General features: G+C 46.8%; 9 protein-coding genes across 24 annotated transcripts; 6 read left to right on the forward strand and 3 right to left on the reverse strand.

Annotated features, from left to right (window-relative positions):
• The first annotated feature begins 1290 nt into the window (after positions 1-1290).
• On the forward strand, positions 1291-10911 carry C2CD2L (C2CD2 like). Of its 2 annotated transcripts, none has more exons than XM_047752902.1 (14): positions 1291-2045; positions 4039-4134; positions 4471-4590; positions 4786-4896; positions 4984-5100; positions 5195-5306; positions 5450-5558; positions 6273-6337; positions 6426-6553; positions 6641-6815; positions 7856-7957; positions 8102-8238; positions 8326-8611; positions 9813-10911. In XM_047752902.1, exons 1-14 carry the CDS (start codon positions 1692-1694, stop codon positions 10022-10024), a joined length of 2124 nt encoding a protein of 707 aa, XP_047608858.1. In that variant the 5' UTR covers positions 1291-1691; the 3' UTR covers positions 10025-10911. The 2 variants fall into 2 exon arrangements, with proteins under 2 accessions (XP_047608858.1, XP_047608859.1); XM_047752903.1 differs by having other exon boundaries at positions 8105-8238.
• A 4977-nt stretch (positions 10912-15888) lies between these two features.
• On the forward strand, positions 15889-27942 carry HINFP (histone H4 transcription factor). 2 transcript variants are annotated; one of them, XM_047753230.1, is made up of 10 exons: positions 15889-16136; positions 22067-22251; positions 23974-24203; positions 24453-24564; positions 24740-24892; positions 25411-25488; positions 25574-25694; positions 25783-25921; positions 26014-26138; positions 26953-27942. In XM_047753230.1, exons 2-10 carry the CDS (start codon positions 22077-22079, stop codon positions 27374-27376), a joined length of 1557 nt encoding a protein of 518 aa, XP_047609186.1. In that variant the 5' UTR covers positions 15889-16136; positions 22067-22076; the 3' UTR covers positions 27377-27942. The 2 variants fall into 2 exon arrangements, with proteins under 2 accessions (XP_047609186.1, XP_047609187.1); XM_047753231.1 differs by lacking the exon at positions 15889-16136 and having other exon boundaries at positions 22065-22251.
• Positions 27943-44829: 16887 nt separating this feature from the next.
• Positions 44830-60157, forward strand: ABCG4 (ATP binding cassette subfamily G member 4). The gene is made up of 14 exons (XM_047753680.1): positions 44830-45795; positions 51090-51207; positions 51324-51456; positions 51586-51636; positions 52267-52412; positions 53997-54120; positions 54249-54363; positions 54556-54698; positions 55796-55894; positions 56095-56263; positions 56360-56460; positions 57807-57965; positions 58129-58247; positions 58388-60157. Exons 1-14 carry the CDS (start codon positions 45558-45560, stop codon positions 58611-58613), a joined length of 1941 nt encoding a protein of 646 aa, XP_047609636.1. The 5' UTR covers positions 44830-45557; the 3' UTR covers positions 58614-60157.
• Positions 60158-62370: 2213 nt separating this feature from the next.
• Positions 62371-65196, reverse strand: LOC125112117 (formin-like protein 5). Its single transcript, XM_047754361.1, has 3 exons — positions 65185-65196; positions 64674-65053; positions 62371-62770 (listed from the first exon to the last, which is right to left on the reverse strand). Exons 1-3 carry the CDS (start codon positions 65194-65196, stop codon positions 62482-62484), a joined length of 681 nt encoding a protein of 226 aa, XP_047610317.1. The 3' UTR covers positions 62371-62481.
• On the forward strand, positions 64144-80106 carry NLRX1 (NLR family member X1). 3 transcript variants are annotated; one of them, XM_047752766.1, is made up of 10 exons: positions 64144-64319; positions 66729-66859; positions 67692-67761; positions 68192-68280; positions 68809-69428; positions 70082-70903; positions 76639-77234; positions 77629-77715; positions 78710-78961; positions 79243-80106. In XM_047752766.1, exons 2-10 carry the CDS (start codon positions 66790-66792, stop codon positions 79562-79564), a joined length of 2928 nt encoding a protein of 975 aa, XP_047608722.1. In that variant the 5' UTR covers positions 64144-64319; positions 66729-66789; the 3' UTR covers positions 79565-80106. The 3 variants fall into 3 exon arrangements, with proteins under 3 accessions (XP_047608722.1, XP_047608720.1, XP_047608721.1); XM_047752764.1 differs by lacking the exon at positions 64144-64319 and adding an exon at positions 64626-64743; XM_047752765.1 differs by lacking the exon at positions 64144-64319 and adding an exon at positions 64772-64903.
• Positions 80107-80858: 752 nt separating this feature from the next.
• Positions 80859-85588, forward strand: NHERF4 (NHERF family PDZ scaffold protein 4). Its single transcript, XM_047754362.1, has 10 exons — positions 80859-80874; positions 81291-81488; positions 81825-82036; positions 82311-82500; positions 82590-82726; positions 82989-83193; positions 83389-83585; positions 83687-83917; positions 84283-84483; positions 84735-85588. The coding sequence occupies exons 1-10, from the start codon at positions 80859-80861 to the stop codon at positions 84762-84764; spliced, it is 1617 nt and encodes a 538-aa protein (XP_047610318.1). The 3' UTR covers positions 84765-85588.
• A 1062-nt stretch (positions 85589-86650) lies between these two features.
• CCDC153 (coiled-coil domain containing 153) lies at positions 86651-91405 on the reverse strand. Of its 9 annotated transcripts, none has more exons than XM_047753654.1 (7): positions 91328-91405; positions 90962-91043; positions 90226-90291; positions 89427-89546; positions 88862-88954; positions 87111-87241; positions 86651-86838 (listed from the first exon to the last, which is right to left on the reverse strand). In XM_047753654.1, exons 2-7 carry the CDS (start codon positions 91029-91031, stop codon positions 86710-86712), a joined length of 609 nt encoding a protein of 202 aa, XP_047609610.1. In that variant the 5' UTR covers positions 91032-91043; positions 91328-91405; the 3' UTR covers positions 86651-86709. The 9 variants fall into 9 exon arrangements, with proteins under 9 accessions (XP_047609610.1, XP_047609611.1, XP_047609607.1 ...); XM_047753655.1 differs by having other exon boundaries at positions 91297-91330; XM_047753651.1 differs by having other exon boundaries at positions 86651-87241.
• A 5153-nt stretch (positions 91406-96558) lies between these two features.
• Positions 96559-183790, forward strand: CBL (Cbl proto-oncogene). Of its 3 annotated transcripts, XM_047752385.1 has the most exons (16): positions 96559-97064; positions 119788-120035; positions 148281-148427; positions 150631-150787; positions 152382-152503; positions 152840-152977; positions 154823-154910; positions 155243-155374; positions 155589-155792; positions 162418-162549; positions 162636-163016; positions 164270-164364; positions 176373-176513; positions 176888-176988; positions 177692-177874; positions 179122-183790. In XM_047752385.1, the coding sequence occupies exons 1-16, from the start codon at positions 96873-96875 to the stop codon at positions 179397-179399; spliced, it is 2739 nt and encodes a 912-aa protein (XP_047608341.1). In that variant the 5' UTR covers positions 96559-96872; the 3' UTR covers positions 179400-183790. The 3 variants fall into 3 exon arrangements, with proteins under 3 accessions (XP_047608341.1, XP_047608344.1, XP_047608343.1); XM_047752388.1 differs by lacking the exon at positions 119788-120035 and having other exon boundaries at positions 96933-97064; XM_047752387.1 differs by lacking the exon at positions 96559-97064 and having other exon boundaries at positions 119892-120068.
• Positions 183791-188038: 4248 nt separating this feature from the next.
• Positions 188039-195700, reverse strand: MCAM (melanoma cell adhesion molecule). Of its 2 annotated transcripts, XM_047752163.1 has the most exons (16): positions 195588-195700; positions 193701-193825; positions 193396-193603; positions 193240-193310; positions 193056-193143; positions 191946-192125; positions 191710-191831; positions 191463-191625; positions 191244-191362; positions 191016-191157; positions 190736-190857; positions 190513-190654; positions 190348-190419; positions 190017-190164; positions 189586-189703; positions 188039-189130 (listed from the first exon to the last, which is right to left on the reverse strand). In XM_047752163.1, exons 1-16 carry the CDS (start codon positions 195652-195654, stop codon positions 189101-189103), a joined length of 1917 nt encoding a protein of 638 aa, XP_047608119.1. In that variant the 5' UTR covers positions 195655-195700; the 3' UTR covers positions 188039-189100. The 2 variants fall into 2 exon arrangements, with proteins under 2 accessions (XP_047608119.1, XP_047608120.1); XM_047752164.1 differs by lacking the exon at positions 189586-189703.
• Positions 195701-208973: the final 13273 nt, after the last annotated feature.

Below are 208973 nucleotides of genomic sequence, written 5' to 3' on the forward strand. Positions count from 1 at the left end.
GATTCCCCAGGCTTTCCCACTACCTCCTCCGGTTCAGGCACCCTGTTGCTGACCTGCCAGGTTCTGCTTAGCTCTGCAACCCCATACTTTAGAAGACATTGTTTACTCGTGTGTGCTTAGTGCTCAGACTAATGACTGGATTTGGGAGAGAGGTACTTAACACCTTCCTGTTTACCTCTCTAAAGAAGGCTCTGCCATATGTGTGTGGAGAAGGGTCTCTTGGGGAATGGGGGGATTCCTTTGAATCTTTTGTAGGATTTTCCTTCCCTGCCTCCAGAAAACAACGATAAGCCTCTGTCCAGTAGGGATGGAGTCTATTCCCTTAAATCTTAACCTTAAATAAGGAAAAAGGGTGGATCCTGAGGCAGAGTGTACCTATAACATCATTTTTGGGGGGCTTGCTGGGATATCACATATTTGGATGGCAGGGTCTTCTGGCTGAATCTATTGATAGTCCAGTGCTGCACTGCCTAGCTCCCATCTCATTACCACCCCCTCTACACGTGCTCCATAGGCAGGAGCTGTTACTATGGAAATAAATTATTTTTAAAAACAGAAGCAGCCCAGGCTTGGGAAATATCTCCAGAACAAACCCACACAAGCAAGGAGGTTCATAGGGTGTCCCTGGGTCCTGGCTCCAAGGGGAAGGGGGTGGGGATGGAGAAGTAGTTTCAATATTCTGTGTTCTATTCTCAACCTCTACCATGTTCAGGTTCTGCTTTCTCTCCAGTCACTATCAGCTGGACCTCTGCCATGCACGTCTACCTAGGAGAGATGCTCTGCCCCGATTTACCCAGGGCCTAGCTTTGTCCAGGATATAGGAACCTAGAGCTGCTGAGCCTGGGAGTGTGGGGAGAAGGGGTCAGTGCTACCCACAGAGGTCACCTCTAGGTGACCTAGCTTTGTCCAGGATATAGGAACCTAGAAGTTGCTGAGCCTGGGAGTATGGGGAGAAGCGGTCAACGCTACCCACAGGGGTCACCTCCTTCTAACTCCACAGGCGCCCAAACTAGAGAAAGCTGAGGAGCGTAGGGGAAAGCAGAGGCGGCATCTCAGGTGAGTGAAGTTACTCTTGCTTATTCGTGCCTTGAGCCCGGGGGAGCGGGAGTACCCCCGGATTCCAGAATGGGGCAGGGTAGTTAAAGATATCGCCTATTTCCAAGCCGGGGACCTCCTCCCCTTTCCGCTGGTCCTCCCAACCTCTTCCAGGGCTGGAGCGCAGGGCTCGCTAAGCTCCGCCCCGCGCGGGTGCGGCTCCTTTAAGGCGGGGGGGGGGGCGGGGGGGCGAGCCGTGTTGTCAGTGTCAGCTCTGCGCACGCAGCCCTCCCGGAGCCGGTGCCGGCCCGCGAGCCCCAGCGTCTCTGCAAACGAGTCCCCGCCCGGGTCCGGCGGGGCCCCCGCCGTGGGAGGAGTCGGGCGCTGGCCGGCGACTAACCCGGGTTGGACGGCCAAACCAACCAAGGAGGGCCCTGGGCCACGGAGAGAGGGACCCCGGCGTCGTAGCCCCCAGGAATCTCCTTTCCTGGATCTGTGGCACCCACTAGTCCCGGGCACCAAGCCTGGGAGAGCCCCCGATCCCGCGCGCCCAGCCCCGGGGGAGCCCGCCCCCGCCCCGCGGCCCGCCCGGGCCATGCTCCCCCGGGGCAGCCGCTGAGCCGGAGCCGGAACCAGGACCGTAGCCCGCACAGAGCATGGATCCGGGCTGGGGGCAGCAGGACATGGGCTGGGCGGCCCTACTGATCCTCTTCGCCGCCTCGCTGCTCACGGTGTTCGGCTGGCTGCTGCAATATGCCCGGGGCTTGTGGCTGGCGCGGTCCCGCGGGGGCCGGGGCCCGGGACCCGCCTTAGCTGCCGAGCCCGCCGGCTCCCTGCGGGAGCTGGGCGTGTGGCGCTCGCTGCTGCGACTGAGGGGGACTCGGGCTGGCGCCCCGGAGGAGCCAGGCGTCCGGGGCCTCCTGGCGTCGCTCTTCGCCTTCAAGTCTTTTCGGGAGAACTGGCAGCGGGCTTGGGTGCGAGCGCTGAACGAGCAGGCCTGCAGGGATGGGGTGAGTTGGACAGGAGGACCTAGGTTGTCCCCTCACCCAGCCTTTCCTTCTAGGGGAGGGATTGTTCAGGCCAGGAGCGCCGGATGGGGGTGGGGATCAGCTGGGGAACCCATGGCCTCTCTTCCCCTCTGGGATCGGAGAAAAGGGTGCAGGTGAGGCTGGAGGTTGTAGAAATCCGGCTTTGTCCCAAATCCTCTATTCTTGTGGTCTGGGTACTCTTCTGCTCCAAACCTGTGCACAAGTTGCTGTTCTCATAGCAACGCTAATCCCTGTGCCTGAGGGCACTTCCGCCTAGCCTGGGTGCTGGTTCTGTGGGTGGCGGGGAGGCGCGGGGGTGAGCAGAGGTAGAAGGGAAACTGGTGCACCTGTGGCAGGAATCTGCCTGGTCCTCATGCCACCACACCCAGTCCACACTTCATGCCCCAGATCCCTGGTGTGACAGGGCAGGTCCCCAAGGAGCCTGGATCCCTGCCACCCTACTCCATCCCTTAGTAATTTCACTGCTACAGTCTAACACATCCTTCTCCATGCTACCCGCGATGCATGTGTTGAGGGAAAGGTGTTCAGCTGGAGAGAACCCATGTCCCTTCTGGTAGATGAGCCTCAAGCTGCCCCTCGAGGGTCAGTCACAAACCAGCCCAGCCTACTTCCTCCCATTGCACCACCAGCAGCTGGCCTCCCAGGAAGTGGGGCAGGAAGCGTGGTCATAAGACTGATGTGGGGTGGGTGGTGGGGACCTCCCTCTCTTGGGGTCCCCTCCCATCTTGGCCCAGTCATCTCTCCTTGCCCTCACAGCCTGTTAGCCTCAGGCTCAGAGGGTTCTCCATTTCCAGCTACCATTAGTCTGAGGGCTTTACTCCACTAGCTCCCCAGATGCCTGGAAACAGAAGTGGCCGCAGAAGAAACTGCTCTGCTTCCCCTGGCCAGCAGAAAGCCAGGTGGCATCTGTCAGTCTACACCCTGAACTCAGCCCTCCACCCAGCTCTCCCTGTACCTTGTCCCTGGGTCAGGAGTGACTCCCCAGGACAGCTGACTCAGCTGGACATTAGCCTCCCTTGCAGGGGGTGGGGGAGATTGGGGTTCCAAGCATCCATCTCCCCTGGCCTGGCCTTCGAACAAGACAGCTACAGGAGCAGAGAAGTTCGCTTCCTCTGGTTTGCCAGGCAAATGAGCCCCGTGGCTTTGTTTTCTCTCATCCCAAGACCCAAGGAGGAGCTACCAGCTTAATTCCTCTTCCCATCCAGTCCTCCGGATGGGGCTACGGCAAGTTGCTTCCACTGCTGTGGAAGAATTAGGAAGCTCTTTCAAGACCTGAGCTAAGCAGCTTTCTGCTCCCTAATACCACCCTGCTGTCTGCCTTGAGGAATTAGCCAGGCCCCTGGCCCTTGAGCTTTCTGAGCTTGCTTTTCTTCCCAGTCCCTCTGGTAGGGTTCCCTAAGGCCATGCCGAGCTAGTCAAGAGTATGGATAGAGTCTTACTTTTGTGCCTCTATATCCTGTCTATCTGGAAGAAGGCTTAGCCTCGTTTCTCCAGCTCTTGTTTTGAATAAGTGGCCCTATGCTTTCGCCCTTACCTCGGCTGTGTCTCTCTGTGCCCAGCTATGATGTATAGGTGGCACCAACACATTTATATATTGTTTTCCTGTGCACACTTTTCTTTGGGGGTAGAGTGGAGGATGAAGTGGAAGCTGGGGGAGGGGGAGAAGAGGGAGGCTCCTGGCACGCCAGGAGGAATCTATGGTCTTCGGCTCAAGGTGATCTTGTCTCTGAGGCAGTCTAGTTCCCCAGATCTCCCTAGCAGCTGCAGGCCCTTGGTGAGGGAGCAGTTCGAGGGGAATACTTCCTGTCCTCAAGCCCTGAGCCAAGGAGGGGCCTGAAGCCAGCTTGCAGCTGAGGCCTCCGCAGTGCCAAGCCTCAGCCAGCAACTGAGTAGGCCAGCCCTGCCGGGGGGGCAGCTCCAGAGACCTGACCCTATGCCCACATTACTCCCTCAGAGCTCCATCCAAATCGCCTTTGAGGAGGTGCCCCAACTCCCACCCAGAGCCAGCATCAGTCGTGTGACCTGCGTAGACCAGTCAGAGCGCACCATGGTAAGGGTCTGTGGGCATTGCCTTTTCTTAGGGCCGGAGGCGGGCTGATCCCAGGTTTCCTTTAGTCAGAGGGTTGGCTTCAGGAGGTCTGAGAGTCCCACTGAAGTTATGTGCAAAACGTAGTATGTGTATGCATATCTGCAGTTTTCTGGAGAGGGGAGTCTTTGGCTTTTCTCAGCCTTTTATGAGCCTATGACCCCAAACAGGTGATTTCCAAGGAACACTGAAGTGGGGAGGGATCTTCTGACCCATTGTAGGGCAGGGTAGGCCAGTGCCGCGATGCGCATCCTTCCTCGGTGCCGGCCCCTCCTTGCCTCCATGCCTTGCCTGTCTCAGGTGCTGCACTGCCAGCTCTCTGCTGAGGAGGTGATGTTCCCAGTCTCTGTGACCCAGCAGTCCCCCGCTGCCGTCTCCATGGAGACCTACCACGTCACTCTGACACTGCCACCAACACAGGTGGAGGGAGATGTGGGAAACTGAGTTGGGCAGGGGGCGGATGGTTCAGTTGCCCAGGCTTTTCAGTTTGGTTCCTCTCTAAGATGGAACTGGGGAAGGGAGGGTCCTGGCCGGGGGTCGGGGCGGCGGGGAGGGGTTGAGAAGAGCTGGCGAAGTGGCGCAAGTCAACCCAGTCCTGTTGTCCTCTGTCCTCAGTTGGAAGTCCACCTGGAGGAAATCCCTGGGGAGGGCTTGCTTGTATCCTGGGCCTTCGCTGATCGCCCAGACCTCAGGCTGACGGTGCTCCCCAAGCTGCAGGCCAGGGAGGTAAGGGGGCAGGGCTGGGAGAGAAGAGATGGAACAGGGAAGGGGAGGCGGAGCTGGGGCCCCACCTCCTTGTTTCCCTCCCCGCAGAGAGGTGAGGAGCAGGTAGAGCTGTCCACCATCGAGGAGTTGATTGAGGATGCCATCGTCAGCACCCAGCCAGCTATGGTGGTCAACCTCAGGGCTTGCTCTGCCCCTGGGGGCCCGGTGAGTAGGCACCCAAAGCAAACAGTTGGCGAGCTTACTGTCCCCAGGGTACTGTGTTGGGATTCTTGCTCTTTTTACCTCTTTCTACCCTTAGATACCCAGTGAGAAGCCAGCCACAGTGCCCCAGGCCCAGCCAGCCACCCCTAGACCTACCCGGTTATTCCTAAGGCAGCTTCGAGCATCTAATCTGGGAAGCGAGCTGGAAGGTGAGGGCCAGAGGCTCCTGGGGGACTGCCGAGGCTATGGTTGCAGGCACTCCTTGCCCCTCTGCCACGAGTCCGGCCTCTTGACCCCCTCAGCGGCCTTTTATCTTGAATCTGAGCATTTTCTAATTTCTGGTTCCTCACAGGCTCTGGGGAAGTGTGCTGTGTGGCTGAGCTGGATGTCCCCATGCAACAGAAGTGGACCAAGCCCATGAGGGCTGGGCCCGAGGTGGAGTGGAGCGAGGACCTGACCTTGTAAGGAGTGGCTCCCCGGCCCTAGCCCCTGCTCCCACAGGCAGACTGAGAATCAAACCACTCCAGCAGAGCCCTGGCATGAATCAGTTCTGTTTTCAGTGAACCTCCATGGGAGCCGCTCTTGTATGCCAGGCCCTGGCCTGGTCCAAGGGCTACAGACATGACCAAGATACACACATCCCCACCCCCACCCCTGAGCTGATCACAGGCTCAAAGCAGAAACAGACGGATGTAAAGACGATGGGATAAGTGCTCCAGCCCAGGCTTACATGAAGTGCTGTTTGAGCACTTAAGTGGGGGGAGTTTAAGTCCCATAGGAAGGAGAATCAGGGTAGGCTTCATGGAGGAGGTGGCATTTAAGCCACACACTAGAGCAAGAGGAGAATTTCAGCCGAGTGTGAGAGACAAGTGTGCAAGTGTGCATGGCAGAGGGCACAGCTCGAGTAAAGGAAAGAGGGTGGTTTGACATGGGGAGAGACTGGGAAGGCGGGTCGGGTAGGCGCCAGGAGGGTCTGAATGCCCAGCTGGGGAGAATGTCTCTGCTCAGCCCTGTCCCCTTCTTTTGGGAAGCAACCCTATCTGGAGGGTGTGATTGGAGCACTTGTTCCGTCTCATTTATGTACATTTCTCTCTGCCTCTGGCCTGGGATCAACTGGAGGGGGGATTCAGTTTGCTGATCTTCTCCTTCCCTGCCCCACCTCTTCTTGGCCACAGGAATCTGGGCCCCCAGAGCCAGGAGCTGACCCTCAAAGTGCTGAGGAGTAGCAGCCACGGAGACAGTGAGTACGGGCGGAAGGAGCCCCTCTGGGTGGGTGCTGCACGGGGCCTGGTCGTGGGCCCAGCTCACAATGCCAACCCTTTCCCCAGCTGAACTCTTAGGCCAAGCCACACTGAACGTGGGTGCCCCTTCCAGACCACTGACCCGAAGACAGGTGTGCCCACTCACCCCTGGGCCAGGGAAAGCCCTGGGGCAGGCGGCCACTCTGGCAGTAGAGGTGAGAAGCTGCCCCCTGGAGGGAGATGGGAGGACACAGGGGAGGCCAGCCTTTGAGGCCCTGCCTCTTTCCTCTTTCCCTCGGCAGCTTCAGTACGAGGAGGGCTCCCCCCGGAATCTGGGCACTTCCACCCCCTCCACGCCACGCCCCAGCATCACACCTACCAAGAAGATTGAGCTGGACCGGACCATCATGCCCGATGGCACCATTGTCACCACAGTCACCACCGTCCAGTCCCGGCCCCGGGTAGATGGCAAATTAGGTAAAGAGGAGGAGCCTGGGAGCCCAGCTCTAGCCAGGGGCCCCCGGCTGCAGATCCGTGGCAGGACAGGGAAAGGGCAAGAAAAGCCCTCATTCCAGTTGCCCCGGTTTTCCGACCACGTCTTCCTCATCGTCTGTGTCTCTCGCAAACTTTCCCTCATGTCCCTCCATTTCCCCACAAGCCCTCCCCCTTGCATCCCGGATCTATCAACCCCTCATACATTATTCTCACACTTTCACCTCCCCAAGTTCCCCTTCTGCCTTTTCACAGGTCTCTCCCGCTCCCTTTCCCCAGCCCAGCTGCCCAACTGCCCCTCGCTTGATGCATACCCTTCCAGCATCCTGTGGGACCCCTCAAGCCCAGTGGCCTCCGTGGCAATTCGCCTACTCGCAGGGGCTCTCCATGACATTTCTGTCATTTCTAGAGGTCCCATCGAATTCTCCCTACCTCCACTGGCCCCCTGCGTCATCTCAGTACACACTCTCAATATTTTCATGGCATCTCTCTACGCCCTCATTGAGCCCCACGGCTCTTTCCCATACTCCCATTGGTTCTGTGGTATCTTTTTTTTTTGTAAGTATTTTTATTTATTTATTTATTTATTTATTTATTTATTTATTTATTTGCTATTTCTTTGGGCCGCTTCTGCAGCATATGGAGGTTCCCAGGCTAGGGGTCTAATCGGAGCTGTAGCTGCCGGGCTACGCCAGAGCCACAGCAACGCGGGATCCGAGCCACGTCTGCAACCTACACCACAGCTCACGGCAATGCCGGATCATTAACCCACTGAGCAAGGGCAGGGACCAAACCCACAACCTCATGGTTCCTAGTCGGATTCGTTAACCACTGCGCCACGACGGGAACTCCCCGTGGTATCTTTGTTGTCCCCATGGCATCCTCTTAATCACCCCTTTGAGTAATCATCCCTTAGTCACCTCTGCCCTCTGAGTCACCCAAAGTCTGCATCTCAACAAAGACAGTAGGGGGTGGGGGCCACTCTAAAGCATCTCCCTGCTCATTGACCCTCCCCCACCCACCAGACTCCCCCTCCCGCTCCCCGTCCAAGGTGGAGGTGACCGAGAAGACGACAACTGTGCTGAGTGAGAGCGGTGGCCCTGGCAGTACCTCCCACAGCAGCAGCCGTGAGTAGGGAATCGGGAAGTCTGAGTGGTGGTGGGCACTGGGGCCCCAGAGTCAAAACCCACTTTGGGTAGGGCATAGGAGTTTAAGTCCAAGAAGGAGCTGGGGAGGAGTCAGGCCATCCATCCTCCGTATCCATCATCCAGCAGGGGAGAGCCACCTTTCCAATGGCCTGGACCCAGTAGCAGAGACCGCGATTCGCCAGCTGACTGAGCCCAGCGGGCGTGCAGCCAAAAAGACACCCACCAAGCGTAGCACACTCATCATCTCTGGGGTTTCCAAGGTAACGGGGCTCTGGGGAGAGGAGCTGGGCTAGGGAGAAAGCCCTAATGGGTCACTCCCGCCCATTAAAATTTGTTCCTGCTGCCAGGTGCCCATTGCTCAGGACGAGTTGGCACTGTCCCTGGGCTATGCGGCATCCCTGGAAGCCTCCATGCAGGAAGATGCAGGGACCAGCGGAGGCCCCTCCTCGCCTCCCTCAGACCCACCGGCCACGTCGCCGGGACCCCTAGATGCCCTCTCCAGTCCCACGAGTGTCCAGGAAGCAGATGAGACGACACGTTCGGACATTTCTGAGAGGCCCTCTGTGGATGACGTAGAGTCAGAAACGGGGTCTACTGGTGCCCTGGAAACCCGCAGCCTCAAGGATCACAAAGGTGGGAAGATACTGGCATCTCCCCCTTCTTTTCTACCCACTATTATCACCCGAGTTCTACTGGACACTTGGGGGCATGGGACTCTTGGGCCAGTCTCCTCCTTTCTCCCCTAAGGGTTCGCCAGACTTCCCAGCCTGTTTCGACCAAGCTAGAGTAGAGAGGGGGGACTTGATGCCTTGGATCCTGGCCTGGATCTGATACCCCCAAGGCTTAGTTGATAAGAAGAGATGCAAAAGTATTTTCTTTACCTCCATTTTTCTTTCTTCCTAGATCTAAGTGCATACCTTCCTTCCCTTATTCTTTTTTTCCCTCCTCCCTTTCATTCTGCACCCTCTTCTTCCCTAAGAGAATAAAAAATCCTATCCTAGGAGTTCCCGTCATGGCATGGCGGAAACAAATCCGGGTTCAATCCCTGGCCTCGCTCAGTGGGTTAAAGATCTGGTGTTGCCATGAGCTGTGGTATAGCCTGGCAGGTGCAGCTCTGATTTGCCCCCTAGCCTGGGAACCTCCATATGCCATGGGTGGGGCCCTAAAAAGCAAAAAAAAAAAAAAAAAGAAATCCTATCCTGGGCCAACCTTAGAATGTCCCTCTAGTGGTGACTTGGTCCATGGATAGCTGTGGTGCTGCTTCTAACTCCTAAGCTTGAAGGGCTTGCCCCCAAACATCCACATCCCTCTGCCAAGGAGTCTGTCGCCCACGAATGTATTTAACTATTTATGATCTAAGCTTGCATCACTTCTTGGGATAATGAGAGTCCTAAGTCCAAAGCCTGCTGTGTAAGTACCTTTCTCATTCTAGTGATCTTGAGTTGACCTCTTTGAAGTTGTCCAGACTCACCACTTCTTATTCACGTCTTGGAATGTGGTCAACAAGTCAGTGTCCACCCACTTTGTCCTTCATGATTTTATAGGCTTTTAGGAACACCCTCTGCTCAGCCTTTGTCTTTCCATAGTAAAGAGGTCCAGGGGTCTGTCTCCACAGAGCAGCCAGCCCCATGCCATTCCCCCCCATGCCGGGGCAGCGGTCAGGAGGGCACCCAGGACCCCATGAGCACCGCCACGTTTTCCTCAGGAAGGAGAAAGGGCGTGTTTGCTCTCCTCCATATCTTGGAACCCTTCATGCTTATCTTTTCTCTGCTCCTGTCCTCACCCCACCCTGCGGGGCCCTTCCCTCGGCCTCACCCCACCCCCTTCCACACAGTGAGCTTCCTGCGCAGCGGCACGAAGCTCATCTTCCGAAGGAGGCCTCGGCAGAAGGAAGCTGGTCTGAGCCAATCACACGATGACCTCTCCAACACGACGGCCACCCCCAGCGTCCGAAAGAAGGCTGGCAGCTTCTCTCGCCGTCTTATCAAGCGCTTTTCCTTCAAATCCAAACCCAAAGCCAATGGCAACCCCAGCCCGCAACTCTGAGGGCCCTGCTCACCTCCTGAGCTAGGAGAGGGCAGGAGTCTTCTCAGTCCCTTCCCCACACCCCCCTCAATTCCCCTTCCTGGATTCCCAACAGCCTGGACCGGGGAAGTCCTCCGGATTCCAGGAAAGCCTGTCCACCCTGGGCCGTGGGGCCGGTTGGAAGGGTATTTGCAGCGGGAAGCATGTGAGAGGCGGATGCCCGCCCGTTGCTGAGGACACAGGAGAGGGCTCGGGGGGCTGGGAGCAAGAGGAGGCTCTGTCCTGGCATGCGTGGGTGTCCCTTGGACCCGCTGGCCTGCTGTTGACACTGGCCCCTCAGAGGAGTCCCAGGGTGCTCAGCTCCTCAGCTGATCCTTCGTCCCTTATTTATTCTCTTTTCTATTTATATGTGTGGTCCAGGACCCTCAGTGAACAGATGAGCGAGGGCATCTCTCCCAGGTGACCCTTCTTTCCTGTACCAGGAGGGTAGGCAGTTCCCTTTGGGATGGGACTCCCACACCTCCCTCAGGTCCCCACTCCGACCAGCACCAGTGTCTGCCTCTATGGACACTGGCAGCTCCTAGAAAGCCGGGCCGGTGCCCGGGATGGGGGGCAGGTACTCCCCACCGCCCTGCCTCCCCTTCTGCTCCTCATCCCTCTCTCCCCCTTTATTACCGTTTTTGTACTTGATGCCTTCTCTGTGAGCAGTGGCTCTGTTTGAAGGAGGGAGCCAGGAGCCTGGTGGGAAGCCCTCCCCAGAGAGATGGCTGTACGGGCTTTATTTTGCAGACTGTGTGATGATAGAGCAAGAGCAGGACTGCACCTCTGTATATTGGGAGATGATGATGTCCATTGCTGTGTGATGGCTTGGAATTTAATTTATTAAATTAAAGTCAAATTGGAGTTTATCACCTGGACAACTGGTCGTCCTTTGGAAGGCAAATGGACAGTGAGGCTGTGGTGTCGATGGAATGGGAGAATCAGAGACAGTCCCAGATAGTGAGGTGGGGTAGGTGACACATATATTGGGTCTGAGAATTTCCTGCAGGGAAGAAGGGACATGTAGAGAGATGATGGGAGAACAAAGGTCTTTGGAGAGTGAAGTTGTAGTGAAAGCGTCAATCAGGAAAAAAACTCCATCAGCTAGTATAGGCAACTTTTTTTTTTCTTTTGTTTTTTTTAGGCCCACACCTGTGGCATATGGAAGTTCCCAGGCCAGGGGTTGAATTGGAGCTACAGCGGGCCGGCCTGTGCCACAGCCACAGCAAGTCAGATCCAAGCCGCATCTGTGACCAAAGCTCATGGCAATGCTGGATCCTTAACCCACCGAGCGAGGGCAGAGATCGAACCTGTGTCCTCACGGATACCAGTCAGGTTTGTTACCACTGAAGCATGATGGAAACTCCAGTATTGGCATCTTCATTCCCCCTTCCAGAATGTAGCAGAGTCCAGAGTGCGGCCTCTGGCTCTAGACTTCCAGGATTTGAGTCTCAGCTCCACTAATTACCCGTGTGACCCTGAGCAAGTTATGTAACCTCAGAGTGCCTCAGTTTGCTCCTCTACGAAGTGGAGCCTGTGGTAAGAGGAGCTGTCATTCAGTTGTCAGTGAGAAGGAGATGAGTGAAGTGCTTTGAACTTGGCTGGCATATAGTCAGCACTGAATACGTGTGAGCTGTTGCCTCAGAAAACAGACGGGGAGGGGGAAATTTTGCAAGTGTTTCATCATCATGAAAAGTTTTTCACTCCTAGATGTGGGCAGGTTTCAGGGAGTTGTGGATACCAGCAAACTCAATGACCCTGGTTCCTGTTATCTGGGACCTGACACAGGACTTGAAGCAGGTAAGCTGCTGCAGGATGTCAGGAACAGAAAACCGGAGTGTGCTGCAGACACAGCAAGTGACCTTGAGCGGTCCACTTCTTCTTTCTGGACTTCAACTTCCTCATCTATAAAACCAAGGGTGGCCTAGGTAATCATCCAGGTCACTTCCAGCCTGGCCGTTCTAAGTTACCTATGTCACAGGGGCTTCTGGGAACCTGCCTTGGGTAGATGACATAGAATTGTTAATATTCCCTGTGCTTCTCTCCATCCTAGTCACAGAATATGGGATATCTAGAAAGGGTGGCATAATATGGATATTTGGTTAATTTGAGTATAGTGTTATGCCAAATTCTAGGTCATCAAAACGCAAAGAGATTTACCAAGCTATTTCCCCTCATCTAAGAAATGCAACTTTTTTTTTTTTTTTTGCTTTTTAGGGCCACATCCATGGCATATGGAGGTTCCCAGGCTAGGGGTGCAATTGGCCCTCTGCCAGAGCCACAGCAATGACGGATACAAGCAGTGTCTGCAACCTACACCACAGCTTATGGAAACTCCAGCTCTTTAACCCACTGAGTGAGGCCAGGGATTGAACCCGCGTGCTCATGGATGCTAGTCAGTTTTGTTAACCACTGAGCCATGACGGGAGCGCCAAGAAAAGACAAGTTTATTGAGGCAAGAGACAGTGTTAACACAGCAGGCCAAATTCCTGATAATCAGGGAGAGCCAACCTTGGGTACATGGGTGTGCCTGTTTTTATAGCCCAGAGACCAAGGAGTGTGAGGCGAGGTCTTGCCATATACCTGTTGACCTGCTGATTGGTCGGGGAAGAATGAGGTCTTCTGATACACTTGCTGGTGGGTTGGGGAAGGATGGGCTCTTCAGATAGACTTGCTGGTGACATATACTGCCCCTAGAGGGGTAAGGAGTGGGCCACTTACCACAGGAAGGAGTAAGCCAAGTGGCTGGGCTGGGGAGATCCTCAGGAACATTGTAACAATTACAGTGAGACAGGTGGGATGATAAGGGTCTGGTGATTCTTATCCCAGCCAGAGGCTTTTTGAGTTGTATCCCCTTGGAGAGGACTTGAAGTCCCACAATGAACTGTGCTTTGAGATTTTGTGGCAGCTTTTAAAGACCAAATCTCAGGATGTGTCTTGAATTATCCAGCCAAAATTGTGGCTTGTTTTCAAGAGAAGCAGATTGAGATGGAAGTAAACTATGCTAGACCGCAAAGACAGTGTCTCAAATTCTGGAAACATATGTGTGGATCCCAGAGCTATCCTGAAATTTTTGCTCTGTAAAAAAAATTGTTTGAGTCTACACAGCTCTGTGAATGAACTTTTTCTTTATGAAACTGCTAAATTAAAGCTAAGAGCCATCTTTAGTGGTGTAAGCCTGCAATTAAAATAAGGTTGGCATTTTGTGAAGTATTACTATAGCTATGTGCTTTCGAATTCAGTTGATAAATATATTTTTGTTACTCTTGAATTATATTTTAAAACTCCTATTTTAAAATAAGGACAAAGCTTAATTCACTGTTGTTAGTAACAAACTCCAGGCACAAATTTCTGATTTTACTGTAACTTTGCTATTTTTAATGGTGTCTAATTGAAATCCAGCAGGGTCCTGTGGGGCTCGTGAAAATACAAATTTTTCTGTGTCCCCCATTTCTTGTTTTTGGTGAACGGGCTTCAGTCTCAAGCACCTTCCCTTAGTTCCAAAAAGCAGGTTCCAACAGTTGCTAATCAAGGAAGGAAGGAGATGCAGAGACCAGGGAGGAGCCGTCTTGAAACAGTAGTGCAGCCTTGGGGCAGGGTCCTAGTTTAACAATCTCTTTGAGTTCTTCTGCAGAACTAAAACCCCCAACAAATGGAAGATGTTGATGAAGAAGCATCAGCTTTGAAAAACAATGAAAGCTTGCATCTACTCTGATCCTTATGTGTGGCCCTATTTTTCACTTTTTTCACTGGGGGAGCGGGGAGCACAGTCTTTAGGGCATTAACCTGCTGTGACCCTCCTTTGCCTGGCAAAGCAACAAAGCTATTTTTTCTCCTTCACCCTAAACTCTGTCTCTATTTTATTTATACTGAACATTCAATGTGTTTTCTGATTATATAAATTATATAGGCTTATGTTTAGGTTAGAAAAATATAACACAATAAATATTAATCCCAATGAACTTTACTAAGGTACATAATTTTTAAAACAAATATGTCTTAGACCCTTACTGAGTTTTAGCCACTAGGCTAAGCGAGGGGGTTATAAAAGATAAAGAACACACAAAATCCCTGCCCTCATTCACTGAACTGAGTCAGGTGCAGAACGCAGATATGTAGACGGGTAAGTATGAAGTGACAGAGCTGTAATGGGGAAATATAGGAAAGGGATGTCCAGGAAGACTTCCAGGAAAAAGAAGCATCTTCCTTGAGACCAGAAGAATGAGTAGGAATCAGTCATAGTGGGAAGGGGAGGGGAAGATTGTTCCAGGCAGAGGAAACAGCAAGTACAAGGCAGGAAAGGAAAAGCAACTAGGTGTGCTGGAGACACTGAAAGCAATTTGGGGTTGGAGAGCAGAGACTGAAAGCAAGAAGCACTCAGGATACACACAGTTGGAGAGAAGTATGCAGGACCCAGATATTGAAGGATCTGTTGTGGTCTCTGCATGCAGGTGGAAAAAGAATCTGGACTTAAACCAAGATGTGTGGGGAGTTCCCGTCGTGGCTCAGTGGTTAACAAATCTGACTAAGAACCATGAGGTTGGGGGTTTGATCCCTGGCCTTGCTCAGTGGGTTAAGGAGAGCTGTTGCCGTGAGCTGTGGTGTAGGCCGAAGATGTGGCAGATAGGCCATTGGCTATAGCTCCAATTAGACCCCTAGCCTGGGAACCTCCATAAGTGGTTTCTAGAAAAGAAAAACAAACAAACCAAAAAACAAAACCGAGATGTAGAAAAGACAAGTTTATTAAGGCAAGGGACACTGCTAACACAGTGGGCCAACATCCTGATAACCAGGAAGAGCTGACTCTGGGCGCATGGTTTTATAGCCCAAAGACAAGAGTACAAGGAGTGCTCTTGCCATACACCTGTTGGCCTGCTGATTGGTAGGGGAAGAATGGGGTCTTCTGATACATTTCCTGGTTGGTTGGGAAAGGATAAGGTCTTTGGATACACTTGCTGGTTGGCTGGAGGCATATGTTGCCTATAGGGGCGTCCTAAGGAGCGGGCTACATACCTTTTCTAGTGGAGGGCAGGAAGGAGTAGGCCAAGTTGCTGGGTGGGGAGGTCCTTAGGAACATTGTAACAGTTACAGCGACACAGGTGGGCTGATAAGGGTCTGGCAATTCTATTTGCTGGAGGCTTGAGTTTTATTTCCTTGGAGAAGCCTTGCGTCCCACAGGATCTAGAAAACCTTAGTATGGGTTTTCCAGACAGCAAAATGCCCTTGAGCGATTAAAACAGGGCAGTGGTTTGATCAGATTTGCTCTTTGTAAATATCACCTTGAGAATAATTTGGGGGGAAGCAAGAGTGCTCGCAGTGGAACCAGTTAGGTTAGCATAGACACCTGGGTTGAAGGACGTTAATGGACTAGAGAGGGGGCGGCAAAGATTAAGAACCAGGGGTGATTTCGAGATCCTGTGTTTTTATGGGGTAGAATTCACAGGATCTGGCAATGGATTGGATGTGACGTGTGAAGGAGAAATCTGGCTGACTGCCGGTTTTCTGACTTGAAGGTGCCGTTTCCACCGAGCCGCGTGACACGCAGAGGTTTGGGGGGGAAAGGGGATGGCTGAAGGAATACTGCTATTTAAGAAACAGTAAGATCAAGAAGGCGAAGAACCCCCAGTTTGGGCTCAGCGGTGCTGGCTTTTCTGAGGATCGAGCTTTGCACGCCTCCTACTCTGCCTCCCCCTTGTCCTTGGTCTCACCGCCCACGCTGCTAGCTAGCGCTTTAAGCAACTGAGCAGGGAGACCCCACACAGCGCCCAACCCGAACCCTGCGCATGCCCAGTGGGTGCCGTGCGCCGGGCCTGCGCAGTTGGGGGAATTCGGGCCTTTGGGATCCCTATCAGCGCCTCGCCTGGAGCCGGGAGAAGCCCGCAGCGTTACCTTTCCTCGCGGCCCGCCGCCCCTCACTCCCGCCCCTTCCGTGTTTTGGTCGCGCACGGGTTCCGTCAGTCGCAGAGGCAATTGGCTGTTAGAGGGATCCGAGAATGGTGATTGGCTGCCTTTGGCCGTCGCTCTAGCGCCCTCCCGGAGACCGGGAGATCGTGCGAGGTGGGAGGAGAGCTGGGGACCCGGGAGCCGACAGGCGGTAAGTTGGGGACAGCGGGTTTGGCGGGGACAGCGTTGGGCAGCGCTCTGGCCGGCTGCCAAGGCCAGGCTCCTCTCCGGGCGCTTCGGCGAGTCTCCCTCTTGCAACTTGGCCACGCTAGTCTGCTTCGCGCATGCAGCGTCCCTGGTCCCCAACCCCGGTTTGAACCTCCATGCTTTGCCATCTGAGGCTTCGCTGTTGCTGAAACACGGTCGCCTCCACGCCTTAGGGGGAAGCTTGTGGAGCAGGCAGGGAGAGGTTTACCCGCTGGGGTGGTCTCCTTCCTTTTCTCCGAATTCTACCACTGCTCCAGGGGCCCTGTCCCCATCGCTAAGGGCAAGCGTTCCCTGGCCACTGGGGCATCTTCCTGTCCAGCTCTCGATCCTCGCGCGCTTTGTTTTGGTCGTTGTCTAAACACGTCAGAGCCTTATCTCTTCGGCCAATTTGTGAATCCTTAGAAGGTTCTGAACCGGGTAACTCCTTTCTTGAATACCATTCAGCGTTCATTCGGTGCTTGCGTTACCGTTTATATTCTTTAAGTATGGGCTGATTGCTTATAACTATAACTCCTGATGAAAGGAAAGGTTAGGAATCCTTCCACTTGTCCTTTTGTCGAATTTTTTGTAGAATTCATACTTAAATCATCTTACCCTCAGAAGCAAGAATATGAAGAGCCAACACTTGTTGAGTTCTAGCAGTGTGTTAGGCTATTATTTTAATATTCACTATCTGGTTTAATCCACACATCAGTTCATTGAGACATGATTATTCCTATGCCATGTGGGAAACCTTGCCTTAAGTAACTTGCCTAAGGTCACAGAGCTAATAAATGTTGGGGTTTTCTAATCAGATCTGTTGAATCCCTCACCCATTACTGTGATATTAGTACCTTATTCTACATTTAAGGAAACAAGTTCAGAAAAGCTAGGTGATTTGTCCAAAAGTAAAGCAATAAGTTATAAATTTACTTTTAACATTAAAAGAACTCCTAATAGGGTATGTGTTGGCCCTGCAGTTAGAACCGAACAGAGCACAGACCAGACCTTCTAGAGCTCACAGTTTATTGGAGGACACTGACAAAATAGCTACTCAATAAAACATGCTTTGGGTATTATGTATATGGATATGCTGTCTCTGAGGAATAGGGAATCAGACGAGAAGAGGTAAGACAGGCAGGTGTAGGAAGAGAATGGAGCAAACTGGCTTTGAATTCTGTCTCCATCACTTCCTAGCTTTGAATTCTGTCTCCATCACTTCCTAGCTTTGTGATCTTAGGTAAATTACTTAACCTATCTGGGCTGTCTCCTCATCTCTGAAGTGGGACAATAATGGTACCGACTTCAATAGATTTGTTGTATTAGTGGGTTCTTCTATGTGTAAAACACTTAGGATAGTGCTTGGCATATAGTAGATACTAAATAGCTGTTATAGGAGTTCCCTGTTCGTCTAGTGGGTTAAGGATCTGGCGTTGTCACTCTTGTGACTTGGGTTAGTGCTGTGGCTCAGGTTTGACCACTGGCCCAGGAACTTCCACATGCTATGGGTGCAGCCAAAAAAAAAAAAAAAAAAGAGGCGTTCCTGTGGTGGCTCGGCAGTTAATGAACCCAACTAATATCTGTGAGGACTTGGATTTGATCCCTGGCCTTGCTCAGTGGATTAAGGATCCAGTGCTGCTGTGAGCTGTGATGTAGGTTGCAGACACAGCTCAGATCCCTCATTGCTCTGGCTGTGGCATAGGCCAGCAGGTGCAGCTCCTATTTGAACCCTAGCCTGGGGACTTCCATGAGCCGTGGGTGTGGCCCTACAAAGACAAAAACAACAACCACCACCACCACAAAAAAAAGCTGTTATGTTATTCTAGGCTGAGCAAACTCATCAAGACAGGAAACTTGAACTCAGGTCTTCTGACAGCTGGTCCAGTGCCCTTTCCAGTGTACAGGTTGCCTCAGAAGGCTGGTCCAGTGCCCTTTCCAGTGTACTCCTTGCCTACAGAAAGCTAAGTGTGACCAGATTAGTCACTTTGTCCTATAGCTGCCCAGGTAGAAACAAGCAGGGTACAGGAAAAGAAAATAAAGAAGGCTGGGAGTCAGTGAGGGAGGGATTCTGGGAGCTTTGCCTAAGTTTCAAGTCATTCTAAATCTCTGGGTAGCCTGCCTCCTGGGCCTTATCCACCCAGTCTAACAACAGATATGTGTTTAGAGTATTTGTGCTCAGCACTGTGCTGGACACAGTATAGGGACATGGGTGTGATATGGTATCTGCTCGGAAGCAGCTAATGTTGTCTAGTTGGGTAAATGAGAAAGAATACAAAATAACCATGAGTGGCCATGGGCAGCATAAAAATAGGGTTGAGATTTTCTAGTTTTAGCTATGCCGACCATCAAATCAAGAGGCAGGGGTAATCTGAGGGGCAGGGTAGTTTAGGAAATCTTCCTGGGATGTGATCATATCACTTTATTGAGTGTCCAGAGGGTACAAAGCTCTGTGCTCATGCTGGGATTGAGAAGTAAAGAAACGACGGTCCTTGGAGTTCCTGTCGTGGCGCAGTGGTTAACGAATCTGACTAGGAACCAAGAGGTTGCGGGTTCGGTCCCTGCCCTTGCTCAGTGGGTTAACGATCCGGCATTGCCGTGAGCTGTGGTGTAGGTTGCAGACGCGGCTCGGATCCCGAGTTGCTCTGGCTCTGGCGTAGGCCGGTGGCTACAGCTCCAATTCGACCCCTAGCCTGGGAACCTCCATATGCCGCGGGAGTGGCCCAAGAAATAGCAACAACAACAACAAAGAAACGACGGTCCTTGCCCTGAGAAACTCCTAGTCTAGCTAGGGGAGACATATTCTGTTCCCTTGTAACAGGTGCTATGACGAAAGTGTATTTGGAGTGCTGTGGGGACAGGAGATGGGACATGTCACCTGTACCTGGATGAATTGGTATAGGGCTCACCAGGGAAGGGACATTTGGGCTTGAAGCATGAATAGAAGTTGCTTAGGCAGAGTGTTTTAGGAGAAGGTATGTTTAGGAGCAAAGATGGTTGAATCAGAGGAGAGGGAATGAATGGAGAGGTGGGAGTGGGTGGACATGATCTTACGGTTTGAATCAGGGCACTCTTAAACCAAATGAAGTGAAGTTTGAAAGAGGGCCTACGACAGGGCTGACACATGGTAGGCCCTCATGTGTTAGTTTCCTCACCCAACTCCTCGAGAAGTAAGTTGAGGCCAGTTGGAGAAGAGCCTTGCATGCTTTGCTAAGCGGACTTGATCCTAAAGGTCGTAGAGGAGATTTGGGCTGTTGTTATGTCTGATTTAGGAAGGCTTTCCTTATTATTTATTTATTTATTTATTTAGTCTTTTTCAGGGCCTCACCTGTGGCATAGGTTCCCAGGCTAGGGGTCTAATCAGAGCTGTAGCTACCAGCCTACACCACAGCCACAGCAATGCGGGATCCTTAACCCACTGAGCGAGACCAGGGATCAAACCCGCAACCTCATGGTTCCCAGTTGGGTTTGTTAACCACTGAGCCATGACAGGAACTCCTTTCCTTGTTTTTTCTACCTACGAATTATAAAAGTAGTCAACATTTTCTCCTAATAGGGGTTCACTGTTAGTCTGTGAGCTGCCTAGCCACCCCAAGTACACAAACCCCAGAATGTCAAAGGTGACTGTCTTTGGAGGGGCAAAGGCTTCCGATTAGAAAGGGGTTTCTTTTGTAAGTAGTTGGTATAGTAGATTCTTATACTTGTAGGCATGAAGGACTTGATGCATTTTGTATTTTCTGTTTTTTTTTCCTCTTAGTATGTATTACAGTTCTTCAGAGTGCCCACCTGTATCAGATAGGCCAGAGGGAACAATGCCCCACTCCCTTCCAGGGAACCACAGTGGAGGCAGAAGAATCAGGGAGAATCCTCAAGGAGGAGGTCATACCCAGGGGACAGAGTCAGGGCCTCTTAGTGTCATTTCTCCCTTCCTCCCCTCAAGAGATTCTGCTTGCAGTGTCTTCTTCATTCTGTCTTTGTTTTTGTGTTTTTTTTTATGTTTTCACTTTTTCTATTATAGTTGATTTACATTGTCCTGTCAGTTTCTACTGTACAGCAAAGTGACCCAGTTTTATTTATATATATGTATATATACACACATATATACACACACATTCTTTTTCTTACATTATCCTCCATCGTGTTCCATCACAAGTGACTAGATATGGTTCCCTGTGCTATACAGCAGGATCTCATTGTTTATCTATTCCAAATTCGATAGTTTGCATCTATTAACCCCAAACTCCCAGTCCATCCCACTCCCTCCCCGGTCTTTGGTTTTAATGACGGTTAGATATTCTTTTATTGTCCCTGAAACTTTGCTCCTGGAGCTGCCCAATCAGAACTGGGGTGCCAAGTTAAAAGGGCAGATTTCTAGGCTTAACCTCAGCCTTTCTAAATCTGAACCCATAGGGAAGGGGCTGGAATACTCTGCATTTGTGTGCATATTAAAGATCGAGAACCTTAGTTTTTTATTCAGCTTTCTTCAACAAATGTTTATTATATGCCTAAGCATGCCTAGCTATATAGACCTGGTATAACCTGAACAGATAACCGCCTCTTATGTCAATTGAAATCTCATTTTATTTTACTTTGCTTTTTAGGACCGCACCCGTGGCATATGGAGGTTCCCATGCTAGGGGTCCAATCAGAGCTACAGCTGCTGGCCTATAGCCTGTGCCACAGCCACAGCAATGCAGGATCCAGGCTGAGTCTACAGCCTACACCACAGCTCAGGGCAACGCCAGATCCTTAACCCACTGAGTGAAACCAGGGATCGAACCCGCAACCTCATGGTTCCTAGTCGGATTCATTTCCACTGTGCCACGACAGGAGCTCCTGACATCTGCATTTTAGTTCAGAAGATGTTAGGTCAGTGATGGTCAGCCACCAGATAGGTTAGGCAAAGCAAGTTTGAATGGCACTTTGAAAGTCCAGTGGGGGAATTAGGACGTGATACAGTAAGAAATAAGGAACTTAAAGGCTCATCTGTGTGGATTAGAAAGAATTTGCACTTTGGAATCATCCTGGCCTGACCCTGCCACACCACTAGTTAACCTCTCCAAGCCTTAAGCCCTTATCTACAAATGAAATTTCAGATAGTACTTAACTCATAGGGTGGTGTTCCTTATTAAGTGACACAATGTAAATAAAGTGCTGAGTAAGGTGCTTGGCATGTAGTAAGCGTGAAATGAAAAGTGAAAGGGTTTGTTATCCCCATTTCAAAGATGAGGATGTTCAGGAGTAGAGGGATTAAGTTACTTGGCCAAGGTCACACAGCTAAGTAGGTGGTGGATAGAAGAGTCTGGAATTGAACTCTCATCATTCTCCAAAGCCATCTTTTTGAACTTGAGCATCATTCTGCCTCCTGTAGACATAATTCCTTTCCAGCAGGTTGCTCTAAAGCTTTGGAAAAAAAATGTCTGGGAGTTCCTGTCATGGCTCAGTGGTTAATGAGCCCGACTAGCAACCATGAGGATGCAGGCTCGATCCCCGGCCTCGCTCAGTGGGTTAAGGATCTGGTGTTGCGGGGAGCTGTGGTGTAGGTCGCAGACTTGGCTCAGATCTGGCATTGCTGTGGCTGTGGCGTAGGCCAGTGGCTGCAGCTTCAGTTGGACCCTTAGCCCGGGAACCTGCATATGCTGTGAGTGCGGCCCTAAAAAGACAAAAGACCAAAAAAAAAAAAGTCTGTTAAAGTTCTAGCTCAGAGCCTATAATGTTAGTTTGTGTTCTCCCTTCCCAGGAACCCCGGACAGCTTGCAGGGATTTGAGGAACTGGGACTCACTCTATCCTTACTGAAAAAGCCTGCGGCTCCTGGTTGTAGGCAGGCTGCCTGCCCAGCTGTTTGCCCCCAGTTGGGTGGAATCCTTGCAGCTGCTGATTTCTTCCTCCTCCTCTAGGGTGAAGGCCATGCCGCCCCCTGGGAAGGTTCCCCGAAATGAGAACCTGGGACTGCAGTGTGAGTGGGGGTCCTGCTCCTTTGTGTGCTCGGCCATGGAGGAGTTCTGCGAGCACGTCACTCAGCACCTGCAGCAGCACCTGCAGGGCTCCGGGGAGGAGGAAGAGGAGGAAGAGGACCCGCTCGGTAAGGGAGCAGGACTCAGGAAGGGAAAAGAGCTCAAGGGGTGTGGAAAGTGACCTTTCTTGCTGCCAAGGGAGAAGGTAGCCATGGGGAATCATGGTTTATTCTGCTAATTGTGCTTTATTTTTGTTTATTAAAGACGTTGTAGGAGTTCGCATCGTAGCTTAGCGGTAACAAATCCAACTAGTATCCTTGAGGACGCAGGTTCGATCCCTGGCCTCACTCCATGGGTTAAAGAATCCAGTGTTACCAGAGCTGTGGTGTAGGCTGGCAGCTACGATCCAACCCCTAGCCTGTGAACTTACATATGCTACGGGTATGGCCCAAAAAAGCAAAAAGAAAAAATTAAAAATAAAAACATTATAGAGTCATAGAAAACTCATTCAACAAAGATATATGGAGTCAACTTGCCATCTTGCCATCAAAAGTTAATTACTAATAATACTTTAGTGAATATTCTTTTTGGCCTCTCTCTGCATGTGTATATATGAATTAGATAAATACAATTTTGTTTTTTAAAAAAGGATCATATTGTACAAGCTCTTGGCAATGTACTTTTTTCACTCTCAGGTAGTGTTTCTCTTTCTCTTTTTTATTTTATTTTTTAACTGTGACTACCAGTTGGGAATACTTTTTTTTTTTTTTTTTGGTCTTTTTAGGGCCACACCTGAGGCATATGGAAGTTCCCAGGCTAGGGGTTGAATCGAGCTGCACCTTCTGGCCCACACCACAGCCACAGGAACATGGGATCCGAGCCATGTCTTTGACCTACACCACAGCTCATGGCAATGCTGGATTCCTGACCCATCGAACACGGCCAGTAATTGAACCCGCATCCTCATGGATACTAGTCGGATTTTCCACTGTGCCACAATGGAAACTCCTTAAAAAATTCTTGATAGTTCAAATTCAGTTTTAAGTTTAATAACTATGAACTATAACGATAGCTTTAAAAGTCAAGTAATATGTTTACAAAAGACAAATTAGGTGATTATTATATTTTTTAAAGTAGCTACTTTTCAAAACAAGTAAAGCCCTATATAAAGCATTGGAAATACAGTACAAAGAGAGATAGGAAGTAGTTGGAGTAGCCTATCTTGGGACACCTGATCCTTAACCCACTGAGCAAGGCCAGGGGTTGAACCTGTGTCCTCAGTCAGATTCATTTCCGCTAAGCCACGACGGGAACTCCCTGGTTGCAGTTTTTTTGTTTGTTTTTTTTTTGTCTTTTTGCCATTTCTTGGGCTGCTCCCATGGCGTATGGAGGTTCCCAGGTTAGGGTGGAATTGGAGCTGTAGCCACCAGAGCCACAGCAACTCGGGATCCGAGCCGCGTCTGCAACCTACACCACAGCTCACGGCAACGCCAGATCCTTAACCCACTGAGCAAGGCCAGGGATCGAACCTGCAAACTCATGGTTCTTGGTCAGATTCGTTAACCACTGAGCCACGACGGGAACTCCTGGTTGCAGTTTTATATTTATACATGTGATTATTTGATGTTTTTTCCTCCCTGACTGGAAGCTGTGGGAGGGCAAGGACTGGGACATTTTTTACTCTTTTCTGTATCCCCAGTACGTATCACACCATTAGTTGTCACATCAAATACTGGTATTTGCAGAATGAGCTCCTGGTGATGTGGTCAGTGTGGCTTTCTCACTCACCATTAGGTGGAAGGAGATCTTTGGAAAGTCTCAGACTCTTCCTTCTGAACCCCTTTCTGCAGAGGAAGAATTCTCCTGCTTGTGGCAGGAGTGCGGCTTTTGCTCTCTGGACAATTCTGCCGCTCTCGTCCGCCATGTCTACTTCCACTGCTACCACACCAAGCTGAAGCAGTGGGGGCTGCAGGCGCTGCAGAGCCAGGCCGACCTCAGCCCGTGCATCCTGGACTTCCAGAGCCGCAACCTCATCCCTGACATCCCTGACCACTTCCTGTGTCTGTGGGAGCACTGTGAGGTCAGCAGGCAGAGGCAGTAATAGGGGTGGAAGAGCTGGGATCTTAACTCAAGATGCCTTGACCCTTTCAGGGATGCCCTGTATTCCCAAGGTTTCTGCAAGTAGCCCTCCTTCATTTCCGAGTAGCCCCCTTTGCTCCAGCTTTCCCCCCTACCAAGTGAATTTGGGAGAGAAGCCCCCTTTGCACACCTAGGGGTAAGAGTCCTTCCTCCCACCCTCAGTCCTTACCCCACGTTGCTCCTGGCACAGAACTCCTTCGACAACCCCGAGTGGTTCTATCGGCACGTGGAAGCTCACAGCCTGTGCTGTGAATACCAGACAGTCGGCAAGGACAACCATGTGGTGCCATGTGGCTGGAAAGGTAGGGCCACTCCTTAACTTCGGGCTTCCAAAGAAACCTTGGGGTTGCTGAGGGACTAGGGCTGGTAGTGGGGGGACCAGTCCTGGAGGCATGGGTTGGCTGCTGGAGAGACTTGGGGGTCCCAGAGCCTCCTCTGGGGGTTTATGGCTGGACCTGACCAGGCCTTTCTTCGCAGGCTGCACCTGCACCTTCAAGGACCGCTTTAAGCTTCGAGAGCACCTCCGCAGCCATACCCAGGAGAAAGTGGTGGCCTGCCCCACCTGCGGGGGCATGTTTGCCAATAACACCAAGTTCTTAGATCACATCCGTCGTCAGACCTCATTGGATCGTAAGCAATCGGAGATGAAGGGCCATGGGTACAAGTTGTCCTGCTTGGGCTGGGGGCTGGGGCATGTTTCTAGGAGAGGGGGCCCCTGAAGGTATCTGCAGCTTGGCTACATCTGTCTACCTCAAGGGTACAGTCACTTGCTGCAGTCTGAGCTGATTGTGACTCATTAGATGTCATTCCGTGCCTACGGAGTGCCGCTTTTATCTCAGTGAATCCTCACAGCAGCCCCATGAGGTGGGCTTCTTATCCCCCTTTTTGCAGATGAGAAAACTGAGAGAGGTTACTCACTTACCTGAGATCACACAGGTAGTAGTAAGTGGTCAAGCTGGAATTCTAATCCAGGTTCTTGACTCCAGATCCCGTGCTCTTTCCACAGTACTGTGTCCGTCCGTAGGTCCCAAAGGTCCCTTTTTCTCCTTGGTGATTCCCTTCTGCCTGGGGTGGTTCCCCTCTCCCAGGCTCGCTCTCCTCTCTGCCACCCCCACAGCCCACCCTTTCTTCTGCCTGCCCCACCCCAGAGCAACACTTCCAGTGCTCTCACTGTTCCAAGAGGTTTGCTACAGAGCGGCTGCTGCGGGACCACATGCGTAACCATGGTGAGTAGCCAGCTGCCCCCATCCTCCTGGCCCGCCCTCCAAGCTTCCGCTACCCTGGGATTACAGCCTTCTCTCTGCTCGCCAGTGAACCACTATAAGTGCCCTCTGTGTGACATGACCTGTCCGCTGCCATCCTCCCTCCGGAACCACATGCGCTTTCGCCACAGCGAGGACCGTCCCTTTAAATGTGACTGTTGTGACTACAGGTAAGGGGAAGCAGAGACCGGAAGTCAGGTAACTCGTGTTCCAGGTTCCCTCATTCCTTCTAACCCCTCATGCCTCCTGCTCTGGCAGCTGCAAGAATCTGATCGACCTCCGGAAGCACCTGCATACCCACAGTGAGGAGCCAGCCTTCAGGTGTGATTTTGAGAACTGCACCTTCAGTGCCCGGTCACTCTGCTCTATCAAGTCCCATTGCCGAAAAGTACACGAAGTGAGTGGGGCTGGTGATGGGGAAAGAGCCATCAGGAGTGCGGGGGAGCCCAGGGGAGAAGCTGGCCTCACCCTCCCTCCTCTCTCCATCAGGGAGACTCAGAGCCAAGGTACAGATGCCATGTGTGTGACAAATGCTTCACAAGGGGCAACAACCTCACTGTGCACCTTCGCAAGAAGCACCAGTTCAAGTGGCCCTCTGGGCACCCCCGTTTTCGGTATGTCTCTCAATGCCCCACCCCCAGATTCCCACACTTTTTTCTCATGCCTTTCGACAATTTAAAAACCTCGGGGAGTTCCCACTGTGACACAGCAAGTTAAGGATCTGGCATTGCTGCAGCTGTGGCATAAGTCACAGATGCAGCTCAATCCCCGGCCTGGGGACTTCCATGTGCTGCAGGTTTGGGACAAAACAAAACAAAAATAAAAACCTTGGGAGTTCTCTTGTGGCACAGCAGGTTAAGGATCCGGCATTGTTAGTGCTGCAGTGGTTCAGGTTGCTGCTGTGGCGCAGGTTTGATCCCTGGCCCAAGAACTTTCATATGCTGTAGGAATGGCCAAAAAAAGAACAAAAGAGTCCCTTGAATTTGATGGTGGTTTGATGTTCCATCTCCATTTATAAGGAACCTAGGGAGTAGTAGGGGGGCAAAGATTATTTTTATGATTTTTGAATCCAAGGCCTGATGCTAAACCTAGTAAATGTTGCCAGAAGTCATGCAGCCAGAGCTGGAACTGGAGTCCAAGGTCCTGATCCATCGCTCCGTGGCCATCTCATAAAATCCTTTGACCACCCTGCTGTCCACACAAATAATTTCTCTCTCTCTCCACCCACCCCCTTCACTTTGAGTAGTGATCCTTCCTGCCTTTTTTTCCTAAATATTCTCATAAAGACCTTTTTTGTCTTCAAACCCCCCCCACTTAGAATCCCAGGGCTTCTTGCTTCCCTTGTATTTGACCCTTACCCTCCCGATCTCCAGGCCATTTCTGCCTCCCCCTGCCCATGCCTGCTGCCCTCTGCTCCTCCTTCCCCAGGTACAAGGAGCATGAAGACGGCTACATGCGGCTACAGCTGGTTCGCTATGAAAGCGTGGAGCTGACGCAGCAGCTGCTGCAGCAGCTACAAGAGGGATCAGGCCTAGGAGCATCACTGAATGAGAGCAGCCTGCAGGGCATCATTCTAGAAACAGTGCCAGGGGAGCCAGGACCCCCGGAAGAGGTAGAAGAGGAAGAGGAGGGCAGGCGTGGTGAGGGGACAGCCCCCTCGGCCTCTCAGGACACTTCCAACCCTGTCGTCCATGGGGAGAATCAGACCAGCGTCCAAGGAGAACGAGAGATCGTCTACTACGTGCTGTCTGAGGCTCCGGGAGAGCCCCCCCCAGCCCCTGAGCCCCGCTTGGGGGAAGTCATGGAAAAGCTTCAGGGAATAGCTGAGGAGCCAGAAGTCCAGATGGTGTGACGGCTGCAGAGCCTGACCATTGCTGCCCCCAGGCCCTAGGGTTTGAGCCGGGCTGGTAGCAGTGCCCCTGGTGGGCAGCCCTGCCAATGAATGCCTTTAGGAGTGGCGCCCAGGGCAGTGTGGTCCACTCTGGACCTGGCTCGCCTCATTGGGCAGTCTCAGAGGACTGCCCTTCTCCACCACCACATTGTGGGGGGATCTGAGGAATTTAGATTCTTTGAGGAGGGCACCCTGGTCGTGTGTGTGTTATAGTAGAGGGGCTAGTGTCGGGCTTAACCACAACCCCCTAGACGCGCTGGAACAGTGATTAAAATCCTTAGTCAACTCACATCCATTCCCATCTCTGGGGTCCTTAGGCCCAGGGATGACACATAAGTGGTCCCTGTAAGGGCCCTTTCCTCGCAGCCAGCCAAGGCACAGTGAACCAGGCAGCCATTCCCCTCTAAACACTTCCTTCAACAACAACCGCAAGAACTTGATGGTTTTCCTCAGGGATGGGATTGGAGGCACTGAGTGTGTGCTTGTGTCAGTTGTTTTTGGTAATAAAAGAAACACTTAGGCTGTTACTCATTTCTTTGTTATGTTTGGTGGTATTAACTAAGTCATGAGGTAACAGCTGCCCAGTAGAGGAGCTGAGTAATTAGGCTTGTTCCCCCCCCCTTTTTTTTATTAGGGCTGCACCCACGGCATATGGAGGTTCCCAGGCTAGGGGCTGAATCAGGGCTGTAGCTGCCAGCCTACACCACAACCACAGCAACTCAGGATCCAAGCCCCTTCTGCCGCTGACACCACAGCTCACAGCAACACTGGATCCTTAACCCACTGAACAAGGCCAGGGATTGAACCTGTGTCCTCATGGATGCTAGTCAGATTCGTTTCCCCTGAGCCATGATTGGAACTCCAGGCTTGTTCTCCTTTTAGTGACTGGGGTTTGTTTTTGTTTTTAACTGTCCTCTTGTTTCCTGTCCCCTAGCCACACTCCCCACGTTTGGTGAAACTTCTCCATTTCTTCTCAGAATATCTGCCATTTCCCAGAGATCCCAGGCTAGGCTGGGAGTGGGCAGTAGAACACTCTAAAATGGACAAGGGCTCATCAGGAATATAGAGCATCCAACCATGGCCACCTCTGAACTCTCGTTAGAACCCACTGCCTCTGGGGTGGGAGTTCTTTACCTGTGGGACAAAGAAGGAACTCTGGAGGCGAAGGGTAGATATGGAGGCTGTAGGGAAGGGCAGGTGCTCAGGATCCAATGTGTATCTGAATGTGCGTTTTCCTGAGGAGTGGGTCTCTTTTTTTCATTAGAATCTCAAAAGGGTTGGAACCCTGCAAAATAACCTTTTTTTTTTTTTTTTCTTCCCCTTTTTGGGCAGCACCTGCGGGCTATGGAAGTTCCCAGGCTAGGGGTTGAATTGTAGCTACAGCTGCCGGCCCATGCCTCAGCCACAGCAGCGTGGGATCCAAGTGGCATCTGCAGCTTACACTGCAGTTCATGGCAATGCCAGATCCCTGACCTACTGAGCGAGGCCAGGGATCAAACCTGCATCCTCATGGATACTAATAGGATTCATTTCTGCTGTGCTGAAATGGGTACTCTCACCATTTTTTTTTTTTTTTGGCCTGTAAAGTCGTGTTGTAGTTCTCTGTGTCCATTCTTAGGGTCTCTACTGCGCTGAAGAGGTCAAGGAAGTATTCTCAGGGGTCTTGGCTGGGCAGGAAGCTGCCCCCAAAGGGTGTCTGTAATTCTTACTACAAATATTGTGTGCCTACTGCTGAAAGAATTAGGAAAGAGAAGTCTCTTCTTTAATTCCATCAGCCATTTACTGAGTTCTTGTTAGTCCAAGGCACTGCGATAAGTGCCAGGGATTCCAAGATGAATAAGCCCAGGATCTGCCCGGGAGGGACTTGTAATACCAAGGCCAGGAAAGACCTAAGTGTGTGGAGCGAGAGGCCTGTCAGGGTTCATTGAAGTGGCTCAAAGCAGGAGCTGAGAGTATAACCCGGGTAAGGGATCAGGAAGGGCTTTGTCAAGGAAGTGATTACACTACTGTCTACAAAGGGGTGGGCAGGTTATTCCAGGCAGAGGATCTAATCTAAATGAACCTGAAAGGGCACTTTGTGGTCCAGAGCACAGAGGACAGTAAGGAGGTTGTGGAGAGAGACAAGACCGGAAAGGAAAGCCAAGCCACCCCCAAAAGACTGTCAAGTTTTAGAATGGTGATTCTGCCAGTGACAGGGAGTGACAGCAGGAATTCAGGCAAGAAATAATGAGGGCTTTAAGGTCAAGCCACTATGGATGTGAACTTGGCCTCGCAAGATCCCCTTCAAGAAATGCAGCATGGGGTGTTCCCGCAGTGGCTCGGCTATAATGAACCTGGCTAGTATCTGAGGACTCAGGTTCAATCCCTGGCCTTGCTCAGTGGGTTAAGGATCAGGCATTGCTGTGAGCCGAGGTGTAGGGCGCAGATGTAGCTCCGATCCCTCATTGCTGTGGCTGTGACGTAGGCCGGTAGCTGTAGCTCTGATTCGACCTCTAGCCTGTGAACTTCATATACTGAGAGTGCGGCCCTAATAAGCAAAAAGAAAAAAAAAAGAGAAACACAACGTGTTCTCTAACACCATATACAAAAGGCCTAAATGTAAGACCAGAAACCATAAGACGCCTAGGGAAAAACATACGTGGAACACTCTTTGACAAAAATTGTAGCGATGCTTTTGAGGATATGTTTTTTAAAGCGAAGGAAATAAAAGCAAAAGTAAACAAATGGGACCTAATTAAATTGAAACGCTTCTGCACAGCAAAGGAAACCATCTACAAAATGGAAAGACAATCTACTGAACGGGAGAATATATTTGCAAATCGTATGATGAATAAGGAGTTAATATCCAAACTATATAAACAGCTCACACAACTCAACATCCCCCCAAAAAACCACTCATTTGAAAAGATACATGTACCCTGATGTTCATAGCAGCCCAATTGCCAAGATATGAAGCAACCCAAGTGTTCATCAACAAATAAACAGATAAAGGAGTTCCTGTCATGGTGCAGCGGAAACGAATCCAACTAGGAACCATGGGATTGTGGGTTCCGTCCCTGGCCTCACTCAGTGGGTTGAGGATCCGTCATTGCCATGGGCTGTGGTGTAGGTCACAGATGCGGCTCCGACTCCAAGTTGCTGTGGCTGTGGTGTAGGCTGGCAGCTGTGGCTCCGATTAGACCCCTAGCCTGGGAACCTCCGTATGCCACGAATGCAGCCCAAAAAGCAACCTCCAAAAACAAACAAATGGATAAAGAAGATGTGGTGTATATACAATGGAATACCACTCAGCCTTAAAAATGAATGAAACAGCCATTTGCAACAACGTGCATGGACTTGAAGGGTATTAGGCTAAGTGAAATAAGTCAGAGAGACAAATACTATATGATATCACTTATATGTGAAATCTAATAAATACAAGATAGGAAATACAACAAAAAAACTGACTCACAGATACAGTGAACAAACTAGTAGTTACCAGTGAGGAGAGGGGAGAGTGGAGGGGTAAGATGAGGGAGGGTATTGGAAGTACAAACTATAATGTATGGAATAAACTATAAGGATATATTGCACACTATAGGGAATATAGGTAATATATCATTATAGCTATAAATGGAGTATAACCCTTAAAGATTGTGAATCACTCTGTTGTACGCCAGTAACATAATATTGTACATCAACTATGCTTTTTTTTTGGCCATACCTGCGGGATATGGACATTCCCAGGTAGGGGTCTGATTGGAGCTATAGCTGCTGGCCTGTGCTACAGCCACAGCAACACGAGATCTGAACCATGTCTGCAACCTATACCACAACTTGCAGCAATGCCGGATCCTTTAACCCACTGGGTGAGGTCAGGGATCGAACCCATATCCTCATGGATACCAGTCAGGCTCTTAACCTGCTGAGCCATAATGGGAGCTCCTGATAATAATTTTAATTTCATTTTTAAATTATTATTATTATTTGTCTTTTTAGGGCCACACCCACAGCATACGGAAGTTCCCAGGCTAGGGGTCAAATTGGAGCTGCAGCAGCTGGCCTACACCACAGCCACAGCAATGTCAGATCTGAGCTACATCTGTGACCTACACCACAGCTCACATCAATGCCAGATCCTTAACTCACTGAATGAGGCCAGGGATAGCATCTATTTCTTCATGGATAGTAGTCAGGTTTGTTACCACTGAGCCAATGACAGGAACCCCAATACCTTTTTTTCATTCCAATACCTTTTTTTTTTTTTTTTTTTAAGGGCTGCACCCACAGCATATGGAGGTTCCCAGGCTAGGGGTCCAGTCTGAGCTACAGATGCTGGCCTACACCACAACCATAGCAACGTAGGATCCAAGCCACGTCTGCAAACCACACCACAGCTCACACCAATGCCAGATCCTTAACCCACTGAATGAGGCCAGGGATCGAACCCACAACCTCATGGTTCCTAGTCAGGTTCGTTTCTGCTGCGCCATGACGGGAGCTCCTCCAATACCTTTTTTAATTAAAAATTTTAACATTGAAGTATAGTTGATTTTCAATGTTGTGTTAGTTTCAGGTGTACAGCAAAGTGATTCAGTTAGAGAAAGATACTTTTTTTTAATGGCTACATGGAGGAGAGAGGAAATGCAAGTGAAGACTTTCCATAAGCAAAGACACTGCATTTCCAAATTCCTCTAGGATCCTGTTCTAATTTCACCATCCATGCTGTGTCCCTCCACTAAACAAGTCTAACTCTGCTTCTCCTATCAGGCCTTCAGATAGTTGAAGATAATGGAGGCTTCTTTTGGACTAAGTACCCTCATCTTTATTTTATTTTATTTATTTTTTTGTCTTTTTTGCCATTTCTTGAGCTGCTCCCACGGCATATGGAGGTTCCCAGGCTAGGGGTCTAATCGGAGCTGTAGCTGCCAGCCTATGCCAGAGCCACAACAACGCGGGATCTGAGCCGCGTCTGCAACCTACACCACAGCTCACGGCAACGCCGGATCGTTAACCCACTGAGCAAGGGCAGGAATTGAACCCACAACCTCATGGTTCTTAGTCGGATTCGTTAACCACTGCGTCACGATGGGAACTCCCCCTCATCTTCTAAACCTTCTTGTGTCATGTAGTTTGGGGTCCCCTCTGTACCCCGACTCAGGGCCTGAGGTTTTGGTTACACCATGCTTTCAATTTAATGTGAAGTGCTGCCCGCTGGAACCCCTAAGCCTTTACATATTTTGTTCTTGCCTAAACCATTCTCCTTCCCTTTGGATGCAGGCAGTGGTTATCCTGGAACTAACAGCAGGCCCTTGTGTTTGTCTTTAAATTTTGACTTAGGCTTAATTGACAGCTGTCTCCAAGTGGTAGGTTAAAAGGTTAAATAGGACAGGGCCAAAGGCAGACCCCCAAAGGCAAGTCAATAGAGATCTTTCTCTTAATCAAGACCAGATGAAGATTAAAGGCTGAAAGACTGGTGCCCCATTTCCCATATATAATTCAGAATGAAAATACTAAACCAGGAAACTTATACATGGAAGTACAACATGAATTTACTTTCTTTTTTCTTTTTTTTGGCTTTTCTAGGGCCGCTCTCATGGCATATGGAGGTTCCCAGGCTAGGGGTCTAATCAGAGCTGTAGCCGCCGGCCTACGCCACAGCCACAGCAACACCAGATCCGATCCGTGTCTGCGACCTACACCACAGTTCACGGCAACGCCGGATCCTCAACCCACTGAACGAGGCCAGGGATCGAACCCGCAACCTCATGATTCCTAGTCGGATTCGTTAACCGCTGCACCACGATGGGAACTCCTGATTTTACTTTCAAATATATATACACACATATATGTATACATAATATGTGTGTATATTAATATATGTATGTATATACTATCAAATTCTGGTTTCTATTTTTTCTTTCTCATTTCTTGGTGCCCTTGTTTTGCTGGTCTTCTTGGCAGGGGCCTGGTCTGCCCCTTGAGTGATTCCTCAAGCATTACTGATGTGGTCCATTCTTCAGAGGATCAGTGCCTTCGGAATCAGGCCAGCACCCTGGGAAAATGTCCTTCTCTCTCAGTCATATCAGTCATGCCCACACCAAAACTTACTGCTCTCTCTGGACCATGAGGACAGCAGAAGCCATTCTGGCTTGCTACCATGTGATTCTGGTTCTTTAGGAGGAGGGGCTCCTGCCCAGGCTCTGTGTATTGGGGTTAGAAAGCACTGGACCAAGCAGGTCCAAGCAGCCAGAGACCTGTGGGAAGATTAGAGGCTGGAGGTGGGTGACAACGGATCCCTGGAGGAAGCAGGGTGTCAAGACTATTTCGATGGCCTGAAAGTTTCATCTGGAGTCAGACATCAGGATGTCTGAAGATTAAGGAGACACCCTGTCTTACTCTTCTTCAAAGGGGTGTGGGTAGGGAGAGAGGGCAGGTGGACCAGGAGCGTGGAAGCTAATGCTTCTCTCATATTTGGGGCAAGTCCACAACTTCAAACAAGAGGAGAGAAGAGCTGAGTGTATATAAAAGAGAAATGATTTTCCAAGATGAGAAGAGGAAGGAATAGTCACAGGGAATGGAGTCATTTCTGTCAGATTATGACCTAGTGCATATAGGCTGTCAATGAATGAATGAATTTTGCTCAAGATCAGGAATCCCATGGTGCACTTTGCCAATGAGGAGCACATTCATTTCATGTACAGTAGCAGAGGGGCTTGGGACTGAGAGGGGAAGGTTGGGGAGATTGTGAAAACTTCTCATACCATGCTAAATAGCTTGCATTTCTTGTCTGGGCAAGGAATGCAGAGGACAAGTAGATAGACGAAGGTTGGAAAGGAATGGAGATAACCTTTCCTTTGAGTAGATGGAGGGGATGTGGATTTAGTTTGTAAGTATGAGAGGGATTTCCTGCCTGGCATCTCTATTTCCTTGATGAAGTAGGGATTAACGTTATTGAGGGATAATCTGTTGGATTAAGGAGATTTATAAGAATTGTCAAGTTTTAGAAATGGCATTCATAGCTACAGCAGATTTCTCCAAAGACATGCAGATGGCCAGCAAGCACATGAAAAAATGCTCAACATCACTAATTATTAGAGAAATGCAAATCAAAACTACAATGAGGTTCTGCACAGCAAAGGAAATCCTAAACAAAACGAAAAGATAACCCACAGAATGGGAGAAAATATTTGCAAATGAATCGACTGACAAGGGATTAATCTCCAAAATTTATAAACACCTCTGCTCAATACCAAAAAAACAAACGACCCCATCAAAAAATGGGCAGAAGGTCTAAACAGACAATTCTCCAAAGAAGACATGTGGATGGCCAAAAAACACGTGAAAACATGTTCAACATCACTCACTATTAGAGAAATGCAAGTCAAAACCACTATGAGATACCACCTTACACCGGCCAGAATGGCCGTCATCAAAAAGTCTACAAAAAAATAAGTGCTGGAGAGGGTATAGAGAAAAGGGGACCCTATTACACTGTTGGTGGGATTGTAAATTGGTGCAACCATTGTGGAAAACTGTATGGAGATTCCTCAGAAAACTAAAACTAGAACTACCATTTGATTCAGCAATCCCACTCCTGGGCATCTATCCAGAGAAAACCATGACTCGCAAAGACACATGTACTCTAGTGTTCACTGCAGCACTATTTGCAATAGCCAAGACATGGAATCAACCTAAATGTCCATCGACAGAGGAGTGGATCAAGAAGATGTGGTACATATACACAATGGAATATTATTTAGCCATTAAAATGAATGAAATACCAGCATTTTTAGCAACATGGATGGACCTAGAAATTATCATGCTAAGTGAAGTCAGCCAGACAATGAGACACCAACATCAAATGCTATCACTGACATGTGGAGTCTGAAAAAAGGACACAATGAACTTCTTGCAGAAGAGATACTGACGCACAGACTTTGAAAAACATGGTTTCCAAAGGAGATGATTTGGGGGGTGGGGGATGCGTTGGGGCTGTGGGATGGAAATCCTATAAAATTGGATTGTAATGATCATTGTATAGCTATAAATGTAATAAATTCATTGAGTAATAAGTAAATAAAAGAAAAAAGAACGTACAATGATGTATCACCTCCCACCAGTCAAAATGGCTGTAATTAACAAGTTAGCAAACAAATCCTGGGAAGGATGTGGAGAAAAGGGACCCCTCCTTCACTGTTGGTGGGAATGAAAATTGATACAACCACAATGGAAAACAGTATGGAAGTGGATGTCCTCTGGAGCCTGGAAGTCAGGTAGAATGCTAGTGCCATCGAGAAAGAGTGGGGAAGACACACAACAGCAGGCTGAACCTAAACGGACCATTGACCCCTCAAAAATAAAATATCTTGAATCTCTCCTCTGCCTTTTCTGGGGGGCAGAAAAATAACACTTTTCCACGTCTATATCTTTCACCTTCAATAATGCCTGCATGACCTTTTGTCCAGACCTTTGCAATGGTATCAAGCACCCAAAAGAATGGGAAAAAAAAGTCTAGAACAGAAAAAAGAGATGGTAGTTTGGGAGCTGTTCACATGTAGATTTGTTCTAGCCTGGGTCCTCTGCTATCTAGAGTATCCCTGACCTGACTTACTACCTGCAAGGTGACAGAAGTGATGGAGATATCATGGGTGGGAAGAAGCCAACAGACTCAGACTGTGGACATAACACACCTACACAGAGCAAAGGATGGAGCATTCCCAGTAAGAGGTATAAATTTCCCTGGTTTTCAAGTCTTTATGCACGCACCCAGATTCCAGTTACCACCTTAAAATTAAATCAGGAGCCCATCAAAACCTTGGAGAAACCCCTTTGTACTGGGAGGTTTTCATACTTCCAGCATTCTGGAGTTTTTTAGCCACATGCCTGCCTGCCCCTGGGTGTGAGTAACTGATAAAAAGCCCACCACATTTCTGAGTGCTTACTATGAGTCTAGGTGAATCAGATGTCCTACAATTCCCCAAGCAGATGTGTCTCCAAACTGCTTATGGACCACACAGCTAACTAAGGAAGTAAGCAATCATGACTCAAATTCTAAGATGCCCTCTTGGAAGTAGAGCTTGGTAAAATGAATCCCTAATGGAGGTATATACAGATAACAGCTTTATTTTATATTCCTGGACATTTGTAAAATTTGCTTTATTTACAGTAAAAGTTTATGGAATATATATTTAATACCAACTTTCTCAAGGGTTTTTGTGTATTTGAAAATGTTTTAGAACATTAGTTTGTGCAATTAAAAAAGTTATGGCTACATCATTCAGCTCCAAAAGGTTGTTGTCTATAATTTTACCTTGTAACTTAATAAAAATGTCACCTGTACTATATTTTGACTCATATTTTTGATATTTTGCTAATTCTCTTCTTAACCCATTATCACAATTTTACATATGTCTTCTATAAACAGAAAATCATTAAATTTTGTTCTTTAATATGGTCAAAAAAAATAGAAAACAGTGTGAAAGTACCTCAGAAAACTAAATATAGAACTGTCATATGATCCAGCAATCCCACTCCTGGGCATATATCTGGACAAAACTTTCATTGAAAAAGATACATGTACCCATATGTTCATTGCAGCATTATTCACAATAGCTAAGACATGGAAACAACCTAAATGTCCATCAACAGATGAATGAATTAAGAAGATGTGGTACAGATATACAATGGAATATTATTCAGCCATAAAAGGACAAAATAATGCCATTTGCAGACACATGGATGGAATTAGAGACTCTCATACTAAGTGAAGTAAATCAGAAAGACAAACACCATATGAAATCGCTTATATGTGGAGTCTAAAATATGGCACAAATTATCTATCTACAAAACAGAAACAGATCATGGACATGGAGGGCAGACTTGTGTTTTCCAGGGATGGGGGTGGGGAGAGAGGGGGACTGACTGGGAGTTTGGGGTTGGTAGATACAAACTGTTATATTTAGAACTGATGGGTGATGGGGTCCTTCTGTACAGCACAGGGAACTGTATCCAGTCTCTAGGGTAAGAATCTGATGGAAAATGAAAAAAAAAAAGGGTGTGTATGGGTGGCTGGGTCATTTTGCTGTACAGCAGAAATTGAAGGAACATTGTAAATCAACTATACTGTAACAATTTTTTTTTTTGGTCCTTTTGCCTTTTCTAGGGCCACTCCCTTGGCATATGGAGGTTCCCAGGCTTGGGGTCGAATCAGAGATGTTACTGCCAGCCTACACCAGAGCCACAGCAACACGGGATCCGAGCCGTGTCTGCAAGCTACACCACAGCTCACGGCAACGCCGGATCCTTAACCCATTGAGCAAGGCCAGGGATTGAACCCGCAACCTCATGGTTCCTAGTCGGATTCATTAACCACTGCGCCATGATGGGAACTCCTGTAATAATTTTTTAAAAAGCTACATACGGGAGAGAGATTGATCCACCTGACAACTCAGCTGAGGCTGAAGACCAAGATCAGGCAGTGGCAACTTCAATACAATCAGACTCTTTTTGTAGCAGATACCAGCACCCCTGGAGCAAAAGCAGAAGACAGACCACGGGGTTGATCGTCAGCATGGCCTGCCAACCTGGAGGTGGATTGCCTAGGGCCAAGGAGCAAGGTAATTAGAGCAGCCAGAGAAGGATCATGAGGTCCAAGCTGGACCGAGGCCCTGGGAGACTGCAAGGGAGTAGTTATAATCAAATAAGGTAAGCCTCTGAAAATTAAGGGTCAGGAGGGAAAGGTAGTCAGAAGAGACATTTTAGGTTTTTTTTTTTTTTTTTTTTTTTTGGCCACATCCCTGGCATGGGGGAATTCCTGGGCCAGGGACCAAAACTTCACCACAGCTGTAACCAGAGCCACAGCAGTGACAATGCTGGATCCTTAACCTGTGAGCCACAAGGGAACTCTGGAAAAGGGATATTTTTAAATGGAGCTATTTAGAGTCCAGAGTACATGTCCACAAAGTAGTAGGCTGCTGAGTGGAGACTGAGGTAAATGGAGTAGCAGAAACCAAGGGAAATCAGGTGTTTTGAACACCTACCAGCAGTGGCCTTTCTGTCCACCCTCCAGTGGAGTGGGCCCTGTATTAGGAGCAGGGGAACGGGTCCTTGACAGCCTGGTCTCAGGCTGGTTCCACAAAAAGGGTAGAGGGGTGTGGTGGGAGGTCAGATTCTAGGGGAAGGAAGCCGAGACTGGGAGGTGGGAAGTGTGTGGGTTCTCAAGGAAAATAGGCAGTGACTCATAGGCAGAGAACCTTGGTGTTCTGCTGCTTCAGAGAACCCCTCATTTTCTTCTTATCAAAAGGAAATGGCAGAGTCCCCTTGTGGAGCAACGTGTTAAGGATCCAGCGTTGTCATTGCAGCAGCTGCTGTGCCTTGGGTTCATCCCTGGTATGGGAGGTTCTACATGTTAAAGGCGTAGCCAAAAAACAAAACAAAACGGTATCACATGGCAGGAAAGAGATGGAGAGATAAATATTGCACTTTAAAAATATACTTCAATATTGCTTGACTTTGTTATATATGTTACATTCTTATATTTCTAAACAATAGAGACTTTTTAAAAAGGCAACAGAAGGGTCTCTGCCTAGTAAGTACCCTACTGCTGCCTAGACTTCCTATCTTATCAGCCTCCCTCTTTATCCACCACGCACTCCCAAACCTGGGCTGCATTTCCCCAAGTGACCAGCAGAGGGTCCTTCCAAATTACAAGTATACTTGAAAATCGTTCTATGCAGATGAGAGACTGTCACGGTGGGCATGGGAGGCCGGGAGGGACAGGGGGCCTGGGGTGGCGGAAGCAGAACTGAGTCTGTTCCAAAGTCCCCAGTCCAACTTCTTCCCAGATCCTATAGCACTTTCCTACTGCCCTTTCCCCATATGTCCATAAAGCTCCTTACCAACTGCTTCTCCCTCAAATCCCTGCCCAGTACACCCTGTGCCTGCTAGATTAGCTCCGAGCACTAAGCTGACACAGAAATTTTCTGCTTCTTCCTTGCTCCTTGTAAGTCAGTTATCAATAATCTCACCTATCTAGATCTAGGGAACATGCCTGTGATGGAGTCTGTCTTGATGTGGGGTGGGAGGTTCTGGGACAGGAATTGGGGAGCATCCTAGAAATAGGAAAGACATCAGTTTCAAAGAATGAAGGGGAGGGTCCATTTGGGCAGAGAAGGAAAGTCCATGGTAAGAGACTGGAAATTTCGTCTGAAGATGAGAAGTCAAAGTGTGCCCCAGGCTAGCAGCATCAGCATCACCTAGTGACTTATTATTTAGGGAGACTCCTGCGGCATATGGAAGCTCCCAGGCTAGGGGTCACATTGGAACTGCAGCTGCCAGTATAGGCCACAGCAACACCAGATCCGAGTCACAACTGCGACCTACACCGCAGCTCGTGGCAACACCGGATCCTTAACCCACTGAGTGAGGCCAGGGATTGAAGCTGCACCCTCCTGGATACTAGTCAGGTTTTTGACCCACTGAGCCACAACTGAAACTCCCCTAGCAACTTATTAGAGTTGCAAATTCTCTGACCCCACCCCAGATACTGAATCAGAAACTCTGGGAAGAAGGCCCAGTGTCCTGTATGATAAGGAGCCCTCCATTGTGCGCTAAGCTTGAGAACCACTGCTCTTGAGTTATGAGGTCTCTTCTTGGAGTTAGAGGTGTGAATTCTAGGGAGTCCAAGTTCTGTCTTTGAAGAGATGTTGAGGGAGTTGGGGGTCTCTCCCAGATTGGGGGAGGGTCTGTCCTACTGGACCTTTAGAAGGTTGAAAAGCTGCAGCCTGGGTTCAATCCCTGGTCTGGGAACTGAGATGCTGCTGCGTGCTGCTGCCAAGAAACCCAAAAACAGGGAGCTCCCGTTGTGGCTCAGCGCGGTAAGAACCCAACTAGTATCCATGAGGATGCGGGTTGGATCGCTGGCCTTGCTCAGTGGGTTAAGGATCCGGTGTTGCTATAAGCTGTGATGTGGGTTGCAGACACTGCTTGGATCTGGTGTTGCTGTGGCTGTGGCTGTGGCTGTGGCTGGCAGCTGTAGCTCCTTTTCGACCCCTAGTCTGGGAACTTCCCTATGCCACAGGTGTGGCCCTCAAGAAAAAAAAAAAGCAAAAAACAAAACAAAACAAAACAAAACAACCCCCCCAAAAAAACCACCCAAAACAAAAACAAAAACCACAACACAATGTCCAGCCTTGAATTCGGATCCCCAAACCTATCACATGAGTCGTGTGACCTCATGTTTATACATTCCTGAGATTCAGTTTCCTTATCCGAAACATCTGAAACACAGGAGGATAATACTTGCCTCAAACTTGTTTTAAGGACCGGGTAGACTGTTTAGTGAACAAATATCTATTGAGTGGGTTTTCTATGTGCACAGGATCTGGGAATTAAGGGCCGAAAGAAACAGACCTAGCTTTTTCTTCGGAGAGCACATCTCTATGCTTGGTGCTTAGCACATAGTTGGCATACAATAAATGTAGTTTCCCTTCCTTTGACAAGGAAATGAAATGACCTTGAACCATGGCAAATCTGACCTGGAGAGTAAGGGTGTATGATCTATTCTTGAGAATAAAAATCCTTCATCTAGGAGTTCCTGCCGTGGTGCAGTGGAAACAATCTGACTAGGAACCATGAGGTTTCGGGTTCAATCCCTGGCCTTGCTCAGTGGGAAGGATCTGGCATTGCTGTGAGCTGTGGTGTAGGTCGCAGACACGGCTGGGATCCCGGGTTGCTGTGGCTGTGGTGTAGGCAGGCAGCTGCAACTCTGTTTCAGCTCCTAGCCTGGGAACCTCCATATGCCGTGGGTATGGCCCTAAAAAGAAAAAAATAAATAAAGTAAAATAAAAAAATAAAAGGACTCTTTAAACAACAACAACAAAGCCAAATAACCTTCTGACTTCAAATTCAGGACATGGAAGATATATTCACGAGTTGGGGAGAGGGAGTTCCCATGGTGGCCCAGTGGTAAAGAACCCCACTAGTGTCCATGTGGATGCAGGCTCAATCCCTGGCCTTGCTCAGTGGGTTAAGAATCCGGTGTTGCCCTGAGCTATGGTATAGGCCGGTGACTACAGCTCAGATTCAACCCCTAGCCTGGGAACTTCCATATACAGTGGGTGCGACCTTAAAAACACCAAAAAAAAAAAAAAAAAAAAAGAACGAAAGAAAAAGGAATGGGGAGAGGGTAGCCTAGAGAGTGGGTAGAGAGTGGGGAGGCTCATTCTAAAGAAGAGAGAGGCCTTTAGTGAGTGCATGGCAGAACCCTTAATCCAGGGAATGGAAGGTTCATCTGGGGCAGTGGCTGCCCTTTACCTACTCAGTGGGATCGATTGGGGAGCTTTTAAAAATGCTAATGCCAGGATGCCACCTTAGAGATCAGACTGAACTGGTTCAGAGTATTATCTAAACAGCTCTTGAAAGTCCCAAGTGATGTCAACTTTCAGTCAAGGCTCAGGACCACTGCTCTGTGGCAGGGGAGTGAATCCCACAGGGTGGAAAACTGATAGAAGGCTTGGAAATGTTGGCCTCTGCAGGTAGGAAAGGCTGTCCTGAGGAATGGGGACAGGGTCTTCCTAAGGAAGGGCAGAACATTTTCCTGAGACCTGGGAAGTCATATGCCAGGGAATGGAGGGGAGTGTCACTCGACTCTGACGAACCTGTCTAGAAAATGAAGGGAGACAGTCTGTTTGAGAATAGGGTTCCCAGAGGCCTTATAGCAGAGCAGGTAAAGGCCAGGACTTTAGGGTTCAAGCCCTGTTCTTCTCCCAACTGAGCATGTCCTCTGGGGTACATTACTTAGCCTACCTATGCCTCAGTTTCTTTATTTCTTTTTTTCTTTTTAGGCCTGCACCTGCAGCACATAGAAATTCCCAGGCTAGGGGTCAGATCGGAGCTGCAGCTGCCACCTATGCCACAGCCACAGCAATGTGGGATCCGAGCCAAATCTGTAACCTACACCGCAGCTTACGGCAATGCTGGATCCTTAACCCACTAAGGGAGGCCAGGGATCAAACCCACATCCTCATGGATACTAGCTGAGTTCTTTTTTTTTTTTTTTAGAGACTTTATTTTGTTTGTTTGTTTGTTTGTTTTTGTTTTGTTTTGTTTTGTTTTTTGCTTTATCTAGGGCTGCTCCCACGGCATGTGGAGGTTCCCAGGCTAGGGGTCGAATCGGAGCTGTAGCCACCGGCCTACGCCAGAGCCACAGCAACGTAGAATCCGAGCTATGTCTGCAACCTACACCACAGCTCACGGCAACACCGGATCCTTTAACCCACTGAGCAAGGCCAGGGATTGAACCTGCAACTTCATGGTTCCTAGTCAGATTCATCAACCACTGCGCCACGATGTGAACTCCCTAGCTGAGTTCTTAACCTGCTGAGCCACAACAGAACTCTTCTTTATTTCTTTTTTTTCTTTTTTGTCTTTTTGCCATTTCTTGGGCTGCTCTGGCGGCATATGGAGGTTTCCAGGCTAGAGGTCGAATCGGAGCCATAGCCGCCAGCCTACACCAGAGCCACAGCAACTCGGGATCCAAGCTGTGTCTGCAACCTACACCACACCTTGCGGCAATGCCCACTGATCAAGGCCAGGGATTGAACCCGCAACCTCATGGTTCCTAGTTGGATTCATTAACCACTGAGCCACGATGGGAACTCTGAACTCCTCTTTATTTCTAAAGAGATGTTGAAATACCCTCCTCATAGGGATAGTGTGAGCATTAAATGAGATAATGCAACTCTTGGGGCGGGAAGTCCACAGCAGAGCACTGGAGGTTGGTGCTGTGGAGCATGGGGTCGAGGGTGGGGGAAGATAGAGAGAACTGGACCTAACATCTGTATAAAGGAGTTCCTGTCATGGCGCATCGGAAACGAATCCCACTAGGAACCATGAGGTTGTGGGTTCTATCCCTGGCCTCGCTCAGTGGGTTAAGGATCTGGCGTTGCCATGAGCTATACTGTAAGCCAGCAGCTGTAGCTCTGATTTGACACCTACCCTGGGAACCTCCATATGCCGTGAGTGCGGCCCTAAAAAGCAAAAAAAAAAAAACACCAAAAAAACAAAAAAAAAACCTGTGAAATTCTGCCACAGGATGGGGCCTGGAAATGTCCTGCAGGGGCCGCCAACCTCCAGGCTGCGGAGAGGCTGGTGGGGTGGGGGGAGGGGAACCAGGAGGGGAGAGGTTTGACTGCTAGTAACCTCTCATCTGCTGCAGTAAGAAGAAGCCTCAGAGGTGGCAGCATCACCAGCAGCGTCCCCTCCCATCGTCTCTGCTGTGTGACAGGTGGGAACTTAAAAGCTCAGGTCACATGTCTCAGCCAGCTAACCTACTTACCCCTTGAAGACTGGGGCCAGGGCAGGCAGGGGCCAAGAGGAATTGCCTGAGAAAGGAGCAGAGCAGGAGAAAGCCTCAAGAGTGCTCTGGGGATCTACATTTGAAGGCTTGTGGGATGAGGGAGAGAAGGCATGCATGTGTGGAAGATGTCAGTGTTCTGGGAGCCCTGTGTGTAGGCCCTGGCACACAGGTGCCTCCAGCATCAGGCATTGCCTGTCTTAAGGGCCCGAATTTGCCCGGGAGAATAAAGATTTCCACCATCAGAGCAGGCTCAACTAAGGGTACCAGTTTAACCTTGGAGCTAGCTGCCTGCATGCTCCGCCAAAACGGCCACCTTCTGTCCCTTTTAAACTAGTCTCTCCCTGAGAGAGGGAATAGCTTGGGGGGAGGGCTGGGGGCGGGGTGCGGTTGTGGGCTGTGGGGGTGGTAGTATGGAGGAGGTTCCAAGACTTGCTTTCAAAGCCGTTTTATCTAGTTTGGGGATTCGAGGGCGGAGGTGTGTGTGCCTGAGCTCAAGGGCCAGAACTGAGGGAAATCGATGGGGGGGGGGGGGCAGTGCAGACAGTCTGACAGCTTCGCAATCCCTTGAGAGTGATGGAATCTGTACCCCCTCCCCCATCACCATTGTATAGTCTATAATCCAGGAAGCCGTCCCCTCTGAGTGACTTCAGTTCTCCTTTCCTCACTGCCCCCAAGTCTGCCCTTTGCCACCAGTCCCCAGTCCTGGGTCCACAATTGCACCAGCTCCGGCCCCCTGCATCGCCGGCTCGGCTCTCCCCTTCGCCATCCTCGCTCCCAGCGGACTGAGGGGCGGCGCGGGCCCTTTAAGAACAGCGGGACCCGGGAGCAGCAGCGGAGCAGAGCGCAGTCGCCCGGCTGGTTCGGGAGGACACAGCGCCGAGGGGCTCAGGGAACCGGGTGTGCGCGGCCGAGCGGAGTAGGGGCGCGCCGCAATCACCCCTTCCCAACCTAGTCATCTCTCCTCCGACTTGAGGCCCGGGCCCTCCCCTGTCGCCTGCCCCGCCCCGGCCCCGCCCCGGCCCGGCCGCCGGGACCGGGAGCCGGGACGCCGGTGCCGCAGCCTGAGGCAGGTAAGGAGGGCCCAAAGTCTCCATCCTTGGCCCGTGGCAGCGCTAAGCATCCCGGCTCCAAATCGGCCCGGGAGCGCGTCAAGGTGACCAGGCACGCGGGAGGTGAGAGGAAGTGAGCCCGCCTTGGGGGCTTAATTGGTAGTGGGGGTTTTGAGTCCGGGTGGTGCGCCGATCTTTGGGGAGAGCCCAGGTCGCGCGGACCCAGGGGCGCCGGCGGAAGGGGCCGGCCGGGGCGTATCTCCTAGGGATGGGGAGGGGGACGCAGCGGGAGGCTCAGAGCCTGCTCTTCCACCGCCTCTGCCTGGTCCACCCTGCGCTCACCCTGCTACCCTGACCTCCCAGCAGGCAACCTCCGTCGGCCACCCCTTCTTTTTTCCCCTCCCCCATCCAGTCCCCAGGGGCTGCTGGCCTGCGGGGTAAGGAGATTAGAGCCTCGGTGGGGAGGAGGGAGCGGGCTAGGGCTTTGAGGGACCGGGCTGGGGCCAACTGGGGCTGGGGCTGCCCGGGACCGAGCAGAGGTGTGGACTGAACGTTGCTGCGCGGGAGTAGTGGTCGGCGGAGGGCAGGTGCTACGGCGGTGGGCTGTAGGATGCTCCCAGTAGCCGATCTACCCCGAGGAGGCGGGGTCTGGGGGCGAGGGCAGCATTAGAAAGCAAGGGCGCATTGAGCCAGGGATCGAGGTCTGCCCGAAACTGAGCAGGCCCTCTTTCTGCAGGCCGGCGGCGGCGGCGTGATGGCGGAGAAGGCGCTGGAGGCTGTGGGCTGTGGACTAGGACCTGGGGCTGTGGCCATGGCCGTGGCGCTGGAGGATGGGGCGGAGCCCCCAATGCTGACCACGCACCTCAAGAAGGTGGAGAACCACATCACCGAAGCCCAGCGCTTCTCCCACCTACCCAAGCGCTCAGCCGTGGACATTGAGTTCGTGGAGCTCTCCTATTCCGTGAGGGAGGGGCCCTGCTGGCGCAAACGGGGTAAGGGAGCAGCCTGGTGGAGAGCATTGGGCCCCCAGGAGCTGCCCCTTTGGGAGCCGGAGGCCTGGGTGTCCCCGTTCTGCAAATTCTGCAGGATGGGGCCCACTAAAATGACCCCTCACTCACTGTGGGCACAGCTGAGGTGCCACGGTCTGCACTGCCCCTACACCTGTGAGCACTATGGGACACTAGATTCAATGGGTTATTGAAACTTTCCTCTTCTAAGTTGACACTATCACCTCTGGTCCTTGAGGAGTTTTCCTTCTTCCTTCCAGGGTAGACTCCTGTCTTTGAGGGCTGGCATGGAATGTGGGGGCTGTGTTGTGGGGATTGTCCCCAGCGGTGAGCAAAAATCCTTGTACCTGTAGAGCGCTGCTGATTTTCAAAGATGTTCTCATGCCTGTCTTACTTCATTCTTGCCAAAGAACTCCAAGGCAGGGAGGGTGAAGGTTTAGCAGGGTAGATGACATCCCTCTGTTACTAATAAGGAAACTGAGGTCCAGAAAAGTTGAGCAACTTGACAAATGTCACCCATCTAGTAAGTGGCAGCGCTGGGACCAGAAGCCAGGTTTTCCAGCTCTCCGTGATTCTTTTCTCTCTCATAATTTCCCTGGTACAGCATTCCCCATCTCCTCCACATTTCTCATCTCAGAACGGGTGGGTAAGGTCTGGCTGGGGCTCTGAGTTCCTTTGAACCCTGCCCATCGCCCGCATCCCTTACATTTTTTGCCGACCCCACCACAAGCACCTGCCCTAAGCAGCTGGGTTTTTTCCCAGAGCCTGGGTGTGGGTCAGGGGTGGAGCTGGGACATTGTTCTCTGAGGTTTAAGAGATGTTTAGGGTGCTTCAGAGCAGGGCTGAGCCTGAACTGTCTCTGCAGTCCCTACTCCTGGTCCCTAAGTGGCCAAAAAGGTCACAGGGCCTAAGCCAATAGAAACAGAGGCTTCTGGGCTCCCTGCTCAGCCTCCTATCCCTAAGCAGCCTCTTGGCCCCAAAACTGGCTCTGGGCAAAATGAGAAGAGAGCTATTATTTCCTTAGCCTTCTCACGTCCTCACAATTCTAAGGAGAAATGCAAACACAAAAGAAATGTGACTCGATGTACCAGCTGTCTGGTTGTGTCAACCCACCAGCCACAAATGAACACCCCTGGCTGTGTCCTTGTCTCTTTTGCCCTTGCCAGCCCCCCCATCCTGCTCTACTGTCCATTCTGGCATTTTTTCCATCCCTTGCCCCTTTCTCTGCCCTCTGTCCTCCTCTCTCTGACTTCTTTTTTCACTGGACTCCCCCTCCTCTTCTCTGGAAGATGGAAAGCAGTTAGAGGTGGGCAGAGAGGTGAAAAGGCAAAAGGTGTGGAGAGAGGGAGATTTCTGTCTTTCCCAGGTAAGAATTTGTCACCTGCCTCTCCTCATTATATATGACATTTCTTGACTTTCAATTCAAAACATTTTTCTATTAATTATTTTTAATTATCTCACTTACTAGTCACAACAACCTTATTATGTCCTTGGGAGGAGATAGTACTATCCTTTTTTTTCCGGGGGGGGGGGCGCACCCATGGCATATGGAAATTCCCAGGCTAGGGGTCGAATTGAAGCTGCAGCTGCCAACCTACACCACAGCCACAGCAACACAGGCTCTGAGCCGAGCCTGCAACCTACACCACAGCTCACGGCAACACCGGATCCTTAACCTGCTGAGTGGGGCCAGGGATCGAACCCTCATCCTCATGTTTACTAGTAGAGTTTGTTACCACTGAGTGGCAGTGGGAACTCCCTATCCTTCATTTACAGATGAGGAAGTGGAGGCCCTGAAAGATTGACTTAATAAAATCGCAAAGAGAGTTACTGATTGAGGCAGAACTAGAACTCTCGTGGGTCTCCATCCTGAAGGCCTGGCGGTCCCCTTACATGCTGAGCCATTGTGGTCCAGCAGGAGTCCAAAGGTATGGGCTCCTAGCCACTTGTGAACTGAGTGACCTTGGGCAGGCTGCTTACCCTCTCTTGGCCTCACTTTCCTCATCTGTAAGCAGGGAGGATAAGAGTACCCGCCATACAGGCTTGTTGTGCAGCTCAGCTGAGATGTTAGCTGCAAAAATGCTCTGTGAAAGGCAAGAGTAAGATAATGTTTGAATTTGGCATCAGTGTTCAATCCAGTGCTTGGATGTGATTAAATGAGGGGAAGGTTCATCGTTACCAATTACTTCCCCTGCAAAAGAAGTCATCTCCTATGAGTGTCTCTGAAAGGCATATGCTGGTGTGTACAAGCACACGTCTTTCTGTGATGATGATTGAGGAAGAGGGCTGGAATCCATGACTTCCCCTCTCCCAGTAAAGAACTTGCTGTGTGACCTTGAGTGAGTCACTGGATGTCTCTGGGCCCCAATTGCCTCATCCATGTTGCTATAGCAGAGATTTTGGCAATGAAATTTGTAAACTGGAAAGCACCATCTAGGCAGTTGGTGTGATCAGGCTCTTTCAGTGGGCAGCAGCTGGTCCCCTCTCTGACCGGATGTGTCCAGAGGGACAGCTTGGTGCTGTGGAGGGAGGGCGAAAATCGCATCCCTCACTGCCTCTGCTAAGGAGGAAGAGTGGAGAGGGAATTGGGCCCTGTAGGGGTCAGAGGAGGGTAGTAGTGAGCAAAGTACATGGTTGGGGATTGGTGTTGCTTGTGCAGCTGGCAAGGCCAACCTCCTCCGCTTTATCTTTCCTCTCCACACCTGTGTCTCACCAGTTGATTCCATGAAGTCTTTGCCCTCTGCTCCCTAGATTCTATTACATAAACTCTTATATAGCAGAGCTCTTCCTCCCAAAGCCTGGAGAGCCTCTGCCTTCTCTTTCCATTTTGAAATGCTGCTCATCCTTCAAGACTTAGCTCAATGCCACCTCTTCCATGAAGCCCTTTCTGATTTTCCCCTTGCCCTTCCACCTTCATCAATTCTATTTTTTTCTTTTTTATTACGCAATGAATTTTATTACATTTAAAGTTGTACAACGATCATCACAACCAAATTTTATAGCATTTCCATCCCAAATCCTCAGTGCACCCCCCCACCCCCCAACTTCTCTCCTTTGGAAACCATAAGTTTTTCAAAGTCTGTGAGTCAGTATCTGTTCTGCAAAGTTCATTGTGTCCTTTTTTTAGATTCCACATGTAAGTGATGGCATTTGTTATTGGTGTCTCATTGTCTGACTGACTTCACTTAGCATGATAATTTCGAGGTCCATCCATGTTGCTAAAAATGCCGTCATTTTGTTCCTTTTAATAGCTGAGTAATATTCCATTGTGTATAATGTACCACATCTTGATCCACTCCTCCGTCGATGGACACTTAGGTTGTTTCCATGTCTTGGCTATTGCAAATAGTGCTGCAGTGAACACTGGAGTACATGTGTCTTTTCGAGTCATGGTTTTCTCTGGATAGATGCCCAGGAGTGGGATTGCTGAATCAAATGGTAGTTCTAGTTTTAGGTTTTTTTTTTGTCTTTTGATGTTGTTGTTATTGTTGTTGTTGCTGCTATTTCTTGGGCCGCTCCCGCGGCATATGGAGGTTCCCAGGCTAGGGGTTGAATCGGAGCTGTAGCCACCGGCCTACGCCAGAGCCACAGCAACGCGGGATCCGAGCCGTGTCTGCAACCTACACCACAGCTCACGGCAATGCCGGATCGTTAATCCACTGAGCAAGGGCAGGGATCGAACCCGCAACCTCATGGTTCCTAGTCGGATTCGTTAACCACTGCGCCACGACGGGAACTCCCTAGTTTTAGTTTTCTGAGGAATCTCCATACAGTTTTCCACAGTGGTTGCACTAATTTACGATCCCACCAACAGTGTAATAGGGTTCCTTTTTCTCCACACCCTCTCCAGCACTTATTTTTTTGTAGACTTTTTGATGATGGCCATTCTGGTTGGTGTAAGGTGGTATCTCATAGTGGTTTTGATTTGCATTTCTCTAATCATCAATTCCATTTTCTGCATTTTCACTGCACATGATTTATACTTCTATTATAAATCCTTGCTTTATCTTTCTTCAGATCCATAGATATTTTCTTTCTTTTTGTTTTTAAACTCTTTTTTTGGCTGCACCCATGGCATGTGGAAGTTCCCAGGCCAGGGATCAGACCCATGCCACAGCAGGGACTCCAGCTGTAGCAAGGACAATGCCAAATCCTTAACCTACTGTGCCACAGGGAACTTCCAAGATGTTTACTTATCAATCTTTTTTTTACCTAGACTACCCCTTACTGGAATGCAGGAACTATGCCTTCCTTATTTTTTTGGTCCAGTGTCTGGTACAGAGCTTGGAATATAGTATATATCAATAAGCATTTTTAAAATGGAATCGATAATAAAATGTCACTTGTTCTTAATGTGCTCTATGTGCCAAGCACTGTGTCATATGCTTTACATATATTATCTCGTTGAATCTTTATAGCAACCCTATGAGATAGGTACTATCATCCTCATTTTACAGATGAGGGACCTGGAGCTCAGAGAGGTTAAGCAACTTGCCTGAGGTCACAGCTGGTAAGTGTGGAGCCAGAATTTGAACATAGATCCACTTGACTCCAAACCTGTACTCTTAATGCATATGCTGCCTCCCAGTGAGTGAACGAAAGGTGAGATTTTACTGGGCCATGTTAGGGGCTGCAGAGACAAGCCTGGTGGGCAGAGAGAGTACAACCGAAGAAAGCTTTTTCGGAATGAGGCCAAGGCTCTGAGAACACATACTCTTAGAACAAACACTTATTGAGCATCTAGCACATGCCAGCCAGTCTGCTAAGGTTACAAAGATGAGTAAGACACAGACCCTGCCTCCAAGAAGCTGAGTGACTAAGAGGCTGGGGGAGGGGGCAAGGGGCAGGCACATCAAGTAACAAACATGCTGGCACATAAGAAGTGCTCTGGGGACGCAGAGGACCGTCAGCCAGCTCGGGCTGGATCATCGGGACGGTCTTCCTGGAGGGGGTGCGGGAGCGTTTGCAGATGAGGAGCAGGGTCTCCGATAACTTCGTTCCCCTTTTCAGGCCCATCCATGAGTTGTGGGGGTTTTCTCAGGGCCTTCAGAGAGCAATGTCATCTTGAGTACTTTGGCTTTCATGGTGGTTGTTTCTAGGGGAACAGGCTGAGAGGGTATAGGTGATTGTGGGGGCTCTGAGGGTCCCTCCTCCATCCTAACCCACTCACACTGACGAGGGACCGCCTAGTTCATTGATAGCCCTGGCTGCTCCTAAGAGTGTGGGTGCTTCTGCTCGCTGCAGCCCTGATCAAAAGCCTCCTCCCTCCCTCACAACAGGTTATAAGACCCTCCTTAAGTGCCTATCAGGGAAATTCTGCCGTCGAGAGCTGATTGGCATCATGGGCCCCTCAGGGGCTGGCAAGTCCACGTTCATGAACATCCTGGCAGGATACCGGTGAGGACAAGGCTGGGGTGGAATGGGGGCAGGACCCAGGAAGAGGGGGTCCCCTGGGGACCACAGAAACTGTTTTGAAATGTCTTTGACCCCCACCCCCAACCAATGTTATGCAGGGAGTCTGGAATGAAGGGGCAGATCCTGGTCAATGGGAGGCCACGGGAACTGAGGACCTTCCGCAAGATGTCCTGTTACATCATGCAGGATGACATGCTGCTGCCACATCTCACGGTGCTGGAAGCCATGATGGTGAGGGCTGGGTGGCCTCCTCCCTGTCCCCTCTTTAGTCTGCGGTCCCTGTCTTTCCTTTCCATTGGCTAAGCGGTGGAGGCAGTGCCCCTCTCACACATATCTGATCCGCCTCCTCTCTGGGCCCAGGTCTCTGCTAACCTGAAGCTGAGTGAGAAGAAGGAGGTGAAGAAGGAGCTGGTGAGTGGGGGAGGGGAGGAGGGAACAGGACAGCTGCCCTTTTTGGTGCTGCTGAGTTCTCAGGCCCCAGAGTTGGTTGGTGGGAGAGGAGCAGTCAAAACTGGGACATTGAGCTTAAAGAGATGCTTATTTAAGTTGGGGTGAGGTGGAGTTTCCATTGTAGGGCAGTGGGTTAAGAACCGGACTAGTATTCGTGAAGATTCAGGTTCCATTCCTGGCCTTGCTCAGTGGGTTAAGGATCCATCATTGCCATGAGCTGTGGCATAGGTTGCAGACTCTGCCCAGATCTGGCATTGCTGTGGCTGTGGTGTAGGTTGGCAGCTGCAGCTCCGATTCCATCCCTAGCCTGGGAACTTCCATATGCCACAGGTGCAGCCCTAAAAAGAAAAGAAAAGAAAAAAAAAAAAAAACCTGGGGTGGGGGAGTTCCCTGGTGGCCTATCTGTTAAGGATCTGGCATCATCACTGCTGTGGCTCAGGTCACTGCTGTGGAGTGGTTTCAATCTCTGGCCTGGGAACTTTTGCATGTCGCAGGCATGGCCAAAATAAATAAAATAAATTGGGGGGGGGGGCTGGGGGAAAACAGAGACTCTGAAGCTGACCTGGGGTGGGGGTGGGGGGGCCGGGCCAGGTGACGGAGATCCTGACAGCACTGGGCCTGATGTCCTGCTCCCACACGAGGACAGCCCTACTCTCCGGTGGGCAGAGGAAGCGCCTGGCCATCGCCCTGGAGCTGGTCAACAACCCGCCTGTCATGTTCTTTGACGAGCCCACCAGGTAGTTCCCCCCCTCCTCCCCCACCGGGATGCCTCCTCCCCTCAGCCCAGAGCCAGGGCTGGAGGCTGCACCTGCTATACTGCTGGAGACCAGAGCATGTGTTTGCAGACTCCTGGAGCCAGAGAAGGGCTCCATTCCTGCCAATCCTGTTGCCGTAGCGGCCCCATCCTTCACTCAAGCAGAAATCCTGATGTCCTCCTGAAGCTGCCCGCTCCGCTCCACCACCCGCCCCAACAGTCAATCAGTCACCACGTCCTGCTGAGTCTACCTTCTTTTTCCATCTCTCCGATTCGCCCCACTCCCACACTTAGCTCCAGTGCTTAAATTCAGGACATCATCAACTCTTGCCTGCATCTCAGCAACAGACTCCTGTCTCCTCTTCTCCAGGCTCTCCCAGCCCATCCTTCCTCCAAACTGCACCCAGGGTGAACTTTCTAAAAGGCAAATCTGGCAATACTCACTCCCTTGCTTAAAAACATGCAGTGATTGGAAGTTCTCATGTGGCGCAATGGGTTAAGGATCTAGTGTTGCCACAGCTGTGGTGCAGGCTGCAACTGCGGCATAGGTTCAGTCCCTGGCCCAGGGACTTCCACATGCTGCAGATGCAGCCAACCACCCTGCCCCAAAACATACAGCGATTCCCATTTGCCCTCAGAATAAGGTCAGAGGACTTACAAGGTCCTGGTCTGAACCTATTTCTCTGGCTTCACATCTTGCGTCACGCTGTCTTGTATTTTATGCTCTAATAATGTTGAATGGCTTATAATTCTCTCAGTCAGGCCATGTGTTTCATGCCTCTGAGCTTTGCACATGCTGTGTCTTCTGCCTGGAATGCCCTTCACCACCACACCGGCCCTTCGTCCCTCACCTGGCTTAGCTCTTTCTTCTTCCAGACTCACTAAGGGACCTTCTCTGTCTACCCTCCAACACCTTTGTACAGCACAGCTGAATCCCCCCTTCTCCTCACGTTTCTACAGCACATCCCACATTATCTCAAATGATCTGTGCATTTCTCTCTCTTCCTCCAGAGTCTATGTTGTATTTATCCTTGTAATCCTAGTGCCTGGCATCCAACAGGTGCTTAATATATGCTTGTTACACTGAACAGTTCTCTGGGCCTCTTGGTACCTCCAAATGCCTGAATCATACAGTGTGGATGGATTATAGGAATGGCCAGGGCAGCCCCCTTCCTGGCAGCTCCCTCCCCTCAAAGCAGCTGCCCCGGAGTTCCCCTCATGGCACAACAGAACCGAATCCGACTAGGAACCAGGAGGTTGGGGGTTCAATCCCTGGCCTGGCTCAGTGGGTTAAGGATCTGGTGTTGCTGTGAGCTATGGTGTAGGTCGCAGATGTGGCTTGGATCCTGCGTTGCTGTGTCTGCGGCGTGGGCTGGAAGTTGTAGCTCTGATTTGACCCCTAGCCTGGGAACCTACATATGCTGTGGGTGCAGCCCTAAAAAGCAAAAAAAAAAAAAAAAAAAAAAGAAAAGAAAGAAAGAAAGAAAAAGGCAGCTGCCCCACCAACACTCCCTTCCCTTGGTTCTGCCCACCTTATTCTGCCCCCTGCTGGTCTCTCTCTGGACAGTGGTCTGGACAGCGCCTCCTGTTTCCAAGTGGTGTCCCTCATGAAGTCGCTGGCCCAGGGGGGCCGTACCATCATTTGCACCATCCACCAGCCCAGTGCCAAGCTCTTTGAGATGTTTGACAAGGTGAGGGTCTCTGGGCCTCAAAGGTGACTGGCCTGCGTTGGGGAGGGGGGTCAGTAGAGGGTTGGTGGGACCAGCCTGACCCGCTTGCCACCTGGCGTGTTTTCCTCGCCCCTCTCTTCCCGCCTCAGCTCTACATCCTGAGCCAGGGTCAGTGCATCTTCAAGGGCGTGGTCACCAACCTCATCCCCTACCTGAAGGGGCTCGGCTTGCACTGCCCCACCTACCACAACCCTGCTGACTTCAGTGAGTGGGGACCTGTTGGTAGGGGCTGGGATATGATGGTGGGTCCAACCTGAGGTTCTGACCGAGCACTTGGGCCTCCTGGGGAACAGAGATGGCACTGTCACCTGCCTTCCCCACCTGCCCAAGGAGGGGCTGGCTTGCCCTTGGGAAGCAAGGCTAGCTCTTAGCTGAGCACACCCCTCTGTGTCCCAGTCATCGAGGTGGCCTCTGGAGAGTATGGAGACCTGAACCCCCTGCTGTTCAGGGCTGTGCAGAATGGGCTCTGTGCCATGGCAGAGAAGAAGAGCAGCCCTGAGAAGAATGAGGTCTCTGCGCCCTGTCCCCCTTGCCCTCCGGTGAGTAGGGGTGCAGAGGGCAGAGTGCGGAGAGGGGGAGGGATCAGGACCACTGTTAATGGTACCACTGCCAAAGGAGCTGTGCCCCGGAGACATCACAGCCAGTGGGCGCTAGGAAGAAACCCAGGACGTGGAATAGACTGATTAATTAGCTGCGTGACCTTGGGTACGTGACTTAACCTCTTTCTCTCTCTTTTTTTTTTTTTCTTTTTAGGGCTGCACCTGCAGCAAATGGAAGTTCCCTAGCTAGGGGTCGAATCGGAGCTGCAGCTGCTGGCCTGCATCACAGCCATAGCCACACCAGATCCGAGCCATATCTGCGACCTACACCGCAGCTCATGGCAACACTAGGGATCGAAGCCGCATCCTCATGGATACTGGTTGGATTCTTAACCCGCTGAACCACAATGGGAACTCCTACTTAACCTCTCTGAGCTTCGGCTTTCTTATTCATTCATTTGTTCAGCAAAATTCTTACTGAGCATCTTTAGCATGCTGTCCTCAGTGCCACCTAGAAAGCAAGGCAGAGGTGGTCTCTGGCCTCATAGGCAGTGTGGTTTCCTATCATCTCTAACTTGGAGATGACGATACTTATTTCACAGGGTTATTGAGAGGTCGCATTAGATCTTAGATCTTCCCGCTGTAGCTGGTACTGTTAGTGTTTGTTCCATGCCAGCTCTCGTCCTTAAACGGAGACTAAAACCCTGGAAGACTGGAAGGTCCTGTTGCCATTGTCATCGTTATTATCATTGGTGGTAATGTTATTGTGAAGCTGGTGGCATAAAGGCATTATCCCATTAGGGTCAATGTTTTCAATTGATTAAAGTGAAGTGGCTGATCTATTAGTAGCCTCCACGATGTCCCTAACTCCCCTTCTGTCTCCTTCCTCCCAAGTTTTTACCCCCGCTTCGTGTCTCTCTCTGATTGTCACTTTGATTCATGCCTCTAGGGTCAGCTTCCAGGTATCCAATTGAAGGGTGGAAAATTCTGGAGGGCCCTGGCCCTGGGGATGGGGCTCAGGGGTTTTCCCACCAACAGAGCTGGGTGTGCCATGGGCGGGTGGGGGAGGCTCACGGGATCCAATTTCCTCTCCCCAGGAAGTGGATCCCATTGAAAGCCACACCTTTGCCACCAGCACCCTCACACAGTTCTGCATCCTCTTCAAGAGGACCTTCTTGTCCATCCTCAGGGACACGGTGAGGCATCAAACTGGGGGAGGGATGGGTGGTGAAGGCCTGGCCTTGTGGTGTGTAGGATCCCAGCCGCCAGGATGGCCATGGGGCCCCTCCCTCAGCAGCGCCCCCCCACCAGGGCCCCCTTGGGTCCTGCCCAAGTGTGGCCTGCTCATCCCTAGCCTGGGATCCATCCTCCCTCCTTGTGATCACCCCTCACACAGGTCCTGACCCACCTGCGGTTCGTGTCCCACGTGGTGATCGGCGTGCTCATTGGTCTCCTCTACCTGCACATCGGCGACGATGCCAGCAAGGTCTTTAACAACACCGGCTGCCTCTTCTTCTCCATGCTCTTCCTCATGTTCGCTGCCCTGATGCCAACTGTGCTCACCTGTGAGCTGAGCTCAGCTCCCCTGGGTGCGGGGTGGGGTGGGCACAGGGTAGGGCCAGGGTGCCGGACAGCTGTGCCTAATCAGCCTGCATCCTCAGTCCCCTTAGAGATGGCAGTCTTCATGAGGGAGCATCTCAACTACTGGTACAGCCTCAAAGCGTATTACCTGGCCAAGACCATGGCCGATGTGCCCTTTCAGGTGAGCCCCTTCCTCCCGCCTCTTCCCTCCTGTCTTGCATCCTTGCTTGCTTGCCTCTCTCAGCCTTGTCCCCTGCCATCCTTTCCTCGACTTCTATTCACTTAGCAACAGGTGGTGAATACCCACCATGCACCAGGCTCTAGGCCAGGCACGAGCGACAGGGCAAGGAACACGACCGAAGAAGTCGATCTGGTAGAACTTAGGACAAACAGAAAATAATGAAAATTATGAGTGACACTGATTTTTTTTTTTTTTTGTCTTTTAGCAATTTCTAGGGCCGCTCCCACGGCATATGGAGGTTCCCAGGCTAGGGGTCAAATCTGAGCTGTAGCCACTGGCCTACACCACAGCCATAGCAATGTGGGATCCGAGCCGCGTCTGTGACCTACACCACAGCTCACGGCAATGCCGGATCCTTTACCCACTGAGCGAGGCCAGGGGTTGAACCCTCAACCTCATGGTTCCTAGTCAGATTCGTTAACCACTGTACCACAACCGGAGCTCTCCCCGCCTTTTTTTTTTGTCAAATGACACTCATTCTTATTCAAGGCATCAGAGAATACAGTTGCTGCACCTTGTTAGCTGAGAGACTTTGGGCAAGTCACCTAATCTCTCTTTGCTCCAGTGTCCCCATGCTCCAGTGTCCCATCTGCAAAGTGGAATGATGACGGTATCTTCCTTGGGATTGTTCGTGGGAATGAAATGAGTTAATACATGAAAAGTACTTAGGATAGTCCTTGGCGTGTGCTCAAGTGCCCAATAATGTTTGCTGGGTTTGGTTGCTGTTATTGCCACCACCACCCTGTTCTAAGCACCAGGCCACCAATGATCCACAGAACGTCTCTGAGCAAATTAGAAAAGGCATCCCTTCCTCAGGGCGGAGGCCACATTGTGCCAGGGTGAGAAGAGCACAGCTGGGTTGCCTCTTGATTGAGTGTCCTGTGCAGGGAGTGACCTGCAATACTGTACATGGTAGACTTGGTCTCCATCCTCCAAGAGGTGGTGGCATCCATGAGGACAAAACGCTTTTATATAGAGAGTTAATTAATTGACAGGAGGAGGAATATGCTGGTCCAGATGGGAGGGACCTTAGGAGTTCAGACGATGGAGAAGTCACCATGCCTGAATGGGTCTGAGCAGGCTTGATGGAAGAGGTGAGACTGGAAAATGAATGAAGTTCATAGAGCCAGGGAGGAGAGGACATGTGTCAAGTTGATGTGACAGCATGAATAGGAACGTGGAGGCAAGACCAGGTCTGGACGCTCTAGCAATGGCTGGTCTAGAGGCTCCTGCCTGGGTGGAGTGGAGGGTCTCGGCCGCTGCCCAGCCCCGTGCCCACTCCCCAGGTGGTGTGCCCGGTGGTGTACTGCAGCATCGTATACTGGATGACAGGCCAGCCAGCTGAGACCAGCCGCTTCCTGCTCTTCTCAGCCCTGGCCACTGCCACGGCCTTGGTGGCCCAGTCTTTGGGGTTGCTGATTGGAGCCGCCTCCAACTCCCTACAGGTGAGAGGCTAGCAGGTGGGGACCCCATGCGGGGACGGGGGTTGGGGGGAGGAAGCAGGGGCTGGCCTAAGGAGTAGATGTGTGGAAAACCCAGGGGTCGCCCCAGTCCTGAGTCTGTCCTGGTCATCCCTGTGACAGACCGGTCACCTTCCCTCCCCTCCAGGTGGCCACCTTTGTGGGTCCAGTTACCGCCATCCCCGTCCTCTTGTTCTCCGGTTTCTTTGTCAGCTTCAAGACCATCCCCACGTACCTGCAATGGAGCTCGTACCTCTCCTATGTCAGGTCAGTGCCCCTTTCCTCACAGTTCCTGCTCCTCCCTGCATTGCCCCAAGGGTGAGAGATGGCACCTGGACTCTGGCAGTTTGCCCGGGGAGCGGGGACCCTGTGCTCTGTGTCCTTCTCTGATGGCACTGCTTGCCTAGGTATGGCTTTGAGGGTGTGATTCTGACCATCTATGGCATGGAGCGAGGAGACCTCACCTGCTTGGAGGAACGCTGCCCTTTCCGGGAGCCACAGAGCATCCTCCGAGCGCTGGATGTAGAGGATGCCAAGCTCTACATGGACTTCTTGGTCTTGGGCATCTTCTTCCTGGCCCTGCGGCTGCTGGCATACCTTGTGCTCCGTTACCGGGTCAAGTCGGAGAGATAGAGCTTTGTCCTGGCCTGTGCCCCAGCCCCCGCGGCAGGAAGCCCCCAGCCCCAGCCCTCTGGGACTGTTTTAACCTTGTAGACTTGGGCACTGGTTGCTGGTGCAGCCACCCTCCCCTCTCGATTCCTCTGTAGGCTGGCTGTCGGACTGGGCTGTGTTCCCAGCCTCGGCCCTGGGGGTCGGGGTGCCAGGCCTCTCTGGCCCGCCCAGGCATCTTCCCAAGTTGATGCGGTCTGTAGCTTCCTCCCCCCTCTCCCCAACATCTGCATGTGAAGACCACTAGGAGGCTGCCACCCTCCTTTCTGTCCCTGGCACCCTCCTCTGTTGTCTGCCTGGGAGCCCCAGGCTCTCCAGGCCCCCACTTACAACTGACCAAAGTGGCCCCCTTTGGGGGTCCCCGCCACACAAGTGTTTGTAAACTGGGCTGTTATAAGGTTGGGGTTCCAGGGCTGGGCCCTGGTGGGGTCCCATGGATGTCCCTTTGGACGTGGGAACGGAGCAGGGATGGGCTCTGGAAGTCTCTTCCTCCGCCTCCCTTCTCCTCGCCTCTAGACCCTGGCCAGTTTGGACAATCTCTTGGGACAGAAGCTGGGTTTTCTGTCTGGGTCATGCCTCCCAATCCTGGGGATTGGAGAGGCCTGGCACTACGGGCTGTCCCTGTCCCCATTCCCTGTCACCTCCAGTGGGGGCTGGGCCCGTGGCACCTCTGCAATAATGTCTTTGTTTCTCTCCCACCCGGCCCTGGAACTGGAGAATGCACTTTATTCTGGGAGGGAGTAGGAAAGACCTGAGCCTCCTTTCTCGCTGCTTGAGAGGTCCTGTAGTGCTCCCTCTCCTCTCCTGAGTTACAGGCACACACTTGCGAGCAGGCAATCTCAGCCCTACACACATTCACTGTCCCCCTCTGCCCTGCCAAGGCACAGAGGAAGAGTGATGGTGGTGCAGTGGTGGTGGGTGCTGTGGGGAGGTGGGGTGCCAACTTCCTCCTGGGGATCCTGCTTTGATTCTAAGGATGAGGCTGGTGCTGCCTAGGTGTCCCCAGGATCTGCAGGTGTCTGCCCCCCTCCCCAGTCTTCCCTCCCTCCTGACCCAGGGGTGGCACTGGGCACCAGTTCCCTGGAGGACAGGACCGCACACAAGCACAAGCACGGGCATAAATTAGACTTGGCCACTGCCACCCTATGGCTCTTCTTTTGTGTGTCAAGCTGGCATTCTCACTCCCCCAGCCCTTCCAAGGCCACTTGCTGCTCATTCAAACTTCCGTCCATGTCTCTCCATCTGCTTCCTATCAGCCAAGGTGGGCCTCGGGCATCAGAGCGACACACACACACACACACCTAGAAGGTGCCTGGCTTTCCTGGAGGGGGACCCAGGCCCATTCTACTTCTGATTTTCCCCTTCCCCTATGGCTCTCTTCCCCCCTTTTTCCTATACACATACCCCTCTACCTTCCCCACCGTGCCACAGAGTCTTCCCATCACACAGAGATGCCAGTTGTATTTGTGGGACTTCACCCATTATTAATAAAACCTATATTTATACAGGCAGCGTGTCAGTGTGTGTGGGTCTGACACCTGGTACCACGGGCCGTGAGGGGCTTTTCAAAGCACTTGGCAAGAAGTCTGTGAGCTTTAGGGAAACTGGCAGGGGATGGGAAATTCTAAGTGCATGTCTGTCTTACATGATAGCTGTGTCATTCTTCACGTCTTACAAATGCTTCTTCTTCTTCTTTTTTCTTCTTAGGGCCACACCTGCAGCATATGGAAGTTCCCAGGCTAGGGGTTGAATTGGAGTGGTTGCCGCCATCCTACACCACAGCCACAGCAGTGTGGGATCCGAGCCAAGTCTGCGACCTACACCACAGCTCACCCAACGCTGGATCCTTAACCCACTGAACGAGGCCAGGGATCCAACCCACGTCCTCATGGATAGTGGTCAGATTCGTATCCGCTGCACCACAATGGCAACTCCTTACAAACGCTTCTGTTCATTATCTCAGGGGAGTCTCTGCCCAACCCGAGCATTACAACAACCCATTTTGCAGATGAGAGAACTTAAGACTTGGGTTAAATAACTTAGCTAATGGATCCTTAGCTAATGAAGCTGGAACCAGCCCCAGCAACCAGATCTTCTGCCTCCAGACTTCTCATTCTTGGCCTCAGCCAATGATGCTTATTCATGGTGGATCTGCAAGCTGTGTACAGGGGCTCAGTGTTGGTTGCATGGGTGCATTCTTGCCCAAGTAATACGGGACTCTTGTTTCAAAGCCCCCTGAGCCCTGGTTGTGCCTACTGGGGAGTGGGGAGGTTAAGGGCCGTGAGGGCAGTGAGAAGCAAAAACGACCCAGGAGCCTAAGCCCTAGGATGAGAGTGGCAGGGACCCCATTAATCTCAACACAGCTTTCCCCCTTTCTTCTTTTCCTTCCCATTGAGCCACACTTCTAGGGCTAACCCATCAGCCACCAGGACTGCAGATGGCTCTGGTGGCCTGAGATTTGGAATAGGCAGTTGCCCGAAAGGCCTTGAGGGCTGGTAGCAGGATGACCCAAGAAGCAGCACATTGTCTCATCCTCTTTCTTCCTTCTCTCCTGATCCTGAGCTTGGGGACTGAAAGAAGGGGTCGTCATCAACCCTGCCAGCTACCTGGAACACCCTAGTTTTTTGTTTGTTTGGTTGGTTGGCTTTTTTTCTTTCTTTCTTTCTTTCTTTCCTTCCTTTCTTCCTCCCTCCCTCCCTCTTCCTTCCTTCCTTCCTTCCTTCCTTCCTTCCTTCCTTCCTTCCTTCCTTCCTTCCTTCCTTTCTTTCTTCTTTCTTTCTTCTTTCTTTCTTCCTTTCCTTTCTTCTTCTTCTTTCTTTCTGTTCTTTTCTTTCTTTCTTTTGTCTTTCTTTCTTTCTTTCTTTCTTTCTTTCTTTCTTTCTCCTTTTAGGGCTACACCCATGGCATGGGGAGGTTCCCAGGCTAGGGATTGAATCGGAGCTGCAGCTGTACCAGCCTACACCACAGCCGACAGCCATGCAGGATCCGAGCTGCATCTGTGACCTACACTACATACAGTTCATGGCAATGCTGGATCCTTAACCCACTGATGGAGGCTAGGGATCGAACCTGTGTCCTCATGGATACTAGTCAGCTTCATTTCTGCTGAGCCACAGCGAGAACTCCCAGAACACCCTAGTTCTGCCACACACAGGATTAAGTTCTCTGGGCTAGGGTAGGGTTCAATCTATGATCGGTTGGGTGCTTGCCTGGAGATAGACTTACTTTGTTTCTTATGGAGGTGGGAGTTCTGGGTGGGACTTGGGGAGTAGGAGTGGGAAGTGGGAAATCTGAGTCTTAGCTCCTAGAATTCTAGCTAGTTTTAGGGGGCATTCTGGGGGCCACCTTCTTCTTGGAGCTATGCCAACTCCTTAAAGTTAAAGAAAAAAACCCCACCATTACCTAGTCTTCATTTTTCACTCTTTCTCAAAAATTTTGGCCATACTTGCAGCATGGGGAAGTTCCCTGGTGAGGGATCAAAACTTGCACCGCAGCACAACCCAAGCTTGTTGGTGCAACAACGCCAGATCCTTAACCCATTGTGCCGCAAGAGAACTCCTATTCTTTCTCTTTTAAGATGACATTTAAAATTCTCCTGAAAGAGTAAAATTTATAAATTAACACATTTGTGAGTTCCCTTGGGAGCTAAGGGAACAGTCATTCTGACGCCAGAAAGGGCCCTTCAGGCACAGAGAACATTTACAGGTCGGCTCACACATTTGCAAAGGAAGCTCTTTTGCACGAGGCTGCTAGGATGTGTATTGTCATTTCCTCCTTTTACAGAGAAGGAAACCAAGGCTTAGATAAGTAACTGGAGCAAGCTCTCAAGATGCTATGCTCTTGCCACGGAGAACCACCCGCGGTTTCTTCCACTGGCCCCAGTAACCTGCAGAGGTGAGGCATCCAGGCAGATTTTGAAATGAGTGCGCTTTCCATGGACACTGACCTTCCTGATCATTTCCTTCCACACAGCCGCCTGCTGTGGCAGGGTCTGTGCAAGGTGCTGGAGGGCAGGTATGACCAGGGCAGGTCTCCATGCTGTGGCTCTGCAACACCAGCTGCCCCATCCTGAGGTCAGACGACAGAGCACATGCCCACAGCATGACTCACAGTACTTCTGTCTGCAAGAGGCCAGATTATATGTTATTAATAAAACCTACATGGCTGTCATACCCGGTGGGGTCGGGGGAGGGGAACAGCTTGCTCTAAGCTGTGTCCAGTAGCCAGCCAGGGGCCTGTCCGCCTTGCATGGCTAGGCAAGAGGAGTGAAGCCAGAGGGGACGCAGGTCCGAAATGTCCTCCCTGAGACCACACTTGCAGGGTTGCTCTACTTTCTCTCCCCTTATCCCATCCTACTCTTCTTTCAGAACTTCTGTTAAAATCATGGGAGTTCTCTAGTGGCTCAGAGGGTTAAGGATCTGCTGTGGCATAGGTTCGATTTCTGGCCTGGGAACTTCCACATGCTGTGGGTGCAGCCAAAAAACACCCCCAAAATCAAATGTGCTGTTTGCCCTGCTGCCTGGAATGCCATTCCCTACTCCAGCTTCTTTTTTTTTTTCCGTAATTTTTTTTTTTATTGAAGTATAGCTGATTTGCAATACTTCAGGTGGTACAGCAAAGTGATTCAGTTCTATACGTGAATTCTCTTTCTGATTCTTTTCCATTTTAGGTTATTACAAGATACTGAATGTAGTTCTCTGTGCTATGCAATAGGTCCTTGTTATTTATCCATTTTACTTATAATAGTGTGTATCTGTTAATCCCAAATTCCAAATTTATTCCTACCGCCCACTCCCCCTTTGGTAACTGTAAGGTTATTTTCTGTGTCTGTAAGTCTATTTCTGTTTTGTAAATAAGTTCATTTGTATCTTTTTTTAGATTCCGCATATAAGTGATATTATATGATGTTGGTCTTTCTCTGCCTGGTTTACTTAGTATGATAATCTCTAGGTCCATCCATGTTGCTGCAAATGGCATGTCATTCATTTTTATGGCTGAGTACCAGCTTATTTTTTAAGATCCAGTTCAAATGTCCCCTCCTGTGCCAGAGGCAGTTAGTACCTTCCTCTTCCAGTCTTTCTTAAGGCTTCTGTCTGCCTCGGAAGTACCATCATTTGGGCTCCCTGGAGGGCAGCTGCTATGGTCTGGTCCCAGTTCGCCTTGTTCTGGTTGCTCAGTACTAGCCCAATGCCACATGCTCAGTGAAAGAACAGCTGGCCACATGTGTAAGTGAAATATCTGCACTGTCTGCAGTCTGGATAGAAGGCAGAGACCACAAAGCCCTCTTCCCAGGCCTGCCAGAGACGCCTTTCCACCGCTTCCCTCCTGCACACCTTGGCTCAGCACACACCTGTGTTTGCATGTGGAGGCGTGTCCTGCCTGTGGGTGGTGGGTGACTCCTCCGTTGGCTTACGTGGGCCCTGGGTGTGCCCGGTATGAAAGCACAGGGGTGAGGGTGGGGGCTCTGAGGACCAGGAAGCCCCAGGGCTAAGCCATGATTGGGTGCCAGACAAGAAGAGCAGGTTGGGGTGGGAGACCGTCCCTCAGCCCCACTCTTCTGCCTTCCTTGATTCAAGTGGCCAGAAGCTGTACACAGAGGTCTGGGGTCTGAAGAGAGCCAGCTACAGATGAAGGACCCAAGAAGACCTTGGCTCGGACCTCTGCCAGATGGTAGGCTGAGGCAGGGAAAAGGCAGAGAGGGAAGGACGCCTTGGGGGCCAGCGGGTGGGCGCCTCAGGAAGGGCTAGGGGCCAGGTAGGAAGACGCAGGCGTCAGAGTCCTGTTTTGGCTCTTCCCTTCCCAGCTGGGTCAACCTGTGCAGGTTTGGGCCTTCTGAGCTGCAGTTCCTTCATCTGTAAAATGGGCACAACAAGCCCTTTCTGGGAGGGGGTAAGGGTGTAATGGGTTGGGACTGAAGTTTGGCAGAGGGCAGTCCCAGGGACAGGCCCCGCCCAGATGGAAAGCAGCACCGCGGAGGGCGGGGGCGAGGGAGGGACGGAAGGGGAAGAAGTCCCTGCCCCGAACCTGCTCTCCGGGACACCAGCTCCTCTCGCTGTCCCCGTCCTCCCAGGACCCGGCGGCCCGAAGCTCCTGGGTTCGTCCTCGCGCGTGCCCGCTGCGGGGCTGGATGCCAGGGCGGGCAGGGTTCCGCGCAGGCGGGCGAGGCGGGCAGGAAGCGCCGCGCGGCGCCGGGGCCTCTGGGAGCAAGCGGGAGACTCCGGCGGCGACCGGCTCGCGGGCCTGGGCAGCGGCGGGTAAAGGTCTAAGCAGCGGGGCGGGGCGGGGCAGGGCGGTGCTGAGCCAGAGCCGCTAGGAGCGGCGGCAGGATGCGTAGGACCGAGCCGGTGCGCTGAGTGGTGGGCGTTCTGGCAGGCTCTCCCCTTGGGGTCGAAAACCAACTCGAACTAGCAAAACTGGGACCCAATTTAAGGGGAGGAACTCTGGATCGTCCGAGCACAGACCCCGTGCTTTTCCTGCTGTGCACCTTCCTTTTCTCACTGCCCAGGAAGGACCTTCAGAGAATTGCCCTCCCCACCGCCAGCCCCATCTTGCGTCTGAGGCCTGGCATCTCATTTTATCCCACTAGTTTCCTCAAGCCCTTTCAACCTTCCAGGACCCTCTTTTAACTCTTCTCCAGCCCCTGGGACTCCTGGTCTGACCCCTGTCCTGGGCTTCCACTGGTTGTTCTGCTGGCAAATGGGCCCAGAGCAACCAATTCTCCCTAAGTGTGCCCTGCCCTTAAGGAGCCACATCTCAGTGCAGACCAGGTGCCAAATAGCTGTATGCTCCATTTAAGAGAGCTCAGAGCCAGGAAAGCCTTCCTCTTTCCTGGGAAGAAGACATTTGAGTAGATTCTTAAAAGACTAGGTAGGGAGTTACCTGGTGGCTCAGTGAGTTAAGGATCTGGCGTTGTCACTGCTGTGGCTCTGATTACTGCTGTCTTTCGGTTTGATCCCTGGCCCTGGAACTTCCATATGCTGTGGACTTGTCTGAAAAAAAAAAAGGAAAGAAAAAAAAGATTAAGATTCTGACAGGGAAGAAAGTTGATTCCAAGCTGATGAAAGAGTAGGAACAAAGTTAGGGAAGTGCCAGCAAGAATTCAGTAAGCCTGGTGGATGAGGGACAGGTCAGAGGCAAACATAAAACAGCCAATGTGGGCCAGGTATTTGGACTCTATACATAAGGTAGGATTTTAGGGAGGTGATTGGTGCCTGGGATGAGGGATCAGAGTGGAATGAGACTGAAGGCAGAGGCCAGTAAGTTGAAGGGGGGTCCCCAGAAGTCCCTGGAGCATCTGAGTTAGCACAGGGGCAGTAGGGGTGATACAGTAGAAACAGGCTGGTCAAGCACTGGGAGGAGGAACTGGCAGGACTGTTGCCACTGTCTGAAGGAGCGGGGGAAGGATTTGAAAACAGAGAGGTCAGATTTCAAGTATAAGTCATATGATTGAGAAGATTTGCAGTAAAGTTACTGAAAGGGGAGGAGGGATGCTGAGTTCAGTTCTGCAGCCATGCAGCTTGAAGCATGGGTAGGATGTCCATATGGAGATATCAAATAGGAAGTCATTCATTCATTTATCTATTATTTATGCCAGACTCAAAGGCGGGTTACATAAAAGTCACAGAGAAGATAAAATGATAAACCATTAAAACTCAGCTAAAAGGACCTGATAGCTAGGGGAAAAATTGCAGGGAAGAGTGGGTGATGGTTCCTGGAAAATATTGGCTCAGAAAAAGCCACTGAAAATGAACACAGGGCTCATCTGAGCTTGATGGCAGCCAAGCAAAAAAAGAAAAAAAAAGTCATCTAAATGAAACAGTTCACTAGGCTAGAACTCAGTAGAAAGGCCATCTTCAAGCCACAGGGAGAGACAGTGGGTGGTAGGAGGTAGAACGGGATCACCCAGGTGGGGGGTGTAGGGGAGGGAGGTCTGAAGGTCAGGCCAGGGCTTTGGCGATGCTGACATTTAAGGAAAGGCTGATGTCCTCCTAAGGAGGAAGACCCTCCCTTGGCCTGAAAGGGGAGGTGGGGTGGGAAGGTGGGGGTGCGTGGGGTCCTTTCACACCCTTCTTCCTGCAGGGGTTCGAACAGGATAGAAGGTGGTTTGCTCAGACTCCAGGCTCTGACCTTTTCTCCTGCCATGAGGTGGGGCTGCCATTTGCCCAGGGCCTCTTGGGGTCCTGGTCTGGGAAGAGTACTCCAGCCAGCAGGTGAGCAGGAAGCAGGGTTTTTGGTTTCTACCTCTTCCTCTTCAGAGCCCAGGTGGCACCTCCAAGAGAGCAGGCATCCAGACACCAGGGGTGCTAGTCCCAGCTCTGTGAGTCACTAGCTGTGGGCCTTGGGAAAGTCACAACACCTCCCTGAGCTTCCTTTTGCCCATCCTAAAGTATGGGAGTCAGACTAGATGGTCTTTGAGGGTCCCTGTAACTGTATAAGTCCAGGAACACTTGCCTGATTTCATTTTACATTCGACAAATATTTACTGAGTGCCTGCTATGTGCCAGACCCCATGCTAAGTTCTAAGTAAATAATTGTGAACCCAGACAGATGCGATGCCTGCTCTCATGGAGGAATAAGGGGTATGTATGAATGAATGTTAATAAAATAATTGCGTAATGAAATATAAAAATTGCATAATAACTACTACAAAGGGGCAATACATGACGCTATGAGAGCAAATAATGAGGGTTTTTTTTTTTTTTTTTTTGCTTTTTAGGGCCACACCCGCAGCATACGGAAGTTTCCAAGCTAGTGGTCAAATTGGAGCTGTAGCTGCTGGCCTACACCACAGCCACAGCAATGTGGGATCCAAGCTGTGTCTGCGACCTACACCACAGCTCACGGCAACGCCGGATCCTTAACCCACCGAGCGAAGCCAGGGATTGAACCAGGAACCTCATGGATGTTAGTCGGGCTCGTTTCCTCTGAGCCACAACGGGAACTCCTAATGAGGGATTTGATGTAGATGTGGGGTCTATGTGTTGTTGAGCTAATATGGGTGAGTTCTGGATGCTATTTCTTCCTTCTTTTTTCTCTCCATAGATGAACGTATCCCTTTCCTGATCCACTGGAGTTGGCCCCTTAGAGGGCAGCGACCCCTTGGGCCCCCTAGGTGAGGCCACGGTGTCATACCTTGGAGCACATCTGGGCACAGCAGGGTAGCCTGGGAGGGGATAGGACTTGAGGAGAACTTGACCGCCTGGGGAGAGGTTGGCCTTCTGGGGATGGAGAGGGTACAGTGTCAGTTACCAGGCCTGAGAGGAAGTTGGGTTACATCATCCGCTGTACAAGTCACAGTGGCCGGCCTGAGTTTCAGGCAGGCAGCCAGCAGTGGGGGGGGGCTAGAGGGCTGGGGTGAGACCTCCGTCTCTCGGAAGGGTGTGAGAATCAGAGAGGCTCTGGGCTTGAGTGTCCAGGGCCAGGCCTGGATCTCAGGAGGCCAGAAGTCCATCATTCCAGGCATTCTTGAGTTGGGCTCTGAGCCTGTGTGGAGCCCAAGCCCAATAGCCAAGCTCCAGCTCACCTCTTCCCCTTGTTCACAGGGCCTTTATACGCCACCACGGAAGCTCAGCGGACAGTGATCCCCCACCAGGGAGGCACAGGCTGTTGTTCCAGGGCGCTGCTGAAACTGGTAAAGCACCGGCTTCTCAATCAGCCTGAGAAGGGCTGCAGGGATCTCACTGTGGGGATGGGGTAGGGGAGAAGGGCTTGGAGAGAGAAGCAGGCAGGAAGGAGGAGGATAGAGGATCCACCGTCATCATGATCATCTGTCAGTGGACCCACCCTCCCTCACCCCATCATCCGTCTGTCCGCATATCCCTTCCCGCAACCCAAGGCTAGCTTCTGATGTGCAGAGCCCTGGGAGGGATCTATCACCCCACCTCCACTGCCTCTAACTGTCAGAAGATGGTACCCAGATGGTGAGCCTGGGCAGCCAGTCAGCCCAGGCTCACCATCACTCTTCTCATGGCTCCTCATTTTCTGCCGCAGGGGTCCAAACCTCCGGACAGTCTGAGGGAGTCCTGCGTGCCCGGCACCATTCTGGGCCCCAGCCCTTCCTGGTACTGGGCCTTGACTCTGCCACCTCACCCTACCAGCTCCCTGAGCGCCTGCATTTCCGGGCCTCTCCCTGATGCATCCCCCTTGCCTTCCCATCCAGAAGCCATCCAGCAGCACCGCCGGAACCTGGCTGAGTGGTTCAGCCGGCTGCCCAGGGAAGAGCGCCAGTTCGGCCCGACCTTTGCACTAGACACAGTCCACGTGGACCCTGTGATCCGAGAGAGCACCCCCGATGAGCTGCTCCGCCCTACGGCTGAGTTGGCCCTGGAGCATCATCCACCCTCTGCCGGGCTCCCCCCACTGGCCCTGTCTCAGCTCTTTGACCCAGATGCCTGCGGGCGCCGGGTGCAGACCGTGGTGCTCTATGGAACGGTGGGCACTGGCAAGAGCACGCTGGTGCGCAAGATGGTTCTGGATTGGTGTTATGGGCGGCTGCCAGCCTTCGAGCTGCTCATCCCCTTCTCCTGCGAGGACCTGTCATCTCTGGGCCCTGCACCATCCTCCTTGTGCCAACTGGTGGCCCAGCGCTACACGCCCCTGAAGGAGATTCTGCCTCTGATGGCCGCTGCAGGCTCCCGCCTCCTCTTTGTGCTCCATGGCCTAGAGCATCTCAACCTCAATTTCCGGTTGGCGGACACAGGGCTTTGCAGTGACCTTGAGGAGCCAAAGGCACCAGCTGCCATCATTGTCAATCTGTTGCGCAAATACATGTTGCCGGAGGTGAGTGCCCCTTGCTCTGCCTCCATTGTCCCCACCTTGTTCCCTAAGGATTTTTGTGACCTGGAGCTGTATCTTTAACGGGTAAGGAGTGTAGGCTCTGGCTTAGTTCAAATCCTGCCCCTCCACTTCCCAGGTGTAGCACCGAGCAAGTCAGGAACTTCCCCAAGCTTCTGTTTCCTTCTCTCCTTAAGTTGTAGGGGTCAAATGAGACACTGCACATGAAGTGCTTAGCGTGGTGCCCTGGACCATAGTAGGTGCTCAATAAGTGTGAGCTGGAATTACTATGTCATCATCATCTTCATCCTTGAACACTCAGTCTTCAGGGCCTCCTGGCAAAGGAGGCAATTAGAATACCAGGGTCTCTCTCTCTCTTTTTTTTTTTTTTTGGTCTTTTTTAGGGCTGCACCTGAGGCATATGGAAATTCCCAGGCGAGGAGTCGAATTGGAGCTGTAGCTGCCAGCCTGGACTATAGCCACAGCAACTCAGGATCTGAGCCACACCTGTGACCTACACCACAGCTCACAGCAACGCCAGAGCCTTAATCTGCTGGGATCGAACCCACATCCTCATGGATACTAGTCGGGTTTGTTGCTGCTGAGCCGCAACGGGAACTCCCAGGGTCTCTCTTAACCTTCAACTCTGCTCTTCCCAGGCCAGTATTCTGGTGACCACCCGGCCCTCTGCCATTGGCCGCATCCCCAGCAAGTATGTGGGCCGCTATGGCGAGATCTGTGGCTTCTCTGATACCAACCTACAGAAGCTCTACTTCCAGCTCCGCCTCAACCAGCCAGACTGCGAGCACGGAGCTGGGGGAGCGGGTGTCTCGGCCACGCTGGCTCAGCATGACAACCTGGTGGAGATGCTCTCCCGGAACCTGGAGGGGCACCACCAGATCGCTGCCGCCTGCTTCCTGCCCTCCTACTGCTGGCTTGTCTGTGCCACCTTGCACTTCCTGCATGCCCCCACGCCTGCCGGCCAGACCCTCACAAGCATCTACACCAGCTTCCTGCGTCTAAACTTCAGTGGGGAGATGCTGGACAGCACTGACCCCTCCAAGTTGTCCCTGATGGCCTATGCAGCCCGAACCATGGGCAAGTTGGCCTATGAGGGGGTGTCCTCCCGCAAGACCTACTTTTCTGAAGAGGATGTCCGTGGCTGCCTGGAAGCTGGCATCAAGACAGAGGAGGAGTTTCAGCTGCTGCATGTCTTCCGCCGGGATGCCCTGAGGTTTTTTCTAGCCCCATGTGTGGAGCCAGGGCACCCGGGTACCTTCGTGTTCACTGTGCCCGCCATGCAGGAATACCTGGCTGCCCTCTACATTGTGCTGGGCTTGCGGAAGACAACTCTGCAGCGGGTAGGCAAGGAGGTGGCCGAGTTCGTGGGCCGAGTCGGGGAGGACGTCAGCCTGGTCCTGGGCATCATGGCCAAGCTGCTGCCCCTGCGGGCCCTGCCCCTGCTCTTCAACCTGCTCAAGGTAACAGCCCCAGGGCCCCAGGCTGCCAGCCCCCAGCCTCCCCATTTGCCCTTTGCTCCTCTCCCAGAAGAAAACTGCTTCTTCCTGTGTAGCTGAGAGTCCTCTTCTTGGATCTGCTTTCAGATTTGGGCAATCTGGCTTTCAGTGGGATTGGGGGCACAGGGAAGAGGGGGAGAGAAGACACAGGCTGGGGAAGGCTGGGAGGGGAATCTGAGGGTGCAGGAACTTTCATAACAATCCCACCACTAAACTCTAATGATAGGTTTTTTGTTTGTTCGTTTGTTTTTTGCATCTCTCCTCCTAGTCTTTGTTGCTGGGCAGCAGGGGTCACTGCAGTCCAGGGTCTGTCCTATGTGTTTCAGGCCCAGAAACCCAATTGCATCTGTTCTCCCAGAGGTGATTAGACTCTGGGAGTGATGTCTCATGCTAATTGAATCACTAGAGACAGGTTTATAAAGCAGATGCCATTTTATTCACTTATACCAGGAGGATAAATGGCATTGGTAATTGGCTTAGGACAGTCCGTCCGGGGTGTAGGTCTGCTCCAGAAACCAAATTACAGGCCCGAGGACTGTGCTGTGAGCGGAGCGGATGTGCTAGATTTTTGATGGGAAGAAGAATCTTCCCTTGACTGATGTTTGCCAGGTGTCTTGTAAATGAAATACTATTATGATCTCTTTTATAGATGAGGAAACTGGGGCTCACAGAGGCTAAGTAACTTGACCAAAGTCACTCAGATAGTAAATAGAAACTGGGATCTGGGAGTTTCTGTTGTGGCTCAGCAGAAACGAATCTGACTAGTATCCATGAGGACCCATGTTCGATCCCTGGCCTTGCTCAGGGGGTTAAGGATCCGGCATTGCCATGAGCTGTGGTGTAGGTCATAGATGTGCCTCGGATCTGGCGTTGCTGTGGCTGTGGTGTAGGCCAGCGGCTGCAGCTCCGATTCGACCCCTAGCCTGGGAACCTCCATATGCCGCGGGTGCAACCCTAAAAAGTCAAAAAACAAACAAACAAAAAAAACAAAGAAAAGAGAAGAATCTGGGACCTGAGTCCAGGTTTTGTGATCCTGCAGCCTGTGCTCTTTCTGTCAGACTTTACCAATGTGCTCTGGATATTTCTGTGAAATTATGGTCCCTTGCTGGGTAACCCGGGTCCTCTCTAGGAATGTTTCAGTAATTGGTCTTCAGGAAGCAGAGCCCTGGTGGGCTGACAAAATTTGAACAAGTTTTCCTTTTTGTGGGCAGCAAAGCCTCAGGGTTTAAGGACCGGGATTCTGTAATGCAGCTGCCTGGGTTCAAATTTAGGCTCTGCCACTTAACTGGCTGTGTGACCTTGTGCCAGTTACTTAACCTCTCAAGGTCCTTATCTGCTAAATGGGAATAATAGTGGAGTCTACATCTTTGCTCTACCACAAGGAGTAAATATCTTCGTCTCCAGGACCTGGCACATAGTTAGTGCTATTTAACTGTTAAACAGAAAATAGGCTCGGACAGCCCAGTCACTCCTCCGGCCATTGCTGGAAGCAGGGAGGTAATGGCCCCTGCTGAGGCCACCCTGCCGTTTTGAGGACGCTCTTGCCTTGCCGTATCCGGATGGCTGTAAGAGGCTGCAGTCTCCTAACGGCATTCAGAACGCTGCTCCCCCAGCCCTATCTGAGGGAGGCTTGCCTAGCAGAGGACTGGACTCATCGGTTTCTTCAGGAGCCTTTCTTTGCCTTTATTTCAGGGCCGCACCCGTGGCATATGGAGGTTCCAAGGCTAGGGGTCTAATCGGAACTACAGCTGCCAGCCTATGCCACAGCCACAGCAATGCCAGAGCCAGAGCAATGCCAGATCTGACCCGCATCTGCGACCTACAGCACAGCTCGACAGCAACGCCAGATCCTTAATCCACTGAGTAAGGCCAGGGATTGAACCCACGACCACATGTTTCCTGGTCGGATTTGTTTCCACTGCACCACGACGGGAACTCCCCTTCAGAAGCCTATTGATTCAGGTTCCCAGGGTGTTTTCTTGTCTCCAGAGGCGTGTTGGGGGAGGCGCATCCTAACCTCCATGGCAGAAACCTCACCTGTAAAAAGCGGAAAAAAAACCAAACCAGGCAGAGCCTCCTTACCTGCCCACTTGCATCCTCACAAGCGTCCTATCTTAATAAATCCATTTCTTGCCTAAAAACAAACAAACAAACAAACAAAAAACAAAACAAAACCCAAACCATACATTAGAAGAGGTGCCACAAAACAACGTCTGGCTCTTGCCAGAGGAAAAGAGCCCTGTTTCCTTTCAGAACCATTGCAAGGATGGGAGCTGATGTCACAAACCTCCCAAACATTCATTTTTTCAGCAGGTATTTCTGTGCCTGCTGTGTGCGAGGCAATGTGTTCGATTCTGAGGAAAAAACAATTAACAGAACCCCAGGTTTCTGCCTTTTTTGATCATACAGTCTCAACACAAACATGTCAACATAACCATGTAATTAAAAATTCTGGGAAGTGCCTGGAAAGCAAAGCTCCAGGTGCTGGCAGGTGTGTAAGAGCCGGGCAGATCGGTGGGATAAGGAAAACCTCTTTGCAAGAAGGGCATTTAATCTGATCACTGCAGGATTAGCCAGGAGAAGAATGGGGTTGGGGTGGGGAGGGAACACTCCAGGAAGAGAGTACAGCTTTGAAGGAAGAAAAACCTTGGCATTATTAAAAAACAAAAACAGTGGAGTTCCCGTCGTGGCGCAGTGGTTAACGAATCCGACTAGGAACCATGAGGTTGCGGGTTCAGTCCCCGCCCTTGCTCAGTGGGTTAAGGATCCGGTGTTGCCGTGAGCTGTGGTGTAGGTTGCAGACGCGGCTCGGATCCTGCGTTGCTGTGGCTCTGGCGTAGGCCGGTGGCTACAGCTCTGATTGGACCCCTAGCCTGGGAACCTCCATATGCCGCGGGAGCGGCCCAAAGAAATAGCAAAAAGACAAAAAAAAAAAATTAAAAAACAAACAAACAACAACAAAAAAAAACAGTGACGGGGATACTTGTAATTAAACACACGTCTCTATGGAAGGTTGCACCTGGTCACAAGGATCCTAGTTAATTGTTTTAGTGCTTTTCTAAGTATGGAAAAAGGCAAGAATCCAGGTTCATAAAAATTTCTCCTGAAAATATCTAAGGATCAGTTCTATCAGTTTTCCCAGAGACCAGAGTGCCTTATCCTGATCTTCACCTGAATTCCTTTCAAAGTTAGTGTAGATCAGTGGCTGCAATGGCTGATGACTTGATTCTTGTACAACCAGGTGGTGGGCAACATTCTTTATTTTATAATCTCTTTCCTTTCGGTCTTAATTTTGACCAAGATTTGGGAGGAATTTTGTGACCAGTGTGTTCCAGGGTGCTAGGAATGCTCCTTCAAGGTCAGGTGAGGATTTCGTTGATAGGCCACTCAATGTGCTGTTACTAGACGAGGCCCTGTTAAGAGAAGCCAAAAACGTCTGGACCGCCTGACTTACTAGTCTGTTATGGTTCAGGAAATGGTTTCCTCTCAATGTTTCTTCCCATATCTAGAGTTACGCTATTACAGTCATTCATCTTACAGAACTACATTTATTTAAAATTTTTATTTTTATTAAAAAAAATTTTTTTTGATTGCACCCATAGCATACGGAAGCTCTCAGGCCAGGCATCTAATCCGAGCCACAGCTGTGGCAATGCCAGATCCTTAACCCATTGTGCAGGGCAGGGAATTGAACCTGCACCACTTCATAAACAACACTAGATCCTTAACCCGCTGCCTCACAGTGGGAACTCCCAGAACCATATATTTGATCAATTGTTTCAAGTCACCTAATCATCATTAATTTTATCTGAGGCTCAGTCACACACATAATAAGCAAAAAACAACAATTTTATAAAATAGCAAATAAAGGAGTTCCTGTCATGACTCCGTGGTAATGCATCTGACTAGCATCCATGAGGACATGGGTTCGATCCCTGGCCTCACTCAGTGGGTTAAGGATCTGGGGTTGCCATGAGCTGTGGTGTAGGTCGCAGACACAGCTCAGATTCCATGTCGCTGTGGCTGTGGTGTAGGTTGGCAGCTGCAGCTCCAATTCGACCCCTGGCCTGGGAACCTCCATATGCTGAGGGTGTGGCCATAAGGGCAAAAATTTAATTAATTAATTAATTAAAGAAAATAGGCAGGAGTTCCCGTCGTGGAGCAGTGGTTAACGAACCAGACTAGGAACCATGAGGTTGCGGGTTCGGTCCCTGCCCTTGCTCAGTGGGTTAACGATCCGGCGTTGCCGTGAGCTGTGGTGTAGGTTGCAGACGCGGCTCGGATCCCGTGTTGCTGTGGCTCTGGCGTAGGCCGGTGGCTACAGCTCCGATTCGACCCCTAGCCTGGGAACCTCCATATGCTGCGGGAGCGGCCCAAGAAATAGCAACAACAATAACAACAAAAAAGACAAAAGACAAAAAAAAATAGGCAAATACAAGTAACATAGCTAGCAGCATTAAGAGGGTCATAAGTAAGTACTGAAGCTAAGAATGTCCTTGAAATGAGGCCCAGTATCTCCCCAGGCCATCTGACCAGTCTGTCCTGCACCAGTCACTATCTTTAAGGAAAACGGTATATTGGCATTGTACATAAAGTTCACTGAATATGTCTGCACATACAAGGCGAGAGGTGGGTCATTGTGACCTCCCTCCAGGATTGAGAAAGGAATGTTATCTTCTAAGGACTCACATGACTGGAGCCAGAGAGAGAAGAATTGATCTTTATAGTTGAGCAGGTATTTCTGCCACTGGGGAGGTCTGGTGTAGGCACAATGCAGATGCACAATGTACACTAGTGGGGAGGGAGGAGGCCCAAATGGACAGAGAAAAATTTTATGTTAAAAGTTTTCTTGGGAGTTCCCGTCGTGGCTCAGTGGTTAACGAACCCGACTAGGAACCATGAGGTTGTGGGTTCGATCCCTGGCCTGGCTCAGTGGGTTAAGGATCCAGCGTTGCCGTGAGCTGTGGTGTAGGTTGCAGATGCAGCTCAGATCCCGTGTTGCTGTGGCTCTGGCGTAGGCTGGCAGCTACAGTTCCGATTCGACCCCTAGCCTAGGAACCTCCATATGCCGTGGGAGCGGCCCAAGAAATGGCAAAAAGACCAAAAAAAAAAAAAAAAAGGAATTTTAGGAGTTCTCTTATGGCACAGCGGGTTAAGAATCCGTCATTGCCGCTGCAGCAGCTCGGGTTGCTGCTGTGGCGTGGGTTGGATCCCTGGCCTGGGAACTTCCATATGCTACGGGCATGACCAAAAAAACAAAAAGATATGAATCTTGCTTCATCAGGCCAAATCACGCAGGGTCTGAAATAGTAGGGGCAACCTCAGTCCTTGCTGCTGTGATGACGATGATGTTGCAGGTGGTGCTGTCTTTATACCACCGAGCCCGGTATCAAGCTGAATGAATAATATATTCTCATTCCTTCCCACCACCCCCTGATCTTGGACATGTATAGAATGTTTGGGAAAAAGAATTGCCTAACGTCCGGAGTAGATAAGACATGTGTTGAGAGATGACTCTGGAAAGGTCAAATTGGAGCCAAATGACGAAATGTTTTATGTTCCCCGCGGGCAGCAGGGAGCCAGGGAGGGTGCCGCAGCAGGGGGGTCGTATGGTCAGAGAGTCACACTCCAGTTTCAGGGAGATCCTGAAAGAGCAGCATGCAAGAGGCTGCAGCACACTCTCCCTGCTTCCCTTCCAGGTGGTTCCACGGGTGTTTGGGCGCGTGGTAGGTAAGAGCCGCGAGGCAGTGGCCCAGGCCATGGTGCTGGAGATGTTCCGAGAGGAGGACTACTATAATGACGACGTCCTGGACCAGATAGGTGCCAGCATCCTGGGCGTGGAGGGCCCTCGGCGCCACCCGGATGAGCCCCCAGATGATGAGGTCTTTGAGCTTTTCCCCATGTTCATGGGCGGGCTCCTCTCTGCTCACAGCCGCGCCGTGCTGGCTCAGCTCGGCTGCCCCATCAAGACCCTCGATGCCCTGGAGAATGCCCAGGCCATCAAGAAGAAGCTAGGCAAGCTGGGCCGGCAGGTGCTGCCCCCCTCGGAGCTCCTTGACCACCTCTTCTTCCACTATGAGTTCCAAAATCAGCGTTTCTCCGCTGAGGTGCTGGGCTCCCTGCGCCAGCTCAACCTGGCCGGCGTGCGCATGACGCCCCTCAAGTGCACGGTGGTGGCAGCTGTCCTGGGCAGCGGGAGGCATGCTCTGGATGAGGTGAACCTGGCCTCCTGCCAGCTGGACCCCATGGGGCTGCGCACACTCAGGCCTGTCTTCCTGCGTGCCCGGAAGCTGGGGTGAGGCCCTCTCCTCGTGCACAGGCGGAAGAGAAGATGCTGGGAAACCAAAGGGAGTGAGGAAGGACACGAGGGTGGGGTGAAGTAGTCTGGGGTGGGTGGAGGTGACAGAGCAACCAAAGGGAACACAGCTGTGGACTGCAGGAGGCAGGATGGTGGAGTTCCCTGCTGGTTGAGTGGGTTAAGGATCCAGCATTGTCACTACTGTGGCTGGGGTTGCTGCTATGACGTGGGTTCAGTCCCTGGCCCCAGAACTCACATGCTTCAGGCTTGGCCAAAAAAAAAAAAAAAAAAGAGGCAGAAGAGGTGAGGGAGGAGGCACGGTGGATGGGCAAACTCCATGCCCAAATCCTTCCTTGGTTTTTTACCTCCCCTCTGCCACCTTCTGCTCCAGCTTGCAACTCAACAGCCTGGGCCCTGAGGCCTGCAGGGACCTCCGAGACCTGCTGCTGCATGACCAGTGCCAAGTCACCACCCTGCGGTGAGTGCCCTGGGTGGGGGCTCTATCCTGTGGACCAGTTAGGTCAAGGGTGAGCTCCTCACCTTACCACATGCCCCACACAGATAGTAAAGAAGGTGGGAATGGAGTTCCCGTCGTGGCTCAGTGGTTAATGAATCTGACTAGAAACCATGAGGTTGCAGGTTCAATCCCTGACCTTGCTCAGTGGGTTGAGGACCCGGCGTTGCTGTGAGCTGTGGTGTAGGTTGCAGACACAGCTGTGGCTCTGGTGTAGACCGGTGGCTATGGCTCTGATTAGCCCCATATGCCGCAGGAGCAGGCCTAGAAAAGGCAAAAAGACAAAAAAAAAAAAGGTGGGAGTGTAGACCTTGTCCTTCCCACCCCCACCCCCAGGTCCAATACAATCAGCAGATTAGGGGGAAAGGCCCCCAGCAATAGGTGCTAAAGAAAGCCTCTCTAGTGGCTATAATCAGCCTGGGGCTGGTGATGGAATAACACCCAGGCCGGTTGCCTAGTAACAGCGCCTCTGATCCCCTCCCAGGATTTTCTCCGACACTTCACAAGCCTGAGCCTGATGCTGGGCACACAATAGAGGCTCCCAAAATGTTGACTGATTTACTAGCAACCCAGAGGCCTGGCTTCCTGATTTCCAGCTGGAGTAATGGGAAATGAATGAGGAAGGAGGGAGGGAGACAAAGATGGGAAATAGGGAGGGTGAAGCCGGGGCTGGAGGGGGTGCAAAAAGGAGGAAGGAGGGAAATGCTAAGGACGATAGGGGAGTCACAAAGGAGAAGGGAAGGTGGGAGGAGGGGAGGGAGAAGCCAGCTTCCACCCCACTCTCCCTCCTCTGCAGTGAGCCTCACCCCTGTTTTCTCCATCTTTTCCTGGGCCTGTCTTTCTCTGCATCCAGGCTGGTGTCTGCCCTGGGCAGTATACCCTTTTGGCCCAAGTCCTGATGCCCAGCACAGGGCATCTGCTATGGGTCCTCATAATCTTGGGGTGCTTGTGGCTCTAGGTTGTCCAACAACCCACTGACTGCGGCAGGTGTGGCCCTGCTGATGGAGGGGCTGGCAGGAAATACCTCCCTAAAACACCTGTCTCTGCTGCACACGGGCCTCGGGGACGAGGGCCTAGAGCTGCTGGCTGCCCAGCTGGACCGTAACCAGCAGCTACAGGAGCTGAACGTGGCCTACAATGGTGCTGGTGACACAGCGGCCCTGGCCTTAGCCAAGGCTGCCCGGGAGCACCCTTCCCTGGAGCTGCTGCAGTGAGTCTGGCCCCAGTCCCATTGCCCCGCCCCACCCTTGGTGATAGGCTCTTATCCTGTCCTGATTCTCCACCACGTTTCTCTTAGGGTCCTAGTGGCCCTGGCCTCACTGAATTCTGCCTCCCACTGACCGCCACCCTGCATCTCTGGCTATGGCAGACACCCCATCACATTCCATAGGCAGGGGATGAGATGTGAGACCCCTCCTTCTGCCCACCCTCCCTCTGCCCCTCCTTCTCAGAGCCCTGCTTGTGGCATCTGCTCTTTTCTCTCCCCTCTAGCCTCTACTTCAATGAGCTGAGCTCAGAGGGCCGGCAGGCCCTGCGGGACATGGGCAGTACCACAGAAGGCGGTGCCCGGGTCGTAGTGTCACTTACGGAGGGGACAGCAGTGTCCGAGTACTGGTCGGTGATCCTGGGTGAAGTCCAGCGGAATCTCAACAGCTGGGATCGGGGCCGGGTCCGGCGCCACCTTGAGCTGCTACTTCGGGATCTGGAAGATAACCGGGGAGCCACCCTTAATCCTTGGCGTAAGGCCCAGCTGCTTCGAGTGGAGAGCGAGGTCAAGGCCCTCCTGGAGCAGCTGGGAGGCCCAGGAACCTGAGACAGTGGCAGCAGGCACCTGGTTGTGTGTCCCTTGGCCCCAAGCCCCTTCGGTCTGTGGCCTCCTGCCTTGTACTATCGCTTCTAGAAAGAGCCCCTCAGGGCTGGAGGCAAAAGAAGGGGCACAGCTGTGCCACTTACCCTCCTGGAGCATGTCCAACCAATGTTCTCAAGTCTGGAGTTTCCAGGATCATGGAACATGTTGGGAGGACTGGAGGATGTGGCATTTTGGTGGCCATATTGCTGTGTAGCACCACCACCAACCTTGCCCCTGCCACCTCTCAAGGAGCCTCGGATTGTGCCACCAGGGGGCGCGCTTCTTACATCAGCCTTGCCGTGGGTGTTGCCATCCAGATGTGGTGAGGGCCTCGGAGTCCTGCTTTTATGCTTTCTGTGGACACTCAGGATGCCAGCAGCCACTTTCCTCTCTCACTGGTGCTGTTACCTCATCCTCATACCCCCTTTATCGCAATGGTACTTAAGCTCAGGGGCCCCTAGGGGCTTGGGTGCTGATTTGTTGCAATTAAAGAGCTGTGTCTTCCATCTACTGTGGCCTCTTCTTTGCCTGGTGCTTTCAAGAAAGGGTACTATTCTTGATCATTCCAGTTAAACTATTGACCACTTTTTTTTTTTTCTTTTTTCGGGCCACACCTGAGGCATATGGAAGTTCCCAAGCTAGGGGTCAAATTGGAGCTACAGCTGCCGGCCTACCCCACAGCCACAGCGACATGGGATCCGAGCTGCATCTGCGACATTATACCACAGCTCATGGCAATGCCAGATCCCTAACCCGCTGAGTGAGGCCAGGGATGGACCCTTCATCCTCAGGAATCCTCGTCGGGTTTGTTGTTAACAGCTGAGCCACGAAGGGAACTCCCTGACCACTGTCTGTTGCAAATATTTCTTGGGCCCTAGGTTCAGAGGCAGTGAAGTTGGGGTTGGGGGGGGTATAAACAGGATATTGGGGTCATGCTGGGCCATAAGGTTCCCGTCCCCCTTTCCAGTTGTATTTACCCCGGGCTTGGAATTGCAGTGACCAGTAACCTACCCTTCTCTGCACAGACGGGGAATGGGGAGAGCAGCAGAGCCTCCTGAGAAAGGTGGGGCTCAGGAACAGGGGCAGGAGGGACTTCCACACTTCCCCAGAGGACAAGACTCTCCTCCGTTAACCATTACCCGACTGCTTCCAAGGCAGCGTCTTGGAGGAGGCGGGACATGGGGGGGGGTAGGTGGGAGGATCAGCTGGTTTCGATGGACCTTGTCCCTGAGTTGAGCACTGGCTCGCTGATCCAACCATGGAGGCAGCTGCAGGTAGGAGGCTGGGAGAAACCCTCTGGAGGGAACTTTCGGGAAGAGGGCAGATTGGAAGGCTTTGGGACAAGGACACCCTTGGTTGAGGGCTTGGGACCCTGAGGAAAATAGACCAGAGGTTAGAGGAGGAGAGGTGATTGGGTAAATGTGTCTTCCTGGTCCACGCCCTGTACGGATATGCTCAGATTTCTGCCCCAAGGACCGGGGTGGGGAGGGGAAAGAAGGGGAAGGGAGGACCCTTTTGGAGCAGAACAGAGGGGGCAAGTCCTGAATTTGGGGTTCACCTAAGTCCTTTGAGTTGACCATGGAAGAGAGGTCTCGGGGGGCAGAATGTGCCTCTCCTCCTCTCATCCCTTCTTTGCCCTGCAGATCTTCAGGAGACAGTGTCCTTGGCCCTGTAAGTGCCCTGCTATGAGGGGCTGGATCAAGGCGAGGAGGGAATTGGAGGTGGGGAAGCTCTTCAGCTGTCACTGGCCTGGCAGGGCGAGCCCGGGACCCAAGTCCAGATGCCAGCTTTCTCCTACCCTTGCCTCCCTGCAGGAAGTTTGAGTTTAACCCAAAGCTGGGCATTGATAATCCTGTCCTCTCCCTGGCTGAAGACCTCGACCCTTCTGGTAACCTCCCCCCCCCCAACCCCAGGGCAAGCATTTTTTTCCTCCCAAAGTCATCAGGGCTCCAAACAGTGTCCCATCTCCTTGAGAGTCACTCGGTCTCCCACTGATAACAGGCCTGGTGAGGAGTAATTGTGAGGAGGTGGAAGGGGACCAGGAGTTTCCCTCTGTCCCAGCCACTCTGCTGGGGGGTGTTCAGCCCCACTGCCCGATACCTCACTGAGCAGAAGCCCATCCAGTGTCCAATCACAGGGGCAGGCTCTGCCAGGCACAAAGTGACTTGTACTTGGGCTATGTCCCCTCTCCTCCCCCTCTTACACTGCCCGCCTCCCCTTCCAGATCCCTGGAGTCTGGACCGGCCTCGCTTCTGTCTGCTGAGCAAAGAGGAGGGCAAGAGTTTTGGTTTCCACCTGCAGCAGGAGCGGGGCAGGACAGGGCATGTGGTGTGCAGGGTGGAGCCAGGCACCTCTGCCCAGCACCAGGGTCTTCGGGAAGGAGACCGGATCCTGGGGGTGAACAACCACGTTGTGGAACATGAAGACCATTTGGTGGTGAGGTTGTGTTGGGACCCCCATGGTACCCCTCAGGCAGACGGAAGCCAGGTGGTCACCTCCCTGGGTATATGGGGGGTCAGGAGCCAAGCCTCGGACTCCCCCACTTCCCAGGATGTGGGGGTGCCCAGGTCAGACCTGTTGGGTGAAGGCCTCCAGAGAGCTGGTTCCCACAGTGAAGTGCAGCTTCCAGGAAGCGGGAGCTGGCAAGAGGGGCCAGCCCCAGCCCGCCGCCCTGCCCACTGCCCTGCCCGCCGCCCTGCCCACCATTCAGGTGATACGCCGCATCCGGGCCAGCGGGCCTCGGGTGTTGCTGACAGTTTTGGCGAAGCATGTGCATGATGTGGCCCGAGCTCAGCGGGGGAATGGTGCCCATCTCTGTCCTACTCTCGGCCCGGGGGTCCGGCCTCGACTGTGCCACATAGTGAAAGACGAGGGTGGCTTTGGCTTCAGTGTCACCCAAGGTGAGCTTAGAGCTTGGGAGAGGTCAGGAGGGGGATCCTGGCCCTGCTCTGGGCAGGCAGCGGGCAGAAACTTTCTGTCTGTGCTTCAGGACGTCGGGGTCCTTTCTGGTTGGTGCTGAGCACTGGAGGAGCAGCTGAGCGGGCAGGGGTGCCCCCTGGGGCCCGACTGCTAGAAGTGAATGGGGTCAGTGTGGAGAAGTTGACACACAACCAGCTCAGCAAGAAGGTACAGCTGTCTGTTTCCCATTCTTCTTCACATTCCGCGCTGGGCCTGGGCCCCGCCTTAGGACACAGACTCCTCTCCCACACGCCTACTCTCCTGACCAGATCTTGTGCCTCTGTCACCATCCCTCCCTTCATTCTGTGCCAGCCCCTCCCCCCACCCCCTAGTGCCTCATTCCTGGGCCTGGGAAGAGGAGCTGTGAGGAGGTGCCTGCCTCTGCCCTTCCCACCCAGGTTGGTGCTGATGCCCTGCTGGGTCCTCACAGCTTTGGCAGAGTGGCAAGCAGGTGACCCTGCTGGTGGCAGGGCCAGAGGTGGAGGAACAGTGTCGCCAGCTGGGAATGCCCCTGGCTGCACCCCTGGCAGAGGGCTGGGCACTGCCCAACAGACCCCGATGCTTGCATCTAGAGAAGGGGCCCCAGGGCTTCGGGTTCGTGCTCCGGGAGGAGAAGGGCCTGGACGGTCGCCTAGGTGAGTGGGAGCCCTGGGGGTGGAAAGGGAAGGTGGGCCTTGTGGTGGGCAGGTAAGGGGTGTCTCTGGCTGAACCCCAGCCTGGGGCCTCCTCCTCCTGGGTATCCCCTGGGTGAGTCCCCGGGCGTGCACACAGTGGCCTGGGCCAGCTCTGGGCTCAGTGGGGCAGGAGCAGTGAGGATGTCTGTGTCCCAGGTCAGTTCCTGTGGGAGGTGGACCCAGGATTGCCAGCAGAGAAGGCTGGGATGCAGGCTGGGGACCGGTTGGTGGCTGTGGCTGGGGAGAGCGTGGAGGGGCTGGGCCACGAGGAGACAGTGTCCAAGATCCGTGCGCAGGGCTCCTCCGTCTCGCTCATTGTCATCGACCCCCAGGCTGACCGCTTCTTCAGAATGGTGCGAGCTGAGGGGCGGGGCTAGGGTGGAGGGAAGAGTGGAACGGGGCTCCGGTGCCAGGAGAAGCAACAGTTCTGTCCTATCTATCTGACTCTTTCCAGGTTCGCTTGTCCCCGCTCCTTTTCTTGGAGAGCACAGAGACGCCTGACTCTCCCCAGGACATCTGCTCAGCCTCTCTGGTTGAGACCGAGGCCCCACCAGTTGAAGACACAACAGTGGCCCCTGTCCCACTTGGATTCCGCCAGTGCTTCCTGTACCCTGGGCCTGGTGGTGGCTATGGCTTCAGACTCAGCTGTGTGGCCAGTGGGCCGCCTCATCTCTTCATCTCCCAGGTGACTGATGCCCCAGGGACTCCTTGGATCTTTTTTCTGGAGGTGGCGGGGGGTGCACCTGTGGGCATATGAAAGTTCCCAGGCTAGGGGTCAAATTGAAGCTGCAGCCAAGGCCCTATGCCACAGCCACAGCAATGCCACTAGATCCTTAACCCACTGAGCAAGGCCAGGGATTGAACCCACAACCTCACAGAGACAACATAGAGTCCTTAACCCACTGAGCCACAGCAGGAACTCCTACCTTGGATCCTTTCAGTCATTTGCTTCCTGATGAGCCTTCCTCTGCTTCCCTCCCAGAGCCTTAGAGCCCCCAGCAAGCTTTCCCGCGTTGTTCCATGTTCTGTATTCCCCCTCTACCCCATCAGGTGACCTTGGGAGGCTCAGCTGCCCGGGCAGGGCTGCAAATGGGAGATGTGATTCTAGAGGTGAACGGGCATCCCGTGGATGGAGAGAATGACCTGGAAAGGCTTCAGCAGCTGGCCGAGGCGGAGCCACCTATATGCCTGAAGCTGGCGGCCAGGTCTCAGCATGGCTTGGAAGCCTGGACTCCCCCAGGATCTGGAGAGGTGAGGAAGAAGAAACAGATGGATTGTGAGCAGCCAGAGAAGGACACAGGGGAACCAGAGAGGAGGGCAGATCAGGGGGCTGCAGGATGAAGCAGTATCAGGCACACAGGTTGGGATTCTAGGCCATGGTAGGTGGGGACAGAAGGACCCAGCGAAGAAGCCCCAGTCCTGGGCATGCCAGTGCTGGTAGCGGCAGGGGAAAGGAACTCTTCTGGTCCCTGAATGACCTTTCTCCTTCTTTCTCTGCTTAGGACTGGGCTCTAGCCTCAGATTTGCTCTAGCGCCCCCGGGCCTGGTGCAGGTCTGTCCAAGCTTCCCTGTCTTCACTCTCCAGCCTGGGTGGTAGGAGCTGAGATGCTCTTTAAGCCAGAAGCTGCAGCTCTAGGACTCTGCATACCTCTAAGCACAGGGATTGCCCAGGGTCTCCCTCCCTTCCCAGGGCTCCCCCTCCCAGAAAAGGGTGTGGTCAGAGGTCTCAGGTGGGCCCTGAGGGAGCCTTCCCTTTGATTCCAAAGGAAGTCATGTGGAAGCCTTGGGAGCTGTGCCCCAAGGATGAAGTTCTGCTTGAGACAGTGGCGTGATTTTGTGACTTAGAACAAGAAACAGGCTTGGTCTTCATGCCCTTTCCTTGCGCAGAGCTCATAGAACCGTGGATTTCTTAAGTAATCAGAAGGATAAAGGTGTCTTCTCTTATTCAAAATAAGCTCTTTTGAATAATAAAAACCAAACCTAGTTTTTATTAATGAGGTGACTTCTGGAAAGCACCTAAGGATGGGGGCAGGGGACCCAATCATGGGATTAGAGGAGTGGAATTTTCGGCACCACCCTTCCTCCCACCCTCAGCCTCCTGGGAGGGGAGAGTGGCTTAAGGTTGAATTAATCACCAGTGATCAGTGGATGAATGGATCATGCCTATGTAATGAAGCCTCCATAAGCAACCCTAAAGGACAGGTTCAGGGTTGCTGAACATGTGGAGGTGCTGGGAGGGTGGCGCACCTGGGGTGGGCGCGGATCTTCTATGCTCATACCTGGCCCTGTGTATCTCTTGCATCTGGCTGTTCCTGAGGTGTGTTCTTTATATTAAACTCATAATCTAGTAAGTAAACTGTTTCCCTGAATTCAATCACTCTCTGGCAAATGACTGAACCCAAGGAGGGGGTTGCAGGAACCTCTGATTGATAGCCTGTTGGTCAGAAGCAACAGGTGATGACAACCTGGACTTGAGATTGGCATTTGAGGTCAGGGACAGTCTTATGGGACTGAGCCCTCAACTTGTGGGATCTGACGATATCTCCAGGTAGATGGCGGCCGAATTAAGTTAAAGTGTAACACAAGAGTTAAATTGTGCCTACAGAGAATTACTTGGTGTGAGGAACCTCCCCACCCTCGACACACACACATTTGACCAGAAAGCAGAACCGAGAGTGTTGTAGTAAAATAGAGGAGAGGAGTTCCCGTCATGGTGCAGTGGTTAACGAATCCGACTAGGAACCATGAGGTTGTGGGTTCGGTCCCCGCCCTTGCTCAGTGGGTTAAGGATCTGGCGTTGCCGTGAGCTGTGGTGTAGGTCGCAGACGCGGCTCGGATCCTGCGTTGTTGTGGCTCTGGTGTAGGCTGGCAGCTACAGCTCCGATTCGACCCCTAGCCTGGGAACCTCCATATGCCGCAGGAGCGGCCCAAGAAATGGCAAAAAGACAAAAATAAATAAATAAATAAAATTAAAAAAAAATAAAATAGAGAAGAGACACAGAGTTTTCCCTTTTCCGGTGGGCTGTGGGGCTGCCTAGGATTGAAGCCACCTGGAACTCGCCTTAGGCCTGACTCCGGGACTGCTGGGTGTATTGTAAGAACTTGGAGACTGGCCGTACCTTCCCTCTGTGGGCACCTTAGGATTGTGGGGGCTGCTGCCTGGCCACTGTTGGTCTGTTCTAGAAATGGTCTTTCCCCACACATCTGGCTGCCTTTGTTTTGTTGGTGTTGGTGGGGATAGGGGGACCAAAAGCGGCCCAGGCTCAAGGAGTGGGAACCAGTTTCTCCAAGAGGAGTTGAGACCTTGTCAAATTTCTCTCCCCTTATTCAGTCTTCAGGGTCATGGGTCATCCCAGAACAGAGAGGTTCCCATGAGAGGCACTCAGCTCTGCCCCAAAGCCACCAGTCCACAGTTCTGTTGAATTCTACATCAAGAGAGCTTTATTATTCAGTCTCAGCGACTGGAGGCTCACATTCTCAAAGATCCAGGGGGTTGAGTCCAAACTCGCGGAGCTGCTCCTTGTGCCTGGCATGGAGTCTCAGCACAGCCCCATCCCACTGAGGCTGGATGGCTCTCAGTTTGGCCAAAAGCTGGTCCAGGCTGCCCTGCAGACACCAAGCTTCAGATCTCAGGAAAGGAGAGGGCTGGGTGAGGAGTGCTTCCAGGCTGGCTGCTAAGCTTTCCCAGCCAGTGTTTTCTTAAAGCTCTGATTCTTAGAGAGTAGGCATGGTTGTATTTCCTTCAGACAGAGCAGAGGTCCCTGTAGAGGTGCTTCTTTTCTGTCCCCCTGCTCTGTCATTGTCACACTGGCTGGAATTTGTGGGGACAGGGGAGTGCTGGGTACTGGGATGGCTAGCCTTCTGAAGGTAGGGCTTACATGTAAGATTTCTTCATACTTGGCCTCCATGTCTGCCACGTGCACCCGAAGCTGAGCCAGAGTTCGGTCCCGCTCTGCAAGGGCCTGCTCGGCTTCTTCTTGAGCAGCTTCAGCTTCCCTCTGGCACATCTCTGGGGAAGGGGGTGGAAGGATGAAAGAGGACAAGATGGTGACACTCTACCCTTGAACGGAGTCTCCAAAGTTACTCAAAGAGCAAAACTTGAGTGGGATCATTCCAGACTCCCCCAGGGTCATCAACTTGCCCAAAGTCCTGATAAAGAGCTGAAATACACCTTTACGTCATCGCAGAGAGAATAAGGAGCTTGGGACAGGAGACCTGGATCCTGAATCTGGTTGTCACTTACTACCTGTTTAACATCTGACATGTCTCTCTCTGAGCCTCAGTTTCTTCATCTTTATAGAGAGAAGGACACATACTTCACAGGCTGCTCTGAGAGTTAAATGTGACAATGCCTGGGAAAGCACTTAGTATGGAAGAGGTGCTTAATGAATATTGATTGCATGTATTTCCTTAGTTATTTAGTCTTTTTAGGGCTTTTAGGGCTGCTCCCGTGTCATATAGAGGTTCCCAGGTCAGGGGTCCAATCAGAGCTACAGCTGCCAGCCTACACCACAGCCACAGCACAGCGGGATCCGAGCCATGGCTTCGACCTACACCACAGCTCACGGCAACGCTGGATCCTTAGCCCACTGAGTGAGGCCAGGGATCAAATCAGATGCTAGTCAGATTCATTTCTGCTGAGCCATGATGGGAACTCCTATTGATTGCATTTAAATTTGAGATAAGGCAAAAGACCAGGAAAGGGTCTGCATGGCAAATAAGCAACTCCAGGATATCTCTAGCTAAACAAAAGCTATCCGGGGATAAGAAAACCTTGAGGCCAAAATCGTGGGAAATCTGTGCAGTAGCCTACAATCTACAACCTTTCAACTCCATCCTGTTACCAAGAGGGAAGAGAGCAAAAGCTCCCTGTTTTTTATTTTTCCTTATTTAGAACTCTTATTCATTCATCAGCAAATAGTTATTTAGGATCTCTCATACTCTAGACCTTGAAGATATGGAAATAAGTAAGTCAAAGTTTTATTTCAGCTTTGTTTCACTGTAAAAGTCAGCCAACTAAGAGGGAATGTTTTGCTTGTGAGAGACATGGCAGTGGTGGTGAGTAAGACCTGGATTTGGAGAGGCCATTGAGGGGGGAAAAGCACTGAGAGCCTTATGCCTTTTTTTTTTTTTGTCTTTTTGCCATTTCACTGCGCCATGACGGGAACTCCTCCTTATGTCTTCTTTACTTACAGCTTAAGGGCTTTTTTTTTTTTCTGCCTTCTGAACCCTCTGCTGCAATCCTCAGTGGTGGGAGAGTCAGTGGGGAAAGCAATATGATAGATTGCAGGGAGTTCCCATCGTGGCGCAGTGGAGACGAATCCGACTAGGAACCATGAGGTTGCGGGTTCGATCCCTGGCCTCACTCAGTGGGTTAAGGATCCAGTGTTGCTATGGCTGTGGCGTAGGCCAGCAGGCAGTTGTAGCTCCTATTCAACACCTACCCTGGGAACCTCCATATGCCTTAAGTGTGGCCTTAAAAAACAAAACAAAACAAAACTAAACTAAACTAAAAAAAGAGCGAGAGAAGGTGATCTTCTAGAGAAGGACCATCCTAAGCCCACACCTTCAGGCTGGACCTCATCACTGACCCTCTGCGAGAAAGGACTTTGAAGGTGGGGAAGCCTACCTAACTGCTCCCGAAGGTGCCTCACTTCTTCCTCCAGCTGCCTGCTGCGGGTCTCCACCTCCTCCTGCAGGGCCCGGCACTGACGGCTCATCTCTGCGGTGGGGCAGTGGGTGGCCAGGGACAGTGGGTGGGGAAAGAGAGGTGGAGAATGGACAGGAAGGTGTGGGTGGGGAGGGCTCTGCTTAGTCCAGTGGCACAGCTGCATAAAGGCCTTTTGGTTCTTGTTGTGGGGGGTCTGAGAAACTGGGGAAAGAGCTAGGAAACAAGAGCCCCTTCCCCTGTGCCAGTTCAGGATGGGGAATCTAGCCCTTCTCCCCACACACTTCCAGGGGATGAATGAGGTTAAGGCTATGGCTGCATTTTGTAACCCACACAGCTTTGAGCGCATGGCCTCAGGCTTTCAGTGTCCTTGCCCTCAGAGGCCTTCCTTAGGTTCCTTCAGATTCTGGTGTGGGCTGGGAAGGCAGAGCTAGGCATGGCAGATGGAAGTCCTCCTTCCTGGCACACTCTGGCCCTCTTTGTCCTCTTCCAGGTCTCCCGCCCACCTGCTTGACCAACTGCACACCTGCATATATGGCCTTCCCTTCACTTCGGGCCCCCTCCAGTTCTGCCTCCAGTTCTTGCAACCTCTGCTTCAGCTGGTCTTCAGAAGCCTTGGCTCGGCGGGCCTCATCCCTCCGCAGAGCTGTGAACAGTCCCAGAGCAGTCCTCAGGACGGGCTGGGGACCCCACTGAATCAGCCTCCATGGTCTTGATGGATTCTTCCCACCTCTGGAAACCTGGCAGCAGGCTTCCAGCCTCTCATTTTCATTCTGTTTTATTTTTTTTTCCCCTTAGAATCCCACAGGCTTTTAGTTACTGAGAAGCAAAAACGTCCTTTGTGTTTTTGCTATTAAAAAAAAAAAAAATAGTGGGGAGTTCCCATTGTGGCACAGCGGAAACAAATCTGACCAGTAACCATAAGGTTGTGGGTTCGATCCCTGGCCTCGCTCAGTGAATTAAGGATCTGGCATTTCCCTGAGCTGTAGTGTAGATTGCAGATGTGGCTCAGATCCCGAGCTGCTATGGTTGTGTCATAGGCTGGCAGTTGCAGTTCTGATTTGACCTCTAGCCTGGGAACTTCCATATATCATGGGTATGGCCCTAAAGAGCCCAAAAACAAAAAACAAAAAAAGCCCTGCCTTTGTCAACCCTTACTGCCCACCCTTTCCTTACAATTCCAACTCTTGACAAACTTTTCCCACTAGAGGGAGGTTAGAGGTCAGCTCTGCCCTCCACCATAGCTCCAAACTGTCAAACTCCCAGGGATACAGAAATGCCCATTGTTCCACCTCTACTGCTCCCAGAATTTCCACCCTTCTTACCCAAGTTGTCTCGGAGCAACTCCTTTTCTAGCAGTGCCAGCCTGTGCATGGATTCAGCCTCCACATCTGCCCTGGCAAGATGACAGAACTTCAGCTTAACAGGAGCTCAGCCTCCTTACTCCCTTTCCATCCTCACCTCACACTTGGGACTTTCTTTTTGCCAGAGATCTGAGGACTGCTCAATAAGAGATCTCTGGAGTTCCTGTCATGGCTCAGTGGAAGTGAACCCAATTAGTATCCATGAGGACGTGGGTTACGTCTCTGGACCCACCTAGTGGGTTAAGGATCTGGCTTTGCTGAGAGCTGTGGTGTAGGTCGCAGATGCAGCTCAGATCTGTGTTGCTGTGACTGTGTACAGACCAGCAGCTGTAGCTCCAATTCAACCCCTAGCATGTAAACTTCCATATGCCCCAGGTGCGCCACCCCCACCCCCAAAAGGGATCTCTGATGGCAGAATCTCATGAGTTCAGTGCCCAGAACATAGTAGGTTCTCAAAAGATGTGTAATGAACATACAAGGAAGGCAGAGAGCCAGAAGCAGCTCAGGGGAGGCATGAGTGCTGATTTCCCCACATTCACAGCTTCATGGAACCGAAATGTGAGGCTATGCAGGGGAAGGTCAAGGCAGCTCTGTCTTGTCCTGCAGAGGCTGAATTCTCTCTGGGGGACCTCTGCTTGGTCTCTGAGACAGAACATGGAGAAGCAGGGGGCACCCACCTCCACCCAACCTGACTCACCAGCACCTGCATTCTTTTTCTTCTTTTGTGCTCCAGCTTTTGCCCCTTTTTCTTTGGTCTTACGTGGCATCTCCTTGCTGTCCTGGGGGAAGGAAGGAACTTATATTTAGGTCTGGACATGAAGTTGCTCTCCTGACCCCCCAACTGAACCAGGAGTCCCAGAGTCCCAAATCTGTCTTTTATACTTTACAGAATCTTTTGTTCTTGGTCTCCTCGGAAATTTAGACGAAGCTAGGGCCAGTGGTAAGGATGGAGCTGTTTCCCTTTACCTTTCAGGCTCTTAGTACAGAAATCATTCCGCTCAATTATCTTTCAGAGAAAATAAATCTTATTACCTGGCCCCTTCCCTCTTCTCACCATCCTTACCCTGCCTCTTCCTTCCTGCAAGATCCTCTCTTGCCTCTGTTGTGTCTCCCTGTGGTGCAACCACTCATGAGGAGAGGCAGAGGGAAGGCCCAACCAGCTAGGAGCCTGAGAAGGAGACTGGGTACTGGGAGCCAATCCAGAGTGGCAAATTTCCTTCAAGGGCGGGGCTGAGAACCAGAGGGTTGGGTTTCTGGAGGCTACATGTTGTCCAGGCAACTGGGAAACATGAGGTTCATAGGAAGGTGGAATGGGATACATACAAAGCTTAAAATACCAAGGTCTCAAAGGGTCAATTCTCTTCTTTCCCCCAAATCCTAAGTGTAGTTTGAGGAGAAAGGGCTTTGGAGCTGACTAGCTATAATTCACTTCCATGTAGCACTGCCTGCAATTTGAAGACTCACAAATTACAGATTTACACGTCTGAAATGGTGCTTCCCTGCCGATTCAGAGGAAAAGGACTGACGGTAGCCATTTTGGTCAACTTACACCCCAGGTGTAATCAACTAAATGATATTTTTAGGCTTAAAACTGAAGATCCCCTTCAGCAAGTCATTCTGTGGTATATGAGGGAAAAACAAGCAGGAGAAGGTGGTCGAGAGAGTTTCCCATTTCAGAGAAATGAGACGCAGAGAAGAGGCAAACTCAGGACCTCAGGATGCTGACACAGAGATGCTGGTGGAGAAGGAAGGGCACTGATTAGAGGCAATTGCTGTGAGTTCTCATCCCTTCTCCGGATCCGTAAACTTGCGCAAGCCATTTGATCTTGCTTGGCTTCAGTTTCCTAGTCTTTAAATCTTTGATTTGGGGAGTTCCCGTCGTGGGTCAGTGGTGATGAACCTGGCTAGGATCCATGAGGATGCTGGTTCAATCCCTGACCCCGCTCAGTGAGTTAAGGATCCGGCATTGCCGTGAGCTGTGGTATAGGTCACAGACACGGCTCAGATCCAGCGTTGGTGTGGCTGTCATGTAGGCCAGCATCTGCAGCTCTGCTTTAACCCCTAGCCTGGGAACTTCCATATGCCAGGCGTATGGCCCTAAAAAGCCAAAACATAAACCAAAACCCCAATAAAATTTTTTTTTGATTTTATAAATCTTGAAAGGCTTGGGTTTTCACCAGGTATTTATAGGGCTATCTTTTTTCACGGTGACTTAATATACAGACTCTCTTCCCCTATTCCCTTATGTGGTTGATTTTCACACAGGTGCCGAGAAAATGGCTTGCTTGGCTCTGCGGTATTAAGTTGATTGGGGCTCCCTCTAGTGGACTTATTTGACCTTCTCCCGAGTCTCCTACATTTTTCTATTTAAATCAGTTAGTAAGCAATGTGGGGGTGCCTCCCCCACTTAGGGATAGTTCCTAGCCTCTTCCGGGAGTCATGAGTAGTTGGAAAAATCAGTCTGGGGAAGGGAGACTGATGGGTGCTTTGCCCTTGTCAGGCAGCCCTCCCTTCACCCCACCCTCCTCCAGCCCTTGCTGCTGGGAGCTTTGTCATCCATCTGCCCCCTAGATCTCTGTTTACCACACTGGCTAGAATGAAAACAGCAGAAATTTTAGGCCTTTCCCCCTTGTGGATTAAGGGAACTATAGACTCTTCTTCCTTCTTTCTTCTGTTTTTTCTTTTTAAGGGCCGCACTCTCGGCCTATGGAGGTTCCCAGGCTAGGGATCGAATCAGAGCCATAGCGGCACCCTATTCCGTAGCCACAGCAATATGAGATCCAAGTCGCATCTGCAACCTACACCACAGCTGGCTGCAATGCCGGATCCTTGACCTACTTAGTGAGGCCAAGGATTGAACCCACAGCCTCATGGATACTAGTTGAGTTTCAAAGCCCCAAGCCATACTGGGAATACCCAGACTCTTTCTTTAGATATTTCTCCCTATTTCTGTCCCCCTCAACATTTTTGGCCAAATGCCTGTTATCAGGAACCGATCTGAAGAAATAGCCATGAGGTTTGGGGGAAAGAAAAGTCCTTCTAGGCATCAGGTAGATTTAGGTAGAAGCTGATGCATGTTTATTTGTCTCCTCATGGCTGCAGGGTACTTCTCAGACTCTTTACAGAGTAAAGGAAAGAAGTGGCCTTGTTCTTCTAGATGTGAATAGTTCCTGTACTTATCTGCAGATAACCTGCACATTTCCTAAATCTGGAAACAAGTTTTCTTCTAATTTCAAAGCATGTTTTCCATTTATCCCCACCCCCACCCCCAAGATCCCTCTCTCCCTGCCTAGGAATGCAGTAGAGATTGCTGTCCTGGTCCTTCTCATACGGAAGCCTATTTGGGGAATTTTCCAAGGGATAATTAGTGTCTCGGTATGCTGATGCACAGAGTGACATATTGAGGATAGAGATTACAGAATACAAACAACATCTCATGCCGCAGAAGAGCATTTACTTTTCAAATATGTTCAGTCAACCGACTTTCAGGTGCAGAATGAGGATGTGGTTTGGGGTGAAGATGAAATGGAATAAGAAGAGTGCCACATGTCACATGATGTGATACAAACTGGCCAGCTCTAGAATAATCCAGGAATGAGAATGGCACTGTGAGCAACAATTCAATCTCTAGGACATTTTGAAAACAAGCCAAGTGAAAATTGTGAGAAAAAAGTCAATCTTTCCTTTTTTTCCCCTATAAACCTCAGTTTAGAGGTAAAAATAGGAAAGATCATTTCAGCAGAACCCTGTCTTCCTTTGAAGAGGATCCTATCCAGGAGTTTTAAGGAGATACACAGGAGGGAAGGGCTGCTCTTCTACTGCATTCCAATGTGAGAGATAAATCATTGCATATGACTTATGGATAAGTCCATTGCGTATGGAAAGAAATATATGGCTTTCTGCAGCAGAGGCAAAGGACAAATTATATATTACATATTGTTATAACTCTATTCTATACAAACCATACTGAACACAATATAAATTGTAAGACTTAAACCAAGCCAGAGATGTGGATGTGACCTGCAAGCTCATACACAGCTCCAAAGATTAATTTCTTGCCTATACTCCATTAAATCTAGGATTTGACTATGAGGGGGAAAAAGTACCCTTGTGTATCTGCACTGTGCCAGCTACTGTGGAAGACCAGAGCCAATAAGATAGTATAGCATGGGAGTTCCCGTTGTGGTGCAGGGGAAAGAAATCCGACTAGCAACCATGAGGTTGCAAGTTTGATCCCTGGCCTCTCTTAGAGGGTTAAGGATCCGGTGTTGACGTGAACTGTGGTGTAGGTGGCAGCTGCAGCTTGGATCCTGCGTTGCTGTGGCTGTGGTGTAGGCCAGTAGCTGTAGCTCCCATTAGACCCCTAGCCTGGGAACCTCCGTATGCCAGGGGTGCAGCCCTGAAAAGCAAAAAAAAAAAAAAAAAAAAAAAGATAGTATAGCATAAATTAATGTGGTAGGTGAGAAATAAATGGTTCTGGAAAGTTTGAGGGAAGGATTATTTCTAGCTAGAGTGTCTGGTAAGGAGGACAATATTTGAGTTGACTATGAAGAATGGCTTGAGGAGTTCCCATGGTGGCACAGTGGGAACAAATCCAACTAGGAACCATGAGGTTGCAGGGTTGATCCCTGGCCTCACTCAGTGGGTTAAGGATCATGCCATGAGCTGTTGTGTAGGTGGCAGACGAGGCTGGGATCTGATGTTGCTGAGGCTGTGGTGTAGGCCAGCAGCTGTAGTTCTGATTGGACCCCTAGCCTGGGAACCTCCATTTGCCATGGTGTGGCCCTAAAAAGCAAAATAAATAAATAAATAAAATTAAAAAAAGAACGGCTTGAACTTTAGTAGCACACACTTTAGGCAGAGGGCATCTGAGTAATGGTAATGAGAAGAGAAGGAATTCTGGTATTTTGTAACTTGATGAGTCACACAGCATAGGATACAGATATTGGAACAGTATAAAACTACTGTAAGGCTGTTTGGTGTTAGATCATGACCGTTAACTTCAGGAGGTAACAGCGATGTTTAAAGTGCTTTTTTGTGTGTGACGGTGTCAGAGCTAGACTTTAAGAACACTGGCCTGCTTGCAGAATGGATTGGCGGTGGCAGGGAAATCAGTGAGGAAAGTGTTTCAATAGACCAAGGAAGAGAGAAGGAGGATTGACAAGTAAGGGTGGAGGCACTAGGGATGCAAAATTTTGGCAATTATCTAAGAGCTTTGCCTAGATTTTTTTCTTTAGACATTTTAACTCTTTCTAGGTAGGAACTGATTAATGGAAATTCTACTGATAGGGAATGACTCCACTGATAGATGAAGGCCATTGAATTGCAAACCAAGGATGTCTGGCTGAGGAGTGCTCAGGTGCGGAGATATTTTTTCCCCTCTTACACGATCATTTGATAAGCTTAATCCCCTAATCAGTCAAGAGCTTTGTGGAAGAACCAGGCATGGAATCTAAGGAGGAACTGAGTACTTATTGACACACTGGGGCCTGCAAGCTCCCAAAGCTGAGGTTCAGAATTAGCAAATTAGGGCAGGGCACTTCCTTCTTTAGGAGGGAAGTTCTTTTTTTTTTTTTTTTTCAAAGCTCTTCCAACAGAACTTTTAGGTTAGAAACTGACGTGACTGGAAACAGCCTTTCTGTTTCATGGGAGTAGTGAGTACTTCTCAGGCCTGGGCTTGAAGGTCACAGTTTCCGTGCTGGGGGCCTGATGTTAGAGATGCCCACCTGCAGAGCAATGCGCTGAGCAGGTAGCTTAAGCAAATATTCAATTCCCAGAAAAGGAACTAGTATTCAAAGGGAAAAAAAAGGGAGAAGTATTTTGTTTTCAGAAGGTCAAAGAAGAAAAGCTTGCGGCCTGAGTGTCTCAAGATTTTCTGGGGTCTAAACAGGATGCAACAATCTGCAGCAGTCACATTCCTGTGCTTGGTCCCGACTTAACAAGTTTAGAATACTAACTTCCCTTTTTCACCCACAATGTGAAGAAACAAATAACTTTAAGTTCAATTTCCTCATCTGTCAGGTGTGGAGGAGAGGCTAGACGACGAGATTCTTTCAAGAGCTACCTGTCTTAATTTAAAGGCTCCAATAACCCTCTCCAAGAGCAACGACCAACCACCCATAAGGAATATGGAGGGCTTGACTGCTACCCAGTGCGCAGACTCCATGTTAGACCCCGCCCCCGTCCTTTCCCCGCTCCTCCAGCAGGGGGCACTGGCGTGAAGGTTCTGCCTGGGCCCGCCCCCCCGGGGCAGGGACTCCGGAGGCGGCGCGGAAACTTGGCCGCCGCTTTCCGGGAGCCGTGGCTTGGGAGGAGGTGGCGCAGGAGAGGTCGCTCCCCTCTCCAGACGCGGCCTCCGGCTTCCCTGAGCTCCGCGCGCTCCTCCCGCCCCCGGGCTCGCGCTCTCTGAAGGGGCGCGCCCGCGCGGACTCGCGCTCCCGGCTCCGCCCCCTCCCCCTCCCCTCGGCCGCCCCTCCCTCGGCCCGGACAGCCGGCGGCGGTGGCGGCGGCGGCCGGGAGAGGCCCCTCCTTCACGCCCTCCTTCTTTCCCTCACTCGCAGCGGAGCGGAGCCGGCGGACGCGGCTGGGCCCCTCACCCTCCCCGGGCCATGGCCGGCAATGTGAAAAAGAGCTCTGGGGCCGGGGGCGGCGGCGGCTCCGGAGGATCGGGCTCGGGCGGCCTGATCGGGCTCATGAAGGACGCCTTCCAGCCGCACCACCACCACCACCACCTTAGCCCCCACCCGCCAGGGACTGTGGACAAGAAGATGGTGGAGAAGTGCTGGAAGCTCATGGACAAGGTGAAAGGCCTGCCTAGGACCCGCGGGAGCAGGGGTGGGTGTGGGCGGAGGGGCCAAGGGAGGGGAAGGAAGGGACAGAGGAAGCTGGGGGAGGGGACGGGTCGTGCGAGGCTGGGAGGCGAGGAGCTGGGGTGACGGGGCCGAGGGGTGGGGGCGTAGGGGTGGGGAGGAGGACCGGAGGATGGGGGTCGACGGTGGGGGAAGGGCTGCGGTTGGGATTGGGGAACGTTGAGATGGTGTGTTTGGGGTTGCGAGACAAAGATGGGGTGGGGGCTGGGGCGAAGGTTAACTGGGGAGCCACCGGGGCGGAAGTATAATGGGGGGTGCAGAGTTTGGGGCTCTATGCAGAGTAAGGATGTGGGTCACGGAATTGGCCCCGGGAGATAGGAGGGAGGCGGGTGAGGAAGAGCTCTTGATTTACCGGCTAAGAACTATTAGCTGGATGAGCTCTAAGGAATTACTTTTACGGGCTCCGATTGAGAGACCTGGGGTCCTGACAACTCCGCAGGCAAACCGCGCTCTGGGTGAACATTTCGGTTTTTTTCTAGTTAAGATGTAACTCCGAGATAAAAGAAATGGGGGATGTTTAAATGGGCCAAGGGAGGAACTTTCCTCCCGATATAGCGCTGGCTCAAGTTTTTATCCCCCAAAACATTGGATGGGATCCATTGCTGGTGCTGAGATATGCACTGATTAAACCACAAGTTCTGGTTATAACTATTATCTTCGGAGAGATGTATTGCCTGAGCGGGTTAAGCAGCAGATTCTGACTCTTTCAGAACTTCCTCCTTACACACCCAGCTTTTCAGTGGGTTCTACCTTTTTGGGTAACAGGACCTGACACCTTAGTACAGAATCTGATTTTAAGCTTGTCTGATGCGCCGTCTTGATTACCTTTTTTCGGTAGTGTGGAAAATAACTCCACTTTAATTTTGGCGTTTGGGAGAATTTTACTTCTTCATAGCTGTGTCTGTGTAATGACATATAGTAGTCTCAAGTATTTAAACAGTCGTCTTGTTCCAGAGAATTCAATATTGCCTTGCTGTTTTTCACACTTAGTAATAACTTATTTTTACAAAATTCATACTGCAGATGAAAAGTGATTAGAGGTATCTGATATATATTGTAAGAATGGTTTTATTTCCTCCAGAGTAAAATTGGTTTTCTTTGGTTCCACTCTGGGCCTAGGTCTCCCTTCTGAAAAGTTCTTAATGGATTATTTTGGACTTGGAACAGCTAATAAAAGTGATTATGAAGCACTTGGCAAATATAAATGTGGTATATAAATGCTTAATAAGTCCTGTGTGTGAATTAGCGCTCCTGTAGTGCATACCAGTGGTTTCAGGAGCTACTTTTTCAGGGTTAGTTTTTCTCCTGTAAAGCAATTGGTATTGTAATTAATACATTTTATCTAATTTGTAATACAAATAATAGTATTTGTATGTTGATTATGTTGGTGTTGTAATGCTAATTTTATTATTAGAAATTGTAACAAAACCAATACAGAAAGTTAGGCATGTAAAGTAAATCTTAAGTGCATAGATACCTTTTATTTTTATTTTTTCTCATCTGTTGTCTTTTGAGGGCTGCACCCTTGGCATATGGAGGTTCCCAGGCTAGGGGTCTAATCAGAGCTGTAGCCACTGGCCTACGCCACAGTCACAGCAACACAGGATCCGAGCCTCTTCTTTGACCTACACCACAGCTCATGGTGACGCCAGATCCTTTACACACTGATTGAGGCCAGGGATGAACCCGAAACCTCATGGTTCCTAGTTGGATTCGTTTCCTCTGCGCCATGACAGGAACTCCAAATGCATTGATACCTTTTTTTTTTTTTTCCCCCCGTCTTTTTGCCTTTGCTGGGGCTGCTCCCACGGCACATGGAGGTTCTCAGGCTAGGGGTCGAATCGGAGCCGTAGCCGCCTGCCTACGCCAGAGCCACAGCAACGCAGGATCCGAGCTGTGCCTGCAACCTACACCACAGCTCAGGGCAACACCAGATCCTTAACCCACTGAGCAAGGCCAGGGATCGAACCCGCAACCTCATGGTTCCCAGTCGGATTCGTTAACCACTGAGCCATGACGCGAACTCAGAAATGCAGTGATACCTTTTAAAAAATGTATTGAATCTATTCAAAATCTGAAGTTTGTAGGTTTCCATTTTCGGGGTTTAGAGTTAGAAAAGGTTCTCCTGGAATAGAAAAAATTGGCATTTCTAATTAGTTCTCATTCAAGACACATGTTATCAGCATGCATCGTATCAAAATTGTATTGGCTAGAGACCTCTCCTTAAAAATAAAATTTTCATCGGAGTTCCTGTCAGAGATGAACTGGACTAGTATCTGTGACAACTTGGGTTCCATCTCTGGTCTTATTCAGTGGGTGGGGGATCTAGTTGCCGTGAGCTGTAGTGTAGGTGGCAGACTCGGCTTGGACCCCATGTTGCGGTGGCCGGCTGCTGCAGCTTGGATTTGGCCCCTAGCTTGGGGACTTCCATGTGCCATGGGTGTGGCCCTAAAAAAGACAATAACAAAAAATGTATCAAACTTTAGAGCCTCTGTAAGGTAGTCCAAATAAGATTACCCCTTAAGTCTTACTCCTTCATCTCTTTAAAGAGTGTGTGTTGATGTATTATTTCTTCTGCAGAATATTTAACTATTTGGGAAGAATAAATACCACTCAGTTTTGTTTTGTTTTTTTTTTTCATTTTTTCTATTACTCAAATGAATTTATCACATCTGTAGTTGTATAATGATCATAACAATCTGATTTCACAGGATTTCCATCCCACAGCCCAAGCACATCCCCCCACCCCCCAAACTGTCTCCTCCAGAGACCTTAAGTTTTTCAATGTCTGTGAGTCAGCATCTGTTCTGTAAAGAAGTTCCGTCTGTCCTTTTTTCAGATTCCACATGTCAGTGAAAGCATTTGATGTTGGTGTCTCATTGTATGGCTGACTTCACTTAGCATGATAGTTTCTAGGTCCGTCCATGTTGCTAAAAATGCTGGTATTTCATTCTTTTTAATGGTTGAGTAATATTCCATTGTGTATAATGTACCACATCTTCTCGATCCACTCCTCTGTCGATGGACATTTAGGTTGTTTCCATGTCTTGGCTATTGTAAATAGTGCTGCAATGAACATTGGAGTACATGTACCACTCAGTTTTGAGTCGAATGCTTTTTGGGTTTTGGTAGATAGTTCTAAGGAAATTATACTTCTAGCTTTTCGATTCTAGCATAGGAAGAGGGATGTTTAATTCTTGTGTTACTTGTCCTGGAAGGTGATTGTTAATACTCTGTGCCCCATATCCCGTATTACTAGTTGTGCTGAAGTGAAAACTTAGTGCTTCTTTCTGCTATATTAGTCCAAAGGCCCATGCTGCTTTCCAGATTTTCTGAGCACTTCTGTGAGTGTTGTTAAATTGTACCATTTCTTTCATTGATGTTTTGAGCATTAGATGTTCTCTTTTCTCACTTTATTTTTATTGTCAAAAGTTTTTGTTTGTTTGTTTGTTTTTTTGCTTTTTAGAGCTGCACCCATGGCGTATGCAAGCTCCCTGGCTAGGGGTTGAATCAAGAGGTACAGCTGCTGGCCTGTGCCGCAGCCACCCCAACTCAGGCTCTAAGCCTCATCTGCGACCTACACTGCAGCTCACAGCAGCGGCAAATGCCGGATCCCCTACCCACTGAGCAAGGCCAGGGGTCAAACCTGCATCCTCATGGATACTAGTCAGATTCGTTTCCTCTGTGCCATGACGGGAACTCCATTATTGTCTAAAAGTTTTAAATGTATCACCAGCCCTTCTCAACTTGATGCTGTATAACCTAAATGGTAAAGAATTTAATGTCAAAGCCACAGATGTTCTATATATTTATTGGATTTAGCTCTAAGTCACCATCTCATACCTGTTTTAACCTTGTTGTTGAAGCTAGGTGAATATTAGTTCAGCCTGTTATTAGTTTATTGATTTAGCACTGGGAATGGTCTCTTCTCCTCTTCCAATATTGGATGTATACGAATGGAGAAGTCGACGTAAGTAATGGGTTCAAGTCAGCACAGGCCCAACTTACTGTTCCACTGCAGAACTTCAACTCGTTGGAAAAGTGCATGTGCTAGAATGTTTTTTATTAAACAGAAGATGTGATCAGGCTCTATAGTTTTGTTTTGTTTTTTTTGCCACCCTGGTATATTGTGATTAATATTTGTGAAGATACTCGAATGTGAACAAAAGGACTAGTAAGTAAAGAGACAGCTGGGCAGGGAAGTGGAGAGAGCAATCATATAAATTGCCGTAAATATAAATGTAGAATTATCAAGGTATTTAATTTAGTGAGAGACTCAAAATTCCATCATGAAGTAGAGTGGGAGTTGGCAAAGTTTTTTTTGGTCATGGGATGGATAGTAAATACTTTAGGCATTTCTTAGTCCCATGTTCTTTTTTTTTTTTTTTTTTTTTTTGTCTTTTTGCTATTTCTTGGGCCGCTCCTGCGGCATATGGAGGTTCCCAGGCTAGGGGTCGAATCGAAGCTGTAGCCACTAGCCTACACCAGAGCCACAGCAACGCAGGATCCGAGCCGCGTCTGCAACCTACACCACAGCTCAGGGCAACACCAGATCCTTAACCCACTGAGCAAGGCCAGGGATCGAACCCGCAACTTCATGGTTCCCAGTCGGATTCGTTAACCACTGTGCCATGACGGGAACTCCCCATGTTCTTTATTGTTGTTTTTACAACACTTTAAATATGTAAAAGCTATTCTTATCTTGCAGGTGTTCAGAAAAGGCTGCAGGCTGTAGTTTGTCCACTTCTTAAGTAGAGCATCAAGCTGGCAATATTTAGGTCCATACTATGTTTTTATTTTAAATTAGCTTACATTATTATTTTAAATGTCTATTTAATAGGCTATACTTTATTGAAAAGATGCTTTCCTTGAAGCATGGGTTTAAAAAAGCATTTTCAAAAGATAATCTTGGAGTTCCCGTCATGGTGCATCGGAAACGAATCCGACTAGGAACCATGAGGTTGCAGGTTTGATTCCTGACCTTGCTCAGGGATCTGGCATTGCCATGAGCTGTGGTGCAGGTCACAGATGCGGCTTGGATCCTGCGTTGCCGTGGCTGTGGCTGTGGCCGTGGCTGTGGCTGTGACCGGCAGCTGTAGCTCTGATGAGACCCTTAGCCTGGGCACCTCCATATGCCGCAGGTGTGGCCCTAAAAAGCCAAAAAAAAAAAAAAAGATAATCTTTCTGCTGCTTACCTTCTCCTGCTTGCCCTAAAAAAAAGCACTTTAAGTAACTTCCTGTAATTTGGAAATAAGGTGCACTTAATAGCGTTTATAAATCAGTATACTTTTTGTTTTTTTTAGGGCTGCACCTGTGGCATATAGAGGTTCCAAGGCTAGGGATTGAATTGAAGCTGTAGCTGCCAGCCTACACCACAGCCACAGCAACTTGAGATCCAAGCCGTATCCGTGAGCTACAGCACAGCTCACAGCAATGCCAGATCCTTAACCCACTGAGCAAGGCCAAGGATCAAACCGAGTCCTCATGGATACTAGTCTGGTTGGTTAACCACTGAGCCCGATGGGAACTACTGAATCAGTATATTTCTTTGGACTATTTCTTCCCTCCCTTCTCACTTTGTATGTTTGCATGCTTGCTAAATCTCGAGCATAGTGTTAGGTGTAAATTCTTACATTCCAGAAGATTACATTATAGTGATAAGTTCAAGGATCCAAGCCACAGATGCAACCCAAGGCACAGGTACAGCAACACTGGATCTCTTAACCCATGGTGCCAGGCCAGGGATTGAACTGCCATCCAGTGTTTCAGAGAGGCTGCCAATCCCATTGTGCCACAGCGGGAACTCCCCAAGAAATATCTAATTTTATTTATTTATTTATTTATCTTTCTTTTTTATGGCTGTACCTGAAGCATATAGAGGTTCCCATGCTAGGGGTCAAATAGGAGCTGTAGCTGCCAGCCTACACCGCAGCCACAGCAGCGCCAGATCGGGCCTCATCTGCGACCTACACCACAGCTCATGGCGACTCCGGATCCTTAACCCACTGAATGAGGCCAGGGATCAAACCCATGTCCTCATGGATGCTAGTCAGATTCGTTTCTGCTGAGCCATGATGGGAACTCCAAGAAATATCTAATTTTAAATTAAGTGTTTTGTCTCTTCAAATTATGTATACTGATTACTTTGCATGGTTATTGTGGAGGCTCATACACATTATTTTCCCATTATGCTTAATTCATGTTATCTATGGTAGCATTTATAACTTTTTATTTCATCTGTCTCCCCCTCCACCAGAGCTCTTAAGGATCAAGGCTCTGTCTTAACCTCTGGTCCTGTGCCTAACACCTAGTACTTACTGAATGAAGTGCAAACATTTTAACGAAGTAAAGTGGGATCAAAACATATTCCCTCATTTAATATGTGGTTAATTAGGGAGATCATGTAGGGAATTTATTTATTGATTTTGAGTGTTGAATTAAAGTAACATTTACTAAAAGTTTTACCTTTTTCAGTTATAAAGGTAATATATAGTCATTATAAAACATGATTGTGGTGTTTTTCATGCCTATTAAGAATTCCTAGACAAAAAAAAGGAGTTCCCAGAGTTCCCGTCATGGCACAGCAGAAACGAATCTGACTAGGAACCATGAGGTTGTGAGTTCGATCCCTGGCTTTGTTCAGTGGGTTAAGGATTTGGCGTTGCTGTGAGCTGTGGTGTAGGTCGTAGACGCGGCTCCGATCCCTAGTTGCTATGGCTCTGGCATAGGCTTGTAGCTACAGTTCCAATTTGACCCCTAGCCTGGGAACCTCCATATGCCACAGGTTTGACCCTAAAAAGGCAAAAGATGGGGGGGAAAAAAAAAGGAGTTCCCATCATGGCTCAATGGTTTACAAAGCCAACTAATATCCTTGAGGACCAGGTTCCATCCCTGGCCTCGTTCATCAGGCTAAGGATCAGGCATTGCCATGAGCTGTGGTGTAGGTTGAATGCAGCTTGGATCTCGAGTTGCTGTGGCTGTGGCGTAGGCCAGTGGCTGTAGCTCTGATTTGATCCTTAGCCTGTGAACTTCGGTATGCCTCGGATGCTGCCCTCAAAAGACCCCCCCCAAAAAAATACTTCCTCCAAAGGATGTAAAATTCTCCACAATTCCTTATGAAATGTGAGCTCACTGAGCATTTCGTGTGATTCATGATAGAAATTTCGAAGGGAATGTAGAATAAACTGGAGTTAGGCCAGGGAAGAAGGTAATCTGCTCTGTTCATTTTGTGGCTTTGGTTGAAGTTTTTGGTGACCCTGGTATAGTTGCAAATGTTTTTAAATGTTGTTCATCAGCTGAATACATATAATGAAGCTGATAAACCATGGGCACATTAATCCCTGAGTCTTCATTTTCAGTGGAGTTCATGTGTATTCAAATATGTGAGAAGGCTTATACTATGAATATCGTTCCCCTAATGATTAAACTAGAGGAGTAAAAGAAAAATTGACTAAGTATTAGTTTGAAAACTAAGCCTAAATTTCAATCACATTTTCCAATGAAGTTGTTAATTCTCATCTACAGTAGGTTTGTTGGAAGAGGGGGATTATAACAAGCAAGTCATTGTGAAATGTTTTCATGATTAGCACATTTTGTGCTGGAAGGAAATAGGTGGGAGTAGTCAACCAGGAGCACTGGAAGCCAGCCTCAGCTCTGTCCCCACAATGTTCCTTCCTGCAGTGGCAGGGGAGGAGGGGAAAGGGTGCAATGATGGCACTGGCGGTACACACCCATTGGGGATAGAATGTCACTACCATAGAAGCTCCTAAATCAGCAGTGACTCTGGGTCTCTCCCCTGTGCAACTTTTGGGACGGATGGTGAATCTTACTTAGTAGAGTCCAAGGCCTTGGGCACCTTCTTACAGCCACCATTGACCTTCCCTCTCATGGGATCAGCTGTGAGGAAATCTTAAAATGAGGCCAACTCACTGCTACTTAAGTGAGGGAGATGGAATCCTAATACCTGCCTCCTTCTTAGACATACTTTGAATAGCAGTACATAGGTGTAGCCCTCTTTGTGAAAAACCAATTTATGAATCATATATACAGAACAAAATATAAGTGTCTCCTTTTACTTTCCTACCCCCAAATGACAACCTCCTCCAGAGGTGACCACTGTCCACTGTTGGGGGTCCATCCTTCCAGTCCCTTTTTCTAAGTGGCTCTGAGAAATTTGGATGGGTAGCATTGCCTTGAAAGGTTTATACACTTGAGCAAGTTGTTGCCTTTTTAGCATTTACTAAGTCTGATAACCAAGTTCTAATAACTTCTTATATTGTAGAGCAGTTTACAATTTCACATCTGCTGGGAGTTCCCGTCGTGGCGCAGTGGTTAACGAATCCGACTAGGAACCATGAGGTTGCGGGTTCGGTCCCTGCCCTTGCTCAGTGGGTTAACAATCTGGTGTTGCCGTGAGCTGTGGTGTAGGTTGCAGACGCGGCTCGGATCCGGCGTTGCTGTGGCTCTGGCGTAGGCCAGTGGCTACAGCTCCGATTCGACCCCTAGCCTGGGAACCTCCATATGCCGAGGGAGCGGCCCAAGAAATGGCAAAACAGAAAAAAAAAACCAAAAAACCCAATTTCACATCTGCTAATACAGCAAAAATTTCAAAATAATATCCTATGAGAATGAAATAGATGCAGAGAGATTAACCTAAGCCACCTAGCTAATACTTTTTTTTGTTTTGTTTTGTTTTGTTTTTTTTGCCATTTCTCGGGCTGCTCTCTCGGCATATGGAGGTTCCCAGGCTAGGGGTCAAATCGGAGCTGTAGCCACTGGCCTACGCCAGAGCCACAGCATCCGAGCCGCGCCTGCAGCCTATACCACAGCTCACGGCAACGCTGGATCGTTATACTTTTGGTTTTGTATGTGGATCTGGAACTGGTGTATTAGACTCTGTTAAGTGATTCTTATAAGCCATTGCTTCTCAAACTTTATCATTAATTCAGATCATCTGGGGATCTTGTTAAAATGTAAAGTCTGAGTAGGTCTAGTGTGGAACCAGAGAGTCTGCATTGCTGACAGGGATCACACTGCAGCCATGGCCAGATCTGGATCATTTAACCCACTGCACTGGACCGGGGATTGAACCCACACCTTTGCACTGACCTGAGTTGCTACAGTCGAATTCTTTTTTTTTTTTTTGGTCTTTTCTTTGGCCGCACCCACAGCATATGGAGATTGCCAGGCTGGGGTCTAATCGGAGCTGTAGCCACCAGCCTGCACCAGAGCCACAGCAACGAGGGATCCGAGCTGCATCTGTGATCTACACCACAGCTCACGGCAATGGCGGATCCTTAACCCACTGAGCGAGGCCAGGGATCGAATCCGCAACCTCATGGTTCCTAGTCAGATTTGTTAACTGCTGAGCCATGACCGGAACTCCCACCATCACACTTTGATTGAACATGAACTTTATGCCGAATGCTAGGGAGTTAAGGATGACCCGTTGCTCGTATTTGCAACCTGGTGATACAAAGGGTTCAGGGGGTTCAGGGGATTTCCCCTCCCCCTCCCCCCCTGCCTGGGAATTGCTAGGCAAACCACTGCTTAATCCTTCAGGAGACCAGAAAGGGGATTGGGACCAAGCAGGCACCTCTGCAATATCCTAATCCACAATTGTGCCTTAATCCAAAAGTGATGCTAAAATCATTTAATCTGTAGTTCATGTTAAGTATTGGTTTGAAGTTACACTGATAAGTCTGGGGGAGATACTTATATTTTCCTTTTAAAAATAGAATCCATGTATAAAAACTACACAGTTGAGCTGTCAGCACATGTCAGTTATTTAATTTCCTACATTGTATTGGATGTACTTTTTTTCTCTGCAATTAGTGTGGTAAATGAAAGTAATGAGATTGGTAATGAGTTGTAAGTGGCATAGTGTTTTTAATAAACAGTGTTGGGTGGTATTGAGGAGTGTTGGGTAGTAATTACAGTTCAAGTCCCTGAATGGAGTTTTGATAAAATCATTGATGGAGAACAGTAATTAGAAGTAAAAGACTTTTTTCTTTGGGGCCATTATCTAGTGATGATATGTTTCTTTTGGAAAAAAGTATGGGTTTCTGATTTCTCTTTGAAAAACAATCATGAGTTGTTTTCATTTAAAAGCTTCACTGTGTACTGTGTAGTTACACTTGTTAAACTGTTAAGTCTCTTCAAGTTTCTGAGTTGATTAGTTTCTAAAACTTGAAGCTTTAAGAAGATTTTAAGAATTTAATTGATCTACAAGTTCCCATCATGGCTCAGTGGAAACGAATCTGACTTGTAACCATAAGGACATAGGTTCGATCCCAGGCCTCGCTCACTGGGTTAAGGATCTGGTGTTGTTGTGAGCTGTGGTGTAGGTTGCAGACGTGGCTCAGATCAGGCATTGTTGTGTCTGTGTGTGGCATAGGTAGGCTAGCGACTACAGCTCCAATTTGACCCCAAGCCTGGGAACCTCCATGTGCTGTGGATGTGGTCCTCAAAAGACCAAAAAAAAAAAAAAAAAATTAATTGATCTAGCTTCTTAATTTATAGAGGAAGAGAGACTCTATAAATTGCCAGAGTAACTTTTCAGAGGTTACATAGTCAGTTAAGGTCAGTCACCAAACTGGGACCCAGGTCTCTAGACTCCTGCTCTGTTCTTTCTGCTATACCTCCTGTTCTCTTGAGCAATTGATTCTTTTAAAACTGTAATCAAATTTTATGTGTTTTATGTATAGCTCACCATACTGAACTTGCTTTTGAAGTAAAATAAGCATAGTGCTTATTTTAATCATGTTTTTTAACATATGAAAAAGTTTGAAATGAAAAATGCTTCTGTGGATAAGTTAAGATCTACAGAGATAAGAATATTCATAATCTCATATGCTTATAGTTTTCTGCCTAATTAGAAATACAGTTCTTTAGTGTTAGAAAAAAATTGTGTTCAGAATAGAATTAGGTATAGCTTTCTCTTTTTAAAATTTTCTCTTTTTAAAATTTTAGCAATTTCTAAGCATAATCTTATTCCCCTTTATTGCAGTTATAGCACTTTCACAATTTTTTTCTGTTGACCATTGAGCCCTTGGCAGAACCAAAGGGAGGATCTGGGCCAGTGAGGAAGCTGTTATGAATGGAGTATATGGCAGCTGTACAAGGATACTGTTAGTTTCTCAGAGCTAAGCATATTTCTTTTTGACATTGTTCTGAGTGATGCTGTAAATGTATAGACAGAAGTAAACAAAAGGAAGTCATTTTTGCTATTGCAAGACTTAGAAAGCAAAATAAAATTGGTCAAATAGAGAACAGATGAGCAGGAAAATACCTTTTCTTTTAGAAATTTTTTGGTGAATGTGGTTTTTGTGTGTATGTGTGTGTGTGTGTGCAGTTTTTCATAACATCCTCATATTTTTATTTTTTTAATGCTTTTTATTTTTTCCATTATAGTTGGTTTACAGTGTTCTGTTAGTTTTCTGCTGCACAGCAAATTGACCCAGTCACATGTATATGTATACATTCTTTTTCTCACATTATCCTCCATCATGTTCCATCAAAGTGACTAGATATAGTTCCCTGTGCTCTACAGCATGATCTCATTGCTTATCCATTCCAAATGCAATAGTTGCATCTGTTAACCCCAAATTCCCAATCCATCCCACTCCCTCCCCCTCGGCAACCACAAGTCTGTTCTCCAAGTCCATGAGTTTCTTTTCTGTGGAAAGGTTCATTTGTGCCGTAAAGTAGATTCCAGATATAAGTTATATCATATGGTATTTGTCTTTTTCTGACTTAATTCACTTAGTATGAGTCTCTAGTTCCATCCATGTGGCTGCAAATGGCATTATTTTGTTCTTTTTATGGCTAAGCTGTATTCGCTGTGTATATATACACCACATCTTCTTAATCCATTCATCTGTCAATGGAAATTTAGGTTTCCATGTCTTGGCTATTGTGAATAGTGCTGCAATGAACATACCGGTGCACGTGCCTTTTTTAAGGAAAGTTTTTCTCTTTGTTCATTTCTTTTTGGTTGGATGATTTCCATTTATTTTATGCTTTTGTACTTTTGTTTTTAGTTTTTTGAATGTAATGTTTGGTTTTGATTTGTGGTTGCCCTTGGTGAATGTGTTTTAAGCTTAGAAGTGCACCTTTGTACTTTAGAGGTTAAATAAAATTGCCAATTTAAGATTCACTAAGGTTCTTTGGGCTTTTGATGTTTGGTAACTATTGAATTAATCACAGAGCCTTGTTGGAACTTTTTCTCCAGAGGTTATAAATATTTAGGGCATTTTTTTTTATTGCCAGAAGATTTTAATATCAAAAGAATTGCTCTGCCTATATACTTCCCCCATGGTCTGTGTTAGTGGAGTGATGATTTCCTTGGTCATGTGATGATTTATCTTTGAAAGGTCTTGAGAAAAGCAGATATTTAATCTACAAATTATCTTTACTAGATCACATTCTAAGGAGGGACTGATAATATTTGTGGCATGCACATGGTAGTAGTTTGTAAATGCGAACTATCAAGTGTTTGGGAGACATTTAAAAATTCATGATACTTTAAATCTGGCATGTTATGAGAGGTGATATATTTTTTCAGTTCATTGTCATTAACAGCATTTATTGATTGCTTACTATAGATTGGACAGATCAATTTTAGTTTAGTTTTGTTGTTGAAAGGAAGTATACCTTTTTCCCAGAGGTATTAGGCAAATAGTGTATTTTAACCTTAATTCTGTAGTGTTAATGCATTTGCCTTTATTTTCTCAATGAATTTATTACATTTATAGTTGTACAATGATCATCACAATCCACTTTTATAAGATTTCCATCCCACAGCCCCAACCCCCCAAACTGTTTCCTTTGGAGATCGTAATTTTTTCAAAGTCTGTGAGTCAGTATCTGTTCTGCAAAGAAGTTCATTCTGTCCTTTTTTCAGATTCCACATGTCAGTGAAAGCATTTGATGTTGGTGTCTCATTGTATGGCTGACTTCACTTAGCATGATAATTTCTAGGTCCATCCATGTTGCTAAAAATGCTGGTATTTCGTTCCTTTTAATGGCTGAGTAATATTCCATTGTGTATAATGTACCACATCTTCTCGATCCACTCCTCTGTCGATGGACATTTAGGTTGTTTCCATGTCTTGGCTATTGTAAATAGTGCTGCAATGAACATCGGAGTACATGTGTCTTGCAAGTCATGGTTTTCTCTGGATAGATGCCCAGGAGTGGGATAGCTGGATCAAATGGTAGTTCTAGTTTTAGTTTTTTGAGGAATCTCCATACTGTTTTCTACAGTGGTTGCAGCAATTTACAGTTCCACCAACAGTGTAATAGGGTTCCTTTTTCTCCACACCCTCTTCAGCACTTATTGTTTGTAGTCTTTTTTTTTTTTTTTAATTTTCTTGGGCCACACCCTCGCAAATGGAGGTTCCCAGGCTAGGGGTCTAATTGGAGCTGTAGCTGCCGGCCTACACCACAGCCACAGCAACGCCAGATCCGAGCCACATCTGCGACCTACACCACAGCTCACAGCAATGCTGGATCCTGAACCCACTGAGCAAGGCCAGGGATCGAACCCGCAACCTCATGGTTCCTAGTCGGATTCGTTAACCACTGAGCCATGACAAGAACTCCTTCTGCCCATTTTTTGATGGGGTCGTTTTTTTTTTTTGGTATTGAGCTGCAGAAGGTGTTTATAAATTTTGGAGATGAATCCCTTGTCAGTTGATTCATTTGCAAAGATTTTCTCCCATTCTGTGGGTTGTCTTTTTGTTTTGTTTAGGGTTTCCTTTGCTGTGCAGAAACTTTTAAGTTTAATTAGGTCCCATTTGTTTATTTTTGTTTTTACTGTCATTACTCTATGAGGTGGATCTGAGAAGATGTTGTGTCGTTTATGTCAGTGTTTGGCCTGTGTTCTCCTCTAAGAGTTTAATGGTGTCTGGTCTTATATCTAGGTGTTTAATCCATTTTGAGTTTATTTTTGTGAATGGTGTTAGGGAGTGTTCTAATTTCATTCTTTTCCATTCTTTTCCCCGCGCCACTTATTGAACAAGCTGTCTTTTCTCCATTGTATATTCTTGCCTCCTTTGTCATAGATGAGTTGGCTGTAGGTGCGTGGGTTGAATTCTGGGCTTTCTATCCTGTTCCACTGATCTATATTTCTGTCTTTGTGCCAGTACTATACAGTTTTGATGATTATTGCTTTGTAGCATAGTCTGAAGTTCGGGAGTCTGATTTCTCCTGTTCCATTTTTCTTTTTCAAGATATCTTTAGCTCATTTGCCTTTAAATAGGAAGAATATATGGGTTGGTGTGGGTAGTCCTGGATATAAATGCAAACAGTTTTATAGGGAGCTCTGCTTGGTTTGGACCTTTGAAGGGGTAGATACTGTCGTTTTTGTAGATTGTTGGTGACCTTGTTCTCAGGTGACCTGCTACCTTTTCTTCTGACTACCAGGTAGTCAGAGACCATGCAGATTTGGGAGGGTAACTGTGGCATGGCCAAGATGGTAGAGATAATGGTGTCATCAAACGCATCAAAGGGTGATGTAAGCTCTAACATTCTGTCTTCGGTAGGTAATTCCTGCCTATAAGTTTGGTCAAGTTGTATGGAGATGGGAAGGGAACAAGCATTGAATGGCTACTTTATTAGAAACTCTGTAGTCCTTCATAAATGTTCATTATGAGGTGGTTTTATCTGTCTTATAGGTAAATGAACTGAGGCTCAGCAGTTAAGAAATTTACTGAAGGTAAATGACTGAAATAGGACATTTTGATATGGCTATTTGATGTAATCTTGTCAATATATTAAAACATTTTGATTTAAGTTTCATTCAACCCTTAAAAGCTGATATTTTAGGCTTCATCGTAGTATCTCCTTGTTAATTTTTTTTTTTGTCTTTTTATTTACCTTTTCTAGGCCGCTCCCTCGGCATATGGAGGTTCCCGGGCTAGGGGTTGAATCGGAGCTGTAGCCGCTGGCCTACACCACAGCTCACGGCAACGCTGGATCTTTTAACCCACTGAGCAAGGCCAGAGATTGAACCTATATTCTCATGGATCCCAGTCGGGTTTGTTGACTACTGAGCCATGAAGGGAGCTCCATCATCTTATTATTATTTTATTTTAATTCTTTTCACAGAACCTGATATCTTTGTTGTTTATTGTCAGATTCCTCTCAGATTCAGGTGTATCGTATTTTCACTTCTGTGTCCCAATGCCTGACATAGATTTGTTGAATGGATGCAGTGAGAAAAATCAAAACCATCGGGTGCAACCTTCTTAAAAGTACTGCCTCCATGTCTCTGAATTTGTGGCTGTCTGAACCTGTTCTTACTCCTTTGCTTTCTTTTTTAGAGGAAGGAGGTGTCCCTTCTTTTAATGTCGTTGGGTGTTTAGTGTTCCTAGCTGTGTTGTGTATCTCATTTTCCATTTTCTTTTCATTTATCTTTTTCTCTTCTGGTTTCTTTCTTCACAGAAAAACATGTTCAATATTTTTTGAAAAGAAAAACCTTCATTTATATACCTCTTGCAGTCTTTGCTGGATCTTGATCATTTATTTAGTCTCAATGTCAGTTACCCCTAACTCCCTCCATGGACTAATTTAAGAACCTACCATTTTCATTTTCATATTTTAGTATAAATGTATATATTCTGTAAAAAATATGTTCTGAATTATAAATACCTGTTTTAGAAATGAAGTTTTGGACTATAATACTTATAAATTGGGAATTATTTGTTTTATTAATATGAGTTCTTAACTCTCTCACTTAGAATATAGCAGTCGTATGAGGTGGAGTCCTTTTTTTCTAGGCCATATTTTTCCCTTTTGGCTTGAAACCCTTGATAGGATAAGCAGCTTCCTAAAACACTGTTAAAATATTCATAAATTGGATATTTTTGTTGATTCAGCTTGTCTTTACTTACTAGGCTTATATAGAGCTGTTTTTCAAGAGTTCAGGAAATGATGTATAGAGAATAAAATATTTAGTTAAAAATTTTAATATTATATCATTTACAAACCCCTTAGTAATTAAATGGGAATTTCACAGTTCTAGATGGACTTAATGATCCCACTTCTGGGGGATCTGTCCCAAGGAAATAATCTGATGTTTAGAAGAATAAAATGTGCAGAGTTCTTCATTGTAGTGATACTTATAATAGTGAAGATTTAAAAGCAATATAATTGTTAAAGTAGAAGGGACGGTATAAGATACGGTATATCCATAGAATGGAATCTTTTAGACTTATTTTTAAAAATTGAAGTATAGTTGATTTATAATTTAGACATCTTCAAAAAGTTTATAATGAGCTTTTGGTGACACAAGAAAATAGGCATTTAAAAATAGGAAATAAAAAATGTGATTTCTGCTTCAACCAATATTAAGAGTACATTATTATTATTATTATTATTTTTTTTTGGTCTTTTTGCCATTTCTAGGGTCGCTGCCGAGGCATGTGGAGGTCCCCAGGCTAAGGGTTGAATCGGAGCTGTAGCTGCTGGCCTATGCCAGAGCCACAGCAACACGGGATCTGAGCCACGTCTACAGCCTACACCACAGCTCACGGCTACACTGGATCCTTACCCCACTGAGCAAGGCCAGGGATCGAACCTGCAACCTCGTGGTTCCTAGTTGGATTCGTGAACCACTGAGCCATGACGGGAACTTCAAGAGTACATTATTTTGAACCAAATAAAACTGCTGAGGAGTTCCTGTGTGGTGCAGCGGAAATGAATCTGACTAGTATCCATGAGGATGTGGGTTTCATCCCTGGCCTTGCTCAGTGGGTTAAAGATCTGGCATTGCTATGAGCTGGGGTGAGGGTCTCATACATGACTTGGATCTGATGTTGCTCTGGCTGTGGCATAGACCGGCTATTGCAACTCTGATCCGACCCCTAGCCTGGGAATTTCCATATGCCTCAGATGTGGCCCTAAAAAGCAAGCAAACAAAAAAACCCAAAACCATTTGGCATTCCCATCATGATTCAGTGGAAAACATACCTGACTAGTATCCATGACGATGCAGGTTTGATCCCTAGCCTCGCTCAGTGGGTTAAGGATCTGGCGTTGCTGTGATCTGTGTTGTAGGCCAGTAGCTACAGCTCCAATCCGTGGGTTGGAGGTCCCAGAAAGACAAAACTAAAAAAAAAAAAAAAAAAGAAACAAAACTGCTGACAGCTAGAAAGGCTAGATGTTGAAGAGCTATAAAGGCGGTGAGGAATTAGAGACCAGGTTCTAGAAGATAAGGAGAGCTCTGAGAGGTAAGCCTGGATTTTGAGGCTACCTTGCCCATGAGATCATTGCTGATGCTAGAGTGATAGCTGAGAGGCTGTTTACTTCCTACAGGCCAGGCATATAGGATTTTTTTTTTTTTTTTTGGCTTTTGAGGGCTGCACCCACAGTGTATGGAAGTTCCCAGACTAGGGTGCCTAATTGGAGCTGCAGCTGCTGGCCTACACCACAGCCACAGGAACTCTGTATCCAAGCCAGGTCTGTGACCTACACTGCCGTTCACGGCAACATTGGATCATTAACCCACTGAACGGATTGGATTGTTAAGCCACTGAGCGGGGCTAAGGATCGAACCCGTGTCCTCATGGATACTAGTCAGGTTTGTTACCTCTGAGCCACAAGGGCAACTCCTAGAAGTGATAGCTGAGAGGCTGAATAGAGTTTCGGGGATACTCATATTAAAGAAGACAAAAAAATTGGAATTAGGGCCAGCCAAGGTAGAGGGCCTGGGGAAACACTCAGGGTTTTGGAGTTGGGTCCCCGAGGACCTAAATTGTAGAAGTATGGGTGAAACAGAAGTAAAGCAGTCTTTTTCAAGGGTCCAAAGACTGAGGCCCATCTTTTTAATCTTTTCAATTTTGGATTAGATTAAGATGACCCGGAGTTCCTAGTTTCCCTAGCCAGTCTGTCCTGCTAGAAGCAAAAGTAAATAACGTCATCCATACCCTCAGATTCTCTCTATAATTTTTTATATATAATTTTCAGCACTTAATAAAAAATAACTACGCTTAGGAAAAGACAAACTACAACTGAAAACTAACAGGAAAAATTGATAATGGAAACACACCCTCAGGGCAGTTCTCTTGTGGCTCAGTGGGTTAAGGATCCTGTGTTGTCACTGCAACAGCTTGAGTCATAGCTATGGCACAGGTTTGATCCCTGGCCTGGGAACTTCTACATGCCATGGAAACGGCCAAAAAAAGAAAAGAAACACAACCAGAGTTGCCGTCATGGCTCAGTGGATAATGAACCTGACTAGTAACTAAGAGGTTGAGGGTTCGATCCTTGGCCTTGCTCAGTGGGTTAAGGATCCGGTGCTGCTGTGAGCTGTGGTGCAGGTCGCAGACTCGACTCAGATCCCATGTTGCTGTGACTGTGGCGTAGACTGGCGGCTATAGCTCCGATTGGACCCCTAGCCTGGGAACCTTCATATGCCGTGGGTGCGGCCCTAAAAAGCCAAAAAAAAAAAAAAACAAAAGAAAAACAAAACACCCACAAGGGGATACAGATATTTAAGCTATCAATCATGGACTTATATCTATGATTAATATGTTAGAGGAATTAAAGATAAAATGGGTAATTTTGTCAGATCTGAAATGGTAATGAAATAGAAATTCTAGAACTGAAAAACACAAGAACTGATTATTAAAAAACTCAGTGGCAAGTTTAAAAGGATAAAGCTGAAGAAAAAATTAGTGAAGTCTGGAGTTCCCATCGTGGTGCAGCAGAAATGAATCTGACTAGGGATCATGAGGTTGTGGGTTTGATCCCTGGCCTCCTCCCTCAGTGGGTTAAGGATCTGGTGGTGTTGTGAGCTGTGGTATAGGTCGGCAGCTGTAGCTGCAATTCAACCCCTAGCCTGGGACCCCCATATGCCCCAAGTGAGGCCCTAAAAAGCAAAGAAAAAAAATTAGTGAAGTCAGGAAAAAAAATCCAGACTAAGCATTGAGAGACAAAAGAATGGAGAGTATAGAAAAGTGTGTGAAACACATTTGGAATATGCAGTGAAGATTTTATATATATGTACTTGAAGTTCCAGAAGGAGAGAAGTAAGAGAATAGGACAGAAGCAATATTTGATGAGAAATTGGCTGAGAATTTTCCAAAACAGATGGAAATCAGCAAGTCACAAATTAAAGAGGCTCTGTAGATACCAGGAAAAATCCAAAGCAAACTACACCTAGGCGCATCATAGTAAAACTGCTGAAAACTTGAAGTAAAATCTTAAAAGCAACCACAGCATACAGGACAATTTATCTTCAAAGGAGTAACATTAAGATGATAGCCTCACTTTTCAGCAGTAACAATGGGATCCAGAAAGCATGGGAATAGGCATACTTCATTTTATTGCACTTTATTGCACTTAACAGGTAATGCATTTAATGCGTTAAATTGAAGGTCGTAGCAACCCTATGTTGTCATTTGATGGTTAGCATTTTTTTTTTTTGACTTTTTGCCTTTTCTAGGGCCGCTCCCGCGGCATATGGAGGTTCCCAGGCTAGGGGTCTAATCAGAGCTGTAGCTGCCGGCCTATGCCAGAGCCACAGCAACTCGGGATCCGAGCCGAGTCTGCGACCCACACCACAGCTCACGGCAACACCAGATCCTTACTTAGCCCACTGAGCAAGGGCAGGGATCGAACCCGCCACCTCATGGTTCCTAGTCAGATTCGTTAACCACTAAGCCACGACGGGAAATCCAATGGTTAGCATTTTTTAGCAATAAAGTAGTTTTACATTGAGGTACATCATTGTTTTTTAAGACATAATACTATTGCACACTTAGCAGACTACAGTATAGTATAAACATAACTTTTATGTACATTAGGAAACCAAAGAGTTTGTGTGAGTAGCCTTATTGCTGTACTCGCTTTATTGCGATACTCCCTTTATTGCAGTGGTTTGGTACCGAAACTGTAATATCTCCGAGGTATGCCTGCAGCTATAAAGTGATGACAGAAAGTAACTGCCAATCCTTATCCAGTGAAAATAGCCTTTGAAAGTGAATACAAAATAAAGATGTTTTCAGATAAATAAGAACTGAGAAAAACTTGTAGCCAGAGGCCTATACCCTAAAGGAACTACTAAAGGACGTTCTTTAGGTGAAAGAAAATGGTTTCAGATGCCGTGAAGAGCACTAGGGACCATGGGTAAATATGAATGAGCATTGGCTGTGTGAAATAATAACAAAAGTAGTATAATGATTTTTGGACTTAATATGGATTAAAGTATGTGATAGTAATGGCATATAACTTGAAAAGAGTAAATGGAGTTAGTGTTTTAAATTCCTTGAATTGTCTGGGAAGTGGTAAAAGCACTACTTTATATGAGATTTCATGAGTCAGAGATGCATTTTATAATTACTAAGGTAATCACCAAAAGAGTAGTAAAAGAATACATGTATTTGGTAAGCTAATGGGGGAGAACATTAGGAAAATTTTAAAAATGCTTAAAGCAAAAGAGACTAAGAAAGAGGAAGTAAAGGAATATGAAGCAGGAAAGACAGAGAAAACACATAGTAAATTCTTTTATTTTTTATTATAGGATCAGTACTTATGAAGTGAAACTTATGAAATTGCCAGTTTTTGACCTACAGTAGTAACAGTTTCATAATTGAAGTATAAACAGATTTTGGTTAAAACCAAAGATTGTCAGAATGGGTTAAAAGGAAACCAGTTATATTCTGCATGACAAAGAGTCATGCATTAACTGTAAGAATACAGAATTTTTGAAGGCAGAAGAATGGAAAAAGATACCGTGCAAATACCAACCCAAGTGAGTTGGTTTAGCTGTGTTAGATATATTAAAGTGGACTTTTAAGGCAAGAAGTGTTTCTAGAGATAAAGAAGGATGTTTCGTTGATAAAAGTTTCAGTTTACCAAGAAGAAAATAAAAAGGATGGCGAAGAATATACAGTATTATAATTGTGTTGATTTTTTTGTGTGTGTGTGTCCTTTTTTTTTAGGGCTGCACCTGCGGCGTATGGAGATTCCCAGGCTAGGGGTCGAACTGGAGCTGTAGCTGCTGGCCTGCACCACAGCCATAGCAGTGCCAGATCCTAGCCACATCTGTGATCTACACCACAGCTCACAGCAACGCTGAATCCTTAACCCCACTGAGTGAGGCCAGGAATCAGACCTGTGTCCTCATGGATACTAGTCAGGTTCGTTAACTGCTGAGCCACAACAGGAACTCCCAATTTTCTCATCTTCCAAAGCTTTATTTGCCTTTTACATTTAGGTCTTTAGTCCCTCTAGTATTTTTTTTTGTTTGTTTTTTTTGTATCGTGTAAGGTGAGGGTTTAGTTTGATCTTCTTTTTTTCCTATATGGATACTTAATTGTTCCACTACTATTTTTGGAAAAGATAACTCCTTTATGATAAGACAAGGGCCTATATATGTGTGGGTCTATTTCTAGACCTTTTTGTTCCATTAATTGATCTTTTCCAGACACAGAAAAATCCATGTAAATGGAAAGCGCAAAATAAAATGGTAAGAATAACTAAAAATTATCAGTCATTATAACAAATATAAAACGGACTAAACTCACCAGTTAAAAAACAAAGATTTTTGGAGGCTCCCACATGGTGCAGTGGGTTAAGGATCCGGCATTGCTGAAGCTACAGGCTGTAACTTGGGTGCAGGTTTTGATCCCTGGCCCGAGAACCTCCATATGCTATAGTGTGGCCAGAAAACAAGCAAAAGATTGTTACCTTGGATTAAAAACATTTTTTAATTTAAAAATTTTTTTAGCCAGGAATCAAACCTGCACCATAGTAGTAGCCAGAGTTACAGCAGTGACAATGCTGGATCATTAACTTACCAAGCCAGCTGGGAACTCCTAGCTATATATTCTTGAAAAAAGGCCTAGTTAAGGAGTTCCAGCTGTAGCGTAGGGGGTTAAGAATCTGACTTCAGCTGCTTGGGTTGCTGTGGAGGCACGGGCTGGATCCCCAGTTTGGTGCCATGTGTTAAAGGGTCTAGTGTTGGTGCAGCTGCAGCGTAGGTTGCAGCTGTGGCTCAGATTTAGTCCCTGGCCTGGGAATTTATATATGCCGTGGATGCAGCCATTAAAAAAACGAAAACAAAAACCCTCGTTAAAACTAAGAACTCTGAAAAAGCTGAAAGTAAGAGAATTGCCAGGCAAATTCTGAGACCCCTGAATTTATATGGGAAGGAATAGTGTCTCAGTTCAACTCCTTGCTGGGTCCAAGGCCTCTGTGCTCCTGTCCCCTAGTGGTTGGTAAAGGTCTACTGCCTGAGGTCGGGTTACTGAGGTTTCTCTCCCAGAGCAGCCATATTCTTTATTTCTGCCCCTGGGAGTTTTCTTTATTCTGTTGTGGGGTGAGCTATGCATTTCAAAGAATTTGCCGTACTTCATCTAACATTTTAAGGCACATATATGAATGTTTCTCCTGCCCCAGTTGTTTAGTCTTCTAAGTGTCATCTGAACTATTAGATAACAGTTGTAAGAACTCACCCTTCCAGGGGGACCACTAAAAATGTAAAATGTTGCCTGTGGGCAGGGGGGTTATGGATCATTTCTTATATTCTTATGCATTTTTCGTATTTCTATAAAATAGCACATACTTTATATAACTTTTTTTAAACTTAAAAAAGGAAGTTGCCCTTAAGATCCTCCAAGTAATAGTTCTTTTCCATTTGTTGCAGGTGGTGCGGTTGTGTCAGAACCCAAAGCTGGCGCTAAAGAATAGCCCACCTTATATCTTAGACCTGCTGCCAGATACCTACCAGCATCTCCGCACTATCTTGTCAAGATATGAGGGGAAGATGGAGACACTTGGAGAAAATGAGTATTTTAGGGTGTTCATGGAGAATTTGATGAAGAAAACTAAGCAGACCATAAGCCTCTTCAAAGAGGGGAAAGAAAGAATGTATGAGGAGAATTCTCAGCCTAGGTAATGGAGAATACTACACAAATATTTATTCAGGTCTGTGACTGCCCGAATGAGTAACACATAGAAATAATTGAGTTGGTTTTAATTTTATGTCAACAAGAATAGAATGCAAAGTTGACATTTGATTTGAAGCTGTGTTTTGTATAAAAGGTTGCCTTGGATGGTATTGAACCATGGCTAGCTCTGATCATTTATTTACCTCTGAAAAGTCAGTGACTTAGAGTCATGAAGGTGAGTTGGAGGCAGTAGGTCCTTTAGAAGCCCTGAAGATCATGAGAGTTTATGGATAGGTGAGAGTTTGAAATAACCGTTGTGGTGAAGCTGAGGTTGGGAGTAAATAAATAATAAGAGGTCAGATTTTGCCCAAGCTGGTGGCATGCTAGGTAATTTTTAAGTATGGATTAGTAGGAAAAAAAATTAAGCCAGTAGATTATTATTATTTTTTTTAATGAAGCAAAGTGAAATGATATTTCCTTTTTGGGTGAAGTGACTTTTCAGATAGAATAGAATACTCCTCAAATAGAATTGGCAAATGCAGTTAATTTAGTATTTGAGAATTCCATTAGGTATGCTTTTGTACTTAGTATAATACTAAAAGCGATACTGGCTGTGCCATATATTATTGGCTTGGTTGTTGTAAATTATATGCTGGGAAAGAAAGAAGTAGATTGTATGCAAGGGTATAGTTGTATTTGGTTTTGTCCAACTGGAAATAAATATTAACTCATCTAGAACAAGTAATGAAATGTAAATTCTGTTAGAACTTCTTAGGGAGTAACTTATCTTGAGGAGGAGTGACCTGAATTAGGAGGGAACAGTAATTTCTGAGCGCATTCTGTCAGCATGCATTGCTGGAGCAGTAACTTACCAAATGGTATCCTTGTAGTCATTGAATCTGTTGTCTTAGATTCTGGTTATCCTTTGTTTCTCACTTAAAATTTTACCCACGTCGTTATTCATGTTCCCTTTACTGTGACAAGTTACTCAGGTTTGGTCCAGAGTGTTAGTATTTTCTTTTTTAAAAGAATTCTGGTGACTGAATTCCATCTCTAGGAACCTTTGTAATTTCTTTTTATGTGAAAATGAACTTTACCATTTAAATTATTTAAATTTCATGACTTTTGTTAAAACCTTGACTGTATGGACTTTGGCTGGTTTTTTTGGCTGAATTAAAAAAAGTTTTTGGACTTCATTTGGTACTGAAATTTAAAAATTTTATTTATCATACAGTGAACTCAGTTCTAATTCTAGGAGGTGAAGAAGAGTTATGCATTCGGTTCTAATGACTGATATTGTGATAATGAAATGGGATAAGTGCTTTAATAGAGATACATACCAAATGCTTTATGAACACAGTTTTGCCTAGTGGCATCAGGGAAGGTGGCCCAGAGGAAGTGTTATTTGAGCTAGATATTGAAGGGTGAGTAGAAATTTTCTGGGCAGAGAAGTGAAGAAAAGACCTTTAACACAGTGGCATGAAAATGCAGGCTCTGAATGTTTAAGGAACGTGAGCAGTCTGGTTTGGCTAGAATTTGGAGAGATAGGTAAGCTGGAAATACAGGTTGGAGTCTCTCTAAGGTGCTATTTTTTGACCTCTAGACTTTCTTATATAGATAACAGGCTCCCATAGAGCAGTTTTGGCTTGTTTGTGTGTGTGTGTGTTTTTAGAATATTTTTATAATGGAATAAATATTGTAGATTTTCCAGTCTTCTTAGAGCACACCAAACATTGTTGAACATTTTTTATGACTGATAGTTCATCAGTGAGAGGCAGATTAGTGTACTGATTAAGAGGCTGGAGTCTGAAGCCAACTGTCTTAGTTTGAAGCTTAACTTTTCCACTGACTTAGCTATGTGATGCCTCAGTTTCCTCATCTGTAAAATGAGTTAATAGTACTTTCCTTGTAGGATTGTTGGGAGTTAAGTAATTAAGTGTTCAGTACTTAGAACAATGGTTGGCACATTGAAAGCTCTTAGTGTATTAACCATCTTCATTATTTTCATTACTATTAACATAAATTTGTTGTATCAGTCTGTTTATCAGTCGTACTGCCAGGTCCTAATGAAGTATGTAGACCAATTTGCCCTTACTAAATGGCGTCACATGATGCTTGTAAGTTCTTTTGCTTTTTTTTAAATCTTACTGTCATGTCTGTCTGTATCAATTTTATTTTCTTTAGTATGAAGCTTTTAATCAGCTATAGGCTTTGACTGTACAACCAGGTTTGTACATATATATAAAGTGAAATACATAAATATCAGGGAGTTCCTGTTGTGGCTCAGTGGGTTAAGCACCCGACATAGTATCCATGAGGATGTGGGTTCCATCCCTGGCCTCACTCTGGCATTGCTGCAAGCTGTGGTATAGGTTGCAGATGCAGCTTGAGTCTGGCGTTGCTATTGCTCTGGCTGTGGATGTGGCTGTAAAAAGAAAAGAAAAAATTTCATGTAAGAATTTTTTTTTTTTCTGGTAAAGGAAAATGGCTTTATTGTATAATCTTTGCGATTTATGTTTTGGTTATTGTAGGCTTTTTTTCTATTCAGCTTTAAAAACTGAGATGTAAATCATATGTCATAAAATTCACCCATTTAAAATTTGTAATACAGTAGTCTTATTTTTTTATTTTTTAAATTATTTTATGACCACACCTGTGGCATATGGAAGTTCCTGGGCCAGGGATTGAATCTGAGCCACAGCTGCCACTTAGCTGTGGCAACACTGGATCTGTTAATAACCCTTTGTACCTGGCCAGGGATTGAACCTGTGCCTCCTCAGCAACCCGAGCTTCTTCGGTCGGGTTCTTAACCCACTGCGTCACAGCAGGAACTCCCTCAGTGATGTTTTTGTTTTTTGTTTTTTTTGGTTGCACTAGCTGCATGCGGAAGTTCCCTGGACCAGGAATCAAACCTGAGCCACTGCAGTGACAGCGTGGTCCTTAACCCACTGAACCATATGGGAACTCCTATAATTCAGTGGTTTTTAGTGTATTCGCAAAGTTGTGCAACCATCACTACTGTTTAATTCCACAATGTTTCTATCACGCCCAAAAGAAACCTCATACTCATTAGCAATCACTCCCCACTCCTGCTTCCCCCTAGGCCCTGACAATATTTACTTTCTGTTTCTGTGGATTTGTCTGTTCTAGACATTTCATTTAAGTGGAACCATATAATTTGTTTCACTTAGCATGTTTTCATGTTCATTTGTGTTGTAGCATGGACCAGTACTTCATTCTTTTTTATGGCTAAATTTTATTGTATTGACATTCTGATTGTGGGCATTTGAGATGTTTACACTTTTGACTGTTAGTAATAATGCTGCTATGAACATTTATGTACAATTTTTTGTGAGGCTATATATTTTACATTCTATTAGGTATATACCTAGGAGTGGAATTGCTGAATCATATGGTAATTTTATGTTTGAAATTTTTTTTTCCTTTTTGGGAGGGTGGTGTTGCTGCACCTGCGGCATGTGGAAGATCCTGGGCTAGGGGTTGAATCGGATCTGTGGCTGCTGGCCTGTACCACAGCCACCGCAATGCCAGATCCAACCCACTTGGCAAAGCCAGTGATCGAACCCGCAACCTCATGGTTCCTAGTCAGATTCATTTCCACTCTGCCACGACAGGAACTTCTAGGTCCCTTGAGATTCTTAATGAATTTTAGGATTAACCTGACAATTTCTACAAAAAGGGCAACTGGAACTTTAATAGGAATTGCATTGGGCCTCTACACCAACTTGGGGATGCTGCCATCCTCATAATACTAAGTCTTCCAGTCTATGAATGTGGATGTCTTCCTGTTTATTTAGGTATTCTTTAATCTTTTTCAGCGACATTTTGTTGTTTTCAGTGTACAAGTCTTTCACCTCTTTGGTTAAACTTATTCCTAAGTATTTTATTCTTTCTGATGTTATTATAAATGGAATTGTTTTATTTTCATTTTTGGAATGTTTGTTGCTGGTGTGTAGAATAGCAATTGGGTTTTGTACTTGATCTTGTATCCTGCAGTTTGCAGAATTCATTTATTGATTCTAGTAGTAGTGGGGTTTTTTAGTGGATTCCTTAGAATTTTCTACAAATAAGATCATATTTGCATGATCCTGCATGACCTCTATTTGTATGCAGTTAAAAAAAGATAGTTTTACTTCTTCCTTTGTGCTTTTTTTTTTTTTTTTTTGCCTAAGTCGCTCTGGCAAGAACCTTGTATATTGAATAGAGGCTATTCTGGATAGAAGTAGTGAGAGCAGACATCCTTACCTTGTTCCTGATAGTAGGAGGAAACTTTCAGCCTTTCACTGTCGAGTATGATGTTAATTGTGAAATTGTAAAATTCTAGAAAAAGTGAGTATCTTGAGTTGCACTAAGGGCAAGAATGCAGGCAAGCCTGAAAATGCTGCCAGGACAGTATCCAGTATCCACATTCTTTCAATGTAGATTAATGTCTGAATCGCAGGGAAATCTGAACTCTGCTACACCTAAGATTTACATCTTAATGGGTTTCCACTATAGCAGAGCATCTGCCTTTTGGTCCCAGGTTTTTTTTTTTTTTTTTGTCTTTTTGCTATTTGTTGGGCTGCTCCAGCGGCATATGGAGGTTCCCAGGCTAGGGGTCCAGTCGGAGCTGTAGCCACCGGCCTACACCAGGGCCACAGCAACGCGAGATCCGAGCCGCGTCTGCAGCCTACACCACAGCTCACGGCAATGCCGGATCCCTAACCCACTGAGCAAGGGCAGGGACCGAACCCGCAACCTCATGGTTCCTAGTCGGATTCGTTAATCACTGCGCCACGACAGGAACTCCTGGTCCCAGTTTTGACTTAGGCTTGGTACAGATCAATTGATTATCTCTGGACCAATCAACTCTGGAAAGAAAAGCTAACTACCGTGATTAGTCCAGCATAGGCAAGGTATCACCTCAGGACAAACCTGCTATGTCTTGGGGAACATATCTGGGCCCCCAAAACCATGTACATGAGGGAATTTGTTCCCAGGCTGGATATTGAGGAGCTAATCTCTTAAGAGTGTACCTGAGTATATCTATCTGTATATAATATAGTTGCTTTCTGTTTTTATTTTGGCTAGGATGTTAGATGAATTAACTTCTCTAAAGATAAGTTTGCCCTCATTTTTCTTTAGCCCTTATAAAAAATAAATTAGGCAAAAACCATAAGCTGCTTTCTTTTCTTGCCTTTCATTTATAACTCTGGTTTTTACACCTGTTATAGTAGAAGCTGAATGGGATTATATACTGCAGTTTATTTATTTAAACTCAAAGAATTTTATTATATTTATAGTTGTACAACCATCATCACAACCCAGTTTTACAATATTTTCATCCCAGACCCCCAGCCAATCCAAGTCTGAGTCACTTTCCCTTCTGCAAAGAAGTTCATTGTATCCTTTTTCTAGATTCCACATATAAGTGATAGCACATGAGGTTTGCCTCTTGCTCTCTAACTTCACTTAGCATGATAATTTCTAGGTCCATCCATGTTGCTGCAGATGCCATTATTTCATTCCTTTTTATGGCTGAGTAATATTTGATTGTGTATATGTACCACATCTTTTTTTATCCATTCTTCTGTCAGTTGACATTTAGGTTGCTTCCATGTCTTGGCTATTATATATAGTGCTGTGATGAACCTTGGGGTGCATGTATCTTTTTGAGTCATAGTTTTCTCTGTATAGATGCCCAGTGGGATTGCTGGATCAAATGGTAGTTCTTTTTTTTTTTTTTTTTGGCTTTTAGGGCTGAACTAGAGGCATATGGAGGTTCCCAGGCTAGGGGTCTAATTGGAGCTGTAGCCGCTGGCCTACGCCAGAGCCATGGCAACGCAGGATCGGACCGCATCTGCGACCCACACCACAGCACATGGCAACGGTGGATCCTTAACCCACTGAGCAAGGCCAGGGATTGAACTGCAACCTCATGGTTCATAGTCGGATTCATTTCTGCTGTGCCTTAATGGGAACTCCAAGACTTATTTTCTTAAGAGATTATAATGTAGGGGTTGGCAACATGTTAGTGCCTAAAGTACTATTTATTTGTCTTAAACCAAATATATACTTTGTTGTGTAGAGCTTTTGTTAATTAATACAGATTTTTCCTCAAACTTTTTGGTTTTAGGAATCCTTTACACTCAAAATCATTGAGGACCTCAAAGAGCTTTTGTTGTATGTGGATTATATTTATCAATATTTACCATATTCAGTATTGAAACTGAGAATTTGAAAAACATTTAAAATAACATTTAATCATAATAATAGCAAGCCCATTACATGTTAATATAAAAAAGCTTTTTAAAGCATGAAAACATTTTAATGGGAAATGTTTTTTAAAATTTTACATTTTTGCAAATCTTTTAAAACCTGCCTCAGGGAACATTTTGTACTTTGTTGTATTAAAATCCACTGGTCTACATTGGAGTTCCCATTGTGGCTCAGTGGTTAATGAACCTGACTAGTACCCATGAGGACGTGGGTTTGATCCCTGGCCTCACTCATTGGGTTAAGGATCTGGCATTGCTGTGAGCTGTGGTGTAGGTCACAGACGCAGCTGGGATCCGGCGTTGCTCTGGCTGTGGCGTAGGTTGGCGGCTACAGCTCTGATTGGACCCCTAGCCTGGGAACCTTCATATGCTGCGGGTTTGGTTCTAAAAAGACAAAAAAAAATTTTAAAAAAGTAAATCAACTGGTCTCTCTTGCATTTGGAATGAATTTTTACCCATGCACAATTTTGTAACATCATACATTGGTTACTTGGAAAATATTGGTTCCCTGGGTTATGTAGGTTTTCGAAGTATTGACACATTATTGTACAATCACATTTGTTAAATCTCATTAGAAAAGTTTTATTGGGAAGCTGTTACGCTCATGGTAGAGGATGATCATTTTTAAAAATTCTAATTTTTGGGAGTTCCCGTCGTGGTGCAGTGGTTAACGAATCCGACTAGGAACCAAGAGGTTGCGGGTTCGGTCCCTGCCCTTGCTCAGTGGATTAACGATCCGGCGTTGCCGTGAGCTGTGGTGTAGGTTGCAGATGCGGCTCGGATCCCGTGTTGCTGTGGCTCTGGCGTAGGCCGGTGGCTACAGCTCTGATTCAACCCCTAGCCTGGGAACCTCCATATGCCGCGGGAGCGGCCCAAGAAATAGCAACAACAACAACAAAAGACAAAAAAAAAATTCTAATTTTTGCTTAAAAGCTTGAGTTTTATCATTGGCAATAAAAACTGCCATTTTTTTTCCTTGAAGTGACAGGTCACTTTGTTTTGGAGAAACTGTCTGCCAAATACTCTGAGTAACCATACTTTGTCTGTTAGTCATTCTTTCAAGTAGAAATGGTGTTCCATGCCATATATGAAAATCCCACAGTTAACATCATACTCATTGGTGAAAGACTGAGAGCTTTCCTTCTAATATCAGAAATATTACAAGGGTGTCTGCTCTTACCATTTCTATTCAACATAGGTTCTATTCAACATCAGATGTTCTAGCTAGAGCTGTTAGGCAAGAAAAAGAAATAAACATCCACAGGGAAAAGATCTTATTTTTAGAAAATCCTAAGGAATACGCTAAAAATCCCACTACTGGAGTTCTCTGATGGTACAGTGGGTTGAGGATCTGGAGTCATCACTGCTGTGGCTTGAGTTGCAGTTGTGGTGCAGGTTCATTCCCTGGCCCCAGGACTTCTGCATGCCACAGGCATGGCCAAAAAAAAAAAAAAAAGGAACCCACTGCTACTAGTATCAATAAAGAAGTTTTGCAAAGTTTCAGGATACAAGATGAAATACAAAACTCAGTTGTATTCTACACACCAGCAACAAACATTCCAAAAATGAAAATAAGAAAATAATTCCATTTACAGTAACATCAAAAAGAATAACATATTTAGGAATAAATTTAACCAAAGAGGTGAAAGACTTGTATACTGAAAACAACAAAATCTTGCTGAAAGAGATCAAAGAAGACCTAAATAAATGGAAAGACATCCCACATTCATAGATTGGAAAACTTAGTATCATTATGAGATGGCAGAACTTGGAGTTCCCTTGTGGTGCAACAGGTTAAGGATCTGGCATTGGCTTGGGTCCCTGCCACTGCAGTGGCTTGGGTCCTTGCCATGGCTCAGGGTTCAGTCCCTGGCCTGGGAACTTCCACATGCTATGGATACGGCCAGGGAAAAAAACCCAAAACCAAAAAAAGAGCAAAAGATTTAGATAGACATTTTCCCCAAGAAGTTATAAATTGGCCAGTAAGTGCATGAAAAGATTCTCAGTGTCATTAGGAAAATACAAACCAAAAACTTTGAGATATTACTTCACACCATTTGAATGGCTTTTATCAGAAAAGGGAAACTAATAAGAGTTGAGGAGGACCATTGGAACCCTTGGGCATTGCTGATGGAGGTGTTAAACAGTGAAACCACTGTGTAAAACAGTTTGGTGGTTCCTCGGAAAGTTGAAAATGAAATTACCATATGATCCTGTGACTCTTCAAAGTATTTACTTCAAAAAAATCAAAAGCAGGGACTTGAACTGGTTTTTGTACACTCATGCTCATAGCAACATTATTCACATTAGCCAGAGTAGAAACAACCCAAGTGTCCCTCGGTAGATGAATGGACAAACAGTATGTGGTGTATGCATACAGTGGAATGTTATCCAGTTATAAAGAGAAATGAAATTCTGATACATGATGTAACATGGCTGATTCTTAAAAACATTGTGCTAAGTGAAATAAGTCAGATACAAAGAGACACATGTTGTATGATTCCACTTATATGAGGTATCTAGAATAGGCAGATTCTTAGAGACAGAAGATGGAAGTGAGATTATCAGGAGGCTGGGTAGAAGGGGAGTAGGTAGTTACTGCTAACGTTTCTGCTTTTGATGACGAAAAATTCTGGAAATGGATAGTGGTGATGGTTACACAACATTATGGATGTACTTAATGCTATTGAATTGTACACTTAAAATAGTTTAAATGGTTTATAAAAAAGATATTCCACAAAAAAGTGACTACTTCAGCCATTTAAATATTGCACAAGTGCTTTATCTGAGAATAGCTGTTATTACAATAGGAGTGCTTCTTGTGTATGTCTCGTTTTTCCACATATAATTTTTTTTGTCGCCTTTTTAGGGCTGCACCCATGGCGTATGGAGGTTCCCAGGCTAGGGATTGAATTGGGGCTATAGCTGCCAGCCTACACCACAGCCACAGCAACGCCAGATCCGAGCCGAGTCTGTGACCTACACCACAGCTCATGGCAGCACTGGATCCTTAACCCATTGAGCAAGGCCAGGGATCAAACCTGCATCCTCGTGGATGCTAGTAAGCTTTGTTTCCACTGAGCCACGGCGGGAACTCCCACATGTAATGTTAAAAAAAGTCTTCTATAGTAAAAATTTAGTAAAATTAGTAGTCTCTCCTGCTTTATCAAGGACATTCTTAAGTGCAGCTAGCATTTTGTTTTTGTTTTTACTGCAAGTCTTAGTGAAGAATACGGTGCTTACATGTTCAGTGCTACTGCCTTGATCCAGCTAAGGCACCAGCAGACTTAGCCCACCATTGCCTTTGTGCCATCAATGCAACTATCAGCACAGTGGAAAAGATGAATCCTGGGTGTCTTAGTATTACTATAGAAATAATTTTGACCTTGCAGACCCTCTGGAAGAGTCTCTTGGACCCCTTGGGATTGTATAGCACACTTTGAGAACCGCCGTATTGATGTATATATTTTAAAAATGCTATAGCCATATTATAGAGAGTTGAAAAAGTAGTGGAAAGAAAAATAAAGTGATTAATGCTGATGTCATTTTCGTACAGTTCCTTCTAATCTTTTAAAGAGTAGACTCGATCTTATACTATTCCAGTACTGCTTTGTAATTCTGGATCGAGGCAGGCTAATCTTTTAAGCAGGTTGTAGCTGCTTAAATTGTTGTCTTGAGTAAAGCTCCTAGCGTGGAATAGAAGTGTCTTCCTTGGACTTGCGAAAGAGATATGGCAGTGTCTTAATTTGTTCTTTGCACTTTTTCAGTCTAAAATTTATAGTTTTTGTCAAATTTGGAAAATTTTTATATTTCTTTAGAATAAATTTTTTTTTGTCCCCTTCTTTCTACTCTCTTTCAGGGGACTCCGTTTATAGATATGTTTGGCTACTTGATGCTGTCCCACAGGCCACTGGTGCTCAGTTCATTTTTTTTTTTCCTGTGTTTTATTTTGGGGAGTTTCCATCATTTTGTTTTTGAGTTAATTAATTTCTTCTGTGATAGTTAATCTGCCATGATTCCCTTCCATTTTAGTTTTCGTCTCTAGAATTTGGATCTTTCTAGAATTTGGATCTTTCTAGAATTTGGATCTTTTTTAATGTCTTGTGTGTACTTAACATGTACAAGTGTTTCTCTACCTTTTTGTACAAATATAATATAGTTATGATAACTATTTTGATATCCTTGTCTGTTAATTCTGTCATTTATCACTCATGGATTTCATTCTATTGATTTATTTTTCTCCTCACTAAGTCATGTTTTCTTGGTTCATTGCATGTTCAGTAATTTTTGATTGGATGTTAGATATTGTTGGTGTTAGGTACTGGATACTTTTGTATTCTTATAAATATTCTTGAGCTTTGTTCTGGGACACAGGTGAATAGTTTGATCCTTTTCAATTTTGTTGGGCAAGGCCAGAATAGCTTTTAATCCAGCCACTTGCTAGATTCTACCCATGCTCTCTGAATTACAGGATTTTTTTACCCTCTCCTCTTGTGTGAGAAGTGGAGGAGAATATTGCCTCTATTCCTTTCATGTGGCTCTTTCTCCAACCTCACGTATTAGTGTGTGCTCATTAGTGCTCAGCTGTAGATCTTCTGAGCTTGCTCTCTCTATGCAGCTTTCTCCTCTCTTGTATTCTGTACTGAGAACTCCAGCTGCCATGGTTTCCCTACACTCACAATTCTGTCTCCTCAACTCGAGTCTCAGCTTCTGCCTGGCTTCCTCCTCCTTATATTTTGCCCAATTATTTACTTCTTTCAGGGAGGGTAAATCTAGTCACTGCACTTCTGACTTGGCTGAAGACAGGAGTCTCAATCTAAAATTTAATTTGGCATTGTTCCAAATGAGCCATTAATATTTATCATGTGCTTTCTGTATGTCTGAAATGTTCAAAATGTGGTCTACTCTTCAAAATGTGGTCACTCCCACTATTAACTGGGCACTCTCTCTTTTATGTTGAATGGAATGAACATGGCCTTTACTTTTATGTGTTTTCCACTTTATTTTTTATTTTTTTTAATTTTTATTTATTTATTTTTTTGTCTTTTTGCCATTTCTTGGGCCACTCGCGTGGCATATGGAGGTTCCTAGGCTAGGGGTCTAATCGAAACTGTAGCTGCCAACCTGTGCCAGAGCCACAGCAACACGGGATCCAAGCCGCATCTGCGACCTACACCACAGCTCACGGCATTGCCAGATCCTTAACCCACTGAGCAAGGGCAGGGATGGAACCCGCAACCTCATGGTTCTTAGTCGGATTCGTTAACCACTGCGCCACGACGGGAACTCCATTTTTCACTTTATAGATGTGAGAAAGGAGGCTCAGAAAGTTAGAATAAGTTACCCAAGTACATTCAGCTGGTAAGTGCCAGAGATTTTTTTTTAAGCTAGTCTCCCAAATATTTATTACCAATTACTTTGGTTTTCTTTGTTTGACTATAAAGGAATGATGATTGTGTATTTCATGTCATATTATAGAAATGATCACTTGGAGGTCATATTGCAAGTATTTATGAGACAGTAAACTGTAAACTTGGGGAACATTTTAGTGAACAAGTCTTTTGAATGCAGAAAATTTCAATACATGATTTAATCCAGGATTAGGTATTCATATAGCAAGAAAATTTCACTCAAAATATTTCTAATAGGACATAGGCTTGATTATGTAGATAAAGAGAGGGAATATGAGGATACCTTCCCTTATATCCCCTCAAAGAATCTGTGATGATTTTTATAAAACCAGAGCAGTATAGAGAAGTAGGCTGTGAATGTCAAGTAGAGTGTGCAAAAGCTTTTGCTAATCGCTTTGCTCTAATAGTGCCAACCAAGACCTGCTGTAAAACTATAATACATGTGAAGTCTACAACTGCATTTAAATTAGAGCATCTTAAAGAACAGGCTCAAAACTGGTCTTTTTTGCCAAGCTGTAGTATACAAAGCAGCAAATGCTTGCTAGAGATACTGGGTAGTGTGAAAATGTTAGAAACATTGTGAACTTGAATCCTGGCAACATATTTTTTTTTAACTTACTATGTATTAAACTTGAAATAAATGTTTTCTTTGGAAAACTTAAATCTGATATATTAAATTTGTTAAAGAAATGGATTTAAAAAGTTGTTAGCATTTTTCTTTCCTCTTTGTTTAAACTCTTCCCCTATTCCTCTTACATGCAAAATACTCATCCAGTTTAGTGTCTAATAAAATGTATCTAAATGATTTAAGTATTCAGAGTTAATATTTCTTAACTTCTTTCATTCTTATTCTTAAAGTATTTTCTCATATTATTTACATTTAATTTTATTTTCCCTGTAAAGTTGAACCAGACTATAGTGATCTCTTTTCTTCTGTTCTTCTGTTAACTTCAAAAAGCATGATTAAAAAGCCACTCAGGAAGGGAAATCTTTCATCATTATATCTGTTAACAATAAGCTAAGTTCCCTTGACATGAACCTTTTGTGAAGGGTTTTTTAAGCCTGTATGTGACTGAATATTATCTATTTTATTTTTTATCACTCGATTAAGGTTTTATAGATGAGGTGAGTGATTATGGCACTGGTTTATAGCACAGTTTCTCAGTCAGTTTCACTCAGTGGTACACATATATTGTCAGTAAACATGTAATATTGAACCATGATGTTAAAGGAATGTAGAGTTAGGTGCTAAGTATGTCAGCTGGATTGCCCAGATGGACTCTATGTGACCTTAGACAAATTACTTTTCTTTCCCTCAGATATCTCATTCAAAAGTGTTTTCATAGAATTGTGAGTTATTATTATATATATAATAAGTTAATGTTTAGAAAGCACTTAGAATTAATGCCTGGTTCACAGAAAGCAGGACCAAAGTATTTGATTCTTCAATGAGCTATGCACTCATTGAAGAATTATAAAAATGTTACAAGAAATGTTATATACACTTAAAATGTTAAATAATAAATTGTGTGTCATGCGTATATATGTGTGTGTGTATCTATATATACAACATATGTATATATTTGATTGTGTCTGTGGCACATGGAAATTCCTGGGCCAGGGATTGAACCTGCGCCACAGCAGTGACAATGCTGGATCTTTCACCTACTGAGTCACTAGGGAATTCCCTTCATGTATATTTTACCATAGTTTTTTTTTTAAGAAGAAATGTCATGATTCAGAGGCTGTTGAAATTTTCTCTATGCAAGTATTCATTCAGCAGATATGTTTGAGATCTTGCTCTCAGTAGACTCCAGGTGAACATGAGTGGAATTCATGAGTGGAGGGGTGAGCCTGTATGCAGACCCTCTATTCTTTTGGTGTCCTGTGGAGAAGAGTGCTTGAGTCGAGCACAGGTGGCAGTATCACGAGACTGGGCCCCAGGAAAGGAACTCAGTCTCCCCCAGTGCACTCCTGTACTCTCTTTTTATGAAGGTGAATGTGGTAAGGGAGATAAAAAGTGTGGGTTTGGGTGCCACCTGTTCACAAGAGTTTCTGAGAAGAAGCTGCCTGGTAACTAGAGACCTTGGAGGCCATTGGGAAGATGTTAGTCCTAGTTAGCTCACTGCCAAGCAACCCAGAAAAGAACAAGATGGCCGGCCAGGAGTCAAATCCAGGTGGGATGATGGTGGTTTGGATTAAGACGGTAACTGGACTATGGTGGAAATAAAAAGTCCTTGGCTCTACGAAATAATAGTGTATCTGTGTTTTGCATATCAATAGTTTATTCCTCTGTTTGCTGAGTAGAATTCCATTAGATGGGTATACCACATTTTGTTTATGCATTCACCTGTTGATGTACGTTTCAGTTGTGTCCAGTTTTTGGCTATTAGAAATAACAGCTGGGAGTTCCCGTCGTGGCCCAGTGGTTAACAAATCAGACTAGGAACCATGAGGTGCAGGTTCGATCCCTGCCCTTGCTCAGTGGGTTAAGGATCTGGTGTTGCCGTGAGCTGTGGTGTAGGTCGCAGACGCGGCTCGGATCCCGCATTGCTGTGGCTCTGGTGTAGGCTGGCAGCTACAGCTCCAATTAGACCCCTAGCCTGGGAACCACCCATATGCCACAGGAGCGGCCCAAGAAATGGCAAAAAGACAAAAACAAAACAAAACAAAACAAAAAGAAATAACAGCTAACATGAAGATTCATGTTCAAGTCTTTGTATGGGATATACATTTTAATTTCTTTGGGGCAGATATCTAGGGTGATACTTAAACTTAATGCTTCTCTGGGTTCGTTTTATTTATTTATTTATTTATTTTGTCTTTTTTGCTATTTCTTGGGTCGCTCCTGCAGCATATGGAGGTTCCCAGGCTAGGGGTCCAATCGGAGCTGTAGCCACCGGCCTACACCAGGGCCACAGCAACTCGGGATCTGAGCCGCGTCTGCAACCTACACCACAGCTCACGGCAACGCCGGATCGTTAACCCACTGAGCAAGGGCAGGGATCGAACCCGCAACCTCATGGTTCCTAGTCGGATTCGTTAACCACTGCGCCACGACAGGAACTCCGGGTTCTATTTAATAATCATTTAGATTTTGCCATCTGTATTGGTAAGTAAAATTGGCACGTAATTTTTTTCTCTGTGGCCTTTGATAATGGAAGTAATCAAAATGAGTTAGTTCTCTTTCTGTGTTTGTGAACAGTGTGTAGAAATAGGAGTTAGCTTTTATGGGGATTATATAGCAAAAATTCTTCTGTAGTATATAGTACCATCACAGTGGTACTTACGTGCTTGCTTGTGCACTCTTTTGTGTATGACTGTGTCTATGTGTGGGAAGTGAATTTTGATACCTGTTCTATTTAATGGTTTTTGGTTTACTCAGGGTTTGGAATGATCCATTTCCCCTAAAATTTATGAATTTAAGAATCGTGCTTGCCAGGAGTTCCCATCGTGGCTCAGAGGAAACGAATCCAACTAGGAACCATGAGGCTGCATGTTTGATTCCTGGCCTTGCTCAGTGGGTTAAGGACCTGGTGTTGCCATGAACTGTGGTGTAGGTTGCAGATGCGTCTCAGATCTGGTGTTGCTGTGGCTGTGGTATAGGCCGGCAGCAATAGCTCTGATTAGACCCCTAGCCCGGGACCCCCCATATGCCTCCAGTGAGGCCCTAAAAAGAAAAAAAGAATAGTGCTTGCCATATAGTAAGCGTTTAATATTTATGGAATGAATGTATTAGTGAAAAGTATTGGAATAGAGTTCATTGTATTGTTATTAAATTACCTTTATATTTTTAGTATGTCTCTAATTTTATTAGATTTAAAGTTTGTGCATTCTGAAGAATTTTACTAATTCATCATAAGAGGTTGAAGTTGGCACTCTTATGCTTTTAAATTTCTTGTACTCTCGTCAAGATACATTTAGGATTTTTCCTCCATTTATTATTTATTCTTCTGCTTATTTTTCCTGATTCATGAATATACCTTTGCCCCTTCGACAATAATTGAAATTTTATCACGTGTTTTACTTTACAGAGTTTAGTAAACACAGCAAATGCTATTTACTTTTGCATAATACCTCTAATATTCAAGTTCCATATAAATTTTCCTATTGGGAAGTATGATAAAAACCACTGAATGGGTGTTAGAACCCCTAACATTTGAGGATCTATAAAAAAAATGTTGGGAATCTAAATGTGTTAGATTTGTATAAAAGATACTGAGAAACAAAGACTGGGTCTCAAATAGGTGGCGTTAATTTTGCCTCATGTGAGAACAGCTAAAAAATCAGCATGATCTTCTTTTCTTTCTTTTGTTCGTTCTTTCGTTCGTTCTTTCGTTCTCTCTCTCGTTCTCTCTCTTCCTCTCTCTCCCTCTCTCTCCCTCTCCCTCTCCACCCATGACATGTAGAAGTTCCCAGGCCAGGGATCAAACCCACAGAGCAGTTGCTACTTGCACCACAGCTGTGGCAGTGCTGGATCCTTATGTTGCTGCACCACAAAGGAGCTTCCTAGCATGATTTTCTTATAAAGATGGATATAACTCACTTGGGATATTGGTTGCCCAGTTTCCAAATACCTTTCACATGGATTTGTTCTTCTTTTCTTTTTTTAAATAAAAGAAACCTGCCACTCCTATTCTTTTTTGACTTCATTTCACCTACTCCCACATTCCTCCCGAAGGGAAAAGTAAGTCTTTTCAAAACTTCATTTCAGTTTCTTAATAGTTTTTAAAATTTTTGTTGAAATATAATTGACTTCTCACATTATACAGGTTTAAGCTGTGCAACATGTTGATTTGATTAAAACTCCATTTCATTTTGATTCTCCTTTGTGAAGGAATTAGCAAGCAGAAGGTCATTTCCAGCAGTGTCAAAATCTTATTCAGATATTCTCAAATCCCTTTCCCTTCTTGATACCTCGTCCCAAAACTGCCTGCTAGACATGCTATATTAATATCTTTCAGATATCTCATGCTCACCATGTCTGAACATTGAATGTATCCTCTTCATTAGCAAACCAACTTCCTCTTCTGAGTTCCCTGAGTTAGTAGTATATAGTAGTGACAAGCATGAGTTACTGAGATTGATTTTTGGTTTAACTTCTTTTCAGCTTTTTTATCTATAAAATGGGAGTAATAGCAGAATCTAAGAGGATTATGAATGAAAATTAATTAAATGCATAAAATGCCTGACACTTAGTAAGCCCTTGAAAAATATTAGCTTTATTAATATGCTATTTTTAGGACCCTGCTCTCAGCTGTTACAGCTCAGTTTCTGGTTCGTCATCTCCTCTCTCCAACTCAGTCATCTCATCTTCTTGGTTTCACTTCCGCACTATATCTCAAGGGTGTCATATTTTGCTGCCTGTGTTCAGGCTCCCATTACCTTTCTGCTGCCGTACTATCCTCATGGCATTTGCTGCTTTTGTCTTTGCTTCTGTTTCATCTTGCATACTGCTGTCATATATGGCTTTTAAAACAGATTAGATGTCACCCTGCAGTTGCAGTTCCGAACCCTTAAAGACTTCTTCTGCATTTGTTTTTTTTTTGTTTTTTTTCTGTCTTTTTTTTTTTTTTTTTTTTTTTGCTATTTCTTGGGCCGCTCTCACGGCATATGGAGGTTCCCAGGCTAGGGGTCCAATCGGAGCTGTAGCCACCGGCCTACGCCAGACCCACAGCAACGAGGGATCCGAGCCGCGTCTGCAGCCTACACCACAGCTCACGGCAACGCTGGACCCACTGAGCAAGGGCAGGGACCGAACCCGCAACCTCATGGTTCCTAGTCGGACTCGTTAACCACTGCGCCACGATGGGAACTCTTCTTCTGCATTTGTAATATTGCTCACCCTACATTTTGATTCCTGCAAACATAATGTGTGTTCAGTAAGAAAAAAAGTTGATATTTTTAGATATATTGGCTTAGAGTTTTTTTAATAGGTGATAGTTTTTGCTTTGTCCTACTTTTTTTTTTTAAGCAATTTAAGCAGATGATAGTTAGACAGTACTTCATTGACTTCCTGTGCAGCTTTGTTGAAAGAAGTTCCGTTGTATCTATTTTTAAAGCTGGTTACTGTGTGCAGAGGACCCTGCTATTGAGTTAGAAATGTTGGAGTTCCCGTCGTGGCGCAGTGGTTAACGAATCCGACTAGGAACCATGAGGTTGCGGGTTCAGTCCCTGCCCTTGCTCAGTGGGTTAAGGATCCAGCGTTGCCGTGAGCTGTGGTGTAGGTTGCAAACGCGGTTCGGATCCCTCGTTGCTGTGGCTCTGGCGTAGGCCGGTGGCTACAGCTCCGATTGGACCCCTAGCCTGGGAACCTCCATATGCCGCGGGAGCGGCCCAAGAAATAGCAACAGCAACAACAACAAAAAGACGAAAAGACAAAAAAAAAAGAAAAAAGAAAAAAAATGTCGTCTCAGTATGTTCTCATTCAGCATTCTTTGGATGACACTAGCGTTTGCATATAAGGTTTTGGCATTTAACAAATAGAAAAAGCAGCAGCGTTATCACTGAAATGGTACCAGTAAATGAAATACTTGAGTTCCCTCTGTGGCACAGCAGGTTAAGGATCCAGCTGTAGTGGCTCAGGTCAGTCTAGAGGCATGTGTTTGATCCCCAGCCCAGTGCAGTGGGTTAAGGGTCCTGAGTTGCTGCTGCTATGGCATGGGTCACAGCTGCAGCTTGGATTTGATCCCTGGCCTGGGAACTTCCATATGCTGTAAATGTGGGCAAAAAAAAAGTGGTTTACTTAAAATCACTGATCACCTCACCATTGAGCAGTGTAATTATTTATCATTATCTTTATGGGTTTTACAGCCCACACCATGGCTGAATGGCAAAGAGTGGATTATACAGTTACCTCATTTGGGAAATATTTTATAGTTCCAAAATGGTATTATATAATGTTGTGCAGCTTGTTTGTCAGTCATTGTAATAAAAGTGTTAATCATTTTGAAATTTACCCACTGGGAAGTACAGGATCATTTTAGGTCCACACATATTCTTAAAATAGATTTTTGGGGTTTCCCCCAATATTTTAATATTAAAATTTTCAGTGGTAGAGAAAAATTGAAAGAAATTTACAGAATTTTAATTTATCCTGATCATCTAGATCTATAGTCAACTAAATTATTGTTTTCAAAAGGAAAGTTCCACTTTCTTCCCATTTTAAAAATCAAAGAATCTTCTGAGTCTTTGAACTGTTTTCAACATGACAGTGTTTTCATATAGCTGAGATGATTTTTTGATGTTTCCATGTTATTTCTAAATAGAGTATAAAATTCTTTGAGTAAAATAATTCACTACACATTCTGGGATTTAGTATATCCTTGGTGTTAGAGTAAATAATAATATTTTAGTGTTTATTTCCATATATGGTTCATACAGTTAACCATTCATGTAAGTTCCATAAGACATAAGTTATTTAAATTCTTTTCAGGCAGAAATAAAATGTGCTTTTTTTTTTTTTTGCTTTTTAGGGCTGCACCTGCAGCACATGGATGTTCCCAGGCTAGGGGTCTAATCAAAGCTATAGCTGCCAGCTTACGCCACAGCCACCACAATGCCAGATCCAAGCCACGTCTGTAACCTACACCACAGCTCACAGCAACGCTGGATCCTTGACCCTCTGAGCGAGGCCAGGGATCAAACCCACAACTTCCTGGTTCCTAGTTGGATTTCTTTCTGCTGAAGCACAATGGGAACTTCAATAAAATGTACTTTTAAAAATTATTATTTCTTGACATAATTTCTAGTCCTCTTGACATAATTTCTAGCACTAGCTTTCCTTCTCTCATGTCTGTCTTCTTTAATTGGATTTTGAAATTAAACTGCTGAAGTTAATGTTTTCTAGTTTCAAATCAGTGGCATAAATTTATACTTAAAAATTTTTTTTATGGCATTCCCATCATGGCTCAGTGGAAACAAATCTGACTAGTATCCATGAGGATGCAGGTTCCATCTCTGGCCTCGCTCAGTGGGTTAAGGATCTGGTGTTGCTGTGAGCTATGGTATAGGTCACAGAGGTGGCTTGGATCTGGTGCTGTGGCTGTGGTGTGGGCCAGGGGCTATAGCTCTGATTTGACCCTAGCGTGGGAATCTCCATATGCTGCAGGTACAGCCCTTAAAAAAAACAGAGAGAGACAAAAAAAATTTTATGGTTTCATCTGTAGGATATAGTTCCCAGGCCAGGGAGTAAATCCAAACTGTAGCTGAGCTCTCACCTATGCTTTAGCTGTGACAACAATGGATCCTTTAACGTACTTTGCTGTGTTGGGGAACTCCCTATACACTTTCGTAAATGGAAAAGATATCTTTAATACGAGTAATTGGTTCCAGGGGGTTCCCTTGTGGCAGGCACAGTGGGCTAAGTATTTGGTGTTGTCGCTGCAGTGGCTCGGGTTGCTGCTGTGGTGCAGGTTTGACCCCTGGCACAATAGGCATGAAAAAAGGAATTGAGTTCCAGCTTCCCTTATATTACATCAGGTCACTGGAGCAGGTTAAGTAACTGTCACAGGACATAATAAATTAATGGGAGATCAGGAATTTTTTGTTTTTTATTTTTTTGCTTTTTAGGGCAGCACCTACAGCATATGGAAGTTCCCAGGTTGAATCAGAGCTGCAGCTGCCAGCCTGCACACAGCCACAGTAGCATGGATACGAGCCACATCTACAATCTGTGCCATGGCTTGTGGCAACGCTGTATCCTAAACCCACTGAGCAAGGCCAGGGATCAAATCCACATCCTTATGGATACTAATCTAGTTCTTAACCTGCTGAGCTGAAGCGGAATTACAGGAAATACACTTTAGATTTTTAGTCATCTTGACTATTATATATATTTTTTCAGGTACTTTGTAGAAAGAATAAATAATACTTGTCAATTTTAGAATTTATCTCTTATCAAAATGGGGTTTCAAAAAAAAAAAAAGTAACTGGAGTTCCCGTCGTGGCTCAGTGGTTAACGGATCCGACTAAGAACCATGAGGTTGCGGGTACGATCCCTGGCCTTGCTCAGTGGGTTAAGGATCTGGTGTTGCCGTGCTGTGGTGTAGGTTGCAGACTCGGCTCAGATCCCGAGTTGCTGTGGCTCTGGCGTAGGTCGGCAGCTACAGCTCCAATTAGACCCCTAGCCTGGGAACCTCCATATGCCTTGGGAGTGGCCCTAGAAAAGGCAAAAAGACCAAAAAAAAAAAAAAAAAGTAATTCTAAGTGAGAATAGCTTTACAAATACATTGGACTAATTGTTATATGTTACCATTAAATATTTTTTCTAGATGATCTCAATCTCTTAATATCTATTTCTTGTAGTTCTTGTTGTGGTGCAGTGGAAATGAATCCAACTAGGAACCAAGAGGTTGCGGGTTCAATCCCTGGCCTTGCTCAGTGGGTTAAGGATCTGGTGTTACTGTGAACTGTGGTGTAGGTCATAGACAGGGCTTGGATCTTGGTGTTGCTGTTGATGTGGTGTAGGCTGGCATCTATAGCTCCAATTAGACGCCTAGCCCGGAAACCTCCATATGCTGTGGGTGTGGACCTAAAAAAGACAAAAGACAAAAAAAAATTATTTCTCAACATCTTTTTCTTAAAACTGTTTTTGTACTGGGATTTTATTGTATGGGGTAAAGCATTCTCAATAAAACGAAAAAGAGTGGTACTACTGTCTGTACATCTATTAAATATTATAAGTGTATCTCCCCACATTATGTTCTTTTAGAGCTGCACCCATGGCATATGGAGGTTCCTAGACTTGGGGTTGAATCCAAGCTGCAGCTGCCTGCCTACACCACTGCCACAGCAACTCAGGAGCCAAGCCACATCTTCGAGCTACAGCACAGCTCACAGCAGCACCGGACCCTTAACCCACTGATTGAGGCCAGGGATCGAACCTTTGTCTTCATGGATACTAGTCAGATTTGTTTCCGCTGAGCTACGACAGGAACTCCTTTTTCCCATTTACTCTTTTTCTGCAAAGTATTTTCTGGCCAAGAATTATAAGACAGCTTGTTTTTCAGTATTTTGTGTAGTGAAAATGCACTGGTCTGCATCATTTGAGGAATTTTCTGTTTTATCTCACATTTGTATAAAGGCTACTTTCCAACGCTGTCTTGTTTGAACTGCAGAAATGGTGACTGTGGTTCCCAGCAGGTCGTATATTATATTTTTCTACATTAGAAGCTAAATCAGGAGCTGTAATTGCTCAATTTAAATTTTTTTTTGTCTTTTTTTTGCTATTTCTTGGGCCGCTCCCGCGGCATATGGAGGTTCCCGGGCTAGGGGTCGAATAGGAGCTATAGCCGCCGGCCTACGCCAGACCCACAGCAACGAGGGATCCAAGCCGCGTCTGCGACCTACACCACAGCTCACGGCAACGCCGGACCCTTAACCCACTGAGCAAGGGCAGGGACCGAACCCGCAACCTCATGGTTCCTAGTCGGATTCGTTAACCACTGCGCCACGACGGGAACTCCTCAATTTAATTTTTAATATACCTGTGCATTGGTATATTATTAGTTGAAATTATACCATTACTTTAGGCCTAAGGTACAGAGGTACCTGTGCATTGGTATATTATTAGTTGAAATTATACCATTACTTTAGGCCTAAGGTACAGAGGTACATGGCTTTTAGAGTAGGACCTGAGGTAGGGGGAAAAGAACTCACACCACCAGTCTTGGCCCTTTTTAAAAATTAACACCACACACTGTATTAGCATTTGATTATGAGGAAGTTGTGAAAGGACAAGAGAAGAGAAAGGTGGAAGCTCTAGAGTAGAATTTGCAGTTACTTAGATGTAAGTGTTAAGGGTAGTAAAAATGGCCTCTTCAAATACTGAGTTAAAGAAAAACTTGTACTGCTTGTTACTACTCAGAGTTAAAGAAAAGTTTTATCTTCAGGGCTTTACAAAAAATTGAATGGTTGTGTTCCTTTGTGGATCTTTGCAGAAATGTTAGAACAGATTGTGTGAATCGAAGGAACCACAGACAGAATTTTGAAAAGTATTGTTTACCTTGTAATTAGCCCAAATATTCATCATGCCTCATTCTTCTAAATTTACATGTTTAGACAGAATTTGCTGATTAAATTCTTCCCTGTATGCTGTAGACACTGAACCATAAGCCCAAGGCCTTAAAATGCTGTTGCACAGAATTTCAATCAGACCAATTACAAAATGCTCTGACCCATGGGCTTTTATAGATTTTTTTCTTTTTTTCCTTTTAAGAAGTGTGATGCTTACAGTGCACGTCTCTGGTGGTTTTAAGAAATTTAAGCTGGCTTTTTGGAAGATACATCCTTGAGTAGGAAAATGTCTTAAATTGATTTTCAGCAACTATTTCAGTCAGCACTTCGAACTCCTCTTAGGCACTTGATGCCATTACATCCTTGTGGTCAATAATTTTCCTCTTTTTGTGGCTTACTTCACAAATTAAAAAAGCTTTTTGTCCATTATTGTTTGGTATGTATATTTAATCTGATCCAGCATAGTGCTGGATACCTAGTAGTAGATTCTCAGTGGAAAATTAAAAGATGTCGATATGGTCCAGTCATCCAGAGACTCACTTCCTGCCTTCACTTCAGAATTGGCTTAAAAATGAACATTCAGAGAGGTTCCCACGACCACCCTCTTTAAAACGGCAACCTTACATGCCTCCCTTCTCATGCCCTCATACCCTGTTTTGTTTTTCTTCAAAGTGTTTTTCTCCTACTACCTGATACTCTGCCATGGGAACGAAAATGCTGTAAAACCAGGAAATCTGTTTAGATCACTGTTGTGTACATTCCTAGTACCTACTACATAGTAGGCACTCAGACGTCTTCTGAAGGTATAATAAAGGTTAGAAAGTATGCCCGATGCCCAAAGGGATATAAATGCACATTATAAATAGACTCAGCCCTTGTGCATACAAATAACTATAGTACAAGATAGAGTCAGTTGACATAAGAAAACTGCAATGAAAATATTGGGGGTATTTATTTGAAAGGTATATTACTTCTAGCTGACTTATTAGGAAATGACATTTAAGCTAGATCTTTTCCAAAATAAGAAACAAATAAGCAGTGACTTAGAGGTGGGGAAGTGAATAAGGATAGTATGTTTAAGAAAAAGTGAAGTTGGAGTTCCTGTTATGACTCAGCGGGTTAGGGACCTGACGTTGTCTCTGTGAGGGTGCAGGTTTGATCCCTGGCCTTCCTCAGTGGGTTAAGGATCTGGCATTGCTGCAAGCTGCAGCATAGTTTACAGATGAGGCTTGAATCCAGTATTGCCCTGGCTGTGGCGTAGGCCCCAGCTGCAGCTCTGATTAGACCCCTAGCTTGGGAACTTCCATATCTTGCAGGTGTGCTGTAAAAAGAAAAAAAAAGAAAAAATGAAATACTCAGTTTGAGTAGACTATAGTAGTGAAGAACTAAGAAATTAGTCATAAAGGTAGGTTAGATCCAGGTTAGTGGAAAGTCTAAAAATTGAAGCTAAGTTTGGATTTTTGTTTATTGGTATTATAGAAATTGTACTCCCTCCTTTTTTTCTCTGACTGCACCTGCACCATGCAGAATTTCCTGGGCCAGGGATTGAACCTATGTCACAGCAGTGACAATGCCAGATCCTTAACCCACTGTGCCACCAGGGTACTCCTTTTTTCTCTCTCTTTAAAAGGCAGTTATATGCGGTGTGATTGAACATATGTAGGAATAGGCTAAAGCCTGAAGTTTGAATTATGGAGGAGGTAGGTACAGGTAGCAAGGACTGTATATTAGAGTAATAATATAAATGCAAAGGTAAGAGTGACAATATGTGGTCAGCAAATTGACAAGTTAAATATGGAGAATAAAGAAAATGGAAGACGCTAAGATGACTGACTTGAAGGTTTTGGCCTTGTGGGAAGTATGATGGTATTGTCACTGAAGAGAAAATAGAGAACGTGACGAAAGAGCAGATTTGAGAAGGAAGGTTAGTTTAATTTTGAACATACTGCTTTGAGGTGCTAGCATTTGAGTGGAGAAATGTAGTAGGCAGCTGGAAAGCTACCAAGGTCCAAGATTTGGGAATCGTTTGCAAAGTAGTTTTTGTTTTTTTGTTTTTTGTTGTCTTTTTAGGGCCACACCCACAGCATATGGAGGTTCCCAGGCTAGGGGTCGAATCAGAGCTGTAGCCCCTTGCCCATGCCGCAGCCACAGCAACACCAGATCTGAGCCACGTCTGCGACCTACACCACAGCTGATGGCAACGCTGGGTCCTTAACCCACTGAGCAGGCCAGGGATCGAACCCACAACCTCATGGTTCCTAGTCTGGTTCGTTAACCACTGAGCCATGACAGGAACCCTGCAAGGTAGTTTTTGAAGGCTTGGGATTGCAAAGGAAGAGTCAAGAGAGTACATGGAAAAAAGAAAGGAAAATTGTGGAGAGCAAATTCTTGGGAAATAGCTATATTAAGAGAACAGAAAGAAAAGCCATAGGAAGAACAAAAACAAGTAGGAAACCAAGAGAGAGTGACATTGGAAAAACCAAGGAAGAAGACTCAAACCCGTTTCTTCCAGAAAGAACTCTGCTGTAACACTGGGAGTGTGATATATATTTTTTCTGTCATATTCTTTATTCTGCTGTATTGTTGAGCATATTTCTTTACACATAGTAAGTTCTCAACAATTCACCATATCTTAAGGGAGTCATGGACTTTGTCCTGACTATCTTCAGGGATTAACATATGACAAAGTGTTATATAAATATTTAGTTTTAGTCCACTGTGCAGTCTGGTGTCCTACTGAAGACCTGAAAATAAAGTTATTGGGACTAATTTGTGCTTTGCAGGTTTCCTATCATATTATCTGTGATATATTCTTTTTATTCATTTTTTCCCCCTTTTTTTTAGGGCTGTACCCGAGGCATATGGAAGTTTCCATGCTAGAGATCGAATTGGATCTGCAGCTGTAGTCTTCGCCACAGCCACAGCAACACGGGATCCAAGCTGCATCTGCTACCTATGCCACAACTCACAGCAATACTGACCAAGGCCAGGGATTGAACCCTCACCCTCATGGATCCTAGTCTGGTTCATTTCTGCTGAGCCATGGTGGGAACTCCTTGATAGTTTCTATTTTTGTTTCCTCTTTGGTAGAATAATAAAAGTCCTAACCAGCTATAATTGAAGGATCTCAGAGTGCAAGGAGGAAAACAGTTCATGGAGCTTAGGGATTGGATAAGTGCTTGTATTTTTCTATCTTATGCTTAAGCTATTTAACATATAAATTATTTTAGACTGTCTTCAAAGTATATTAATTTTGTTACATTTGTAGGTGCTTTCAGAAAACGAATAGGAAACCAGAAAAGAATAACTTGATACGAGTGCAAGGAGGCAAACACCAAAAAGCTAAACCCAGAGTTCCTGTCGTTGCTCAGCGGAAATGAATATGACTAGCATCCATGAGGACCCAGGTTCAATCCCTGGCCTCACTCAGTGGGTTAAGGAGCCGGCGTTTGCCGTGAGCTGTGGTGTAGGTCGCAGATGCAGCACGGATCCCGCATTGCTGTGGCTGTGGTGTAGGCCAGCAGCTATAGCTCCTGTTCATCCCCTAGCCTGGGAACCCCATGTGCTGCTGGTGCGGCCCTAAAAAGACAAATAAATAAATAAATAATAAAAAAGCTAAAGCTGATCTGTTGAAAGCTGATTAGAAAGATTTCAGCAGTATTTTGCTGAAAAGTTAGGGCTATAGAGACTTGATGCAGCTTTTTTTTTTTTTTTTTTGTCTTTTTGCTATTTGGGCTGCTCCCGCAGCATATGGAGGTTCCCAGGCTAGGGGTCGAATCGGAGCTGTAGCCGCTGGCCTACGCCAGAGCCACAGCAATGCGGAATCTGAGCTGTGTCTGTGACCTACACCACAGCTCACGGCAACTCTGGATCCTTAACCCACTGAGCAAGGGCAGGGATCGAACCCGCAACCTCATGGTTCCTAGTCGGATTCGTTAACCACTGCGCCACGACTTGATGCAGCATTTTATCCAGTAAAGACAAAGTTGGGGGAGTTAACGATCCGGCATTGCCGTGAGCTGTGGTGTAGGTTGCAGACGTGGCTCGGATCCCGCGTTGCTGTGGCTCTGGCATAGGCCGGTGGCTACAGTTCTGATTGGACCCCTAGCCTGGGAACCTCCATGTGCCGCGGGAGCGGCCCAAGAAATAGCAAAAAAAAAAAAAAGACAAAGTTGGGACTAGTGGCGACCTTCCAGTATAGCGTTTAAAAACAAAAAAAAAAAACCTATCTGTATTAAAGAGAATTTGTAGGCAATAAAATTGATCATGAATTGTACTTAAAATTTTATAGTTCACTTTTATGACAATAATTGACTTTGAATACATAAATAGAAATTACTGAGTCAAGGAAGAATAAACAGGTATAGCAGTAGCTGGTTTAGTATATGTCTAAAGTATCTGTATCTTGTTTTATGTGAGAGCACTATTAAAGACAACAAAGATAATCTGATTAAAGTGCATACCTAAAAGAAGACACATCATCTTATGTATTAAGTTGGAACTTAATCACATCCATTAAATAGAACTTACTAGAATAAAGTTATTTTTTAAAACGTAGTAGCATATGTACTTAGGTAGAAATTTTTAACATGGTTTGGATGTTAGCGTTTTATTTTTGGTAAAGGAAGATAAATAAGTTGTTTTAAGTTTCTTGAAGAAGAAAACCTCTCTCTTTAAGGTCTGATTTACTGAAAATATTTGTTAGATCTGGATATTTATTTATTTATTTTTCAAGGCCGCAGCCACAGCATATGGGATTCCCAGGCTAGGGGTCCAGTCGGAGCTACAGCTGCCAGCCTATGCTACAGCCAGAGCCACAGCCACATCAGATCTGAGCTGCATCTGCAACCTACACCACAGCTGATGGCAACGCTGAATCCTTAACCCACTGAGGGAGGCCAGGGATGGAACCCAAAACTTCATGGTTCCTAGTTGGTTTCGTTTATGCTGTACCAGGATGGGGAACTCCAGACCGGATATTTAAATAGTCCCTTTTATGGGGGATTTTATTTTTAATTTGGATGAGTTATATGATAATTTAAAAATCCAGATTAGCTTATGCAATGCAGGAAATACTACAGTTTGCTTTTCTAATCTTTCTTCTGTGAGTGAATGGTAATAGCACTGTACAAGTTCTTACACTTATTTGTTGAGTTCTCATACCGTCATCCTCAAAAAGTAAGTTTGGGAGTTCCCTCTTGGCTCAGCAAGTTAAGGATCTGGCATTGTCACTGCTGTGGCGTGGATTGGTCCCTGACCCATGAACTGCATGCTGTGGGCGTGGTCAAAGTAAATTTGTTCATGTTTATGCTGAGTTATTGTCTGATTAATTTAAGATTAAAATCTTTAAATAGATTACTATTAAAGTACTTTCCTTATTTGCCATATAATGTTTATTTGAATGGAGGGAAAGGAGTGGACCTAATGAATATAACAGTCTTTTTTTCTATTATAATTATGCACCTGGTATAGTGAATTCAGCACATTTAAAATAAAAATAATTTTATGTGTTCATTTAATCATTGCACTTTTGATCATTTGTAGGCGAAACCTAACCAAACTGTCCCTAATCTTCAGCCACATGCTGGCAGAACTGAAAGGAATCTTTCCAAGTGGACTCTTTCAAGGAGACACATTTCGGATTACTAAAGCAGATGCTGCAGAGTTTTGGAGGAAAGCTTTTGGGGAAAAGTAAGTATCAAAATAATAAATTTGAACTGTGAAGAACTGAAGCTTGTGTTTTGGGCTTTTGGTTAGTTTTTTTTGTTTGTTTTTTTGTCTTTTGAGGGCCGCACCCACGGCACATGGAGGTTCCCAGGCTAGGGGTCTAATTGGAGCTATAGCTGCCGGCCTGCGTCACAGCCACAGCAAAGCAGGATCCGAGCCACGTCTGTGACCTACACTACAGCTCACGGCAACGCCGGAACCTTAACCCACTGAGCAAGGGCAGGGACCGAACCCACAACCTCATGGTTCCTAGTCAGATTCGTTAACCACTGCGCCACGACGGGAACTCCCCAATCAAGATTCTTATTCTGACATGCCTGTTTTCCTATTGTCTTTTTCCTATTGTAAGATATTAATTTTTTGTTAGTTACATTACAAGTATCTTCTCCTAGTCTCTGGCTTGTCTTTCTACTTTGTTGTCCTTTTGATATTCAGAAACTTTAATTTTCTTTTTTTTAAAATGTTTTTAGGGCTGCACCTGTGGCATATGAAAGTTCCCAGGCTGGGGGTTGAATCAGAGCTGTAGCTGCCAGCCTGCACTTACAGTCACAGCAAAGCCAGATCCAAGCTGTGTCTGCAGCCTACACCACAGTTCATGGTAACGCTGGATCCTTAACCCATTGAGTGAGGCCAGGGATGGAACACGTGTCCTCATGGATACTAGTCAGCTTCATTACTGCTGAGCCATGACAGGAAGTCCCAGAAGTTTTAAATTATATATGGACAGATTTATGAGTCAAGTTTATGTTTCTAAGTATTAATATAAGTGTTCTTGAATATTCCCCTGAAATTTTGGATCAAAGTACTGAAAAGGTAAAAAAGCAATAAAATTTTTCAGTTGAATATACCGATCCTAATGTAAGTCTCTCTTTAAATGCTTTCTTTTTCTTTTTTTAGTTGAAATGCAGTTGATGTATATAATAAAGTTAGTTTCAGGCATACTATGTATTGATTTGATATTTGTTAAAGGCTTTATTTTTAAAATCGTGTTTTAAACATTGCCTATAGAATAATTAGTGATTTTAAAAAACTTATTGGAGTTCCTTGGTGCCTCAGCGGGTTAAGGTTCTAGTGTTGTCACTGCAGTGACTTGGGTCACTGCTGTAGCACAAGTTCAATCCCTGGCCCAGGAACTTTGCATGTTATGGGTGTAGCCAGAAATAAACAAATAAAAAAACTTACTTGAAGAGGATGGAATAAGTTTAACTTTGTTCCTTTAACTTAATAACTACATTAGAAAAGAGTTCAAAATACTACTTGATCTCTCATTTTCAGGCTGGTGAATAACTAAACTTTTCAAAGGCAATGTGATTTTATTTTTTTAAAAGATCTCAAGAGGTAGAAATCCCACAATACCTCTTGATAGCCATATCTGGGGTTTAATCATTCTTATGTTAAATAATTTCATTTCTATCAGAATCCTATTTTTCCTGTACTTAAGCCAATTTTCCTCCAGTCTAGTCCTTGATAGTGTGGCTTCCTCAAAAGAAAGGGTGTTTTGTGTGCTTTTAAAAAGTTGGTTTAGGAGTTCTGTCGTGGCTCAGTGGAAATGAATCTCACTAGTATCCATGAGGACGCAGGCTCAATCCCTGGCCTTGCTCAGTGGGTTAAGGATCTGGTATTGCCATGAGCTGTGATGTAGGTTGCAGACGCAGCTTGGATCTGGGGATGCTGTGGCTGTGGTGTAGGCCTGCAGCTACAGCTCTGATTCAACCCTTAGCCTGGGAACCTCCATGTGCCGCTGGTGTGGCTCTAAAAAAACCAAAAAAAAAAAAAATTACTTTAGACCCCAGCATACAGTTAGTAAAGATCTGGCTACAGGTTACATCTCTTATATAAAAAGGATAATCTCATCTCTCCTTGCTTCTCTAACAGAACAAATACCTGAAGAAAGATGAGAAAGGGAATTAATTTTGTGGCATTTTGCCCAAAAAAAGTGGAAAAAGATGTCCTTATTATTAATTTATTCATCAGAAAAGAAAGTTAAGAAATATATCATTTACTCCATTTCTGTTCTCACTGCAAAATATAGTTCACCTTCTTTAAGAAAATTAAAATTGATATAGAGAACTTAACATGTGGCTGTCTTTTCCTTGAATATAGCAATGCCTGGAATTATCTGGTATCTTACTCTGTTCCTTCTCTCCCACCCCCACCCGCATCCCAGGACAATAGTCCCTTGGAAGAGCTTCAGACAGGCCCTTCATGAAGTACATCCCATCAGCTCTGGGCTGGAGGCCATGGCTTTGAAATCCACTATTGATCTGACCTGCAATGATTATATTTCTGTTTTTGAATTTGACATCTTTACACGGCTCTTTCAGGTAGGATACTAAAATGTTGACTAAACTAGTTATTGCTACTTTTCTAAAGTTATTTTAAAAGAATAACATTTGGGGAGTTCCCGTCGTGGCGCAGTGGTTAACGAATCCGACTAGGAACCATGAGGTTGCGGGTTCGGTCCCTGCCCCTGCTCAGTGGGTTAACTATCCGGCGTTGCCGTGAGCTGTGGTTTAGGTCTCAGACGCGGCTCAGATCCCGCGTTGCTGTGGCTCCGGCGTAGGCTGGCAGCTACAGCTCCAATTCGACCCCTAGCCTGGGAACCTCCATATGCCGCAGGAGCGGCCCAAAGAAATAGCAAAAAGACAAAAAAAAAAAAGAATAACATTTGGGATTTTGCCAATTATAGAAGTATTTTTATTCATTCAAGAAGCTAGAGCCAAAAAAAGATGATTATTATTCTGTATTTTATTTATTTTAGTTGATTTATAATGTTGCATTAATTTCTGCTGTATAGCAGAGTGACTCAGTTATGCACACACATATATATACTTTTTCATTATATTCCATATTTTACACATATATATGTGTATATATATATGTATATATATATTTTTTGGGGGGGGTCTTTTTTAGGGCTGCACCCGCGGTATATGGAGGTTCCCAGGCTAGGGGTCTAATCGGAGCTCTAGCCACCAGCCTATGCCAGAGCCACAGCAACACAGGATCTGAGCCATGTCTGCAACCTACACCACAGCTCACGTCAATGCTGGATTCTTAACCCGCTGAGCAAGGCCAGGGATTGAACCTGCAACCTCATGATTCCTAGTTGGATTTGTTAACCACTGACCCATGATGGGAACTCCCTACCTGTGTATTTTTTGAAAAATAACTACAAGTTTTTCTTCCCTTCACATTTATAATCTTTCTTTGTCATTAAATATTCTATGCATCATTTTAATGGTTGTAGAATATCCTAAAGTGTATTTAATCAGTTCTGTTATTGAATATTTTATGTATGTTTCCAACTTTTTCTCCTATTGTATTGAAATTCTTGACTGTTCATATTGAAATGTATTGATGCTTCACAAATAATTCATTTCTTTCTTTTTCTAAAAATCATTTGTGAAGTTCCCTGGTGGCTCAGCAGATTAAGATCTGGTGTGGGTCACTGCTGTATTGTGGGTTTGATCCTTGGCCCAGGAATTTTTGTGTGCCGTGGGTACAGCCAAAAATAAAATAAAATAAAATAAAAATAATGTGTGAATATGCCACCTTGCATAAACCTTTATTTGGAACTTCTTACTTGCACATCTAGGCCCTGCCCTTTTTCTCTATTTTGTTTGTTGTTAAACCTCAACAAACTGTTGGTTAGAGCTGCTTTTAAATTTCTTAAATTTCATTTTGTGGAGTTAAGTTTCTCCTTATAAGCATGTTATTTTCTTAGCTTTTTGGAGTTCTTATTTCCCAAACATGTTTGCTTTTCCTTAAAATGACAATATAATTGAAACTTTTTGTGATAATAAATGGAGAATTGATAATCGAGAAGTGAGGTTGTTCTTCCTTTTGTTTTTCATTGCTCTGAGGCTGGTTGTATGTCTTGAGCCGAATGGTCTGACTGATCTCTTGTTTCTTTAGCCCTGGTCATCTTTGCTCAGGAACTGGAATAGTCTTGCTGTAACTCATCCTGGTTACATGGCTTTCCTGACATACGATGAGGTGAAAGCTCGGCTCCAGAAATTCATTCACAAACCTGGCAGGTCAGTGCCATGAAGCAAAGAGGTTTATTCACCTGAATTTTATTCTCCTGTGACTTTTGCTGGAATAGAGGAAACACGATCTTTTATTTGTTCCCTAGTGGCCATGTTTCTGCAGTAGCATTGATGTCTGTTTATCAGAGGAATTGACTTGTTCAGATACTATAATTTGATAGACATTTTCAAACCTCTTAAGAATTGGGCCTGTGTGTCTTTTGCATTTGGTCTGGAGTCATTGAAGAATCTGTTATTGATGGTCCTTCTGATTTTTGTCTCTGTCTTGCCTTCCACCCTAATGGGAGCATATGCATTTGAGATTTTGATTTTCTCTGTTCTCAGTTACATTTTTCGGCTAAGCTGTACTCGTCTGGGTCAGTGGGCCATCGGGTATGTCACTGCTGATGGGAACATTCTCCAGACAATCCCTCACAATAAACCTCTCTTCCAAGCACTGATTGATGGCTTCAGGGAAGGCTTGTGAGTACCGACTGTTTATCATCTGCTAAAGTCTGGGAACTTAGGGGCTGAAAAAATTTATAAAGTTATTGGTAACTTATTCCAGGTTTCTTCTTCAGATTAAGATTCAGGAAGTATATTAACAAATCATATTGTTTGGATTTTCAGGTTCGATAGGATTTTGTTTTTATTTAAAAGAGATTCCTTGAGTGAAATTATTTTTCTCTACTGCTTTGGTTGTTACCACAAATAACTTGTATCTTTTTTCTATGTTAGATTTGAAAACATGCTAGTTAGGAGTTCCCGTCATGGCTCAGCGGAAACTAATCTGATTAGGAACCATGAGGCTGTGGGTTCGATCCCTGGCCTCGCCCAGTGGGTTGAGGATCTGACTTTACTGTGAGCTGTGGAGTAGGTCAAAGAAGTGGCTCAGATCTGGCATTGCTGTGGATCTGGTGTAGGCTGGCAGCTACAGCTCCATTTGGACCCCTAGCCTGGGAAGCTCCATACACTGCCACTGGTGCAGCCCTAAAAAGCAAAAAAAAAAAAAAAAAAAGTTGTTAGCAGAAAATGTTACCAGTTATTTCACTAGCCAACATTTGAGTGATTAAATGTTCCCTGTAGCAGCAGGTTCAGTGGCCTTCATCTACCCTCACCCTACTTTGTTTTGGTTCAGCGGCATTTCTTCAGGCTTTGGACTTCTGTAATCATCTGTGCTAATATTTAGGACTAAGTTCTTACTCATTCCAGAATTGCTATTCTTTGGGAATTCAAATTGATTATCATTTGGTAAGCACTGAAAATACTAACAATTGACCAGGTATCAGAAAACTGCTTGTGTTTTAAAGTGATTAGGAAAATCTGTTTTCCATTATGCATCATCATCTAACACTGGAGCTGAAAAGGGTTCTTCCCCACATGTCAAAACAACCTGATGCTATAATCTTCCTGGTAGTTGACCTCAGTGGCTTAATTGCTTCTTATGACTTTTTAAAAAATTGGTGTCTCTCAATGTTAAATCTGTGAACATTGGTATTTCAGGTGTTTGGTTAAAAGCAAATGCTATTTAAATTAGCAGTTTGTACTTTGTGGTCATCCATAGATTAAAATAAGGGTTGGTGGACTGTGGCCCACAGACTAGCTTTTTTGGTACATCCTGTGCCTAAGATAGTTCTTCCTTTTTAAGTGTTGTTAAAAAAAAACAACCCAAGAAGAATTTGTGATGCAGACTTGTGTGGCTTGCAAAGCCGAAAACATGTGATATTTAGCCCTTTACAAAAAAAGCTGGTCAACCCCAGCCTGTGTCACTGTGCCCTAGAGAAAGAATATCAGTGTTTGGAGAATATCTTCTTGCATCTGACTTATGTTATTTAATTTTTGCTTTTTAGGGCTGCACCTGTGGCATATGGAGGTTCCCAGGCTGGGGATCTAATCAGAGCTACAGCTGCCAGCCTATGCCACAGCCACAGCAATGCTGGATCTGAGCCACATCTGCAACCTACACCACAGCTCATGGCAACACTGGGTCCTTAACCCACTGAGCGAGGTCAGGGATCAAACCCGCAACCTCAGGTCAGGGATCAAACCCGAAACCTCTTGGTTACTAGTCAGATTCATTTCCACTGCACCATGATGGCAACTCCCAGTTAATTAATTTTTTTTGAAGCACTAGCAACATTTATCTTTGAGGTTATACAAAGTTGCCCTTTTAGAATGAAATGAAAGAATTCCTAGATAATATTTGTCTTTTTTTAGTAAGCAGTGATAAATTGGCTTCAATAGAACACCAAGATTAGCTGCTCTTTTTTTTTTTTTTAAATTGAAACGTAGTTGATTTTCAATGTTGTGTGGCTATTCATTTTACAGCTATTTGTTTCCTGATGGACGGAATCAGAATCCTGACCTGACAGGCTTATGTGAACCAACTCCACAAGACCACATCAAAGTGACCCAGGTGAGTTTCGTTTTATGGGTTAACCATATTGCTAGAGCCAAGCTTTTGTGTATTAGTTTATAGAACTGATGGTAGAATTTCATTAAGTGATTGGAACACTTAAATTTTAAGTCATTGACTAGATTAGTGAATTTACATATGTGTGTTTTCTTTTTAAACCATGCAGCTTAAAATATAGCCAAGACTAGGTGACCACTGTTGTGACACTTTTATACAAGCAAAATTAGTATTAAGAGTAACAGTGTGTTTGTAGCATTTATGGTTGCAGTCATTCATTCATTTCAACAAATATCTGCAGTATGCTAAATAATCTCAATTTTTTTAAATCAAAGGAACAATATGAATTATACTGTGAGATGGGCTCCACATTCCAACTGTGTAAAATATGTGCTGAAAATGATAAAGATGTGAAGATTGAGCCCTGTGGACACCTCATGTGCACATCCTGTCTAACATCTTGGCAGGTATGCATCCAAACCATGCATTTTCTCAGCTAAGTAGTCACAAACAAGAACCTGGGGATTTTAAATCCTATACAGATAAAAGGATGACCTGGTTTGTAGGGTTGGTTCTAAACTCTTGATCTCTTTTTTCCTTTTCTGGGAAGTGTATTTTTAGTGGACTAATATTTTAATTCCTTTCAGATGTGTCTGTTACCGTCTCCTGTTTCCTTTGCAGGAATCAGAAGGCCAGGGCTGTCCTTTCTGCCGATGTGAAATTAAAGGTACTGAGCCCATTGTGGTGGATCCGTTTGATCCTAGAGGAAGTGGCAGCCTGTTGAGGCAAGGAGCAGAGGGAGCTCCCTCCCCAAATTATGATGATGATGATGATGAACGAGCTGATGATTCTCTCTTCATGATGAAGGAATTGGCTTGTGCCAAGGTAAGTCTTCAGTTTAAGAGACTGTGGCAAAATCCTTTAGGAGTTGTGTCCAGAAGCAATGGAGCACTTAGTACCATCCAAGGTAAAATGAATGATAATGGCTAATATTTTTTGAACATTTGCTATGTGAGAGATAACCATGCTAAGTACTTTACTCACTTAGATGAAGAAGCCAAGGCACGGTGAGGTTAAGGAATTGGCTGAAGATCACATAACTAGTAAGTTGAGCCAGAATACGTAGCCAGGCATTTCAGCCTCAAGGCCCATGTTCTTATTGTCTATATCCTAGAATTGAGCTCTGCTCAGATAGCTTGGCATAGAAACAAGGCAGGAATAAAAGAATTGGACCCTGTTTGCTATTGTGACTAAAATATGCCCTTCTTGTCTTTTTTTCTAATGGAGTCTTGGCATTGGAAAGTTAGGTTTAGGCAGGAGAAATGAGGCACTGTTAACAACCAAGTAAAGGGCAACTAAAGTGATTGGAGAGTGGTAGGAGGTACCATATGGAAACTAAACAAACTGGAAAGGCCATAGAGAAGATAGGGAAAATAAAGGCTAAGAAAGCATGCAATCATGTTCTGTTACATCAGTGGTAGAATAACATAGGGATTTAGTCATTAATTGGAAGTAAGGCAATCATTGAAGATTTTAATAAATATAGGACAAACAAAGGTTATAATAGGCTGTCAATTCTCTAGACTATTATAAACTTCATAAGGATGCATTTTTTTTCTTTTGGTGCAAAAGAAGCTTTCTTTTATACCAACACCTAACTGCCTGGCAGGTAGTAGATGCTCGATAAGTATTGAAAGGGTGGATTTTTTCTTTTCTTTTCTTTTTTCTTTTTGGCCGCCCTGCGGCATATGGAGCTCCAAGGCCAGGGACCAGAACCGAGCTGTCATGTCTCAACGATGTTGCAGCTGCAGTCCTTTAACCCCCTGTGCCGGGCCGGGGATTGAACCTGTGTACTTGCACTGCAGAAACGTCGAAAATCCCATTGTGCTACAACGGGGACTCCTGCAAGGGTAGATTTTATCTCTTAAATGACTGCATTCTCTGTATCCTCCTCTCTGTCTTCAGTGCCACTCCCTTATTTCAAGCTCTCATAATCATGTTTTCCCTGCTACCAGAGTCATTGATCTACAACACATACCTGACCAGGTCATTCTTTCGCCTCACACACTTTAATGATTTCTTATTACGTGATGGGTAAATAATTACATTCTCCTTTCTAGGCATTTTAGCCTGATAATCCTTTCTACTTCATGTTTTGTGACGCAGCAAGATTGAATCTCAAGGAAGTTCTCCATGCTTTTGTCTTGATGGTTTCTGTGTAATTTAGCTCAGTTTTCATTTCCTAGGAAACCTTTCCAGACTGTACCCTGCTCCCCCCACCCCCAACTCACATATATTTATATACATATAATCTAGGTATATATTTATATACATGTAATCAGGTGTTTCTAGGATGCTATGAATATGTCTGCCATAGAAGTTATCACTTTGTAATGTTTTATTAAAAGTATTTCTCATTATAAATTCCTAGAAGACAAGAGCTATATCTCATTTGTAATTAGCTGCTCAAAATTGAGTACCCAGTAATTGCTTTGGATGTTCAGGAATTGAAAACACTTCAGAATAGGAGTTGATAAATTTATCTATGCTGTATCAATAGTTGATAGTTGAAATCTGGACTGAGATACATTTTTGGTTTTTGAAGTTGGCAGTAGTCTTGGCCCCTTATAACCAAGTTCTTCGGTTTCATTTTAAGAGATTCATGTCACCTCTAAAGCAGTTTTGTTTTTATGTAGATTGTTTTCCATTCATTCATGAAAATTTACTGGTAACTCCTGGAGTGTTAGGATGCTGAATAATAATATAAAGAAGTGGTCATATATCTAGTTTGAAATTAAAATGCTCTTTTTTCTTCATTAAGTTTTATAGATGGGTAGTACTCATTGTGGAGAAACAGGAACTCTAGTGTCAGTGTGGGTACAAATTAGTTCCATCTTTTTAGAGGATAGTTTGACATTATCAAAATGTCAGTTTGAATTAGCAATGCCATTTCTAGGAATTTATCCTAAAGAAATACTCATATAAGCACACAAGGATGTAGATGTAGCTATTTTTACAGCATTATTTGTGATATTAAAAAATTAGAAACACCCACCTGTCCATCAGTAAAAAAAATTGTTATGCCTCCATGTGTTAGTATTCTGTTGCTGCCATAACAAATGGTAGTCGTCTCTCAGTATCCATAGGAGTATTGGGTTCAGGAGTTCCAGCAGATAAAAAAATCCATGGATGCTCAGGTCCCTTATATAAGACGCCATGGTGCAATGAATACAGTTAGCCTTTCTTACTTGTTTGGATTTGACAGAATTCTGTTCCCTGCCAGTTGTAAGGTTAAGATCCCTGTTTCCTTGCTATTTGTCAGCTAATAGTATTCTTAGGAGCCAATGACATTTTTTGGCTCCTGGATTCCTTTCTTCCTCCATCAGTCATATCTCTCTGAGGTTCTTAGCTTTTAAGGGCTTCTGTGATTAGATGGGGCCACTGAGATAATACGGGATAATTCCCCATCTCAAGAGCCATACCTTTAACCACATCAATAAAGTTCCTTTTGCCACATAAGATAACAGATTCACAGGTTTTAGGGCATGAATATCTTCCTGCGGGGGAGGAAGTGATGATCATTATTCTAATGGAACACTCTGCAGCATGAGTTCAGTTTACATATACTTAAGTGGAAAGATGTCAGTGTGTATTAACTTTAAAAAACAACTCTATAGTATGTATAATATCACCTTATTTCTGTTAAGAAATGATTTGCTTGTAAAATTTTTTTTAACTTGCATAGGAGGAAAAATTGAATGACAACACATCAAATTACTGTTTTGGAGGATCAGAGGACTTTAATTGTATGGTATATTTGAATTTTTCAGTTAACATATTTTGCAAGATGTTTATTGTGCTAGTTTAGGAACTCTGTTGTTTGCTATATAGGATAAGAAACCTAAGACAAAGGCCCTAAGGAGACAGTAGTTTTATTTGGGAAGGGACTATATATGTGTGTGTGAAACACTGTTTAATACAAGGCAGTCTATATTATTCCGAATTGTTGGTTACACACTCTTAAATGCTATAGGACTTTAGATGAAAGAAGAAAATTAACATTTTTTCCCTGTAGCTAATATATATGTAAATGAGATTAAATTCACTCATTTAAATAAAAGTAATAGTTCCCCTTGTGGCTCAGCAGGTTATGAACCCGAGTAGACTCTATTATGAGGATGCAGGTTCAATCCTTGGCCTCTCTCAGTGGGTTAAAGGATCCAGCATTGCCATGAGTTGTGGTGTAGCTTGCAAACATGGCTCAGATCCCACGTAGCTGTGTGTGTGTTGTAGGCCTGCAGCTGCAGCTCCAATTCAACCCCTGGCCTGGGAACTTCCATATTGCCACAGGTGTGGCCCTAAAAACCATGCATGCATGCATACATAAATTAATCAATTAATTAATATATACTGTAAAAATTCAAGTAGAGACAAAATAGCTTCATGTGTTTTATTGTCACTTGGCTGTTCTGTAATTTACCACGAGGGCGCGGGCTTGATCCCTGGCTCCACCCAGTGGGTTAAGGATCCAGTGTTGCTGCGAGTTGTGGTGTAGGTCACAGACAAGACTCGAATCTGGAGTAGCTCTTGTGAGACTCTGATTCAGCCCCTAGCCTGGGAACTTCCATATGCTGCAGGTATGGCCATTAAAAAAAAAAGAGAGAGAGATTAAAAAAAAAATCTAACGTTCTTTGGCTAGACATTTAAATTTCTTTCCCAATTTTTGTCCTAAGGTCACTGTCCTAAAGTCACTTCTAAAGTGTATGAGACTACGAGAGTGCCTATTTGGTTACATACTAGTAGCTGTTGTTGTTCTGTTGATGTTTGTTTCACTTTGTCTTATTTTTAAAATAGTGAATCTGTTTTTTAAAAAGATAAATGATAAATGCCTGTTTTTAAATTTAAGTTTTAAAGAACTGCTAAAAGGATCTGGCATTGCCATGAGCTGTGGTGTAGGTTGCACATGCGGCTTGGGTCTTGCATTGCTGTGGCTGTGTTGTAGCCTGGCAGCTGTAGCTCCTCTGTCCTGGGAAACTCCACATGCCATGGGTGCGGCTCTAAAAAGCAAAAAAAAAGAAAAAAAAGAATTACTAAAAGGCTTGAAGAAATATCAGTTCCCAGCTTCCACCCCTTCCAACTCCTCTCTGTGTCCCATTCATATTTTCAAATATTAAAACTGTTTAACCATATACTATACTGCTTTCTCCTGATTCTGCAATATTAGTTGTCTATTTATTTTAGGTATTATAGAAAAGGGTTTAAATCTCTTATCTCCTTCCTTCCTACTCCATATCATCTGACTATAGTTAATTTGAATGTTTTGGCTCAGTCAGTATTCAGTGTTTTTTTGTTTTGTTTTGTTTTTTGGTTTTGTCTCTCTTTGTCTTTTCTAGGGCTGCACCTGCGGCATATGGAGGTTCCCAAGGTAGGGGTCTAATCGGAGCTGTAAGCCACTGGCCCACGCCACAGCCACAGCAACATGGGATCCGAGCCACATCTACGACCTACATCACAGCTCATGGCAACGCCAGGGATCGAACCTGCAACCTCATGGTTCCTAGTCAGATTCATTAACCACTGAGCCACGACGGGAGCTCCAGTATTTAGTGTTTAAATGATTTTGCTCCCTATTCTATCAAGTAATAATACTGTGATGTAATTACTCTTGCCTTCTTATACAACCTTCTGTTCTTCTAAAATAATTGATTTGTTTATATTTCCTTGGTTTTCAGTTTATACCTGTCACTACAAAGTCTTACCATGCTGTCAAACATCCTCTCAATACACTTTTCTATGAAGTAAATCCTATTAACATATTAATATAGTAGATAGTATGTGATATAGTATACTGAATCCTCCATGTTTTGGCTCTAGCCTGGACTGGTTTTTGCTGGATGTGAAAAGTTACCAACTGTCACTTCATCACCAGTAACTGGTCAGTCACTGAATTTTATTGATTTTTCCATTAAAGAAGCTCATGTCTATATCTTCCTTTTCATTCTACTTACCTAGACCTGGTTTATTAAAATCACGTTCTAGTGATTGTCCCAACTTCTAGTTTCTTATCTAACCCATCTTTTGTTTACCATTACCAGTTTAACCATCCTTAAATACTCACTAGGTCAAAAACCATTCCCATCAATAACTCCCACTTTCCTATGTCATAAAATGTCACTCTCCCGACTAGCTTTCACAGGACTCTCTAGTTTGGTCTTCCTAACCAACAGTATTTTCCATAATTTCCTACTTTGGAATTCCTACCACCTTTAAGTTGTCTCTCAATTTGGAAGGCCCTCTCTGCCTATTTTGATCCCTCCCATCTTCCATCTCTCCTCATTCCTAAAGTCCAGAGGGTTGAGCAAATATTCCCCAATATCCTTTTATCTGTATAGGATTTTCACTTACTTAGCTTTTGAGGTGTTTGGCTGCTCACCCTCCATTGATATGGAGCCCATTTTCTTAAACATGAGTAAAAGCAAGTAGCTAGTGATGCAGTCTTTTCCTTCACTCACCACCTAGCATTAATGACAGGACTAAGTATGGGGGTGGTTGTTTCTCTGTCATCTTACATAAGTGCTTGTAATACATATTTGCCTATTTTCCATCTATATTTGTTTCTTTTGATTTGGCACCTCAATTTTTAGAATACAAATTGACCCAAAAAAAAATTCATCCCTTTTAATTACTGAATTGAAATTACTTCTTTGGAAGTGCTCAGGAAACTTTATAATGTTACAATCATTTTCTCTTCTAGATCTTTCTTTTTTTAAAAATAAATTATGGGAGTTCCCATCACGGCACAGTGGTTAATGAATCCGACTAGGAACCATGAGGTTGCCGGTTCGATGCCTGGCCTTGCTCAGTGGGCCAACGATCCGGCGTTGCCGTGAGCTGTGGTGTAGATTGCAGACGCGGCTCGGATCTGGCATTGCTGTGGCTGTGGCGTAGGCCAGCAGCTACAGCTCCGATTAGACCCCTAGCCTGGGAACCTTCATATGCCGTGGGAGCGGCCCTAGAAAAGACAAAATAAATAAATAAATAAATAAATAAATAAATAAATAAATTACAATAACCAATGGAATTTATCAACTTTGATATCTTTCTTCTGTCCCTTAAACATTATTTTCCCAGGTTAATGTCTACGTCTTTCTTTTTATATGATTTTTTTTGTTTTTAATTTTGAAAGGATTTTTTTTTCTTTTTCTGAAAATGAAGATATGAGAGATGGTAAAAAAAAAAATTTAATTGTATGCCAAGAAGCTTTTTATAGCACAGCCATTTCTAGATACATTGTCTATAGCTTGCATCTGCATAGTATTTCTGTGATTGAGAGCGCCCTCTTATGGTAACATAAAAATAATTCAGGAAGCGCTCCCTCAAGCCAAAAAGCCAGGCCCATTGATGTCTTCAGTGTGATGTAGTACTTGCTCTTTACAGCTTTAGGAGGAGTTGTAAGAGATTCCACTCCTCCAGATAAGAATAACCTATTAGGAAATTTTATTTGTGTTAGGTGGAGCGGCCTCCTTCTCCATTCTCCATGGCCCCACAAGCTTCCCTTCCCCCGGTGCCACCACGGCTTGACCTTCTGCAACAGCGAATATCTATTCCTTCGAGTACTTCCGGTCTTGGAACTGCTTCTAAGGTAAGCATTATCCATTTCTACAGTTTTCTGATTCTATGTTGTGGATTAGCGGAGTTTGATTGATTGATTCCATCATGCTTCCACAGGCTCCTTCTGGCTCCCTTCATAAGGACAAACCATTACCAATACCTCCGACTCTTCGAGATCTCCCACCACCACCCCCTCCAGACCGGCCGTATTCTGGTGGAACAGAGACCCGGCCTCAAAGACGCCCCTTGCCTTGTACACCAGGAGACTGTCCATCCAGAGACAAACTGCCCCCTGTCCCCTCTAGCCGTGTTGGAGAAGCATCTTGGCTGCCTCGGCCAATCCCCAAAGTACCAGTAGTTGCCCCAAACCCTGGCGACCCCTGGACAGGGAGAGAATTAACCAACCGGCACTCACTTCCATTTTCATTGCCCTCACAAATGGAACCCAGAACCGATGTGCCTAGGCTTGGAAGCGCATTCAGCCTGGATACCTCTGTGGTGAGTCCTGGTTTTGAAATTTTTTATTCTGGTAGCAAATATTTGTAGATGATATTGAATGAGTCAGTTTTGTGGTATGTGTTTTACAGGATTCAGAGGTAATTTAATCCATACCCTCAAGAAATGTAGGTGTTAGTATGCTTGTAAATGCAAGGTGTGTGTGCCCAATAAGTGGTATAAATAGAAAATGCTTTAGTTTTAGAGAAAGGAGAGATTATTTCCAGATAAAGAAGTCATGAGGGCTTTATGGAAAGAGTGGCATCTGAATTTGAAGTGTTGGAATTCCCGTTGTGGCTCTGTGTTAAGAACCTGACTCATAACCATGAGGACTCCAGTTCGATCCCTGGCCTTGCTCAGTGGGTTAAGGATCTGTCGTTACCGTCAGCTGTGGTGTAGGTTGCAGACGAGGGTCATGTCTCATGTTTCTGTGCCTGTGGCGTAGGCCAGTGGCTACAATTCCAATTCAACCCCTAGTCTGGGAACCTCCATATGCCATGGGTGTGCCCCCCCCAAAAAAAGACAAAAAAAAATTCCTAAGCATGGCATTGAGGGTGAGATATGCTTGTTCTTGTTATTCTGAATAGGTTAAATAAATAAGAGGAGATAGTAAGCTGTATTAATAAGAAGGTTCTTTTCTTTTAAGTCATTATATTTTATTTATTTATTTACTTTTGCTTTTTAGGGCTGCACTCAACAGCGTATGGAAGTTCCCTGGCTAGGGGTCGAATCAGAGCTGCAGCTGCCAGCCTACACTGCAGTTCCAGAAATGTGGGATCTGAGCCACATCTGCAACTTACACCATAGCTCATGGCAACACCGGATCCTTAACCCACTGAGCGAGATCAGGGATTGAACCCCCATCCTCATGGATACTAGTTGGATTTGTTTCCACTGTGCTATGACAGGAACTCTGATTCATTATATTTCTGTTGGAACATTTACAGTTAAAAAGATTGTGCATATATAAACTACTTATTAATGAACATTTGTTTATATACTTTTTTATTTTTGCAAATAAAGCTGATATGGACAAATTTCCATATCATTATATGAACATATACTTTCATTTTTCTTGAGTAGAGTGGAAGGGTAGGATCATATGGTAGATGTATGTTTCAGTTAAGAGAAAATAAAACAAAACCTGCCAAAATCAGGGGACGAATGTGAGTTCCAGTTTCTCTTCATCGTCACCAATACTTCATACAGTCAGTCTTTTTATTTTATTTTTTTTAACACTTTTCTTTTCTTTCCAGAATATGAATAGCAGCCCATTAGCAGGTCCAGAGTGTGAGCATCCCAAAATCAAACCATCCGCATCTGCCAATGCCATTTATTCTCTGGCTGCCAGGTAAGTTTAATAAAGCTGTGTTTCTTACAGTAGAGTTGGTAATTTTTTTTTTTTTTTTTTTTGCGACCAACACCACAAGTCATGGCAACGCCAGATCCTTGATCCACTGATCAGGGCCAGGGATCAAACCTGCGTTCTCATGGATATTAGTCGGGTTCGTTACCACTGAGTCATAGGGAGAACTCCAAGAGTTGATACTTTTAAAACATCTTATTTATAGAAAGTTTAGAATACCTAGGGGATATAAAGAAGAAAATTAAAATTGATCTGTATGTCCATTATGTAAAAATTATCATGTTTTGGATTGTTTCTCTCTGGTATTTTCTCTTTGTACATGTACATAGATCAGTCTTGCTGGGGCTCATCAATTTTATGAATCTTTTCAAAGAAGCAATTTTGTTTTTTAAAAAATATTGTTTTAAAATTCTTATAATTTTTTTTTGGGGTCTTTTTGCGTTTTCTAGGGCTGCTCCTGCGGCATATGGAGGTTCCCAGGCTAGGGGTCCAATTGGAGCTGCAGCCACCATTCTACGCCAGAGCCACAGCAACGTGGGATCCAAGCCGAGTCTGCGACCTACACCACAGCTCACGGCAACGCCGGATCCTTAACCCACTGAGCAAGGGCAGGGATCAAACCCGCAACCTCCTGGTTCCTAGTCGGATTCGTTAACCACTGCGCCACTTCGGGAACTCCATAAAATTCTTATAATATTTTATGTTAATTCTCAATATAAACAAACAAAACTACAGTAATCAAAAGAGTGTGGTGTTGGCATAAACACAGACATATAGACCAGTGGAGTAGAGTGGAAAGCTTAGAGTTAAATTCTCACATATATGGTAAAATGATTGCTGCCAAGAACATTTAATGGGGAAAGGACAGTCGTATAACATAAACTGTCATACTCATTTATGAGTATACAGTTCCAGTGATGTTAGGTATATTCGCATTGTACAGCCATCACTACCATCCATTGCCATACTTTTTTTCATCTTGTAAAACTGAAACTCTACACTTCTTAAGTACCAACTCTCCATTCTCCCCTCTCCACCAGCCCCTGGCAGCCATCATTGCACTGTCTTTATGATTTGACTACTCTAGATACCTAATATAAGTGGAGTCATACAGTATTTTTCCTTTTGTGACTGGCTTATTTAGTTTAGCATAATGTCTTCAAAGTTCATCCATGTTGTTTGATTGAACCTGCACCACAGCAGTAACAACACCAGATCCTTAACCCACTGAGTCATGAGATAACCCCTGAGAGTTTTATTTTAGAGCTAGTTTCGGATCTTACATTCAGGTCCTTGATCCATTTTGAGTTCATTTTTCCATATAATGTTAGGTAAGGTTTCAGCTTCCTTCTTTTGCATGTGTTTATTCAGCTTTTTCCCAGCATCATTTGTTGAAAAGACTGTCCTTTCCCCACTAAATATTCTCGGCAGCAATCATTTTACTACATATGTGAGAATATAATTCTAGGCTTTCCACTCTACTCCATTGGTCTATATGTATTTATGCCAACACCACACAGTTTTGATTACTGCAGTTTTGTTTGTTTTTTGGCCATGCCTGTAGCATGAGGAAGTTGCCTGGACAGTGATCTAATCTGTGCCACAGCAGCAACCCGAGCTGCTGCAGTGACAATGCTGAATTCATAACCTGCTGCATCCTGAGGGAACTCCTTGATTACTGTAGTTTTGTTTGTTTGTTTGTTTGTTTGTTTTTGCTTTTTAGGGCCACACCCATGGCAGATGGAGGTTCCCAGGCTAGGGGTTGAATCAGAGCTGCAGCTGCTGGCCTACACCACAGCCACATCAATGCCGAATCCAGGTCATGTCTGCGACCTACACCACAGCTCAAGGCAATGCTGGATCCTTAACCCACTGAGCAATGCCAGGGATTGAACCCACATCCTCAGATCCTAGTCGGGTTCAGTAACTGCTGAGCCACGAAGGGAACTCCTGATTACTGTAGTTTAGTGCTAAGTTTTGAAATCAGGAACTCCAGGTAATCCAGGTTTTTTGTTGTTCTTTTTTTTTTTTCCCCCCAAGATTGTTTTGGCTGTTCACAGTACCTTGAGATTCCCTACAAATTTTAGGATGAGCTTTTCTGTTTCTGCAAAAAAAGTCATTGGGATTTTGATAGGGATTGCGTTTAATCTATGGATCACTTTGGGTAGTACTAAATAACATTTTAATAACTTTGTCTTCCAGTCTGTGAACATGGGATATGTTTCTGTTTGTCTAATCTCTTTCAGCAATGTTTTGTAGTTTTTATTGTATAAATCTTTGATCTTTTTAATCGATTTTAAAATTTCCTTTTCAAGTTGTTTATTGTTCATTTTTAGAAATACAGCTGATTTTTAGAGTTCCCGTTGTGGCTCAGTGGTTAACGAACCCGACTAGTATCCATCAGGACGCGGATTCAATCCCTGGCCTCACTCAGTGGGTTAAGGGTCCAGCGGTGCTGTGAGCTGTGGTGTAGGTCAAAGACACTGTTTGGATCCCCTGTTTCCTTGGCTGGGGTGTAGGCCAGCAGCTACAGCTCCAATTTGACCCCTAGTCTGAGAACCTCCGTATGCCATGGGTGTAGCTCTAAAAAGACAAGGGAAAAGAAATACAGCTGATTTTTGTGTGTTGACTTTGTATCCTACTACTTTGCTGAACAGCTTTTTTATGGAGTCTTTAGGGTATTCTGCGTATAAGATGATCACATCTGTAAACAGGGAGATAATTTTACTTGTTTCTTTCCAATTTATTTCTTTTTCTTGCCTAAGTGATTTGGCTAGAACTTCCAGTTCTGTGTTGAATAGAAACGGTGAAATCAGTTTCCCTTGCCTTCTTTCTTTCTTTTTTTTGTCTTTTTGCTATTTCTTTGGGCCGCTCCCGCAGCATGTGGAGGTTCCCAGGCTAGGGGTCGAATCAGAGCTGTAGCCACTGGCCTACGCCAGAGCCACAGCAACGCCAGATCCGAGCTGCGTCTGCAACCTACACCACAGCTCACGGCAATGCCGGATCCTTAACCCACTGAGCAAGGGCAGGGATTGAACCCGCAACCTCATGGTTCCTAGTCGGATTTGTTAACCACTGCGCCATGACGGGAACTCCCCCTTGCCTTCTTTCTGATCTTACTGGAAAAGCTTGCAGTCTTTCACAATTGAGTATGATGCTTGCTATAGGTTTTTCACTTACGGCTTCTTACTATGTTGAAGTACATTCCTTTTGTTCCTATTTTATTAATTGTTTTATCATGAAAGGGTATTGAATTTTTTCAAAAAAATTTTTTTTTGCATCAGTTGAGATGATTATGTGGAATTTTTTTCCTTTTACTTTGTTGATGTGTATTATACTAGTATATTTAACCATCCTTATATTCCAGGTATGAATCCTACTTGGTCATTCACTGTATGTAATCTTTTTAATATACTGCTCAATTCTTTTTACTAGTATTTTGTTGAGGGCTTGTACATCAGTGTTCATAAGAGATATTAGTCTATAGTTTTCTTCTCTTGTAGTGTTTTTGTCTGGCTTTGTATCACGGTTGTGCTGGCCTCATGGAATGGGTTAGGAAGTATTCCCTCTTAAATTTTGGAGAAATTTGAGAAGGGTTGGTATTAGTTCATCATTAAATGATTGGTAGAATTCATCAGTGAAGTGTCAGGTATAGGGTTTTCTTTGTTGGGAGATCTTTTGATTACTGATTCAATCTCCTTATTAGTTTACAGGTCTATTCACATTTTCAATTTCTTCTTGATTTAATCCTGTAAGTCTTATGTTTCTAGCAATTCGTCCATTTCATCTAGATTACCTAATTTTTTGTTGTGTAGTTATTCATGGTACTCTCTTATAAGCCTTTTAATTTATGTATAATTGTAGTAATAACCCCACTTTCATTTCTTTTTTAAAGAACCATTTTATCTTATTTTCCTGTTCTCTATTTTATTTAGCTCTGTTCTAATCTGTATTATTTCCTTCCTTCTGTTAGCCTAGGGTTTAGTTTATTCTTTTTCTAGTCTTGAAATTTATAAAGTTATGTTATTGATTTGAGATCTTTGTTTTTTAATGAAAGCATTTATAGATACAAATTTCCCCCCTTAGCACTGCTCTTGTTTTGTCCCATAAGTTTTGGTATGTTTTATTTTTGTTTTCATGTATCTCTAAGTATTTTCTAATTTCCTTTGTGATTTCTTCTTTGATCCATTGGTTATCATTCAGAGGTGGAGATATTGAATAGTATTTCCTGAAAAGAGAAGGAACTTGAGACCAAAAAACAAACCAGGCAACTCCATAAAGTACAATCATGAAGTTTATTGTGGGCAATTTACATATAGGCAGTATCCGGTGGATGACCATCCAGAGGCATTCAGGGCTGCACTACACATCACTGACAGGGATATGGGGAATTTAAAGGGGCCGAAGCTAAAGGTAGAATCTGACTGCTAAGGGACAGGCATGTCTGCGGCAACAGTAACTGGTTTTTTGTTTTTTTTTTTTTCCTTCTCGCATCCTCCCGCTCCCCAGGGGTCTCATGACCATTATTCTTCACAGGCCATTAACCATCTGTTTCAGCAAAAGGCACTCTTCCAGTTTTCATATCAGGTGAAGGCAGAGGTAAAAGTTGGTAGGACTTGGGTATATTCCTTGTGAGCAGACTAAGGTTCAGTCACACAGGAGGGGAGGAGGTGGGACTGCAGGCCCAAGATAGAGCTGACAAAATGGAGTCAGTATGCTTGAGCCACAGTTATTTAAAAGTTATTTAATTTCCACAGTTTTGTGAATTTTCAGTTTTGCTTTTGTTGTTGATTTCTAACTGTATCTGTCATGGTCAGAGAAGGTGGTTTGTATATCTACTTTTAAATATATCGAGACTTAATTTGTGGCCTAACATATCGTCTATTTGGAAGATGTCTCGTGTGTACTTGAGAAGGATGTGTGCTTTGTTAATGTATCTAATAGGTTTATTGTCTGGTTGTTTAAATCTTTTATTATGAGTCAGGTTCTGAAATCTCCAGCTGTTATTATAGAGCTGTTTCTCCTTCAATTTTGTCAGTTTTTGCTTCATATATTTTGATAGTCTGTAATTAGGTGTGTAAATGTTTATAATTGTTAAATCTTCTAATTTATATAATATTCCTTGTCTCTTGTAACCCTTTTTGATAGAAAGTCTATTTCATGTGATACTAGTATCATCTCTTCTCCCCCCAGCCCCCACTCTTTTTTGGCTACTATTTGCATGCAGTAACTTGTTCCATCCTTTCACTTTCAGCCTATTTGTGCCATTGGGTCTCAAATGAGCCTCTTATAGACAGCATATAATTGGATTGTGTGTTTTTTATCTAATCTGCCAGTTCTACATCTTGTGTTTAGTTGATTTCGTGTGTGTGTGGTGAAATGTTTATATTATTTTCTCATTTCTTTTTATGTATATTCTTTGGATAATTTTCTTTGTGGTTACCGTAGGGATTACATTTAACATCCTATAACACTGTAATCTGAATTTATACCAGCTTTACTTCAGTAACATACAGAAACCCTGCTCCTTTACAGCTATACTCATACCCCTTTCGGTTGTTGAGTCACAAAATTATATCTTTATAACATCGTGTGCCCCTAGTTCTTTTAAACTAGTTCATGAACTAGTGCTTTTAAATGCATTAGTTTCCTAAATTATGCAGAAAAATAGATTTGGAGATACAAACCAAAGTTACAGTAATATTAGCTTTCATACTGAGAATTAGGTATTCGTCTCTTAAATCACGTAGAAAAAAAAAGTCCACTTACAAACCATTATTACAGTAATAGTTACAATAGTAGCAATTGCGGTAGTAATTATGATTGCCCATGTATTTACCTTTACTAAGGTCTTTGTTTCTCCATACCTTCAAATTACTGTCTCGTGTCTTCATTTCGCCCTGCGTGACTTGCTGGAGCATTTCTTACAGGGTAGGTCCCTCAGCTTTTGTTTATCTGGGACTATCTTAATTTCTTCCTCACTTTTTGAAAAACTGTTCTATCAGATCCAGGCGTACCTCAGAGATATGTAATTTGGTTCCAGACCACTGCAATAAGGCAAATGTTGCAGGTAAAGCAAGACGCATGGGGTTTTTTTGGTTCCCCAGTGTATATAAAAAGTTATATTTGTACTATACCATAATCTATTAAGTGTGCAGTAACATCGTGTCTAAAAAGACGATGTACATACCTTAATTTAAAAATACTTTATTGATACATCCAGAGAAAGAAAATATTAACCTGCACATAAAAAAATAAATATTACCTTATTGCTAAAAAATGCTAATTATCACCCGAGCCTTCAGCAAATCATAATCTTTTTGCAATAGTAACATCAGAGATCATGGATCACTGTAACAAATATAATAATGAAAAAGCTTAAAGTATTGTGAGATTTACCAAAATATGACAGAGATATGAAATGAGCAAATGCTGTTGGAGAAATGGTGCCAGTAGACTTGGTTGATACAGGGCTGCCACCAATATTCCATTTGTAAAAAATGCCATCTGTGAAGCACAATAAAACATGGTATGCCTGTGTAGGATTCTTGGTTGACAGCGTAGGTTTCTTATAGCACTTTGAATTTATCGGCCCACTGTCTTCTCGCCTCCGAAGTTTCTGATGAGAAATCTGCTCATAATCTTACTGAGAAATCCCTCATATGTGATGATATGCTTCTCTATTTGTCTTTGTCCTTTGAAAGTGTGGGTCTCAGAGTTCCCATGTTGGCTTAGTGGGTTACCAACCCCACTAGTATCCATGAGGACACATGTTTGATTCCTGGCCTTGCTCAGTGGGTTAAGGATGCTGGGTTGCTGTGAGCTGCAGTGTAGGTTGCAGATGCTGCTTGGATTCTGCATTACTGTGACTGTGGTGTAGGCTGGCAGCTACAGCTCTGATTGGACCCCTAGCCTGGGAACTTCCATATGCCATGGGCATAGCCCTAAAAAAAAACAAAAAAGGAAAAAAAAAGTGTGGGTCTCTTTGAGTTCCTCTTTTTTGGAGTTTGTTGAATTTCTTGGATGTGTATATTCATCAGTTTGGGAAGTTTTTGGCCCTTATTTCTTGCATATTCTCTCTGCTCCTTTATCTCTCTCCTGAGACTCCCACAATGTGTATGTTGGCCCTTTGATGTGTTTTGTCCCAATAGCTCCCTTAGGCTCTATTTGGTTTTCTTTGGCCCTTTTTCTTTCTGCTCTTCAGCCTGGGTAATTTCTATTGTCCTCTCTTCAAGTTCACTGATTATTTTCCCTCTTCATATTTGCCTTTGAATACCTGTAGTGGTTGTTTTTTTTTTTTTTTTTTTAATTATGGTTTTACTTTTTAGTTCCAAAATTTCATTTTGGTTTTTTTTTAGGTTTTCTGTCTCTATTGATAGATATTTCTGTTTCTTTCACACATCATTTTCTTGATTTTTCTCTACACCTTCCCTTAGTTGAGTATCTTTAAGATAGGTGTTTTTTTGTTTTGTTTTTTTTTTTGGCTTTTTTGCCTTTTCTAGGGCCGCTCCCGCAGCATATGGAGGTTCCCAGGCTAGGGGTCGAATCGGAACTGTAGCCGCTGGCCTACACCAGAGCCACAGCAACGTGGGATCTGAGCTGCTTCTGCAACCTACACACACCACAGCTCACGGCAACGCCGGATCCTTAACCCACTAAGTGAGGCCAGGGATCAAACCCGCAACCTCATGGTTCCTAGTCAAATTTGTTAACCACTGAGCCACGACGGGAACTCCTAAGATAGTTATTTTAAAGTCTTTGTCTAGTATATTTGCCATCTGATCTTTTTCAGGCAAGTTTTTTCAGATTAATTTTTTCCCTTCGAATGGGCCAAACTTTGCTTTCTATGTATGCATTGCAATTTTTTTATTGTGCACTAAACATTTGAATGTAATAATGTATTAACTCTGGAAATCAGATTATCCTTCTTCCCTAGGTTTTGCTGTTTTGTTCATTATACGGTTTTTTTTTTTTTTTGTCTTTTTGCCGTTTCTTGGGCCGCTCTCTTGGCATATGGAGGTTCCCAGGCTAGGGGTCTAATCGGAGCTGTAGCTGCCAGCCTATACCAGAGCCACAGCAACGTGGGATCCGAGCCATGTCTGCAACCTACACCACAGCTCACAGCAACGCTGGATCGTTAACCCATTGAGCAAGGCCAGGGATTGAACCCGCAACCTCATGGTTCCTAGTCGGATTCGTTAACCACTGCGCCATGACGGGAACTCCTATTTTGTTTTTTAATTGTTATAGGCCGTCTCTGTGTGGAGGATCAGTCAGAGTATAAATTTAATGTCTTTTTAGGTCGTTCCTGAACTTTTCCTTGGGCATGTGCAGTCACTTTTTAAATTTCCGCATATACATGGGAAATGTATATGAATGCCCTAGTCTTTAATATCTAACTCCTTAAAGGAGAAGAAGTGCAAAAAGAAGGGAAAGACAAAAGGGGTCCAGCCCTTTAAATCTCGTGGAAGTCACTTCAGCCAGAGGGGAAAGGGCTTGCAACAGTGGGGGGAGGTGCAGCAACTGTGACTGCTGCCCCTGTGAACAGGAGCAGCAGTCAGAACACAGATTCCCCAATATTTTGAGGACTGAGTCCTTTTTGCCCACCCTTGCTCCAGCAATCTGTGTATAGGCTGCTCTAGGAACATTTGCATAGCTGCTTGCCATGTGGCAGGGGTTGGGAATCGGTAGCTGCTACCCTGCTAAGAGCTGAAATTAACAGCAATTTAGCATCCAAGTCTTCACCTGGAAGTTGCAAAATAGAGTTTCAAAATAGTTAGACAACTTCTGCCAGTGCAGTTGTTGTCTAGATGGTATTCCCTACTCTGCTGCCTTCCCAGAATCCTCCTTGAGTATCTGCTTTTTGTTTCATTGCTTCTTCCTCTTTATTTTATTCTTTCAACTTTCTTCGGGTTTTATTTGTTATTTTTCTAGTTCTGTGAGATGGATGCTGTCTAAATCTGCTCAGGCTGCCATAACAAAATAGTACAGACTTGGGTGGCTTAAGCAGCAGAATTAATTTTCTCATAGTTCTGGAGGCTAGATGTCCAAGATTGGAATGTCAGCATAGTGCGCCTCTGGTGAGGGATATGTTACTGGCTTGCATGCTTGCATAACCTTCTCACTGTGTCCTCACGTGGCCTTTCCTTGATACATGCACACAGGTTGAGGTATAGAGAGCAACAGCAAGCTCTCTGGTGTATCTTCTTAGAAGGACACCAATCCTGTTGAATTGGGCCCATCCGCATGACTTCATCCAACCTGAATTACCTCCTCCTATACCCCATCAGCCCATACAGCCACACTGGAGATTAGGGCCTCAACATGTTAATTTTGGGGAGGAAATATTCAGTCTGTAACAAGTGCTGTATCTGCATTCCACAAGTTTTGATATGTCATGTTTTCATATTGTTCGCTTCAAAATATATGATTTCCCATTTATGGGCTATTTTTGTGTTGTCTGATATTCAAACATTGGAAGATTGTAAATTCCATACATATTATCACCTTCATTTCATAAAAGTATGTATTCTGCGGTTGTTGGGCACAGCATTCTGAATATATCAAGTTTGTAAATTGTATTCAAATATACTGTATCCCTTCTTTTTTTTAATCTACACATTCTATCAGATACTAAGAGGAATGTGTTAAGTTCTCCCCTATAACTGTGCATCTCTCTTTTTTCCTTTTAGTTCTGTCCATTTGTATTGTATATGTAGTTAGCCTATGTAATTAGGGTACATAGAAAGTTAGAATAATTGACTAATTGATAATTGTTTTTATGATTCCATTTACTCTCCATTTCTGCTTCTCACCAGTCTTAGTCTGCTTTGACTTATAGTAAAATAACTACATCAGATCTCTTTTAGTTAATGTTTGCATTATCTTTTTCCTTCCTTTTACTTTCAACTTTTCTGTAATTCTCGTATGGAAGGTATGTTTCTCATAAGCCGTATATATTTATTGGGGTTTTTTCCCCTTATATCTAGTCTAGTCTTCTTTGTTTTAAAATAACTGAAATATTCAAAGTCCTACTGTATATCCATAGGGAACTATATCCATATCCAATCTCCTGGGATAGATGATGATGGAAAATAACATAAAAAAAGAATGTGGAGTTCCCGCTGTGTTGCATCTGGATCAGCAGTGTCTTGGGAGCACTGGGATGTAGGTTCGATCCCTGGCCCGGCACAATAGGTTAAGGATCCAGCGTTACCACAGCTATGGCTTAGGTCGTGAGTGTGGCTTGGATCTGATCCCTGGCCTGGGAGCTTCATATGCCGCAGGGCAGCCAAAAATGAAGGGAAAAAAAAAGTATATATGTATGACTGAGTCAGTTTGCTGTGCAGCAGAAATTGGCACAGCATTGTGCATTGTAAATCAAGTATACTCGAATAAAGAAAAAATAAAATAATTGAAATATTTGTTCCTACTCTTTCCCCCATTTTCCCCATCTTTTTTGTTGTTCATTTTTTCTACTTACTCTCTTAGGATTAAAGTATTTTTTTGTTGTACTATTTCACTCTTTTCTTTTTTTTTTTTTGTCTTTTTGCCTTTTTACCCTTTTTAGGGCCTCTCCTGAGGCATATGGAGGGTCCCAGGCTAGGGGTCTAACCAGAGCTGTAGCCACCAGCCTAAGCCAGAGCCACAGCAACATGGGATCCAAGCTATGTCTGCAACGTACACCACAGCTCACGGCAACGCCGGATCCTTAACCCACTGAGCAAGGCCAGAGATCGAACCCACAACCTCATGTTCCTAGTCAGATTTGTTAACCACTGAGCCACAACAGGAACTCCCTATTTCATTCTTAATATTCTTTTAATAGTTGTCTTAGGGATTCCAACTTGCACTGTTTACTCATTAGAGTCTACTTTGAATCAATGCCTCTTAACATTCCTTGGACATTGAAACTTCCCACGTATTTATCCTCTAGTTCTCCTCATTTCTTCCTGCTTCCCCACACTTCCTTTGGAATCTTTTTTATTCTGCCAAATAACTTCCTTTAGAAAGACAGAGACAGGGAGTTCCAAACCCTGGTGGCTCAGTGATTGAACTCACATCTTCCTTTTTTTTTTTTTTAACCTAGCATTATATCTGGGACATTTCTTCCTGTTGGTTAAAAAGTTCTTCAAGCAGTTCCTGCTGTGGGATAATGGGATCAGCAGTGTCTTGGGAACGCTGGGACGCAGGTTCAATCCCTGGCCTGGTACAGTGGGTTAAAGATCCGGTGTTGCCTCAGCCAGGACTTAGGTTGCAACTGCAGCTCAGATCTGATCCCTGGCCCAGGAACTTCATATGCTGTGGGTTGGCCAAAACAGAAAAAATAAACTAATAAATAAAAATTTTAAAAACTTTTGGAGTTCCTGTCGTGGCGCAGTGGTTAACGAATCCGACTAGGAACCATGAGGTTGCGGGTTCGGTCCCTGCCCTTGCTCAGTGGGTTAACGATCCGGCGTTGCCGTGAGCTGTGGTGTAGGTTGCAGACACGGCTCGGATCCTGCTTTGCTGTGGCTGTGATGCAGGCCGGTGGCTACAGCTCCGATTCAGTAGGTTAAGGATCTGGTGTTGCTGTGAGCTGTGGTGTAGGTCTCAGACACAGCTTGGATCCAGCATGGCTCTGGCTGTGGCGTAGGCCGGCAGCTACAGCTTCAACTCAACCCTTAGCCTGGGAACCTCCATATACCTTGGGTGCAGCCCTTAAAGAATATTTAGGAAATACAGATAAGCAGTGCTTAAGAAATCAAATCAGAGTTATGCATAATCTTACTACCTAGAGTCAGACAGTAATTGGCAACTTCTTGTACGCTCATTGCCATTCTTGTGTATACGGCATCACACTGCACATGCTCTTTTTCACTAGGCATATCTCGGACAGCTTAGGGTATCAGATATTTCTTCTACTCAAGTAGAGTTTCAAATTATTTCATATGATTGCAAAGCAGTTCATTCTTTTTGTTTTCTTTTACTATTTTTTACTCTTTATCTTCCAGACCGCTTCCTGTGCCAAAGCTGCCACCGGAGGAGAAGTGTGAAAGTGAAGAGGACACAGAGTATATGACTCCCTCCTCCAGGCCTGTGGGACTTCAAAAGCCAGAAGTGAAATGGCCTTTGGAAACAACCCAGAGTTCACGGTAGGTTCACAACAATCCTATTTAGGAATTCAGTTGACACCAACTCACCTGCTTGGCTTGCCGCCTGCACAGCATTATCCAGCCAGAAATAAAACAGAAAAATGTATGTAACCCCTAATGTTTCAAGCCTTTTGCAGCTGTAAGCAATTCTGCTTAATGTTTCTTCAGTATCACGGTAATTTCAAAACATACACATCTATTACTCATAAGAAGAATCAACCTTATGATATTTATTAGTGATATTGGCAAAAGGAGAATATGTTGTCTTGATAGAATCAAGATCTAGAGTAGTTGTGAGCAGGTGAATCTTAATAAGTTTGCGATAATGGAGTTCTGTTTCTGAAGATCATAATGCCACTTTCCTTCTGGTTCAGAGCAAGTGATTGTGACCTGCAGATTGATAGCTGTACATATGAAGCAATGTATAATATTCATTCCCAGGCGGCACCATCTGTCACAGAGAGTGGTACTTTTGGTGAGTAGTCATCCTGCTACTTTAGCAATCATTGTTGTGCTGGAGGAATGAGCCTGTAACGTTTGGCCAATGAAAACTTGATCTAGGTAGAATATTCTTTTAAATAATTTTCTTTGCAAAATATCTTTGGTCCATGGCAGTAAAACCTCCTTTTCTCTTTTATTACCCATTCGCACAGATAGTTCCTTTTGTGTTTTTCATCTTTTGTGTTATATGGCCTAAACCTGCAGTGCTGGCAGCTAGCTCTCTCTTATTCCTATTGCTTTTCAACATTGATGAAATTCTTGTGTGGGTGGTGAATACTCAATTCCCCTATTAAGCAGCTTACCAAACTGAAAGTTCAAGAAGGCAGTACACACACCAGGGCCCTTTGGCTGATCTTCCAAGGTGAAATGCAGAGAGAAATGTTAAGTGAGTGCTGTAAAGTAGCACTTGAGTCATGGGCATTATTGGACATTAACCTTGGCAAGGGTAGCTTTTGACATATTCAGAGAAGTAGCACTGCAGAACTGGTGTGGATTTCATTTTCCCTGTTTCTTTTCTCTCTACCCATGGGACTGCACCCTGTTTAGCCCACAGTGAATTTTCGATATTCGGTAATTCATTCTGAATGTGTTTGAATGAATGGATGCCCCTGTATGGAAATGTGTTAGAAGATGAAGTACATTAGAAAAATGAAATAACTGCACAAACTATTTTCTAGGTGAAGGGAATTTGGCCACAGCCCATGCCAACACTGGCCCTGAGGAATCCGAAAACGAAGAGGATGGTTATGATGTGCCCAAGCCACCTGTGCCCGCGGTGCTGGCCCGCCGCACGCTCTCCGACATCTCCAATGCCAGCTCCTCCTTCGGGTGGCTGTCTCTGGAAGGTGAACCCACCACAAGTGAGTCCCCAGGCTGCCTTGGGCTTTACTGAAATGCTGTATGGCTCCTTAGTTATACCGAAACAGATGCTTGCTTGGTGACAGTGAGTTAGTAGCTAGCGGTAGTGGGCGAGTAGAAGTAGTAGACTAGATAGAAGTTATGTCTCATTGGGAGGAAGGCTGTTCCTGGGTCCCAAATTAGGAAGTTTAGTCAGACTCTTGAGGATTTTTGCCAGACTTAGAAATGGGGTTGTTCCAGGAGTTCCCGTCGTGGCGCAGCGGAAACGAATCCAACTAGGAACCACTAGGTTGCGGGTTTGATCCCTGGCCTTGCTCAGTGGGTTAAGGATCTGGCGTTGCCGTGAGCTGTGGTGTAAGTCGCAGACACAGCTTGGATTTGGCGTTGCTGTGGCTGTGGTGTAGGCCGGCAGCTACAGCTCCGATTAGACCCCTAGCCTGGGAACTTCCATATGTCACGGGTGCAGCCCTAGAAAAGACAAAAAAAAAAAAAAAGGAAGAAAGAAAAAGAGAAAGAAATGGGGTTGTTCTGTAAACGCTGGCTCTTCCTGTACTAGGAGGAAGTAGGATTTCTGGCTCTTCTGAGTGGGCCTGATGATAGTGGCAGTGAAGCTTGATGGTTCAGATGACCCATTGCTGACTTCTGGCCCTGTCACTTTGGAAAGGAGGGGTGCCAGCTCTGGAGCCAGCCGGCATTTGGGCTTTGACTGTTAAGGGCTGTTCTGCTTGCATCTGTGGCCGCCTGGGAGGGCAGCAGCCAGAGTTGCTGTCCTTCTGGAAATGGAAGAGGGCTTACAGAACAGCTGGTGAAAAAGATACATAGTATCCAGTTGCCCAAACAGGATAAGATCCCCACCACCCCCATCCTTATTTAATGTTTCTTCACTGCAACCTAGACCTGTTTCCCTACTTGTAAAAAGAGAAGTTTAGTCTCTTCTCTGACCCCTCAGAAGTGTTTTTAATGAATGTAGGCAATGACTTGTGTGAAACCTTGTTGCTCAGTGTAAAGCGTGGTGCAGCGGCAGATGTTCTGTGCAGAAGGCAGGGTGGTCACTGTTCATAAGGCCGAAGCTTGGTGTCTTTAGAAAATTGCCCTGCTATGAGAGGGAGGAGGCCGAGGACTAAAAACCCTTGAACCTGTTTAACCCAGCCTGACAGTAGGTCAGTAGTATCTTGGTATTAGGGCGCTGTTACTAGATGAGCATTTACCCCCCCGGATTTGCAAATGTTTTCTTTCCTAATTCTTCTAGACTTTACTGAGGGTTCCCAAGTTCCTGAGAGGCCTCCTAAACCATTCCCTCGGAGAATCAACTCTGAACGAAAAGCTGGTAGCTGTCAGCAGAGCAGTGCCGCTGCCGCCGCCGCCTCACCGCAGCTATCCAGTGAGATCGAGAGCCTCATGAGTCAGGGGTACTCCTACCAGGACATTCAGAAGGCTTTGGTCATTGCCCACAACAACATTGAAATGGCCAAAAATATCCTCCGGGAATTTGTTTCCATTTCCTCTCCTGCCCATGTAGCCACCTAGCACACCCCGTCCCTGCCCAGTCAGAGGACCGAGGAGCCGTGAGCTCTTGCTCGAGTAGCACCTGAAAGGGCAGAGAGGTTCCTTTGGAGACTTCACAGTCTTGCCCTGTCTGTGGGGTGTCACATCTGTGGTTCCAAAATTTCAAAGCAGTGGAATGAGAACGGAGCAGCTAGAATATTTTCTTATTTTATTTTATTTGTTTTGAGAGTGCATTTGAAGGTGTCCTTCGGTCCCCACTTAGAGTGTGGATTTTTATTAAGTGGTAGCCTACCTGGGGAACAATCCAGAAAGCAGTAGGAGAAGTACTGTGCTGTAAATCCTAATTGAGGACTTCAGACTTTCCTGGGTTAAGGATGTGGTGGTGTGTGTCTTGTCTGTCTGTCTGTGGTTGTGTGTGTCCTGTGATGAAAAGATTAACCTGCTGTGTGTGTTAATCCTTTGCAGGGAATTAGCACAAGAGGTTTAGGAAGGAATCTTAAAGACTTCCCATCTACTGTGGTTTTATAGCCAACCCCAGTGGTTATTACGACCCCAACACTCCCCTTTGGCTTGGATTATCATGTGCATAGCTAAAGTCTTATATTTTTAGAACACCCTCCATCTGTCTTTTCCCCCCTCTCTCTCTCTCTTCTCCTCCTCCTTGGTATCTGTCATTGGCAGTGGGCTTGCTATGACCAGCCTTACTGAAGCCAAGCTGCTTATAGGACATTCTTTATTATGTGTGATGGTGTTGGTTTGTTTGGTAGATAGTTTGGGGGGGTGGGGGAGTGTACTGTCGCTCTATCCTTATGGTCCTGTTTGATACTAGCAGCTAACACTGGTCACTCCAAAGCACTGTTTCTATAGGAACATTGAATCTGTTTTTTAAGAAGAGATGTTTTAATTATCTTAATTACATATTGACTGATTTGAGATAGAGGCCTTCAAATACATTCCATGCCCTCCCCAGAAAATAGTCTGTGGGAGTCAGTTGCCTTGGTGCCAGCTATGTGTCAGAATGTAGGTCATGAGCTTTTCTACATAATGGGAAGAACACTGGTTTCCAGCATGGCTTTCTGGCCCAAATACCATGAAGCTTTTAGGAAGTTCCATTCATATGCTCTTTACCTTGTTATACGTAAATGCACAAAATAGGGAGGAAAATAGTGAATGAATTTCAGCTTATATGGATATCTCCCTTTGAACATGAGCCAGGTTATATTTTCAGAAGTGATTTTTTTCTTTGCTCTTTAGGGAATGGGGATAACTACCCATGGTAGCATAGCATTCTGCCGATACTTAGCACCAACCCTGCATTGGCGCCGCCTGGCGACTTGCTTTTCTCTTGTGCCTATGGCTTTGGGAATGTAACCTTTCCTTCTTCCTTTCCTTCCCCTTTCTTCTCCATCTTAGGGCCTGTGTACTCTTGAGTGACTGCATTCCCACAGTAACTAGACCACACTGGGTATAGTAAATGACTTTCCCGTAGTCAGACATGTGAAAAGCCCCGTAGCTTGTGCCATTGCAGGTTCATAAAGAAGACTGAGTCTGGCGTGGGGCACCTTGGTCTGCTCCGGCAGATACTGCCCAGGGACCGCTGGAGTTCACTTAGCTCACCGCTCAGAGCCTCCTAATGACTTCCTAGCAGGGTGTAACCGTCCTCCTTGTCAGAAGCAAGCCTGCTTTTTGATACATCTCCCCTCCTTACAATCTAAATCATGGTTTTGCTTGAGATCTAAACAGAAATGACTCTTCTTACATCTGTTTTCTCTCCCATCTTGTCATCTTTGGACCTAAAACTTTTTCTAACTCTTCTTTTGGCTTTCAGCTGTTCCTAGGTCTTTTGGTTTTATCTTCTTGCCTTAGATCCATTTATGTTCCCAGAGTATTTAGTATAGGACTTCTTATTGACTTGCCATGGTTACCCAGTGTCTCCTCTACATGCAAAAAATGACAGCCCCTACCAGGTGCAGATCAGCCTGAAGCAGGATGGATGGGGCAGAGGAAAGCAACAGTGAGTAGGAAATAGTAACCTAGTGTCTCCTTTTAAAAGCCAGTATAGTGTTTCACTTGGGGTAACATTCAGTTTTGCACTTTGTCTAGATGTTGAAAGCCTAGACAAAGAACTAGAAAAGATGGCAGCATTTTGCATACCTGTCCACACTGAAATTTTTCCTTGTCTGTAGTTTGCCCATAGTTTGAAGATCTAGTAAGAGAACAAAGCACTGGTTCTGCATATCTTTTATCTTTCAAAGTGCATCCAAAATCATCTTCTTTGGAGATATGTCCTCACTTGCATAGGCTAAAAAGGCAAGTTCTTCCTTTCTTTTCCTGAATACCCGTGAGGCTTGTCAGGTCAGCGCCAAAACTAGGTGTCAGCACCCTGTGTTGAACACGTGCACCATTGCTTGGTTTGGTTCTTAGCTTGTTGGCCGAGTATTTGCAGGCATTCAGGGTCTTGGACCATTCTGTGAGGGGTTTTCTCCTTGGGTGCTCAGAGGTCCTGCCTACATCCATGCCTGAGATTACCAGGCGAGCCCCAGGAAAGTTTTCGCGTGGCCCCTGTTTTGCGACTATTTCCAAAACTTTAATTTCTTAAGTTTTCCTTTAACTAAGGCACCACTAACCCATTCTTCATCCCCCATTTGTATGGTAGTTTTTAATTCTTTGGCTCTGCTCTGAATTTAACTAAAACTGCCCTTTCACAGAGGGGCTTTATTTTGAGTTTTGCCATTTTTGGCAAACCCATCCCCCTTCCCCCTCTTGATTACGAATGGTTCCTCCTCTCTTAACTCTCCGTGGGTAAGGTAAAAACCACTTGGATGTATTCCTTTTTCTCAAATGCATTAGGCTATTGTATTCAACCCAGTCTCTTGCTTCCCCATGTCTCCCTGGGTTGCTTTAATAGCCTGCCTTGTTGCTGGGTGGCTGCTTGGCAGTACTTAATCAGCTGCCCCTGCCGTACTCCTTCCTTAAAAGTCAAGAGTTCTCAAGGCGGAAAAAACCTGTGGGCTCAATGATATACCTCCCTTTAGGTAAATGTTAGATGAGGCAGTTTATCATTTCAGCATTTGTTGATATTTATATAAATAGTGACAAACACCTGTGGATGCCATTCTCGTCCCCTCTTTCTAGCCCCACCCCAGTCTACATGTCCTGACATTCTTCTGTCCTTTTGCTTCTCATACAGACTTTTAACACTAGGGCCTAGGGTGTGGGATGGTACCATTAGTATCATTTAGCTGTTTCTGGGTCTTTTAAAAAATTAGGCGGTTGCTATTCTTCATACTTAAAATGTATTTCCTCTATAGAAAAGTAACATATATTTTATGGTCCAATCAGCAGTCTTACACATGAATTTTTGTATATTTGCTTGCAAAGTAGGGACCAGCTATATGTTCCCTTTAACAAGTATCTAGACCTTTTTGTGTGTCATCAGCAATAGTCTTAATGCAGACTATTCTACCTCACATCATGAGAGGCAGAGGGGTGTAGGCCCCCTTCCCAAACTGTAAGTCATCCTTCTTAGCTGTCAGGCTTTCTGACATTGCAGTGACCACTGCCCATGGAATAATGGTATTCTGACCATTGGCCTGGCTCTGACAGTGCGTTTGTTTATTCAGCAAATGTTCATGAGTAATTACCATGAACTGGAAGTATCAGCTCTGTGTTCTCCCCTGCTGCCACGTGGTGACTTACTGACATTGGGAGATTGTACTTGGGCTATCTAGCACGTGCATTTGGCCCTAAAATAGCTGTTTCCAATAAGATTGTGCAGTTTATGTTCACAGCTCTTTTATCTAGACATACATTTCCTTATAGAGCTGTCCTGGTTAAAAATCAGTTCAAGATGCTGCCATTAACCCCTGTTGTCTTCCTATAGCTTTGACAATGTCAGGGAGAGTCCTCTGTGTTAAGATAACCCACCATTTTTATGTGTTCCCATAGAATCTGTTTGGTAGGTTGGTGTGTTGGCTCAGAGTCGCACCATGGGGCAGTTAAATGTTTAAGTAAAACATCTGCCTACAGCCCCCTTTCCACTCTAGTGCCTTCCTTGATCTTTTTCCTGAGCTGCTTGTATCCTCTAATCCCCTTTATTAGGAAGTTTTCCTATCACCATCTCCTGTTCTATTTGGAACTTGTTTTCCAATCTTTCAACAACCTTTGCAGCTAATCCTATGTCTTAGAAGGGCTGGACACCTGTCTCTGGGTCCTGATCTTCAACTAGTTGTTTGGTCTCCAAGAGCCAGGCAGTAAAATAGATTGACCTCAGTCAGCTCTCAAAAATGTCAACGTGGGAGTTCCTTTTATGGCTCAGAGGGTTACAAACCTGACTAGTATTCACGAGGATGCAGGTTCAATCCCTGGCCTCACTCTGTGGGTTAAGGATCCAGTGTTGGTGTGAGCTGTGGTGTAGGTCACAAACTTGGATACTGCATTGCCATGGCTGTGATGTAGGCCGTCAGCTGCAGCTCCAGTTCGACCCCTAGCCTGGGAACTTCCATATGCTGCAAGTACAACCCAAAAAAAGCAAAAAAAAAACAAAAACAAAACAAAGAAAACCCTCAGCCTGTATCTTTAGGGGTATGGGGCTTAGAGATCCTAGAACTTAGTATCAAAGTCAACACATTATTATCCTCCTAGACTCTAGAAATTCAATCTAAAGTATTCTCAGCTAGCCTAAAACATTACTATGATGCTTTGATCTCAGTCTATGCTAGCAGTCTCTCTTTAGAAATGCATGTAGTCATTTAATGCATGGAGGAGGGTGAACAATGGAAGAAGGTCAAGACCGTCCTGTTGAGGAATCCTTTGGATACAAGGAACAGAAGTATTCAAGCCAAAGGAAGGAGGGGGTCATAAGGATGCAGGGTATTTCCTAGAACCCAGGATGAGCAGTACAGTTGATTCTGTGGAGCTGAGACACTTTGCAGCTAGTGCTTTGTCCTGCTTGTCGGCCTGTTTGCCAGTATGCATGGCCCCAAAATAGGCACCCCAGTCCTCAGGTCCTCACGGCCTCCCAGCTCTAAGGGATCACCATTTTAACAGATTCTCAGTGTCTCTTGGTTCATATTCTCAAGAAAGACTACAATCAGCCCAGCACATTGGTCAGGTATCGACCCCTGACCAGTCTCCTTGCCACATGGGGCAGCAGCGACGGGCTTCTTCAGGTGAGACGTGGGGGTGGGGGGGTTCTCAGAGAGGAGGTGATAAGATCCCCTAAAATACTTTAGTTCGTAAAACTTACCATACTGCTTTTTTGAGAGTGGAAAGGCAGGCTTGGGACTGTGGGACACTGAGGAAAAGCTTAGGTTTAAGTTAACTTGGGTTCCTGTCGTCTTTGTTTCTTTATTTCCTATTTTCCTTCCCTTTATGAGTGTTGGCATCCAAGATTTCTTACCTCCCTCTTTAGGACCAGTTTCTCCTATTCTGGAGCTGGTCTATTCTTAGGTGACATTTCTCAGCCTTCATTCGATCTCAGGTCTCTTTCATTTTACTTGGAGAGTATATCACACATCCACTGTAGGGGCCCCCCCCCATGGCTCTCTTCAGGTATTAGTGCTGAAGATGAGCTGCATTCTGTGGGCCCCTGGCCTCTGGCGGCCCGCCACGCCCTCCTCCTCTTTCATCTGGTCTCTCCTGTGTGCGAAGAGCTCTGCGGTAATATTGTTGGGCAGGCCTTCCTAGGTACCTCAGAAACTACTTTGCCAGTAAAATGTATAAAGTTGGGACAATTGCCAGAATATAAATTAGGTATAGATTCCAGTTTAGAGTTTTACTGAGAGCGTTTTAGACAGGATGCCTTTATCTTCCCTGTCTAGTTGCTCCCCTTGTAGTCCTATAGAGTAAAGCCTTTATTCCTTTGGTTTTTTAAAAAGCCTGCTTCTGTTTGCCTGAATCCTTTGATCTTTTTTATCTCATCCTGGAGTCTGTCCTACGTTACTAAGGCATTTCATAATTACTTATAACTTTTTAGACTACTGGAGTCATTTGATATATACAGAAGTAACGTAATAATCCAAAGATAGACACTGAGACACATGAGGAAGGCTGGTGCATCAGCCTTTGTGTTTGATAGTCTTTCTCTTCTAGGCTCCAGAATTAGGGAGCAGAGGGACAGCAGTGCCACTTGCCTTCGCAGTGTCCTGGGAAATCTGGGTTGGTTTCAAAGGGAAATACCAGTAATTCTGGGTTCCAGAAAGTAGCACAGGAGTAGGTGGGGAAATCGGGGCGGGGCGAGCAAGGCCTGCAAGGAAGCTCATTTGCAGGCGGCTGGAAAGTGTGGTGCCAAAAGGGCCAGCTGCTGACTAACAGACTAACAACTGTTTGGAGGTCTCGCTGCCCCGTCCCTTGTTCTGTGCTTGAGAAAAATGTGGCTGACCACTCCCTCTGTTTGTAGAGAGCAGAGGCTGAAAGCCATCCCCAGATCCTCTATTAACTCGGCAGCTGAACAAATCGGCAGAGTTCTGATTGCCCGTCCCCCTATTCTTGATTCAGTCCCCAGACTGAATGTGAGAGGTGCAAGGCCTCCACAGGTTCTCCTTCTGCCCCAGAACCAGTTTGAGAGGCCGAGGGAGCACTGCTGAGGGCCCGCTCTCTCAGCCTCCTCAGGCCGGTGCCACCTCCCTGCTCGGCCCAGGCCTGGAGCAGGGTGACTGTGCGTCCACACCCGCACTCTAACGTGTGTGCTGACGTTCCCTTTGTGTTGGTTCCCTCCTCCTTACCTACCTCTGACCCTGTTGTGGGTGAGGGTAGCCAAGCTATGGCTGTCTGGAAACTGAAGAGGCAGAGAGCACGTTTTCTCTTCCTTGGCTTCTTCCTTCTGCTGTCTGGGTGCGTGAGCCCATGGGCGCAGTGCCCGTGAGAGTGGATGCCTCCTGACCTGCCTTTCTCAGCACTGTTGTAGTGTCTTGGCCTTGACCTTCTGCTGAAACTTGTGACAGGGGCATGGCAGCTATGAGGTACCTCCTACATCTGCTTTCTGACTGTGGTGACTTGGGATTTTTAACCTTATATATCATTTTCCTTTATTCAAAACAAAACAATTTTTAGCACACTGAGGAAAAAAAAAAAAAAAAAAGCCAAACATTTTGTGCCTTTCTAAGGCAGCACTGTATCCCAGGCTGCATTTTAGGACTTAATATGGAAATAGCAGAGTCTTAGCTCCTCTACCTTGAGTGTCATTCGTCCCTCCAGCCTAGGGGAGAGGAAATGCTCCTTGTGGCTGGGGAGGTGGCACACAGGTGCAGCATGTCAGCGGCCCCTCCTCCCTGCCATGATGCTTAGTTGGAAGAAATGAGCATCGTGCCCTGGGATCCTTTGGTTGGTTCCAGTCAGAATCTTAGTTTTTCAGGTTGAATGTTCTGTGTTCCATAAGATGAGACAGAATGTTCCATGATTTCCAGGTATACTCTGGACCATTTCAAGTATCCCGGACTCCTGATCCTATTAATGACCCAACTGCAAGAAACACGTAGGGCGGACTCTCCTGAGAAGGGGAGGTTTTTTGTTTGTTTGTCTTGTCTTTTCTTTTTGCTGGATCCTGAGCTGGCCTGGACTTCCTGCCTCTCACTTGGACTTGGCTTTCCTTTCTTTTGAAAACTTCAGACATAGAGCATTAAGCAGCTGGTGCCCTCTGCAGGGGCTAGTTTTCCCCTGGGAAAGGCAGCAGGGACCATGTACCAGAACTGAGTACATGGTCCTCAGTATTGTGGCCACTGTAGATTTTGACCAAAAAAAAAAAAAAAAAGGAAAAAAAAGAAAAAGAAAGTTTTCTGTATAATGACATTTTCTCTCTTTCCATTTTTTCAGTTCTTCCCTGCCTTTAACTAATAAAGAAAGCATTGGGAGATAGAAACCATTCTTTTCAAAGTCCTCCTTATTAACAATTTTGACATTCTTGGCCTGGGTGGGGCTGGAGAGAACTTGATGCTTTCTCCAGAATGAAGAGTCCCAATTTGTATATCAGTGTTAAAAATAAAACAAAATGAAAGATGAGATTTTTGTGGACTATTTTAAAAAGGTATCATTAATATAAAAAAATTTATATTAGCAGTATTTAATCATTCTCACCTGTAAAGAATAAGAAAAACAGAAGGTAAATATTCTTACAGAGAATAGCAGAGCTTTAAGATTCATTTTCATTTTAAGTCCATTTTGTTTTGCCAATGTGTTAATGTTTAGAGGTTCTGTTATACTAATGTTATTTATTAATTTTTTTCATTTCCATACACAGTTAACTAAAGAGCTTTTTCAGGCACCCATGTCTGTAAAAAATATTTTTAAATAAAGTTTCTTTTGTTGTAGCAGACCTGAGTTCTTGCTCACTCGTGGGCTAGGGTGTGATACCTTGGGGAGCTTTAGGGCCAGATTCCTAGGCCCACTGGTTCATCACCAGAAGCCTGTTTTGCTACCTTGAGGGCAGTCTAAGTGACAGGAAAGGGGCAATAGCCCACCATGCCCTGCAAGCTGCCTAGAGCAGCTTGGCTGCTGAGTAATAAAATGATCCCCTGTGTTAGAGCTTGAGTTGTCTGCTCAGAAGCAGAGGTAACCCTGTCCCTATTCCCAAGCGCAAAGGGTTTTGTGTTCCTTTGGGTGCAGTTCCAATTCTGGAGGCCCCAGGCTGCTATGGTACCCATGATGAATAAAACGCAGCATTATAAGATTTCTGGGACAGTTAAGCTTTATTTTTCATATATATATATACATATATAAAAAGGAAACAATTTGCAAATTTACACCCCAACAAAACCATATATATATACACACACACACACATACACATACACACACAGAGACACATACACACCCCCAAAGCTCTAGCCAGGCCCATTTCTCATCTCTCAGTACCATTCTCCCATTAGGGTCCTTCTCTTCTGCTAAGGTCTAGACCCATTAGCTCAGTCTGTAGAAGTCTGGTGGTGGTATAACTCTATAGCCTCAGTCCTCATAAAGGACACTCTGGACCTTATTTCCATCCCAAACTCCTAGCATTCAGTCTTAGGTTGATTCCTGAAGAAGGCGTGGGGGCTTGGGCTCAATGGCCTTAACTCTGGAAAGTGGTACCCAGCTTCCTCACTGCAGGGACAGTGAGATATACCTAGCATATCTTTTAAGAAACACCTCCAGGTCCTGGCTCCTGCTAGGGAGAGGAGTGTTGCAAAAGCGACTCCAAAGGCAGGCAGGGGGCTGCTCCTAGATACTGCTGGGGTCTCTAGAACCAGTTTGAGCAACGTGCTTCACCAGCAGAGAGAGGCCTGGGCTCGCAGCATCCTCACTCACTTCAGTGATAGAACTGAACTATGAAGCCAGCCCTGGAGCGGAAAATCAGCTCATGATAAATAGGCTACCTAATTTGGCTGCTGGTAGAAAACAGGTATTTACAACCACAATACGTGTAAAGAGAAAACATGTTCTGCAAGAAACTTCTGGGATACTGAGGCCCCCTCCTTGGCATGAGTGTCACTCAACAGATTGAGACAGTAGTGGTGGACAGGTCCCTGAAGAGAGGGCCTCCAGGGCCGTGTGAGGTCCTTCTCGGGACGGCTTGGGTCCCAGCCTGTGTGCCCTCTGAAACGGCCTGCGGGGCAGCTGGAAGGGGCTTCTTCTCTGGTCCACTTCAGAGGCTTTGGCGACCATCCCGAGTGCTGGGGTAGGGGCAGGGTGAGCAGGGAACAGGAAATGTTCCAGGCCGGGGAGGGAGCGCCTTGTGAGTCGCCAGGCTAGTGCCTCAGATCGATGTATTTCTCTCCCTAAACATGGGTGATGAGGAGACGTGAGGGAGGAACCTGGAGACACTGACCGGGGTTCAGGGTGTGAGCGCTAAAGGGGAGGAGGGGCTGAAGCCGCAGCTGATGAACTAGGTGCAGCAGCCTGAAGGGAAGAAGCGCAGGGAATGGCAGGGCAGGGAAAGAGAGTAGAGGTCCCCAAATTGAACTGGGTCCCACTTCATACCTAGGAACCTAGTGACATGAGCCATTGGCACAGTTCAGGTGATGGGGCGGGTCTTGCTCTCAGTCCTGGGAGCTACCCCTTCTCAGGGTCCCTCAGCACCTGCCTGGCCCTACCATCTGTGAGCAGTGTTAGGAAGGCAAGGCGGGGCCTGCTCCCCATCTCCAACAGGGAAGGATGAAGGGCAGAGTTAGTGTTCAGAAACCGTCAGCCCCTGAAAAGGTGTCAGGCTCTGGCCACAGGAACTGTCTCCTACCTGGTCTCCTGGAGCCCTCTTGTCACCGTTGCTGCCCTGAAGGAGGCCCATCTCTTCTGGGAGCTTATCTGACTTAACTTCAACTACAAATTCGCTCTTACGAGACGGGGGCAGCGTGCTGGGAGGAGGGAGGGAGGCAAGAGGTTGGCGACTCAGGGGCAAGGTAAGGGGGCTGGTCGGGAGGGATGTCGGACTGGGTGGTGACGGGCTCTGAGGTGCTCTGGACCAGCTCAGGGAAGGGCAACGCATGAAAGGGAGGCGGTGTGGTAGATGGAAGCTGGGTGGTGGCGGTAAAGCTGGGAGCGCTCAGACCCAGTGTCCCACTGCTGCTCCTAAGGGGCCAGTGGGCACGGGGCTGGCAGGGGACAGTCCCTGAGGAGGCAGCAAGCTGGGAGCACGAGATGGGGTGGGGTGCGGGGTGCCAGGCTTACATCTCTTGTTTGCCTGACCGTCCACACGGCAGCTTGCCCTTCTTGTAGAAGAAATAGAGAACAGCACCCAGCACGGCCAGGACCAGGACACACACGGTCACGGCCACGATGACCACGCCCTTGCTCTCAGGCTCCGGCAGCTTTCTCTCTGTTCCACAAAGACAGCCTCAGTCACTCCCTGCCCCGGGGTTGCCACATTACCATGGCTGCCCCCTCAGTGCAGGGCTGAGAGAGGATGGGCCGCTGCTCACTGCCCTTGACGGAGCTCCCCAGGGCTGGTCAGGGCAGAATGAGGAGGCCCTGGCCCTGTTCCTGGGCCTGCCCGTCTTACCTGTGGAGGTGCTGTTGGCTCTGGCAGGAGGGCTGAAGGTGGAGGTGCTGAGGCTATTGGTCCTGTTGGAGTCTGGGGTGAGAGACATTCAATGGATGGGGGTAGGACAGGAAAGGGCCCTGCCCGAGCCTGCCCCTGGCCCACTCCGCAGGACCAGGCCCTTACCCAGCTCCAGGATGATGCTGGTGATGTTTCTGCCCAGCAGGTTGGAGGCCACGCACTCGGCACCGGTCTCCAGCAGTTCTGGGGTCACGAGGACACTCAGGATGCTCAGGACAGTCTGCGGATCTTGGTCCTGCTCACTGGCCTGCGGGGAAGGAGATGCCGCTCAGCGGGTGGGGAGGGTGTCCGGCCCTGGAGTCTGGGAGGCCGAGACAGGCCTGCTCACCGTGCCATCAACGTTCCAGATGATGCTGGGCCGGGGATGCCCTGAGGCTTCACAGGACAGGTTCAGCATCGTGTTCTCCTTCACCCGTATCTTCCTCTCCCTCAATGTCATCCATGGGGACCCTGCAGGAGAGCTCGGAAGAGTGAAAACTGCTAGCCTGCTGCCCCCTCCCCACCAGAGGACCCCAGGGCAGTGGATGGCTTTTGGTCCCCAAAGGGCTTGAAACCACCCAACTCCAGGTGGCTTCAAGGGGCCACGTGATCTCTGGCCAGGGCCTCACCAAAAATGGCCACGTTGACCAGCTGGGTACGGTTCAGGCCAGGCACGCTGGGCGCAGATGCCACGCAGCGGTAGCCTCCTCCTTCCTCCCGCTTCAGGTTACGTAATTGGAGCACAGGCCCCCTTTCCAGCACCTTGCCTGTCTGGGGGGAGAGACGGGTCAGAGGTCATCCCCAGGCCCACTCGCCCTATGGCTCCTTGCCCCGCAACTCCGGGCCCACCTGGGTACCTTTTCTCTCAGCCACTGGAACTCAAGGTCCTGGTTACTCTCTGCCTCACAGGTCAGGGTGAGGCTGCTGCCCTCCTGGCTCTCGGGGGCTGCGGGGCTCACCCGGACATCGGACACATCTGGGGATGCGGCAATCGTGTCAAGTAGGGCAGGGCAGGGTGGGGCAAATTCCCTCTTGCCTCAGCCTGGTCCCCCTGTCTTGGGCCCCCAGCCCCTCACAGTTCACCAGCAGCTCCTGTTGGTCGCTCAGCAGCGATGCTGTGGTCTCCAAGTCCAAGCCCTGACATTCGTAGAGCCCGCTATGCTCCTTCTGGGCGGGCTCCAGGACCAGGATCCCGTTGTCATCGGTACTTTCTTCCTCCATCTCCTTGGTGCTGAGGTTCTGGGAGAAGACGAGCAGGTGATCAGAGTGGACCTCCAGCCACTCCTGCATCCCCACTTGCACCCAGCACGGAGCTCTCCGCACCTGCTTGCTGATGCTGAAGTGGGGTGGGGGATTGCCATCAGCCAGACACCTGATTTCCACGCGGTCCCCCTCCTTCAGCATTCCCTCAGGCTCCACTTCCAACCACACTCTCTCCGCCGGGTCTGCACAGGCCGAAAGGGCAGCTCTCAGCCTAAAAGCTTTGCCTGCTCTGGGTGGGGAGGAGTGAGCAGGACTTTCCCCAGGGCCCAGCCCCAACACGATGGGTCAGTACTCACAGAAAACAGGGACCATGACCTCCAGAGACTCCTTCATGTGGTTCCCACTGGGCAGCCGGTAGCTGAGCTCACAGTAAAACTGGGCATCTTTGTCTTCCTTGGCCAGCTGTGCCTTCAAAACGCTCTGCAAGGTGTACAAACCACTAGACTCCACGATCTGGAATGACTGGATCTGGACCCCTGGGCAGGGAGGGAGAGGAGAAGGGCTCAGCCTCTGTTCCACCTCCAACCTCGGTGGGGGAATGGCAGGGGAGCCCCCCTGTGGAGGACCAGGTACAAATGCAGACTGCAACCCTTCGACCCAGCAGTTGTACTGCTCATTGTCTGCTCTAGACAAACACACGTAGGCATATATTCAAGGATGTGTACAAATACCACTGCAGTGATTTAAAAATCAAGAGGCGTTTCCGTCACGGCTTAGCAGTTAACGAACCCAACTAGTATCTAGGAGGACAGGGGTTCGATCCCTGGCCTCATTCAGTGGGTTAAGGATCAGGCGTTGCCATAAGCTGTGGTGTAGATGCTCCACAGATGCTACAGCTCCAATTCAACCCCTAGCCTGGGAACCTCCATATGTGGCAGGTGCGGCCCTAAAAAGACAAAAACAATAAATAAATAAGTAAATAAAAATCATGAGCAGACACTGACAGCAGAGATACTCTTCAGGGGGCGGTCTGGGGCAGGCAGGAAATTTTCCTTCTAGATTTCCTGTACAATTTAAATTCTTTTTTTTTTTTTTTGGTCTTTTCTAGGGCCGCACCTGTGGCATATGGAGGTTCCCTGGCTAGGGGTCTAATAGGAGCTGTAGCCACCAGCCTATGCCAGAGCTGCAGCAACTCGGGATCCAAGCCATGTCTGCGACCTACACCACAGCTCATGGCAATGCCAGATCCTTAACCCACTGAGTGAGGCCAGGGATCGAACCCTCAACCTCATGGTTTCTAGCCGGATTCGTTAATTGCTGAGCCACGAAGGGAACTCTTGTACGATTTAAATTCTTATGAGCTATTTTCAAGGCTCACTTGTGTACTTGAAAAAGTAAACTAAAATGCAAGGAGGTCTCATGTGGTGCCATAAGCACGGCCTTTAAGGGCCGAGAGGGTGACTTACGGTTCTTCTCCTCCTTTAAGGGCCGGCCGTTCTTATACCAGATGACTTGAGGCAGGGGGTACCCGTTCCTCCCCACACAGGTAGCAACCTAAGGAGGACAGGGTGTGAGTCTCCCTGCCCCAGACCCCACCAGGCTCCCCGCCTTAGCTCCTGCCCACCCCCTGGCCACCCTGGCAAATCTCACCTCCTCAGGCTCCTCACTGTTCACAGAGATGCCCAAGGGATTGACCTGGATGGTTGGCTCCTCAGGAGCTTCTAGAAAGGGAGAGAAACGGGGAGGTGCATGGACCACCACTTCCTGGGACCCACACTGCTCACAAGGCAGGGATGGGGCACTCACTGTAGACCCGGAGCTGGACGCGGTGCTCCAGGGACCGGGGGCGCTTGCCCTGGCACAGGAAGATGCGCTCGTCATGGGGGGTGATGTGTGTCAGGGCCAGAGTCATCCCCTTGTCCTGGAGGTGGAGCCGATGCTGGTACTCCCCAGGCTCACTCTGGCCCTGGCCCTGCCGCACCCGGAAGATGAGTGTTGGCTTCTCCTTGTGGACCTGTGGGGAGGCGGCGGGGAGGAGGTGAGGGTCCTGGGGCTCCGTGAAGGGCGGGGCCTCTGCCTGCCCCCCCTGCTGCCCTCTCTGGGGCACTCACAGAAAACCAGTCCACGTGGCTGAAGTTGCTCTGGGAATGGGAGGGGCCGCACTTCAGAAGGGCCGTGCCTCCCACTTCCACCTCCAGCAGCTCAGGCGCGGGCTTCTCCGCCTCTCCAGGCACACCTGGTGGGGGGGGCACCCCAGCAGCTGTCAGCTCCAGCTGCTCTCCATGCCCTCCCTTCACAGCCGCTCGCTGCAGCTGCTCTTCCTGCCACTTCCAGGATCTGAAGGGCACCCTGTCCTTTCCTAACCCTCAAACACTCTACCCTCAAGCCCGAGTCAGCCTTCTCCTGGTTCAAGGGAGTTGGGGATGGTCATTGGACTTGGGGGTGGTCCCGAGCACCAGGAACCTCCCAGATGGGGCTGGCAGGGGGTGACCCAGGCCCTGGGCCAAGAGGAAGGCCACTTTCCTTCCAGGCCCCCTCCTCTCTGGGTGAGCTCAGACTGTGGGAATGCAAGGCATGTGCCAGGCCTGGGCACACAGGCCCTTTATGTCCCCACACCCGGAGAAGACATCACTCTCCCCTTTGCCTCCTCCCTAAATCCCCATAAGAGCCAATGGGCCAACCCTGGCCAGGAGACCCTTATCTCCTACTCCCTCAGCAGCACCGCTGTGAACATCCCACACACTCAAGGGACCCCATCTCGGGAGCCTCGTGCGTGTGGAGGGGTCAGAGTCATGGAGGGGCTAGAATCTCTCCCTGAGGTCAGGGAAGGGGTCAGGGCAAGGACCAGGCAGTGAGCAGGAGTGACGTCAGTGGTGCCAGCGTGCTGCCCGCCCCGCGAGGAGGTGATGTCACTCCATACCATCTGGCCGGACTCGGGTGCCTGGGTGGCTGCCCTGGGCTGACAAGCAGGGCAGATGGAGTGGTCTACAACCAGAGCAGAAGCTTGAGATCCCTAGTTCCTTTTCCCCAGAGCTAGAAGGGCAGGGTTGGGTGGGGCTGGACCTTCTGCAGCTGTGGAGCCCGATTTAGCCCTTTCCCCAGAAGGGCTTGGGAGGCAGCAGCCGAGGGTACCCCAGGGGCTGTCAGCACCGGCATGAGGCCACCCTAGTTCCCAGACCTCCCCTTCCCCAGCCAAAGAGAGGCTGGGACCGGGGAAAGGGAGCCAAGAGAAACGCGACACCGCTGCGGGCCATACAAGGGCACCATGAACCTGGGAGCGCTGGGCTCCTGGGCAGTTCCAGAGAAAAACTCCGAGGTGCAAGGGTGCATTTTCCACTTGAATGTGGTCCCATTCCCGGAGGTGTAACAAGTCTGGGCACTTCCGCTCTGGGAATCCTCGATCCTTCGTCCCTGCCACCTGTGATCCCGTCACCCGGGTAGGCGCGAGGCGACCCACACCGCCCTCCAGCCCCTGCCAACGCCCTGCTGGGGCGGGAGCCGCCGTTCCTCCCCCTCTCGCTCACCTCCAGCCTGGCTCAAAGCCCAGGCGGGAGAAGGAGGGGTCGGCGCATCCCCTCCAGCTAAGAGAGCTGCCTTTTCCAGCAACAGGCGAGCGCGGAATTCAGGTTTGGGGGATGCACTGTAGCTGCGTCTCCCGCCAAAGCTCTAAACGCGGGCCCCCAGAAAAAGCACCTGAGGAAAAGCTCTCCCCAGAACCCCAAGAGACTCGGCCCCACCCCTTCCCGCTCCAAGAAGCAGCCCCCCGCCTTTCCAATCCGGCTCCCAGGACGGTCTGGAATAGAGCTGCAAACTGGTTGCAAAGAAGAGTTGCACGCGCGCAAGGCGCTCGGTGCCCGAGACTTGGGGAGGAGGAGCGCACGCCGCAGTGCAAAGCCCGGGTCCCCGCCTCGATGCCGGCTCTGCTCCCGGGCACGCTCCGCCGAAGATTCCCGGGCCAGGCCGTTCGGGGCGCGGGCCCCCCCAGCTAGTTCACTCACCCGCAACGCGGCGACAGCAGCAGCAGGAGGCTAGCAGGAAGGCGCAGATGAGCCCGGACGTCCCCATGCTTCCCGACCGGAGGGCGAGAGCCAAGTGAGGGAGCTCGCGGCTGCCGGGGCTGACGTCAGGGGGGCGGGGGAGGGGGCCCGGAGCGCCGGGGCCGGCCTGCCACGCCCCGCGCAGCCCCCCGCGCCCCCCCGCCCAGCTCGCCGCAGCCCTAGGGGGCGGGCCCGGCGCCGAGATGCCCCGAGCTGTGCTGCGGGACCGCGCGGCGCAAGGGGAGGCGGGAGCCCGCTTCCCAGCTCCCAGCTGGGGAACCGAGAGGGGGTGGTGACAGGTGTCTCCCGGCCGGACTGCCCAGCCGAGACGGCAACGTGGGGAAGCTGGCACGGATGCTCGAAGTCCCACCGCGTCAGATCCCGCCGCGCTCACCCCGGCTCAGCCCCCGCCGGTCCGTGTAGCCCTGGGGGACCTCCTGGCGGAGGAGCCACTGACCTGGTCCTTGGCGTCCGGATGGGGGCCTCCCTCCCATTCCATTCCTCTCCCTGCCTCCTCCTCCGCCTCTCCCGAACCCTGCCACAGAGAACGATTGCACCACCACCACGGCGGCTGCCGCCGGCCTGGCATTGCAGTCCTGGCAGCTTTGAGGGAAGAACCGTAGGCCCAGGTCCACAGACCCAGAGGTACCTTTACTGGGGCGTGGAGATGGCGCTCTAAGGGCTGTCCCTTCATTCCCAGCTCTTGTAAGTCCGTCTTTAACTAGAGGAAGGAAGGAGGGGCCGGATTCCCAGGCCCAGGGTTGTCCCACTTGTCCAGGCCCCGGCCTCCGTCTTGAGACGTCTGCTTCTGCCCTCTGCACTCATCGAGCCTAGTCCCACTCACTCTCCCCTCGCCTGAGTGAGGAAGAGCAGAGGGAAGAGAGTACATGGGTGTGAGGTCTCCAGCTTGACCCCCAATGTCTTTTGCTGTGCGGGAGGGTTGAAAGGACCCCCTGCAGCGGGACTCTGCCCCTTCCACCAGGCCTCTCAAGCCCCCTGTTGCTGCGGCTCAGCCGCTGCCAGGAAGGGTTTGGAGCAGGAATCAGCAGGAACCTCAGGCTGCCCGGCCTGAGTGAGATCTGCCACACAGCCAGGTGAGGGGAACCCGGTAGCCCCCCCTCGTCCCAAACCTTGGGTCTTCTGGCCTCTTGAACTAAAAGTGAGAGTGGACCCTTGCATCAGAGACCCCCCCCCCCAGCACCCTAGCCCTGGGAAAGGGGTCCACATCTGCTGGGACTCCTTCAACAAGGAGGGTCCAAAGGGAGCCTGGGGTAGAGTCCAACTGGCTGGCAGGGCAGCCTGCTGCTGGTTGGGGGAGGAGCAGAATGAGGCAGCAAATGCCAGAGATGGGCAGGTGACTTGAGAGGATGCTCTGGGATAGTGTTTTGATGACAAAGAGATGACACTCGAACCACATCAGACCTCTCTTTCGGAACCTTTGCGGAACCTTTGCTGACCCCCTCCTCCGTCTCCGTTAGTGGCCAGAGGCCATGGCAAGCCAGCCAGGCCAGAGGTTGGAGCCTGGGGTGGGGGCAGTGGGGGGATTGAGAAGAGGAGGATTCTTCCCTCTCCCCCAGAGTGAATGTATGGACTGGCCCAGGGCCCAGAGTGGAATGGATGCTGATGCGGTGGTTTGCCTGCAGGGGCAGGAGTGGGGATGGCTGAAGGATGCTGTTGGCCCTGGCAAGCCCGGAGCTGGGCATGGTGCTTGGCTTCCCTGCCCCCACCCGCTTCCCTTCACGTAACCCCATTAACTAATCATTCTCTCTCTGGCCTGAAAACAAAGCCAGCTAACCACCAAGGACGGTCAGTTCAGAATGGTTCTTCCGCCCTGAGAAAAGTGAAGCCAGGTGGGGGTGGAGGAGCTGCCTCTGCAGTGAAGGGAAAGTGAGGTTAAAGCCCCGGGTGACATCCCTTCCCTGCACGTCCCCAGCAAACAAGCACAAAGACTGTCCTTTAAGGAAGCCAGTAGCCTGGGGTGATCTGGGCTGCCAGGGAGTGGGTGGTAGAAGTCAGGGGCAGACAACTCTGGGATGTCTTCATGAGGGGGGCCTCTCAGATTCCAAACCAAAAAGAGGTCAGGACCTTGGAGAAGATTCAGAGGGGACTGGAGACAGAAGAAAGAGGAGTGACGGCAGCACGGGGTGAAAGAGCGAAGGGTAGAGGGTATCAACCCTCCAGCTCCTCTAAGATGCCAGCAGATAGAGCTTCAGCAGTTCTAGGCAAGAGAGAAGGCGGCAGGGGAACTTGCAGCGAGAAAGGATGGCGATCAAGGAGGCAACCCCCGGTCTTCCATCAGCCGAGACTCTTGGCGCCTGGACTGGTTTGGAGGCAGCCTTGCTCCTCCAAGATCAGATCAGAAGACCAAGATCAGAAGAGACTCAGGCCAGAGTCCTAATTTTTTGCCTCTTTTCTCCCCAAAGGAAAGGGCAGGAAGGCTGCCTTCCTCCACCTCCATGGTAGGACCAGGCTACTCAGACTTGAGAGGACTTGCTGTGTCCAGTGCCCTCTGTGTGTTTCTCTGCTATAGATCTGACCACAGGTAGAGAAACTGAGGCTGCATGGGGTGGTGGCAGTGGTCTGGGTCCCTTAGCTCCCATCTCCAGCGTGAGTGGGGCTTTCATTTCATTGTAGGAAGTGGAGAAGAGCGGGGCCCCACCCCGGTGGAGTTGGAGGTAAAAAGCCAAGGATGGGCCTTCCTCCCAGGGGATCACTGGGTGGAATTTAAACCTAGGAGTCCTCTCTCTCTCATAGTGGGTATGGTGGCCTCCCACCCACCCCTCTGGTGGAGGGACCTTAAGCAGGAGGATATGGCAAGGACAGACTGGGTGGAGGAAGGAAGCTGATAAAGACAAGTGTGCAGCTGCAGTGAGAAAGAGCGGCGGGTGGAGGGGTGGCTCAATAGTCTTGGCAATGACAGAGGCTGGGGAATGAACCCCCTGGCCTGGCAAAAAAATAGGGTTCAGTATGAGTCTTTGGATGGGGAGGTAGGAGAACTGTTCCTGGGGGGCAGGGGGTCTGAGCTGGGAGGAGACTGTGCTGAGGGAGTGAAAAGCAGGGTAGGAGGAGTGGGGGGGCAGTTGCTGCTGAAGACATCCGGGGGCCAGGAAACCGGATACTGGGGGGGCTGGGTGGAAGATGTTGGGGAAGAGATTGAATGGGGGGAAGCAGCCCCTATCCTGGCCGGACACAGTCTCACCCGTGTCCTTTGCACCTGAGCCTGGGCAGGAAGAGGGAGGCGCAGCCTGGATTGAGGTGCGCCCCAGAAACCCCGTGGAAGAGGACAAGGGTGACTTGAGGGGGGATGGGAGGGGCTATTTTTAAACTTGGAAAAACCGTGAGTTCATCTCCACCCTAAGTGCTGGAGGAGGCAAAGGCCCCATTGTACAGGGGTCCAGAGAAAGGGAGGGGGAGGGAGGCAGTGGCACAATGACGGGGATTATGTTGGAACAGGCCGGGAAGAGGGGGGCGGGGAAGGGGGCGTCTTCGTCACAGCTGGCCTACTGAACTCTGGGGTCGAGCCAGGCTGGGGTTTGGACAGAGGGTTTGCCACTCTCACAAAGCCCCCTGGAGGGGAGGTGGCGTCTCTGGCGTCCGGTGGCGCATCCTGGGGAGGGGGCTGCGGGTGGGATTCCCACAGCCTGGCTTTCCCAGGAACCGCAGGGTCTGTTCCCAGGCTCCCAGCATTCCAGCGACTCCCCTGGGAGCTGCTGGCCTCTCCTCTCGGCCCCTTCTCCACTAGGGAGTGGGGAGTGAGAAGGAGAAAGAGGATGTGAATGCGTTGGGATTCCTCCTGGGGACTGGGGACCCTTAAGCCGCAGGGAGGGGCGGCCGTGGGTGGGGTGTATTGAGGGGAATCGCAGCCCTCCCATCCTAGTCCCCAGCCCTGTTGAGCCATCACTCAGACCCAGACTGTCCCTCTTACCCTCTCCGACCCCTCCACGTGGGGCCTCTCCACGTGGGCCTCCCTCCAGCACCCAGGGGACCCCAGGAGCCCCTGCTCCCCAGGACTTGCCGGGTGGAAGCCAGGGGGAGGCGGGGCATCCGGCCGCTCTCGCGCCGACCCAAACATTACCATAAATGCTCAGGCTGCCGCGGGCCGGGGAGGGGCTCGGGCGGGAGACCCTGGGCCTTTCCGGAAGCCCCGAATCCGGTTTCCAGGCCTTTCCCCGCGAAGGCCGGTAGTGGTGATTCAGTTCCCTCTTTGGGAAGTGGGAGGTGGGAGCAGACTTGCGGGTGGGGGCGCGGGGATGGGGGTGGTAGGGAGAGAGCCAGGCTGCGAGGGGAGTCCCTGAGATCTGCCTTCTGGGTGCGCAGGACTTCTGATCCAGGAGAGAGTAGGACCCTCAAGCCAGGATTTCAGCTCCAGCACAGGAATGGGGGCTTCTGGGTCGCCCTCTGACCCGGCTGGACCCACTTCTGTCAGCAGTAATAGTGGAGCCTCCTGCTCCCAGTCCTGGGTCTCTGCTCTCTGGCCTCTTCCCACTTCCTCCTCCTTTCCTAAATCTGGAGAAGGGAGCAAGTGGGGGGCAGGGGAGGGCACAGGGCAGGATGCTGGGAACCTACGCCTCTCCCCCTCAGGGAAGTTCACATCCGCTCCCCAAAATACCACCACCCAGGAGGAGGAATGTACCCAGAGAGCTATTTAAATTTGACTTTGAGATGTCCCTGAGGACAGGCCAGCTAGTCTACCGGAGAGGAGTCTCTGGGAAGCTTAGGGAGCCCTGGTTCTGCTGTGTCTCAGAAGGGCCCCTCTCCTCCCTGAAGGCCGCTTCTGCTTCTGCATTTCATTTCATTTTCCCTTCTACATAGAGCTTTGAACAACCCGGCAGGAGCCCTGGAGGAGGGGAGGGCTCTGGCAGAGCCTGTGATCCCCACTGTAGTTGTCACAGCCCATCTAGGAGGCTGGGAGAGAGAGGTGGGAGGGAAGACGGGGGGTGGGGGGGGCCTGAACCCCGCCTCCCTGACCTGCTCCGCAGGCCCTAGGGTTTCAAGAGAACTTGAAAAGTGGAGACCACGAAGGATTGTGAGTCAGAGAAAAGCCCCGGACTAAGTCAGACTGGGGCTGTGCCCTCCCCACACCTTCCCATTGTGTCCCAATCACATAGGAAAGTGCCATTCAATGTGATCCCCAAGATCCAGCTTCTGTAAACTCCATGGAGGAATTGGTGGCTTTGCGACAGTCCTGCCATTTAATTAGATAATCTTGGGCACGTAGCCAAACCAGTGACTGTTCAGAGGGCCCATGGCAGTGCTCAGAATGAGAGAAGAAGCTACTCATATCTAATATTTGCACAGTGTTTTACAACTCAGCCCATCACTTAAGGGTCGTTTTCATCCCTAATATTTATCTTGCTCTTTGGACCCAAAAATGAGGAAATTGAAGGGAAAGGAGTTATATAACCTAAAGTCACACAGCCTGTGAGTAATGGAGCTACATCTTTTTTTTCAATGTGGTAATATGCACACGACAAAAAGCTTACCCTTTTAAAGATTTTAAGTGTATAATTCAAGGGCATTAAGTATACTCACGGGGAGTTCCCATTGTGGCTCAGCGGAAATGGATCTGATTAGTATCCATGAGGACGCAGGTTCAATCCCTGGCCTCTCTCAGTGGGTTAAGGATCTGGCGTTGCCGTGAGCTGTGGTGTAGGTTGCACATGTGGCTTGGATCTGGCATTGCTGTGGCTGTGGCAGTGGCTGTGGCACAGACCATCGTTTACAGCTCCGGTTGGAAACCTAGCCTGGGAACCTCCATGTGCTGCAGGGGTGGCCCTAAAAAGACAGAAAAAAAAAAGTATACTCACAATGTTATGCAACAATCACCAACTGTCTAGTTGCAGAATTTTTTTTGCCATCAAACTTCTTATTCATTTACTTAATTAAAAAATTTTTTTTTCTTTTTGTCTTTTTAGGGCCGCATCTGCAGCATACGGAGGTTCCCAGGCTAGTGGTCGAATCAGAGCTGTAGCTGCTGGCCAACACCACAGCCACAGCAACGCCAGATCCGAGCCACGTCTTCGAACTACATCACAGCTCGAGGCAATGCCAGATCCCCTACCCACTGAGCGAGGCCAGGGATCAAACCTGTGTCCTCATGGGTACTAGTCGGATTATTTCCTCTGCGCCACGATGGGAACTCCTAGTTTCAGAACTTGTGATCACTCCAGGGAACTAAAATTTGAAAAAAAATTGATTTAACTCCAGAAACTGGGCACTGTACCTGTAATAATTTACAGCTGAATTAAGTAAACATTTCGTGGAAATGAAAGCAGTGGATTGAATACCACTGAATTATGTGGTATAAACAGGAAATGCAACAGGGATTTAGAAGAGCAAAAATCTGTTTGGATTGGGCCTGAACTAGCCTGGAAAGCCTTTCTGGAAGTGTGGAAGCTTCAGTGAAAAGTCAGGTTTAGGAGTTCCTACACTGGTGCCATGGGTTAAGAATCTGACACTGGAGTTCCCTTAGTGGCTCAGGGGAAATGAATCTGACTAGTATCATGAGGACACAGGCTCAATCCTTGGCCTCACTCAGTGGGTTAAGGATCCGACGTTGCTGTGAGCTGTGGCATAGGTCTCAGATGTTGCTTGGATCCCACATTGCTGTGGCTGTGGCGTAGGCCAGCAGCTACAGCTCCGATTCAACCCCTAGCCTGGGAACCTCCGTATGCCATGGTTGCAGCCTTAATAAAAACCCCAAAAAACGGAATTTGGCATTGTTGCAACTGTGACATAGGTTGGAAAGAAAAGTCAACTTTCTATAGGGGAGGAGTAAGGATAAATCATCCTGGGCAGGGCAAGTGGCACAAGCAATAAGAGAGGGGTGAGACTGAAGAAAAGGGGCACACGTGGTGACAACTGATTCTTCTAGAAGTTTGGGCCGATGGTGGGGAGGCTGGAGGACTTAGCTTGCTATTTGCATAGCAAGCCCACTGCTTTCACTTTCATTATACATTTCCTTGGAGTGTCTTGAGGAGAGCTTCAGCCACTGCCACCACCTGTTGGCACCAACTTTACTCAAACAGCTGGTAGTAAAGAAAGTGTTATATGGCTAACTAGAAATTCATCACTATCTTGGAGTTCCCATTGTGGCTCAGTGGCTAACAAATCCGACTAGGAACCATGAGGCTTCGGGTTTGATCCCTGGCCTCGCTCAGCTGGTTATGGATCCGGCGTTGCCATGAGCTGTGGTGTAGGTTGCAGACGCAGCTCGGATTCCTCGTTGCTGTGGCTCTGGCGTAGGCCGGTGGCTACAGCTCCGATTAGACTCCCAGCCTGGGAACCTCCTTATGCCGCTGGAGTGGCCCTAGAAAAAGGCAAAAAAAAAAAAGAAAGAAAGAAAGACAGAAAGGAAATTCATCACTATCTTGTTCCAGAAATTCAGCAGGCTATAGGGTGCTTGGGAAGATGAGGTGGAGTTAGGTCATGGGGGAAGAACTTGAATCTTAGAGTGGACACTGGGGAGCCACTGATGGTTCTTGAGCAATGGCAAAATGATGTGATGAAATTGGATTAGGTGTATGTAAGAATTTCTCTATTTCTTCTTTGCCTGAGAGTGCCCCCTAGTGCCCCTGGTTTGAATTGTTCTCTCTTACAGAGTAGGTGGGAGGATGGGGGTCCTGAAAAGTGGAATTGATGATTTGGAGACGCCAGACTCTTGGGCCTCATTTCAGTTCACCCTGAGTGATAACTGCAGTACAAACAGAGGTGACATGTGGACAGAGAGAGTTTGTTTGAAGGAAAAGGGCATTGTGATGGCTCCCTTATCTGTCTCATAACTGAATTAGGGTATTGCACATCAGGTACTAAGCACACCCCAGGGCACCCCTTTGAGAGCCTGAGAGTGGACTCCTGTCTAACCGAAATGCATTGTCCAAGGAGACACATGCACTGACAAAGCAAAAGACTTTATTGAAAAGGATGCAGGTGGCACACAGGCTGAGAGCCTTAGGGTAAGGCAACCCAGGACAACTGCTCTGCCTCGTGGCTTGAAGTCTCAGGGTTTATGGAGGTGGGGTTAGTCTCTGGCCAATCGTCTTGTTTCTGCCCATATTTGGTCCAACTCAGGGCCCTTTCTGGTGGTGTGCTCATCTCTTAGTCAAGATGGTTTTCAGTTTGAGTGTTTCCAGTGTGAGAGGTTGGCAAGACATATTATGGGCTGGTGTCTTCTTCCGCCTTTTGGCCGCTTCTGAATTATTCTGGTTTTGTTTTTGTTTTTGTTTTTTTGCTTTTTGTTGCTGCTGTTGTTGTTCTCTTTGCTTGGAATACCATTTTCTTCTTCTTTCTTTCTTTCTTTTTTTTTTTTTTTGTCTTTTTAGGGCTCTACTCATGGCACATGGAGGTTCCCAAACTAGGGGTCAAATCAGAGCTGTAGCCATTGGCCTATGCTACAGCCACAGCCACAGCCACATCAATGCCAGATCTGAGCCACGTGTGCAAACTGTACCACAGCTCATGGCAACACCAGATCCTTAACCCACTGAGCATGGCCTGGGATTGAACTTGTGTACAATGCCAGATTCATTTCCGCTGAGCCACGATGGGAACCCCTTCTTCCATTTTTGTTTGTTTGTTTGTTTGTTTTGTCTTTTTAGGGCTGCCCCTGAGGCACATGGAGGTTCCCATGCTAGGAGTCTAATCGGAGGTACAACTGCCAGCTCAGCAGGATCTGAGCCATGTCTGCGACCTACACCACAGCTCACGACAACGTCAGATCCTTAACCCACTGAACGAGACCAGGGATTGAACCTGCATCTCATGGATACTAGTTGGGTTCGTTAACCACTGAGCCGCGATGGGAACTCCTCTTCTGGTTTGATTTTGGTGGCAGCTTGTCAGCAATGTGTTCTGTATCAGGACCTCCTATTGAGAGACACCTCATGCAAGAGTTTATTACGGTGCCTGGCCAGGGCGAGTGGTTTCAGCCAAGGCTTCCCTAACAACTTCCCCTGGAGAGAATTCAAAATCAAGATATGTCTTGGGACTTGAAGCAGAGGTCTCTTTTTTCTTTTTTTCCCTGTAACTTCTTCATGCTGATGCAGGGCGCCATGTTCCTAAAATGAAAGATGTCAACGTGGATCTGACAATTGTAGTTGTCCATTTACATATACGGGCAGAGCAGGGTACAGTTATTTTGGTGCCCACAAAGATATAGATTATTATGAGCAATAATGTCAATCCCATTGTCTTGAGGCCAGTTCTTAGAATTGTGCCAGCCATTGATTCAGTAGTGCTCAAGTTGGAGCAGCTTATGTCATGGCTACAAGCTGGTCCTCACATAGTTAGCTTTTTTCTCCTCTGGTGGCAGTTATGGTATCTGTAGGGCAACTCAGGATTTTGCATCAGACACTGGGTCTGCGACTCTATTGTTCTAATCATTAACTGCTCGGTTTTGTACTTGGCCGGCGGCTCCGGGGTTCTTCTCTTTTCCAGGATGATAACTAAGACAAGGTCCATGTACTTGAGCAGCTTGTACTCTAGTGAGGCGGACAGACAAATAAACAATTTGAATATGACGTGCCAAGTACCCGGGTGGAAATATGCACAGGAAACAGTTATTTAACTCCGCCTGAGGTGGCCAAGGAAGGCTTCCTGGAAGAGCTGACACAGCTTGGTTTTAAGAGATAATGTTTGGTACCCAAGTAAATGGAGTGTGGCAGCATACTCTGTGCAGGAGATGACTAGCAGTTAGTTAGTACCCTGCAAGGGAGGAATGGGTTTACTGAGGGATGAGGCAGAGAGCAGTGTATGTGTAAGCCCTGGTCAATTATCTAGCACACCAGGGTGGGTATAAATGCTTTTGACCCAGGAACCATCTGCCAATCAGTTTAGATCCACCTGAGTTCATGCCCAGGGGGCAGAACCAAAGGTCTTTCTTTCTAGGGTTTCATTTCCTCTCTCTGGTGACTTCTCTGGGTGACTGAGGTTGGAAACATCCAGTCATTTCCAGGAAGGCTGCTGCTATACCTGGGGTGTGGCCTTATTCTAACTTTCAACAAGCCAATCCATCGGATCCAAAAGTTCCATACTAGAATGAAAGAAAAGAATGGGAGGCACCTCTTCCCTTATATCACCCACCAGGACTGAAATCCTCTTGACAGCATTTTCTCATTCCCATATTCAACCTGAGCTGTGGGACACAACATTTTTTGAGTCCCCTGTAAACAATCCTTGAATAAACTCCACTCCGTGGAGTACTATGCAGCTGTTAAAAGGCTGAGGACAACCTCTATACACTGATATAGAATGATTGCTAGAGTTTGTCGATTGCTTGATTGATTGATCATTGACATTTTTATTGAGGTATAGTTGACGTAGAATATAGTTTTAAATTAAAAGTCTTGGTATAGACTTCTGTATATGGAATGCTACTTTTATGTAAGAATGGATGAACTTTTTTTTATGTTATACATCTATATTTATAATTTCGAATAGAAACAATGTAAGGATCAAAACCAAATAAAAATAGTTACCTAAAGAAGGATGGAAAGAACAGGCCCACCTTCAACATTTGTGTGGCCAGGTCAGACAAATGAAGGTTCACATATTCTATGCTGAAATACAGGAATTATTTGAAGGCTAGCAAACTCTGTTAAATATGCTCTGTTCCTCTTACGTTGATATATACTTTTTATTTTGGTTTGTCTTTTTAGAGCCACACCTGCAGCATATGGAGGTTCCCAGGCTAGGGGTTGAATCGGAGCTATAGCTGCTGGACTATGCCACAGCCATAGCAACGCCAGATCTCAGCTGAGTCTGTGACCTACACCACAGCTCATGGCAATGCTGATCCTTAACCCACTGAGCAAGGCCAGGAATCAAACTTTTGTCCTCATGGATACTAGTCAGATTCGTTTCTGCTGAGCCGCAATGGGAACTCTGACATATAGACTTTCTAGTGACAAAATTTAAGAAAAATGTAGGAGTTCCTGTTCTAGCTCAGCAGGTTAAGGACCCAATATCGTCTCTGTGAGGATGCTAGTTTGATCCCTGGCTTTGCTCAGTGGGTTAAGGTTACAGCTTTGCCACAAGCTGCGTCATAGTTTACAGATGTGGCTCAGATCTGGTGTTGCCGTGTCTGTGGCATAGGCTCCAGCTGCAGCTCCGATTTGACCCCTGCTGTAAAAAGAAAAAGTATGTGAAACTATAAGTTTTGTATGATTTAAAGTCGGGATAATATCCAAGATAATTTAACTTAATTATCATTTCATGTGCCTGAGTGTTCTCATGATGGACCAGCAATGTTTGGATGGATAATAAAGTCATGTTCAACTCTCTAAATAAATTTTTTTGCTTTCATTTTGGCAAAATCCCTAATTATGTTGTTATAATAAAATTTTCTCATAATGCATATTCTGTTGCCAGTGATGCCAAATTAATTTACTTTTCTTGAGTTGTTATTGTTCTTTGATGTTTAAAATATTAATTCTAGGAATTCTCGCTGTGGTGCAATGTGTTAAGAATCCAACTGCAGCAGCTCAGGTCTTTGCAGATACATGGGTGTGATCCCCAGGCCGGTGCCATGGGTTAAAGATTCTGGCTCGGATTCAGTCCCTGGCCTGGGAATGTGCATACGCCAAGGGCGCCACCGTTAAAAATAAAAAAATGATTTCAGGAGTTCCCACTGTGCCACAGCCATTTAGTATCTGGCAGTGGCTTAGGTCACTGCTGTGGCATGGGTTTTGATCCCTGACCTAAGAACTTCCACATGCCATGGTGTGGCAAAAAAAAAAAAAAAAAAAATTAATTCCAATTTAGAGAAATTTTGCTCCAAACAGAAATTATTACTAATATTTTATTTTATTTTTTGCTTTTTTTAGGCCAGAACCTGCAGCATATGTAAGTTCCCAGGCTAGGGGTCAAATAGAAGCTGCAGCTGCTGGCCTACACCACAACTCAAAGCAATGCTGGATCCTTTAACTCACTGAGCAAGGCTGGGGATTGAACCCCCAGCCTCATGGATACTAGTTGGATTCTTAACCCACTGAGCCACAATGGGAGCTCCCTATTACTGATATTTTGAAAGCAATACTTCAATTCAGAACTGAATCATAAATTTTATTATTTCTTTATTTACTTATTTCTTTCTTTACTTATTTTCTTTTTTCACCACCTTGGCATGTGGCGTTCCTGGGCCAGGGATCAGATTGCAGCCAAAGCTGTGATCTACGCCGCCCCTGTGGCCACACTGGATCCTTTAACCCACTGTGACAGGCTGGGCATTGAACCTGCATTCTTGTGCCACAGAGTTGCTATGGATTTTATTGTGCCTGAATCATAAATTTTACATGTCATGTTCGAACAATACAAAGGAGCCACAGAAAATAAATATTTTATCCTAGAGAATATTTTTCATCATATAAATCTTTATCATTTATATTATCATTTTGAACATCTCTTTAAAAAGAATATCTAGAAACCATCTGCTATTTAAGTATTACTTTTTTCAAATTCTTCAATGCTGAGCTATTATTTAAAAAAAAATCCAAAGAGCAGTATATTACTACATTTCTTGAAATCTCTCTGCAATTGAGACTGAACTTAGTCTCTCTAGAAATTAGTTTGAGGATTATTTGCATGTGAACCTTTTCCTTTGTGCTCATGCAAACATTTTATTTCCTTGTTTTAGTTTCCCTATATATACGTTTGATTCTATTTTGGAATAATTTCACACATTCAGAAAAGTTGCAAAGATAGTAGAGTCCTGGAGTTCCAGTCATGGCGCAGCGGAAACAAAGCTGACTGGGAACCATGAGGTTTCAGGTTCAATCCCTGGCCTTGATCAGTGGGTTAAGAATCCTGCGTTGCTGTGGCTGTGGTGTAGGCCGGCAGCTGTAGCTCAGATTATATTGTTAGCCTGGGAACCTCCATATGCTGCAGGTGCAGCCCTAAAAATGCAAAAAAAAAAAAAAAAAGAAAAGAAAGAAAGAAAACCTTAAAAAAAACATAGTAGAGTCCTTGCATACGCTTTACCTAGTGTTGAAGTTGGTTAACATTTTGTTACAGTTTTTGCTTTTTTATTCTCTGCAAATTAAAATTTTAAATCAATTTTCTCTAAAAATTTTTATTTGATATGTATGTGTACATATGTATAGGGTTTTTAAAATATAAGTCATGAGAGTAGATTGCACACATCATGTTCCTTGGACCCGTAATACTTCAGTATTTCCTGAGAAGAAGGGTATTGTCCCATATAACCACATGCAGTGCAGTTAGCAAAGTTTTATTTGCTTGTTTGTTTATTTATTTATTTATTTATTTGCTTTTTGCCTTTTCTAGGGCTGTTCCCTCGGCACATGGAGGTTCCCGGGCTAGGGGTCGAATCGGAGCTGTAGCCACCAGCCT

This window comes from Phacochoerus africanus, chromosome 11 (genome assembly GCF_016906955.1).
Source record: "Phacochoerus africanus isolate WHEZ1 chromosome 11, ROS_Pafr_v1, whole genome shotgun sequence".
NCBI classification, from domain to species: domain Eukaryota; kingdom Metazoa; phylum Chordata; class Mammalia; order Artiodactyla; family Suidae; genus Phacochoerus; species Phacochoerus africanus.

Bases quoted from the DNA above. Each gene is read 5' to 3' on its own strand.
- LOC125112117 (XM_047754361.1), bottom strand. The intron at 62,771-64,673 runs GTTCGGGGCAGG...GGCCTCTTGCAG, and splicing joins GCTGGTGTCCCGGAGAGCAG to ACAGAAGTACTGTGAGTCAT.
- CCDC153 (XM_047753650.1), bottom strand. From the start codon at position 89,249: ATGCGCTCAAAGCTGTGTGGGTTACAAAATGCAGCCATAGCCTTAACC. The intron at 87,242-88,861 runs GTAGGCTTCCCC...CCCCTTCCCCAG, and splicing joins GCACCTTCGGGAGCAGTTAG to AGATGTGCCAGAGGGAAGCT.
- CBL (XM_047752385.1), top strand. From the start codon at position 96,873: ATGGCCGGCAATGTGAAAAAGAGCTCTGGGGCCGGGGGCGGCGGCGGC. The intron at 150,788-152,381 runs GTAGGATACTAA...TTGTTTCTTTAG, and splicing joins TCTTTACACGGCTCTTTCAG to CCCTGGTCATCTTTGCTCAG. The intron at 152,978-154,822 runs GTGAGTACCGAC...TTCATTTTACAG, and splicing joins GATGGCTTCAGGGAAGGCTT to CTATTTGTTTCCTGATGGAC.
- C2CD2L (XM_047752902.1), top strand. From the start codon at position 1,692: ATGGATCCGGGCTGGGGGCAGCAGGACATGGGCTGGGCGGCCCTACTG. The intron at 2,046-4,038 runs GTGAGTTGGACA...TTACTCCCTCAG, and splicing joins AGCAGGCCTGCAGGGATGGG to AGCTCCATCCAAATCGCCTT. The intron at 8,612-9,812 runs GTGGGAAGATAC...CCTTCCACACAG, and splicing joins CAGCCTCAAGGATCACAAAG to TGAGCTTCCTGCGCAGCGGC.
- ABCG4 (XM_047753680.1), top strand. From the start codon at position 45,558: ATGGCGGAGAAGGCGCTGGAGGCTGTGGGCTGTGGACTAGGACCTGGG. The intron at 54,121-54,248 runs GTGAGGGTCTCT...TTCCCGCCTCAG, and splicing joins TCTTTGAGATGTTTGACAAG to CTCTACATCCTGAGCCAGGG. The intron at 56,264-56,359 runs GTGAGCTGAGCT...CTGCATCCTCAG, and splicing joins GATGCCAACTGTGCTCACCT to TCCCCTTAGAGATGGCAGTC.
- NHERF4 (XM_047754362.1), top strand. The intron at 82,727-82,988 runs GTACAGCTGTCT...GGGTCCTCACAG, and splicing joins ACAACCAGCTCAGCAAGAAG to CTTTGGCAGAGTGGCAAGCA. The intron at 83,918-84,282 runs GTGACTGATGCC...CTACCCCATCAG, and splicing joins CTCATCTCTTCATCTCCCAG to GTGACCTTGGGAGGCTCAGC.
- MCAM (XM_047752163.1), bottom strand. From the start codon at position 195,654: ATGGGGACGTCCGGGCTCATCTGCGCCTTCCTGCTAGCCTCCTGCTGC. The intron at 192,126-193,055 runs GTAAGTCACCCT...CTCCCTGCCCAG, and splicing joins CTTAAAGGAGGAGAAGAACC to GGGTCCAGATCCAGTCATTC. The intron at 191,832-191,945 runs GTGAGTACTGAC...CGGCCTGTGCAG, and splicing joins GGTCATGGTCCCTGTTTTCT to ACCCGGCGGAGAGAGTGTGG.
- HINFP (XM_047753230.1), top strand. From the start codon at position 22,077: ATGCCGCCCCCTGGGAAGGTTCCCCGAAATGAGAACCTGGGACTGCAG. The intron at 24,893-25,410 runs GTAAGCAATCGG...GCCCCACCCCAG, and splicing joins TCGTCAGACCTCATTGGATC to AGCAACACTTCCAGTGCTCT. The intron at 26,139-26,952 runs GTATGTCTCTCA...CTCCTTCCCCAG, and splicing joins TCTGGGCACCCCCGTTTTCG to GTACAAGGAGCATGAAGACG.
- NLRX1 (XM_047752766.1), top strand. From the start codon at position 66,790: ATGAGGTGGGGCTGCCATTTGCCCAGGGCCTCTTGGGGTCCTGGTCTG. The intron at 77,235-77,628 runs GTGAGGCCCTCT...CTTCTGCTCCAG, and splicing joins CTGCGTGCCCGGAAGCTGGG to CTTGCAACTCAACAGCCTGG. The intron at 78,962-79,242 runs GTGAGTCTGGCC...TCTCCCCTCTAG, and splicing joins CCTTCCCTGGAGCTGCTGCA to CCTCTACTTCAATGAGCTGA.